Genomic DNA, 288,358 nt, shown 5'->3' with positions numbered 1-288,358 from the left:
TAATCGTTTTTTAACTTAACTAATATGGCTACAGGAAGATCTAGAATCAACTGGTGTGGCTTTTTAGCAGGTTCCCTATCTCCATCCATCTGTTCTAATTCTTTCCATGACGCCCCAAAAACTGCACGATCATCAATTTTACGAACAGTTCTCCACATATCTGGCAGTAATATCAATCCGAAAAATAAATCAATGTCAGCCAAAGTCATAGTACAAGAACTAATTGCTCCCTCAACTTCCTCATAAAAGGCGGCTGGATTTTTCCGCAGGTCAGGTAATGCTGTTTTAAGTGCCATTACATCTGCCGTATTCCAAGGAGTATACACCCAATTATAAATAAAATAACTCTTAGCATCAACAGAAGTTTTATCATCACTTGTACCCAATCCTTTAGGAGGAACATACAAAGGCGCAGCCTCCCGCATTGGTTTCGCGTGAACTATCATAGTCTTATCTGTTCCGAAGATGGAAGCTTGCACCCCACCGGTCTGAGATGTCCGTGCAACTACGTCCACAGCCCTTTTCTCGTCTTGCAAGCGGACTGACGCAACACATAATTTCACCAAACGCCTGATTGCATCAGCCACCTGGGAGAAAACAAAAAGACCATCACGCATTTGCTTATGATCAGCTGCTACATCATCGGGCTCTAACTCATCAGAATATTTCCAATATAGTTCAATAACTTCTGAGCCAAATGCCTCAGTAAAATATAGCTGCTCCTTTTCCGTCCACCCTTTCATGTTGTCTAAAAGTTCAGAAGCAGAGACAACGCTACGAATTGTCTTACGAGCAATAGATCTAAGCTCAGACGCACGGTCAGCAGGCAACATAGAGCGACTGTCTCGCATCTTCTGTTGCTCCGAACTGGAGGCCTTAACTAACTCATGAGGGGCAGAAGGAACGACATACAGTGGTGGAGGGCGATCTAATAACAAAAAATCATCATGTGGTTTATTAAGGATAGGATAGAGAGGTTGCCTAACGGAGTATTGGCCAGTTACCTGTAATTTACGTTCTTTCTCTTCTAGCTCCTTTAAGTCATTTATTTATTTCTTTCTCATTTCCAATGCTTTCACATATACATTCTTCCGCTGCTCTTTCTCAAGCAAGGCTTGCTCACGCTTCACTCGTCCACGCCCTTCTTTCTCCCACATTCGTACACAGTCAAACATATCTTGCCTAGACTTTCGCTTACACATACATTGTTCCACATACTCAATCTTTTGCAAATCAAATGACCCATGCATGGGCCAACGTAACTCAGGATCCGCACGAGTGTGTTTTTTCCATAATGTGCTGTACATTATAGAAGAAAGACCATGTTTAACATACATATCTCTATTGGGCGTCCCCTCTGGGGGTACCGGTTGCGATTCTTCCAGTCTCAAATTGGTACCATTACAAAAGCAACACATCCTACAAAGTGCGCTAAAAACAGACATGCCAAAAATAGTGCAGAATATGCAATATTATAATCAAAGTAGCACTTAAGGTGCCGTTCAAATCAAATTAAATTGGAGAAAATTCTCCTCATTACCTGCCTATATAAATTGCAATTCATATATCAATTCAAAGGACACAAATTGACTAGTCACCCAAAACACGAGAGCCACAGTAAGTAGTGCTAAACTACATTACCAAACAAAGGCATCAAAACCCACAGCAAGTGCCGTAAAACAGCTCTTACCAATCACAGGGTGTCCAGGTTCCAATTGCCAAGTTCTAAAATCGACCAAATGGTCACTGCATGACAAATGAACAAAAAGGATCTCAGTCGAGGACCGGCGCCACCTGGATGGTCAAATCAGAAAGAAGGGAAAAATGCCGTGGTTGCCAAGACTCGGGTCTCCTCAGGCATTGATCGTCCGCAGCGAGATCCCAATCCTTCGTCGCAACCAATCCGTTGGGCGTCCGAGTCGCCGATGAGTCCCTGTTCGGGCGCCAATTTGTTGAAGTAAGCCTCAGCAAGGCCTACTAGTGCAAGGGGTTCACCTTTCTCTGCACAAAGTCCTCAGACCATGTAGGAAGAAGTTGGCATAGAAACTGAAATAAAAGACAAAGGGGGTTATTACAACTTTGGAGGAGGTGTTAATCCATCTCAAAAGTGACGGTAAAGTGACGGATATACCACCAGCCGTATTACGAGTTCCATAGGATATAATGGACTCGTAATACGGCTGGTGGTATATCCATCACTTTTCCGTCACTTTTGGGACGGATTAACACCTCCTCCAAAGTTGTAATAACCCCCAAAGTTTATTAACCTCATGAGGTGGTACTACAGTTCAAACAGCACCCTTCGGTAATGTTTGAAGTAGCACACTGAACTGAGAGAGCATGGTCCCTTTATACCCACGCAGGGGCTAAAAGGAGGTGGTACAATTATAGAAGCAAGACTTGCATACATGTAAGGTCATGTGGAAATGCACAGTCGACAGGTAGGAAGAGCTAACAGTTTTCAAGGACTAACAGCTGCAGACCTTACTGAGCATGTGCGAAAGTGGGAGATGCTAAATATAACTTGTCACTACGCAGATTTTCAAGAGTAGTTATCAGAAAGGTAGGTCAGAGCATATGGTGAGCACATGGCAGCATGTGGCAGAGAAAATGGCTGCCATTAATACAAAATGGATTCTGTGAAATGTTCACAATAGTTACTAAATACAAGATGTCTTCTGCTAATGCTTAATCTAATCGCTGCTAAACTACAACACTCTGGTTGCCGCTGGGTCTGTTAGTGACTCCAATCCCCCTATCTCCATCAATACCTTGGTGTATTTGTTGTACCTTCTGATTGTCTGAGGTTTGAATGCATTCTGCACTAGTAGATACAGGTCTGCTCCGCCAGTTCCCACATTTCTGCTGGAAAAGGTGTCATCTTGTGGCTTGCTTCCGGGGCGAGCTTCCTGAACCTGTCCATCTGATAACGAGAAAGGGCATCTGCCAGTGAGTTTTTTATGCCCTGTACGTGCCCAGCCCTGATATCCAGGTTGCCTTTGATTTGTATGTAGACTAATCGCCTCAGCAGCCTCAATGTGTTGGGGCAGGAGGCGGACCCTTGTTAATGGCCATGACTACGCTTAAGTTATCATTCCACAGTGTTATTTTCATGTCTTGTAACTGGTTGCTCCAAATGGTCATGGCTACCACGATGGGGAAGAGTTCCAGAAATGTAATGTTCTTGTTGATGCCTAGATCATACCATCTAGCTGGCCATTTGCCAGCGCACCAATTCCTGCCCAGGATAGCCCCAAAGCCACAGCCCCCTGCGGCGTCTGTGAATAATGAGATTTCCCTAGCACAAATCCAGCCCTCTCGCCAGAAGAGGCGGCCATTGAAGTCTTTTAGGAAGGAGTTCCACATGGCAAGGTCGCTTTTTACCCCTGCCCCTAGTCTCACATGGTGGTGTTTTTCGCACAGGCCAGCTGTCAGTTTACTTATTCTCCGTGCAAAAACCCTGCCCGCTGGGATGACTCTGGTAGCGAAGTTAAGCTTGCCCACCATCCTTTGTATTTCCCCTAGGGTTGCTTTTTGCTTCCCTAGCAGGAGCTTGATCTCTGCCTTCAGCTCCTCTACCTCCTCCTCCAGTAATCTGGATGTCCCAGCGGCAGAGTCTAATTCGATGCCCAGGAACACTAATGATGTTGTAGGTCCTACTGTTTTTTCTGCTGCTAAGGGTACCCCTATTTCTTTGGATAACGCCTGAAAGGCCCTCAGGAGACTAGCACAAGTCGTTGTGTCTGCTTTTCCTATGAATGAGAAATCGTCCAGGTAGTGCATTTCTCCCCCTGCCGGGTGTTTCCTGTGTAGGGCCCACTCGAGGAATGTACTAAATTGCTCAAAGTAAGCGCATGCGATGGAGCAGCCCATTGGAATGGCTTTGTCTATGTAGACCCGCCCGTTGTGTTGAAAACCCAGCAGGTGGTAGCTGTCTGGGTGCACCGGCAGTAGCCTAAATGCTGATTCAATATCTGCCTTTGCCAATAATGCTCCTTTGCCTGCTGCTTCGATCATGTCTATTGCATCCTCCACTGTGGCATAACCTACTGAGCAAGCCTCTTCTGCTATGCTAACGTTAACCGACGCTCCTTCCGGGAATGATAGGTGGTGTTTAAGTCTGAACTGGCCTGCTTCCTTTTTTGGTACTACCCCCAGTGGTGATATAATGAGGTCTGAGGGGAGGGGATCAGGCAGGGGTCCTTCGATTCGCCCTAAACTCAATTCTTTGTCAATTTTTTGCGAGATTACCTGTGGGTGTTCTTTGGCTGATTTCAGATTGCTGGTAAGCCCTCCCTTTATTTTTCCTTTTACCGGGATAATAAAACCCTCCTCAAAACCTTTAATCAGTGTGATTGCATCATTTTTGTTTCGGTATTCGTTTGCTAGTTTTATCAATATTTGCGTATTTATTGGTGACTTGGCTAGTTTCAACATCATTTGGTTGGCTTTGAAAGTGGCAAGGGGGTTAACTCTACTGACTTTTCTTGCCTGACTTGTGCTTATGTTTTTTGCATGAAGCCCCTGGATGGTCCCCCCCCGCAAGCTGAGCATATGTGTCTAAACTTTCAGCTGTGGCCCCAGGTGCATTCGTCTGTCTCGAATTTCCAACATATAGCCTGTGAGCCCCTCTCTCCCTGCCCTCTATCGCCCTGCCCTCTTGCGCTGTTCCAGGATTTGTGCCTATATGACCCTTTGTGTTTGGCATATCTGCTTTTTTGCTGCATGATCCGAAAGGAATGTTCCCCTTTTCCAGCCCAGGAGGGAAGCTCCCTGGCCACCATCATCTTATGGATTTAGCTGGAGACATCCTCCTGGTTACACTCCATCTCTGGGTGGGGCTGCATTTTTAATCTGAAACTTTTATCATATTCTAGCCAAGCATCTCCCGGGAATTGGCGGTGAGCATCATGTATCTTGGATTCATATAACCAGAGATCCGCCGCGCATCGTGGGAATTTCTCTACTATGATGCAGGCCATAATTCTGAAGGCGTCTAACTAGTTCTCAAAATTTCTCTCCTTCCTCGCTCTCTTTCTTTCCCTCCTGTCTTCTTCCTTTCTATTGCATACCGTGAGGTCTAAGCCTTCTAGCTGGATTTCCAGTAGGGTAAAGATATCTGTGAACTCTTTTCTCCAGATTCTCTCTTTTACTGTCAGAGGGATTGCTGTAGCTAGGCCGGCAGCTTTTGTTGTCATTGCTCGGGGTCCTAGGGATGGTCTAGCGTAAGACTCGAGGGAGTTCCCTATGTTCATAGGCATATCTGGTACTTTCCCTTGCGCGCCCCAAGCTGTAAGGGGATCCCCTGTTATAATCTGCTCTTTGCCCACCAGTTGTTTGTACCTTACAAAAAGGGTGGTGTTTTAAGATCAGTGGTTGCGTCCAATGCCAGTGAGTTCGTAACAGGACGCGGCGCTCAGCTGAGCGTTATCCGCTTCCTGCTTGAATCGTCGGCACAGGTGAGGGAGAGCGTCCACGTGGCTGAGTGCGGACGCGGGAAGGTGCCGCGCACGTGCCCTCCACGGGTCGCGTAACCCTGGTGGGCGGTCCCCGGTGTGCCGACTGCGAGCAGCAGAGTCCCTCCCGCTGTAAAAAACCCACGCGGCGGAGTAGGCCGCTCTTGGTGCGGAAGTCCGGGACGCATCGTTCTGATGGGCGGTCCCCGAATACTTGCCCGGCTGCAAGTGCAGCTCCTCCTTGGTGTCCAAGTGCGTCGTCCCGGTCACTAACTGCCAGCAGCTGTGACCTGCGCAGTATAAATGGACCCCCCAAGCCCCCATGTTGTGTTTTTGGTGCAAGGCCATTGGAGAGTTTGAAACATACCAAACTCGCCCATTGGCCCCTTTAGTATCCCTCACCTTCCCCCCCCATTGTCCGGGGGAGGGGGGGCTGGGGCGCCTCCAACCTTTTGGTGCGCGCCCTCCCAAACCGGTTTGACCTTTGCACTTTATACTCTGTAAGTGCCGAATGTGCATCAAAAAAGTTTGACGCACATTCGGCGCAAACCCTGCCCCATATTTATACTTTGACACCCGACCCCGCAGATGTCAAAATCCTACCATGTGCGTCATTTTTTGGAAGGGGGAACCTGCCTTGCGTTAATGATATGCAAGGTAGGCGTTCCCTTCCAAAAAATAACATTAAGGCCTGTGCGCCTTATTTACATCCCAGCGTCATTTTGACATACAGGAGGGGGTGGGCCTTAAAAAACGACGCACAGCCTGTTGTGTGCCGTTTCTTAATGCCTGGGTCAGGGCAGGCGTTAAGGGACCTGTGGGCTCGGAAGGAGACCCCCAGGGACAGCCCCTGCCATCCTTGCCCACCCCAGGAGGACACCCAAGGATGGAGGGACCCATCCCAGGGAAGTAAAGGTAAGTTCTGGTAAGTATTTTTGTAAGTTTTTTTCAAGTGGCATAGGGGGGCCTGATTTGGGCCCCCCTACATGCCACTATGCCCAATGACCATGCCCAGGGGACATAAGTCCCCTGGGCATGTCCATTGGGCAAGGGTGCATGACTCCTGTCTTTCCTAAGACAGGAGTCATGTCAATGGAGGTTGGGCGTAAAAAAAAATGGTGCAAGTCCGGTTTGAGGCCTGATTTTTGCCTCAGACCTGACTTGCACTATTTTTTGACGCACAACCCCCATTTTCCCATACGCCGGCGCTGCCTGGTGTGAGTCATTTTTTTTTACGCAGACCAGTCCGCAGCGCCGGCTAACGTCATTCCATAAATAAGGCGCCCGCATGGTGCGTTGGAATGTCGTTAGCCGGCGGTTATATTTTTGACGCACAACTGCGTTGGCGCAGTTGTGCGTCAAAAAGTATAAATATGGCCCGTAGTCTTGTAAATGTGTGTGTGTGTATATATATATATATATATATATATATATATTTTTTTTTTTTCTTTTCTCGTGCTCCATCAGCAGACAAGGGGCGAGTGGGGCCCAGTTCCAGAGTACTACTTTTCAGGGGGGCATAAGGAGCTGTCTGCATTAAGGTAATGCAGACAGCAGAGTCCCTGTTACCTGGCTCCAGTGCTGCAGACATAGGGCATGATTTTGCAGGGGCCGGACCACAATGAGACATTTAGGGCCAGCGCCATAACGACCGTCGGGGACTCGCAAGGACCAGTTTGACCGGTTGGTGGGTGGATGGCAGCCACATCAAAGGTAGTTGCCCCCACCCCCCTCTTCAATTGCCCTTAAGTTGGGGGAGCGGAGCACGTCAGGTAAGGGGAGGCACGAAGGACAGGGCAAATGGGGGGGGGAGAATTTTTTTAACTCCCCCAAGTGGGGGGACGGGAGGCTCGTCGCAAGTAAGGGGGCAAGAGAGGGGGTATAAAGTACGCTGTCCCCTCTAACGGGGGGTTCAGCAACGGGGACAGCGCGCACTTCGTGAAGGGGACGGTGACTCACCTTGGCAGGAGTACAGCGACGGTCGGCAGTGATGCAACTCCGGGCCGAGGAAAGGTCCCTTTTCCAACAGGAGACCTTTGAGGAGCTGCATGGGGGCTGTAGGAAAGCTGCATTGCAGTAACAATGCAACTCCTTTCCCTAAGACAAATAGCTGGGCTCTTTTCCAGCTGGAGGATCAAGGGCGCTGATCTTTCTGGGTAAACGGTGGGTCCACTGGTCGTGCATGCGGCGACACCCCCCATCCAAATGGCATGCTGGTGCTGCACGGTCATCCTGTTTCCTTTTTGTGTGTCGCATCGGAGCGGCAGAGGCCCGCCTTGCAGGGTGACGCACCTCTGCTGGGAGCAGCCTGGGAGATTGGCGGGGTGGGACTCCTGCCCCGCATCGATCTATTCTGAGGGCTGCTGTGGGGCAGGAGCACCCTTCTCTTTGGATTGCCATCCCATTGGTTTGTGCCTGGTATTTTAGGCACCCTTCCCACCGTGGTCTGTTGGTGGTGCTGGGGCAACAGTGCATGTTAAGTCAGTAGCATGAAGGGGTGAGGTTAGAGGATGCAAGACCTAATGGTGGGAGAAGTACAGAAGGGCAGAAAGACAGGCGCGACCAGGAGAGTGCTGAGTCACCAACAATGGCATGGGGTCAAGGGCTAATGGATAAAGGGCCACCTGGGAAAAACCCTGCAGCAATGGGGCAGGCACCTGAGGCATACACGACGACCACAAAGGTGGCAGGTTTGGCAAACGCTATCCCACGCTCCTAGAAATGCAGCTGGAAGGCTTAGATCTCACCACGTGCAATAAAAAGGAAAAAGATAGATGGGAAAGGATTATGGTATGTGTCATAGTAGAGAAATTTCCCCACTGCACAGAGGACCTTTGGCTATATGAGTCCAAGATACATGAGGCACACTGACGATTTCCAGGAGATGCCTGGTTGGAATATGACAAGAGTTTCAGGTTAAAAATGCAAGCCCACCCTGAGATGGAGTGGCATGAAGACGATGTGTCTAGTTATATACATAAGATGATAGTTGCAAAGAGGTCAGATCATGGGCTGGAAAGGGGGAGCAGCCCTTTCGGAACGCATATGACAGGGCAAAGCCAGAGAAGTTTAAGGCATCACACAGGTTCAAAGCGGAACATAGCGGGAATGGGCCTGGAAATAAGGGGTCACCAGCAATATGCTGGAAATATGACGCGGATGAATGCACGTGGTGAGTGGGTTGCAAGTTTAGACACATCTGTTCCACTTGCAGTGGAGATCACCCAGCAGCAGGTTGCAAGCGGAGTAAGCATTGGTCAGACAAAAAGGAGAGAAAGAAAGAAACATTAGGAAGGGCAGGGCACAGCAGAGGGAGCAAAATAATTGGGCAGGTTTTGTGCTAGCCAAATCTCCTATCAATACACAAATGCTCAGCAGGTTAGCCAATGGGTACTATAATAAGGAGAATGCAGAGTTACTGGTAAAAGGTTTTAAGGAAGGTTTTGTGATACCATTTACAGGCCAAACATCAGGGGGTGGAGGCAGGAACCTATAGTCCGCTGAAGAACACCCATGGGTGGTTCAACAGAAAATAGAGAAAGAGAAAAACCTGTGAGGCATAGAGGGTCCACTCCCGCTGCTCCCGAGGACTTAATCATTTCTCCCCTGGGGGTGGTCCCCCAATAAAGAGGCAGGCCAATACAGACTTATACACCACCTAGCATTTAAATAGGGGGCATCAGTTAATGGCAGGATTCCTCCCCACTCATGTTCAAGGGGGTGCGCCACAGTAAAGGACGCCATTGACATGGTAAAAATGGCAGGCAGGGGAGCACTGATGGTGAAGGCAGCATTGAGTTGGTTTAGTGCCTCCTACTGGTACATCCAGGGAGCTTCCACTTGCTCGGTTGTCAGCACATAGAGGAAGTGTAGTTTGACAAGGCCATGCCAATGGGCTGTTCCATATCTTGCACGTATTTTGATTGGTTGAGCTCATTCCTGGAGTGGGCGCTGAACAGGCAGCACCCACCTGGGAGAAAATGCACTACCTAGACGATTTCCTATTTGTAGGTGTAGGAAGTTGGCTCTGTATGTACTATTTCAAAGTAAGAAATAGCATGCACAGAGTCCAAGGGTTCCCCTTAGAGGTAAGATAGTGGCAAAAAGAGATCATTCTAATGCTCTATTTTGTGGTAGTGTGGTCGAGCAGTAGGCTTATCAGAGGGTAGTCTTAGGCATTTGTTGTACACACACAGGCAATAAATGAGGAACACACACTCAAAGACAATTCCAGGCCAATAGGTTTTTATATAGAAAAATATATTTTATTAGTTTATTTTAAAAACCACAGTTTCAAGATTTACAAACAATACTTTAAATGAAAGGTATTTCACTCAGGTATCTTAGGAACTTTGAATCATCAAAATAGCATGTACAGTTTTGGCAAGAATGGCAATAAGCTATTTTAAAATTGGACACTGCAATATTCAACAGTTCCTGGGGGAGGTAAGTATTGGTTAGTTTTGCAGGTAAGTAAAGCACTTACAGGGTTCAAAGTTGGGTCCAAGGAACCCACCGTTGGGGGTTCAGGGCAACCCCAAAGTTACCACACCAGCAGCTCAGGACCGGTCAGGTGCAGAGGTCAAAGTGGTGCCCAAAACACATAGGCTTCAATGGAGATAGGGGTGCCCCGGTTCTAGTCTGCCCGTAGGTAAGTACCAGCGACTTCGGAGGGCAGACCAGGGGGGTTTTGTAGGGCACCGGGGGGACACAAGTCGGCACAGAAAGTACACCCTCAGCGGCACAGGGGCGGCCGGGTGCAGAGTGCAAACAGGCGTCGGGTTCGCAATAGGTTTCAATAGGAGACCCGTGGGTCTCTTCAGCGATGCAGGTAGGAAAGGGGGGCTCCTCGGGGTAGCCACCACCTGGGCTAGGAAGAGGGCCCCCTGGGGGTCTCTCCTGCACTGGAGGTCGGATCCTTCAGGTCCTGGGGGCTGCAGGTGCAGTGTGTTTACTAGGCGTCGGGTTCTTTGAAGCAGGCAGTCGCGGTCAGGGGGAGCCTCTGGATTCCCTCTGCAGGCGTCGCTTTGGGGCCTCAGGGGGTCAACTCTGGCTACTCACGGGCTCGCAGGTGCCGGGGAGTCCTCCCTGTAGTGTTGGTTTTCCACAGGTCGAGCTGGGGCGTCGGGTGCAGAGTGGAAAGTCTCACGCTTCCGGCGGGAAACGTGTGGTCTTTAAAAGTTGTTTCTTTGTTGCAAGTTTCAGTCTTTGTGGAACAGGGCCGCTGTCCTCAGGAGTTCTTGGTCCTTTTAGATGCAGGGTAGTCCTCTGAGGCTTCAGAGGTCGCTGGACCCTGGGGGACGTGTCGCTGTTGCAGTTTTTCTTGAAGTGGGGAGACAGGCCGGTAGGGCTGGGGCCAAAGCAGTTGGTGTCTCCGTCTACTCTGCAGGGCTTCAGTTCAGCAGTCCTTCTTCGTCTTCAGGTTGCAGGAATCTCTCTTCCTAGGTTCTGGGGGCCCCTATATACTTGATTTAGGGGTGTGTTTAGGTCTGGGAGGATAGTAGCCAATGGCTACTAGCCCTGAGGGTGGCTACACCCTCTTTGTGCCTCCTCCCGGTGGGGAGGGGGTCACATCCCTAATCCTATTGGGGGAATCCTCCATCTGCAAGATGGAGGATTTCTAAAAGTCAGAGTCACCTCAGCTCAGGACACCTTAGGGGTTGTCCTGACTGGCCAGTGACTCCTCCTTGTTTTTCTCATTATCTCCTCCGGCATTGCCGCCAAAAGTGGGGCCATGGCTGGAGGGGGTGGGCATCTCCACTAGCTGGGATGCCCTGTGGCGCTCTAACAAAGGGTGTGAGCCTTTGAGGCTCACCACCAGGTGTTACAGTTCCTGCAGGGGGAGGTGTAGAAGCACCTCCACCCAGTATAGGCTTTGTGCCTGGCCACAGAGTGACAAAGGCACTCTCCCCATGTGGCCAGCAACATGTCTGGTGTGTGGCAGGCTGGTAAAACTAGTCAGCCCACACTGGAAGTCGGGTATGTTTTCAGGGGGCATCTCTAAGATGCCCTCTGGGTGTATTTTTACAATAAAGTGTACACTGGCATCAGTGTGCATTTATTGTGCTGAGAACTTTGATACCAAACTTCCCAGTTTTCAGTGTAGCCATTATGGTGCTGTGTAGTTCGTGTTTGACAGACTCCCAGACCATATACTCTTATGGCTTCCCTGCACTTACAATGTCTAAGGTTTTGCTTAGACACTGTAGGGGCATAGTACTCATGCACCTATGCCCTCACCTATGGTATAGTTCACCCTGCCTTAGGGCTGTAAGGCCTGCTAGAGGGGTGACTGATCTATGCCATAGGGAGTGTGAGGTTGGCATGGCACTCCGAGGGGAGTGCCATGTCGACTTAGTCATTTTCTCCCCACCAGCACACACAAGCCGGCAAGCTGTGTGTCTGTGCTGAGTGAGGGGTCCCCAGGGTGGCATAAGACATGCTGTAGCCCTTAGAGACCTTCCCTGGCATCAGGGCCCTTGGTACCAGGGGTACCAGTTACAAGGGACTTACCTGGATGCCAGGGTGTGCCAATTGTGGAGACAAAGGTACAGGTTAGGGAAAGAATACTGGTGTTGGGGCCCTGGTTTGCAGGCCTCAGCACACTTTCAAATTATAACTTGGCATCAGCAAAGGCAAAAAGTCAGGGGGTAACCATGCCAAGGAGGCATTTCATTACACTTACCATTTGTTTTCTTTCATGACACACTTCGTTAAAGTCTTGTAATTCATCATTTCGGGTGTGGCATCATTTCTGTTCCTCTCTGTGGTGCAGGGACCAAGCACTGATTAATTCAACTTCATCAGTGCCCATCCTCTGCTTCTGATGCGATCGAGGTATATTTTGCTGTTTGTTTTTAACTTCCAGTGCCCTGCAAAGAAGGCTTTTGACTGGCAAAAGCGGGCCCAGCAGGACAAACAAAATGTCAAAGTTTTATTTTTTATAGCTATTTTTTTTTCTTTTTGCCAAGTCATCTTTTCTCACTTCCCACTCATGTTTTCTATTGCTTTTGCTCGTAGGCGCTCCTCTCAAAAGATTACGATTACCTTATTTGAAATATTGCAATGTGAAATAGTTTTTTTTATTATGTGTAATTTACTACATGATGCTTAAACACTTAACAGTGCAGTACACCCCAGTCTACTCCACTCCACCCCAATCCGCTCATTTTAACACACCCTAATATACCCCACCTTACCTTACCCCACACCACTACACCCTACTACAGTCCAAAACACTCATCTGAATCCAATCCAACTCACCCCACTCCAATCCTCTCAACCCACTCCAATCTAATCTGCCCAGCTCAAATCAAATTCAACACAATTTGCACCACTCCAAAACAATCTTCCCCACTCCAGTTCAAAACAATCTGCCCCATTCCAATCTAAAAGAATATGCCCCACTCAGGTCCAAAAGAATATGTCCCACTCTCACCTACCCCACTCCAATCTGCCCCACTCCAATCCAAAACAATCTGCCCCACTTCAATCCTAAACTATCTGCCCCACTCCAATCTGTCCCAGTCTGAATCAATCTACCCCATTGCAATCTGCTGCACTCCAATCCCAAAAAATCTGCCTCACTCCAGTCTACCCCAGTGCAATCCAAAACATTCTGCCCCATTCAAGTCCACCTCACGCCAATCTGCCCCACGTTAATCCAAAACAATCTGCCCTACTCCAGTCTGCCCCATTTTCATCTGCCCCACTCCAATCCAAAACAATCTGTCCCACTCAAATATGCCTCACTCCAATCTGCCCCATTGCAATGTAAAACAATATGCCCCACTCCAATCCAATCCACCCACCCCACTCCTATCCAATCCACACCAAGCCAATCCACCCCACTGGAATCCACCCCAAAACAATCTGCCCCTCTCCAATCTGCTCCACCCCAACCCAAAACAATCTGCCTCAGTCTGCCCTACTGTAATCCAAAACAATCTGTTTCACTCCAGTCCATCCCACTCTGCCCCATTTCACTCCAAAAAATCTGTCCCCACTCTAAACCAAAAGAATCTGCCCCACTCCCATCTACCAAATTCCAATCCAATATTATCTGCCCCACTCCAATCTGACTCACTTCAATCCAAAACAACCTGCCCAACTCCAATCCAATCCGCCTCACCTCATCACTCAATCCCAACTCACCCCACTCCAGTCCACTACAATCCACCCAATACAATCCAGTCCACCCCACATCAATCTACTCCCCCTCATACCAGTCCAATACACCCAATCCAGACTAGTCCAGTCCACCCCACTCCAATCTAATACACCTCACCCCAATCCAATACATCCCACCCATCCAAATCCACTCCAGTCCTGTCCAATCTACCCCCACTGCAGCCCAATCCAACCCTCCCCTGACCATTTCACACCTCTCCAAGCAAACCCACCCTACTCCAGTCCAACCAACCCCTCTCCAATCAATTCCACCACTACCCAATCCACCTCACTCCAATCCACCCACACCACCCCAGTCCAATTCAATCCACTTCAATCCACCCTACTGGAGTCCAATCCAATTCACATTAATCCACCCTACTACAGTCCAATCCACCCCACTCCACACCACCTTAATCTACCCCACTTCAATCCAATCAACCCCCTCCAATCAATCCAGCATTCACCAATCCAATCCACCTCACCCCACTCCAATCCATGCCATCACACCATACTCCAATCCAATCCACTCAATCCAATTCACTTCACTCCAATCCACTCCACTTCACCCCACCCAAATCAGATACACCCCAATCTGATCCCCCACTCCAGTCCACCCCACTCCAGTACAATCCAATCCAATCCAACCCACCACACTCCATTCCACCCCACTCCAATCCAATCCAACTCACCCCATGGCAATTCAAACCATCTCACCTTAGTGGAATCCACCCCAGTCCAAACCACCCCACTCTAATCCACCCAACCCAATCCACAACACCCCATCTAATCCAATCCACCCCAACCCAACCCAATCCAACTCACCCCACCACACCCAAATCCAGTCCAATTCACCCCCTCCAGTCCACTCCAATCCACCTCATTCCAATTCACCCCACTCCAACCCACCCCACTCCACTCCACCCCCACTCTACCCTAGTCCATGCCACCCCATCCCAGTCCACCACACTCCAATCCAATCCTTCCAGCCTACCTCACTCCAATCCAATCTATTCCACTCCAGTCCTCCCCACTCCAATCAAATCCACCCGCCCCAATCCAATCCACATCACCCCAGTTCAGTCCACCCCACTTCAATCCAATCCATCCGCCCCAACCCAGTTGACCCCAATTCAATCCAACACACCAAAACCAATTCTACCTCACTCCTCTCCAATCCAATACATCCCACTGCAGCCCACCACACTACAATCCAATCCACCCCACCCCATTTGAATCCACCCCCTCCAGTCCAATCCACCCCACTCCAATCCACCCCATCCCATCCCATTCTATCCCACCTAATCCAATCTACCACATTCTACTCCATTCCACCCACTCTATCCCAATCCAATCCAATCCACCCCACTCCAATCCATCCAGCCTGCCCCAATCAAATCCATCCAGTCCACCCCAATCCGATCCACCCACTGACTCCAACCCAAATCTACCCACTGCAATCCAATCCACCCCATTCCAATCCAATCTACTCCAATCCAATCTACTCCAATCCAATCCAATCCACCCCAAGCCAATCCAATCAACCCAACCCCACCCCTATCTACCCCACTCCAATCCACCCCACTCCAGTCCAATACACCCCACTCCATCTAGTCTAATCCACCCCATACCAATCCAGTCACCCCAGCCCACTCCAATCTAATCCCCCTCACCCCAATCCAATTCAGTCCAATCCATCCACCCCATCACTCCAATCCAACTCACCCTCCCTAATCCAATCTAATCCATCCCACTCAAATCCAGCCCAGTCCCATCTACCTGACCCCATTTCAATCCATCTCACTCCACTCCAATCCACCCCACTCCTCTCAATCCACCCCACTGAACCCCAATTCAAATCCACACCACTCTGCTCTAATCCAATCAACCCCACTACCTCATTTCACTCTAACCCACTCCACCCTGTCCCCCCTCACTCCACTCCACTCTACAACACTTTCTGCCACTGTTCCACTGATCTCTATTCTTGGCTACTCAACTGTACGACACTCTACTCCTACTCCACTTCACGACATTCCAACAAATCCACACCACAACACTCTATTCCCTCATTCCACTCTGACACTCCATGCCACTCACTTTTAACCAACCTGAACAGCAGCCACACTGGTCTGCAATATGGCAAAACACACTGCCAAAGCCAATAGCACTTATATAGTCAAGACCTATTGGCTTTGCCAATGCTTGTTCAACATGAGCTACGGCTGAGCAGATCCTTCAGGCTAAAGTAAGGCATTGATCCATCAAAGCATTTTTCATGTAAGTAGCTTTAAATACATTTCTCATGCTGGCAGCCTAATAATGAATCGAATTAGGTCTCCTTAGCCAGTGGACGGATTAAAACAGCCGCTGTTAGGAACATTTGGTTCAAGGGCAACATTGGTGGAGCAGTGGTTAATACCAACATACGTAATACTTGGACATCAAAACTATTTTTACGTTGTGAATATGTCTTTATACATACATTATTCCATGAGATTGGAAGTATTGTGATTAAATTGGGTAGTATGTACTGTCCAGCAGGGGGTATGGCTTTGTCTAGGTGTCCATTACGCAAACCAGAAGATTTGATACCTCTTGCCCAATGGAATCTACCACCACGGAGGTACTGCACATGTTTTATAATGTACTCTAGACTCAGGGGGTAGACAGTATCATTAATCAGGGGATACATCTGTTCCATGCAAGCACGTTCCATTGCTACCACCACCTGCCTTAAATACGTAACCAGAAGTATGATGCTGGTGGTAAAAAGGTGCACAAGACCAGCATTTACTTGGTATGCACTACTTTTTGAAGGTGTGTGTGGTGCTCACCAATGGTGATTTGAACCTAAGAGAACCTTTTCCCTTGGGAACAGAAACCACAGACCACCCCACCATTTATTGGGGGTCGCTGCCTCTCCTGGTTTCTAAATGAAAACAGTAGTTTTATGTAGAGCACCGTGGAGAATACAAATACAACAATAATTAAGATTCAGTGAGCCCCTTAGACTCCTGGGTCCTAGTGCCACAGCACCTGCTGCACCAGTGATAGCTGAGCTCCTGACTGGAAGTTACATACAAGAACATGAAGAAGGCCATTTCTGAGCCATAATAGGACCAAACTGAATCTCCCTCCATCCTGCTTTTCCTTTTGATCAGAAGACCTTCAAATTGTAGAAGAGAATGAGAAAAGGGCGACTACCTTCTCATAGAAGGAATTAGAAGTCATCAAGCAGGAGGGTCCTCAAAATATTTCCTCAACTGTATGGGCGAGCCGACACCCAATTGAGCAATGCAGCATGAATGGAAATATGGCAAGACATCTCCAGGTGCTGCAGTGCAGTGAGTGCTCTCACAATTACAGCCATGGAGTGCTGTAAGTACTGGGAGGACCTCAGGTGCCAAGCGTGGCTAGAGTCACAGAATGTGCTAGGTGTACTCGCGCAACCCCGTTCACAGTACAGTCACAGGATAGTCAGGGAAACAGCTTGGCTTACACTGCACATTCAGATGGAAGTTCATAAGCAGCAGAGGGGTGGTGCATCTCATTATGTAGAAAATGTATTCCTTCACCTGTGGATCTGTGGACATTGTTCTGTCCCAGCTTTAATGTGTCTTATGATGTCCAGTTTGCCTGTATTGTATTTTGTATTCTTATATGTGTAGTTGAGAGCATGTGGTCCATGTTACTATTGTGTAAATTTTACATTTCTTCTTAAATAATTGTATTATTAAATAAATGTATTAAATGGTGTTACATTATACGTTGGCACACATGGAACTGGTAATAATAATCAAGTGTAGGTTTATGGGATCTGTTTATGGGAACTGTGTGACCACATTTTCAACCTTAGTGACCTTATGTTGATAAATCCACATAATATCACCATGTCTAATTCTGTCATGTCAGACACATCTTGTAAGACCAAGGTTCATCCCTTGACCACAAGCTCTGTATACTTAATGCTATATTTACCAAAATATTCCTGAGGTTTGTATTTTCTCTTGTGCAATAAATGTTGAGCCCCACTGATCACTGGGTTTGAGTTAGGGTCACCCTTGGCTTTGCACGAATTTGAATGTGTCCCTAAACTTCGTATTTTCTTCTCATCCACTTTTCACTCGCACTCCTACTTTGAATAATTAAACCATACTTTGTGCTTAATTTAAATAATCTTTATTCACTGTTACTTAAATTTAAAATTGTATTCATAGATGTTTCCGCTGAAATCATTTAAAGATCAATAATGATATCGTATATCGATATCCCTAATTTTCGGCCTCATGAAAGTGTCTTTTCAGGGGGCAGTTAAACATGTGCTGACTGAAATCAATGGAAACAATTCATAATGAACATAACGTAAAATTTGAGCACAATAGTGTTATCATAATTTCATTGCTAAGTATTTAACATGATTAGTTAATATCAACTTTCTATTTTTTATGCTAAGTAAGACTAGGGTCGAGTGTGAGCTTCAGATTTTTCGACAATCACGCTGCCATTTCATGTTAATTATTATATGAGAGGCAGTACATGAGGGGGGCTTAAGGGCTAGTGGAAAGGGAAAGGAGTGCGGATTGTGAGAGGTACTTAAAACAAAGGGCCTCATTTACGAGGCCTTAGCAGCACACTGTGCCACTGGAGTGCCATTTTTTTTACGCTCCGGTGGCGCAGTGTGCCATCTCATATTTACAATGCCACGCAAAGCCACCTTGCATGGCTTTTCCTGACCTTGGAATATGGGCCCCTTTCACTAATAAAAATGCATAAAAGGGGTGTTCGATGGCTGTTGATGTGTGTGTTCCCACGCAACACCCATGGAACACTACAGAATCTGACGGGTTCCCAGATCTGCAAATCTGGGAATGCATCAGAATCTTATGCCACCTCACAGGTGCATAGAAGTGATGCAACAGAGAGAAATATCTTTGTTCCTCCCTGTTTTTTTCCTCTTTCTATGTTTGCTGCATTTTGCAGCACACATAGAAAGAGGAAAACACCTCTCTTAATTTTTTTGTGTGCAGTAAGGTGTCCCTTCCCTGCAAAATACAATCATCCCCACATTGCAGGTACCCTTGTACAATGGTGCAAGGGTGCCTTCGTTGGTGCTAGGCAGCAATTTGTGCACCAGCACAGCGGAAGAGGACAATAATGCGCCATATCTTGCAGACACAGTGCATTTCTGACCTTTCCCGGTGGCACAGGGCGGCGCAGTAAGAGTTTTGCTGTGCTGCCCTGCTTTGCAGGGCTTGTAAATAAGCCCTAAAGTATTTTGTAAAACACCCATTTCTTAAGACACTCAAAACAGAAGCACATGTGTGTTTATGTTTGAGTGAGTATTTGAAATTTCCAGGTGAAATCCTGCAGACATCTCACCATACCCAAATGAAAGCTCCTCTACCCAATTATTTACTAAGTAATACATTAAGGGGTGGTGTAACACTCCATACACCCCGCTCACCCCCTGAAGCTACGCCCCTGCATATATCTGGTTATATGTTTCTTATTTAAGCCTTAATGAAGGAGACCAAAGAGTCATCCGTTTCTACAGGAACCACTAAAAACAATGTAAGAATGTCGGCTGTGTGGTTATAAGAATGTGAGTGTTTTTCTCAATGTTAGAAATGTGGTCTTTGGTTGGCAGTCAGGTTACTTCCTGTCCAAGCAAGGGCCCTCACTCTAGCCAGGGCAAAGGTTAACCCCCACTCACCCCCTTGGTATCTTGGCACAAGTAGAAAGGCTTAACCCAGAAGCAATGTATGAAGTATTTGTAACACACACACAGTAATACAGTGAAAACACAACAAAATGGACACTACACCAGTTTACAAAGATATGGAATATTTATCGAAATCAAACAAAGACCAAAACAACAAAAATCCAACATACACAAGTCAAGATATGAATTTTCAAAAGAATAAGTCTTACTCCATGGAAAACAATGGAAACGTTGATTTTACACAAAGTACCTGGTTTGTGTCAGAAATAAAACCGCACAGGTAAGCGTACATAGGAAAAGTCAGCAGTGGAAGGATTCCTTACTTGCAAGTAAGGCTGTGCGTCGTTTCTTCTCCAGTCAGGTAGGTGACGCGTCATTTTTCTCCCTTGCGAGAGAGCGATGCATTGTTTTCTGGACGGGGCACCTCAAGTCTGTGCAGGTTCACAATGAATTTAATACCCAAAGTCGATGTTTGAGAAATCCGGTTGCACGGTGTTAGAAAACCACGTTGCATGGGGTTTGCATCATTATCAGCAGCCATAAGCATGTGTTATGTTGTTTCTCTTGCTGCGATGCATCGATCTCCCTGCCGCGATTCAGGTGGAGCTTTGATTTCAGCTGCGAAGTGGGTGGAGCATCGTTTATCAGCCGCTTTGCAGATGGTGCATCAAAAGTTTCCCCGCATGCCGTTCTGTGTGTGGATTTCATTTTTTGTTCTGCCAACGTCACCTTTCAAAGGTCCAGGGACTGGACAGGGCACCACTTGGCAGGGCAGGAATCTCAGCAAAGAGTCCAGGTGCTGGTAGAGGAAGTCTTTGATGGCCCTGAAACTTCAAAACAGGAGGCAAGCTCAGTTCAAGCCCGTGGAGATTCTCCGCAAGCAGGAATGCGCAACAAAGTCCAGTCTCTGTCCCCTTTCACAGGCAGAAGAAGCAACTGCATAATAGCCGAGCAAAGCACAGTCACAGGCAGGGACAGCACTTCTCCTCAGCTCTTCTGCTCTTCTCCTTGACAGATGTTCCTCTTGGTTCCAGAAGTGATCTTGAAGAAATCTTAGGGCTAGGAAAGTCTCTGTTGTTTACAGGACCCTGCCTTGCCCAGGCCAGGTCCCAGACACAGACCAGGGTGCTGGAGAATGCACTGTGTTAGGGCAGGCACAGCCCGTTCAAGTGTAAGTGACCACTCCTCCCTCCACTCCAGCTCAGATGGCTCATCAGGATATTCAGGCTACACCCCAGCTCCCTTTGTGTCAGTGTCTAGATGGAATTCACAAACACCCCACCTGCCAGTGTGACCCAGACAGGGAATCCACAAACAGGCAGAGTCACAGAATGGTTTAAGCAAGAAAATGCTTACTTTCTAAAAGTGGCATTTTCAAACACAAAATTTAAACTCCAACTTCACTAAAAGATATATTTTTAAATTGTGAGTTCAGAGACACCAAACACCATGGGGGTCATTACAACCCTGGCGGATGGCGGAGAACTGGCGGTAAGACCGCCAACAGGCTGGCGGTCTTACCTTGGTGAATTTTGACCGTGGCGGTTACCGCCATGGCCATCCGCTGGTTCTCCGTCCCGCCCGCCAGGGCGGAAACGACCGCCGGGCTGGAGACCTGGGTCTCCAGCTCCGCGGCCGTCAGTATACCGCCAGCGGTATTTGGACCCGGCTTACCGCCGTGGCAGGGAATTCCTTCCCTGGCACTGATAGGGGTCTCCCCCACCCCCACCCTGACTCCCTCCCCTACACCCCCCCCACCCCTGCCACCCCCCAAAGGTGGCAGGGCCCCCCTCCCACCCTGACCCCCAACATAACATTACTCACACACACCCGACACGCATTCAGGCACCACCAACACACACACGCACACACACCGACATACATGCCCACAGCCACACACACAGTCAGGCACGCACACCCACATTCAAACATACACGCACACATCCATACAGACATACCCACAGCCATACACGCACTCATTCCCATGCACACAACACTCTGCAAGCATACACGCACTCACACACCCCCTCTACATACACACACGCGCACCCCCATGCACCCACACAAAACACAACACCCCCTCACCCTCCTCCCCTACCGGACGATCGACTTACCTTGTCCGTCGATCCTCCAGGAGGGGACGGGAGCCATGGGGGCAGCTCCGCCGACACCTCCACGCCAACAGAACACCGCCACGGCGAATCACAGGACGTGATTCGCTGGGCGGTGATCTGTTGGCGTGGCGGTGGAGGTGGAGCAACCTCCACTTTCCCGCCGCCCGCAAGTATGGCTGTTGGTGGCTCTCCGTCGGAATAACGATGGAGAGCAGCCAACAGTCATAATACGCCGAGCGGCAAGGCGGTCTTCCGCACGGCGGTCCCTCGGCAGTCTTGCTAAAAGACCGCCGAGGTCGTAATGACCCCCCATATTTCCATCTGCTTTCAAAGGGAAACTGCACTTAAAATATATTTAAAGGCAGCCCCCATGTTAACCTATGAGATAGATAGGCCTTGCAACAGTGAAAACTGAATTTGGTAGCGTTTCACTGTTAGGATATGTAAAAAACATCAGTACATGTTCCACCTTAAACATACACTGCACCCCGCCCACGTGGCTTCCTAGGGCCTACCTTAGGGGTGTCTTACATGTATAAAAAGGGAAGATTTGGGCCTGGCAACTGGTTACCCATGCCAGATCGAATTGGCAGTATATAACTGCACATACGGAGACTGCAGTGGCAGGTCAGAGTCATTTTTACAGAGCTACTCATGTGGGTGGCTCAACCAGTGCTGCAGGCCCACAAGTAGCATTTGATTTACAGGCCCTATGCACCTCTAGTGCACTTTATTAGGGATTTACTAGTAAATCCAAAATGCCAATCATGGATAAACCAATCAACAATACAATTTACACAGAGAGTATATGCATTTTAGCACTGGTTAGCTGTGGTAAAGTGCCCGGAGTCATAAAGCCAACAAAAACTGGTCAGAAAAAATAGGAGGAAGGAGGCAAAAAGACCGAGGATGACCCTGCAAAAAGGGCCAGGTCCAACACTCACGTAGTCCCTCATTACGTATTGGGTAGACATATTGGAACAGAGATTCCTGGAAGCCAGACTTTGAACTACATGCTGGTACCTCTGCAGCAAAGTCCAACTTCTAAGAGTTCTTTACCCCTGATTACATGTTAGGACATGGATTTATGAGGTTCTTTACTGGGCAATTTTCTATGATTTCAGCAAAAAACTCAGGCGTTTTTGAAAGTGTCTCCTGGACTGTCGGTGGTGTTGGAGTGTGTCTTTTAAAAGCAATATTAACATGAAACGCTTGCAATATATTGTGTGATGAAGCTGCATAGAAAATGTGTTAACATAGAAAATAATGCACATGTTTGAAATGTGCCCACGGGGAGTGGCTACCAATGTATACGAGGACTAATGAAAGTTATTAATGCTGAATTAATTATGTACTAATGTTTTGAATTTGTATTAGCATATCATAATTAGAGTCATGTATTAGGAGTTTGCTCATTAATCATTATGCCTTGGCTTAGAGAGGGTCTGGGCCTACCTGCCTGGTCTCATATTAAATTGTATTTTTCTAACGTGCAATGTGCTGTTTTCCTGAAGGACACAAAACTGTACTTTGCCAGAAGTTATGTGTGTAGCCGTAGAAAATTCTTTCTCATGAGACCCGACTTGCTCAAGGAGACATTCCTGCTAAACGCAACAGTGTAATTTGTAACAGGTGCAAGGCTGCCTGGAGTAGGAGAAAACAATGGACTGACTGGAGCGTAAAATGTAACTTTTCTTACCTGACATTCCAACCGATGAAGACGTCAATAACATGGGTCAATCAGCGACATGAGAACTGTGTTTTGTGGAATATTCTAGTGAAGTGTGTGGAAAATTATTGGATAGAGATAACGATGCACCAATTATGAACCAATGAGGAATTAAGGGCAGATTAGACAGTTTTGATTTAACCCCACGACCCAAGGAGAAAAGGGCCATTCTTTTGAGACTTTGCTGTTCATTCATCCTGATACTCTAAACCATCCTCTACCTATTCCTTACCTGATACTTACTTCTCCTCCATTTGAGGGAAGCTCTTATTCCTTAGCCATGCCATACTGAGTCTTTGCCCCGTTCTACCTTTGCTGATGATGAAAACGAGTGATGTCCTGAGGACGAAGACTGATGCTGTTTGCTGATCCGTTGGATTGGTAACTATCTGATGCAAAATTGTAATTGTCTGTTTGCCTTTTCTTTCTAGGTACCAACTGCTCTTTTGATAGAGGCCATAGTTAGATGTTTTCCAAATTCGTGTTTGCTAAAATGTTTTGCATGAAGCCCAACATGCCGATGCTAATTAGAGGTTAGTTGAGGTGTTCACCGATATCCTACGCAAATAGACATATGACTCAGTTCTTGCTTTGTTGAATCACGTACTATTGAGACTTTGCTAAATTGCTTCTAATTAATGATGTGTTTAATACTGAACGAATATTCGCTATGCATTGATTAATCGCGTTGTAATTGCAAATCTGAAGAGTTACTAATGAGATGCATTGCTAATGAGATTAACAGAAATGAACTTAGATTGTAATTAATAGGGAAATAAATATCCTAACACTTTACTAAATTGGTGTTGTTATTCATGACTGGAAGGTCATGGTGGGTTCAACTTATTGATTCTTATCAAATGTTATTGATTAGCTTGTCGATTAGTTATTGTGAATATTGACTGGGTTGCCAATTAATTATTGGAAATTATTGACTGGTTTATTGATCTATTGATTTCTGATGCCAAAAAGACATCTCGTACTGGGAAGTCCAAGAACGTGGTCCAAAGGTTCATCGACCTAGGCGTGTCTCCTTGTAAGTTTACACTGACGCGCTATCAGTTTTTGGTAGAAGCGCGGATGGTTTGGCCCTTTGGGGCCTCAGGACGAGGGACTACGGTTTGATACAGTTGACGGTTCAAAAGGTCTGGTAGAAACTGATGAATTGATGAGCGTGGTTTGGAAGTAAGTAGAGTGTATCGGAAAAATTGGGTTTTGGAAAAATTTATATTTTTCAATGATGCAAATTGGAGAGATGATATGCCCCTAAGTCCCGAATTACTTTCCCGGAATATCAGAGCTTGCTGAAGGGAGTTTAAGTATGTTCTTGGCGTTCTAGTGATGGTGTGAATGAAGTAGGTTTTGCGCTTGCACAGCTTATGCATACCGCAGGTGAATTGTGAAGTTTTTGAGGATTTTAGGCCAAATGATGATGTTTTAGTAGGAGTGTGCATACTCCGCAGTATGAGAGTAGGGAAGTCTGCGAACTTCATGTGAGTGTGGCGCTTTGTGCCCAAAAATTGTCCACGTGGTTGTTGATGAGGTACGGACCCTGCGTGGTCTAAGACTCCGATGTATATTGATAAGTGTAGGAGACACTTGGTTTATGTTGTAATTTGTGCGGTTTAATAGGTAGATGGTGAAATCGACGATTCAAGTATGAGTCAAAGTGAGTGAATGAAAACTTCGATGGAGATTTGGTGAGTTCTAAAGTGCACTAGAACAACCCATTGACAAGTCAAGAGTAAAATTTGCGGGTCGAATTTTGCTTTCAAGTGTGTGATCTGAGAAGGAGGGAGAGGCGGGAGAGGCGGCAGAGGCTAAGCAAAATCTCTGTAAAGTTCTGAAGCGATTGTGTTACCCTTTCCTGTAGTAAACCGGCGAATATGAGTTTGTTTTTTTGTTGGTGCTCGCAATACATTGCATTAGTTTTTGTGTGAATTTGAGAGTGGGAGGACAAGCCGCAAGACTTTCTCAGCCTCAGGGTGTGTGAGTGTGACGTCATTGGAGCCGCGCTGGGAAAGGTTGGTTAGTGAGAAGGGTCGCGCACGGATTGGCAGCCGTCTGTGAGAGGCAATTGGTTGAGAAGGTAGGCGAAGAGAGTTCTGGGAATTAAAGTCACTTCCTGATTCGCTGGTGAACAAAATAAAAGACGCAAAAAGGAAAATTTTCAAGGCTTTAAAGAGCGCTTTGAGGGGAGACGTATAAATTACTGCGAGTGTAGGGGAAGTTACACCGCCGGAGGATACACTGGCTTATGCTGTAATGGAGGAAAAGGGTGTTGTGCCATGTCTTTGGCTAAAGCAATGGTGCAAAGCGACAGAGAAAGAAGGGTGTTTGGCGTTTCCGGAGCACGGAACATTCAATTTGAGGGTTTTGGAAAATTTGCGGAGGGTGCTAAATGAGCTAAAGCCACCTCCAAGGCCAGCACAGTTCGAGGCGTTAGCAATTTGGGAACTGATGGCAATACGACAACAGCAACAGAAATTTGAGAGGAGGATGAGGAAAGCAGAAAAGCCACTAGCAGAGGCTAGGTGGGATAGCGCACAGAGAGTATGGAGGAGAGAGACAATAGACGGGGTCAGGATGTTTCCAGCAATAGCTCAAGAAGGTGAAGACCAAAGGGGGAAAGCTACTTGTAAGACTGACAAAAGTCCCTCCAAAGATAAAGAGACTAGGAAGCCCTGGTCTGAAGTAGAGGACTCAGACGATGATGAGTTCCTTAATCAGTTAAATGACCGACCACCGCCATATGCAATAGATGACAATAGACCAAGTACTAGTACATGTCCTGCAGGTTTGACCCAAGAAAAGGTGACAACGAATCCGGTACAGGTTAGTCCTGTCTCAACACTAGTTCCGGTACAGAGCAGTTCCAGTGTGTCCTCTGCTCACAGTATGCAACCTCAGCTGCAACCACCGCAGGCTCACCGACTTTACCCTGATGTCCCAATCTTAGAGACTACCACAAACCTGATGGTGCCGACAGAGCAAGTATATGGAGGGTCAAAGTTGATTCAAACTGAGCCAACTCCACCATTACTGCCCCAAGTACAGCAACAAATGATTCCGAATTATACTTCGGTCACAGGACCGCAGTCGACCATAGCACCAGTAATGAACCAGAATATGGGAGTTAATACTCCACAGGTTTTGGGAAACAGGCAGACGCCAGACGCCATATCTTTGCCCATTACAGTTGGTCCACCAGTACCATTGTATGGTGATCAAGGGATAAGGACTCAAGACATGACGAGAGGAGGGTTCATAGGAAGCTCTCAAGGGATGACTCCAGTGGAACTGACATTTGAAGGATCTAGATCCCTGTTAGACTTCAGTCTGATTGGGGCTCCTCCAGAAGCAATGAGACAGACAGGTTCGAGATTGTTAACTCCACAAATCTTGAGTGTGAATATAGCACAGGCACCTTTAGTGCAGGCTGGGAATATCTCATTACAAGGTTTAACTGTGCAACAGCTGAACGACTGGATAGACAAGCTTCATACTCCACAGACTACTCCTGTAACTGCAGGGAGAGCAGAAGGAGAAGAGTACCTGAATTTTGTGAGGTTGGGCATGGAGGTAAATGAACTCATTGAAGGGAGCATGGGAATGAACAGGTTAGAGTCATACACAGAAGCAGAATTGAGATACTTGTGTCCAAAGATAACTAGAGAAGTGAGCAGGGTGCACCAGAGGTTGGCAAATTTGGCAGATAAATATGGAATAGATTTAGAAAATACAAAACATCTGAAGAGAAGTTATAGGTTAGATTTTGAGCCAAAGGATTTTGAACACATGAGGTCTACTGGGATGAAGGCACACCTCAAGGAAATACTGCAGAGTGCACAAGTTTGGGGAGCCTTAGAGAAGTGGGAAGGTAATTGGGCGAAGAAAAGAGACAAGAGGAAGAGTGACTGCTTAGAGCAGCCAGCAAAAGCCTTACCGGATGCTGGTACGGTAAATATGTTACCAATGAGAGGGACGGATGGAGGGGTTCTTGTCCATGTGCCGTGGACTAGAGGTGATATTCTGTCATTTACGAATGACTTTCACAGGCTGAGGGAGAAGCCAATAGAGTGGTATCAGCAGACCGACAGGTTTGTGAAACTTGCAAAATGTCTCTGGGAAGACCTGAATACTCTCTTTGAGATCATAGTTCCAGCTGATTTGTGGCTTGAGTGCAAGAGGGGCGTGGATTGGCCAACTGAGGAACCGGCAAGGGACAAAATCACAGGAGTACCGTCTCCCGAGGTGATGAAGTATTACTATAAGGTGATCGAATTCTTGAAATCGAGAGTTTCGCCGAAGAATATTGATTGGCAAAAGATTGATTGAACGGCTCAGGAAGCCAAGGATTCGATACATGCCTATTATGAGAGGTTGTTGAAGGCGTTCAAGCACTACAGTGGTACAGAGGTTGTTGAGACGAAGGGCATGAATCACCTTGTGTTTAGATTTGTTGAAGGGTTGAGACCTGAGATTAGCCAGATGATTAAGAGTCACTTGATTTGCTGGCAAGCAAAGCCGATTGATGAGGTGTTGCAGTATGCGAAGTACTGCAGTGATGAAATTGAGTTGAAGCAGAGAAAGTTGAAGGAGAAAGCAATGGTGATGCAAATTAAGGCAGCACAGTCAGGAATGCAGGGAGGTTGCCTACAGCAGATGGTGCAACAGCCGCAAGGAAACAGGATGTTTCAGGCACAAGTAAGAGGCAGAGGTTGAGGAGGTTTTGTGAACCGAAGTCCAGATTTGAACACTGTGGTAGTTCAAAACAATGTTCAGGGAATGAATAAGATGTTACCTTGTCATGCTTGCTGGGTCATTTGACATTGGAAGCGGGAATGCCCGATGATGGTGCAGGAGGGTGTTGTTCAACAAAGCAATGATGTCAGTGCATTTCAAAATGTGAAAGGACCGAGGCTGAGAGGTCCTAATTCGAACTTTCAGAATAATACGAGTCAGATGCAGGGTTTTCAACCTATGCAGCAGGTGCAGATGCCACGTATACAGCTGACGCAGTTACAAAAAATTCAACAGCAGGTTCCTATGGTACCTAGACAGCAAATGCAAGTGCCTTTGGGGCCAATGGAACAGCAACAGGTGATGCTTCCTCAACAGGTCACAGGTCAAAGAATGAGTCAAAGTAACACAGTGCAACAGTTCCCATTGCGTGGTGAGAATGGAATAAACGATGAATGGTCGGATGAGAGTTCAGATAGTGAGGAGTGTAGGCTTGCAGCATCCTTAGAAGTAGAACAGAAAGGGCCCTATGTTCAGGGGAAGGTAATGGGTCACAAGGTTTCATTCTTGGTTGATACAGGAGCCACACGCTCTACAGTCAGAAGTGCAGAGGTTCCGAAACTGCCTCTTTCGGGACGTACATTTAAGGTAGTGGGAGTAGCAAACCAACTCCTGACAAACCCAATCACAGATCCGGTTCAGGTTGAGCTTGGCACTTTTCAGGGATTGCACCGATTTGTGGTTTGCGATTCAAGTCCTGTGTCCTTACTGGGAACAGACTTATTGTGCAAGACAAGGTGTTCAATCGCCTGTTCCAATGAGGGGATTGAGGTTCAGACCAACAGTGATGATGAAGGAGAAGAGGAGCAGGTTTCAGAGCCTGAAACGGAGACCACAGATGAGGAATATCCTCTGATTAACTTCTTCCCGATGTTCACAGTGGCTCATCTCCCTGCAAACTTGCAGGGAACAGTCCAAGAGAAGGTGTGGGACTTAACAGGGAAAGAAGTAGGACTGATAAAAGGAGTAGAACCAGTTAAAGTCAGTGTCAAGACAAATGCTGTGTTCCCCCAGGTGCCACAGTACCATATGGCGCAAGATGTCCTTATAAAGGTGGCACAATTAATTGCAGACTTTGTGAAACAAGGAGTCTTGAAAGAAGTGATGAGTAGTCCATGTAATTCACCAATAATGGGACTGAGAAAGCCTTGTGGGAAGGTTCGAATTCTCCAGGACTTGAGAAAGATCAATGACATAGTGGTGAATTGTTGCCTAGTGGTGCCAAATCCAGCTGTGATCATGTTTCAGATTCCATGCGATGCATAGTGGTTCACAGTAATTGATCTGTCCCAAGTGTTCTTTTCTGTGCCTCTTCATGAGGACAGCCAATTTCTCTTCAGTTTTAAATTCCTGGACAAGGTTTACAGTTGGTGTCAAATTCCTCAAGGGTTTTCGGAATCACATTCCATATTCAATCAAATACTGAAGAAGGACTGGGAGTCATTGGAATTGCCTTTTCAATCGACTCTAGTGCAGTAAACTGATGATTTGTTGATCGCATCTAAAACGAGTGATGATTCGATTGCCTTACTGAATCACCTGGGAAAGCACGGACACAAGGTGTCCCCAAAGAAATTGCAACATTGCCAGAAAGAGGTGAAGTACCGTACCTGGATCATCAAATTGAGAAAGGGTCGAGGAAGTTATCCAGGGAAAGAGTAACTGCACTATTACAGATGAATCCCCCAACAACACGGAGAGATGTTAGGATGTTTCTAGGAATGGTGGGTTACTGTCGTCAGTGGATCCCGAATTTCTCAGTCATCTCCAAGCCATTGGTGAGACTGAAAGTCAAGGAAGGGCGAGATGTCATAGTGTTGAAAGAGAAGGAAATGAAAGTGTTTACTGAGTTAAGAGAGAGCATGTGCAGGGCTCCAGCTTTAGGTATGCCCGATTACACGAAACCTTTTGTTTTGTTTTGTCATGAACGTGATACTTTTTCTTTGTCTGTCCAGACACAGGTCCATGGAGGTGTAAACCGACCAGTAGCATATTTTTCAGCTACGTTGGACCCAGTTGCAGCAGCCTTACCAGATTGTCTGCGTGCTGTAGGAGCAGTTGGACAAAGCCGCACGCAGCGTGAAGGCATAGTGATGGTACATCCTCTAACAGTCATGGTCCCTCACTCAGTTGAAATCCTGTTGACCTGTACTAAAACGCAGCACATGACAAATGCAAGATTGACAAAATATGAAACGATTATATTGAGGTCACCAAATGTAATGTTGAAAAGATGTACGGTGTTGAACCCGGCAACTTTGCTTCCAAATGAAAACACAGAGGTTGAGAATGTCAAAGATGTAGAACATGATTGTCTTGAGGTAACAGAAATGTGTACCAAACCAAGGCCTAATATTAAAGATACCCAATTGAAAGAAAATGACCAAATTATCTTTGTCGATGGCTCATGTTTGAGAGACTCAGTAGGAGTGTTAAGAGCTGGATATGCTGTATGTATGATTTCTGGTATCCTGGAAGTGTCTTGGCTTCAAGGAGCATATTCTGCTCAAGTAGCTGAATTGGTTGCCCTTACTAGAGCTTGCCATGCCGCTGCCCAGTTGAGAGTGACTGTCTATACTGATAGCCGATACGGATTCAGAATTGTCCATGATTTTGGCCAATTATGGTCACAAAGGGGTTTCTTGTCCTCTTCTGGTTCACCAGTGAAAAATGGTGAGAGAATTATACGCGATTCAGTTACCTCATGAAATTGCCGTGGTGAAATGTAGTGCTCACTTGAAGTCCCAAGACTTTGTTTCAATGGGAAATGGATATGCGGATCAAGTCACAAGGTTTTGCGCATTGAACTGTATATCGTTTAAGGATCAGTGGGAATTGTTACCTGAAACAGAAAATGAGACATGCACAGGTTATGCCTTAAGGGTAATTGACACATTGGAAGAATTGAGATTGTTGCAGGGACGGGCCAGCAAAGATGAGAAGCGTTCTTGGGTTAGGATGCAATGCATTCAAAGGCCAGATGATTTTTGGGTCTCAGACGAAGGGAAAATGGTCTTGCCGAACAGTCTTTTGTCACAATTTTCAAGGTTTTACCATGGTCAAGCACATATTGGGAGGGATGCCATGATCAGGTTGTTCAAAATTGATTGGTTTAACCCGAAGTTCAGACAAGCTGCTGAAGTGATTTGCTATAGGTGTGTCAACTGTCAACAGATGAATGCGGGGAAAGGGACAGTGGTGAATTTGAGCAACATTGGGAGAGCTGGAGGTCCATTTAGCAGAATGCAATTGGATTTTATTGAGATGCCCGTATGTGGAGGTTTTAGGTATGTGTTTGTGATTGTGTGTATCATTAGTCATTGGATCGAAGCGTACCCTACACGCAGGAATGATAGTCTCACAGTAGCGAAGCTGCTGCTTAGGGAATTGATACCACGTTTCGGGTTTCCGATCTCTTTAGAATCAGATAGGGGAAGTCACTTCAACAACGAGGTGGTTAAGTTGCTGTGTGCAGCATTGAAAATTGAGCAGAAGTTGCATTGTAGTTACAGCCCTGAATCATGAGGACTAGTGGAGCAGATGAATGGTACCCTGAAGTCGAGAATGTCAAAAAAGTGTGCAGCCACGTATTTGAAATGGCCCAATGCATTACCTTTGGTGTTAATGTCAATGAGAAATACACCTAACAAGAAAACAGGATTGTCCCCTCATGAGATTCTCATGGGCCGAGCTATGAGACTAACCACAGTGCCTGCGAATGCTCTTGTGAATATCACGGATGATATGGTGTTGGACTACTGCAAGGGTCTGGCTGATGTGGTCTGCTCTTTTTCTCACCAGGTGGAAGCTACCACCCTGCCACTGATAAATGATCCAGGACACAATCTGAAAGCTGGTGACTGGGTTGTCATCAAGAAACACGTACAGAAGACGTGTTTGGAGCCACGTTGGAAGGGGCCATACCAAGTGATACTAACGACTACTACTGCTGTGAAGTGTGTGGGAATTCCGAACTGGATCCATGCCAGTCACTCAAAAAAGGTGACGTGCCCAACTGATGAGGAAGTTGAGTTGTTGAAAGTACCAACAACAGAGAAGGAAGTCTCAGGGCCGGAGAGTGATCGAAGGGGAACTGCGAAGAAGGAGAGCCCGTTGAGGACGGCTTGGTCACTCCAGTAAGAGACGAAGGAGAAGAGATCCAGAGGGGTGACGGTGAGCCTATCTCAACTGGGGCAGCAGGAGAGCCTAATCAGAAGGAGGATCTCCCAGAAGCAGACGATTACGGAAATGAGCTAGAGCATTTGACAGACCCAGAGGGCGAAGGAGTTGAGGTGGAAGAGAGTCAGGGTGTCCAAACTCCTCCTGAGCAGATTGCAGGTCCACCAAGAGAAAACACCATAGAGCCAGAGGAGGGTGAAGGGTTGCCACAGGAAAGATCAAACACCAGAGAGACACTGAAAGGAGATTAGTGGCCAGAATTGCAAGTGAAAAGGGGAGAAGTGGTTGTCGAAGATGCAATAGAGGAAGAGGTTGACACAACAAGGAGAGAAGACCTAAGTGAAGGAGAGTTGCAAGGTGATCGCAAGTTGAAGAGAAAGAGAGTAGCAAACAGAAGGTATGTGGGTCCTGAATGGGCGCATGCAACAACAGCTGAATGGCAACAAGAGTTCTTGGCGTTTTGCTTTGATCGAGAAATTCCAGGTCAGTACTTCGGCACTTGAGTCTGACTGGAGAAACTGAATTGGTGTAAAGATCGAATTGAAGTTGAGAAACTAAGAAAAGAGAGTGAGAATTTACTGGATGAGACTTTGAAAACCTGAATTGACTTTGAACCTGCTTTTGACAAGCTGCTAACCTGAATTGACAAGGATCCTGGGAGTGAAATTGAAAGCTGTAAATAATTGCTGAAATAGGGATAGTACGGACTTGAAGGATTTGAAAGAACCAGGGGTTTGGGAAAAGGTTGGGAAAGGATATGCTTCAGTGGGAAATTGGCCTAGTAACATTTGACATGGGATATTGTCTAAAATAATACAGGGGATGTTGATTGTTATAGCTTGCTTATTTGGATTGTGGGTGGCATGTAAAATTAGTAAAAGGATAAAATTGAAGATGGCGAAAAATAATAGGAGGAGGGAAGAAAAACAAAAGAAAAAATTATTCAGGGCAAAATCAAATTGGAAGCCAACGAGGGAGGAGATTGAGATAAGGGAATTTTAGGATGTAAAATTCATGGGGAAGGTTTTGGGTGATGACAAGAGTCATCAGAGGAGGGATTGTTGGAGTGTGTCTTTTAAAAGCAATATTAACTTGAAAAGCTTGCACTATTTTGTGTGATGAAGCTGCATAGAAAATGTGTTAACACAGAAAATAATGCACACGTTTGAAATGTGCCGACGGGGAGTGGCTACCAATGTATACGAAGACTAATGAAAGTTATTAATGCTGAATTAATTATGTACTAATGTTTTGAATTTGTATTAGCATATCATAATTAGAGTCATGTATTAGAGGTTTGTTAACTAAATTACTAGGCTTTAGTTAGCAGGGGTCTGGGCCTAACTGCCTGGTCTCATATTAAACTGTGTTTTTCCTAACGTGCAATGTGCTGTTTTCCTGAAGGACACAAAACTGTACTTTTCCAGAAGTTATGTGTGTAGCCGTAGTAAATTATTTCTCATGAGACCCGACTTGCTCAAGGAGACATTCTTGCTAAACGCAACAGTGTAATTCGTAGCAGGTGCAAGGCTGCCTGGAGCAGGAGAAAACAATGGAGATACTGACTGGAGCATAAAGTGTAACTTTTCTTACCTGACATTCCAGCCGATGAAGACGTCAATAACATGGGCCAAACAACGATATGAGAACTGTGTTTTGTGGAAAATTCTAGTGAAGTGTGTGGAAAATTATTGAACAGAGATAACGATGCACAAATTATGAACCAATGAGGAATTAAGGGCAGATTAGACAGTTTTGATTTAACCGCACGACCCAAGGAGAAAAGGGCCATTCTTTTGAGACTTTGCCGTTTATTCGTCCTGATACTCTAAACCATCCTCTACCTATTCCTTACCTGATACTTACTTCTCATCGATACGAGGGAAGCTCTTGTTCCTTAGCGATGCTATACTGAGACTTTGCCCTGTTCTATCTTTGCTGATGATGAAAACAACTGATGTCCTGAGGACGAAGACTGACGCTGTTTGCTGATCTGCTGGATTGGTAACTATCTGATGCAAAATTGTAATTGTCTGTTTGCCTTTTCTTTCTAGGTACCAACTGCTCCTTTGATAGAGGCCATAGTTAGATGTTTTCCAAATTCGTGTTTGCTAAAATGTTTTGCATGAAGCTCAACATGCCGATGCTAATTAGAGGTTAGTTAAGGTGTTCACCGATATCCTATGCAAATAGACATATGATTGAGTTCTTGCTTTGTTGAATCACGTACTACTGAGACTTTGCTAAGTTGCTTCTTATTAATGACATGTTTAATACTGAATGAATATTCGCTATGCACTGATTAATTGCATTCTAATTGCAAATCTGAAGAGTTACTAATGAGATGAATTGCTAATGAGATTAACAGAAATGACCTTAGATTGTAATTAATAGGGAAATAAATATCCTAACACTTTACTAAATTGGTGTTGTTATTCATGACTGGAAGATAATGGTGTGTTCAACTTATTGATTCCCATCAAATGCTATTGATTAGCTTGTTGATTAGTTATTGTGAATATTGATTGGGTTGCCAATTAATTATTGGAAATTATTGATTGGTTTATTGATCTATTGATTTGTGATGCCAAAAAGACATCTCGTACAGGGAAGTCCTCAAACGTGGTCCAAAGGTTCATCGACCTAGGCGTGCCTCCTTGTAAGTTTACTTATCAAGGCTCTGACGCGCTATCAGTGGGTGGTGGCAGGGACCAAAGGTGACAGTCACACTTGCGTCTGTCCGAGGAGAGCCTTGCCAGCTCCCTGGAACTGCTGCAGGGGTCAGGCAGGGTCAGGCAATGCTGCCTCCACAGCCCATATGCCACAGCAAGTCTTACAGGGCCCGTTTCTCCAGGGGCATTACTTCAGAGGGGTGTTTGGAGTGTTACATTCCCCTAATAGAAGTAATTTCTGATAAATGGTTGGGTACAGGTATTTTCAGTCCGTTACGGAGAGGTGTATGTTGGATTGCACCAAGAATTCCTACAAACACGTAGACCAAAGTACACACACACTCTCTCCCCCTCTCTGTGTTTTAAAAGTACTGAAAAGTGTTGGCTATTTTTCAAAATATTGGCCCTCATTACAACCCTGGCGGTCGGTGTTAAAGCGGCGGTAATACCGCAAACAGGCTGGTGGGAAAAAAAATGGGATTACGACTGTGGTGGAAACCGCCAACATAGACAGCCACTTTAACACTCCGATCGCCACGGCGGTACAAACAAACAGCGGGCGGACACCGCCAACAGACAGACGGAAGACAATGTACCTCCCACCTATCACAAGATGCCTATCTGCCACCTTTTCTGGTGCAGAACCAACGCGAACAAGAACACTGCGGAAACAGTACACAGAAGGGAAAACACTCACCTCTCCACACCCCACGAGGAACCAGGACGCCATGGAGCCTGAATTGCAGATACTGCCGATGATGGTCTTCCTTCTCTTCTATCAGGAGCACCAACAACGGTGGCGACGACCACAGTGAGTACTGCACCTACAACACAGGGGAGGGGGGCAGGAAAGAGAGTGACACACACACGCAACACCCCCACCCACCACACCATACACACAAATACATGCAGCGACAGTACACCTACCCCTCTACCCCCCCCCCCCCCACCCTCTGGAAGAACACAAGGACAAAAGGAATTGATTTGAACAAATGTAATCATGTGAAATCTCATTATCAAAGTTAAAAATCCAGTAAATGCAATTATGTACACCAACTACACAAGTCCGAATAGTGCACCAATCATTGTCCGTGGACCACTGGGCCCAAAATGACACCTGACTGGAAACGGAGAGAACACTGCAGGGGCATCAGACTGAAATGAAACAGGCACCTCAGGAGGAGGGGGGGCACCACAGCCATATGAACGCACGACACCACTGCTGCATGAGGAGGCTCTATGCCCATTGATGTATCCTGGGGAGTGCAAAGCCACAGTCTCTCAAGTCTCTCCAGTGGGTGGTTTGCCCACTGCTTTATCCTTCGGGAGTGCAAAGCCACAGTCTCTCAAGTCTCTCAAGTGGGTGGTTTGCCCACTGCTTTATCCTGGGGAGTGCAAAGCCACAGTCTCTCAAGTCTCTCCAGTGGGTGGTTTGCCCACTGCTTTATCCTGGGGAGTGCAAAGCCACAGTCTCTCAAGTGGATGCCTTTCTCTACTGGTTCTGGAGGGGGCTTGGTGCCCAGAGTATTTCATCCTGCCAAGGACTGAGGTAGTGGATGTGATACTCCGCTGGTTCTGGAGGGGGCTTGGTGCCCAGAGTGCTTCATCCTGCCAAGGACTGAGGTAGTGGATGTGATACTCTACTGGTTCTGGAGGGGGCTTGGTGCCCAGAGTGCTTCATCCTGCCAAGGACTGAGGTAGTGGATGTGATACTCCACTGGTTCTGGAGGGGGCTTGGTGCCCAGAGTGCTCCACGTGCAGTGTGGCCGGTACAATTCCCTCACCTGGGTGTGTGTGCCACAAGATTGCCGAGGTACAGGTAGCATGATACGCCATGGAGGCTGCGACATACCCCACACTGCTGCGGCTTCGCATTCCACCTGCAGGTGACAACTGTGATGACATGGAAGCTGCCCAGGGTTCTGGAACTCACCACCAGCCTCGGACGACTGACCACTGGGGATGGTAGGCATGTCTGTGGTGGTGCCACTGTCCGAGGACCTCGCGGGGCCGCTGGCTGTGCTTGCGGCGTTGTCAGTCGTGGCGGTGCATGCGGCGATGTCAGTCGTGAGGGTGCATGTGGTGGTGTCAGACATGGCGGTGCTGGCTGCGGGGTCTGTGGCGGCGGTGCTGGCTGTGGGTTCTGTGGCGGCGGTGCTGGCGGCGGAGTCTGTGGCAGCGGTGCCGGCTGTGGGGTCTGTGGCGGCGGTGCTGGTGGCGGGGTCTGTGGTGGCAGTGCTGGCTGCATGGTCTGTGGCGGAGGTGCTGGCGTCTGGGTCTGTGGCAGCGGGGCATGTGTCAGCACCTGCTGAGGGAGAAAGCTGGATGACTCCTGCAGCATCGGACAGCTGCCCACTGGGGAAGAGGCTGGGGACTGTTGCAGTGGCTGTAGACGTGCAGGAGGTGGTGCAGGTGGCGGTGCAGGTGGAGGTGCAGGTGGCGGTGTTCGCTGCCGTACATGTTGGCGTGGACGTGGACAGAAGGTGTGACAGTGATCCCTCAGTCGGTGCCACCATGCCCTCTCCTGACCTGCCCTTCAGTTTTTGGCCCTTTCCCACCTTTGATGGTGGCACAGTTGTCTTGCCACTATCTCCTTTCGTTTTCGGTGACCCCTTGGTGACAGGTGTTTTCGGCTTCTCCCTTTGGGATGTGGGCAACTTTTTAACCTTGGCAGGTGGCGGAATGTCCTTGCCCTCACTCCGTGGCACACTGGCAGCCCTGATGGTTGGCGCACTCCATGGCCCCGCAGTTTCTGGCACCACTGTGCCTGGGGATGTGGTGGGTGAGGTGCTGGGCTGGGACCTGGAAAGCCTGGCCCTAGGGGAAGGACAGGGGTGGGAGGTGCAGGGAAGAGGTCAATGTTAGCCAGGAAAAGTTTTTTAGACACACTGGGACGGGTAGATGGAGGGGGGTTGGGAGTGGAGGAAGAGGTAGTGGTTGTAGGAGGTGTACGTCTGCTGAATTTGGGTGAAGGTGCATGGGCTGGAGGCTGTTGTGAGGTGGATGGCTATTGGGTGGGTGTGTGCCTGCATTTGTGTACTTTGGGAGGAGGGCTCACTGACACACTGGGAGAGGACACTGGGGATGTGTGAATGGTAGTGGGGTGGTGAGTGCACGTGAGCGTTGTGTGGTGATGTGCGTGCTGCTGATGGAGGTAGTGGCTGAGGAAGTAGTGCATGCAGGTATGAGTGGAGACGAGACTGGGAGGGAGGAGGGAGACGTGGAGGAGGGGGACACTGTCAAGGCAGTGGATGTTGGTATGTGTGCATGGGTATGATGCTTGTGTGAGTGCCTGTGGGTTGTGTGGTGCTTATGTTTGCCTGAGACACTCTTGTGTGTTGATGTGTGTGCATGCTGGTCTGAAGGTGTGCTTGGGATAGGCTGAGGTACAGGGGATTGGGTCTGGGTGGAGGAGGTTGGAGGAGGGAGGCTGGACACAGGGACAATGGCTGCCATCAGTGCTGAGGCCAGAGCCTGAAATGTCCTACGTTGGGCTGTCTGGCCAGAATGAATGCCCTCCAGATATGCATTTGTTTGTTGCAAATGCCTCTCAATACCCTTGATGGCACTCAGAATGGTAGACTGCCCAACAGTGAGGGATCTCAGGAGATCAATAGCCTCCTCACTGAGGGCAGCAGGGCTGACTGGGGCAGGGCCTGAGGTGCCTGGGGCAAAGGAGATGCCCACCCTCCTGGGTGAGCGGGCACGGGACACACGCTGAGGGGCTGCTGGGAGGGTGGTGCTGGTGGGGAGGTGGCAGCTGTACATGTTGACGCGGTGGGCACAGAGGGGCCCGCCACCGCAAGGGAACTCCCATCAGAGGAAGAGTCGCCGTCGCTGGTCTCTGCTCCTGTCCCCGCCATGCAGCTCCCCTCGCCCTCTGTCCCACTGGTGGCTTCAGACTCCATTGCTTCACCCTCCAGGGCCAAGTGGGATGCAGCTCCCTCCTGCTCCGGTGCCAATGCTCCTCCGCCTGATGATGCTATTGCACACAAGAACAGGGAGACCACAAAAATGGGGGGGAGACAGAAGAAAGACATGTTTAGTGCATGCAACACCACTATCGTTGGCGGACACAACAGACAGTGAGCAGCCCTCTGCACTACGCCATGCAATCATAGTTCCTAGATTAATCACATGCCCATGGGGTACGAGGCCTGAGCCCAATTGCTGCACACCTGGAAGTCCCAGGAGCCTGACTAGGTGTAGATTACTCAAACCATAGTGGGGTTGGGGTGCCACATAGCCTGCCTCACAAGGGACCTTGCCTACCAAGATCGCCCTGGCCTAGGGGAACCCACTGCCCACCTCCCCCGCCTAGACACCTTGTAATGCGCTCAAAGTCAGCTGAATGAGAGTGTACTCACCCCCTTGTGGCTGCTGTGATGCCCTCAAGCGCCCATCCAACTCCGGATACGCCACTGCAAGGATCCGGAACATCAGGGGGGGTCATGGTGCGACGGGCACCCCTCCCACGTTGGGAGGCCATCCCCAGCTGAGCCTCCGCCGTCTTCTTGCTCCAGCGGTGCAGGTTCTCCCATCTTTTCCAGCAGTGGGTGCTCCATCTGTGGTGGACCCCCAGGGTCCGGACGTCCTTGGCGATGGCACGCCAAATACCCTTCTTCTGGTGGGCGCTGATCTAGAGGTATGGTACAGGGGGAAAGGACATCACTTACCCGTCCGGACCGTCATCCTCATTGCCCCGGTTCCCACCCTTGCCCTGACGCACATACATTCCCCATGCGCACATGCAGGCCTCACCCTCCCATGTATCTTCCATCCACACCACTCAAAACAGGCATTGCCCATGCAGCATGCTCACAGTGTACTCACCTGTTTGTCTGGAGGACCGTATAGTTGCGTGTACTGGGGGAGGACCCCATCCACTAGTTTCTCCAACTCCTCGCTTCCAGACTGAGGTCACAGCAGCACTTGCAGTGTAGGTCCTCTCCTGTTGAAGGTCAGCTATCAAGTGAGTGAACAGACAGAAAATGGCGGTCACGTCCGCGGCGGTGCGTACCGCCACCGCAGGTGTACATCGTCATTGGCTCCTCCGACCCATAAGGCCCAAAGTTAACCAGCCCACCGCGACAATGTAGAATGCCAGCGCAGTTACCTCATATCCCCTTGTCCCACCTTACAGGTCAGGCAGCCGCCATTTCAGGGGACCACATGGCATTAATAATAACTGCGGCACACCTATGTAGGCCTGGAATACTCACAGTTACAGGCACATTTCGGATTAATAAATTTGTGCAAATGACATTTTGTGATACCTCAGTGTTGGCTGACTCTCTGCTCGCTGTTCTCCTCCATAGGGCACGTCTGCTGGGGCAAGTGATGAGATGGCGGCATCCTCCGGTGTACAGACCCCTGGTAGACCTATTGTCAAAGAGAGACACATAATAGTCACATACAGATTTGATTGTGCAACAATCCAGGAACTTTATGCCCAGTTGGAGCCAGACCTGATGTCAGCTATCCGCCATCCCACAGGGATACCCCCTCTAGTGCAAGTCCTGTCAGTACTCCATTTCCTGGCAAGTGGTTCCTTTCAAACAACAGTGGCTATTGCATCAGGGATGTCCCAGCCAATGTTCTCTAACTTGTTGTCCAGAGGGTTGTCTGCCCTGCTGAAACACATGCACAGCTACATCGTGTTCCCTCAGGTGGAGGATTTGCCTACAGTGAAAGGTGACTTCTATGCCCTGGGACATATCCCCAACATCATTGGTACCATTGATGAGACACATGTGGCACTGGTACCCCCTGCTGGAGTGAACAGGTGTACAGAAACCGGAATGTGCAGATGGTGTGTTTGGCAGACCAGTACATCTCCCATGTGAATGCCAAGTTTCCTGGCTCAGTGCATGATGCCTACATTTTGAGGAATAGCAGCATCCCTTATGTGATGGGGCAACTCCAGAGGCACAGGGTGTGGCTGATAGGTGAGCCCAAGGACCCAATACAGTGTGAATAGGTGTCTGGGTATGGGGTGGTCCCTAAGGGTTAGTGTGTGTCTAACAGTTGTCCTTCGATATTTGCAGGTGACTCTGGTTACCCCAACCTGTCATGGCTACTGACCCCAGTGAGGAATCCCAGGACAAGGGCAGAGGAACGCTACAATAAGGCACATGGGTGAACTAGGAGAGTGATCGAATGAACCTTCGGCCTCCTGAAGGCCAGATTCCGGTGCCTCCATATGACAGGTGGTTCCCTCTACTACTCACCAAAGAAGGTGTACCAGATAATCGTGGCCTGCTGTATGCTGCACAACCTGGCTTTGTGACAGCAGGTGCCTTTTCTGCAGGAGGATGGGCCAGCTGGTGGTCTTGTGGCAGCTGTGGAGCCTGTGGACAGTGATGAAGAGGAGGCAGAAGAAGAGGATATCAACAACCGAAACAACATAATCATGCAGTACTTCCAGTGAGACACAGGTAAGAACATGTCACTGCCTCCCACATCTCATACAATTTCTGGAGCTAGCATAAGTCTGTCATTTTCACTCAGTGTATGACCCTGACTTGTCACTTTGCCTTTCCATTTCACAGATGTGGGTCCCACTTTGTGACCTCTGCTATATTTCCTCCAGGCCTACAGCTGTGTTACATTGGTATGTGCACAAGTAAATTGACATTGCTATATTCCATGGTTATTGCAATTACACGTTTGTGAAAGCACAGACTGACTCCAGATTGTTTTGTGATTGAAGTGTGTTTATTTCTGTGCAAATAAGTGGAGGGGGTTGTAAAATGGGCCTGGGGGATGGTGGAGGAATGTCCATGGCAGGGTCTAGTCCATTTGTTTCACAGGTGCATTTTCCAAAGGGGCATAGGAAGTAGAGCAATGGCAGTTGAAGGATGGACAGGGTGACAAAGTGGGACAGAAGGGTGACATTCAGGGGGGTCTCATTTCCTGGCGGGGTCTTGGCAATGTTTTCTGTCTTGTTCCTGGATCTCAGGGACCGTTTGTGGGGTGGTTCTCCTCTGCATGGGATGGGGTTCTGGTGTCGTGTTCCTGTGGCGGTGCCTCCAGTCCACTAGCGCTGTCGGAGGTGGAGGGCTGTTCATCGTCCAGGCTAGTGTCAGGGGCCCCTTGTTGTGCCACTGTGTCCCTCCTGGTGTTGACAAGGTCTGCCAGCACCCCTGCAATGGTGACCAGGGTGTTGTTAATGAACTTCAAGTCCTCCCTGATCCCAAGGTAGTGTTCCTCCTGCAGCCGCTGGGTCTCCTGAAACTTGGCCAGTACCGTTGCCATCGTCTCCTGGGAATGATGGTAAGCTCCCAGGATGTTGGAGAGTGCCTCATGGAGAGTGGGTTCCCTGGGCCTGTCCTCCCCCTGTTGCACAGCAGTCCTCCCAGCTTCCCTGTTGTCCTGTGCCTCTGTCCCCTGAACCGTGTGCCCACTGCCACTGCCCCCAGGTCCCTGATCGTCCTGTGTTAGTGGGGTTGCCTGGGTTCCTTGTAGTGGTGGACACACTGCTGATTGACGTGTCCTGGAGACAGAGGGATGGGCCCGCTGGGTGGGTGCTGTGCTGGTGTTTCCTGCGGGGGAGGTTCAGTGGTGGTTTTGGACTGTGTCAGGGGAACCGACTGTCCCAAGGTCCCTGATGGGCCGGGCTGGTCATCTTGATCCAGTTGTGCAGAGCTGCTATCATCACTGTGGGTCTCTTCTGTGGGGGGACTGGCTATGTCTGGCACCTCCTGTCCGGTGACGTTGGGTAGGGGTCCTGTAAGGGTGTAAAGGCATGATTATTGCATCTGTGTGTGCCATTGTGTGCAACGGGCGAGTGACCCTGTAGTCCAGTGCTTGCATTCTTGGCTTGGTCCTTGTGTGATAGTTGGTTTGGGGTCTGTGTGGGTATCTGTAGTGGACATGCTTTGGTAATGGGTGGTAATGGGTGTCCATGCATTGGTGTTGCATGCAGGGCTTGGTATTGGGATGGCTGGGCTGTGATCGTGGGGCATATGTGAGGTGTTGGAATGATGGGGGTGAGGGTGAGGGTGGGGGTATGTGATGGCATGCAGGTGGGGAGGGGGATAAAGTAGTAAAGATTTGCTGTACCAGAGTCCAGTCCTCCTGCTACTCCTGCAAGGCCTCAGGATGCAGGTTTGCCAAGACTTGCTCCTCCCATGTTGTTAGTTGTGGGGGAGGAGGTGGGGGTCCACCGCCAGTCCTCTGTACTGCAATCTGGTGTCTGTAGACCACGGAACGCACCTTCCCCCGTAGGTCGTTCCACCTCTTCCTGATGTCATCCCTAGTTCTTGGATGCTGTCCCACTGCATTGACCCTGTCGACAATTCTGCGCCATAGCTCCATCTTCCTTGCAATGGAGGTGTGCTGCACCTGTGATCTGAATAGCTGTGGCTCTATCTGGACGATTTCCTCCACCATGACCCTGAGCTCCTCCTCACAGAACCTGGGGTGTCGTTGAGGTGGGGTGTCGTTGAGGTGCCAAGATGTGGTGCGGGTGATGTGTGAGGTGGTGTGTGTTGTGATGTGTGAGGGGTTGTGTTGTTGTGTGTTGTTTGAGGTGCGTGGATGTTGTGTAAGTGACGGTGTTGTTTGTCTGTGGATGCTGGTGTTGTTTTAGGTAGTGTCTCTCTGTGGCCTGCTTTCAAATTTCTGGTAGTAAGGGTTTGTGGGTAATGTGGGTGTGTGTTTTATAATGTTGTGAGTGTGTGGGAGTGGTGTGTGTGATTCGTGGGTCGTGATAGTGTGGACATATTCCTGTTGGCATGACGGTGTCGATTTTGTTATCGCCAGTTTATCACTGACCTTTGGTGTGGCATACTTGTGTTGGTGTCTGTATTATGGCAGATTCCGAACTGTGGGTCGTAATAGCTGTAACGGAATTCCGCTGCCGCAGCGGTATTTTGGCAGGGACCAGCATTTACCACCAGGGTTGTAATGAGGGTCATTGTGTTTTCACTCATTCAGTACCAATCCGCATTCTCCCCACTGCCCCTAATGTTCCTCTCTTGCACCCTGTTTGTCACATAATATGTATTTTAACATTATATGCCCGCCCCACTCCAATCTTAATGACCCAGTTATGCCCCGCCATGTCTCCGGGCCCAGTCTGATCAGGTCTGCAGTTTTGAGAACCCATAATTAACCTACAAAAACCTGTATTGGGGACGTGGGCAATTTTATCGAGAGTTATCACAGAGGCGCGATGACCCAGCTGCTAATGTGTGAATGTCCTGTTCTTGTATTTGCTCGTAAGAATTGGCCCCGTGATTCCCCGGATCTTTTGCAGATTAGCACCTGCCAGGCAGGAAGCACTGACTCTATTCTTGAAAGGGGCCAGCACATAACTAGAGTCATAAAATATATGGGTGGTGCTGATAAATCATTTTTCATGATTAGCACCTTTATGAGCATATCATTTATAGATCATGTGCAGATTTGTTTTTAGTATTTTAAGTTTTGTAAACTAATTCAACCCACACAATGATTATCATGATTTATTTTCTCTAATGTGTGCAGCCAGTGGTGTATTTAATTTATGTTTTGTCAAGATTTGACTCTCTTTATTCCTAAAGTCAAAACTTAGATTTTATTTCTGGTTTTATCATTATTTCAAGAAAAATAATCTAGTCATTCGAACAGTGAGTTTCTGATATTCGCTGAGCATCATCCTGCGTGTTTGACCACATAAGGACTTTTTTGCTCACAATAATGGACATATTATAGTTTTCATTTTTAATGCATAAATCCTCTTGTAATAAATGCTATGTATCAATGTGTGTACCCGAAGAGAGTGAGAAAGGGAAAGGCCTTGAGCTCATCTGTTAAAATGCTTTTGAATATGCAACAAAAGAGGTCAGCACATAAAAAAGGAGGTCAGGAAACTCCGGGCGGCGATTTCGTGGGAGTCCTCACTAAAAAGTAAGTGACATTCTTTTTAAATATGTGTTTTGTTGACTTTACAAAACTAACAAAGCCTGATGTTTCATATCTCATTTAACATCGTCAGCAAAGAACACAATTAGGAGAATGAGAAACTGATAAAAGTCTGAGCAGATAAAACAAAGCAGGGACTGGAATAACCATTCCAGTTTTTTTGTCACTAATCTTGCATTGCTGTTAGCCCAATTCCTGAACGGTGTGTACACACACATGAAGTTTCACTGCATTCATGAGCAGTCAGGTAGAAAGGGGACAGCCCGAATACGTCAGTTGTGTGACATTACGCAAGCCATTTCTGAACAATGAACAAAGGACAGGGTGAATGACCCGAGGCTTTAGTTAAATTGATTATTACGTTTTAACAAGCATCAGTAAAGCCAATTGTTCTGGTGTTGACTACAGTGCTTAATTTGTATTTAAAAACGTGCAGGTGCCCAAAGCTCTCCTCTGAAACACGTGGCTGCTGCAATTAAATGTGCAGCACAGAATACTGAAGCAGCGTAATCCTGAAGCAATCTCAGGCCTCTTTAATACATTTACAACCCCTCTCTCCCCCTTCAGCTCACTCTTGCAGCTTTCTGCTTTCTCCCTTTGTGACGCTTTTTCTTTTTTCTCTTCCTCCGTCTTTCCCTTATGAGGCTTTTGCCTGTAATAACTGCTTGAGGCAGAAAAATAAGTGCCAGCCCTAAAAAATAAGTGCCAGTGCCTCGTACTGGAAACCACTGGCTCAAATTAAGGACTGGTTGGCTGCCAGCCTGTTGGAAATTCTTCTTTTGTGTTTTTATGGTTTTTGTAAAACTTTATTGTTTCGAAATGTGTAGGGTCCTCATCAGCCTAAAAAGTGATGTGCTACAGGCATAATGTTGGTCTAAAAAAACACACACATTACCACAGTACTTTCTGGCACTAAAGGAAACTACTTTGTGTGTGGCTATATACCTTCTGAAAGGACAGCACACCCTAACTGTTAGAGTAGAAAGCTAATGGCTGAAGTGGGCTTATACATTGTCCCTTAATGAATGCTAGAGTGGGTGGAGGAAAAATGTGAATGGCGCCAACTACAGACTAATGGATGAAGCCTGGCTGGAACCCTTATAAGCAACTATATTACACACATAGGTTTAGTAAAATCAACATGTTTTGACTAATGACAGACCTAAACAAAAATGCAATCAGTAAGGCATTGGTTGCAAGCCTCTTGCTTTTAAGAAACAAAGGAAGAAAGAAAGGAAAGAGGGAGAAGACGGAGGAGAAAGAAAGAAAGAAGATAAACAATGGAAGGGAAGAAAAAGGAATAAGGAAGGAAAGAAAAATATAAAGTGAAATAAGTGAAAAACAGATAAAGAAAGAGGGGGACAAAGTTGGAAAGGCAAAAATGGAAGATGACAAGAACAAAAGATGGAATGAGAAAGAAAGAACAAGAAAGAAGGAAACAAAAAATAGAGAAAGAAAGAATGAAAGAAGGAAGGAAAAAATTAGGAAAGAAAAAAAGGAGAATGGAAAAAGTGTATTAATTAATACAGAACAGTTTTAAATCAATACACTCAGGTAATCTGTGAAACAGCAGCAGTCAGAATAACAAAACACTCAAAAAGGAATTCACAACAGCATTAGCAGGAGATGGGATCTGATAAAGATGCAATGTGAAATCAGAAGCATCCTTCTATCCTATCAGCCTCTAAACAGAAACGCCACACTATAGTAATTGTAAAGTGAAACCAATAACACTGGCACTGACGGGAACTAGCTTGTGTGTGCATGTGCTCCTTATGAGACAGCAAACACAGACACTCAAAGTGACATTAACCAGTGGTTCAAGTAGACTTGATCTACTGACCTATACACATGAGTAAAATCAAAAGGTCTTGGCTAATGTCATACAGAAAAATGGGAGTTTATTTATTTTGAAAATATTAAGTAGGACCAGGCAAAATTGTCATTAGGTCCACATACCATTGCATAATTTATGTAACTTAGCAATACTATATTACATAACTTTCCTCAAAATTATGCAACATCTTGTTATTACACATTATACTTCTGAAAAATGTTGAGAAAGTTAGAATAATGCAAACAACCAGAATGGGAATGGCTGCTATTCACAGCACCTGTGATTTCATGTTTGTTTTTTGAGCGAAATACATCCTTACACCCAAAATGGACATAAGGATGCATTTAAATAAAAAATGTAACACCAGATGCCGATTTTGTACTTCACGTAATTATATGTAATTTTGCTCAGTTTAAAAAAAAATCTTGAACAATGGCTCAAACGCAAATTGTGCAATTTCTTTGAAGTTGTTGTTGGATGCATTTGAGAAGTAAATTGACTAGTTAAGCAACATGGTATTCTGCATTTTGGTAGAGGGCAATACATATTTTTCAGGTGTTGCTGACTGAATGTAACAACCTGCAAAATAACAGTGAGCGGGTGGTGTATATGTAGCTAAATCCCCATATCTCATTTACAAACTAACACATTTTTAAGTGAAGTTTTATTAGAAATTGTAGAAAAGCATTGTTTTTACAGACATTTCATATTGGTGCATGGCATTGGTGCTTTAGAGTGGTCTTTCCATACATAACTCTTGCGAGGCCTAAGTACACTCTTGAAATATGTAATTTCTACATGGACTTCATAGTAAACCAAACAATATCCAGTGTTTCTTGTGGTTTTCCGGTAGCAGAACGTTATGAAAAATGTGGGCAAACTGCCTCTGACTGTGCAATTTCCCAAACAAAATATCTACAAAGACTGTTTCAAATAAACTAGGTGTGCCTTTTTCCACAACCACCCATCATTTTTAGGACTATCAAGATACCTAATCTGTTTGAGAGAGCTCAAGTAATACAAAAAGCCCTGGAAAGTAAGTAGGTTTGCCTTCAGTGTGTTAAAGCATGCAAACACAGATAGATGCAAAATCTTCATTTTGTGTAAAGTAAGCATGAATGTGGTATCACTCTTTAGGTGTAAAATCTCTCATCACAAGTAGAAAAGTCAGCAGTAAGATGCCACATGGGGCTTAAAATGAATTTTTCAGTGTTAGAAATGTGGTCTCTAGTTGGAAGAGGTATGCTCCCTGTCCAATTAAAGACCACAATCCTAGTCTCGGTAAGTCAGACACACATTCTAAAATTAACCTGTGCTCAGCCTCTGGTAGCTTGGCACAGAGCAGGCAGTCTTAACTTAAGAGGCAAAGTGTAAAATATTGTGCAACACTTAAATTACAGTAACACAGTGAAAACATCACAAAAAGACACCACTTCTAAATCCCCAGGACTGGATTGGCACCTCAGGCAAGGGAGGACTTACAGATGGCACAGTCCACCGGCTGAACCATAGTTCCAGGCAGTCTTTGATATCTCTGAGACTGCAAGAACAGGGGGAAAGCCAGCATGCTCTTGGAGAAACTTGGATTCCAGGATGTACAGAACAGGTGTAGTCCTTCTCACTTCTAGGCAAGAAGCAGCTGGCAGCAAGCACACACTGCAAAGCAGGGAACAAAGTGGCAGTCCCTCCTACAACACAGCAGCCCTTCCTCCTGGCAGAATGTCCTTGGTTCCAGCAGAGATCCAATTTGGTGGGGTTTGGGGTCCAATACTTATACCCAGTTGAGCATTTGAAGTGGCAGAGACTTCAAAGAGAGGCCTTCGAAGTGCCAGGGTCCCTGTCATTCCTTCCCTTGCTCTAGACACACTACAGGGAGTAATGCAGATCTTTGTGTGGATGCAGGAGCAGACATGTACAGATATAAGTTTCAGCACCTCCCTCCTATATAGCCCAAAGAAGGCCCATTAGGCTGGTGATGGGTCATCACGATGCAAATGTCACATCTCAACTCCCTTTGTGTGCGACTGTCTACAGCAGAGGTCTCCAAACTTTTTAATGCCGCGCCCCCCGAGTTGAATAATAAAAGTCATTGGCCCCCCCTCAGAATTTTTTTTACAATTATTTTATAAACATGGCAATGTTTAAATATGTTTAAACCTATTTAAACATTGCAGTTAAGTACTGTTACCTTTTTAAAACTGCAATAACATGCTTCTGCTTAAAACAAGGGCCTGTTATCTGTATAATATTTATTTTGGCCAGAGTCTGGGCCCCCCCCGGGATCACTTGAGGCCCCCTTAGGGGGGCCCGCCCCCCAGTGTGAAGACCTCTGGTCTAGAGTTAATGCACCAAGCCCAGGTGTCACCCGTCCAGACGTGTATTCAGAGACAGGCAGAGGCACAGAAAAGGTAAAGTAAGAAAATGCCAACTTTCTGAAAGTGGCATCTTCAGACTTGCAAAGTTCAGATTTTGAATTGTGAGTTCAAAAACACCAAACTCCCCATTTCTCTCTTGTCCCTATTAGAAAGTACACTTAAAAGATCTTTTAAGGCAACCCTAATGTTAACCTATGGGAGAGATGGACCTTGCAGTGGTGAAAACGAACTTGATAGTTTTTCCTCCACCAGGACATGGTAAACTTAAAGGTACAAGTCCAACTTTTTAAATACATTGAACTCCGTCCTTCTGGCTAACTAGGTCGTACCTTTTTGGGGTGCCTTACATATAAGAATAATGAAGATTTGGGCCTGGGAAGTAGGCACAATTGCCAGGTCAAAATGGCAGTTTAAAACTGCACATACAGACTCTGCAGTGGCGGGCCTGAGATTTCCAAAGGGGCTATTGAGTGGGTAGTACAATCTATGTTGCAGGCTCACCAGTAGCATTTAATTTACAGTCCCTGGGTATGTGTGGTGCACTTTACTGGGGACTTACAAGTAAATTAAATATGCCAATTGCGGATAAGCCAATGTTACCATGTTTAGAGTACAGAGCACCAGCACTTTAGCACTGGTCAGCAGTGGTAAAGTGCCCAGAATCCTAAAGCCAGCAGACATTTAGTCAGAGAATCAGGAGGCCAGAAGGCAAAATGTCAGGGGAACCACATCAAGGATGCCAGGTCTAACAACGCAATAAAAAGCTTCATCAGTGTAGATGATGAAATGCCTCCACATGGCACAGCAGCAAGTGATTATTCGCACCAAGGAAATAACTTCACCAATAAGTGTCTACCAACTCAGCAAGAATTATCACTTAATTATCAGTGTTAAATATATTAGTGAATGAGCAACAATGTTATCCCAAAACATCAGTTTGAGATTGTCTAAAAATGCAAACATTTTGCTCCCAGCTATCAGCTCTTCCTTTTTGGGACTTTGGAAAATAAATCCAATCCCCACTATTTTTCATTTACTTGGAAAAACATTTTGTTTTCCCTCAAATGCAAAGTGTTTCATTGAGTAAATCTAGCGGGCTTGCTTCTTATTCCCTGTTTTTTGTTGTTATGTAGCGCCTACCTGTCACTGGCCATGTGGGAAGAGTCTGCCTATTATGGCAATGAAACACAATTGCATACTAAGCATGTGCATCGTATGCTAATGCCAGCTACCAAATGTCAGAGGTCAGCCTTATACCAGAATCCCCATCAGAAGGTGTGAGATCCCATCATTTGCCAAATATATCAGTCTGTGTAAGGTTCAGTTTGAGAGCCACATCAGGTCAACATTTCTCTGCTTGGTTATGAAACATCCTCTGGCTCTAGCTCCTAGGTGTGACTCCGGCTCCTTGGTGTAACACAGTGTAAAAGCCATACCCGGTCTGGACCTCTCAGCATGCTTTGAAGTCTGTCATCTGAGCAGGAGGCAGCAACATCTCTTCACACTCCAGCTCTTCAGACTTCAGACCAACTGATCCCCTCATTTAACCTGCATTTATGTAGTGCTTTATCATACTCTCCCATTTCAGGAAGCTAGGACACATCAACATGCCTCAGAGTTCCAGTTCTGGCACTCACTTCAGTTATTTATTTGGTGAAAATATGTCAATGAAAGTCAACTTATGCTGGGGCCAGTACAATGACTAAAATGCCCATAACATGTCCACAGAGTCAACCTTACTTCAGAGGACATTTACTGGAGTGCCGAATACCAGGTGCGAATGGTGGCAGCCACCAGCTTTTAGGAGGTAGCTACTTTGTTTACATGTATTTGTATTTGTATTTGTATTAATAAAGCGCATTCCGGCCTAGGCATCGAAGCGATCAGATGGGAAAGTGAGGTGCCGAAGAGCAAAGGAAAATTCAGAGGGAATTAACGTGGAAACAGCCAGGTTTTAACTAGCCTCCTAAAGGCCAGAATGTTTTGTTCCTCCCTAATAAACAGGGGGAGTGAATTCCAGCATTTGGCCACAGCCACTGTGAATGCTTTTTCACCCCATTTAACTTTATAGGTGTGGGGGACCTGAATATGGAATGCTCTCATCGAACGAAGTTGCCGATTAGGTCTGTACCAGCGTAACCGAGAAGACAAATATTTATAACCATTTCCTTATACTGCTTTATAGGTCAAGCATAAAGTCTTAAAGGTAATGCGTTTAGCCACTGGTAGCCAATGCATTTGTTTTAAACTACCCCTGGTTGAGGCCGAAAGAGGAAGATTTAATATAGCCCGGGCAGCAGTGTTCTAGATCAGCTGAAGCTTCTCCAGTGATGTCGTATCCAGATTAAGCATCAAAGCATTGCAATAATCCAATTTAGAAATGACCAATGCTAAGGTCACTGTAACTCTCCATTCCCTCTGTAAATAAGGGAAAATCTTTTTCAGCATTTTCAGTGTCCAAAAGCTAGTTTTAACAATATAATTAACATGCAACTTAAAGGAGAGACAATTGTCAAAAGTAACACCTACATTTTTTGTGGCAGTAATAGGAGCCGGGAGAGTTCCACAATCTATCGGCCACCAGCGCGAGTTCCACAATTCCTTTCCAGATCCAAAGCATAAAATTTCAGTTTTGTCACCATTTAATTTAAGCCAATTTAGACTCATCCATCTGTTGACTTCTTGCATACATTCATTAAAGTGGTCTGCCACTTCCTCCCAATTCTTATAGACTGGGATGATCAATTGGGTATCATCAGCATAGGAAGTTGGCATGAAGCCAAAAGTGCGAATAAGTCTGGCTAAAGGACCAACGTACAGATTAAATAGGGTGGGGCTTAGTGATGATCCCTGAGGGACACCACAAGGTAAGTGGTATGCTGGGAACTTAAAGGCACCACAGCTTACCGTAATCAATCTGTCTTTCAAGAAGGATTCCAACGTCTTCAGAGCAACATCTCTAATCCCTGCTACTTATATACACACACATCCACTACAGACACAACCACTTCCAAACAGGTATACAATCATAAACTTGTGCAAGTGCACACACAAATACCAGCCTACCCTCCAATGCATAGTGGTACACAGATGAACACACAAATGCAAGCACACACATGCATGCATAAAAACACACACACGCACACACACACGCACACAAACACACACACACACACAGATAAACCAAAACCATACTCAAACCTCATCCTTTCTGTCCCTGCCTGTAAATGAACGAAATTCATTTCCACCTCTTCCTCCTCCACTATCATATCCTAACTCCACAAGTACTGCCTACCAATTTGACTTCTATGCTACCAGCTCTGCCACCACGTGTCCTGAGCCAGCGACATCGTTCTTTTTCGATAACAGTCTGTGGCTTGTGCTCACACTTGCAGTGTAACTGACACACAGTCCTGAAATACATTGGCCTGTGCTGCTTACAAGACGCAGCTGTGTGGTTATTGGCTAATGTGCTGCAAGCCAACGGCTGTGAGTCACAGTTATCTGTCTGAGCATTAGGTCATTCATGTCTCCTCTGGAAAGCCATGTGTGGACCTTTTTAGGGTCGAGTCTGGGAGTACATGCACCAGTGCATGTGTCTTGCTTGCAAAACTCTGTTGTGTACAGTTAGGGTTTGCAGCCCACCTGTCGCTCACCATTTGTTGGCTTGCTTGACACTCTTCTTTACAGTCTCATAAGTCTTCATTTTAGGCCTGGCATAATTTCCGTTCCTCTCTGTAGCGCAGGGACCAAGCACTGATTGATTCAACTAAATTAGTGCCCGTCGGCTGCTCCCGCCATGATTAAGGTATATTTTGTGCTGTTTAACTTCTAGTGCCCTGCAAAGAAGGCTTTTGACTGGCAAAACTGTGCCCAGCAGGACAAACAAAACTGCAAAGTTTTATTTTTTATACTAAACTTTTTATTTCATTTTGCCAAGTCATCTTTTTTCACTTTCCACTCATGTTTTCTTTTGCTTTTGCTCGTAGGTGCTCTTCTCAAAAGATGACAATTACTTTATTGAAAATATTGCAATGGGACATTGTTTCTTTAATATGTGTCATTTATGAAATGATGGTTTAACCCTTAACCTTGCAGTACACCTCAATACACACCATTCCAATCCACCCCAATACATCCCACCTTACATCACCAATCGACTCTACTCCAATTCAAACCATTCATCCGAATCCAATCCGACCCGCCCACTCCAATCCTCTCACCCGCTCCAATCTAATCTGCCCAACCCCAATTCGCCCCCTTGAATCTAACACAATCTCCACCACTCAAGAACAATCTGCTTCACTCAAATTTAAAACAATCTGCCCCATTCCAATCCAAAACAATTTGCCCCACTCCAGTCCAAAACAATATATCCCACTCCCATCTACCCCACTCAAATATGCTGCACTCCAGTCCAAAACAATCTGCCCCCTCCAGTCAAAAACAATCTACTCCACTTCAATCTGCCCCAATTGAAAACAATCTGCCCACTCCAATCTGCTGCACTCCAATCCAAAAAAATCTGCCTCACTCAATCTGCCCCACTTTAATCCAAAATAATCTGCCATACTCCAATCCAGTCCACTCCCATTTGCCCCACTCCAATCCAAAACAATGAGTCCACTCAAATTTGCCTCACTCCAATCTGCCCACTCCAATCCAAAACAATCTGGCCCACTCCAATTGCCTCACTCCAACCTGTCTCACTCCAGTCCAAAACAATCTGCCCCATTCCCATTGCCTCACTCCAGCCTGCCTCACTCCAATCCAAAGCAATCTGTCATGGTTTACTCGGTCCCACTCCAATATGCCCTACTGCAATCCAAAACAATATTCCCCACTCCAACCCAATACACCTCATCACTCCAGTCCAATCCACACCAACCCAATCCACCTAACTCCAAACCACCCCACTCCAATTCATCCTAATACAATCTGTCCCACTCCAACCTAACACACTCTGCTCCAATCTACCCAACTGCAATCCAAAGCAATCTGTTCCACTCCAATCCACCCACTCCAATCTACCCAATTTCAATCCAAAAAATGTGCCCCACTCTAAACCAAAAAAACCTTCCACACTCCAATCTATTGAACTCCAGTCCAAAATAATCTGCCCCACTCCAATCTGCCCTACTTCAATCCAAAACAAGCTGCCCCATTCCAATCCAATCCACCTCACCTTCCTATCCCATCCACCCCACTCAATGCTAATTCACTCCATGCCACTCCAATCACCTCAATCCACCCTAATATAATCCATTTCACCCCACATCAATCCAGTCCACCCCACACCAGTCCAATATACCCAATCCAGCCCAGTCCAATCTACCCCACTCCAATCCAATACACTTCACCCCAATCCACTCCACCCCACCCCACCCCAATCCACTCTAGTCCAATCCAACCCACCCCACTCTGCTCCAGTCCAGTCCAACCCACCCCACTCCAGTCCATCCCACCTCACTACAATCAAACCCACCCTACTCCAGTCCAACCAACCCCTCTCCAATCCAATACAAACCACCCCACTCCAATCAAGTCCACCACTACAAAATTCACCTCACTCCAATCCACCCACACCACTCAGTCCATCCCACTCCAATACAATCCCGTTCACATTAATCCACTCTACTCCAACACACTCCAATCTACCCCACTTCTGTCCAGTCAACCTCATTCAATCAATCCAGCCCACACAATCCTATCGACCCCACACCAATCCAACCCACCCCACACCACTACAATCCAATCCAATCCATTCCTCTAAATGCAATCCACCCCAACCCCAATCCACCCACTCCAGTCTACCCCACTCCAATCCACCACACTCCATTCTACCCCACTCCACTCCAGTCTATCTGACCCATGCTAATTCAAGCCACTTCACCTCAGTGCAATCCACCCCACTCCAAACCACCCCACTTCAATTCTCCCCAACCCAACCCAATCCAACCCACCCTACCCAAATCTAATCCAATCCAATTCAGCACAACACAACCCACCTCAGTACACTCCAATCCAGTCCAATTCAACCCCTCCAGTCAACCCCAATCTATCCCATTTCAATCCAATCCACTGTCACTAATCCATCTCACTCCAATCCACCCTACCCCAACCCAATCCACCCAACCCCATTCTAGTCCATCTCACTCCAATCCAATCCATCCACCCCATGGCACTCCAATTCACCCCACCTCAGTGCAATCCACCCCACTGCAACCCACTACAGTCCACCCAATCCAGTGAACCCAATCCAATCCAACACCACCAATCCAATCTACCCCAACCCACTGCAATCCAATACATCCCACTGTTGCCCACCACATTCCATTCAAATCCACCCCAACCCATTTGAATCCACCCCACTTCCAATCCACCCTATTCCAATATACCCCACATACTCCAATCCACCACACTGTACTCCATTCCACCCACTGTATCCCAGTCCAATCCACCTAACTCCAACCCATCCAGCCTGCCTTACTCCAATCCACCCAGTCCAGTCCACACACTGCACTCCAATACAATTCTTCCCACTTCAATCCACCCCATTCAAATCCAATCCACCCTATTCCAGTCCAGTCTGATCCATACTGCGCCACTCCAATCCAGCCCATCCCACCCCACTCCAATCCAAACTACCCACCCACGCCAATCCAATCTAATCCACCCCACTGAAATACAGCCATATCCCATCTATCTCACCCCATTTCAATCCACCCCACTCCAATTCAATCCACCCCACTCCAATTCAATCCACTCCACACCAATCCACCCCACTCCACTCTAATCCAGTCAACCCCACTACCTTAATCCACTCCAACTCACTACACCTTATTCTGGCCAACACCCACTCCACTCTACAGCACTCTATGCCACTGTACCACTGAGCTCTACTCTTGCCAACTCAACTCTATGACACTCTACTCCTACTCCACTTCATGACATTCCAACAAATCCACTGTATGACATTCTACTCCCTCACTCCACTCTGCACTTCACACCACTAACTTTTATCCATGCTGAACAGAAGCCACACTAGTGTACAACATGGCAAAACACATTGCCAAAGCAATAGCACTTGTATAGGCAAGACCTATTGGTCCAGGTGCCCCCTCAGCACAGCACACTGTGTGACTGGGTATAGTGGGGACTCCAGGGACTTCACAGGACCCCCCCCTCAAGTTTTTTATAGTGGGGTCTCCAGGGACAACATGGGGGGGGGGGCTCAAGTTTTGTTACTCCACTGTTACCAATGCTTGCTCAACATGAGCTAAGGCTAAGCAGGCCCTTCATGCTAAAGTAAGTGCACGGATCCATCAGCTTTTATGGCAGCAGCTGTAAACGCATTCTTCACACTGGCAGCCTAATAATGAATCCACTAATGTCCCCTTAGCTAGTCAACAGATTCAGGCCCTCATTACAACCCTGGCGGTCTTGGACCGCCAGGGTTGTTGTGGTGGATTTCACCACCAGCAAGCTGCCGGTGAAATCCACAGTATGGTAACCGTGGCGAAAGCGCTGCGATCGCACCGCCGGGGCCGGCGGTTTCCCCCCACATTGGTCCCGGCAGATTTAATCCGCCAGGGCAGCACTGCTTGCAGCGCTGCCCAGGGGATTACGAGTCCCTCTACCGCCAGCCTTTTCCTGGTGGTTTGAACCGCCAGGAAAAGGCTGGCGGTACGGGGAGATGCGGGGCCCCTGGCATGGGCAGTGCAGGGGCCCCCTGACACGGCCCCATGCAGCTTTTCACTGTCTGCTATGCAGACAGTGAAAAGCGCAACGGATGCAACTGCATCCGTCGCACGGCTGCAACACTGCCGGCTCCATTTGGAGCCGGCTCCTGTGTTGTGGCTGAGATCCCCGCTGGGCCGGCAGGCGGAAACCAGGTTTCCGCCCGCCGGGCCAGCGGGGATCTCCTGATGGCCGCGGTGGGACTGCGGCTGCATTGGCGGCCGCCTGGCAGTCCGATCTTGGCGGGCGGCTTCAGCCACCCGCCAAGGTCATAATGAGGGCCTAAAACATGTGCTTCAAGGGCAACATTGGTGGAACATGGTTAGTACCAACATACATAATACAGTGACATCAAAACTATTTTTACATTGTGAATATGTCTTCATGCATACATTAGGCCATGAGATTGGAAGTATGGTTATTGAACTGGTCGGTCTGTACTGTCCAGCAATGGGTATGGCTTTGTCTAGGTGGCCATTATGCAAATCAGAAGATTTGACACCTCAAGGTAATCTATCACCACAGAGACACTGCACATGTCTTATAGTGTACTCTAGATTCAGGGGGTGGGCAGTATCATTAGTCAGGGGATAAGTCTGTTTCATGCAAAGGAGTTCCAGTCCTACCACCACCTGCCCCAAATACATAAGCAGAATTATGATGCTAGTGGTGAAAATGTGCACAAGATCAGCATTTACTTTGCATGCTCTACTTTTGGAAGGTGTGTGTGGTGCTCACCAATGGTGTATTGAACCTAGGAGACCCTTGTTACCCTTAGGATGGAAACCACAGACCACCCCACCACTTCTTGGGGGGCGATGCCTGTCCTGGTTTCCAAATGAAAACAGTAGTTTCATGTAGAACACTGTGGAAAATAAAAATACAGCAATAATTAAGGTTCAGTGACCCCCTCAGACTCCTGGGTCCCAGTACCACTGCACCTGCTGCACCAGTGATAGCTACACTCCTGATAGGAAGTTACATACAGGAACATGAAGAATTCCATTTCTGAGCCATAATAGGACCACAACACGCTCTTCCTCCATCCTGCTTCTCCTTTTGAACAGAAGACCCTCATATGGTGGAGGAGAATAAAAAAAGAGGGCCACTGCCTTCTCCCAGAAAGAATTAGAAGTCATCAGACAGGAGGGTCTTCAAATTATTTCCTCAACTATAAGAGTAAAGAGTAATATTGGGGGATATCTTTCCTCATCATTCAAAAAGTGACAGTTGTCCTGCCCCCTCGGAAGTGACGTCACTTCCATAACAGGGACTTCCGGTGATCCCTGTGAACCCGTTCCGGAACTGATGTAGGTGTAGGGGAGTCACGTGGGTTGTGACATGGAGTGATGACGTATTATTCACATGCCCTGTTGTTGTCCCTAGTATTTAGGTGTATGTTTTGTGTGAAATGATGGCCGTACAGATGTGCGCCGTGTTTCTGCACCTAAGAGGACAAGTCTGGGCATGTTCAATCCGTCAGGCTGGTTGGTCTGCAGTGTGGCTCCTTAGAGGGAGGTGCAGTAGAACTATGGAGCCCCCACCCACCCTCCCCAAGTGTTGCATAACCTAGAGGGACTGTACGAGGGTGACCTTTTAAAAAAAAATAAGAAGAATAATCTTCAAGCCTGCAAGCAGAGATAAGGTCAAGCAGGGCATATATATGGACATACAGCATGACCTTTGAACAACACAAGTCATAGTTAGGTAAGGAGATTAGCTGTGTGTAAGGGGAAGATAAGTGAGGCTTAGCAGACCACGTGGGGGTCTTCAGGCCATTGCATAGTTTCTAGAGAAGCTGATGCCCACCGTCCCTATTATCTTATCTGGCCTGCTTGTTGCTGCTTACGTCAAGCAGTGAACTTTCAACCTATGTTTTTGCAAGTCATATTGACCCGTACATGCTTAGCAGATGTCAACATAGAAAGTGGTAGCCCCCAGGTGACATGTTATGATATTCTAACCATAAAACATAATATATTTCTGAGCCCAACCCTTCACAATGCCTATGCATAATTAGCCTGGCATAGCAAGTATAGAAGCCCTCCCAAAGGTATCATACACACAAGCATCTCACAAGACTCTTTTTGTGAGGGGCGTATTGAAGATTGAGGAGAGCAGGGCTTCCCCACTGACCATCAAGTAGAAAAATATGAAGGGCAGAGTGCAAACTGGCAATGCAAACCAGCTTTTACTTAAGGTAAATACCTATGATCTGTTTGTATATTTTTGTTATGTAATTCCAACCTGATGTCCTTAGCCCTTTTCCCTAGGACACACAGAGCATAATATGTGCAATGTACTATGAACACTATTACCTAAGGGCATGTTTTCTATTTTATTTATTTATTATTACTATATTCTATTTAAGTGGCACGCATAATGTGTTGTAAGTATGATAAAATGTGCTTGGGGGCGCCCATAGCAAACCCTTGCATCCCTCACCACCCCAAAACAAGAGCTCCCACCCCAAGTGCCATTACCCTAAAGGTGGGGGGCATAGGGGTGTCCAGTGTTTTGATTGCTTTAGGTCACCACAGACCCAGCAACCCTAGAGTAGCCTATGAATCGGTGTGAGGAATTAACTGAGGAAGCTTGCGGTTTAAGAGCACATTATGAAAAGTTCCTAGTGCATGCAGCCTTTAGGAAACAATAGAATTGTCAATTTACCACTTATAATTAATGGGCCTACTAGGGAACACTAGTTTTGACTCTCCATAAAGTAGTGCAGAGGGTTAACACGTCTGCTGCAAAGAACAGAATTATATTTCATATGGATAGTTGCCACGATAGGTAAAGTATGCCTTTAAAAGTGTTTTAAAATAATACGAATGCATGTGAAAGGAGGACTGTGGTGAGATGTGAAGTACATTGTTTTTATTGGTGGGGTGGAGGGTGTCAAAAAGACTGTTGCACGGGGCCGCAGGTTATGAGCCCTGGGCCCCCCTGAGAGCACACATGCAATGTTACGGGATGGAGGGTAGCGACATTGCTTAATTTGTGCTTGTTGTTCCCGGTGCTGAGCACCTGCACTTATTTTTGAGGGTTAACGCTTATTCTTCTGCCTCAAGCACTTGCTGCATGCAAAAGACACATTTGGGAAAGATGGAGAAAGAGAAAAACTAAAAATCGTCACAATGGGAGAAAGCAGAAAGCAGCAGACTGAGCTGAAGGGTCAGGGAGTGGCTTAAAATGTATAAAGAGGCCTGAGATGGCTTCAGGATTGTGTTGCCTCAGGATTCTGTGTTCCCACATTTAAGTGCACCAGCTGTGTGTTTAAGAGCATGGCTTTGGGTACTGAAACGTTTTTATTGACAAATTAAGCACCTTTGTTATTAAACTAACAATCCCTGCTATATGGCTATAAGGCTGCAGTCCCTGAGAGCAGGCCTGCAAAGTGAAGGGGTTGTGGGTCGCAGAGCGCATGTGGCTCACCCTACACAGCCTCTGAGAGCAAGTCTGTTAAGTTAATGACAGAGATCGCAGAGCGATTGTGGTTCGGTGATCTCCATTATTAAACTAACAGGCCTGCTCTAAGGAACCGTGTGGTGTGAGCCTGTGGTCCTCCTTAAAGCAGGCCTGTTAGGTTTGTAGTGGAGGCCACGGATTGTGCACTAGACAACCTCTAACCCCAGAGGGGCTAGAGGTTTTCTAGAGCGAGGTTTGCAGCCTCCAGCACATACTGCAGAATATCTCAAGTGCGAGACAGGGGCCCTCAAGCCCTAGCCTTGTGCGCTTGGGCCCTAAGGCCCAACCATGTACCATAGGGCCTCAAACAGCGGAGGCCTTTGGGCCCGAGCACGAGGCTCAGGACCCCGGTGGTCCTTGTAGGAACGTTTTTTGTGGGTTGGGTGGCATTCCACTCACCTTTGGTTGGTCTCATGATATCCTGCGGAAATGTTGAGCACGACTCAAGAGACCCCCATGCTCCCTCCAAAGCCTTCAATTTTTAAAAAGACTGTGTCCAGGGTGGTGGAGCTGGCTCTGCCTATTTTCTCCACCCTGTAGGCTGGAGCTTACAGTGATCTCTGTCCCCACACCTGGTCCAGAGCACGGGGGAGTCAGGGTAAAACCTGGAGTGGATCCTCAGATCCGGCTTCCATTCTATTGAACATTGTATATATACAATGAACTGTAAGGTTTCAAATTGTTTTGTTTTTTATATTTTTAATCATTACTGTAATTATATGACCTTATAGGGACTAGAGGAGGCAATGTACTATGAATAAAATAAGGCTGCGGAGGCCCTGGAACCATATAAATAATGCCTTATTGACAGATTCCTAGATCTTATGTTGCACAGCAGCGCCGCCCTGTGGCCTTTTAAATAAACAGTGTATGTTTTTTTAGAAATGTGAACAAGAGGCTTACTGTACTGTACCTTCAGAACAATGTAGGGATGATAGTGCACTTATTAGCTAACATCCTAAGTGGGTTTGCTTAATTGTGTATGTAATTATTTGAGTAAGCGCTTTTACAGTCTTGGGTTATACTTATGATTGTATTATGAATGTAACATCAAATGAGTTATAGTTAAAATTAATTCTGTCTCCTTTTTTGTACGTAGTATCCACAAGAGCAAACGCCGACCTGTGAGGAAATGGATGCCTTTCAGCAAGGTATAGCTATCTATACTTTTATAGTTAGAGAACCTTGTCAAAGAACTAGCCTTATTTTTTTATCTTGCTTTATTTCTAATAATGTTTTCTGATACTTTTCTTTCTTTATACAGGATATGACAGCAAAGTACATACGGCTGTGAAAGCTCTACAGCAGATCCTAGAGGCTCAAGACGCAACGTCTTCAGTGCAACAAGATCCAGCTCTTATGGGTAAATAAAATTATCCGATGCCTCAGAGAATGCTAATTGTCACTGTGTTATATTGTAAGTGTGACATTTTTTTATCCTCTTCTGTACTGAGCCCCAGGGGGCGCACCCAAGCAGCGCGTCATCAGCGCAAAATTTGGAAGGCGGCGTTCAACAAGCAGGCCAGAAAAGGAAAGTCTACATCACCTAAAAATGGACCACCTATAAAGATAGGCCCCAACCATGGGAACATATCAGGTGTGTTTTAAAAATGTAGAACCAAAATAATCCTTCTCTGTCTATCTGTCACTCTATCGCTCTCTACCTACTTTGTCCCTCCCTCTAGGATATAGCGATTCTAGCAATACCTAAAATTTATTTTTTATCTTTCACATCGTAGAATCATCACAAAAGATCTGAAGGTGTCCACCGTAAGACCAATCGGTCCCCGTCGCCTTTAAGGACGTCACAGGAGTCTTACAAAACACAAAGTGGTCAACAGCCGCGGAGAACGGTGGAGGGCGTCAGGACAAACAACAACCCAGGTCTACAGATAATCGTCATAGACCAGGTACACCCCTTAACCACTGCACCACTTTACAAATAAGCACCGCAACCAGTATATCGACCTCCTCTACAGAAAGTACATTTCTGAAAGGGTTTTGACACACAGATGATGGAGCCGTTACACCCACAGACACACAACATCAAGTACTGTTTAAAACTGCTGCAGGGGATCCCAAACAGTGCAACAAGCCTAAAATAAACTGTCTTTCCTTAAAGTATCGTAAGAAGAAGCAACCAGTCCCTGAGCTACAAACGGTTCCTCTACATCTCTCAGATAAAAACACAGTTACGCCTCTGACAGTACCCCGTAGTTCATAGGGGTCTAACGCCCTCATTACAACCCTGGTAGTAAACCCCGCTTACCGCCGTACAAAAGACCGCCAACACAGCGCTGCGGCGGTGGAATTCCGCTACAGCTATTACGAATCACAGCTCGGAATCCTCCATAATCCAGACACCCACACAAGTCCACCACACCAAAGGTCAGTGATAAACTGGCGATAACAAAACTGACACCATCACGCCAACAGGAATACGCCCACACTATCAGGACCCACGAATCCACGTGGCGGTCTTTCAACCGCGGTATTCCATTGGCAGTACACACTGCTGTGCTCAAAATACACACACATTTACAAAACACAATCACATTGGACAATTCGAAATACACACACCTGATACACATATACACACCACACCCACACACCCAATCCAATATAAAGCACACACCCACATCACCCACAAACCCTTACTACCAAAATATCGAAAGAAGGCCAGAGAGAGACACCACCAGAAACAACACTAGCATCCACAGATACACAACATCATCACTCACACAACATCCACGCACCTCAAACAACACACAACACATCCCCACACACATCACAACACACCACCTCACACATCACCCACACCACATCATGGCACCTCAACGACACCTCAGGTTCTCTGAGGAGGAGCTCAGGGTCATGGTGGAGGAAATCGTCTGGGTAGAGCCACAGCTATTCGGATCCCAGGTTCAGCACACCTCCACTGCTAGGAAGATGGAACTATGGCGCAGAATCGTTGAGAGGGTCAACGCAGTGGGACAGCATCCAAGAACTAGGGATGACATCCAGAAGAGGTGGAACGAAATATGGGGGAAGGTGCGTTCCGTGGTCTCCAGACACCAGATTGCAGTACAGAGGACTGGCAGTGGACCCCCACAACTAACAACGTGGGAGGAGCAAGTCTTGGCAATACTGCATCCTGAGGGCCTCGCAGGAGTAGCAGGAGGAATGGACTCTGGTAAGTCAACTCTTAACTATTATATCCCACACCCTACCTTGATCCCATCACATACTCCCACCCTCACCCTCACCCCCATCACTCCAACACCTCACATATGTCCCACTATCACAACCCACACATCCCAACACCAAGTCCTGCATGCAACACCAAAGCATGGACACCCATCACCAAAGCATGTCCACTACAGATACCCACACAGACCCCAAACCAAATATCACACAAGGACCTAGACAAGAATGCAAGCAATGGAGTACAGGGTCACTCACCCATTGCACATGATGGCACACACAGATGCAATATTCATGCCTTTATACCCCTGCAGGACCCCTACCCAACGTCACTGGACAGGAGGTACCAGACATATCCAGTCCCCCCACAGAAGAGGCCCACAGTGATGACAGCAGCTCTGCACAACAGGATCAAGATAACCAGCCCTGCCCATCTGGGAGTTCGGGACAGTCGGTTCCCCTGACACTGTCACAAGCAACCACAGAGCCTCCCCCCTCAGGAAACACCAGCACAGCACCCACCCAGCGGGCCCATCCCTATGTCCCCAGGACACGTCAAGCAGCAGTGTGTCCACCACTACCGGGAACCCAGGCAAACCCACCACCCCCAGAAAATCAGGGACCTGGGGGCAATGGCAGTGGGCACACGGTTCAGGGTACAGAGGAACAGGAAAACAGGGGAACTGGGAGGATTGCTGTGTGACAGGCAGAGGGCAAGCCCAGGGAACCCACTCTCCACAAGGCCCTCTCCAACATCATGGGAGTGAACTATCATTCTCAGGAGATGATGGCAACGGTACTGGCCAAGTTTCAGGAGACCCAGCGGCTGCAGGAGGAACACTATCTGGGGATCAGGGAGGAACCGAAGTCCAGTAACACCACCCTGGTCACAATTGCAGGGGTGCTGCAGGACCTTGTCAACACCAGGAGGGATACTGTGGCACAACAAGGGGCCCCTGACACTAGCCTGGATGATGAACAGCCCTCTACCTCCTCCGGCACTAGTGGACAGGAGGCACCGCCACAGGGACACGACACCAGCACCCCACCCTCTGCAGATGGAGAGCCACCCCACAAACGGTCCCTGAGATCCAGGAACAAGACAGAGAACATTGCCAAGACCCCCGCCAGGAAATGAGACCCCCCTGAATGTCACCCTTCAGTCCCACTTTGTCACCCTGTCCATCCTTCAACTGCCCTTGCTCCACTTCCTATGCCCCTTTGGATAATGCACCTGTGAAACAAATAGACTGGACTCTGCCATGGACATTCCTCCACCATCACCCCTGCCCATTTTACAACCCCCTCCACTTATTTGCACAGAAATAAACACCCTTGAATTACAAAACATTCTGGAGTCAGTCTGTGCTTTCACAAATGTGTAATTGCAATAACTATTGAATATAGCAATGTCAATTCAATTGTTCACATACCGATGAAACACAGCTGTAGGGCTAGAGGAAATATAGCAGAGGTCACAAAGTGGGACCCACATCTGTTAAATGGAAAGGCAAAGGGACAAGTCAGGGTCCATACACTGAGTGAAAATGACAGACTTATGATAGCTCAAACAATAGTATGAGATGTGTGAGGCAGTGACATCTTCTTACCTGTATCTCACTGGAAGTATTGCTGGCTAACGTTGTTTCTGTTGTAGATATCCTCATCTTCTGCCTCCCCTTCTTCACTGTCCACAGGCTCCACAGCTGCCACAAGACCTCCAGCTCGACCATCCTCCTGCAGAAAAGGCACCTGTCATCGCAAAGCCAGGTTGTGCAGCATACAGCAGGCCACGATGATCTGGCACACCTTCTTTGGTGAGTAGTGGAGAGAACCACCTGTCATATGGAGGCACCGGAACCTGGCCTTCAGGAGGCCGAAGGTTCTTTCTATAATCCTCCTAGTTTGCCCATGTGCCTCATTGTAGCATTCCTCTGCCCTTGTCCTGGGATTTCTCACTGAGGTCAGTAGCCATGACAGGTTGGGATACCCAGAGTCACCTGCAAATGTCGAGGGGCAACTGTTAGACACACACTAACCCGTAGAGACAACCCCATAACCAGACAACTATTCACACTGTATAGGGTCCTTGTCCTCACCTATTAGCCACACACGATACCTCTGGAGTTGCCCTATCACATAAAGGATGCTTCCATTCCTCAGAATGTAAGTGTCATGCACTGAGCCAGGAAATTTGGCATTCACCTGGGAGATGTACTGGTCGGCCACACACACCATCTGCACATTCATCGAATGGTAGCTCTTCCGGTTTCTGTATACCGGTTCACTCCTGCATGGGGGTACCAAGGCCACATGTGTCCCATCAGTGGCACCTATGATGTTGGGGAAATGTCCCAGGGCATAGAAGTCACCTTTCACTGTAGGAAAATCCTCCACCTGAGGGAACACAATGTAGCTGCGCATGTGTTTCAGCAGGGCAGACAACACTCTGGACAGAACATTATAGAACATTGGCTGGGACATCCCTGATGCAATGGCTACTGTTGTTTGAAATGAACCATTTGCCAGGAAATGGAGTACTGACAGGACCTGCACTAGAGGGGGGATCCCTGTGGGATGGCGGATAGCTGACTTCAGGTCTGGCTCCAACTGGGCACACAGTTCATGGACTGTTGCACGATCAAGTCTGTAGGTGACTATTACGTGTCTCTCTTCCATTGTCAACAGGTCCACCAGCAGTCTGTACACCAGAGGATGCCGCCACCTCATCACCTGCCCCAGCAGACATGCCTTATGGAGGAGAACAGCGAGCAGAGAGTCAGCCAACACTGAGGTATCACAAAATGTCATTTGCACACATTTATTAATCCGCAATGTGCCTGTTGCTGTGTGTATGAAAGGCCTAGATAGGTGTGACACAGTTATTATTAATGCCATGTGGCATCCTGTAATGGTGGCTGCCTGACCTGTAAGGTTGGACAAGGGGATATGAGGTAACTGCGCTGGCGTGCTACACCGTCGCTGTAGGTGGTCGAAGACCGCGGAGCAATCCTGCATTGGTTAACATTGGACCCTATGGGTCCGAGGAGCGAATGACGATGGACGCCGGCGGTGACGGTACGCACCTCCACCGTCGTGACCGCCATTTTCTCTCTGTTCACTCACTTGATACCTGACCTTCAACAGGAGAGGACCTACACTGTAAGTGCTGCTGTGACCTCAGTCTGGAAGCGACAATGGCTCATATGTCTGGGGAAAGAGCCCCTGCCTTCACTTCGGAGGAGTTGGAGAAACTAGTGGATGGGGTCCTCCCCCAGTACACACAAGTGTACGGTCCTCCACACAAACAGATGAGTACACTGTGAGAATGCTGCATGGGCAATGCCTGTTTTGAGTGGTGTGGATGGAAGATAAATGGGGGGGGGATTGAGGCCTGCATGTGTGGACTGTGAGTGTATGTGCGTCAGGGCAAGGATGGGAAGTGGCCCACTGAGGATAACGGTCCAGAAGGGTAAAGATTTTCCTCTTCCCCTGTACTATTCCTCTAGGACAGCGCCCACCAGAAGAAGGATATTTGGCGTGCCGTCGCCAAGGACGTCTGGAACCTGGGAGTCCACCACAGACAGAGCACCCACTGCCGGAAAAGATGGGAGGACATTCGCCGCTGGAGCAAGAAGACGGCGGAGGCCCAGCTGGGGATGGCCTCCTAACGTGGGAGGGGTGACCGTCGCACCATGACCCCCTGATGTTCCAGATTCTGGCGGTGGCATATCCGGAGTTGGATGGTCGCTTGAGGGCATCACAGCAGCCACAAGGGGGTGAGTACACTCTCATTCAGCTGACTTTGTGCGCATTACAAGGTGTCTGGGCAGGGGAGGTGGGCAGTGGGTTTCCCTAGGCCAGCGTGAGCTTTGTAGGCAAGGTTCCTTGTGAGGCAGGCTCTGTGGCACCCCAACCCCACTAGTGGTTAGTGCCATCTACACATAGTCATGCTCCTGTGTCTACCAGGTGTGCAGCAATCAGGCTTAGGCGTTGTACCCCATGGGCATGTGATAAATCTAGGAACTATAAGTGCATGGTGTAGTGCTGAGGGCTGCTGTGTCTATTGTGTCCGCCAACGGTAGTGGTGTTGCATGTCTTCCCCCCTTTTTGTGGTCTCCCTGTTCGTGTGTGCAATAGCATCATCAGGCGGAGGAGCATTGGCACTGGAGCAGGAGGGAGCTGCATCCCACTTGGCCCTGGAGGGCGAAACAACGGAGTCTGAAGCCACCAGTGGGACGGAGGGCGAGGGGAGCTCCACGGCAGGGACAGGAGCAGACAGCAGTGACAGCAACTCCTCCTTTGATGGGAGCTCCCTTGCGGTAGCGGGCCCCTCTGTGCCCCCCACATCAACAGGTACAGCCGCCACCCCCCCTACCAGCACCGCCATCCCAGCAGCCCCTCAGCGTGTGTCCCGTGCCCGCTCACACAGGAGGGTGGGCATCTCCTTCGCCCCAGGCACCTCAGGCCCTGCCCCAGTCAGCCCTCCGGCCCTCAGTGAGGAGGCTATTGACCTCCTGAGATCCCTCACTGTTGGGCAGTCTACCATTCTGAATGCCATCAAGGGTGTTGAGAGGCATTTGCAACAACCAAATACCTGGAGGGCATTCATTGTGGCCAGGCAGCCCAACAGAGAGCATTTCAGGCTCTGGCCTCAGCACTGATGGCAGCCGTTGTCCCTGTGTCCAGCCTCCCCCCTCCAAACTTCCTCTACCTCAGCCTATCCCAACCACACCATCAGACCAGCATGCACATACATCAACACACAAGAGTGGCTCAGGCAAACTTAACCACCACACATCTCACAGGCACTCACACAAGCATCATCCCTCCTCCACGTCTCCCTCCTCCCTCCCAGTCTTGTCTCCACTCACACCTGCATGCACTACATACTCAGCCACTACCTCCATCACCAGCACGCCCATCACCACACACCACTCACGTGCACTCACCACCCCCACTACTATTCACACATCCCCAGTGTCCTCTACCAGTGTGTCTGTGAGCCCTCCTCCCAAAGTACACAAACGCAGGAACACACCCACCCAACAGCCATCCACCTCACAACCACCTCCAGCCCATGCAGCTTCACCCAAATTCAGCAGACGTACACCTCCTACAGCCACTACCTCTACCTCCACTCCCAAACCTCCTCCATCTACCCGTCCCAGTGTGCCTAAAAAACTTTTCCTGGCTAATATTGACTTGTTCCCTACACCTCCCCCGTCCTTCCCATAAGGCCAGGCTTTCCAGGTCCCAGCACCTCAGCCACCACATCCCCAGGCACAGTGGTCACAGCAACTGCAGGGTCATGGAGTGCGCCAACCATCAGGGCTGCCAGTGTGCCACGGAGCGAGGACAAGAACATTCCGCCACCTGCCAAGGTGAAAAAGTTGCCCACATCCTGCAGGGAGAAGCCGAAAACACCTGCCACCAAGGGCTCAGGGTAAATGAAAGGGGATAGTGGCAAGACAGCTGCACCACTATCAAAGGTGGGGAAGGGCCAGAAACTGAAGGGCAGGTCAGGAGAGGGCACGGTGGCACCGACTGAGGGACCAGTAGCACACCTTCTGTCCACTTCGACGCCGACCTGTACGGCGGAGAAGACCGCCACCTGCACCGCCACCTGCACCGCCACTTGCACCAGCACATGCACTGCCACAGACCCCACCACTAGCATCGCTGCCACAGAGCCTGCCACCAGCACCGCTGCCACAGAGGCTGCCGCAAGCACTGCCGCCACAGAGCCAGCAGCAAGCACCGCTGCCATAGAGCCCACCGCCAGCACCGCCGCCACAGAGCCAGCCATCAGCACTGCCGCCATAGAGCCAGCCGCAAGCACCACCGCCACAGAGTCAGCCGCCAGCACCCCCGCCACAGACCCAGCCGCAAGCACCGCCACCACAGAGCTGCGACTGACACCACCTGCAAGCACCACCAGCGGCCCGCGACATCCTGAGCCAGTGGCACCACCGCAAACATGGCTGCCATCCCCAGTGGTCAGTCGTCCGAGGCTGTTGGTCAGTTCCAGGAGCCTGGGCAGCTTCCATGAAGCATCACCGTCATCACAGTTGTCACCTGCATATGGAATGCGAAAGCGCAGCAGTGTGGAGTATGTCTCCATGGCGTATCAACCTACCTGTACGTTGGCAATCTTGTGGCACACACACCCAGGAGAGTGTATTGTTGCGGCCACAATGTACGTGGAGCAATCTGGGCACAAAGCTCCCTCCAGAACCAGTGGAGAAAAGCATCCACTACCTCAGTCCTTGGCAGGATGAAGCACTCTGGGCACAAAGCTCCCTCCAGAACCAATGGAGAAAAGCATCCACTACCTCAGTCCTTGGCAGGATGAAGCACTCTGGGCACAATGCCCCCTCCCGAACCAGTGGAGAAAAGCATCCACTACCTCAATCCTTGGCAGGATGAAGCACTCTGGGCACAATGCCCCCTCCAGAACCAGTGGAGAAAAGCATCCACTACCTCAGTCCTTGGCAGGATGAAGCACTCTGGGCACCATGCCCCCTCCAGAACCAGCTGAGAATGTTATCCACTTGAGAGACTGTGGCTTTGCACTCCGCAGGATAACACAGTGGGCAAACCACCCACTTGAGAGACTTGAGAGACTGTGGCTTTGCTCTCCCCAGGATGCAGCAGTGGGCAAACCACCCACTGGAAAGATGTGAGAGACTGTGGCTTTGCACTCCCCTCAGGATGCAGCAGTGGGCAAACCACCCAATGTAAAGACTTGAGAGACTGTGGTTTTGCACTCCACAGGATAAAGCAGTGGGCAAACCACCCACTGGAGAGACTTGAGAGACTGTGGCTTTGCACTCACCAGGATAAAGCAGTGGTCAAACCACCCATTGGAGAGACTTGAGAGACTGTGGCTTTGCACTCACCTGGATATATCAATGGGCATGGAGCCCCCTCGTGGAGCAGTGGCATTGTGCGTTCATCATTCTGAGGTACCCCCACTCCCCCTCCCCCTGATGTGCCTGTATATTTTCTATGTGATGCCCCTCCAGTGTTCTCTCCGTTTTGACTCAGGTATCTAGTGTGGGCCTCGCCCATGCATTTTGGGTCCAGTGGTCCATGGACAATGATTGTTGCACTATCCGGACTTGTGTAGTTGGTGTACATAATTGTATATACTGGATTTTGAGTTTTGACTAAAGGATTTTTATTGATTACAATCGTTCAAACCATTTCCTTTTGTCCTTGCATTATTCAAGGGGGGGTGGGGGGCTGTATATGTAATGTTGCAGCATGTATTTGTGTGTATGGTGTTGTGGGTGGGGGTGGGGGTGTTGTGTGTTGCGTGTGTGTGTCACTCTCTTTTCCCTCCCCCCTCCCCTGTGTTGTAGGTGCAGTACTCACCGTGGTCGTCGCCGCCGTCGTTTGAGTTCCTGATAGAGGAGCAGGAAGACCATCGCCGGCAGTATCTGCAGTTCTGGCTCCATGGCATCCTGGTTCCTCGTGGGGTGTGGAGAGGTGAGTGATTTTCCCTTCTGTATACTGTTTCTGCCGTGTTTTTATTCGCGTTGGTTCCGCCCCAGAAAAGGTGGCGGATAGCTGTGTTGTGATAGGGTGCCTGACTGTTGGTGGTGTCCGCCGCGCTGTTTGTTTGTACCGCCGTGGCGGTTGGAGTGTTAAAGTGTCTGTCTATGTTGGCAGTTTCCGCCGTGGTCGTAATCACAATTTTTTTTTCCGCCAGCCTGTTTGCGGTATTACCGCCGCTTTAACACCGACTGCTAGGGTTGTAATGAGGGCCTATGTGTTTTACTGCTGAAACGGGTAATGTAGAGGCGGTTACCAACGGATCTGTCCCAAAAACTCCTATAACTATTTTGGACTCTAGGTTTGAAAATGATCACCCCATAGAGGACCCTTATGCCGCCTGTATAGGGCTTCTTAGGGCACTGACGGGTGGGGTTGAGGGCTCTGAAACAATAGCAGCCACTGAGCACAACGGGCCTTCTAGCGTACACCCAGAGGCACAGCAATATTCAGGTCAACAATCCCCGATCCTAGACCCTGCACTTCCCACTCATCCGCGGCCCTAAGCTATTGCGATCACCTTTTAAGTTCCCCATATCTAATGCCTCAATCACACCTCCGGGAGCGTACGATCCCACCAGTCCCCATTCAAGTGTATATGTTCCTCAGTCTTCTCCCTCTTCAACATACCCTGATAGTAGTACGGGTGGTAAGTTTTGGAACCCCGTCTAGCAAGGAACAGTCCTCCGAAACACCTGAGTGTTCACATTGGGGCCCTGCTTTTTTGACCCGTCCTAGTCCATCCATTCAGAAAGCAGGTATTGCTGTTAACAAAGAAACCGCAGCTCAGGGAATTATAAACAGAGCATCTAATGCCTCAAGTAATGACCCAGAACATGACGTTTTGGACCGCACTAGAGTCTTTGACACATATATAAAAGAAATACACCAATCTGTTAGAAAGTTAAAATTCAGACTCAGTCTCAAGACTTTAAAACTCGGGAAGTGGGGTCGCGATACCACATCTCCAGAGCCAGCCTGAGGGCTTCAACCCAGAGATTGTCATTGTTTAGGAGGGAGGTGGTCCAAGCATGTGAATCAGCCGCTGCAGACATAAGTAATATACAGGCGTAACTAGGCGTGCAGGGTCGTCTAAGGAATGTATGAACCGCATTTATTAATATTATTGTCCACAGGTCTAAATATAAAAAGAAGACCCTGGATATATTCACTAAAGCTCTACGGTTCTTATGATCGCTCAAAATAAAAAAAACGCAAGAGCCACCCAACAACTGCGTAAAACCCCCAAAATCAGCACCCGTAACATATAAAACGTCCCCCGCTAGGCCTCAAAACATAAAGGGCCTGATTACAACTTTGGAGGAGGTGTTAATCCGTCCCAAAAGTGACGGTAAAGTGACGGATATACCACCAGCCGTATTACGAGTCCATTATATCCTATGGAACTCGTAATACGGCTGGTGGTATATCCGTCACATTTGGGACAGATCAACACCTCCTCCAAAGTTGTAATCAGGCCCAAAGTTAGGAGACAACATCACAAACATAGGGGTTTTTAAGACCTCAGCGTGTAAAGTCCAGAGCATGGTTACCCCCATCAACCTGCAAGACCTCATCCCGTAGTAGGTGAAGTGGCAAGAACACAGCTCATAAATACATCGACTATTGTTCAAATAGGCTGCGGGCGGTTACCTAAAAACAGCTGTACCCCACCAACAGAAAATACCCCCGCCCCCCACCCACCCTTACACGATGCCTTCACACACATCTCCATGCATGTGTACTCACCTGTTGGCCTGGAGGCCCATACAGCTGTCTGTACTGGGGTAGGACCCCATCCACCAGTAGCTCAAACTCCTCTGAAGTGAAGGCTAGGCCCCTTTACCCGGTCTCACGGGACATGGTAGGTTCCAGACACAGGTCACAGCAGCACACGCAGTGTAGGTCTTCTCCTGTTGATGTTCAGGAAACAAGGAATCAGATAGGAAATGTCGGCCATGTCTGCTGCGCTGTACACCATCACCACCGGCGTACATCCCAATTGGCCACTGTACTCAACAGGGCACAATATTATCTAATGAAGAATTGCATGGCGGTGCAAGACCACCTACTGCCACGACCCCCAACGTCGGTGGAATTACCTCACTTCCACCTGTCCCTCCATACAGGACAGGCAGTCGCCATTTCAGGGGGGGGGGGAACAGGCCTGTTGACAATTACTGCGTCACAGGTTAAATACCTACTTCGACATTTACACTGTCCCAATACATTAGTGCACTAAGGGGACCGCTGTTGTGGTTTTGTTGTTCAATTTGTGACAGCCTACCCATTATTGTGTCCCTTAGATACCTACCGCTGAGGATGAATAGGAGGTGGAGGCATACCCCCATGTACAGACCCCTGGTGGACTTAGCTACACTTTAGTACAGGCTCATTATAGTCACCTATAGACTGGACAGTGCCACAATCACAGAGCTGTGTGCCTAGTTGGAGCCTGACCTGATCTCATCTATCCGTCAACCAACTGGGATCCCCCCTCTTGTGCAAGTGCTATCAGTGCTCCATTTCCTGGCGACAGGTTCTTTCCAAGTGACAGTGGGATTGGCAGCAGGAATGTCACAGCCAATGTTCTCAATCGTGCTGCCAAGAGTGTTGTCTGCCCTGGTAAAACACATGTGCAGCTACATAGCTTTCCCCCAGGTGGAAGATTTGGCCACTGTGAAGGCTGGATTCTATGCAATGAAACATATCCCTAATATTATAGGGGCGACTGACGGGACACATATTGTATTTTTCCCTACCCCGCCAGAATGAACAGGTGTACAGGAATCGTAGGAGTTTCCACATGAATGTGCAGATGGTGTGCCTGGTGGACCAGTACATCTCCCACGTCAATGCTGAGTATCCGGCGTCAGTGCATGATGCCTTTGTCCTAAGGAATAGCAGCATCCTAAATGTGATGGCCCAACTACAGAGGCACAGGGTGTGTTTAATAAGTGAGCCTTGGTCCCCATACACTGTATGTTAGTATATGCCCCTGGTGTTAACCTCATAGGATAGTGTGTGGCTAAGTGTTGTCCATTAAATACCTGCAGGTGACTCTAGCTACCCCAACCTATTGTGGCTGCTGACCCCTATGAGGAATGCCAGGACAAGGGCTGAAGAACGTTATAATGAGGCACATGGGTGAACCAGAAGGATCAACGAGAGAACCTTTGGCCTCCTGAAGACCAGGTTCAGGTGCCTCCATCTGACAGGTGGATCTCTGTGCTACTCACCCAAGAAGGTCTGTGAGATAGTGGTGGCATGCTGCATGGTGCACAACCTGGTCCTCAGACGCCATGTACCTTTTCTGCAGGAGGAGGAGACTGGAGACTGCAGACACCCCTGTGGCTGCAGTAGACCCTGATGACAGTGAGGATAAGAAGCTGAAGATGAGTATAAAGACAACAGAACCACAGTTATATGTCAGTACTTCCAATGACACACAGGTGAGTAAGTGCAACTTCACATTTCTATGACTGCTGGTGTATTCTGTGTGGCTGTGGCATGATGGCATTACCCACATTTTACCTCTACTTACTGTCATCTATGGATTATCATTTTACAGATGTTGGTGCAATGACAACTGTGTACTGAGTGCTGACTACAGCCAGCTACAGGTCATTATTTCTATGCTCTCGCACTGTACAGTTCATTTGCAATGGATGTAACTGTTTCCATTAATACACTGTTTTAACACATGACATACAAGTATTTGAGTTGTGTTCAAGGGTGTTGATTGTAGTGCTAATAAATGTAGGGGAAAGTGCAATGGAATGGGGTGATAATGGAGGAAAGCCCAGGGTATTGTTCCAGTCTGTTTGTAGCACATGTACAGTGTCCAAGTGGCCATAGGAAGGGGAGCAAAGGCAGTTCAAAGTGGACAAGGTGACAGGGTGGGACACAAGGGGGACAATCAGGAGAGTCTCATTTCCTGGCAGTGGTCTTGGCAATTGTTTCTGGCTTCTGTCTGGGTTGCAGGGAATGTTTGCGGGGTGGTTCACATTCTGCAGGGGGGAGGAGTGCTGGTGGCCTGTGGGTCCTGTGGCGGGGCCTCCTGCCTTCTAGCGGCAGTGAAAGTGAAGAGCTGGTCAATGGACTGGTTAGTGGTAGGGGCCCGCTGGTGTGCTGTTGTCTCCCTCATGATGTTGGCCATGTCTGCCAGCACCCCTGCTATGGAGATCAGGGTGGTGTTGATGGCCTCCAAGTGCTCCCTGATCACCTGATACTGTCCCTCCTGCAGCTGCCTGTTCTCCTGCACGTTGTCAGGGATTTGGCCCATCGTGCCCTGGGAATGTTGGTAGGCTCCAGGAGAGTGCCTCCTGGAGAGTCAGTTCCCTGGTCCTGTCCTCCCCCTGGTGCACAGAAGCCCTCCCACTGTCCCTGTTGGCCTGTGTTTCTGTCCCCTGAACAGTGTGCCCACTGCCACTAACCCCAGGTCCCTGATTGTCTTGGGGGTGAGGTGTGGCCTGGGGTCCCTGTACAGGTGGGCACACGGCTGATTGACTTATCCTGTGGTCAGAGGTGTGGGTACGCTGGCTGGGTGCTATGGTGTTGGATCCTGATGGGGAAGATTCTGTGGTGGTCTCTGAGTGGACTTGGGTAACCGGCTGTCCAGTTGTCCCTGATGGGCCAGGTAGGTCATCCAGATTCAGAAGTCCAGAGTTACTGTCATCACTGGGGGCGTCATCTGTTGGGGGACTGGATAGTCGTGACACCTGCTCTCCACTGACATTGGCTGGGGTACCTGTGGGAATGTAAGTGATGTATTATGCTTCATGTGTATGACATGTGTATGACATATTGTACATCCCTGGCTTCTCCTCTATCGTTGGTGTTGCCCTGCCACCTTTTGCTTGTGCATGGTGATGTATTGTGGGATTCTTAGTTTCCCTATGCTGTGCATGCTTTACTGATAGGTGTCCATGCAGGGCTGGGAGGGATGTCCATGCATTTGTATAGCATGCAGTGCCTGGCATTGTGGTTAGTCAATGTGTAGGTGCAGTGTGTGGGATGGGGTAGAGCGATGTGAGTGAGGTTGAGGGGGTGTGATGGCATGCAGGTATGGGGATAATAAGTGTTAAATGTTGGCTTACCAGTGTTCAGTCCTCCAGCTACTCCAGCAACTCCCTCAGGATGCAGTATTGCCAGTATCTGTTCCTCCCATGCTGTGAGCTGTGGGGGAGGAGGTGGGGGTCCACAGCCAGTCCTCTGTATGGCGAGCTGGTGCATTGCTACTATGGAATGTACCTTCCCCCGTAGGTTGTTCCACCTCTTCCTGATATCGTCCCTTGTTCTTGGGTGCTGTCCCATGGCGTTGACCCTGTCCATGATTCTCCGCCATAGCTCCATCTTCCTTGCAATGGATATCGCCGTACCTGCGCTCCAAACAGCTGTGGCTCTACCCTGACAATTTCCCCCACCATGACCCTTAACTCCTCCTCAGTGAAATGGGGGTGCCTTTGTGGTGCCATGGGTGTTGTGTGGTGTGTGTAGTTGAGAGTGTGTTGAGTAATGTGGTGGGGTATATGATGTGGGGTGTGTGAGGGATGTATGGGTGTATGTGGTGTTTGTGTCTAGTTGTGTCTGTTCTGTTCATGTAAATCTCCTGGAAGTAATTGTTGTTGGTAAAGGGTTGTGGATAATGTGGGTATGTGGGTGTGGTGTGTGTATGAATGTCAGGTGTGTGTGTTTCGTATTGGCCAATGTGGTGTTGTTTTGTATATGGGTGCCCCTCAAATTGCAGTAAAAGTTATTTTATAAAGAAGTTGTTAGAAAACGCTCCAGGGGATTTATCCAAGACCCCAAACAACATTGTATGGCTTTATTCAAGCTGGCAAGATCTTTATGTGGAACTATCCCTAAGGTTCCCCCACATTCAATTTATAGAGGGTATATCCGACACTCTCAAAGACGATGCCTTGTTACCTTAACACCTTATAAACATGGTGATTGTAGATGATCGGTGGGCGGGGACCATCCCAAAAGAGAAAAAGCTTTTACCCAATATTCACACATTGTAATCTAAGGATATGCTACATCGTGCAGAACTTGTTTTACAAGGGCAAGAGCAATCGTCGTTCTATATCTCCAAGCGCCTCATACCTCGACCTATTTAAAAACCCCAGTGACAAACAGCAGATATCTATCATCGCTAAACAGATGTACCCCAGAAACACCCAGTTTTTCTTGGAAGCCTTTAATGACGCTACCACTAAACCTCACAGCTACCTGCTGGTGGACTTGAAGCCCAACACTCTAGAAGACTTCAGACTACGTGCTGATATTTTCCCATCGACCTCCCCGATGCTTACATACCTAAAACCAGACCCAAATCATATAAAAAGAATCGTTGAAAATACTTTTGTAACATTTACACTCTAAGCCTCATACTATAAGGTGCTGACTATGTCTGTGCGTCTAAGCTGTAATTGAGCCCTCCTAAAAATGTTAGTCACGGCTAGCCCCCAACAAGGAAAGGCCATCCTTTGTTCTCCGTCAGGTGACTTAGTGGCTGCTATTTCAGAAATTGCCCTAAACACCCTAAAAGGCAATGTCCCTATATCAGAGTCAGTTTTGTGTGCTGAACTAGAAGCATAACCTTATCAAAAAGCTTAGTAATGAAAGGGCTACCCTTGTTCCTAAGAAAAAACTTGTAAAACAGTTGGGTGGCTTTATAGGAGCGCTTCTGGGTATAGCAATTACTTTGATTACAAACCTCCTAACCGGGAACTAATGGATTATGCCCAAAAGATGTACTTTGGACTATGCCAACAGTGGGAACAGTTGAATCCTTCTACGAGCGATGCTTGGGATATACGAAAAAATGAAACACTACACCTAGATGTCGAACTTAAAAACATTTTAAACCGGACTGATCTAAACCCTTACGACAAAGCCAATCTTTACTCCAGAGTTCTTGACAACTTTCTACATTATTACAAGCAATGGCAGTCAGAAAAAACATGCTGATTCTATATGCCCCCGACTCTGATCCGCCACCACCAGTCCTTGCTGCGCCTCAGGCTCATCAGCCCCTACATCCGGTGGTCCCATCGCCACCGCCCATAGACATCTTTGTAGAAGAACTTTTTAAAAATATAAGTCAGAGGTACAGAGGTGCGGTGCAAATGTTACTAAGTAAAATGTCTGCTTCTAAAGATCTAACCTCGTGGAACGATCAGGGTGAATTCCTCTACAAAGGACAACTGATTGTTGGGTCTCATACGTACGATCTCATCAAAGGTTTCCCACACCCCAAAACCCTATCACTCCAGAAACTGCCTAGAGGTTGGGACCAGTTTCTACATGCAGCTGTGGAACTCAATGTTCCTTCTATGATTGTTGGTAATGCTAACACAGACGTCTGTTTGAAAGTTAGAAAGATCCTACTTACAGCTCTCCAAGGACTCCAATGCCTGTTGTTTTTAAATCAGGCCCTACAGTGCCCGCAGCTCCACTTATTCACCCGGCTATCCCCCTCATGGAACACATTGCCTCTGCCTTTGGAGTCTAAAAAGGCATCCTCCAAAAGAAACACTTGGTTAAATGTTTGATAATTCTACTTTTTGAAACTATGTGTATATTTTACACTGCCTGTGTGTATAGTTTTACACAGTTAATGTATTTATTGATTTCTTTCATCATTTATTTTCTGTAGTATGTTTGGTTGCTTAATGTATGTACTAAAATTATGTGTAATAAACACTTTTTCACCATTTCACCACTCTTCTGTCATCTTTTAATGTGTGCACTGCCGGAACAAATGGAAATGTATAGTCTGATTTTGAGTTTAAATTCTTTTATTGTAGACAATTATAGTTGCACATATATAAGCATTACACGGCATTACACTTTTGACAAACATCGTTTTCGGTTTTCACAACAGTGGCTGTAGACCCAACATTTTCTTTACATACATCACAACCATACAGTCATTATTTACTAGATCGCTTGAATATAGATTTAGAACATTTCTAAACGTCATACCCTCAGACATTTTATTAATAAAAAATATACAGTGTTCCCCACATGTAATAAAGAACCCTGCACCTGCATCTTGTTATACTCGATCCTACCGGCAGCTTTTTTTATGTACTTGAATATGGGTTTTGTATAGATGCTAGGCTCGGGGGACGCCGCTGAACTGTCAAACACTGTAACCTTGTCAATATCCAAAAACATTCCCACCCAGTGTGTTCCACCCTTGTAATGTGGATCTGCGTTAAAGACTAGCGAGTGGGGTCACTTTACACCAGCTTCCACGGGTAGCCCGTCACTCGGAAAAACATCTAAAAAGTATTTGCTTGTGTATTTATGCCTCCTTAAGATCTCACGTATCAGCACTGTGTCCACTGTACAATATTTTAAAGATAGTCAAATATGATTTGGCGGGCGTGGTTTACCTAGATGACGCTGTTGAACACCGCAATACAGTCATGTTCACATTGGTTGCCAAGGGTTGACTAAAACATATTTCAGCTTTTAGATTTCCATTTTTTATCAGATTATAATGATCACTGTCTTCCATGTCAGGTGTCAGATCGAAAACAAACAGCGTGTAGCCGGCCCCATATCCTTCCCGAGTCCCTCAGATGCTTTTCTGTTATCGACACCAGTCCAAGATATTCCCTGATAAAACTAGATGTTCCAAAACTAGGTGTGTATGGTTTCGCAGGAATCACAGCCCCCTCGTGTACCAGCACCACGTAGTTGATTTCGTAGCGTTTGAAATTGAATTGGTTTGAGGTATACTGACCACTAAAAGCTGTATTGTCCACAAACCCTATAATAATAAGTTTCCGTAGCTGTAAATTTTGTGCTGTGTTAATCTGGTACTGGTTGGAATGCTATATATTTTCAGGGCTACTCTTTCCACAGGGTACTTGGCGTTCGATAGTTGTAAAGCCTTGGCATGAGCCAGTCTGACGCTTGGTGACACTATCACTGTCTTTACAAACAAACTGGCGGACAGTATAATGAGTTTATACTGTTCCGCATCCCCACTGATGAGACAGAATGAGTCCTTGTTGCGGTTTAGTTTGATCTTAAGATTGATGCTGTTGACGAGTAGATTATCTTGGTAGAAAAGGTTCGAGTGTATGCGACCTACGAAGTCGAACTGCCTACTGTTGGGGGTGAAGCTCACTCTTTTTTCAAAGCCCTAATTGTGACCGTCCAGAGCAATAGCTTCAAAATGACCATAAGTATCTTTGTAGAAGAGCCCCACTGAAAGCTGTGTTTCCAGGACATCACTGCTGTAATTAAGAATACTCTCAATGTATGCCCTATACGCCCACATGTTATCACTTTGCATGATAAGGTGATCAGCGAGGGTAATGTCCACCTGATTAAACATGGTTGCTACGGGGTAAGCACTCGTTGCTAATTTAGAGTTGTTCGCTATATTGGAACCATCAGCGTTTACAATTTTACAGATGCAGTGCAGCAGCGTGTTGTTGAGATCCAAATACATATCCATGGACCCTGACACATAAAACTTTATTGGCGTCAAAGGTGTTAAAGTGGCTAGCGGCGATACCTCCATGAAAAAATGCTAGTCTGGGTCGATTTTAGAGAAAACAGGTGTAGCTCTGATTTAGCGCATTCACCTGAGGCGCAATGTACAAAGGCCATGTTTGCAGGTTGATTGGCTTTTTAAAAAATATTTACGTTAGAGACCCTTCTCTTCTTCTTCGTCTACTACTTGAACATATTACTACACTCGCTACATACATTACTAGGCGCAAGCCACTAATCAAACTCAGCGTCAGTTTTGGTATTTTTAAAGTTATATATTCGGTAGCTCTAGAAACGACTTCCTCTCACCCCTTCTGTAACTTTGTACACACAGGATACTGACAGCATTCATAAGTTCGTACAGTTCAAAGCCCGACAATACTAAACCCTTCTTTGTGAAATAATCATCTGTCAGAGGCTCCAAGGCTGTGTGAGACAAAAGTATTAACTCGCGCATACACCCTCTGTACATGCTCCAATACATATCAGCTGTGGGCATCCATGCGTTGATACACCATTTGGTTATACATTCAGGACTGTCGCACATCATCATAGCGGGCAGCTCAGAAATGTTCAAATAATGCAGAGTTACAGGGTGTATTTCAGCTATTCTTTCTTTAATCAGCACATATACCATTCTGCCAATTCATATGTATCTGGGGTGTAACTCATAGAAATCTTGCACCTCGACATCCTGATACACGACCTAGAAGTTAGTAAGTATGTACACTAATTAACAGCGTGATGACTCTCTACCCAGGAATCTACATTTTTAAAAACAGTTGTTGCGTGGCTAATGGACCGATTCTTCTATTTTTAAAGTAAACATCACACACATTTCCTCCTATTACCCTTTCTATCAAAATATGTACACAACCCCTGCATATGCTCGAGTTTTGAACCTGGTTCATTAGAGTATTGGATCTCTTTGAGCGCTACTGAAAGATCCTAACCATATTGTGGTGTATATATTTCTTTTTTCAGACATCTCATACACAACTCTTAACATTTTATACACCTTGTACAGGTCTAGCCTGCTACATATATGTTGAATTGTTCTCGTGTGTATGACTCATGTAGACACTTGTGAGTCCCCTGTCACGGTTCGTTAATTTTATGACCAAACAAAGATTATAATAGTCGCATTTTCACACACGTGGTCACAACAGTCACTGCAAAACCTTTAACAGGTCAGACTGCATCTTGCGGGACACCCATATTTTCCTTTTTGAAAATATGCCAAAAAACTTTGTATTTTCTTCTCATCCACTTTTCACTTGCACTCCTTCTTTGAATAACTAATCCATAATTTGTACTTGATTTAAATAATCTTTATTTATTGTTACTTAAATTTAAAATGTTATCCTTAGATGTTCCACAGAAATCATTTAAAGATCAATAATGATATCGTATATGGATATCCTTAATCCCCAAACCATTTCGGCCTCATGAAAGCGTCTTTTCAGGGGCAGTTAAACTTGCTGAAATCAATTGGAACAATTCATAACAAACATCACATCTTAAATTTGAGAACAATAGTGTAAACACAATTTCATTGCTAAGTATGTAACATAATTAGTTAAAATCAACATATCTTTTTTATGCTTGACTCAAGTCTAGTTGTTTGTTTTTGTACCTATTGTAAAAAATCAAGGTGCAGAATCTATCTTGACCATCATTTGACCATAACCTTCTATTAATACGCAGATAACCAAAAAAATAAGTAGCTGTGGATCCTACCCACCTATGATTAAAGCAAACCCAAGCAACCTGTGTAGCGTGTTCTGCATTTGTCATAATGTGTTGTTGGCATGAAGGTAAACATATAATTGAGATATCACTGACAATGTCCATCTCATAGATTCAGGGGCATAGCTTGGTCAGTAAGACTGTGGCCGGTGTGAGCTTCAGATTTTCCGACAATCATGCTGGCGTTTCATGTTATTATTATATGAGAGGCAGCATATGAGGGGGTTTAAGGGCCAATGGAAAGGGAAAGGAGTGCGGCTTGAGAGAGGCACTTAAAACAAAGGGCCTCATTTACGTGACCCTATTGGCACACTGTGCCACCGGAGTGTCATTTTCTTCGACAATCCGGTAGCACAGTGTGCCATCCCATATTTACAAGGCCATGCAAAGCTACCTTGCGTGGCTTTTCATGGCCTTGTAAATAGGGGGCCCCTTTCATGCACAAAACTGCGTGAAAGGGGCATTCCCTGTGTGTTGCAATGAGTGTTCCCATGCAACATCCACGGAATGCTACGGAATCTGACGCATTCCCAGATTTACAAGTCTGGGAATGCATCAGATTCATACACTACCTCCAAGGAGGTGTAAAAGTGAACTAATGCAGAGAAATATTTTTATTTCTCCCTGTGTTTTCATCTTTTATGTGTGCTGAAATCTGTTTCTACAACAACCACTGAAAAACAATATAAGACTGTCGGCTGTGTGGTTATAAGAATGTGAGTGTTTTGCTGACGTAGTTCCTCATTACCTATTCCTTGGACATATTGGAACAGAGATTCCTGGAGGCCAGAATTTAAACTACAGGCTGGTATCTCAGCAGAAAAGTCCAACTTCTAAGAGTTTTTCACCCCTGATTACATGTTAGGACATGGATTTATCAGGTTCTTTGCTAAGCAATTTTCCACATTTTGAAAGTGTCTCCTGGATTGAGAGTGGTGGGTCGTGGCAGGGGCCAGAAGTGACAGTTGCACTTGCAGCTGTTCAAGGAGAGCCTTGTCAGCTCCCTGGGAATCCTTCAGGGGGCAGGCATGTGCTAGGCAATGCTGCGTCTACAGCCCATGTGCTGCAGCAAATCTTACAGGCCCTGTTTCTCCAAGGGCGTTACTTAAGGGGGGGGGGGTGTTTGGGGTGTTACAAGGGGCGGCTCCTGCATTAGGGTGGAGGAGCGTTGCCCCGTCGCCAGCAGCGACAGCTGCAAACCATTTTCCCCAAAACAATAATAAACTGTGTTTATTATCGTTTTTTGGTAAAAGGGGAAGGGCCATGGGAGTGACGAGCACTGAGGGGAGGTGCACAGCACTCCCCCTCAGAGTCCATGTATGTTTGGCCGGCTGGCTCGGGCCCGCCAAACACACATTCACAGTAGGCTCTCTCCAGCCTGCACAGGCTCCCAGTCTGCCTGGGAGCACCCTGGCTGGGCGCTCCAAGACAATCCTTATGCTGCTCTGAACAGTGTCAGGATTGGGTGCAGGGCAGGCTGGGAGCCTGTGCCTGCATCCAGCAGAGGAGCGGATGGAGCAGTGTGGCACAGCAGTGGAGGTAAGTGTTATTTTTTATATTTTTTATTTAATGTTTATTGCGCCCCCCATGTGCCATCCCGCCCCTTCTGCTTGCTGCAAGACACTATTAATGTTACATCCCCCTAGTAGAAGCATTTTCTGATAAATGGTTGGGTACAGATGCTTTCAGGCTGTTAAGGTGAGGTGTCTGTTGGATTGCACCAGGAATTCCTACATACACATTGACAAAAGTACGCACACACTCTCTCCCTCTGTGTGTTTTAAAACCGCCAGTCAGCCATCTATGTGGCCAGGAACCCGCTGGCCACATTTGGACATCCCTGCTGGGCCGTAGCATTGCAGCCGGCTCCTAATGGAGCCGGCGGCAATGTGGCCGTGCGGCAGGTGCAGTAGCACCCGTCGCGCAATCCACTGACCATAATTCGGGCAGTGGATTGCGCAATGGGGCTGTGCCTGGGGGCCCATCCACTGCCCATGCCAAGTGCATGGACAGTGCAGGGGCCCCAAGGGGCACCCCAAGTCCCCTTACTGCCAGCCTTTCCATGGCGGTGTTCACCACCATGGAAAGGGTGGCGGTAAGGGGAGTCGAAATCCCCAGCGCAGCGCTGCCCTGGCGAATTAAGACCGCCGGGACCACCATGGCGGTATTCCGCCAGTCCCGGCGGTATGACCGTGGCGCTTCCGCCACAGTCAAAATACGCAATGTAGTATCGCCAGCCTGTTGGCGGAACTACCGTCACATTTCCCCTGGCCGTCACCGACCGCCAGGGTTGAAATGAGGGTCACAGTGTTTTCGCTCACTTAGTACCAATCTGCATTCTCCCCCTTTCCACTGCCCTTTATGTTCCTTTCTTGCATCTGCACCATGCTTGTCACATAATGTATTTTAACATTATATGCCCGCCCCACCCCAATCTTATTGACGCAGTTATTCCCCTGCTTGTCTCCGGGCCAAGTTTGATTAGGTCTGGAGTTTCAGGCCAGGACACACCTGTATTGGGGACATGGGCTATTTTATCGAGAGTTATCACAGAGGGGTGATAACCCAGCTGCTATTGTGTGAATGTCCTGTTCTTGTATTTGCTCATTAGAATTGGCTCTGAGATTCCCTGGATCTTTTGCAAATTGGAACCTGCCAGGCAGGAAGCACTGACTCTGTGTTTGAAAGGGGCCAGCACATAGTTGATAACTAGAGTTATAAAATATATGGGTGGTGCTAATGAATTATTTATTATGATTAGCACAACACGATTCTAAGCATATCATTTATAGACCAGTGCAGATTTGTTTTTACTATTTTAACTTTTGTAAACTATTGCAATACACACTGTGTTTAACACTATTTATTTTCTCTAATGTATGGAGCCTGTGGTGTATTGAATTCATGTTTTGTCGAGGTTTGACTTTCTGGTTTTATCATTTTTGTAAGAAAAATAATCTTGTCATTCGAGCAGTGAGTTTCTGATTCTCGATGAGCACCATCCTTCATGTTTAACGAGATAAGGAGTTTTTTTGCTCACAATAATGGACATATTATAGTTTTCGTTTTTTTAATGCACAATTCCTCTCTTAAAAAAATGCTATGTATCAATGTGTGTACGCCAAGGGAGTAAGAATAGAAAGGCAAGGTCTTCAGCTATGCTCTTACAGAAGAAGTGAGCACAAAAGAAGTGAGCACATAAAAACTGAGGTCAGGAAACTCTGTGTGACGATTTTGTGGAAGCACTCACTAAAAAGTAGGTGACATTCTTTTAAATATATGTTTTGTTGACTTCAGGCATGGGCGTCATTTAGGGGTTGCCAGGTGCAGCTGGGACCCCTGGTTTGCCCCCTACAACCCCTGGCAGTGCCTTTGCGACCCCTGGCCTCAAAGGCGGCAAATGTATTGCCTGGAACACAGGCAGCTCCTCCTAATGGAGGTAGGTTGGAACTCCACTTTCCTGATTTTCTCTCATTTTTATTACACTAATAGTGAATAATGTTATTCACTATTAGTGTAATAAAAATGGGGTTCAATTAGCTGCACTTTATTCATGTCTAGCAGCTGAGGTAAGTAAAAAAGCTTTGAAATGTGTACTGTACGCATGCCTGTAGGTGAGTCTGTTTATGTGAGAGAGAGAGTGTTTGTGTGTGTGAATGTGTGTGTATGTGTAGGCATCAGTGGTGGCTCGTGACATTTGAAAGAGGTGGGGCAGTAAAGTCTGGGTACAACTTTTATGTAGGTAGTGAAGCAAGCAAGCTCCATAGACAAACGTGGGGTCCAAAACATTGAAAAAAGATTGACAAATGGTGCATTTGAAAGGAAATTAATTTAGTGAGAAATGAAGGTTTATGAAGCAGTGGGAATGTATAGTCTTGAAATATTAAACACATTAAAAACTGACCCATATCTTACTGCATTAATATGTTCTCCCTTTACTTTAATGTGCAAATTGTACACTACAACAACTTCAGGCCCTTTAAAGTGTGTGCGTACCAAGGGCCTGATTCTAACTTTGGAGGACGGTGTTAAACCGTCCCAAAAGTGGCGGATATACCACCTACCGTATTACGAGTTCCATAGGATATAATGGACTCGTAATACGGTAGGTGGTATATCCGCCACTTTTGGGACGGTTTAACACCGTCCTCCAAAGTTAGAATCAGGCCCCAAGTGTTTTGCACTGCATGTGGCATCTGCTTTAGAAGAACATGCTCTAACCAGGCATCAGGAATCACCTGCAGCTGCTTGCTGCAGTCAGTAATACAGAAATATGTGCAGACAGGTCTTTAAGTCGGATGAAAAAAGTGGGGGCTCTCTAAAAGGGAACATGCTAAATACATTTCTTTGATTCCCATAGTGTGCCACTTGGTCTGTGTTTTGGTATCTCTCTTAGATATTATTGCATCAAGAAATATAACACAACAACTGACATACACCTAAAACCTGCCAGTACTGTTGGCTTTGTCAATGGTTGTTAGCTGTTTAAGATACATGAGTAACAACAATGATTAGTTATAAATAAGTAAGAATGGAAATGTTTCCATTCTGAAGTTGTGAGACTGTTAAGTAAATATTATTGAGGGCTGTGGAACAAGTAGGGCCTTCAGCTATGTGTGCTTTATGTTAGGTAGGTTTGCTCTTTTTCTCTTCACATCTCACCAATCTGCAAATTTTCAACCTCCTCTCTCCTCTTCAGCACCCTCTTTTCACTCTCCTTTGAATGCACTTCCTAGCATCTCCCTCATTTTACCACCCCAAACATACACTGCACTCATTCATATGTAAGCAATTTATTTCCTTTTGATTTTGCCTTCTAAATATTTTGACCTCTGTGCGCCCCTTCACACACGTTTACACTGAATTTAATTTGTAACTGGAATACGTGACCATTTTTCTGTGTGCTCTGCAGAGATGCCAACCCACTTACAGGAACTTTGCTTTACCTTCAGCCTCAGCGCCAGCGCTCTCAATCAAAGTCCCCATTGACACCTGGCATGAGTCAAAGTGTGCACTATGTAAGAGTAACAAAATCCACAAAAAGAAATACAGAAACAGAGCATGATGAAACAACTTTCTTGGTGAATGCAACATTAAGTAAAACATGTGAAATAAGAGAGGATCTAAATCACTTTTTAACATTCATTGTTTGCGTATCATTCCATGTTTTGGGCATTAATGCTAAGTGTATGACGATGGGTCCAGTTTAAAAGCCATACAACAGATGAGTGCCTTTACTGTAAGCACATATTTATCCCTTTTTGCTGGACTTCGATATTTGGATAAATTTTACAAGGGAACAAAAACTGTGCTAGTCTTTTGGATCAATTTGGTGAGGGAACAAATACAGCAGCTCCACGTCTAAAGGAGCCAGTGACTTGCAGCCAGGGCCTGGGGTGTCACAGTGAGGGAGGTTAGTGTGACAAGGAGTCTCAGTACAGTAAAAATAATACATGATTAGTGTTGTAACACTCTCATTACAAGGCACTAAATTACACATGTTTGCATCCACTCCTACTGCGTGACGAATGGGGAAGGGGTTGGATCTATGCCTATGAATAATGGATGACTGCCCTCACGCAGGGATGAAGACTCCAATACCCAAAACCATGCCCCTAAAAGTGTCACTGACCTATAGTGGATACTGCCATAGCCCCCAATAGAAATTAAGGGCTTTAGAACAGCCAGCCCTGCATCATGCATCACAGTGTAGAAAGTTGATTTACTGCCTGGTTTACATCTGCTTCAAAGTGAGGTGGGGCAGGCAGCCGGGGGCAGAGAACCCAGATTCAATTTGTTTAGAGTTACGATCGCATCTCTTGACAAATCAATATATGTATTATTCTTTGCTAGTGTAGGAATTTCAAAGGGGTGCGGCCCCTCAACCCTAAAGGAGAAACCGCCCTTGGTAGGCAAGTGTGTGTGAGTCAAGTGTGAGTCATGTCACTTCTGCTACCACTGCCATTTTGGTGAATTCACGTTCATGTTAGGAGAAGGAGAAACTGATAAAAAGCTGAGCAGCTAAACAAATCAGTGACTGGAATAACCTTTCCAGATTTTTTGTCACTAATCTTTCATTATTTTTTGCCCAATTGCTGGATGGTGTGTACACACAGAGGAAGTTTCACTGCATTCATGAACAGTCAGGTAAAAAGAGGACTATGTGTTCTTAAAACCCAGTTCGAATAACATGTCAGTTGTGTGACATTGCGCAAGCCATTTCTGAACAAAGGACAGGGTGAACCGAAGCTGTGGTTACTGCCTCAGTTGAACTAATCATTACATTTTAACAAGCATCGAAAAAGTAAATTTTCTGGTGTTGGCTGCCAGCCTTCTGGCAATTCTTCCTATGTTTTTCATGGTTTCTGTACAACTTTATTGTTTCAAAATGTGTTGGGCCCTATTAAGCCTAAAAAAAACTTTTGCTATGGGCAAAAAGTTGTTTTGTCTTAAAAGTACCAAACATATTACCATAGTACTTTCTGGCACTGAAGGGCACCCGTTTGTGGTGACTAATGACTTGGTGAAAGGACAGAATGCCCTAACTGTTAGGAAAGAAAGACAATGGCTGAAGTGGGCTGAGAAATTGCACCTTAATGCATGCTAGAGTGGGTGGAAGAAAAATGTGAATGATACTGAACACAGACTGACGGATCAAGCCTGGCTGGAACCCTTATAAGCAACTATAGTACACACATCATTTTAGTAAAATCAACATGTTTTGGCTAATATAGACCTAAAAAATGCAATCAGTCTGGCATTGGCTGCAAGCCTTCTGCCTTTAAGAAAGAAAGGAAGAAAGAAAGAAAAGAGAAAGAAAGAGAGAAAGAAGGATAGAAAGAAAGAGAAAGAGGATGAAGGAGAAGGAGAAAGGAAGAAAGAAAGAAAATGAAAGAAGGAAAGAAAGAAAAAAGATAAAAGATAAAGGAAGGAAAGAAAGAAAGAAAAAGGAAGAAAGAAGGCAAGAGAAAGACTGAAATAAGAAAAAACTGAGAAAGAAGGAACAAAGATTGAAAGGCAAGAATGAATAATGGCAAGAATAAAAGAAGAAAGAGAAAGAACAAGAAAGAAGGAAACACAAAAAAAAGTGAAGAGAGAAAGGAGGAGGAAGGAAACAGGAAAGAAAGAAAAAGGAGAATGAAAAAAGTTGATAGAGGAAATCCACCACAATTATACCTAAGTATTAGCAACAGCACTGTGCATAGTGTATAGTAATAAACCCACGCATCCAGTCTAATATATCAGTCTATTTGAATACCAGATATGATGCATTCAAAACTATAAATGCCCTCCTGTAATTTTTACCCTCCACGTACTGAGCCATGTGTAAAAATCCAAGATCAAATAGAAGTACTCATTAACCAACCTATGATCTATTGAGATAACAGCAAATATTATTAGAAAGTCTAATAATACAAAAGAAAACACAGTGTTCATAGATTGACTAAACAATCCCATCTCTTTAGGTATTGAACAAAAATCTCTGTACACAACCATCTTACAGAGAAAACAGTGAGTAACTCACTTACCCATTAGATTCCAATATCAAGGATGCAGCAAAATATTTAGAATGGTCCAGACTAATGTTACAAAATTGTCTACAAGGTATTCAAACCAAAAGAAAAGATAAGCAACAGTCCATGTGGCAACATAGTCAGTTAGCTAAATCTAAACCACTTTATGGGGGAAAAAATGCGACATACCCGTAAACTTAATAATAAAACATACCGCTTTTGGACCATTCCTAAATGCAAAACAAACCGGAGTGAGTACACCCCATCGGGGTTCACATGAGTGCCATATTTGCTCCCTATATAAGCTGACCTGAATCCAGAAAACAGACTACGGAATCGTGGGACACACTACCAGCGTTCGCCATATTGTAGTGTGCAATTCTTCTGAAAATATTGGTTAGTTCATTTGTATATTCAGTAGGTTGACAATCCAGAGCATGTTCAAAATTAATAAAGCTGTGCAATCAAGATCGTAGGAAACACTTCTAGCGATTGCTATATTGTAATATGCAATGTTCAAAGTTGTCTCATATATGTGAATTGTACGCTTGTGTAAGCACTATATTGATGAACCCAAGTTGGAACAAGGTCACCGAAGACCAACTTATCGCCACCCTCTCCCAGAACCCACCCATTGACACCACCGACACTGATGCAGCTGCCCGCAACTTCAGGCTATGGGTCAACACCTGTGCCAATACTCTTGCCCCAATCAAGAATCCCTCCAACAGATGCACTGACAGAAAGGCCTTCCGGTTTACCGCCGACCTCCACGAATCTAAGCAAAGCTGTAGAAGACTTGGAAGAAAGTGGTGCCAACTCTGGACAACCTCACAGCCTTCAAAAACACCATCCGCAGACACCACCAACTCATCCGAGCTGCCAAGAGAACCGCCTTCAAAGACCGAATCAACAACAATGCACACAGCCACAAGGAGCTCTTCAACGTTGTGAAGAAACTGTCCAACCGCAGCTCCAACGCCAACAACATTCCGCCATCTCAAGACCTCTGCGACTCCCTAGATTCCTACTTCCACCGCAAGATTGCAGACATCCATGAAAGCTTCAGCACCCAGACCCCCCCGGCAACCACCAACACCACAGATTCACCTCCGACCAACCTCCTGCTCTCCTGGACCCCAGTGAATGACATCCACACCATTGAAATCATGAACACCATCCACTCCGGCTCGCCATCTGACCCCTGCCCTCACCACATCCTCAACAAAGCAAGCTCCGTCATGGCACCCCAACTACGGAAGATCATCAACAGCTCCTTCGAGTCCACCACCTTCCCGTAGAGCTGGAAACACGCCGAGATCAATGCCCTCCTCAAAAAAACAAGGCGGACCCAAAGGACTTCAAGAACTTCCGGCTTATCTCCCTGCTCCCCTTCCCAGGTTAAGTCATCAAGAAGGCTGTAAACAGACAACTAACCTGCTTCCTCTAGGAGAACCGCACCCTGGACCCTTCCCAATCCAGATTCCGCAGCAACCACAGCACCGTAACCGCCCTCACCGCCGCCACCAACGACATCAGAACCATACTGGACAGAGGCGAAACTGCGGCCCTCATCCTCCTGGACCTCTTGGCCGCATTCGACACCGTCTGCCATCACACCCTGCATTCACACCTCAGCAATGCTGAAATCTGTGACAGAGCCCTGGACTGGGTCACCTCCTTTCTCACCGGCAGAACCCAGAGAGTCCGCCTCCCCCCATTCCGCTCAGAGGCCACCGAAATCATCTGTGGAGTACCCCAGGGTTCGTCCCTCAACCTGACCCTCTTCAACATCTAAATGGCCCCTCTCGCTAACATCGCCCGATCCCACAACCTCAACATCATCTCATACGCCGACGACACCCAGCTGATCCTCTCCCTAACCAAGACTCCACTAAGACCAACCTCCACGAAGGAATGAAGGCCATCACCGAATGGATGAAAAGCAGCTGCCTCAAACTAAATTCCGACAAGACGGAAGTCCTCATCTTCGGCTCCACCCCTCTACATGGGATGACTCCTGGTGGCCTGCCACCCTCGGAACCGCTCTGACTCCCACCGACCATGCATGTAACCTAGGATTCATCTTGGACCCCTCGCTATCCATGACCCAGCAAGTCAACGCCATCTCTTCCTCCTGCTTCAACACCCTCTGCATGCTCCGAAAGATCTACAAATGGATACCCACTGAAACCAGAAGAACAGTCACCCAAGCCCTCGTAAGCAACAAACTGGACTACGGCAATGTCCTCGGCGCAGGAACAATGGCCAAACTCCAGAAGAGGCTGCAACACATCCAGAATGCCTCTGCACACCTCATCCTGGATATCCCCTGCCACTGCCACATCACAGATCACCTAAAAAACCTGCACTGGCTCCCAGTCAACAAGATAATCACCTTCAAACTCCTCACCCATGCTCACAAAACACTGCACAACACAGGACCAGAATACCTCAACAGACGACTCTCCTTCTACACTTGACCCGTCATCTCCTTTCTGCCGATCTCGCCCTCGCAACCATCCCACGCATCCGCAGAACTACAACCGGTGGTAGACCATTCTCGCACCTCGCCGCCAAAATGTGGAACACTCTTCCCACCCACCAGCGCCAGAGGAAAGACCTCCTCACCTTCAGGAAACTTCTCAAGACCTGGCTGTTCGAGCAGTAGCAGCACCATCCACCCACTTCCCCCCTCCCCTCCTCAGAGCCATGAGACCCTCAAGGTCGAGTAGTGCGCTTTACAAATTCCTGATTGATTGATTATGCCCTAAATCAATACGGTCTTATAAATCAGCGGTACGCATACGTACTCATTATGATCACGTTACGAACTAGCCTCTAATGATCAGAGTTAATCGTAAATTGTACCATCAACAGGATGGAGTATCATCGGTATCATCAGCTGACCCTGCCCTCAAGGCTCTTTATCATGTCTAAGTGGTCCAGGCAATCACTGAGAATCAATAACTATACAAGAAGTCTTACATTATTTCCATATGCCTGCACAACAATAGATGGATGCCATGCCCCGAATATATGGGATGCAGGTAACACGAGCCAGAATTGAGAGGGAAAGAGGAAGCCCAGTAATGGCAATAAGAGAAGAATACATAAGAAAATATTCAGGCTATTTCTACCAATTACAAACTTTTACAATGAATACTAAACATATGACAAATAGTGCATTTTTTCAAAACTAAGGCCGATATTTATACTATTTTTACCACGTCGTTTGCACCACTTTTTGACGCCAAAATGGCGCAAACTTACAAAATACAATTATATCTTGCAAGTTTGCACCGCTTTTGCGTAAAAAAATGATGCAAATGCGGCACTAAAAAAGTAGAAATATGGGCCTAAGTACACTACTGATCTAGTCACTCAAGAAGTATTCTAACTTATAATCAGTGTTCAAACCCTCTTCCATGGTCCTGAGCCACATAATCCACATAGATACCCATCTTCTTAGATATAATTCTCTATTACCCCCCGGGGGGGGGAGGGGTCTGTACATGCTCAACGCCAAAAAAATGTGAAATTTTTCACCAACCCTTTGTAATTACAAAGTGGGGCAATGCATGCATTACACCACTTTATAACCCTTTGCGCTACATTATTTCCGCACCAGGCAATATATATGGAAAGGGGGCATTCCCCTGTTAGGGAGGACAAAAAAATGGCACAAAGAAATCTAAAAGATTTCTTTGTGTCATTTTTTTCTGCATCTTTAACGCCTGCTCAGAGCAGGAGTTAAAAGGAGGAGTACCATTGATTACAATGGGCCTCAATGAGCTTTGCAGGATTAGCGTCACAAATCTGATGCTATTCCCCTAACTACCGCCATGGTGCACCACATGGCACACACATGGTTTCGTTAGGAGGGGCGCTAAGGGCTAAGGGAGCTAAGGGGTGCAAGAAAAGTGGCGTCGCACTGCGTTCACTGCCACTTTTCTTAAATATGCCCCTTAGTGTGAATTTGTGAGTGTCATTACCTATTGGCAACACCTCCTATTTTTTTTACGGTTATTGGTGGCCACACTAGATTGGGGGGTGGGGCCAACCCACATCTCAGGAGAGGATGTCTATAGTTACTCCCTTGCTGTGCGGGGGCCCAAAGCAGTGCTCAGAAGGCATTAGACAAATGTTTTGCACAGGATCAACAAGTGAACTGATTTGGTGGGTTTTGGGGTCCATTACTTATACCCAGTGGAACCTTTGAAGTGGGGCACACTTCAAAAACAGGCCATTGAAATGCACAAAGTAACTGTCCTTCTATCCCTGGCTCCAGACAATGTGCAGGGGGTTAAACAGCTCTTTGTGTGGATGCTGACACAGCCTTTTTCAGGTATAAGGGTCAGCTCCTCCCTCCCATCTAGCGCAGGAAGTCCCATCAGCCTGGTGATGGGCCATCGGGATGCAAATGTCACACCCCAACTCACTCCTTGTGCCCAGCTGTCACCTACCCCTGATGTGTATTAAGAGACAGGCAGAGACACAGAATGGTTAAAGTAAGAAAATTATAACTTTCTAAAAGTGGCATTTTCAGACCTACAAATCAAAATCCGACTTCACCATAAGCTTTGATTTTAAATTGTGAGTCCAGAGACACAAAACTCCAAATTAAAGGTTGCTTTAATGTAACTCCAGTCTTAACTTATGTGAAAGATACGCTTTGAAGTAGTGAAAAACGAATTTAATAGTTTTTCGCTGCCAGGACATGTTAAACTTAAAAGTACATGTCCAACCTTTTAGATACACTGCACCCTGCCCTTGGGCCTGACCGTTGGCTACCTTAAGGATGATTTATATGCAATAAAAGGAAGGTTTGGGTCTGGCAGGTAGGTACACTTGCCAGGTCGAAATGGCAGCTTAACTGAACATGTAGGCTCTGCAGTGGCAGGCTGGACATGTTTAAAGGACTACTGTAGTGGGTGGCACAATCAGTGCTGCAGGCCCACTAGCAGCATTGAATTTACAGGCCCTGGGCACAGATAGTACATTTTACTGGGGACTTACAAGCAAATTAAATATGCCAGTTGTGGATATGCCAATGTTACCATGTTTTAGGTAGAACGCACATGCACTTTAGCACTATTTAGCAGTGGTAAAGTGCCCAGAGTCCTTAAGCCAACGAAAATGAAATCAGCAAAAAGGAGGAAAGGAAAACAAAAAGTTTGGGGATAACCATGCAGAAAGGGCCAGGTCCAACAATCAGTATGAAACCACATGTGGTTGACAACAAATTGAGATTCAAAATTGGCCACCATGCAACAGAAATATTGGTGTGAAAAGTAAGTTTCATGAGCACGATTCACATTTAGGTGCAAAATAAAATCACACTGCGTACAAAATCGGTTGTGTGTAAAAACTCTTATAGGAGCATAAATCACTTGTAGGAGGAAAAAAATTGAGGTGCAAAATCGCATTGGTGTAAAGTCACATTAAGGAGCTACACAACCATTTACTTAAGAAATAATCATATTAAGGTGAAAAATACATGCAGATGAAATATTGCATTGACAGAACAATCACAATCTACATGCAAAATCATCACTGGTGCCTCATCAGCAAGACTATGGAGGTGGCTTTAGGAGCAAAACACTAATACATTTAGAAGCAAAAATCACATTTAAGTCAAAACAATGAGAAAATATCACATGAAATGTAAAAGGTGTGCATCAGAATGACATCATATTTGGCTGTCATTTAATAGAGTTGCAAATTCACCCTTGGTGTAGCATTAACATGAGTGTGGTAACACTGACACAAACACCGCTTCATTGCAGTGCGTTGATGCCCCACTTTAATATCCATTCACTGGAACAGGAGATACTGTATAGGAATGCAGACTAACATAGTTACCCCCTAGCCAATGGTGGGTAACAGCTCCATGGCCCTTTGTTTGTGGTGAGTTAGTTGGAACATTTGCTATAAGTTTGGCTATCACTGCTTAAGTTCGTATTATGTAGGTGGTTGCTTCCCTACCAAAGGTATTTCTCTACCCACCATTGTGACCTTGGTTTGTATTCCTTCCTTCCACTCCCATATCCATGCTCCCTCTCCCATACGGCGACTCTGAGCACCATCTTCCAGTGCCTCAGCATGAGCGAAGCATGCGTGTTCATTCCCTACCTTTAAACCAAGCACTAAACGATAGATATAATACGGGCCCTGGTCAGCAGGCCTTTGTATATAGTAGCTTATTTGGAAAATCGACCTTGACTGCTTTGGCTGGACGCTATAATGCATACACCCTAACAGTATTCCTGTATGTTGTTCCTCTGGCATTTTTTATTGGACTCTAGTGAGCAAATTCTCTTACTCACTGTAACTAGGTTTCTCCTCTGGTTCTCAGTGGTTCATAGAACATGCACCCTGGGCCCCTGCAGCCAGTGCATTCCTGAGGGATGCTCTTCTGTCAAAATAGATTGGACTCCATAAGATAATACCCTGGCTATCTCTAGCAGGTGCTCTCGTAGGGGTGCTCCTCTGTAGCCCCTGGGTAATCCATAAATCATATGCCCTGGCTGCCTACAACCAGGCATGGACAAAACTGCAGTTCTTTCCAGCTTGAAATTCAAGCAGTTCCTTGTATAATTCGGCCTATTACATGTACTACACATGGAGCAATAACCATTTTCGCAACACATGTACTTGCATACAAAAACGGCACAAAATACTGGCATGTGACATAATTGCATAACACTTGTTTGAGCGATTATCAGTCGGATGCGCTCTGGTTCTGACTGATGTCTGTTGCAGTTCAAATGTACACGTTATTTTACTATTTTACTACAGCTTGACCTTGACCTTGAGCTTGACCTTGATATTTTTCTTTGCCCATTTAGCCTTCAAACTAGTTTTCTCCTCTGCCTGCTGCAGATTTGTAAATAGTGTTCCTCTTTCAGTTTTTTTTATTGTATTTTCATGTTAAAAAATATTTTTAGTCAGCGACAAAGCTTAGCACAAGGCAGGGCTTTAAGTGGAATGAAAAATAGCTGAGGGTCCCTAAGAGAGGCATGGCCTATGTAATGAAAGGTGTGGCTGAAACATGTACAGTAAAACTCTATGGGGCATATTTACAGGCCCCTACCACCACCTTCTGCTGCCATAGCGTCACATAGTTTTACACTGCACTGCACTGTATTTACAAAGTGGTGCAATGCTTGCATTACCTCACTTTGTAAACCCTTGGAACACATTATGCCTGCACCAGGCATAATGTATTCAATGAGGGTCTTCCGACACCGAGAGGCCCAAAAAAATGGCGCAGTGAAATTTACAACATTTCACTATGCCATTTTTTCCATCAATTTTAAGGCCTGCTCAGAGCAATGGGCCTCCCTGTGCTTTGGTGCACTAGCATCAACATTTTTTAAACTAGAGCAGTATAGTGTCACAATAGCGTCGATAATGTTGACACTGATGTCCTAACAACTGCCATGGTGTGCCATATTGTAACTACAGTGCAACCATGGTGTCATTAGGGGGGGCAGGGGCGATGCAAGAAAAGTGGTGCATTTGCACCAATGTGCAAGTCTCTTGTAAATATGCCTCTATGCTTTCTAAAGAGTGCCACCCAGACGGTATTTTGGTGTCTTTCTCAGCCTTCTGTTATTGCATCATCCAGATATACAACACAACTGTGACACACCAAAAACAAGTCAGGACTATTGGCTTTGCCAATGGAAGCTAAGGCCCATATTTATATTTTTTTAGCGCCGCAATTGTATTTTGTAAGTTTGCGTCGATTTTGCATCAGAAAACGAAGCAAATGCGGCGCTAAAAAAGTATAAATATGGGCCTAAGTGTTTAAGACACATGAGCAACAACAATGATTTTAATTCAAATAGATAATATTAAAAAATCAATTTGTCTGTGGAAGCAGTAGTGGCCTTCAGAGAGTCTCAGTCACTCTTGTTCGTCCCTTCAAACCATTTTTCTCCACAGTCTATGTTAGAAACGTACATCCTTTTTCTCTTCTTCCCATCCCTTTCATATGACCACCCCACAAATACACAACCAGTCCACTCACTGGTAATCACTTCATTTTCTTTTACTTTCACCTTACCAATAGTTTTTCAGGTGTGCACGTCCTTCACAAACATTTGCATAGAATCACAACTGGCATTGGCGGCCATTTCTATTTGCCATTTGAAGACAGGTAAGGATTGGATCACCATGTGTTCTGTTTCTGACCCACGATAGGCGCTTTGAGAAACGTGCACTGCCTTCAGCCTCAACTCCACAGCTTAACATCCCCTTATAAACACCCGGAGGAGACTCATTTCAAAGTATGCATCATACAAAAGTAGTATGCTGCACAACAAAATCCTAACATATCCTGGAGAAAGCAGACACAGTACTCCAGGAGAATGCAAGACTGAGTAAAGCGAGGGAAATATAAACAGGAACCACATGGATTAGCATTAATGCTTTTTTCATGTATTGTTTAGCAAACGACCAGTGTTTTTCACTAGTAAAGTTAGAGATATGAATACCCGAAAGGGACCCATTCCAATGACTGTTTTAAATTAATATTCGGTCTGAGACTCGTAGGGACACGGCCCATATAAAGACCTGGCAAAGCCCTACCAAACCCCTGCAGTGTAACGTTTTCTCTGGAGCAAGTTCGGGAATATGAAAGTATAATGGAAGTTGGAGAGCGATCTTACTCCTTTTTGCCTAGAGCTAAAAAATAACACACCTCTAGCACCAGGGAGGACAACTCGGAATAAAATAGAATCAAAATCTTGAATCAAACATAGAGGAACGAAAATTTGATTCATCAACAGTCCACTTACAAGAAGAATTAGTGAACAGCCCCAGGGACATATCCATGCTATCACTTTATGTCCTTTTATTGATATCACTAACTCCAATCCTCTCAAAACCATGCACGTTTAAAAAAAACACAGGTGAAAACCTGGAGTAGGCACCTGAACACCTATCCTGCTACTTGCCTCAGGCTTTCAGTTCCTGCTTGTTCCAGATTGATCCAGTGACACTGCAGCTTCCTGGGTTTTTCCCACTGAAGTTTTCCCAACTGGGTTTTCCCACTCACGTTCTCCCCGCTAACAGAAGCCCCTCCTACCCCAGGACCTACTTAATGCAGGCAGCAATGCAACCACATCAGTAGGCACCTGGACATTTAGCCTGCCACTTGCCTATGGCTTGTAGTTCCTGCATGTTCCAGACTGATCCACTGACACCGCAGTTGCCTGGATTTTCCTGCCTTGGTTTCCCCGACTGGGCTTTCCCACTCACTGTTCTTCCCACCAACAGAAGCCCTGCCCATCCCATGACCTACCTAATGCAGGCTGCAGCATGACCGCGCAGCGGACGCATGCAGTGAATGCATGCGGTGGGCACGCTGCTAGTGCACCAAAGGCAGGCCCGTCTGGACCACCCCTAGTGCCATGACCACTGTCCCTCCCTCCCCCGAAGAAGTTACACCATAACTGAGTTCTACACCCTCCACCTTGGATGCCGCAACCAACACTGCAACCGCACCCACCCACGCTCCATGTTAGGAATTTCACTTGCACCCACTGCCACTTCATTTGCCACAAGCACAAAACCAGCCCACCGACCAGCCTCACTCCAAACACAACAGACACCACCTAAACAAAAACACCACTGTGTATGCGCATATGCTCTCTGTGGAAGTATTCCACCAAATTATGGGAGCTCATCGCCACGCTTGCACCTGACATTGTCTTCCTCACCAAGACCTGGCTCACTAGCAAGCTGGGAGGAGGAACAGCCATCTTCCACAAAGAGACCATACAGTGCACCATCACCACCAACAACACCTCCACCCCAATGGAACACCTCAACTTTAAGCTCCACATGGACGAGAAAACAACCATCAGAGGCACCCTCGCATACCAACCCCCAGACCCATGCTCCAGCTTCTGCAACACCATTTCAGACCTCATTGCGCCCCTAGCCTTAGACTCCAAGGTCTGGATCTTCTTCGGTGACCTAAATTCCCACATCGACGACCCCAACAACAACAACACTGCACACCTCCTCGACAGTATGAGCAGCCTCTGATTGACACAGATCCTCCAAGACCCTACACACACCGCAGGATATACGCTGGACCCCATTTTCACCTTCAGCAATTGCATCAAATACAGCCCTTTCACAGAGCTTGCATGGACCAATCACTCCATCGTCCACTTCAGCATCTCGAGCCCCTGCACCTCCACCCCAAGATGATCAGTGCCCCAAACCTGGGGTGGACCAAAATCTCAGAGACCAGCTGGGCAGACGGCCTCTCCTCCTCCAACCCCACAACTGCCACCAACCTCAAAACAGGGAGTGAAAAACTTCAATGCCTGGATCACCACTTGCACCAACAACATTTTCCCCATCAAGAGCAACATCCAGAGAAAATCCTCCAAAAAGGCCACCCAAGAACTCAGAACAGTTCAACAAGACAGCAAATAGCTGGAGAGGAGATGGTGCACCAGCAAGGAGACCTCCGACTGAGCAGCCTTCAAGACCTCCCTCAACCTCTAACACCGCCTTCTGAGGGTAACAAAGAAGAAGGCCCTTGCCACATGCATCAAAACCCGCACCAACAACAGCAAGAAACTTTTCAGCATTGTTAAGGATTCTCCAGCCCGACTGCCAGCAAAAACAACATCACTCCCTCAGAAGATCTGTGCGACAACCTCGCCCACTTCTTCCAAGACAAGATTGCAACCATATACAGAAATTTCGAACCCCAACCCACACCTATGGAGTTCGTCGACAGACATACCACCACCATAACCTACACACACCAAACACTGACCACCTGGAACATCCTCTCCACCCAGGACATCGCCTCCACCATGAAATCCATCCACTCTGGAGCTCCCACAGATCCATGTCCACACTACATCTTCAGCCTTGGAAATCAAAGGATCAGCCAGGAACTCACCATCCTTCTCAATACCTCTATCACCACCGCAACATTTCCCAACGCCTGGAAACACGGCTAAGTCAGACCAGTAGTAAAAAAATCCTCCGCTGACCCCAGCGTACCCAAAAACTACCAGCCAATCCTTCTGCTCCCATTCCCAGCAAAGGTAATAGAAAATATAATTAACAAGCTACTCATGACATACCAGGCGCAGAACCACCTACTCAACATCTCCCAATCTGGCTTCCACAGCAATCACAGCACCGAAATTGCCCTGGTTGCCACCACCGATGATGTCCAAACCCTGCTTGACTGAGGAGAAAAAGCAGCTTTGATCCTTTTCAACTTCTCAGCAGCCTTGGTCACCATATCCCACCACATACTGATTGAAGGACTCCACCACATCAGCATCCAAGGGGACGCGCTTAGATGGATTACCTCCTTCCTCACCAGAAAATCCCAGAGGATCCACCTCTCACCTTTCACCTCCGAACCCATGGAGATCACCTGCGGTGTCCCCCAAGACTCATCCCTCAGCCCCATGCTCTTCAACACATATATGACCCCGATGGCCAACATCATCAGGTTCCACATTCTCAACATAATTTCCTAAGCAGATGACACCCAACTCATCCTCTCACTCACTGATGACCCCTCCCCCGCCAGAACCAACTTTTACAGATGCATGACAAGCCTAGCTGACTAGATGAAGAACAACTGCCTTCAGCTGAACACAGACAAGACCGAAGTACTGATCTTTGGCAACATCAGCAACACATGGAACAACTCCTGTTGGCCATCAGACCTAGGACACACAACCACTCTCTCTGACAATGCCAGAAACATCTGAATCATCATTGACAACTACCTCACCATGAAATCATAGATCAACGCCATCTCCTTTGCCGGCTTCCTCACTTTGCTCATGCTATGTAAGATCTTCAAGTGACTACCCCTACACATGAGATGCACCATTACACAGGCCCTTATCACCAGCCAACTCGATTACTGCAATGCCCTCTATGTGGGAATTGCCGCACACCTCCTACAGAGACTTCAGACCATACAGAACACTGCAGTCAGACTCATTCCCGGCCTTCCCCGATGAACCCACATCACACCCCACCTCAAGCAACTCCAATGGCTCCTAGTACAGAAGAGATGCCAATTCAAGCTGCTGACCTAGGCAGACAAGGCTCTATACAACCAAGGACCCGCATACAATAACCACCACTTGAACTTTCAACAACTGTCAAGAAGACTACAGTCTGCCTCCCTTTCACTTGCCCATGCTCCCCGCATCTACCGAAGAAGACGTTGAGGACGCAACTTCTCTCAATCGCAGAAAAAACGTGGAACAGCCTTGTGATGCACCTCCAGACCATCACCTCACTTCTGGAATTCCAAATGGCCCTCAAGACCCGGCTGTTTGAATAAGCCTCCAGGACCTCCAAGCACCTAGATACCCTATTGAGTAATGAGCCGCAATTTATAAGTCCTGATTGATTGAAAACAAATCACACAACAGACTCCTTTGAGAGATAATAAGGGCTACAGGAGCAAACTATAAAGCTCTCATGAAGAAGAAAAAGAATGAATTATCCACAGAAAGTGGCAGAATTTAGAACAAGCCATCCTGGAGCCGGATGCACATGTTTTTTTTAAGAAAGATCAGGGAAGCGATTGGAGTAAGGAGAAAGTACTTGGAATAAAACATCTCAGAAGAACTTTGGGTAACACATTTTTACACAATCTTCAACTCTACTGATGACAATGCCTAGAATAGCAATAGCCAAGATTTTACACAAAGACCAATTACAGATTGCAGCAGAGAGCAATTAACAGTAAATCTAAATCTTTCAGAAAGAGGTGACCTTAATTATTTTTGTGACCAGACAATCCCGCAGCATTTTAGTGGCAGATATCCAGTCTGAGAAGAAGTATCCAATCAAAGAGAGGTGTGCCCAGCAGAGGCATGTGTGCTGGTGTATGCTGCACAAAACCAGCATTTCACAACCCCTGTGCCAGGGTTAAAACCACTGGGCAGATACTGGATGGGAGTGGACCTACTTCAGCACCTCAGCCAGTGCATTGATACGAAATGTAGTCAGGCATTTTTTTATTTCTATTAATGTAAAATAGTTAAAATGAATTCACCCAATTATTTCTTGTCTTGTGTGCATAACCTTCAAATTTCAAACTTAGCCCAGCTTCTGTCTTCAGCACAGCTGGTAAAGTTTAAAACAGTGGAAAAAGAGGTACAAACGTGGCGTTCCACATCCTCATCCCAGTCATTACTAATGAGGTAATGTCAACTCACGTCAGGAACAAAGCAGGAGGATTGAGAAACCAGCCCCAGCCACCTTACCTGGATGACGTAAAGGGAACTGGCAATCCAGGCTCCCCCTGTTTCGTTTCCTGCACTGGGATGAAGACGAGGGAAGTCCCTGCTGGGCTTGGTCCTTTTCCTGGGGTTTAGCCACCTTCCTTTGCAGGGCCTTGGAGGGTTCTAGTGCCCACAGTGGGAGCAACACACAGTGACGGAGAGTGGCTTCATCCTCCACTCAGAAGTGGCTAGGAATTTTTCCCCCTCTGGGCTGGGCTCGGGGAAGCAGCCATTGTTTTCCTTCTCCTTCTACGTCCTTGCGTGTAGGCAGAGGTAGTTTGCTGTTGAAGCAGGATGTGCTCCAAGCCCGTGCATGCTAAGTGGGGTTGGTTTGGTCCATGCATCCGCAGGCTTTCATTTCAGCCCCAGGGGTCAAGCACTCCCTTTTTCCTCTATTTAAATACCAGAAGTTCAGTAATGGCTTATATTATCATGGCATTTGGTGGCATTCTTCCAAACATTGGCTATTTTTGCTGTCTTGACTGGTGTGTCAGGCATGAGAAAGCACATGGAGAAAAGAAGGCATACCTCTCCTTCACCTTCATCCTTGCAGTCTCCTCCTCCTAAATGTACTAGGCATTTTAGAGAGGGCAAGAAGGAGAGGAGCAGGAGGATTGTCATTCAGACACCGGAAGCCTTTAGTAAGGGTACTTCCTCCTCAATACCAGGGAGAAGGCTTCAGAGACTGTACAGGATTCTGATGATTCTTTATCTGGCAATGATGCCTCCTCCTCCTCATTGGACTTTAAAGGCAAAGATGTTTCAAAGGAGATGATGGAGAATTTATTGGCTCATTTTAGAGGTAACATGAATTTCCTAGCAGTTGAGAGGCCAGAAATTTGGATGACTCCCTACTGAGACAGTTTCAACATCTAATGGGGGTTTGCCTATTCATTCATTTGTGTTGGATATTGTTAAACAAGAATGGAAAGACCCTGATGAGATCATTTTGCCACATTTCTTGGCAAAGCTTTATACTTTAGAAAATATTGAGAGAGTGTTCCTCAATAGCGTCCATGTGAATTTTGTAGTGGTAAGCCTGATGGGTTGTGCCTCTATGGTGAAAAAATATATTCTGACAGATCCTTCAGGCAAGAAACTCGATTCTACTATAAATACAGTGTTTGCTGGTTAACCTTTGCTTTGAGAGCAGGGATTTATGGAGCCTACTCACCTCAATCTCTGATTACTGACTTTAAGTGACTATTTATGGCCATTCAGGAACAATTGGATTATCTATTGCTTCAGGAGGATATTAAGTGTAAGACTGAGTTCCTCTCAGATATCTCACTTGAAGAGGTCAGATCAGCAGCCTTGACAAGTGGAACCTCTTTGGCTGCAAGATTAAAGTTCTATCCGAAAAACAGAACATTAATGCAGATGGGAGATTGACTGCTCTCAAGATGCTGTTTGAATGTTCTAGACTCTTTGTGGCACAAATGGAGGGTAAGCTCCATGTTATTTTTAAAGTGAAGAAACATCCATCAACATTTCAGTGACAATTCTAAAGGGCTATCAGTTCTTTGAAATTGAAAACCTCCATTCCACTGCTTTCTAGGAGACAGCAGAATCAGGAGCAGTCCTCAAAGTTCCAGGCAAATTAACTTTCAAATCTTTTTTTGAAAACAGGAACAAGAGTCCAATGTTAAGGGTCAGCAATCCCGATTATGCCAAGGAACAGATGTCATCATTACAGGTTGGAGGTCGAATTCAGCAGTTCGTTTCTCAACGGCAAGAAATGTAATCGGACAAATGGATTCTTCAAGTCTTTGCAAAATGTTACAGGATAGACTTCTACACAGTCTAAACTCTATGAGGATCATTCAAACTCATTTGCATTAATATCCATCCAAGAAAGAAGCCATACTGAAAGAGATCCCAGCCTTTCAGAGCAAAAGAGCAATTATCCCAATCCCCAGACAAGAGAGGGGCCAAAGGGTGTACTCCATTGTATTCCTGTTTCCAATGTCATTACAAGGTTACAGGCTGGTTATAGATCTGAAGATACTCAATACATTAATCAAGACCATCAAATTCAAATTGGAGCCACTCAAGAGGATCATCCCCTTAATTCCTCAAAAACACGTTGCTACCACACTGGGTCTGATGGATCCATATCTCCAAATCCAGAGCACCAAGTTTCACAACACTTTTTTGACATTTGCATTTTAGGATGAACATTGGCAATCCAAGGTCCTTCATTTCAGCTTGAAATCATTCCCAAGGGTTTTCACATAGGTACTGGGTCTGCTGGTGGCTCATCTCTATTTACTGTAGATTCCGGTCTTTCCGTATTTAGAGACCTGGATGATACATGCTGCATGGAAGGACCAATTACTGATGTTTAGGGATTAGATGAGATGGACCGTGGCCCAGTTGGAACTTTTTCTCAATCTACCCAAATGCCATCAGACTCCAATTCAAGATGTGGGTTTATAGGAGCTTGATCCAAACAGTCGCTGCAAGAGTCTTTTTACCAGTAGAAAGAATCAATCACCTTCAGTCTATTCTTTGGGACTTGTTATCAAGAGAAATGGTGCCTTCCAGTCTTTGGAATTTCAAGGCCACATAACAGCATCTGTAGATACAGTTGAGTGGGCATGATTGTACCTTCGACCTCTACCATGGCATCTCAACAGTCACTGGTCTCCAGCTTCAGATCCCTTGACTAAGTTAGTTTCTGTGACTCAGGAGCTTAGAGACAATCTGGGTTGGTGGTTGATCACTGGGAAAATACAAGGAGAGAGTGACGGAGAAAGAAAACACCACTAGGAGGAACACAACCGTACTAAGCTCCCTATATATATATAACCAGAAATCACACAAAGAGGTACGGGGTTCACTAATAAATCAAAGAGCGAAAGTCAGGGGTACAACTTGTGCCTCCGACTAATCGAAGTCCTTATTAGGAGAATGAGGTCAGTATGATGCTGTGGAGTATTGGAAGGACACGGGAGAATTCCCCTTACGGACTAGGTGGTCTCACACACTATATAGTGTCATGCTTTATCATTTGACCTCCTAGTCCCACCCAGGTAGGACAGTGCCACCTGGGCGGACTCAACCTCACTGTTAAAAGAACAGGAGGGAGTGCATAAATTAATTCTTGGTCTGGAAAGATTTGGGATCCAGCTAACCTAGGGAAAATAAAAACACCTAACCAGTTACCTGTGCAAAGTTACAGTTTAATAATGGTGTCTGTTTGGTGTAGTTAAAAACATAAGTGGGACACCTCCGTGAGAGCAAGGACTCACAGGATCACCTATCTAAAAATCGGTAGCCAACATGCTTCTGCCCTTAATAGTGAGCCAAGGAAGGTCTCGGGCATTCATCAGGACCTGGTTAGGTGTTTTTATTTTCCCTAGGTTAGCTGGATCCCAAATCTTTCCAGACCAAGGTTAACTGTGCCAAATAATCATTCATCAGGACACAAGGTACATCATATACAGAATTTGGCTTAGGAACTCCCCAAATGTTCATTGGCTTTCCAAACACTATTTGGTAAGGAGTAAGGCCGATTCGAGAGTGTGGCACTGACCTAATAGACAATAATGCCAACGGTAATGCATCCGGCCAAGTTAAGGATGTGGAAGCCTGTATCTTCGCTAACTTCAGCTTCAAAGTAGCATTATACCTTTCCACCAACCCTGCTGATTGTGGGTGGAAAACCGCATGGAACTTCTGTTTGATCCCTAATCCTTTCAGGACATACTTAGTAACTTCCCCAACAAAATGAGGTCCGTTATCATTCCATAAAAGTCTGCAAACACCAAACCTAGGGAAAAATTATTTCAAAAGCACCTTCGCTGTGGTAATGGCAGTATTATCCTTTGTGGGGTACGTCTCTATCCATTTACTGAAGGCACATACCACCACCAAGACATACTTTAAATTGTTGCAGTGTTCAAGCTGAATATAATCCATTTGTAGAACTTCAAAAGGTGCAGTTGGTGTAGCAAACCCTCCAGCAGTAGTACGTGTCCCTTTTCCAGGATTGTATTGTAAACAGATCAAACAAGACTGTACTACTCTCTTAGCTGTACTGGAAATTTCTGGATGCTCCCAAACTGTCGTAAGCAACTTTGGGCCAGATGTAGCAAAAATAAAAATTGCGACTCGCATTTTGCGAGTTGATGCGACTCGCAAAATGCGAGTCGCAAATTGGACTGTCAGAAAAAAAAGCGATCCGATTTTGCGACTCGCAGCCGAACTCGCAACGCTGTGTGCGAGTCCGCAGTTTGCGAGGTCGCTGTTTGCGAGTGTGCAAAAAACGAACTCACAATTAGCGAGTGGGTGTCGCAAATTGCGATTACCTTCAAAATTGCTTGCAGGTGCAGCAGAACACTCCAGAAAGCATACCAGAACACTCCGGAAACAGGTCGGGTGGCTATGTTGTGGAGGATGGCGCATGCGACCACAATTTTGAAAGCAGTAATGGGGGTGTATTGGAGGGCGCCTCCACTGCGGTGGAGGCATCTGAATCTTGCCTTCAGCAGTCCGAAGGTGCGCTCGATCAGGTTCCTGGTCCTCTTATGCGCACTGTTGTATTGCCTCTCTGATTCAGTTCTGGGTGTTAAAAACGGAGTCATGATCCAAGGCCTGAGAGCATATGCACTGTCACCTGTTGGGCACAAAAGTACACTGTTAGGAAGTCCAGATAGTCGTGCACAGTGACCTGTGTGTATGTCTGCAAGTGTCTGTGGCTCTACCTAGGAGGTAACCGTCTCCAAATTCCCCACGTTCCAGGCGTTGATGTATCCCACTATGCCTAAAAATGTATGAGTCATGGGTACTGCCAGGAAACTTAGCTACGATGTCCGTGATGACATAATGGGCATCACAAACAACCTGTATGTTGAGTGAGTGGGTACACTTCCTGTTGCGGAAAATGTGTTCCAGATTAGCAGGGGGGCATATTTGAATGTGTGTCCCATCTACACACCCTATGACATGAGGAAAGTGGGCAATGCGGTAAAAGTCCAGCTTGGTGCTGTTAATTTCTGCCTCATTCCTTTTTTAGTATATGAAGTGAGACATGTGCGTGACTAAGGCATCTAGGAATGCCTTGAGGAACCTTGACACTGCACTTTGGGATACCCCACCTGCCACGGCAATGACCCCCTGATAGCTCCCTGAGGCCAAGCGTTGCAGTGCTCATAGTACTTGCACATGCGTAGGGATGGCGCAGCCACGCAGAGTCTTGTGTTCTAGCTGTGGTTTCAGTAAATCTATTAATTCTAGAATGGCTGCGCTGCTAAGGCGGTATTTGTCATAGATCTCCTCTTCAGTTTGCTGAAAAAAGAGTCTGCCTGGTTCTATATATCTTCTCCTGTCTGTGGCCCCTCCTCCTCCTCCTCTGCTGGGCTGCGTAGACTCTCCTCCTCACTGCTATCAGGTATATCTCCGCCATCTTGAGTAAGCCAGATGCCTTCTGGGTCCCCTTTTATACCTTGGTAATGGTTACCACCTGCTCTGAGTTAGTGGTAAATGGGACATGCAAACTGGGCTTTTGGCGACTAGTCGCAATTTGAGAGTTGCAATTGCATATGGGTTGCAACTCGCAAATTGCGACTTGCAATTTGCGGGTCGCAAAATGGGGTCGCACCGGATGCGACTCGCAAACGGGTCCCATCGCTTTTTGCGAGTCGGAAATGGGCTTTTTGCATCCCATTTCCGATTTTGCACTGTCGCAAATTGCGATTCGGCCCGTTTGCGAGTCGCAATCGTTTGCTACATCTGGCCCTTTGTTATTGTTGAAGCTCCAACATGTGCCAGCCCATTTGGCATCTGAACCATAGGTTGTACAAAAGCTATAGGCAATTTCCATTTATCCATCTGCTTATTCCGCCAACAGCCCTCATCATCCAATTCTCCTTCTTCAGACCATTTCTCACGTTCTTTTACAGAAGCAGATTTCTATATATCTAATACGTCTTGTCCAGCATTATGCCAACGTTCAGCTTGTGACTTCACTACATACATAGAAGTAGTACTTCGCTGCATCGCAGTCTCACATGCTACGTGGTCCGCAAGGGCATTACCTTGCCCTATCTTATCGGTCACTTTCTTGTGTGCACTACATTTCACAATAGCTAGTTTTTTTGGATATGTCAATGCAGTCAAGAGGTTATGCACTAATTCTCAGTGCATTATTTGCATCCCGTGGGATGTGAGAAAGCCTCTCTCCTTCCAAAGCGAACCAAAATCATGAGCCAAAAGCATAGCGGCTGCCTGTATAAATGTTCACACATAAGTCAGTACTAAGCTCACATGCTCGTGTCAAAGGTATTAGTTCAGCTGCTTGAGCTGACTTCTGTGGTATACGAGCTGTCTCCACTACCATGTGTATTGTGGTGATTGCATATGCAGCTGAGGTCGTACCGTCTGGCAACTTCAAACAAGACCCATCAACCCACAATTCCCCATCTACATCTGGAAGGGGCATATCTTGTAAATCAATACGACCCTTTGTCTGTTCTTCGGTAAGGAATATAAAATCATGTGTTTCTTGTGACTGAGGCTGAGTCACCGGATATGGCAACAAAGTGGCTGGATTTAGTGTTGCACATCTCTTCAGTGTAATGTGAGGAGCCAGCAAAGTCAATTAATATCCTGTCAGGCGAGCGCTAGTTAAATGTTGCATCTTTGTTTGATTTAAAAGAGCATCAACCGCATGGGGTACTAACACCAACAGCTTATGAGACAAAACTATCCCTTCACTCTGATGTATTGACACAGCTGTTGCGGCAACTGAACGAAAACACCCAGGCAACGCTCGAGCGACAGGATCAAGTACTGCTGAAAAATATGCTCAGGGACGCTGCTTATCGCCATGTGTCTGTACAAAAACTGACAATGCACATCCATCTTTCTCATGTACGTAAAGTGCAAAAGGCTTTGTGTAATCTGGAGTATCTGGTGCTGAACAAAGGGCTTGTCGTAGCTGCCGGAAAGCAGTCTCACATTCATCTGTCCATGGGAGGGGCATTGGAGTATCTTTAGTCAAAAGTGCTAGCAAAGGTTTGACAATGTGTGAAAACCCTAATATCCATTGCCTACAAAAAGAAGTAAGACCAAGGAATGCACAAACATCTTTCTGAGTAGAGGGTACTGGTGTGTCTAAAATTGCTTGAATACGATCTGATGTAAGTGCACAGCCCTCCTTAGACAAAAGGTGACCTAAATAGGTTACCTTTGGTCTACAATATTGCAATTTCTTTCATGACACTTGATGATGGTGTGAGCAAGAAAAGAAAGTAAGGACAAAGTGCACTTTTCACATTGCTCAGGGTTATCAGCTGGCAACAAAATATCATCAACATATTGTATGAGAGCCACACGTTCAGGCAAAACAAAAGAATCAAGTTGTCGTTTTAATGCTTGACTATAAATACTAGGACTCTCGGCATAGCCTTGAGGAACTCGCAAAATCTAAGTTATTGTTTATTCAAAGTAAAACCAAACAAATAGCGGCTGTCAGGATGAATAGGGATCGAAAAGAAAGCATTCTTCAAGTGTATCACAGAGAACGTAGTTGCTGTCGGGGGAACCAAAGTAAGAAGTGTCGTGATGTCAGATACCACAGGATATTGTGGTATCACAATCTTATTGACTTCTCGTAAATCAATAATGAATCGGTAAATCCTAGTATCAGTATCCTTTTTCAGAATAGGAAGAATCGGACTGTTACAAACATTATACGGAACTTCCTCAACAACTCCAACTGCAATAAGATCATACACAATTCACGTGAGTGCTTCTTCACCCTCCTGTGAAAATTTTGTATTGAGGCAAACGTGGCAATACAGCTCCCTCCTTGACACTAATATGTACCAGTGGAATAATCGTTTGTCCCACATCAGTATCTGAAGTAGCCCACAAAGTACTAGGGAGTGAAGCTAATGCGATATCCTCTTTAACAAGACAAACTCTTTCCACCACAGGATGATTATCATTTAAAATAACACGCACCCCTTCAGGAGAGCATCGTATTGTAGCCCTGAAATACTTGAGCATATCAAGACCCACAATATTGTCTGGTGTATTTGGAGAAAGCAAAAATGGACATGGAGCAGTAAATTTATCAACATGGAATGCAAGTGGTTGTGACAATGGGCTAGGGGAAGGTGTTCCATCGAAACCTATCGATGTAATGGTTAAGCCAGACAGGGAAGCCTTTAGAATCAATTGATTAGACAAGGCTCTACGAGTAGCTCCTGTATCAACCAGAAACTGATCAGTAGAACCCAAAACATGTGCTGTAACATAGGGACCCCTCTGATCTACTGGAACTTCAACTGATTCCTTATACCATCCTAGGCAATCCTATGCATAGGCAGACTCTTGGAAATCAGGCTGCACATAGTTAGACATCTGGTATTGGTTGCGTCTATCAAAAGTGTTAAACCCATCCTGCCCTCGTACATTAGCATCAACCCTAGCATGATCATTCGTGCTTCTTCTAGGCCCTGAATATCCTGAGCGATTTCTCATTTGTCTCCAACCACGTGAACACTGCTGAACACGTTGTGCTGGACAATCGGCAGCCCAATGCCCAAATTTTTTACAGTACGCACACTGATCAACAGACAAATTTAAACAAGTGTAAAAAGAACCATAAGATCCACGTCCACTTCTATCACTACCTCTAAAAGGCGGACCATGAGCTTGAGCTAACATAACCTTCGTCTTTAATTCTTTAATCTTTTTATCCTCGCTACCTTTTGCTTCTAATGCCTGACGTTCATAATACTGAGCCATAGTCAAAAGAGAAACCGGAGTAGAGGTAGTCCATGAACTTTCACTAGCTTTTAGACGACTAGCTATTCCTGGTAACAGATTTGTGACATATTTATCGACAAACAAATGTCTGCCCATATCATCTGACAATAACTGGCCGCTAAAATCATGAAATGCTTCTTTAAAGCGTGTATAGAAATCAGAGACCGATTCATCTGCCTTTTGCTTACAAGACGCTAAAACAGTCCAATCTATCTTTTTAGGGGGAATAATCATTTTTAACTTAACTAATATGGCTGCGGGAAGATCTAGAATCAACTGGTGTGGCTTTTTCGCAGGTTCCCTATCCCCGTCCATCTGTTCTAATTCTTTCCATGACGCCCCAAAAACTACACGATCATCAATTTTACGAACAGTTCTCCACATATCTGGCGGTAATATCAATACGAAAAATAAATCAATGTCAGCCAAAGTCATAGTACAAGAACTAATTGCTCCCTCAACTTCCTCATAAAAAGCGGCTGGATTTTTCCGCGGGTCAGGTAATGCTGTTTTACGTGCCATTACATCTGCCCTATTCCAAGGAGTATACACCCAATTATAAATAAAATATACCTTAGCATCAACAGAAGTTTTATCATCACTTGTACCCAATCCTTTAGGAGGAACATACAAAGGCGCGGCCTCCCGCATTGGTTTCACGTGAACTATCATAGTCTTATCTGTTCCGAAGATGGAAGCTTGCACCCCACCGGTCTGAGATGTCCGTGCAACTACGTCCACAGCCATTTTCTCCTCTTGCAAACGGACTGCCACAACACATAATTTCACCAAATGCCTGAGTCCATCAGCCACCTGGGAGAAAACAAAAAGACCATCACGCATTTGCTTATGATCAGCTGCTACATCATCGGGCTGTAACTCATCAGAATATTTCCGATATAGTTCAATAACTTCTGTGGAAAATGCCTCAGTAAAATATAGCTGCTCCTTTTTCGTCCACCCTTTCATGTTGTCTAAAAGTTCAGAAGCAGAGACAACGCTACGAATTGTTTTACGAGCAATAAATCTAAGCTCAGACGCACGGTCAGCAGGCAACATAGAGCGACTGTCTCGTATCTTCTGTTGCTCCGAACCGGAGACCTTAGCTAACTCATGAGGGGCAGAAGGAATGACATACGGAGGTGGAGGGCGATCTAGTAACAAAAAATCATTGTGTTGTTTATTAAGGATAGGATAGAGAGGTTGCCTAACGGTGTATTGGCCAGTTACCTGTAATTTACGTTCTTTCTCTTCTAGCTCCTTTAAGTCATTTATTTCTTTCTTTCTCATTTCCAATGCTTTCACATATACATTCTTCTGCTGCTCTTTCTCAAGCAAGGCTTGCTCACGCTTCCCTCGTCCACGCACTTCTTTCTCCCACATTCGTACAAAGTCAAACATATCTTGCCTAGACCTTCGCTTACACATATTTTGTTCCACATACCCAATCGTTTGCAAATGAAATGACCCATGCATAGGCCAACGTAACTCAGGATCCGCACGAGTGTATTTATTCCATAATGTGCTGTACATTATAGAAGAAAGACCATGTTTAACATACATATCTCTGTTGTGCGTCCCCTCTGGGGGTGCAGGTTGGGATTCTTCCAGTCTCAAATTGGTAACATTACAAAAGCAACACATCCTACGAACTGCGCTAAAAACAGGCATGCCAAAAATAGTGCAGAATATGCAATATTATAATCAAAGTAGCACTTAAGGTACCCTTCAAATCAAAATTAAATTGGAGAAAATTCTCCTCATTACCTGCCTATATGAATTGCAATTTATGTATCAGTTGAAAGAACACAAATTGACTTGTCACCCAAAACATGAGAGCCACAGTAAGTAGTGCTAAACTTCATTACCAAACAAAGGCATCAAAACCCACAGCAAGTGCCGTAAAACGGCTCTTACCAATCACAGGGTGTCCAGGTTCCAACTGCCAAGTTCTAAAATCGACCAAATGGTCACTGCATGACGAATGAACAAAAAGGATCTCAGTCGAGGACCGGCGCCACCTGGATGGTCAAATCAGAAAGAAGGGAAAAACGCCATGGTTGCCAAGACTCGGGTCTCCTCAGGCATTGATCGTCCGCAGCGAGATCCCAATCCTTCATCGCGACCAATCCATTGGGCGTCCGAGTCGCCGATGAATCCCTGTTCGGGCCCCAATTTGTTGAAGTAAGCTTCAGCAAGGCCTACTAGTGCAAGGGGTTCACCCTTATCTGCACAAAGTCCTCAGACCATATAGGAAGAAGTTGGCACAGAAACTGAAATAAAAGACAAAGGGGGTCATTCTGACCCTGGCGGTCATTGACCGCCAGGGTCAACGACCGCGAGAGCACCGCCAACAGGCTGGCGGTGCTCTCAAGGGCATTCTGACCGCGGCGGTTTGGCCGCGGTCAGAAAGGGAAAACCGGCGATCTCCCGCCGGTTTTCCGCTGCCCTTAGGAATCCTCCATGGCGGCGCAGTTTGCTGCGCCGCCATGGGGATTCCGACACCCCATACCGCCATCCTGTTCCTGGCGGTTCGGCTGCCAGGAACAGGATGGCGGTATGGGGTGTCGTGGGGCCCCTGGGGGCCCCTGCAGTGCCCATGCCAATGGCATGGGCACTGCAGGGGCCCCCGTAAGAGGGCCCCACAAAGAATTTCAGTGTCTGCTTAACAGACACTGAAATTTGCGACGGGTGCAACTGCACCCGTCGCACCCTTCCCACTCCGCCGGCTCCATTCGGAGTCGGCTTCCTCGCGGGAAGGGGTTTCCCGCTGGGCTGGCGGGCGGCCTCCTGGCGGTCGCCCGCCAGCCCAGCGGGAAACACAGAATCACCGCGGCGGTCTTCGGACCGCGGAGCGGTGTTCTGGAGGGGGAACTCTGGCGGGCAGCCTCCGCTGCCCGCCAGAGTTAGAATGACCCCCAAAGTTTATTAAACCTCATGAGGTGGTACTACAGTTCAAACAGCACCCTTCGGTAATGTTTGAAGGAGCACACTGAACTAAGAGAGCATGGTCCTTTTAGGCCCAAAAAAGGGGCTAAAAGAAGGTGGTACAATTATAGAAGCAAGACTTAGATACAAGTAAGGCCATATGGAAATGCAAAGTCGACAGGTAGGAGGGGCTAACAGTTTCAAGGACTAGTTGACACATTACTGTCTGTTACTGATTACTAACAGCTGCAGATCTTACTGGGCATGTGCGAAAGTGGGAGATGATAAATATAACTTGTCACAAGACAGATTTTCAAAAGTAGTTAACAGAAAGGTAGGACAGAACACATGGCAGAGAAAATGGCTACCATGAATATAAAATGGATTCCGCCAAATGTTCACAATAGTTGCTAAATACAAGATGTCTTCTGCTAATGCTTAATCTAATCGCTATTAAATTACAACAATATGTTTCATGGTTTTGAGGCTAATAAACTTACTAGTAGAATTGTAATCAATAGGGAATAACCATCATAAAATTGTACTAAACTGGTGTGGTTATTCGTGACTGAAAGGTCATGTTGGTTTCCGATTCTTATTAATGTTATTGATTAATCCAATTGATTTGTCATGGTGACTATTGATGACGATATTGACGTATTGATTGACATGTTGATCAGTTATCTTGTCTTAAGGTGTTTTCAATCAGGGTCAAAAGATTCATCGGCCTAAAACGAGTCCCAGAGTGAATAAATTATCTAGATTGGGACGCGTTAGCAGTTCTGGTAGCAGAGCGAGGGTTTGGCCCTTTGGGGGCCCTTGTGTTGTAATTTAGTAGCGATTAGATTAAGCATTAGCAGAAGACATCTTGTATTTAGCAACTATTGTGAACATTTCGCGGAATCCATTTTGTATTCATGGCAGCCATTTTCTCTGCCACATGCTACGATGTGCTTGCCATGTGCTCTATCCTACCTTCCTGTTAACTACTCTTGAAAATCTGTCTAGTGACAAGTTATATTTAGCATTTCCCACTTTGCACATGCCCATTAAGGTCTGCAGCTGTTAGTAATTACTAACCGACAGTAATGTGCCTACTAGTCCTTGAAAACTGTTAGCCCCTCCTACCTGTCGACTGTGCTTTTCCATATGACCTTATATGTATATAAGTCTTGCTTCCATAATTGTACCACCTTATTTTTAGCCCCTGCGTGGGTATAAAAGGACCATGCTCTCTTAGTTCAGTGTGCTACTTCAAACATTACCGAAGGGTGCTGTTTGAACTGTAGTACCACCTCATGAGGTTTAATAAACTTTGTCTTTTATTTCAGTTTTTGTGCCAACCTCTTCCTATATGGTCTCAGGACTTTGTGCAGAGAAGGGCGAACCCCTTGCACTAGTAGGCCTTGCTGAGGCTTACTTCAACACTAGGACGAGGGACCATTGTTTAAAAGTGTTTTTCGAAATAATGCAAATTGGAGGTAAGATGTGTCTCTAAATTCCCCATGACTTTCCCGGAATCTCGGAGCTTACCTAAGTGAGTTGGGTATGTTCTTGGCGTTTTAGCATGTGTGTTGTAGAGTTTGCGCTTGCTCAGCTTATGCATATTGCAGATGATTTGTGAAGTTTGTGTGAATTAAGGCCAGGTAATGCTGTTTTACTAAGGAGTGGGCGTATTCCACAGTATGAGAGTAGGGAAGTCGGCGAACTTCATGTGATTGTGGCACTTTCTGCTCAAAAATTGTCCACATGGTTGTTGGTGATATATGGACCCGTCGTGGTCTAAGACACCAGAGTATATTGATAAGCGTATGAGACACTTGGGGCCATATTTATACTTTTTGACGCACAACTGCGCCAACGCAGTTGTGCGTAAAAAAATTTAACACCGGCTAACGCCATTCCAAAGCGCCATGCGGGCACCTTATTTATTGAATGACGTTAGCCGGCGCAGCTGACTGGTGTGCGTCAAAAAAAATGACCCACACCAGGCAGCGCCGGCGTAGGTGAAAATGGAGCTTGGGCGTCAAAAAATGGGGCAAGTCAGGTCTGAGGCAAAATATTGGCCTCAACCCGATTTGCACCATTTTTTTTTACTCCCAACCCCCATTGAAATGACTCCTGTCTTAGCATAGACAGGAGTCATGCCCCCTTGCCCAATGGCCATGCCCAGAGGACTTATGTCCCCTGGGCATGGTCATTGGGCATAGTGGCATGTAGGGGGGCACAAATCAGGTGGTACAATTATAGAAGCAAGACTTAGATACAAGTAAGGTCATATGGAAATGCAAAGTCGACAGGTAGGAGGAGCTAACAGTTTCAAGGACTAGTTCACACATTACTGTCTGTTACTGATTACTAACAGCTGCAGATCTTACTGGGCATGTGCGAAAGTGGGAGATGATAAATATAACTTGTCACAAGACAGATTTTCAAGAGTAGTTAACAGAAAGGTAGGACAGAACACATGGCAGAGAAAATGGCTACCATGAATACAAAATGGATTCCGCCAAATGTTCACAATAGTAGCTAAATACAAGATGTCTTCTGCAAGCAGCATTGGGTACACTGACCCCACAGGTGATGAGTGCAAATACGTCACAGACATCAATGATGCAGCCTGGAAATGTTTTGTTGCAAGGCTTAACAGCGCAACAATTGAATGAATGGTTAGACAAGCTCAACATAGATTACTACAATGGCCGCAGAGAGGTCAGAAAGAGAGGAATACCTGAATTTTGTGAGGCTGGGTATAGAAGCCACAGAATTAGTAGAGGGGACAATGGGGTTGAACAGATTAGAGTCATACACGGAAGCAGAATTGAGGTATTTGTGCCCCAAAATAACCAAAGAAGTGAGCAGGGTGCAGCAGAGGTTGGCAAACCTAGCAGACAAATACGGCATAGACTTAGACAATACTAAGCATTTAAAGAGGAGCTATAGGTCAGACTTTGAACCTAAAGATTTTGATCACATGAGATCCACCGGATTGAGGGCGCATCTCAAAGAGATATTGCAGAGTGCTCAAATTTGGGGAGCATTAGAGAAGTGGGAAGGCAGATGGGCAAAGAAGAGAGATAAAGAGAAATGTGACTGCCCAGAACCAAAACAGGCGAAAGCTGCACCATACACGGGACCAATAAAAATTTTACCAATGAGAGAAACAGCTGGAGGGGTTCTAGTCCATGTACCATGGTCTAGGGGTGACATCCTGTCATTTACAAATGACTATCCCAGGAGAAGCGAGAAGCCAATAGAGTGACACCAGCAGACAAACAGATTTGTGAAACTTGCGAAATGACTTTGGGAAGACTTGAATACCCTGTTTGAGATCATAGTTCCAGCTGACTTATGGCTTGAGTGCAAGAGGGGTGTGGATTGGCCGATGGAGGAACCGGCAAGGGACAAGATTACTGGAGCACCGTCTTCTGAGGTAATGAGGTATTACCATAAGGTGATTGAGTTTTTGCAGCAGAAAGTGTCGCCGAAGGTGACTGATTGGCAGAAAATTGATCGAACATCACAGGAGGGCAAAGAGTTGATACATGCTTACTATGAGAGGTTGCTGGAGGCATTCAAACACTACAGTGGCACTGAGGTCATAGAGCCGAAAGACATGAATCACATTGTGTTCAGGTTTGTTGAAGGGTTGAGACCAGAGATTAGCCAGATGATTAAGCATCACTTGATCTGTTGGCAAGCGAAGACAATTGATGAGGTGCTGCAGTATGCGAAATACTGTGGTGATGAGATTGAATTGAAGCAGAGAAAGCTGAAAGAAAAGGTGATGGTGATGCAAAGTAAGGCAGCGCAGGCAGGGATACAGGGAAATGGAGTACAACAAGTGGTACAGTGACAGCCTCAAGGAAACTGAATGTTTCAGACGCAAACAAGAGGCAGAGGTTGGGGAGGTTTTGTGAACCGTGGTCCAGATTTGAATACTGTTGTGGTTCAAAATGATGTGCAAGGAATGAAAAAGGTGTCGCCATTTCACGCGTGCGGGGGCGTGGGTCACTGGAAGCGGGAGTGCCCAATGATGGTGCAGGATGGTGTTGTTCAACAGAGCAATGATGTTGGTACATTTCAAAATGTGAGGGGTCCAAGAATGAGGGGTCAAAATCTGAACTTTCAGAATAACATGGTGCAGATTCAGGGTCTACAGCCTATGCAACAAATGCAAATGCCAAGTGTTCAGCCAGCACAGATGGAGCAGGTACAACAGCAGATTCCCATGGTACCTAGACAGCAAATGCAGTTACCACTAGCTCCAATGTGACAGCAACAGATGATGCTTCCTCAACAGGTCCCAGGTCAAACAATGAGTCAAAATGATACAGTACAACAATTCCCATTGCGTGGTGAGGATGGAATAAACGATGAATGGTCGGATGATTGTTCAGATAGTGAAGAGTGCATCATCCCTAGAAGTAGATCAGAGTTGACCCTATGTTCAGGGAAAGGTGATGGGTCATAAGGTTTCTTTCCTAGTTGATACAGGAGCTACATGCTCTACAGTCAGAAGTGCAGAGGTTCCGAAATTGCCACTTTCGGGAAGTACCATAAGGGTGGTAGGAGTAGCAAATCAGCTCCTGACAAATCCAATTACAGATCCGGTCCAAGTTGAAATTGGTACCTTCCAGGGATTACATAGATTTGTAGTCTGTGACTTGAGTCCTGTATCTCTACTGGGAAGAGACTTAGGCCCTCATTCTGACATTGGCCGGCGGCGGTCGCCGCCGGCCTGTCGGGGGCCGCCAGAATACCGTTCCGCGGTCGAAAGACCGCGGCGGTGATTCTGACTTTCCCGCTGGGCTGGCGGGCGGCCGCCTTCAGGCCGCCCGCCAGCCCAGCGGGAAAGAGGCTTCCACGATGAAGCCGGCTCGGAATCGAGCCGGCGGAGTGGAAGCTGTGCGACGGGTGCAGTTGCACCCGTCGCGTATTTCACTGTCTGCGAAGCAGACAGTGAAATACATTTAGGGGCCCTCTTACGGGGGCCCCTGCAGTGCCCATGCCAGTGGCATGGGCACTGCAGGGGCCCCCAGGGGCCCCGCGACCCCCCCTACCGCCATCCGGTTCCCGGCGGGAGAACCGCCGGGAACTGGATGGCGGTAGGGGGGGTCGGAATCCCCTCGGCGGCGCAGCTAGCTGCGCCGCCTTGGAGGATTCCTATGGGCGGCGGTACACTGGCGGTACACTGTCCGACCGCGGCTTTACCGCCGCGGTCGGAATGCCCATTGGAGCACCGCCGGCCTGTCGGCGGTGCTCCCGCGGTCCTCCACCCTGGCGGTTTCAAACCGCCAGGGTCGGAATGAGGGCCTTACTGTGTAAGACGAGGTGTTCAATTACCTTTTCTAATGGGGGAATTGAAGTGCAGAAAAACAGTGATGATGAAGGGGACAATGGTCAGATCTCAGAGACAGAGACGGAGACCGCAAATGAGGAGTACCCTTTGCTAACCTTCTTCCCGATGTTCACAGTGACTGATTTACCAGCCGAATTACAGGGAACAGTGACAGAGAAAGTGTGGGACTTGACAGGAAAGGAAGTGGGATTAATAAGAGGAGTGGAGGCAGTCAAGGTAGAAGTGAAGCAAAATGCAGTGTTTCCCCAGGTGCCGCAGTACCACATAGCACAAGATATTCTTATACAGGTGACGCAGATAATTGCAGATTTCGTAAAGCAAGGGGTTCTAAAAGAAGTGATGAGCAGCCCGTGTAATCCACCAATAATGGGTCTGAAAAAGCCTTGTGAGAAAGTTCAAATTGTTCAAGACCTGAGAAAAATGTATGAGATTGTGGTAAAATGTTGCCCCATAGTGCCAAATCCAGCCGTGATTATGTTTCAGGTTCCGTGTGATGCAGAATGGTTCACAGTCGTGGACCTGTCTCAAGCATTCTTTTCGGTGCCTCTTCCTGAGGACAGCCAATTTCTTTTCAGTTTCAAATTCCTGGGCAAGGTTTAAAGTTGGTGTCGAATTCCTCAAGGGTTTTCTGGATCACCTTCTAGCTTTAATCAGATATTGAAGAAGGATTTGGAATCATTAGAATTGCCTTTTAGTTCGACTCTTGTACAGTATATTGATGATTTGTTAATTGCGTCCAAAACAAGAGATGACTGCAGGTACAATACTATTGCTCTGCTGAATCATTTGGAAAAGAACGGACATAAAGTGTCCCCAAAGAAGTTACAGTACTGTCAGAAAGAGGCGAAGTACTTGGGTCACTTGATTGAGAAAGGGTCAAGGAAAATTTCCAAAGAAAGGGTGACAGCCATATTGCAGATTAATCCCCCGACAACCAAGAGAGACGTCAGGATGTTTTTGGGAATGGTGGGCTACTGTCGTCAGTGGATTCCCAACTTCTCGATTATCTCTAAACCTTTGGTGAGGTTGACAATCAAAGAAATTCAGGATGGCCCGGGTGCCATAACCATGTCCGAGAAAGAGATGAGAGCATTCATTGAACTGAGGGAAAGCATGTGCAGGGCACCAGCTTTAGGTATGCCTGATTACACTCAGCCTTTTGTACCGTTTTGTCATGAACGTGATGCTTGTTCTTTGTCTGTCCTGACACAGGTCCATGGAGGAGCAAACCGCCCAGTAGCATATTTTTCAGCTACTTTGGATCCAGTCGCAGCAGTCTTACCGGGTTGTTTGCGTGTAGTTGCAGCAGTTGGTCAAAGCCTCACTCAGTGTGAAGGTATAGTGATGGGACATCCCTTAACAGTAATGGTCCCACATTCAGTTGAAATTCTGTGGACCCGAACAAAGTCTCAACCTAGACAAATGCGAGACTAACTAAGAATGAAACAATTATACTGGGGTCACCTAACGTATCCTTAAAAAGATGTACTGTGTTGAACTCGGCAACTTTGCTTCCGATTGAAAATACAGACATTGATGATGCTGAAGAGGTAGAACATGATTGTCTTGAGGTAACAGATCTGTGCACCAAACCAAGACCCGACATTAAAGATGCCCAATTGGAAGAAAATGATTACATTATCTTTGTTGATGGTTCATGCCTGAGAGACTCGGTAGGAGTACTGAGAGCTGTATATGCCGTGTGTACAATCTCTGGTATCCTAGACGCATCCTGGCTCGAAAGAGTATACTCTGCTCAAGTGGCTGAATGAATTGCTCTTACTAGGGCATGCCACGATGCTGAGAAACTGAAAGTCACTATTTATACTTGTAGGAAAGTACCATCTTGCCTGGCATGTTACCCCCATATTTCACTATATATGTTGTTTTAGTTGTATGTGTCACTGGGACCCTGCCAGCCAGGACCCCAGTACTCATAAGTGTGCCCTGTATGTGTTCCCTGTGTGATAACTAACTGTCTCACTGAGGCTCTGCTAACCAGAACCTCAGTGGTTATGCTCTCTCTTTGCTTTCCAAATTGTCACTAACAGGCTAGTGACCAATTTCACCAATTCACATTGGCATACTGGAACACCCTTATAATTCCCTAGTATATGGTACTGAGGTACCCAGGGTATTGGGGTTCCAGGAGATCCCTATGGGCTGCAGCATTTCTTTTGCCACCCATAGGGAGCTCTGACAATTCTTACACAGGCCTGCCACTGCAGCCTGAGTGAAATAACGTCCACGTTATTTCACAGCCATTTACCACTGCACTTAAGTAACTTATAAGTCACCTATATGTCTAACCTTTACCTGGTGAAGGTTGGGTGCTAAGTTACTTAGTGTGTGGGCACCCTGGCACTAGCCAAGGTGCCCCCACATCGTTCAGGGCAAATTCCCCGGACTTTGTGAGTGCGGGGACATCATGACACACGTGCACTATACATAGGTCACTACCTATGTATAGCGTCACAATGGTAACTCCGAACATGGCCATGTAACATGTCTAAGATCATGGAATTGTCACCCCAATGCCATTCTGGCATTGGGGAGACAATTCCATGATCCCCCGAGTCTCTAGCACAGACCCGGGTACTGCCAAACTGCCTTTCTCGGGGTTTCACTGCAGCTGCTGCTGCTGCCAACCCCTCAGACAGGTTTCTGCCCTCCTGGGGTCCAGCCAGGCTTGGCCCAGGAAGGCAGAACAAAGGACTTCCTCAGAGAGAGTGTTACACCCTCTCCCTTTGGAAAAAGGTGTCAGGGCTGGGGAGGAGTAGCCTCCCCCAGCCTCTGGAAATGCTTTGATGGGCACAGATGGTGCCCATCTCTGCATAAGCCAGTCTACACCGGTTCAGGGATCCCCCAGCCCTGCTCTGGCGTGAAACTGGACAAAGGAAAGGGGAGTGACCCAGAGCTCCGCCAGTATGCTCCAGACCTCTGCCATCTTGTAAACAGAGGTGCTGCTGGCACACTGGACTGCTCTGAGTGGCCAGTGCCGGCAGGTGACGTCAGAGACCCCTTCTGATAGGCTCTTACCTGTGTTGCTAGCCTATCCTCCTTCCTAGGTTGCCAACCCTCCTTTTCTGGCTATTTAGGGTCTCTGCTTTGGGGAATTCTTTAGATAACGAATGCAAGAGCTCATCAGAGTTCCTCTGCATCTCTCTCTTCACCTTCTGCCAAGGAATCGACCGCTGACTGCTCAGGACGCCTGCAAAACCGCAACAAAGTAGCAAAGACGACTACTGCAACCTTGTATCGCTGATCCTGCCGCCTTCTCGACTGTTTTCCTGGTGGTGCATGCTGTGGGGGTAGTCAGCCTCCTCTCTGCACTAGAAGCTCCGAAGAAATCTCCTGTGGGACGACGGAATCCTCCCCCTGCAACCGCAGGCACCAAAAGAACTGCATCACCGGTCTTCTGGGTCCTCTCTCAGCACTACGAGCGTGGTCCCTGGAACTCAGAAACTCTGTCCAAGTGACTCCCACAGTCCAGTGACTCTTCAGTCCAAGTTTGGTGGAGGTAAGTCCTTGCCTCCCCGCGCTAAACTGCATTGCTGGGTACCGCGTGATTTGCAGCTGCTCCGGCTCCTGTGCACTCTTCCAGAATTTCCTTTGTGCACAGCCAAGCCTGGGTCCCCGACACTCTAACCTGCAGTGCACAAACTCCTGAGTTGTCCTCCGGCGTCGTGGGATCTCCTTTTGTGACTTCGGGTGAGCCCCGGTTCACTCTTCTTCGTAGTGCGTGTTTCGGCACTTCTGCGGGTGCTGCCTGCTTCTGTGAGGGCTCCCTATCTTGCTGGGCGCCCCCTCTGTCTCCTCAACAGTGTAGACTCGTTACAGGTACAAGGTCACCTAAACCAGTATAGACAATGGACCTACTGACTGAAGGTGCGAGAGGACCACGAGAGTAAAAACTCATACCGGACATTCAACCCGTTGAAGACGTCAATCACCAGAACCAATAAACTACGTGATAACTGTTATGAGGTGACAATTTTGATAGTACCACTGGAAACCCATTGGATGGAGATAGTGGGGTACTAACCCTACCCAATAAGAAATTAGGGGACTGTACCACAGAAAAGGGATAAAAACTTTGACACGAGGAGCCATTAGGAGATGCCATTGCAAACTTTTGTTGTGACCCAGACACTTTGTCACTCTGCCTAGAGACTTTGCTGTTTGGTTCTTCAAACCATCCTCAACCTTATCTTGCCCGTTCTATACTTCTCCTCCTTATGAGGGAAGTGTCCCTACTTACCTCGTCCTGCTGAACCTTGCTGTGCTGCCTGGCTGATGGCGAATCACCTTATGTCCTTAGGACGCAGTCTGACTCTGTATGCTGACCCATTACGGAGGGTAACTATATGATGATGAAATTGGAATTGTCTATTTGCCTTTCCTATCTAGGTACCAACTGCTTCTTTTGACAGAGACCATAGATAGATGTTTTCTAAATTTGTGTTGCTAAATTGTTTTGCATGAAGCCCAACATGCCAATGCTAATTCGAGGTTAGTTAAGGGGTTCACTAAATGGACACAAATAGACAAATGACTGAATCAATGCTTTGTTGAATAATGCGCTAATGATACTCTGCTAAGGTTAACCTATGTTGACGTCGTGTTATGTTCTAATGTTCGTGATCTTTACTTTGATGAAATCTTATTCGAGTTGCCATATTATGACAATGCTGATATGTTTCATGGTTTTGTTTGAGGCTAATAAACTTACTAGTAGAATTGTAATCAATAGGGAATAAACATCATAAAATTGTATTAAACTGGTGTGGTTATTCATGACTGAAAGGTCATGGTGGTTTCCGAGTCTTATTAATGTTATTGATTAATCCAATTGATTTGTCATGGTGACTATTGATGACGTTATTCACGTATTGATGGACATGTTGATCAGTTATCTCGTCTTGAGGTGTTTTCAATCAGGGTCAAAAGATTCATCGGCGTAAAACGCGTCCAAGAGTGAATAAATTATCTAGATTGGGACGCGTTAGCAGTGCCAAGCAATGAAACATGCGTCTTCACACGAGCATCTGTCAGTAGGGCGGGCAAACAGCTATATCAAAATCTGTATGTGATGTTATGTGGTATAGCAAAAGTGATTTATTTTTAGATAAGTTATTTTATTCACACAAGAGTTGTGTGTTCAGCCTGCTTCCAATCATCTACTTGTAACAGCTAAGAGCAATGAGTGACATGGTGATAAAATAATTTGTCCATGATCACTTGATCAAGAGAGGAAGCCATGGATAGCATCGTGGTTTCCTTGTTCCTCTGTGGGCACTTTTACCAAAACTAGATCACATAACTCCCTTACGTGGTGTGCGTTTCATGTGTGAGGTGTGCATGGCTTCTTTCTGCAGCTGCCACCGGTGGCACCTATATTTGCCCTAATACCTGGCATTATTGTCATGTGCACTGCACACCGATCACAGGCAAAAGGGTGTGCAGTCAGGTTGCTTCTCAAAGAAAAAGAGGGCCCTATAAACACCTGCCAAGAGGCCCCGGGACACCTCAGACAGGTCTGGCACTCTAGCCAACAACATAGCGTTAGATGTTTACCTCTGCCATCCTCCGTCACTGCCATCGTCCATCCGTGCAGCTTCCAGCAAGAGACCATGTGCAGGGACCCTAAGTAAGTGCTTCCGAACTGGAGATCTATGCAGGAGGCTCTCTGCAGGGGCGGTGGAAAGGGATACTTCGCAGGGGGTAGTGTGAGAGCACTTTGTGAGAGGGCATGTTGCATTGGCTCTGCACCGGGGCATGTTGCTGAGGCATTGTGCTGTGCTTTTTGTGCCGATCTGCATAAAACCATTTCGCTGAGCATTAATGTACAGAGCACTGTGCAGGACTGTCCTATGTAGAGTAGCGCTGATCGAGTTTGACGTCCAAAGCTAATTTACAGAGCTATTACGCCTGGGTATGGTGCATAGGTATGATGAAGGAGTAATGCACCTAAGTAAGGTAATGGACAGCAGCAGCATCCAGGAGTTTTGTGCATTGGTCATAGTGAAGGGGCGCCCAGTAGTGAACAGAGTGCAGTGGCAATCTGTTTGCTTCTTTCGATGAAGCATGATGCAGGAGCATCGTGCTGGGGTATTTACATGGCTTTTCGATGTTCAAAATGATGGAGGGGCAGTCTGTGTACTGAAAATGGAATTGCTGACAAGAAAATTGTCCACTTTGACATCTGCCTCTATACATTCTGCAAATGTAAAAAGTAGTCTATAGCCTTTTCATTCCCTCCCAAATACAAGCAATACATTGAAGTTGACATTTGTCAGGGCAGGAACACGGGGCCTAGTAACAAGTAAACAGAGCAGATAGGCAATCGAAAGAAGTATGTATGGCCTCAGGCTGCAGTGTGTGTAGTGTAACCTTTCGGAAAGGAAAATCCCAGGAGACCCAAACCTTGCCTTTGATACAGGTCAGGGAGTTTGCAGTTGTCCTCTGTTCTGTATACTATAATTTATACATTACCATTGTAAGATGCAAATCTGAAGTACCTTTTTACTTACAATAAGTTATAGAATATCTTCTACAAAATGGTTTTAAATGTTATTTTGTTGCAGAGGAAAGGAATGAATGGCAGTGACTATGTTGCTTGTCATCATGTGTTAATTAGTACTTACTGCAAAATATCTAAAGACTCGGGCTTTACATATTACAGTAACAGGTTTATTTAGCAGTTTTATATAGTGCTTTATTAACCTACTTGCTTTCTCAAATATGTTTGAAAATGCACCATTTGCCCATTCTTTTTTTTGAAAATGTTCTTGGAGGGAGAAACCCCTGGAAACCCCTTATGGTAATCGGGCTCACCCCTACACTCACTTGCCAGCAGCTACTCATCCAGAACTTTTATGCCCCACCACTTTTAAATGACATCAGCTGCCACTGATATGAAGTAAGCTGCTCATCACACACTCAAGGGACTAAGGACAGGTCTGACTAACAGTGGTGAAGGCAACTCCTTGAAGCTTGATGACCTATGTAAGGAAATGCCTTCTTGGCATGGTTACCCCCTGACCTTTTGCCTTTGCTGATGTCAAGTTATGATTTGAAAGTGTGCTGGGACCTGCTAACCAGGCCCCAGCACCAGAGGTCTTTCCCTAAACTGTACCTTTGTCTCCACAGTTGGCACAACCCTGGCACCCAGGTAAGTCCTTTGTAACTGGTACCCCTGGTACCAAGGGCCCTGATGCCAGGGAAGGTCTCTAAGGGCTCCAGCATGTCTTATGCCACCCTAGGGACCCCTCACTCAACACATATACACTGCTTGCCAGCTTGTGTGTGCTGATGGGGAGAAAATGACTAAGTTGACATGGCACTCCCCTCAGGGTGCCATGCCAACCTCACACTGCCTGTGGCATAGGTAAGTCACCCCTCTAGCAGGCCTTACAGCCCTAAGGCAGGGTGCACTATACTACAGGTGAGGTCATAGGTGCATGAGCACTATGCCCCAACAGTGTCTAAGCAAAACCTTAGACATTGTAAGTGCAGGGTAGCCATAAGAGTATATGGTCTGGGAGCCTGTGAAACACGAACTCCACAGCACCATAATGGCTACACTGAAAACTGCGAAGTTTGGTATCAAACTTCTCAGCACAATAAATACACACGGATGCCAGTGTGTACTTTATTGTAAAAATACACCAATAGAGCATCTTAGAGATGCACACTGAAAACATACCCGACTTCCAGTGTGGGCTGACTAGTTTTTGCCAGTCTGCCACACACCAGACATGTTGCTGGCCATGGGGAGAGTGCCTTTGTCACTCTGTGGCCAGGAACAAAGCCTGTACTGGGTGGAGGTGCTTCTCACCTCCCCCTGCAGGAACTGTAACACCTGGCGGTGAGCCTCACATGCTCACCCCTTTTGTTAAAGCACCACAGGGCATTCTAGCTAGTGGAGATGCCGGCCCCTCCGGCCACCGCCCCCACTTTTGGCGGCAAGGCTGGAGGAGATAATGAGAAAAACATGGAGGAGTCATTCCCCCGTCAGGACAGCCCCTATGGTGTCTTGAGCTGAGGTAACTCTCACTTTTAGAAATCCTCCATCTTGCAGATGGAGGAATCCCCCAATAGGATTAGGGATGTGCGCCCCTCCCCACAGGGAGGAGGCACACAGACGGTGTAGCCACCCTCAGGGCTAGTAGCCATTGTCTACTATCCCCCCAGACCTAAACATACCCCTAAATTGAGTATTTGGGGGCTCTCAGAACCTAGGAAGATAGATTCCTGCAACCTAAAGAATAAGAAGGACTGCTGACCTGAAGCCCTGCAGTGAAGACGGAGACGACAACTGATTTGGCCCCAGCCCCACCGACCTGTCTCCCTACTTCGAAGAAAACTGCAACAGCGACGCATCCAACAGGGTCCAGCGACCTCTGAAGCCTCAGAGGACTACCCTGCATCTAAAGGACCAAGAAGCTCCAGAGAACAGCGGCCCTGTTCAAGAAACTGCAACTTTTGGAAACAAAGAAGCAACTTTTAAAGACCACGCGTTTCCCGCCGGAAGCGTGAGACTTTCCACTCTGCACCCGACGCCCCCGGCTCGACCTGCGGAAAACTAACACTACAGGGAGTACTCCCCGGCGACTGCGAGCCCGTGAGTAGCCAGAGTTGACCCTTCCTGAGCCCCCACAGCGCCGCCTGCAGAGGAAATCCAGAGTCTCCCCCTGACCGCGACTGCCTGCTTCAAGGAACCCGACGCCTGGAAAACACACTGCACCTGCAGCCCCCAGGACCTGAAGGAACCGAGCTTCAGTGCAGGAGCGACCCCCAGGCGACCCTCTGCCTAGCCCAGGTGGTGGATACCCCGAGGAGCCCCCCCTGTGCCTGCCTACATCGTTGAAGAGACCCCTGGGTCTCCCCATTGATTCCTATTGAAAACCTGACGCCTGTTTGCACTCTGCACCCGGCCGCACCTGTGCCGCAGAGGATGTACTTTTTGTGCCTGCTTGTATCCCCCCCGGTGCCCTACAAAACCCCCCTGGTCTGCCCTCCGAAGTCGCGGGTACTTACCTGCTGGCAGACTGGAACCGGGGCACCCCTATTTCCTTTGAAGCTTATGTGTTTTGGGGACTACTTTGACCTCTGCACCTGACCGGCCCTGAGCTGCTGGTGTGGTAACTTTGGGGTTGCCTTGAACCCCCCACGGTGGGCTACGTTGGACCCAACTTTGAACCCTGTAAGTGTTTTACTTACCAGTGAACTTAACATTTACTTACCTCCCCCAGGAACTGTTGATTTTTGCACTGTGTCCACTTTTAAAACAGCTTATTGACATTTTTATCAAAACTGTACATGCTGTTGTGATAATTCAAAGTTCCTAAGATACCTGAGTGAAATACCTTTCATTTAAAGTACTGTTTGTAAATCTTGAACCTGTGGTTCTTAAAATAAACTAAGAAAATATATTTTTCTATATAAAAACCTATTGGCCTGGAATTGTCTTTGAGTGTGTGTTCCTCATGTATTGCCTGTGTGTGTACAACAAATGCCTAACACTACCCACTGATAAGCCTACTGCTCGACCACACTACCACAAAATAGAGCATTAGAAGTATCTCTTTTTGACACTATCTTACCTCTAAGGGGAACCCTTGGACTCTGTGCACACTATTTCTTACTTTGAAATAGTATATACAGAGTCAACTTCCTACATTGGTGGATCAGCGGTGGGGTACAAGACTTTCCATTTGCTGGAGTACTCAGTCAATACCTGATCACACGACAAAAATTCCAATAATTGTAATTAGAAATAGATTTTTGAAATTTGAGCTATTTTTCTAAATTTGTAAAAGTCCTGCTAGGGCCTTGTGTTTTTTTCCCTGTTAGCATTTCTTTTAGAGTTTAATAGTTTTGTAAAAGTTTGGATTAAGTTCTAGAGATAGTTTTAGATTCTTAAAAAGTATCCCAACTTTTAGAGAAATAATGTCTGCTGCAGAAGAGACAGTGGTGGAGCTCAACCTCACACCTTACCTGCATTTTAGGATGTCAGAGCTAAGGACTCTCTGCAGAATCAAGAAACTTAAAACTGGTTCAAACCCTACCAAAGTACAGCTCCAGGAGCTCTTGGCAGATTTTGCTAGAGACAACCCCTCTGAAGATGTCCCTACAGAGGATGATGCTAGTGAAGTGGAGGACAATTTCCCCCCTCCACTCCTAGTTAGGGGGAACAGGGTTCCTCCAACCCTGACTCCACAAGTGATAGTCAGAGATGTTGCTTCTCTGACAGGAGAGTCCAACAGCTCTGGAAGCATTGAGGGCAGCCTCAATGAAGATGACCTCCTGTTAGCCAGGATGGCCAAAAGATTGGCTTTGGAGAGACAGCTCCTAGCCATAGAAAGGCAAAGACAAGAGATGGGTTCAGCTCCCATCAATGGTGGCAGTAATTTAAATAGGGTCAGAGAAACCCCTGACATGCTAAAAATCCTCAAAGGGACTGTAACAAAATATGAAGATGGTGATGTCATCACCAACTGGTTCACAGCTTTTGAGAGGGCTTGTGCAACGAGAATAGTAAACAAATCTCACTGGGGTGCTCTCCTTTGGGAAATGTTCACTGGAAAGTGTAGGGATAGGCTCCTCACACTCTCTGGAAAAGATGCAGAATCCTATGACCTCATGAAGGCTACCCTGATTGAGGGCTTTGGATTCTCAACTGAGGAGTACAGGATTAAGTTCAGGGGTCTCAAAACTTCAAAAATCCTCGAGCCAGACCTGGGTTGATTTTGCTGACTTCTCAGTCAAAACACTGGATGATTGGATTAATGGCAGTGGTGTAAATGATTATGATGGGCTGTATAATCTGTTTATGAAAGAACACCTTTTAAGTAATTGTTTCAATGATAAACTGCATCAGCATCTGGTAGACCTAGGTCCAATTTCTCCCCAAGAATTGGGAAAGAAGGTAAACCATTGGGTCAAGACTAGGGTGACTAAGACTTCCACAGGGGGTGACCAAAAGAAAGGGGTCACAAAGACTCCCCAGGGGAAGAGTGTTGAGACATCCAAGGGTAAAAGTAAAGAGCCTTCTACAGGGCCCAAAAAACCTGCTCAGGAGGGAGGGTCCAGAGCCTCTTCACAATGCAATTTTGGGTACAAGGGTAAAAACTTTGATCCCAAAAAGGCCTGGTGTCGTAGCTGTAATCAGCAGGGACACCAAACTGGAGTCAAGGTCTGTCCCAAGAAAGGTTCCACTTCCACTACTACTCCAGTTAGCACTGGAATAGCCAGTCTCCAGGTGGGATCAATAGTGTGCCCAGAGCAAATCAGGGTTCACACTGAAGCTACATTAGTTTCTGAGGGTGGGGTGGACTTAGCCACACTGGCTTCCTGGCCCCCTAATATGCAAAAACACTGGCAGCAACTCTTGATCAATGGGACTAGTGTAGAAGCCCTGAGGGATACAGGTGCCAGTGTCACAATAGTGACATACAAACTGGTTTCCCCAGGACAATACCTGACTGGACAAACTTATCTAGTCATCAACGCTGACAATCAGACTGAAGTACATCCCATGGCTATGGTAACTTTAGAATGGGGAGGGGTCACTGGCCTGAAACAGGTGGTGGTGTCCTCTGCGATCCCAGTAGATAGTTTGCTTAGAAATGACCTGGAGTCCTCAGCATGGGCTGAGGTAGAACTCAAAAGCCATGCAGCCATGCTGGGTATCCCTTAACTGGTGTGTGTCAAGACAAGGGCACAGTGCAAGGCTCAGGGTGAAAAAGAGGTGTTGGAGCCTGGAAGAATGGCCCAACCCTCCAAGACAAAAGGAAAGAAGACTGGGGAACCAGCTTCAACACAGCAAAATAAAAATAACCTCTCTTCCCAGGAAGAAGTTCTGCCCTCTGAGGGACCTGAGCCCATGGAGTTAGAACCTTATCAGTTTGAACTCTTAGGCCCAGGGGGACCCACAAGGGAACAGCTGTGTAAGGGGCAAGAAACTTGTCCCTCTCTTGAAGGCCTTAGGCAGCAAGCTGCTGAAGAGACCAAAGGAAAAATCTGTGGAACACATAGGGTCTATTGGGAAGATGGGCTCCTTTACCCTGAGGCAAGAGATCCCAAACCTGGTGCCACTAGGAGAGTGGTAGTGCCTCAGGAGTTTAGAGAGTTCATCCTGACCTTAGCCCATGATATTCCACTTGCTGGGCATTTGGGACAAACCAAGACCTGGGAGAGGTTAGTCAACCATTTCTATTGGCCCAACATGTCCCAGAAAGTTAAGGAGTTTTGTGCCTCCTGTGCCACCTGTCAAGCCAGTGGTAAGACAGGTGGCCACCCAAAGGCCCCCCTCATTCTACTTCCAGTGGTGGGGGTCCCCTTTGAAAGAGTGGGAGTGGACATAGTGGGTCCACTTGAACCTCCCACAGCCTCAGGGAATCAGTATATCCTAGTAGTAGTGGATCATGCTACTAGGTACCCTGAAGCAATTCCCCTTAGGTCCACTACTGCCCCTGCAGTAGCCAAAGCACTCATTGGTATCTTTACCAGAGTGGGATGTCCTAAGGAGGTGGTGTCTGACAGAGGTACCAACTTCATGTCAGCATACCTAAAACACATGTGGAATGAGTGTGGGGTGACTTACAAATTCACCACACCATACCATCCACAAACCAATGGTCTTGTGGAAAGATTCAACAAGACATTGAAAGGCATGATCATGGGGCTCCCTGAAAAGCTCAAAAGGAGATGGGATGTCCTCTTGCCATGTCTGCTTTTCGCCTACACAGAGGTGCCTCAGAAGGGAGTAGGGTTTTCCTCCTTTAAACTTCTGTTTCGCCATCCTGTAAGGGGACCACTAGCTCTTGGTAAAGAAGGCTGGGAGAGACCTCTCCATGAGCCTAAGCAAGATATAATAGACTATGTACTAGGCCTACATTCCAGGATGGCAGAGTACATGGAAAAGGCAAGTAAAAACCTTGTGGCCAGCCAACAACTCCTGAAGATTGGTATGACCAAAAGGCTGCTATGGTTGAGTTTCAGCCAGGGCAGAAAGTCTGGGTTCTGGAGCCTGTGGCTCCCAGGGCACTTCAGGACAGATGGAGTGGCCCTTACCCAGTGCTAGAGAGAAAGAGTCAGGTCACCTACCTGGTAGACCTAGGCACTAGCAGGATCCCCAAAAGGGTGATCCATGTGAACCGCCTCAAACTCTTCCATGACAGGGCAGATGTAAACATGTTAATGGTTACAAATGAGGACCAGGAAGCTGAGAGTGAACCTCTCCCTGATCTCCTCTCCACTGACCCTAAAGATGGCTCAGTAGATGGAGTGATCTATTCAGACACCCTCTCTGGCCAACAGCAAGCTGACTGTAGGAAAGTCCTACAACAGTTTGCTGAGCTCTTTGCCCTAACCCCTGGTTAGACCCACCTGTGTACCCATGATGTGGACACAGGAGACAGCATGCCTGTCAAAAACAACATTTGTAGACAGTCTGACCAAGTTAAGGAAAGCATCAAAGTGGAAGTCCACAAGATGCTGGAATTGGGAGTCATTGAGCACTATGACAGCCCCTGGGCTAGCCCAGTCGTCTTAGTCCCCAAACCTCACACAAAAGATGGTAAGAGAGAGATGAGGCTTTGAGTGGACTACAGAGGACTTAATTCTGTCACCAAGACAGATGCCCATCCCATTCCAAGGGCAGATGAGTTAATTGACAAACTAGGTGCTGCCAAATACTTGAGTATCTTTGACTTGACAGCAGGGTACTGGCAAATCAAAATGGCACCAGGAGCAAAAGAAAAGACAGCATTCTCCACACCCGATGGGCACTATCACTTTACTGTGATGCCCTTTGGCTTAAAGAATGCCCCTGCCACCTTCCAAAGGTTGGTGAATCAAGTCCTTGTTGGCTTGGAGTCCTTTAGTGCAGCTTATCTTGATGACATTTCTGTCTTTAGCTCCAGCTGGCAGGATCACCTGGTCCACCTAAAGAAGGGTTTACAGGCCCTGCAACCAGCAGACCTCTCTATCAAGGCATCCAAATGTCAGATAGGGCAGGGCACTGTGGTTTACTTGGGACACCTTGTAGGTGGAGGCCAAGTTCAGCCACTCCAACCCAAGATTCAGACTATTCTAGACTGGGTAGCTCCAAAAACCCAGACTCAAGTCAGGGCATTCCTTGGCTTGACTGGTTACTACAGGAGATTTGTGAAGGGATATGGATCCATAGTGACACCCCTCACAGAACTTACCTCTAAGAAAATGCCCAAGAAGGTAAACTGGACTATAGAATGCCAACAGGTCTTTGACACCCTGAAACAAGCTATGTGCACAGCACCAGTTCTCAAAGCTCCAGATTACTCCAAGCAGTTCATTATACAGACTGATGCCTCTGAACATGGGATGGGGCAGTACTGTCCGAGACAAACAATGATGGTCTTGACCAGCCTGTTGCTTTCATTAGCAGGAGGTTACTCCCCAGGGAGCAGCGTTGGAGTGCCATTGAGAGGGAGGCCTTTGCTGTGGTTTGGTCCCTGAAGAAGCTGAGACCATACCTCTTTGGTACTCACTTTGTAGTTCAAACTGACCACAGACCTCTCAGATGGCTAATGCAAATGAAATGTGAAAATCCAAAACTGTTGAGGTGGTCCATCTCCCTACAGGGAATGGACTTTACAGTGGAACACAGACCTGGGACTGCCCATGCCAATGCAGATAGCCTTTCCAGGTTCTTCCACTTAGAAAATGAAGACTCTCTTGGGAAAGGTTAGTATCATCCTCTTTTGATTGGGGGTGTGGGGGGGTTGTGTAAGAAAATGACTCCTTGGCATGGTTAACCCCTGACCTTTTGCCTTTCCTGATGCCAAGTTATGATTTCAAAGTGTGCTGGGACCTGCTAACCAGGCCCCAGCACAAGTGTTCTTTTCCTAAATTGTACCTTTGTCTCCACAATTGGCACAGCCCTGGCACCAGGGTAAGTCCTTTGTAACTGGTACCCCTGGTACCAAGGGCCCTGATGCCAGGGAAGGTCTCTAAGGGCTGTAGGATGTCTTATGCCACCCTAGGGACCCCTCAATCAGCACATACACACTGCTTACCAGCTTGTGTGTGCTGGTGGGGAGAAAATGACAAAGTCGACATGGCACTCCCCTCAGGGTGCCATGCCAACCTCACACTGCCTGTGGCAGAGGTAAGTCACCGTTCTAACATGCCTTACAGCCCTAAGGCAGGGTGCACTATACTACAGGTGAGGGCATAGGTGCATGAGCACTATGCCCCTACAGTGTCTGAGCAAAACCTTAGACATTGCAAGTGCAGGGTAGCCATAAGAGTATATGGTCTGGGAGCCTGTCAAACACGAACTCCACAGCACCATAATGGCTACACTGCAAACTGCGAAGTTTGGTATCAAACTTCTCAGCACAATAAATGCCAGTGTGTACTTTATTGTAAAAATACACCCAGAGGGCATCTTAGAGATGCCCCCTGAAAACATACCCGACTTACAGTGTGGGCTGACTAGTTTTTGCCAGCCTGCCACACACCAGACATGTTGCTGGCCACATGAGGAGAGTGCCTTTGTCGCTCTGTGGCCAGGAACAAAGCCTGTACTGGGTGAAGGTGCTTCTCACCTCCCCCTGTAGGAACTGTAACACCTGGCAGTGAGCCTCAAAGGCTCACCCCTTTTGGTACAGCGCCACAGGGCATCCCAGTTAGTTGAGATGCCCGCCCCTCCGGCCACTGCCCCAACTTTTGCCGGCAAGGATGGAGGAGATAATGAGAAAAACAAGGATGATTTTTGCACTGTGTCCACTTTTAAAATAGCTTATTGCCATTTTTTTCAAAACTGTACATGCTATTGTGATAATTTAAAGTTCCTAAGATACCTGAGTGAAATGCCTTTCATTTAAAGTATTGTTTGTAAATCTTGAACCTGTGGTTCTTAAAATAAACTAAGAAAAGATATTTTTGTATATAAAAACCCATTGGCCTGGAATTGTCTTTGAGTGTGTGTTCCTCATTTATTGCCTGTGTGTGTACAACAAATGCTTACCACTACCTTCTGATAAGCCTACTGCTTGACCACACTACCACAAAATAGAGCATTAGAATTATCTCTTTTTGCCACTATCTTACCTCTAAGGGGAACCCTTGGACTCTGTGCACACTATTTCTTACTTTGAAATAGTACATACAGAGCCAACTTCCTACAACCTACCACAGAACTTGAGGCTGCTAGCATATTCGTCAAGGAGGGCTATAGTAAAACATGGTCTTGATTGTAGTATAGTCAGCAAATGTTTCCCCTCATTGTGATGTGCCAATTGTTGTTGATTTTGCTGACAAGTCAGCTTGCCACTAGACCTTTAGGCTTAGTTAATACAGTAACTAGACCAATCAGCTCACTTTGCTTTCTTATATATCTTTAAGAAAATTATTTTTATTCATTTTTCAAAATTATTGCATTATGTAGGGGGTCTTACCTCAGTGGACCAACACATACACTGCACAGATATGTTGTGTTTGACCCCGAGGACGAATAATAATAATCTAAGTGGGTTTACTCAATCTTTGATCCTTCCCAGTTTGATAGCGTGTACTACTGTGTTGAGTAACAATTAACATCAATGTTTCTGTTAAAAGAGAAACTATCTAAAGAGAAAGTAATCTGTGTGAATCTGCGCTCCATATGTTATGTGTTTTAATCACGTGATGTGGTAGTGCTGAGGTATAATTAGTCAGATATATGACTGACTGTCAATTCTGTTTCCTTCACTCATGCAGGACTGATACATGACTGATACTACTCCAACACAGCCAGCCTTTCAGAGATCACCCCGATATTTGACTGGACAGTGTCTAAGTAAACACAAGGATCACTAAATGGCACATTTGAGCTACACATTTACATGCTGACCTCCACGGTGTAATTTGCTTAGTACGTAGTCCATGAAAGACAGCACACACTGAAGAGATCACTAACGATTGGCTATGAAAAGTGGAGGTCAGCAGAATTCTCCAAATTCTCAGAAAAGCAGTGGCTGTCAAATAATTGTCATGTCATTTAGTTTAAGTAAAGCAGTCTACAACTTAGCACACCACCTCAACAAATCATTGTCACCATTGCAAAGAATCGAAGGGGAAGGCCTGTCTTTACTGTGTTATAGTTATATTGTGTGAGAAAAAAGGAGAAAGCTGTAGAATAAAGAAATATTAGCAGCATAAAATTTGAACAGGTCAGAGGTATGAGTTGTATGGTTACTGAACCAGCAGATTTGTGTGCCTGTTTGTTAGATCTGACAGCCTAAGGGTGGTCATCCCACAACTTTTTTCCTGCCGCCCTCTGCTTTTCTTACAATGTTTTTGCTGGTTTCAGGACTCTGCACACTTTACCACGGCTAATCAGTGCTAAATTGCATATGCTCTCTCCCTTAAACATATTAACATTGGTTCATACCCAAATGGCATTTTTGAATTACTTGTAAGTCCCTAGTAAAGTGCACTGCATGTGCCCAGGGTCTGTAAATTAAATGATAGTAGTGGGCCTGCAGCACTGATTGTGCGACCCACATAGGTAGCCCCCTAACCATGTCTCAGGCCTGCCATTGCAAGGCCTGTGTGTGCAGTTCCACTGCCACTTCGACCTGACATTTACAATTGCTTGGCAAGCCTTAAAACCCCCCCTTTTCTACATATAAGTCACCCCTAAGGTAGACCCTAGGTAAACCACAGGGCAGGGTTCTATGTAGCTAAAAGTCAGGACATGTTCTTATGTGTTTCACATGTCCGGGTAGTGAAAAACTCATACATATATTTTCCATTACTGTGAGGCCTGCTCCTCTGATAGACTGGCATAAAAAATGTCCTCACATACTCTTAAGTGGTAGATTCTGACCTGGAAGGAGTAGCCATATCTTGTTTGGTACTGCCAGACTGGTAATAAAACATCCTGCTTACTGGTGAAGTTGGTTTTAATATTAATATTTCAGAAATGCTGCTTTTAGAAAGTGGGCATTTCTCTGCACTTGCTGCCATCTGTGCCTTACAAGCCTGTGTCCAATCCACTTCTGGTATGTGCTGGTTGTCACCTCCCCTTGAGCATTCCACCCAGACAACCACAAACACAGGACACTCAGTCACATCTGTGTTCATCTGCATACTGAATGGGTCTTCCTGGGCAGAAACGTTGGAGGGGCTCACACATTTCAAAGGCCAGTGGCCTACCCTCACACAAGGGACTGATAACCCCCCACTGGGATCCTGGCAGACAGGATTGGGTTGAAAGGGGAATGTGGGCACTTCAAAACCACTCTTTAAAGTTTCCTGACAATCAAGAGAGATATTTACCGGTGGCTCTGGTTCCCTTTGAGTAGGGGGTCTCTGGTACTCTGACAGTAGCTGTGAGTCCTGCCATGCCTGTAGACTGTCTGTCAGTCAGTGACCTAGAGCACACTACCTGGAGAGAGGTAGAGCTCAGGTCTCACTTTTAGATGATGGGATTGCCAGAGTGGGTCTGCATGACCGCACAGTCCATTTCTGCCCAGGAGGGAAGTCAAGGACATTTGGAGCCTGGAAGAATGGCCCAGACAGCTGCACGGAGAGGGGCAAGAGGCACGGGAAACCGGTCCCAGAAGTTCCCATGGTGGAGGTTGATGGAGTCCATAAGGAGGGGGCCCCTGAGCCAATCAGGGAGTAGATTGCTGTCCTAGGTGATCTGCCTGAGCTTGCTGGCTGGCAAGTTGAGGGTGCGCCCACAAGGGAGGAATTCTTCAAATCACAGAAGGAGTGTCCCACTCTTGAGGGCTTGAGGCAACAGGCCTCAGCCCATGCAGCAGGTGTAGCCTCTGGGGATCACCTAATTTACTGGGAGAATTAATTCCTATATAGTGAGCCTAAGGCTCTGGGTCCTGGGGCAGCACGTGTGCTGGTGGTCCTTCAGTGTTACTGGGCCTTCCTACTGGGTTTGGCTCATGATATACCCCTGCCAGGACATTTAGGGCACCTTTGCCAGGATTGTCACCCACTTTTATTGGCCCCGAATAAGGGGAGCCTCAGATTAATTCTACAGGTCCTGTCCCACCTGCCAAGCCAATGGGAAGTCAGGGAAAAAGCTGAAGGCTCCCCTAATTCCACTTCCTGTCATTGGTACCCCCCTTTTAAAGGGTGGGCATCGACGTCATTGGTCCATTGGACTCCAAGGCAGCCCTATGCAACAGGTTCATCCTAGTCTTTGTGGGCCATGCCACCCTCTACCCAGAGGCAATCTCTCAGAGGACGGTGACTTCTCCGGTGGTAACCACAACCTTGATGGGGATCTTCACCCGTGTGGGGTTCCCCAAAGAGATTGTTTCTGACAGAGGCACTAATTTCATGTCTGCGTATATGAAGTCCATGTGGGATGTGTGTCCTGTAACCTACAGGTTCATGACACCCTATCACCCTCATTCCAATGGTCTAGAGGAGAGATTCAACAAGACCTTGAAGGGCATGATTACAGGCCTACCTGAGGCCATGATGCATAAGTGGGACATCCTCTTGCCATCTTTGCTTACAGAGATGTGCCCCAGAAGGGAGTAGGGTTTAGCCCATTTGAGCTTCTCCATGGCTACCCTGTCAGGGGGCCATTAAGCATTGTCAAAGAAGGGTGGGAGAAAGCTCCCAGAACCCCCCCACCCCCCCAGGATGTAGTCAGCTACATGTTTGCCTTCTGCAACCCAATGCACCACTTCTGGAAGAAGGCCAAAAGCAACCTTGAGGCCAATCAAGAGGTAATGAAACGTTGGTATGACCAGAAGACCACCCTGGCAGAATTTTAACCTGGAGACAAAGTATGGGTCATGGAACCAGTAGATCCTAGAGCTGTCCAGGACTGCTGGACTGGCCCATACAAGATAAAGGAGTGTAAGGGGAAGGCCACTTACTTGGTGGACCTCCAGACCCCTTGGAACCTCCTAAGGGTGCGCCATGAACACAGACTGAAGACTCACTGTAACAGGTCTGAAGTCAGCATGCTCCTAGTGACAGATGAGGGTGTGGAGCAGGAGAGTGAACCTCTCCCTGACCTCCTCTCTGCACAGGAAATTGATGGATCCGTAGAGGGTGTCAACCTCTCTGACTCCCTGACCCTAGATCAGCGAGGTGACTGTTACCACTTCCTGGAACAGTTTTCTTCCCTGTTTTCCCACACCCCTGGACTCACAGTTGTGCATCCGTGATTGACACAGGAGGCAGTCCACCTGTAAAGAACAAAATTTACAGGTCCTCAGACAAGGTGAAGGCCAGAATCAAGGATGAATTTGCCAAGATGCGAGCTTTAGGGGTGATTGAAACCTCTAGCAGTCCTTGGGCCAGCCCAGTGGCATTGGTACCAAAGGCTGCCCCACCAGGCACCAAACCAGAACTTCGGTTCTGTGTGGACTACTGAGGTCTCAAATCCATCACAAAGACAGATGCATACCCCATCCCCCGAGCTGATGAACTCATTGACAGACCAGGCAAATTCCTCAGTACCTTTGATTTAACATCAGTGTATTAGCAGATAACCTTGACTGAGGTAGCAAAAGAGAGGTCAGCATTCTCAACCCCTGAGGGACATTACCAGTTCCGGGTGATGCCCTTTGGCTTGAATAATGGCCCTGCTACCTTCCAATGATTAATTAACGGGGTCCTGGCTGGTAAAGAGGCTATCTGTGCTGCCTACTTAGATGACAGTGCCGTCTACGGTGCCAGCTGGGAGGAAAACCTGCTCCACCTCCAAGAGGTGCTCCAGGCCCTGCAACAGGCAGGACTGACAATTAAGGTCAGCAAGCACCAAATTGGGCAGGGTTCTATGGAGTACTTGGGACATCTAGTAGGTGGTGTCAAGGTACAGCCCCTCCAAGCGAAGATTAAAACAATCATGACCTGGCCACCACCTAAAACTCAAACTGAAGTGAAGACTTCCAGGGCCTCACTGGTTACTACTGCAGATTTGTTAAGGGATATGACACCATGCTGGCCCCCTTAAATGAGCTAACATCCTAAAAGCAGCCAAGGTTGGTGATCTGGATAGAGGCTTGTCAGAAAGCCTTTAATTCTTTCAAGGAAGCCATGTACACAGAACCTTTGCCCAGGGCCCCTGATTACTCCAAGGAATTCAGAGCGCAGATGGATGCTTCAGAGCATGGCATAAGGGCAGTCTTAGCACTGAATGAAGAGGGCTTAGACCAACCAGTAGCCTTGTATTACCAGGAAGTTACTTCCACAGGAACAGAAGTGGAGTGCCTTTGGAAGAGAAGCACTTGCTGTGGTGTGGGCACTGAAGAAGCTGAGGCCATAACTGTTTTGGACTCACTTCCGGTTTCAGACAGACCACAGGCCCCTCAGATGGCTCATGCAGTTGAGGGGTGAAAATCCTAAACTCCTGAGGTGGTCCATCTCCCTATGGGAAATTGACTTTACGGTGGAGCATCGCCCAGGGTCTGACCACCCCAATGCTGATGGAAAATCTGATGGAAAACCTTATTTTTCCAAGCATCTCTTCCTTTGTGGCTTCCTTGCGTCATTATTTTTGAGGCTTCCCAGGTACTGTGTGTAATATAGAAAGAACTGTTTATTTCTAGGGATTGACACTCTTTTAAAACTTTTAAAGGTGATATTTCCACTTGTGCTTTTTGGATCTTTGTTGCTTTAGTCTTATTCTATTCAGATAAATATTATCTAATTTTCTAAACCTGTGTGGTATATTTTTGTGGTGTTTTCGCTGTGTTACTGTATGACTTATTGCACAAACACTTTTTACATTGCCTTCTAAGTTAAGCCTGACTGTTCTGTGACAAGCTACCAGAGGGTGGGCACAGGATAATTTGAATTGTGTTGTGACTTACCCTGACTAGGATTGTGGTCCCTACTTGGACAAGGGTGTATACCTCTGTCAACTAGCGACTCCATTTTTGACACTATGCTAGATATTAAACTTATTGTGTCATTTGTATTATTGTTGAGTTTTCAGCTTGTTCACTCCCACACTATCTTCCTGAGAAAGCTGTTACTCCTCGCCCTCACTTACCTGAGAGTCAAGTAGGACGGATCGGATTGATGGGGCTTAAGGCAGAAGTTGACAAGCTGTGTTGAATGGATTAATGTATATGTTTAGAGATTATTATTGTTGTTGTTATTATTATTATATTTATTATTATTATTATCATCATTGTTAATGCTTATTATTATTATTATCATTGGTATTATTCTGCCCATTTGTACTCCAACTATCCACGAAGTGTGGTAAAATGAACTGCGGCTGGGGTTCTTAGAACCCCTTTGGGAGATATGTGATTGTCACTGGGGAACTTAATGGGTTGACATCTGCCTAGTGAATACATATACGGGCATCACTTATTTTTCCCTATGACCATGACACTGATCATGCCATACATGGACATGAGGCCTATAGGGGTGGGATACTTCAACTGTGCCCAGCACTGGGAGTTAGATAAATGCCCTCCAGGTTTGGGACTTTAGCCCCATATAAAATCAACATTACAGGGGGTGATGAATGACCTACACTTCCTTGAATTCTGGCACTATCAAACAGCCAGGGGAACAGTCATATTCATTTTATTCTCCAGTGCATGGGGGCCATTAGACTCGACTATGTACATTCGTCACTGGGAAGATATAGACATCAACAAGCACTCAATATATCTTAATCAATACCTATCCAATCATTATCTACTGCTCCTGATGTCAAAGTAGCATAGACCCAAAATACCAATCTATGTGCTGCCTTCTGGTGGAAACATTGAAGATGCTGCCTTACTGGAGAGCATTCGAGAAGACAGTGACCTTTTTCAACATAACATTTGACTTGCGATTTGTAGGGCTACAGGGTGAGAGCCTTAGAAAGTGGCATGGGAGAGAGAATGGGTAGCTCCAGTACATGGACTGTGCAGACAGCTAGGGCAGACAAAACTGACCTGGAGCGGCAGAAGGCACTCCTAGACACATGAACTGACATACAAACAGACAGGCTGCAAGATCACACAGAAGTGAAGACAGATGTGGGTGGCCTGGGCCAGGTTAGAGATTTTTACATACACACAATACAGGCAGCGTCTGTTCTGTGAAGGATATAAAGTAGGGAGAATGCTAGCATCGCTGCTGAAGGGAGAAAAGCTGCATACACACATGCTTGCTTTACATAAGGAGGGAGGCCCTGATACAGCGTCTCAGCACCAGATAAACGAGGCCTGTTCAGCTTATTTGCTGCTAAGGTTTGTCCGGTCACATGTTGCCCTGTGAGCTGCACTAGAGAGGTACGTACTGGATACAGGACTTCCACAACTCACAGAGAGGCAGAGACAGACCCTGGAAAGGCCACTCAAAATGGAACTAAGGGAGTCCCTGGCTGAGATAGCCCAAGACAAAACACTGAGGGCCAACGGCCCCCCAGTTGGGCTATACCAGGTGCTTCCTGCTTCAGTACTGGAGATGTAGTGAATCCTAGTTTGTTTTAATGGGATACAGGAGTTAGCTTGGCCTTTGGCTTGCAGACTCGTGCCACCGTCATCTAGATACTTTTACCCTACTTAGCTTGCTCTGTTTAAGTTCATTTATGTAATTAAATCTTTTAAGATGGCTGCCTTGTTTTAGTTAATGCCTATGTTTTAGTTTCCTGTTATCAGTGCCACCGTGCTAAGGCGTCAATATCAAGCGACCAAGATAAACAAACTGTAGGTGTTCACATTAGGTACTTTCTCGATTCATACTTTCGAGGGAATTGTTTGTATAAATTACCGTCCCAAGCATGTCTTGTTATGTATTGTTTGGGAACAGACCTACGTCAGAGGTCCAAGCAGATCTGTATAAGTACTCCTCACTTTGACTAAGAGTCAGAGGGATGCCAACTAGATGCCATAGCTGCTATCGATGCTGCACGTCATCTTGACGCTGACAATGTCTTCGTGTCCCTATGGAGTCTGAGATAGAGACCTCATTCCAAGGTAACAAGGGTTGGGGGCTCTCTTTTAGGTTAGAGGTTAGGCTCATTATGCTAGGGTATTGGGACATATTTCACATCTCATGTCATTACATGTTATTGTAAGATGGTGGGGGTCTTTGCATTAATGACTCTTGTCTTTACCATTCTGTTTCTTGCACTGTTCATTATCCTAATCATTGCAGCCCATATAATGTATCGCAGAATGCAGTTTTGCTCAATAAAACCTATTGAAACTTTACTGCATCTTCTTCATTGCCTGTGTTTGATTGAGACATGGTGTTTATGTGAGAAAGGGGTAATCTCCGTTTAACCACTACACTCCCTGAGATGTCACACTCTTTAGTCCATGCGTAAAGGCTGCACAAATCACCCTTTACTGTTTGGGTTTCTGGTGAGGTGCTGCTTGTGAGCCGGGAGGGTTGGGACGACAGTTGCGACTTGTTGTAGGACTGGCATAGTCTCCAACAAACATAAGTAATGTCATCCTTAAACCAGCATTCTTGAGCATTCTAGAGCAAGAGTCAAACTACAACAGAGAGACTGTTGGAAGCCTTTCTAGAGGTGATAGATAAGACAATGCTCCCACTCTCCTGAAGGGAAGTAGTGATGGTCCTTATGTCTAAGGAGATTAGAGACTCATTGGACCTCCTTCCTATAGACCCTAGTCAGTGAAACAAAGATACATTAAAATACTTTGCTAGGCTTTTGCCTCTAGATGGTTATCTGTGGTTGCAGACCTGGTGCCCCATACCAGGTGGGCTTTGTTGTAAGTAAGAAGCACAAATTAACCATGTTCTCCCTGTAATGGATACAGCAGAGTATGATTATGGACTTGCAGTTTTGGACCTTGAACAGGTGTTCTATACTGTTGGATGGCAATATATGTGGGAAGACCTACAGGCAAAGGCTTCAGACCAGGGTTCTTTTCAGTGGGTGCAACTGCTTTATGCTAACCCTGTGGCCAGAGTGCACACAGGGATCTTGGTTTTGGACCCCTGGCAACTGGGAAGGGGAACTAGAGAGGGGTGACTTCTGTCCTTGCTGCTATTTGTCATTCCAGTGGAGCCACTGGCTTGTAGGCTGTGCACCAGATGGGGGCCCTGGGGTAACAGCTAGTGGATACATCCCACGTAGTATCTATTTATGCAGATGAAATGCTGGTGCACGTACATGACCGACACAACATCATTGGAAACACTTTAAAATGCAGTCCTGCATGCTAGCACTAGGCTTGTGCTAGCATATAGAAGGATAGTAATACACTGGGTAGTGCCTGGGGCACTGTATATAAAAACTTAGTAGGCAAACTTATTAGAATGGGTGATCCCTGAGGAGCAACATATAAAGCTCACCCAAAGGGATGAAAGTGAATGGAGGATTTGATCACTTGGAGAGATATGAACAACAACAAAAATCATGGACACACCCAGCATCAAGCCAGGCCAACTTTAATTGGACATGGCTGCACTCTAGAAGGATGAGCAGGTGCAACAGACGGCTTGGGGGGAGTGGAAGTTGGGGGACTGTGCGATGTTGATTCTTATTAAAAGAAAAGTAGCTGGGTGGAATTCCAGTAACCTTAATTAATAAGTTGAAGAAGTGAAAGGCAAACAGAGCACATTCCAGAGCTCAGACCCATGTTTTTTAGGGAATAAATCCTGTTGGATGGAGTGTTCATTCCGTTGTCGATAAAAGCTAAATCCTTTACTAAGTTTTCCTTCTCTATCTGCCTTGGTGGATTGGCATGCAGTTGTAAGAAAGGGTTAACTTGTATTGGTCGTATTTGATTTGCCATGTTTTCAGAAATAGTTTTCAGAAATATATTTCAAATTTGCCACAGTTAAAATGTAAAGTCAATAAAACTAAGAAATGCTCACTTGTGCAGTAGAAACTAATGGAGAGTGAACATCATCTGTAGAAACTTGCAGAGAAATCCCATCCATTTAAGTTGAAACGAGAAATGTTGTAGTTATAAATAAAATACTTTTTGGAAATACACCCCAAAATGCTTAGCTTATCACGGCGAAATGTGTCTCATAATAAATTGCGCATGTATGTAGCTTGTTGATGAACTAGTATAATGGCTGTTTAGCAGGCGCGGCCCATCCTTTAGGGCGGAGGGGCCACCCCCCCACATTTTGCCCCTCATGAAGAGTGGCTGTCAGGCTGAACAAAGGTCAGCCTCACAGACACTCTTCATGTGCAGGTCAGGCAGTCAGGAGCAGACATATGCGATTTGCGCAGACTCCTGGCTGCCTGAGCTGAACTTTGCTGGGCTGAAGAGGTCACAGCTCTTGTGGGCGTGACCTCCTCGGCACAGCAAAGGTGCTTTTAGGTTCTCCCCTGGGTGACAAGGGAACCGTCACCCATTGACTTCGACCTGCGTGCTTCAGGCTTAAGCCCTGAAGCGTCCAGGGCAAGTGTCAATCAGTGACACCTCTTCACAGAGTGGGGTGGAGTCAGCAGTCTCACTGACCCCGTCCCACTCTGTGACGAAGTTGGGACTGCTGCCTTCCCTCATTGGCTGACCTAAGGTCAGCCAGTGAGAGAAGGCAGCAGTCCCAACCCTCCTGGGACCTCCGAGGCTGAAGGTGTGTGTGTGTGTGAGATCTTTTGAATGTTTGGTGCATGAGTGCATGTTTGAATGTTGATGAGTGTTGTTAATGGATGGATGTGCGTGCGTTCGTGCATGTGTGAAAGAATGAGTGTGAGTGTGCTTCCCGCCGGCCCCTCCCTCCTAAAACTGCCGGCCACCACTGCTGTTTAGGTGTAAGCACTGAGGAAACGCGATACGTGAATTTTAGTCGTGAACGCTTGAAGAACAGCCACACGGAATAAAGCGGCAAGTAAATGTTGAAAGTATTTTTTTTTATCTTACCACAGCACTAACAAAGTCGAAGCCTGAAGAAGTCCGGTTTCAAATAAAGGGCCATATTTATACTTTTTGACGCACAACTGCGCCAACGCAGTTGTGCGTCAAAAATGTTACTGCCGGCTAACGCCATTCCAAAGCGCCATGCGGGCGCCTTATTTATTGAATGACGTTAGCCGGCGCTGCGGACTGGTGTGCGTAAAAAAAAATGACTCACACCAGGCAGCGCTGGCGTAGGGGAAAATGGAGGTTGGGCGTCAAAAAATGGGGCAAGTCAGGTCTGAGGCAAAATTCAGGCCTCAACCCGATTTGCGCCATTTTGTTTGACGCCCAACCCCCATTGAAATGACTCCTGTCTTAGCAAAGACAGGAGTCATGCCCCCTTGCCCAATGGCCATGCCCAGGGGACTTATGTCCCCTGGGCATGGTCATTGGGCATAGTGGCATGGAGGGGGGCCCAAATCAGGCCCCCCTATGCCAAAAAAAAAAACGAAAAAAAATACTTATCCCAACTTACCTTTACTTCCCTGGGATGGGTCCCTGCATCCTTGTGTGTCCTCCTGGGGTGGGCAAGGGTGGCAGGGGGTGTCCCTTGGGGCATGGGAGGGCACCTCTGGGCTCCTTGCGAGCCCACAGGTCCCTTAACGCCTGCCCTGACCCAGGCGTTAAAAAACGGCACCCATCAGGCTGGGCGCCGTTTTTTAAGGCCTGCCCCCTCCTGTGCGTCAAAATGACGTCACAGTATAAATATGGGGCACAGGCCTTAAAGTCATTTTTTGGAAGGGAACGCCTACCTTGCATATAATTAACGCAAGGCTGGTTCCCCCTTCCAAAAAATGACGCACATGGTGGAACTTTGACGCCCGCGGGGTCGGACGTCAAAGTATAAATATGGGGCAGGGTTTGCGCGATTGTGCGTCAAAAAATTTGCCGCACATTCGGCGCAAACAGAGTATAAATATGCCCCAAAATGCCTCGTGGACCAAATAGGAAATTCCACCCTCGTCGCCAAAAAGAAAGATGAAGTAGCTGGGTAAAATGCCAGTATCTTTAATCCAGAAGGTGAAGATGCGAAAGGCCCTCTGACTGCAGGCCAGAGCTCAGGCCACAGCTGCCATCCTCAAGCGTCCTTCAAATCCGAATGCTCGAGCCAGGCAGTTGCAGCCATGACAGCAGAACAACACGAGACCACGAGGCTCATATTAAAAAGAAACACCACAAAACAATTACAATAAAGAAATACAAGTAAACATAGAACAACAGACTGACATGCTATAAGAAGGTAAATGTTACAGTAATGTTTGGTGTGTGGGCAGGGACATGATTGCACATGTGGAACTGGCTAATCAACTAATGTATGTTTGAAAACAGCAGTAAAAAAATAATTCACAAAAAAACTGATCATTCATTAATAAATATATTTCATACAACGTAAAAATTCAATCTGTAATTCATTCTACAAAATTTTAGTGTGTAACATTTGTTTTGTACAATTCTAAGCTTTATATGGCCCCAAAGCTCTTTCTGGTTGGACAAGTAAATAGCCACTTGTATTACAGCCTACGTTTGTCATTGTGTGAATTTCAGAGGCCCCAAAGATGTGGTTCACAGGATCTTGGGCCAGATGTAGCAAAGAACCAATTTGCGACTTGCAAATTGCGAGTCCCTGCGACTCGCAATTTGCAAATTGCAAATTGGTATGCAGTACGGTGTCTCAGACACCGACTGCGACTCGCTATGGGGTCGCAATGACCCACCTCATAAATATTCATGAGGTGGGTCGCAAATTGCGGCCCCATAGCGAGTATAGGCACTCGCAAACATGGAGGCCTGCTGTCGTCAGCAGACCTCCATGTTCGTGACTGCTTTCAATAAAGCAGTTTTTTTTTTTAAGTGTAGCCCGTTTTCCTTAAAGGAAAACGAGCTGCACTTAAAAAAAAAAACGAAACCTTTAGTTTCGGTTTTTTTTCAGGGCAGGTAGTGGTCCCTTGGACCACTACCTACCCTGAAAAAATATTTTTGGGTCCATTCACAAAGTGGAAGGGGTCCCATGGGGACCCCTTCCAATTTGCGAGTGGGTTACCATCCACTACAAGTGGATGGTAACTGCGACTCCATTTGCGACCGCGTACGCGGTCGCAAATGGAATTGCATACCACTGCGAGTCGCAAATAGGAAGGAAACACCCCTTCTTATTTGCGATTCTGAAATGCATATTGCGAGTCGGTAACGACTCGCAAAATGCATTTCTGAATAGCAAAGAGGCTTTTGCGCCTCGCAAACGGCGATTTTCGCCGTTTGCGAGGCGCAAACCTTTTGCTACATCTGGCCCCTTGTGACTTAAAGATGAGATGAAGCAGAAATGTGTGAACGAATGTCACCTTTACATTCTAACCAGTTTCTAGTGTTTAATTTAGTAATGACAGTAATCCAATGGCAATGTCTTATTTTAATTAATAAAGACGTTCTGCTAAGAACATGCAGGTTTGTCCCTGCTGGCCATATAAGCAGAGTATTCCTATCAATTTTCAACAATGAAAATTGCGATATCTTCTTTTGAGTGGATAAAATCTCCAGATGAAGAAGAAAGTTATTTACAAAACGGCAGCTTCATAATCATTGTAATCTTGAAGAGCTCAGTCCACCTTAAGCAACTTGAGTGTGGATTTATGACTTTTTGGTGCTGGGCAGTGCATCAAGTCACCTTGCTGCTCTCACCAGCATCAAAAGGAAAGGGCAGGAAAGCGTTGTATTTAAGCAATACAACAAATTCATGTGCTTCCCCACTGCACTGATGCTATTTTGGCAGCCTAACACCAACACAGGCATCCTTGCAAATTTTCTTGTAAATCTGGGAATGCTTCAAATTCCATGAGTGTTGCATTGGAATACCCACTGCAAAGCCCATGGAATGCCTCCACTGCGCAGGACAAGGAAACACAGCGATTTGCACTGCCTAACCTTACTCCATATCTATTTTGCCAATTGAAACCACGAAAAGTGGCTTTGCATGGCCTCATGGATATGAGTTCAAGGTATGCACTGCAGTTGCTTCACGGAAAATGACATAATGTTGGCACGTGGGGCTCACAAATATACCCCCTGGTGTAGCAACCTCTACTGCGGAATCTGTTGACTCATGATAAAATATTCCTTGCTGATTGTTGATAAAAAGGAGACACTTTCCTTGAGGATAAAATTGCTTTATCAAAGATTAGTTAAGCTGGATCCCACAGTGTGATTCTTCAGATGCCTCAATTTATTTTCCAAGGTTCCACATTCAGCGTGGAATCCTGTACATAAATTCTACATACTTATCACTCTTACATATTTTAAAGGTAAATACATTAAAAACACAACACATCTTCTCCTCTTAAAAGCACTTAAGCCTTGAAGACTAAACAGGCCACAATTATCCATGCCAATCTTCCTCCAAGTCCGACACCAGAATTCCATTTGTGCCTTAGGCTTTCTGGCCGACATGCCTCCATGCCCTTAATGTAGTAGCATAATCAGTCTTTCTCAGACAGAAATTGGAACTACCAGCCTTTCACTTCTGTACACAACCTTATCAACTACTGATAACACAGTTCACACTAATTTGTACTTTCCAAGCAAACCATCATGAACCCGTTGTTTCTTCCATATATTAGTCACATTTTGTTTGACCTTGCATAATTCCTTTTCTTGGTCCACAGCATTCCTATATTCTTCTTTAGAAATGGCTCCTTCAATTAACTGTCCTACAGTGGCTACCAACCAATCCCCTGAGTCACTATCTTCTTCACCATCACCCTCTGAAGATTTGACTGGCAGGCATGAAAGACAATCAGCCCTGTTAGTCTTTGCACCTGATAAATACTTCATTGTGAAAGTGAACTCCTGTGGTCTATATAACCATTTTGCCATATGAGGTGTAGCTTTCCCTCCCCCTTTAGTTGTAAATACATTTACCAATGGCTTGTGATCCATTCCCAGTTTTAACTGTTTACCCTATAGATACATTCTAAAGTGCTAGACCCCCTACCAGCAAGGTAGGGCCTATTTCTCAATAACTTAGTAACTTCCTTCAGCTCCCCTCAGAGTCCTTGAGGCAAAGGTGATGACTCTCTCTTTTTCTTGATGCAATTGCATCAGTACAGCACCCATGCCACACACGCTTGCATCAGTGCTGAAAATAGTTTTGTACTCCAGTTTAAATGGTTTAAAAAATGGAAGCCTTGTAAATGCCTTCTTTAACTGCTAATAATGACTCTTCACATTCCTTAGACCATACATATTTTCCCCCTTCTTGAGCATTAATTGCATAGGCTTAGTTAAAGTAGCAAAATGATTCACAAATTTGGCAGAATATTCATCCAGTTCAGGAAACAATTTCAATTGTTCCTTGTCTTTTGAACTGAGGGACACTCAATGGCTTTTAGAAGTTTCAGCTTAGGCCTAATACCCTCAGCTCTAATGATATGGTCAAGTTATTCTACTTCTGGCACAGGAAATGTACACTTCTCTATGCATATTGTGAGTCCTGATTCTTTTAACTTTTTCAATACTTGTGTCAATATGCAATCATGCTCCTGCCGATCTCTCCATACACTAGAATATCGTCTTGGAAAAACACAACATGGTTTATACCTGCCAGGATCTTGTGCATGATCCGTTGAAAACCGCTGAGGCAGATGCCAAGCCAAACGTCATCCTCAAATATCTAAAAGAGCCTTGAGGTGTTACAATTGATGTCAAATGTCTACTATCAGGATGTAAGACAATCTGATGGTATGCTTTAGATATATCTAGTGTAGTAAAACATTCACCTTCTTCCAGTGTGCTCAACATGATGTTAATATTAGGTAACAGATTACAATCTATCCATATGCAATCAATAAGATCACGTAAATCAACACATATCCAAACATTTCCATCAGATTTCCACACTAACACAATAGAACTCAACTACTTCAATGCCTCAGAAGGATTTAATGATCCTTCTGAACAAAATGTGCTTAATTCCACAGACAACGCCTTCTTCATTACTAAAGGAACTTATCTCACTTTATGGATTTTTGGCACGGATCCTTCCTTCAGAATAATATGATGAGAAAAAACCCTTCAGTATGCCTAATTTTTCTTGAAAGACTTCCGAGAATGCTTTTCTCCACTTCTTTACATCTCAAACATTGAGAGCCATTACCTGCTCGCTTCTCTTAGGATCCAAAGTAATCCCCAGTTTTCTTTGCTCTCTCCAACAAAGAAACAATCTACCATACTCTACAACATAAATACACCTGTAACCTCCTTACCGTTGAAGCTCAGTGCAGACTCAAAACACCCTAGAATTTTGAGTTTTGCTCCACAATAACCAACTGGAGTTATTTTGGTCTCCTTCAACTGAACTCCAGATAAGAGGTCCTATGTGCTTTTGTCAATAATACCATTTAGTGAGCAGGAGTCTCCCCACAAATCCACACAAACACACCTGATAATGTTATTCTACACTTAGGCAGATTGTAAACATCATTAACATTCAAAACCTGAAGTTTCATCAGTATGTTTGGAGATTCTTCAGGTTCACATACAACTAATACTTTGATGGAAGTTCATTGGATGATAACAATCATTTGAATGGTATTTCTTGAATTTCTTTTTTAACCATCCTTTTTTCATTCACACTTCCATTCCACAACCTAGAGAAATGCTGTAATCATACACAACAATAAAATGTAGTCTTCACGGCTGGACAATTCTCATTTGTGGATACATGCTTGAAACTTCCACATCTAAATCATTGGGTTTTGTTTCTACTTGTTTGATTTTCAGATGATTTAGACATTGATTTTGTTTTCCTAATACCAACAGCATTTACCTCTTGTGTATCTGCCTCAAAACAATCTACTTGAGAAAAAGAGGTTTTGTTTTTTTACTTCAAAATTGACAAATGCGAAGGTGCATCTTCCATTTTCTTTGCAATAGCAATAGCTTTATCTAAGGTAGGTTCATTCACACTCAATAGTTTTTCTTGAATATTGAGATTAGTCATCCTATTGATCAACTGGTCTCTAACAATCTTCATGCAAATCTTTGAACTTGCATGTAGCCACAAGAGCATACAAACACCCCACATACTGCTCTATATTTTCGCCTGGTAACTGATGCCTAGAAAATAATGTATGCCTCTCCACCACCACATTACATTTTTGCTGTGATGCTCATTTAAAGCCCTAATGGTCCTTTCATACACTTCCTGATCCTCATAATCTTCCTCTTCTTGTATATCAGGAGCAGGTAAACTTTGCAAAACTTTCCTCCCGCCTTTGCCCAAATTATGTTCAAGAAAAGCCAATTTTCTTTTTTAGGTAAATACATCTCCCCCAATTGCCTCCAAGTTTTCTTCAAAAGCATCATTCCAATCCTCCAATGGCTGGCCAGGACGCTGAAGAAACATAGGTGGAGCAATCAGTCACTCCATGGTGTGTAACAACAATAATAATTAAAAACAACAAATTAATATAAATGAAGTATTTACTGTTGTCAATGGATAAAAAGAAATTAACACATGTAAAGTAGTCACCGTTGTCTAATGTTTGTTGATTCTTGTCAGAAATTGTTTGTCCTAGCTTTATTTATTTTTAAATGGATACTCTTCTTTTGATGTCTATACATGCAATAGTCGTACTTTAGTGTTGTTGAACGTTTGAAGATCGATGAGGCACTGCATCAAACACTCTTAGGCTTCTTCTGGTAAGCGCTATTAAGGCTTGTCTCTGAGAAATAAGTCTAACCCTGAGTGCTTTGAAGAACTTGCTGTGTAGATGGGCTCCTGCAGAGATAATTTCTTCTGTCAACAGCTACCCAGCCAGGAGGTGCTCAGGTTTATCTCTGTAGAAGAAGGTTTAATTCAGTTTCTTGCCAGTTTCCTCAAGTTTCCCACTGAAAAAATCACTATACAGCAGCCTTGTTAGAATTACCTCTTCCACGGGACTGCGCATGAATCGCCTCAAGACTGTGTTGTGATTCAAGTTTAAAAATGCTCACTGAAATGCTCATGTGGCACAGCTTGTTAAGTTTAAATCATCACAATTTACTGCAGCCATAATCCTGAAAATGGCATCAATGCTCCTAGAGTGGTACATGCAGATACATTTATTCTACTGATGCAAGCATCTAATCCACCAAGCGCGACTTGAATGCCTAGCTCAATAGTGCCTGAAACCAACTGCGTGCGCTTAAAGAGTTAATTGAATCTTCTATTAGACATAATGACATTGCCTTCAATTCTAGTATAATTAAAATAGTTTATCTGCTTTCTGAGCACATTTAGTTAACTTTCATATGAGCACAATCAAAGATAGCAACTTGAAACATTGCAGAGTGTGGCTGCAGCACGAAAATAACAAGTAAGTTGCAACCAGCAGGGCAAACAAAAGCACAGCACACATTCCCAGCCTGCAGCACTTACAGCTCCCCCTTTTCTTTCTATTTTTTTTAAGGGCCAGTATTATCATACACCGCTTGTTTCCTTGAAGACAGGGTCCAGGAGTCCCTCGTCGCCAGTGATAACAGGCATTTGCAATGCAATAGGTCTCACTTTTGCTTGAGTTAGAGCTATTGGCATTGTAAATTCATAATCGGTCAACACTGCCTCATAATTCTGTCTTTTCCTGCTATAAAATTCCAGTGGCCCTGCATATAACTAAAGCACTTACATTTACCTTCTTCCTCTATCTGCAGAAGAAACTGAAAATGTTGCCATTTAGTATCCTAATTTAAATCTGCCATGCTAATTCTAATAGAATATCACTTTCACCACCCTACCATTACAGTTGCTGGCTGGTTAGCACAGTTCCCTAAAAAAAGGCACAAGACAGCAACAGAGGAGAAATAACCTAGGAGAGTCACTCAAATATATCAAGAATGTTCAAATAGTCATAGTGTAATAAGGATGGTAAACTGGCTTGCATTATGGTTATAATTATAATAAGGAGAGATTATTAATAAATAGACACGTATCATGTAAACCTTTATCAGAAATAAACTTTTGGAATTAGACTGTAATGCTCAAAACAGCCCGTAGAGGGCACAATTAAAAAAATATCATTTGTAAAAAAAAAACATGGTCATGTAACCATATTGCTAGCCCCCAGAGAGCTAACCCCATAAAAAAAATAGGAGAATATAATGCAGCATAACCAAATACTTAGCCCCCAAACATCTTTTTTGGAGCTAGCAGACCTACTACAATGACATTATAAACAAGGCTGTTAAAACAAAATTTCTCCTAGCTATAAAACAAAAGTTCTACCCATGAGAAAGCTTAACATACATTGAATACGGGAGGGGTTATTTTTGTGTCCCCACTAACATAGTGTGGGGACCCAGAGATGACTTAGACAGAAAGAGCACATTGTGGTCAATGTTTTGAAGGGGTGCCATTGTCCTAAGACCACCATACCCTGAGTTATGAGCAAAATTATTTTGTAAAAGTAATGCCATGCAAAGCATTATGTAGCAAGTTTCTGTGCCATGAATATTTAAATATTTTGATATGACTGTAAAGCTTAGAACAACTCCTATAGGACACCACAATGAAAATAGAATTTGTCAGAAACATGTTTAATTTAAGTAACTATATAGTTAACCCCTAGAGAACATAACCACACAAAAAGAAAAAGACAATAAATAATGCAAAGTAACCATATGTAGCCCCTAGAGAATATAGTGCATTACATATTTTAAGGAGTATCAGGCCTATAGCAATGATATTGCAAAAAGGCCCTTAAAATACAAAATACTCCCAACTAGAAAACAAAAGTTCCAGCCATGCGAATGCTTAAAAAGACACTGAATGATGGGAGGGGTTTTTATTTTGTGGTCCTAGTGTGGGCACCCTAAGATCACATAGACAGAAAGAGCGTGTCGTGCTGAACATTTTGGTGGTGGTCCTATTGTCCTAGGACCACCTCACGTTGAGTTATGGGCAAAAATGTTGTGAAAAAGAATGCTTGCAAAGTATTATGGGTCGAGTTGTCCTGAGTGCAGTGAACATTGTAGTATCAGCTCTCCCACTGTGCCAGGAGAGCCCCACTTTGAAGATTTCTGTTGTATGTAAAGCATTTACCAATTGTAAGTGTTTTAGAGGGAGTGCCACAAGAAATGACTCTGATTAGGTAACTGTGAACAATATGACCAGTGCTTTAATACCTCCAATCGAATTAACACTGTTGTGCCTGTTGAGCTGTGAGCACCATGGACACCATGCAGCATGAAGGGGAGAGACAAAAAAAATAGTTCACCCACGCTGAAGTGTATGTCAGCAATTTCTGCAGTAATCCATGTAACAGGGGCAGTCTTCAAGGCGTGACAAAAACAGCCTCGAGGCAGGACAAGCGTAAAGCATTTACCAATGACATCAAGTGATTTTTGAAAGGCAAGTCCAGAAATGAGTGAAGGTGATGGGTGTGAGGTGGGCTTGGTTAAAAGCTCACAATACTTACAACAGATCAAAGTGATTGCGCGCTCGACCTAAAAAGGCGACACTTTCCTTGAGGATAAAATTAGTTAAATAAAGATTAGTTAAGTTATCAGCATCTGGACCCCACAGTGTGATCCTTCAACTGCCTCAATTTCTTTTCAAAGGTTCCACGTTCATGCTTCTGCATACTTATCAGCCTTACATATTTTAAAGATAAGCACATTAAAAACACAACAATTGCCTGTGTCAAAACACGAACAGGTGCCAACACTTTAGTGATGAACTGTATTAGCCCCTTTTGCTCAGCAATATATGGCAAAGCTTGAGGAGACAGATTGCCCTTCTTTTGTATCTCACAGTCATGGAGAACCTAATTTAGCTCAAACAGCCATTACAGAATATAGAAGTTGGAATTCCTCTTCTTTGAGGATATGTAACGGGCCCTTGTTGGGCTGCTGAAAGACCCTCAACAACTTCTGGGCTTTATACAGATAATTAAACTTCAAATCCTACTATGATCAGTATGCCATAGACTATGACCCATATTTATGGGAAAATTACAGTGAGCGACGCTGTCCTGAAATTGGCAGCCCTGCGCTTCGTCATTTTCACAACTCGAGGATGCACCATATTTTATTGAATGCAGTGCACCCCTGTGTTGTCCCCTGTGCTGGTGCTAAATTTAGCTGTCAGTGCCAACGCAGGCATCCTTGCACTATCGTGCAAGGATGTCTGCACTGAGGGGTGTAATTGTTTATGTGTGGGACGGTGTCCCTTCCTGCATGTAAACAATCACGAATGGCGTTTTCGCACTTCTGTGTGTGCTGCAGAATGCACCACACACAGAACTGCCAAAGCATCATTTTCAAAAGATTGTTTATGTGCAGGAAGGGAAACCTTTGTTTGTGTGCAGGAAGGGACACCTTCTCAGACATAAACAATAATTTCTGGCATTTCGCTCTTTCTATGCATGCTGCAGAATGCAGAATGTAGCACGCGTAGACAAAGCAAAAAATGAGGAGGAATAAAATTATTCTTCCTTGTTCCACTTTGCTAATGCCTCCCTAGGGTGGCGTTAGGTTTTGGCGCTGTCTCAGGTTTACAAAATCTCGTAAATCTGAGCCAGCATCAAAATGCACTGGGTATTGCTGTGGCACATCCACAGCAACACCCATTGCACGCCCCTCTGACACAGAAAATTGCATTGGAGGGGCCCATCTTTACAAGGAGACGTAATGCCACACAAAGTTGCGTTACACCTCCTTGTAAATATGGAGCAGAGGTTAGCGCCACTGGAGTGTTACATTATGTGACACTCCAGTAGCGCTAGGGTCTCTTAAATATGCCCCCATATTTTTCTTTCTGGAGATTTCCTGTACCATCACGGTGATGCAATGGGCAAATCATAGCACTCATAAGTAGCCACTGCATGATACGGAACTGATAGTATTAGAGTCAGTAGCAACAAATTAAATCCTGTGAGTCCTGAGTTCAAGTTATTAATAGACTTTGGTACTGGTTTCTTTCAAGATGATGGCAGCTCCCAGAAGCACATTGCAACCATTGCAGGTAGATGAGTGTTTTGAAATCTCATATTGGTGAGGGACATCCTCTTTTCAATCCAATTGAAAGTTTTCCAGTGTGCAATGATGCCCATATGGTCTGTAGATTGCCCACTGCTCCATATGTCTGTTGTGAGATGCACATTAGGTATGACCAGTACTTAATTTTTTTAATAAAAACATGCCGGTGCCCAAAGCTCTCCCCATAAACATGCGGCTGCTGCAATTAAATGTGCAAACATGGAATACTAAGGCAGTGTAATCCTGAAGGCATCTCAGGTCTCTTCAATCCATTAACAGCCCCTTCCTGTCCCTTCAGCTCACTCTTGCAGCTTTTTGCTTTCCCCCATTGTGACGCTTTTTCATTTTTCTCTTCCTCTGTCTTTCCCATATGTGTCTTTTGCTTGCAGTAAATGCTTGAGGTAGAAAATAAGTGCCAGCCCTCAAAACTAAATGCTGGTGCTCTGCACCAGAAACAACAAGCACAAATTAAGCACTGGGTATGACACTCTCTGATGGACCTGGCCCTTTTTGAGGGTGCTGCCCCAGACTTTTGTCTTCTTCGTCCTATTTTTCTGACCTCTTGCGGTTGGCTCTAGGACTCGAGCACTTTACCACTGCTGATTAGTGCTAAAGTGCAGGTGCTCTCCCTTCTAAAGTTGGTGTGATTGGCTTACACCTAATTGGCATATTTAATTTACCTGTAAGTCCCTTCTACGGCGGTATCTCTATGCCCAGGGCCTATAAATTAAATGCTACTAGTGGGCCTGCAGCGCTGCCCACAGAAGTAGCCTTTCAAACCTGTCTCAGGCCTGTTAGAGCATGGCCTGCGTTCACAGTTTACTGCCAGAGGGACCTGCCATCTAAATTTACTTGCCAGGCCCAGAACTCCCCTTTTACTACATGTAAGTAATCCCTAAGGTAGGCCCTAGCTAGCCCTATGGGCAAAGTGCTATGTATGTAGACGGCAGGACAAGTTCCTGGTTGCATGGCCTACCCTTGTAGTGACAAACAGCCTATTTGGTTTCTTACTGCTGTGAGTGCTGCCTTCCCATAGGATTGCATTGGAAATGCCCTGCCTTCTCATAGGATTGCACTGGAATTGCCCTGCCTTATGTGTACGGGGGTATTGTCTGATTAACAAGGGGTAACGTAGGCATGTTTGGTATGGTTGTAATGGTAATGAGAAATGCTGCTTACTGGTGTAGGTGGATTTTTTATTATCATTACAGAAATGCCACTTCTACAAAGTGAGCATTTCTCTGTGCTCATGATTCTGGTGTTTTGCAGCTTGACTCCAGTCCACACCTGGGCAGAGTGACAGTTGGGCTTTGTGCATACTTTTCAGACTGCCTGTACACAGGGAGTGTGGAGGCATCACAGAGGTGCATCTGCATTTTGAATGATCTTCCTGGGCTGAGAGAAGGGGAGGGGGGAACACTTGCATCTGTAAAGGCTGTGCCCTGGCCTCACACAAAGGGCTTGTTTACCCAAACTGATGTTTGGAGCCTGTGCTGGAGGAGAGAGGGGCCTCTCCCAGAACCAGTTGTAACTTGTTAGAACCTCCTCTCCCCCCTTTGTTAAAACTTTGCAAAACTGAGTATAAGTACAGTGGATTTGTCCCCACAATTTGGAGACACTCTGGACAAGAAACATACTTGTAACTGGACACAGACTGCTGGAGAGACTCTCCAGGAGCTGCCTTGGACTGCTGCTGCTGTGCTGACCTGTGACCTGCTGGGTCACTTGGAGGAACTGCCACTGTCTGCATCCCAGTGAGTGTCAGACGACAGGTGGGGAGGAAGCCTCATCGGAGGCTCCCCCGGCCCCAAAGGGCCCTTACCTGCATCTTGTTAGGAAGTCGCCGGAGGGGAGGAGGCCTCATCAGAGTCCCCCTGCACCGCTTTGCCCCTTGCTTTGTTTTTGGCTTTGCCCCCCCTTTGGAAGGGCTGGACGTGGCCCGGGGGTTACAGAGGTTGTGGGCACCCTAGTTCGGGCGCAGGCCCCCAGGAAGGGCCCCTGTATAAAAACAGAGGGGGTGCGTGCTGCTCCTCTCCCCCAGTCACCAAGTGGCCCTCGTTCTGGTGCAGAGGAGCACAGGGGGTCCCCATTTTTCTTCATGGCACTGGAGGTGCCTTCATCATGACAACAGGTACTTTTGAATGGACATATACTTCTCTAATGTTCCTTTTATTGGCATGCTGGGAATGTTATGCTAACCTGTTTCTTTGATGATGTGCCATATATTTACTAATGTTCCTTTTATTGGCGTTCTATGCTAATATGTTTTCATGACTTGCCATATATTTTCTAATATTCCTGGTATGGGCATTTATGATACTATTATGATAAGTGCATTTCTATAGTAATGTTTTCCTGGCTACTACTTATGTTGCAGAATAATAAGTAATCTGTGTGTTATATGTGACTACTGCTAGTTTTTGCAGAGTAAAAGTACTGTGGAATGTTCTGACAACTGCCCTGGTAGCAGGGTTTTACTGACGTGTTTGGTCTAATGATGTGTACAATAGTTTATTTTTATATAACTTGGTGTTGTGTTTCCTTTGTGGTGTATTTATTGCGTCACATGTGTGCATTTGTTGTGCAATCGTTTTACACATTACCTCTGGGTTAGGCCTGACTGCTCGTGCTCGTGCCTTGGACGTGTAACTTCCTTGATCTGACAGAGTGGGTTGGTTCTGCCTGGCCTAGGTTCATACCCTAGCCAACCAGAAACCACATTTCTAACACTCTCTGTAGTACTTCAGTAATCAATCATAGCGTTTACCTGTTTAACTCTGACAGCAGGCTGTGAACACTCACCCTTGGTGTCCTGACATCTGGATCTCGGTCCTGGGCACCATCACCACGATAATCATCATCATCTGCTTCAAACACTAATGTTGTAGAATTGTACCAGCAGCTCTTTCATTGATGCTTTGTCTGATTCTATGTTTGGTTGTGTTATATACTACTAGGCTTCCTGTGCTAAAAAACACGTATTGCGGAGCTGTACCTCGTATGCTTACACACAGCCACAACTTAGGTGAGCATTATTGCTGCTGTTTGTTTTGATTTCAGGAAGGTGGTGTTAGTTGGTGGTACTGCAGCAGTCTGAGTAATGTCAGTTTGCAATTTCTCTGTGCTGCTCTCAACATGAATAATGACAGGTTCATCTGCTTCACTGTGAAAAGTGGTAACTGTGAGTTGTGAAAGCTTCCTTTTTCAGTTATTCTCATGTCTGAAGAGGAGATCGGAGAAGTTAACCAACTTGCCCTTTTTCTCTTTTAGTAGGCAATGTTAATAATGAATCAGGCAAATTATCCTCCTGGTGTCCTGTTTCTGGTTTGTGAGACTCTTGTTTCTTGTCAGCTTGCTGTGACTATTTTGGCTCACTCTCAAACATGAATGCCATCACCGCACCACTGTATCTAACGGAGCTTTCTCTCATATAGATCAATGATTCTTGTGGTGGTACATTGGACACAAGAGCACATCCAATGGCTTGCTACCAAGGACAGAGTGCACAATGTATATTACATTGTACTCTGTGTTGAAACATTAAGACACCACCAGATGGTGCACTGCTGGCACACTTCTCAGGGGGATAAGCCTTCGTCCTTTCATGTCAGGTAATTTATTTTGGTCCAAACTTCACTTCATCTTGGCCAGGTCCCTGCATCTTCACCAGTCCTGTCCCTCTCCCTCCCTACTCCAAGAGCAAAAGAGAAACAGGTAAATATTTTGTAGGCTGGACACAACATAGGAAATAGGCCCTCGCGGCCTCCAGGGCACTAGACAGTACATTCAAAGTCAATAATAATAATAGTTGTGCAGTCAGGGAGGGCCCTGGAGCCCTCCAGGAGAAAAATGAAATGGGTGAATGGAAAAATCCATTTATAGTCAGGCAAACATGTCTGAGACACAACACAAGACCCCCTGCACAGCAGGGTGATTTGCAATAAATCCAGGAAGCTTGAAATTGTAATAATGGTACAATGATAACATTTGAGGCCAGCCAGGGTCAACAGAAGAGCAAAAGAGAGAATTTGAAAATAAAATAAAATTCCTGTAAAAATATTGTGGCATGCACACAATACAACACACAAAGAGGACACTATAAGATAATGTACTTCAACTGGGAAACAAATGAGGAAACTCGCAATACATATATGGTCTAGCTTGAGCATCAGGAAGACTTGGAAAATAAAACACAAGTGTGTAAAAGTAGCATCTGTGGAATTCACACAATAACAGACAACAAAGCCCTACAAGGGCACTGTGCAAATCAAAAAGATTAAGTAAATCAGTAAGGACATTCAGGTGCCACAGAAGGCCTTAGAAGCCCCCAGGAGAGCAACAAGGAAACGGTGAGAATGAATAAATAAACAAATAATATTAGAGAAATACCATATGTAGCCTGTACACTACCAAATACACAGGTCCCCACAAGCACAACATTCAAACAATTTGGGAAAATTAAAAATATAATAATAATAATAATAATAATAATAATAATAATAATAATAATAATAATAATAATAATAACAATAATAATAATAATGTCTCAAGGAGTTTCTGGTCCTCCTCTGAACTGCCAGGAGAACAATAGGCAGACTGGTAAAAGTGAATGGATAAAAAGTCGGAAAAATCATATGTGTAATTAAAAGACACCTCCAAGGCCCCAGAACACATTTGAACTCAGTAATAGATTTGGGAAACAGTTAAAATACCAATTTTAACATCTAAGGGACAGTCATGGCTCCTGTGTAAAAATTACATCTGGAGCCTGATGACACTATGGGCCCATATTCTTATTTTTCTTCTTCCAAGGACCTTTTCAGGATGCTTTACATGTAAAGGAGGGTTAAAATCAACCTTTCACTTCAGTTGACAGTTTAACCCAATTGGTCACACATTAAAATCCAGGCAGTGGTAAACAAGGTTTAAAAATTTATTATAAATTAAGAGCTAAACTGATGTAAATGAATCTCAAAAACTTGCTGTATAAGTACAAAGTCACCAAAGGTGATGTATAGTGTTGAATGAAGTTAAATCGTAGAAGCATAACGCACACGCTAATTTCTGTTGAAACAACATCAAAGAAAAGAAACAGAATCTGATGATCTGTATACAAATCGAGATCCTCTTACCTATTCATTGGAAAAACTACGGCCAATATATACATTTAATAGAATACAGCGCACCCCTGCGTTGCCCCCTGCACTGGCCCAAAATTTGCTGCTGAGCGCCGATTCAGCCATCCTTGCGCCATGGTGCAAAGATGGCTGCGCTGTGGTGGAGATTTCTTTTGTGCAGGAAGGGACACCTTCCTGAACAAAAAAAATTTCAATTGCTGTTTGCTCTTTCTATGTGTGCTGCAGAATGCAGCACACATAGAAAGAGCAAAAAACGAGGAGAAATTAAAACATTTCTCCTCATTGTTCCATGCGGACGCCACCCCTGGGGTGATGTTAGATTTTGGTGCTGCCTCAAGTTTACGAAAGCTCATAAATCTAGATCAGTGTACAAATGCAATGGGTGCTTCTGTGGTTAGCCCACAGCAACACCCATTGCACACCTCTTCCACCAAAGTACTTCATGCGAAGGGGCTGCATTCACATGGTGGCGTTAACCACAAAAAGTGAGTTATAGCGACCTCGTAAATACGGTGCGGTGCATAGAGCCACCAGAGGCTCACTCCGGTGGCGATAGGGCTTTTTAAATCTGGCCCTCTGTCTCTCCGTTAATGGCAGCAAAATATGTCCATACAGGTGAAGAATACCTCTGACATGGCACTGTTATTCTTTTTGATCTCCTCAGGGCCAATTCTTCATTTTCACTTTCACTAAGACCAGAGTACTTAGTGTCCTCTGGAATTGTTTGAGGTGCACGCTTCATTCTTTCTTTCTAGCCTTTAGGTCCAATTGTCTCCAGCTTCCACTCGCTTTCTCACAGCATTAGGTCCTTCGTCAGGGTCTGAATCAGAATTCAACTCATTCACCAGAACAGGACAAAACTCTTCCATCTCAGCTTCAACTGTAAATCTCTCCAGAACCCCCCTCAGACTGAACATGTGCTGTTTCAGGCTCCCTTTGATCCCCAACAGCTTGACTGACTTGCTCCAGTTGTCTCTCTGTCACCACCAGTACTTCTGGGACAGGTACTATCACATCAAGGGGCCACTCAACTCTGTGAGTATGGGAGGCATGTATCCAGTTAGGGAGACCTCCATGTTTAACACTTTCATTGTCACCAAGATGACCTGAAACGGCCCAAGCCAATGAGGCTCCAAACACATCTTCCTTATGTGTTTCTTCACAAGGATCTAGTTGCTGAGACTGAGATCATGGTACTGTTCCTGATGCAGCGGGCTGTGACTGCTCCAACCTGATAAAAAGCTGAATGCACCACATTAGCTAGCCCTTTGCAGTAATCAAGGATCATCTCCTCTGTAATGTTCACAAGTGCATTTGCAGGAATAGCTGGCAATCGCATAGATTTGCTCATGATTATCTCATGAGAAGGAAGTCCCATCCTCTGATCAGATACACTGTGAAGAATCATCAGCACAAGGGAAAAAACATTAGGCCATTTCAAAGATGTTGAAACACACACTTTCGTCAATCTGGATTTCAGTGTCCCATTAACCTGTTCGACAAGACCTGAAGCCTCAGGTTCTGTAGCTAGAATGTAGTCTCTGTTCAACTTTCAATGCTGTACACAATATCAAAACCTCATTATTAAAATAAGTCCCTTGGTCTGATTCTAGAGAAGTTGGGAAGCCAAACCAAGGAATGAGTTCTCTTAACAACAATTTTGCTACAGTGAGGCTGTAATTTCTTCTGGTTGGGAATCTTTTAACCCAACGAGAGAAGATGCACATGACTAGAAGAACATATCTCAGCCTATTACACACAAACATCTCAATAAAGTCCACCTGCATCCTATTAAAGGGACCTCCGTATCTTCCTATCTGACTTAGGGTTACTGCAGTTCTCTTTCCAACATTAGTCTGTGGACACAGAACACATCTGTGATACAACGCTTCAGCCATCAATCTGAATTGGGATCACACCCTGTTTGTCTAAACATTTCTACCATGGCATCTCTCCTGACATCTCCTGACTGCGAAAATGCCTAGTAATTGGAGGAAACAGAGTATTTGGCAAAACAGGTCTTCCAGCCACTGAAACCCAAATGTCGTTCTCTCTATTGATGCAACCTGCTCTGACCCAACCCTGGTGTTCTTCCTCTGTCACTGGTTCCTAAACTTTGTTACCTCTTCCCATATGTCTGCAATTGTTAGCAAAAGGTTGTATTTGGTCTCATCCATTTCCTCTTTTGTGTATTCCCTATTAAAAGTACAGACATTGTGAGCATAGTACTTTGCGATTTCATCAGCATATCTGGTGCCCAAAGTTACATGAGCATCTCCCCTATGGTTTGCAGGGCACTTGGCCACTGCACCTTGAGCAGGCATCTGTAATGCATCACAAAGAGTCCTCACTTGTTCACCATTCCACATAAGGGGTCCGGATGAGGTCATACACTACCCAAGGGCCATACCTGTCCAAAGTCATGCACAATACGAAAGCCCTACTGACTATCAATGAAAATCATCAGTTCCAGCAGGTCTGAAACACAGCAGACTCTAGTAAGAGCAATCAATTCAGCCACTTGGCAGAGAATATTCCTTGAAGCCAGGAAGCTTCAACAACTCCTGAAATTATGCAGACTGCAGAGGTAGCACTCAAACTTCCTTCATTGTCTCATAAATACAAGCCAGACTCACGTAGTGGCTCATCTTGTGTTTCTGGTCTTGGCTTGTGCATAGCTCAGTGACATCGAGACAGTCATGTTCAACTTCACAATCATCATTTTCATTGACTTGGTATAGACAAAAAAAGTAGCAGGATTTAGAATGGCACAGAGCTTGATAATCACATTTTCAGCCGCGAATATGGTTTGTTCATACTTAGTAAGGCAGCTACTTGTCAAGTGCTGGGTTCTAGTTCTTGTTAACAGCAACTCCACTGAAGGGGAAAAAACAGTCAATAGATGACCCATAACAATGTTTTCAAACCTCTCTATGCTGACAGTGACAGCCGGCACAGCTTTCAATCAACCTGGCAGTGCGGATGCTACTGGATCTAGAGTAGCAGAGAAGTAGGCCATAGGACTTCTGGCATTTTTTGTGTAACTGCCTAAGCACAGAGAGAGCACAGTCTTCCCTCTCACTGCAGAAAAGTGCACATTACTTATTATAATCAGGCATTCCCAGTGCTGGGGCACAAAAGATACTTGCTCTCAGCTCTAGGAAAGCAATCAAGCAATCAGTATCCCAAGGTGCCAGAACAGACACATCCTTGTGTTACAGCCTCTGTAGGGGCTTGGCCACTAGGGAGAAATTAGGTAGCCACTGGCAACAGTATCCCACCATTCCCAAAAATCCTGACTTCCTTGTGGATAGTTGGCAGATTTATTTTCTCAATTACTTAAATCATGTCGTGTTACACTTTCCTTGCTCCTTTCTCAATGTGATCTATGATATATTGGACCTCTTTATGACAGTATTGCAAAATGTTTGGGGACACTTTATGTTCATTCTCAGCCCAGTTGTTCAGCAAATCCAATATTATCTTGCTTATAGGCATCACGGGTATTCAATCGCACTAGTAGATCGTCAGTGTATTGTACTAGAATTGAGTTGCAAAGCATGTCCTAGGACTCCAGATTCTTCTTGAGAATCTGGTTGAAGATGGAGGGACTCTCAGTGTAACTTTGTGGAATTCAGCACCATGCCAGAATACGATTGCAGAAACAGAAAGGCGAAGAGGAACTAACTGTCCTCATGAAAGGGTATGGAAAAGAAAGGCTGGCACAAATCAACAATGGTGAACCTTTCTGCCTCACATGGAATCTGAAACAAAATCACAGCTGAATTTGGTACCACGGGACATCAGAGAACAACAATGTTGTTCACTTCCCCCAAATATTTACCACTAGGCTTCTGTAAGCCTATAATCGGTGAATTGCTTGGACTCACCATAATCTCTTTCAGGATACCTTGTTGGATCATAGATTCAATTACCGGAGTAATCCCAGAAATTATTTTAGGTTTTAAATTATATTGGGGTGTTCTCAGATATACAGCATTTGGCTTCAATGTCATTTGAAAGGGATCAACACCTTTAATCAAACCAATGTCCTTTACTGAAAAATCCCAAACCTCAGACCTGACTGTGCCTTTAAGGTCAGACGGCAAGTCATCAATGGTCATCATGGTAAACAATGCAATGTTGGAACCATCTTTGGCCAACTTGAAGGCAATATCCTCATCATGAGTCTGCATTTCTAAACCTTTTTGGCATACATGACACAGCTGAGCCTTCAAAGGAGGTCTCTCCCCAAGAGACTCACTGGACTAGAATCACACACCACAAATCAGTGATTCTCCTGAAAATACCCTATTATCACAGGCAGTTCTGTTGTTTATGGGGTTGTCATTTGTTTATGCACAACTCCTATAGCTTGGATTATTTTTCTCGGGGGGTAGTTTTGGGACTTCTTCTAGTCAAGTGTAGAGCAGGTAGCACCAGTGTCAACCAAAAATGACACAGAGTGGCCATTCACTTCCCCATCTACGAAAGGACCACCCTGTCTACCTCCAAGACTGCAGCAAGTATGCAGTCTTCCACTCCCTCATGGACCGTCCGGTTGACTGATTGGAGCCATTGTTGCAGATGCCTCACATACGTGATGCAGTTGGAAAGGATTATTGTCCTGGAATGCATTCAAATTCATGTTTGAAACTTGATTAGAATTCAGTCTAGGACCATTTGCATTTTGCTGTGGCATTGGGGATTGTAGGATCTACATCACTGGAGTTTGTGGTACATTGAAATTCTGCACTCTCTGTCTTTGCAAATTTTCATCTGTTTAGGGTTGTTACTCTAGGGCCTGAATTCTAGAGTTGATAAGCTGGCTTGAGACAGTATTCCCGCTTCCAATGCCCTAACTTACTACAATATTGAAAAGGGGTTGTTTTCTTCATACTACCCACATCCATCCCTGTACTGGAATCAGTGGGATATCTCAGCCTCTAGCCTGCATCACAGTAGCTCCCAGCTGATACCCTCCTTGCATAGTACTGACATTCCCTACAAAATGCTGGGTCTGACTACTTCTGTGAGCAGCCTTCATCTGCACGATAATTGCCTTCTCCTTCAATTTGTTCTATTTGATCTCTATTCCATTACTACAGTACTTTGCATACCTCAAAATCTCATTCACTGATTTATTCTGCTAACAAATCAAGTGGTGCTGAATCATCATGCTAGTTTCAGGTTTCAATCCTGTCACAGACTTCGACACAAAATGTCCCATATTCTTCTGTTCAAGCATCTCCATCCTTCTATACTGCTTGAATGCCTGCAACAATCTCACATAGTAAGCAGGAATTGACTCTTTGGGTTCCTGAGTCAATCTTAACATAATCAATATCTTTGGGTGACACTTTCAACTTAAAAAATGTCATGACCTGCTGATACTTTCTTATCACCAACAGCAAAGGACCTTTTGCCACTGGGTCTCTCATCGGTTCTCTTTCAGGCCATTCAATGGCAATCTTATATTCTGCCCACAAGTCACTCAGAACCACAGTGCCAAACAGAGTATTCCAATTGACCCACAATAGTTGTTAAATGTTCACAAATCACTCAGCCTGCTTGTAACACTCTACTGGCTTCTCCCTAAACTTCGGAAAGTCATTAGTGAATAATGCAAGAGAACATCTGCTCCAAGGCATATGAACATAACCTCCGCTTGGCACTTCTCTCATCTGGAAATTTGATTGATCACCCCTTTTTCTATAAGAGTTTTTTGGTTCTTTCTTTCTCACCCATCGACTTCCCTCTTTATCTAACTCATTCCATTTCCAAATGTTGTGAATTAGCTCTTTAATTTATATTTTCATCCGAGGTTCTCATACAGGTTATATCTTCCTCATTACACAATACACGATTAGTCCTCTGCAAAGCTTTGATCTTATTCAAGTCTATCTCTTATTTCTGAGCCAACTACGATAGTCTGCCAAAAACATGTCCTGCATGTCTGTTAACATCCTTACACATGAATACAAGCTCATTTACTCAGTAAGCAACTAAGCAAGCCATTTCAAGATTCCCACTAATCATCTCGTCTAATTCTAATGTCCGTTTAGCCATATCCACCAAGTTCTTTCTCACGAGTGACTGAATTGTTCCCTGACTCAACTCAGTACTCCTGCTATCACTCGATGGAGGTTAAAAAACTTTCAGCCACTCGTCTATCTTCTTGGTACTAAGACTCTGTGACACTATAGGAACTTTAGACATATTCTCATCTCCATGGGTACTGCTGCTGGAATTTAAAGGCAATTTTCATAAAGGTGTACCAGAAGTTGGCATTCTGTGCAGTATTCCTGTGGAACCACACCCTGTATGATTCAAAGTGGATGCAGCACTTGCCACACATGGAGAGCTTGTGTTTGAGGGGACCAAAGGAACAAATCCTCTTGCATCACAGCAACAGTACCTGAAGCACCTTCTGCACTAGGGACAGCCACATTATGAGTTGTCTTTCCTGGGAAATCAGGCTTGTACATAGGAGCCACAGGACCAATAGTAATTGGGACAGTGAGAGCATTGGCAGTATTTGGGATACTGGGGTTAGCAGAACACACATCCCCGATTTCCATCACATAGGCTCATAATGTACATTCACCGTGGTAACCCTCTCTGTACAAGGAGTCACATTTATTGGGGCAGTAGCTAATCCAAGATGTCCATCACTATTAATGCTATCTCCACCCTCCACTTGGGTCTCATTATATGAAGACGGACATTCAGAAAATAATCCATCTAGAAGGATATCACTAGAGTAACTGTCACTGGCCTCACTCATATAATCTGTCTCCTATGGCTTTCCATCCTTTTTCTTTCTTGTCACTTTTCTTTTCCTGCTCTCCTTCGAATGCTTCACTTGTTAAAGCTGGGTACAATATGACTCTCTCCATCATGTCAGTTCTTCACTTCTTTTGTTCAGCATCCCATCTAGTATCAACTTAAGTATGTACTGCTTGTCAAGCTCTTCTCTGATACTTCTCCTTCTCTCTAGCATGAGCAGCATGTTCTCAAGCATTTAGCGCATCACACTGCGCAGGCCTGGGAGGTGGTTCTTCTCATATAATACCCTCCTTAAGTTTTCAATAATTTTCATAGTAAATGTGCCATAATGTGGAAACTTCAATGCACCCTCCTTTTCTGTCATCGTGTGCAATTGACCAAGCCAAACACATGTGTGGAGCTCTACATTTATCGCCATATAATAACCAGGGTTATCTTCAGGTGGTGCCTCGTCTCCCTCTCTAAGAGGTACAGCTCCAGCTCCTCTAAACAAATCTTGCATGACCTTAAAACAATTAATTTTTCAATCAAGTATCAATAATCACAGATAGAATTTTGTTCTGGACTAGGAAGCAACTCTTTGTCCACAGTTCTTATTCACTAGCAAAAACCAATCATAGCGCAATCCTTTGTGATGTAAACAACCATCACCAGAGCGGCACAACTCCTACTGACCAATACCAGTGTGGCACACTGTGATGTGCATCTCACTCCGTGCAGCTGCTCACCCTCCTTTACAAACTGCATGCATGCACTGTTCTCAGTATAAAAAAATAAATAAAATATAACACAATACAAATAACCTTTGCCTGCTCCATTAAAGAACTGATAGTGTCCAATCACACAAGAATCAAAGTAACCAAGCACTCAAACAAAACCTCGATTTCCGGGATATCATACAGATTGGTACAGATTCAGCCTGAGCATTAGGATCCACTATACCAAGACCACCTCACATTCATGCAAAGATAAATGTTCCTATCCCAGTTGTGCCGGTGACAACATCTCACGACACGCACCACCAATCTTAGCAGACAGTAACACATTTTCTAGCTTACGTGACAAAACTTTTCATTTCTGTTAAGGATACGGAGGTGAGGATTATGCTTCTCTTTTCTTCACTCGAAAACTTCAGCAGCCAATCACTTTAAAGTAAAAACAAACCATAATACCCATCAGTCACAGTAAGCACAGGTCACATGCATCAGTCACAAGAGAGTAACCGCTACAGGAGTATCAAACCAGCATATGGCATCCTCTTTCTTTATAAATAAAGTCTCAGAACTGCTGCACAATCCAGTATGAAAAATATAGTCATCAACAGTTCTAATGGACCCCAACTTGGATCCTAAGCCTTGAAATACTGCCTCCATGGAAGGCCAACAGGGTCCACAGGACCTTGAAGAGCTCTCTCAAGGCTTAGAAGGAATCGGTCATCCGGACTCCATTCCTTTGTAACATCATTTTCAGCCATTTTTCTGATTGTTACCTGAAAGAAAAATTAACCATAAAATCTATAGAAGAAAATAGTGCTAAACAAAGTGTAAAATACATTCTACGTCGGGTGGAAGAATAATCACACAATTGTATCATCAAAATATTGACAAATATGATAGCAAAAGTAAGCTAAGGTGGGATAATCCTTGCTCTGTGTCCTTAATAGAAAAGACAATTCTTGTTGCATAAATTAAAAGAAATGTATGTTAGGACGGAGGCTCGGATTATGCTTTTTCAAAACTACTTTACCACCACAGACTCCACATCAACAATAAATTTACAATAGAAATTATGAGATGGAGATTCTGAAGACCAATCTACAGCGCTCAAATGTCTTCTAAATGAGAGTCTAAGGAAAAATAAAATATTTTGAAGCCATTGCTCCTCTGGAGAAATGAGCTCCAAAAATTGAAACATCAGTACCATACCCAGATAATAACCATCCCATCCTATCTGGCCAAGGTGGCTGCAGATATAGGCCTAAAAGGTTTTTGCAAAGCAATAAGAAGTTGACCATCTGAATCTTGTTTTAGATCATATGTTGTTGCTTCATAATCGCTTAAACATTGAACCATAAACAATTAGGGTTTGTCCAAAAAATATGGATAAAATTTGCATAGATTACTGACCTGGAATAAATTTTGATAGTAATATTGAACATCATGCCTTCAGGTGAAAAAACTCTACCTGCCAGATCTAAAGCATGTGCATCTGATACTCTTCTACACAAGATTAGGCATAATAACATTGACAATTTAAATTAAACCTGTTTGTAGGACAAATACTTATTTGCTGGCCAGTGTTCCAAAAATATAAGTACAATATTAACATTCCATAGAGAAGAATACTTAGTTATGCTCACCCATCGGTTTACTATCTATAGGAAGGTGTCCTGCTGAAATTGCAGAAATGAAATTATTTACTGTCCTATAAGCCAGAAGAAGCAAGTTCTGATAAAAAAAGAATCACCATACAATAGTCTGATCTCATAGAATTAACACTCTGTTCTTTACACAAACTAATCCATATCTTTCAAGCAGAGGCATAGTTTTTGTGGGTACCACCTGCCTATGCCTGTCTGATGGAAGTTGCAGCTTGTTGCAAAATCCCTGGGGGATGCCATTGTTCCCTGAAACTATCTACGCCATCAACCAAAGCTGTTCCAAGAGGATCAGGGGATAGGGAAGGCTGTCCGGATTCAGGAGGAGATCTTGACGGACAGAAAGAAGAACCGGGGGAGCATATGTCAGAGGCAGAGCTACTGGGAACCATAGTTGAGCTCTCCAGAAGGGCATTATAAGAATTATCTCTGACTTCTGATGTCTGAGTTGTGATAGGACTCTGGGAATCATCAATAATGGGGGAAAAGCATAACCTCAGAACTGAGACCAGTCCTGAAGGAAAGCATCCATCGCCAGGGTCTGGATGCCAACTGAAAAACTTGGTCACTTGTCAATTCACCCATGTTGCAAATAGGTCCATTTCACACTGACCGCAAAATCTGAAAAGGCGTAGAAATAAATACTGGCTCAGCCTCCAATCGCTGGAGTTCTGGAGGTACCAGGATTTCCAGTCGGCTACCTGGTTCTTCTTGCCTGGGAGATATTCTGCTGTGATGGACATGTGATGACTGAGGCAAAAATACTAAAAATCCTTGGCAATTTTCTTTGATGAGCAGTAAAAAAGTGAATGGAAAGGTACGCATCTTTCAGGTCTAGGAGCACCATCCAGTTGCCTTCCTAAAGCATATTCTTTAGCATATGAATGCCCTCCATTTTAAAGTGTCTGTATATAATTTGGACATTCAAATCCTTAGGATTTAATACAAGATGAAGACTGCCGGCTCTTTTTTAAACAAGAAAAATGGGACTAATGAACCCTGTGGGGTGAGGAGAAGAAAAATATATTGTTCCTTTGCCTAGCAGCGACTGAATTTCTGAGTCTATAAAAGACTGTTCTGTTTGGGAAAAAATCCATTAGTCTGAACTGGGGTCTTATAAAACTCAGTCTGAAACCGTGAACAGTTTCTAAGATCCAAGGATCATGAATAATTAGCCTCCAGTTGTCTAAAAACATACTTACTGTTTACTCCAAAATAGTCTTGAATGGTTCCTTGCTATCCACGACAGGAGCCTCATCTGAAATAGGATCAACCTCCTCTGGAGTGAGAGGGATAAAAGGTGGCATTGGATGTCTCTCCGTACCATCCGCCTTTACCTCAAGAATAGTAGTTTTGTTAAGAGCCTTGAAAAGAACCACAGCCTGGTGCTAACCCTCCATAATGCCCGGCCCTGGGAAAAAGGCCTCTTTTGAACACTTTTTTAAGAGACAGATGTGCTTTATCTATAATGGAGAAGGCAGACCAAACTTTTGCCAGTACCTTATCAAAAGGGACTTCAAATAACAGACCCTCGGCCTCTGGACGAGCTTCAGAGGTGGTTAGGTCATTGAGTTAAAGATCTATTCGCATAAAGATGGATCTCCTCTAGGCACAATTGGTGTTCCCAAGTTGACAGACAGCTCTATGAGCCCAGCCTCCCAAGATATCAGGATCCACAGGAGAAAGGGAATCTTTGGCATGATAAGCCAATTCTAGGATTTTAGTCAACAGGCCTGCCATATCTAGAAGCTTATCCTGGCAATGACACCATGCCCTATCCATGCCTTTCTTGGGGTCTTCCACAAATTTTTTCATGAAGGTGACCATAGTTGTGTCTACCTTTGAAGTACCGCAACCTTGCCTTCTAAGTCAGGTCGTGGGCATTGTGTGCGCAGACGAGCGCAAACCTCTTCGTCAAAACCATGACAAAGGTGGGATTGAACATATTTTGCCACCTCCAGGGAGGGAGTTCGGTTAGAAGCTCTAGGATGTGTTATTGCTGTGGGTCAAAAGTAATAAGGTGAGGGTGTTAAGGAGGATCTATCAGTTTCTTCTTACTTGGGACAGCCTTATCTGAGTCATCATTATCATCCGTATATGATGAAGCAGTATCTCGAGAAGTAGAAGGTGTAGTATTAATAGTCGTAGGAGGCCCCAATTGATGAGGTGTGCTATATCCATGATCACCTTGTCTCTTGTGCCGTAGTTTAGCAAAGGCTTCTCTGTGGGCATCTGGCTGCACCTTAACACTGGCATTACTCTTGTTAGGAGGGGTATGATCTTGTCCAGGGGTGGAAGGACCTGGGAGACAGTCCTGATGGCAAGTGTAATCCAACTATTGACCAGTAAAAGGGCCCAAAGCCCTGACCAGGGCATAATTCACAGATTGTTGCGCCCGACAGTCCAAGGCCTCCATGACTTCCATTTCCAGCTGGTTTCCACCATCATTAGGAAGATATACCCATTCTGCATCATAGGGGTCCCAATTAGTCATTCTCTTGTCAATGAAGAGTAAGAATTTCAAAAGGGAAGTAGGGGGAGTGAAAAGACCACTTACAGGCACTGAAGCTGCTTCATTTTAGGTGGAGGGAAGTGCCTGATCACCAAAAAAAAGTCTCTCTACGTGAAGCCTGTGTAAGAGATATACAACCATGTGATCTCTGCAAGCAAGGCATTAAGGGAGCCAAAAAACATTAGGGGAAGCTTCCTGGGTCACCACGCGGCGCTCAGTTTGCTTGTGATCGTACAGAGGTGTATACCAGCATCACCAGGCATTCTGTGTGTACGTTTAGGAGGGACTGATCATAAAAATAGGACCACGCTGAGGTGTGTCCGCTCCTTCTCCATACAGCAGCAAAGACGCTGTGCAGAAGCCGTTCAGCAACAGAAGGAAAAAAGGTCTATTAGGGTAGAGAGTGCGCTGATTAGAGACACATGGGGAAATGCAGATTGCATGCAAAATGACATTCAAGAAATCCACTGCCTGTATATATAAAAAAAGTTTGATACCATTCCTGTGAAGCTTATTACCAAAATTAAATTAGAAAACATTATGTAACCCTTTCACATAAAGTACCAAGGCAATAATCATAGTAAGGATAAACAGCACTTATATGGCTGCAAACAGCAAAGAAAGAGGATGCAATATGTTGGTTTGATACACTTATAGGGATTACTTTCCTGTGATTGGGGCATGTCCTTACTGTGACTGATGGTATTGTGGTTTGTTTTTACTTTATTGTGATTGGCTGCTGAAGTTTTCAAGTAAAGAAAAGTGAAGCATGATCCAAGCCTCTGGTCCTGACAGAATCATAATATAGGCCCTCATTCTGACCTTGGCGGGCGGCGGAGGCCGCCCGCCAAAGTCCCGCCGTCAGATTACCGTTCCGCGGTCGAAAGACCGCCGCGGTAATTCTGACTTTCCCGCTGGGCTGGCGGGCGGTCGCCTTCAGACCGCCCGCCAGCCCAGTGGGAAAGAGGCTTCCACGATGAAGCCGGCTCGGAATCGAGCCGGCGGAGTGGAAGCTGTGCGACGGGTGCAGTTGCACCCGTCGCGTATTTCACTGTCTGCGCAGCAGACAGTGAAATACATGTAGGGGCCCTCTTACGGGGGCCCCTGCAATGCCCATGCCAGTGGCATGGGCACTGCAGGGGCCCCCAGGGGCCCCGCGACCCCCCCTACCGCCATCCGGATCCCGGCGGTCGGACCGCCGGGATCTGGATGGCGGTAGTGGGGGTCGGAATCCCCGCGGCGGTGCAGCAAGCTGCGCCGCCGTGGAGGATTCAATGGGGCGGCGGTACACTGGCGGGAGCCCGCCAGTGGTGCCGGTCCGACCGCGGCTTTACCGCCGCGGTCGGAATCCCCATTGGAGCACCGCCGGCCTGTCGGCGGTGCTCCCGCGGTCCTCCGCCCTGGCGGTCAAAGACCGCCAGGGTCAGAATGACCACCATAGTGCCTTCTACACTTTTTAATACTACACCAGGATTTTAGGTCACGTCAGACCCAATAACAACTTTAACTTCTATTACCAAACACCACACTCACACACCGTTCAAAACATCTCTGACAAACACCACCAAACTCCACAGAGCACCGCAAGCTAAGCGCAAACCCCTGCAACTCACAACTCTATTAATAATCAATCCTTTGCAGACACAACTCTCTATTGAATATCCAAAACTCTGCAGATCTTCCATGTTCTGGACATGGGCGCTAGGGATTGGGCTCTATGGATTAACTATTCTAGAATAAAGTGTTCTAGCTCCCCGTACTTCAAAAGTTAAACATCCTCACATTGCTACCATCTGATGATTGCTCTGGGTCCATATTCTAAATTTTCTTCTCCCAGTGGGCCTTTATAGGATGCTTGAGAGGTAAAGAAGAGTTAAAGTCAACCTTATGATTTAACTATCAGTGTAATCTAATTGGTCGTCTAATTGGTTGTACACTAAAATCCTGGAAGAGGTAAATAAGGTTCAAAGGACATTACAAGTTAAGAGCCAAACTGTTATAAATGAATCTCAAAAACATGCTATAAGAGAATGAAATCACGAAAGTTGAAGTAAAGCATCAAATGAAGTAAAATTGTACAAGCATAAGGCACACAAGAATTTCAGTTGAGGCAATACAAAAGGTAAGAATCAGAATCTGATGATCTGTATACAAATAGTGATCCTTTTGCCTAATCATTGGAGAAACTAAATTAACCTAAGCACCGTAAACTAAACTAAACAAAACTACAGAGAAATCATTATAAAGACTTAAGAAATATAGTAAATTGTTAGCATGAGAGGAACCTCAGTAGAAGTTACGAAAAATAGGTGATGCATAGCATAAAGCCACATAAAAGATTATGGGTAGAGAGGTCTGTACCCCTTCAAGTTCTAACTAGGTGAATACCAATTAAATCCACAGAAATTCCAAGAAAGCCACATTGTCAAAACCAGCAGCTTTCCATCTTCTTTGGACTGTTGAAATTGACAACTCTCCTCAGGTCTCATCTCACAAACCAAACATCAGGACGACCTTCGACATCTCCTGGTGCCTGGTACATAAACAGGAGCCATTTTTTCTCAGTTCGTTAACACTCCCTGTCCTGGCCAAAGTATCCAGTTGTACCCCACTATCTTCAACACAGACAGACATTAACTGTAGACTCGCACAGACGCAACTGCTAAGAAAAATATTGCAATGTAAGCAAAACTCCATGTTGCAGGATCAACCAAGTAATTTAGGCCTTTGATTATGCTAACTTAACAAGACATTCAAGGCATATTCAAAATACCTGATTATAAGTGCATCTTGCAATTAGAAATGAAAACAAGAATTATAAATGAAACATGAATATAAGCAATTCAACATAGCAATATAAATGCAAAATGGATATAAATCTGCATGAGTACTACAATTTAGCATGTTAAAGCCAAACATTAGCACACACCATATATAAACTTCAAGTCTTCTACTATGAATGCATCTTCAGCAATATGACTTGGATGCTCCACATTGCATTAATAACGTTCAGATACACAAAATATGCATTGCGATTAGATTATTATGTCACTTCTGTAATGCATGAAGGTGCAACCAAAATTACTCATCACCAAACCCACACAGAGCAAAACACACAACAGTGTCCCAGAGACAGCAGGACACTTTGCAATGAATTTAGGAAAAATTTGGGCCAGCCAAGAACTGAGGGACCACAGGAGAGCAAAAGGGAGACTAGCAAAAACAAACTAAAATTCAGAAATGATAATTTGGGTGATGTGCATGCAATGCAAGGACCCACAGCACAGGGCAATATGCAGTAAAATTCAGAAACCAGAACAAATTAGTTATGACCTATTTGGACTTACAGGGAGAGCAAAGGCAAGACAGTGAAAATAAAATAAATTTATCTAGAAATAGCACCTTAGTGACTTCATACAGTAGTTGGCTGAACAAATAACAGATTAGAAATGGATGCATGCTCTGCAGTCCCAACCACTAAGAAACTCATTCAGAGCAGGCTTTAAAACGGGGCACAACATTGAATACAATGGGCCCCTAGGTACTCTGTAGGAGTGGCTCCAAACGTTTGGTGCTACTCCTGCAGAGTACATCAATAGCATAAAAAATCAATCAATCAATCAATCACGATATTTATAAAGCGCGCTATGTACCCGTCAGGGTTTCGAGGCGCTGGGGGGAAGGGGGGGGGTGGAGGTGTGCTGCAGTTAGCGGTCGAAGAGCCAGGTTTTGAGGAGTCTCCTGAAGGCGAGGAGGTCCTGGGTCTGGCGTAGAGATGTGGGGAGAGAGTTCCAGGACTTGGCGGCGAGGAAGGAGAAGGATCTGCCGCCGCAGGTCTTGCGCTGGATTCGGGGGACGACGGCGAGGGCGAGGTTGGCGGATCGAAGATGACGTGTGGGAGCGTAGAAATTGAGTCTGGAGTTGAGGTAGGAGGGTCCGGCGTTGTGAAGTGCCTTGTGAGCGTGGGTGAGGAGTTTAAAGGTGATCCTCTTCTCCACCGGGAGCCAGTGGAGTTCCCTCAGGTGAGGGGAGATGTGACATCGGCGGGGTATGTCGAGGATCAGTCGGGCGGAGGCATTTTGGATACGCTAGAGTCGTTTGATGTCTTTGGTTGGGATGCCTGTGTAGAGTGCGTTGCCGTAGTCAAGTCTACTGCTGACAAGGGCTTGGGTCACCATCTTTCTGGTCTCTGTTGGAATCCACTTGAAGATTCTGCGGAGCATGCGGAGGGTGTTGAAACAGGAGGAGGAGACGGTGCTGACCTGTTTGGACATGGTGAGTGCAGAGTCCAGGATGAAGCCGAGGTTTCTTGCGTGGCTGGCAGGGGTGGGTGGGGGTCCGAGGTCGGCGGGCCACCATGAGTCGTTCCAGGCCGAAGGAGAGCGCCCGAGGATGAGGATTTCCGTCTTGTCGGAGTTGAGTTTCAGGCGACTGTTGTTCATCCATTCGGCGATGGATTTTAGTCCTTCGTGGAGGTTTGTTTTGGCGGTGAGTGGGTCTTTGGTCAGGGAGAGGACGAGCTGGGTGTCGTCGGCGTAGGAGATGATGCTGAGGTGATGCTGGCGGGCCAGTTTTGCGAGGGGGGCCATGTAGACGTTGAACAAAGTAGGGCTGAGGGAGGATCCTTGGGGGACGCCGCAGATGAGGTTGGTGGCTTTGGAGCGAAAGGGGGAGAGTCGGACTCTCTGAGTTCTGTCGGAGAGAAAGGATGAGATCCAGTGGAGGGCTTTGTCTTGGATGCCGGCTTCCTGGAGGCGGGTCAGTAGGGTGCGGTGGCAGACTGTGTCAAAAGCGGCTGATAGGTCGAGGAGGATGAGGGCCGAGGTTTCGCCGTTGTCCATTTGATGTCTGATGTCATCTGTGGCGGCGAGGAGAGCAGTCTCCGTGCTGTGGTTTCGTCTGAATCCGGATTGTGAGGGGTCCAGGATGGAGTTGTCTTCGAGGAAGTGGGTGAGTTGTGTGTTGACGATCTTCTCGATGACTTTTGCTGGAAAAGGGAGGAGAGAGATCGGGCGGAAGTTTTTGAGATCGTTGGGGTCGGCCTTGGGTTTCTTGAGGAGGGGTTGGATTTCAGCGTGTTTCCAGCTGTCCGGGAAGGTGGCTGTCCTGCCATTTGATAAAGTTTGTTTTGACCAATGACTTTGTGTTTCACCACTGCGCATATTAGTTGCTCAATGTTCACCAGTAGCACATGGTATGTTTTGTTCAGTTAAGCCGCCTATTGGCTTTGACATGGCATTAGCCATTACTTTCTGTATTCAGTTTAGCCGTCTATGGGCTTTGACATTGCATTAGCCATTACATTCTGTATTCTGCCTGTTGGCTTTGACATGCTGTATCCAGTCTAGCCGCCTATTGGCTTTGACATTGCATGCCTATTGACTTTGACATGATGTATTCAATTTAGCTGCCTATTGACTTTGACATGCTATTAGATATTCTGCCTATTGGCTTTGACATGATATCATATATTACATTTTGTATTCAGCTTAACTGCCTATTGGCTTTGACATGATATTATACATTACACTTTGTATTCAGCTCCGCTGCCTTTTGGCTTTGACATGATATTATACATTGCATTTTGTATTCAGCTCAGCTGCCTATGGGCTTTGACATGATATAAGACATTGTATTTTGTATTCAGCTTAGATGCCTATTGGCTTTGACATGACACTAGACATTGCATTTGATATTTAGGTTAGCTGCCTATTGCCTTTAACATGACATTGCATTTGATATTTAGGTTAGCTGCCCATTGCCTTTAACGTGGAGTTCTGTATTTTTCCAAGCTGTGTTTTTGCACCAGAGAACCAAGATGTTTTGCTCTCACAGTAGACTAGACCTGATAAGAGAGAGTACATGGGCGTCGTTTCTCTTCCCTTGAGCTTGGGAACAGGAGTAGTCTTGGAGACCTGGCCAGTCTCCAAAAGGCTTGCTCAGTTTCCCAGGTCTGAGAGGAGGGGGCACACCTTTGTAACGAATGTAACAGGCTGCAGAGAGTGAGATTCGAATCTGCCGGACCTCGTGCTGGAGCTTGGCGCCAGCTGCCAGCATCCCGTGTGGGTAGATGAAACTCTTTCTCGCGGCTGACAGGGGTCATCAGCTTGCAGACCTTAGAAAGATGTAGCTGTAAATAGTTCCTACACGGTGAAGTATTTGTTTTGCTTTGCATTATAAATATAACCTGCTGTGTATATTGCAAACTGATATATTTTGTTTGATTAACGCGGACTGGAAAGCTACTAATTCGTCATTCATATAACAACAATAAAAGTCTTCTTTGACCTCAGAAGTGCATTTCTGTTGTGTTATGTTAGTGCTTAGAAATGAAATAAGAGGAAAGCACTACAATTGGTACCTGGAGTCGTGGGGTCGGTCATTAAGAGGTGATTAAGAAGGGGTTTGACGAGTTAGTAGATTTCTAAGTGCACACTTTAAAAGTGTAATTGTTTTTTTGTTGTTTGGAGAATTACAGAAATTGTTTTCTGTTTGGAGAATCACAGTAGCACGGCAGACCATGTCTGAGAATACATGTGTTGATGAACTGCCTGATGGTGCTAAGAAAAACTGTGAATTGTTTTCTGTTTGGGGAATTACAGAAGAAAATGCATGTGTAGCTAAAATGCCTGATGTTGTTTTGAGAAATAATTCCCGTTGTATATATGTAGAAAAAGTGTGTTTTGGAAGTAATGATGACAGAAAGGTCTGGATACCTTTATCTGCTTACAGAGAAATGCAGGAGAAATGTAGGAAGTTGGAACATGAAAATAGGAATTTACGTGAGCAAATTAGCCCGACTGAAAGTTATAAAAAGGCTGTTTTTGAAGAATCTTTCTTGTCCCATTCCAGTAATGAGGGGGTTAAGACAGCTCCGAGCTGCACTGAGCTTTCCTGTGAGCCAGGGTTTTTGGCAGACAAAATGCATTCCTTAACTGATAACACGGACAAGAGAGCTCAGAATGTGATTTACGAGTTACCATTGCAAAATGCACAAGTAAAAGGAAGGATTTTAGAGCAAGACACCCCGAGTTTCATTAGCTTGTTTGATTTTTGGAAAAAGAATAGCCCTCATTTGAGTGAAATCCTAACACTTTTGTATATGGTCACTGTGAAAAATTATATGCAGCTGCGCGCTTGTGATTTGGCAAATGAAATAATGCAGACGTTAGGTTTCTGCGCAGTGCAAGAAGGAAATACTTATGTACATGTAACTCAAGAACAAGGAAAGAAAATAGTGCCCCTAGCTAGAATCATACAATGGATCTGGTACTTGCAAGACAGGGCTAGAGTACCACAGGTAAAAGAATTATCAATGAAGTTGTGTGCACCATTTGAATTTGTGTCCACTGAAGATAAAAAGCATGTTTGTTTTACTAATGATTCATTGACTGAAATGTTGTTTTCTGGCACCGTAGAAGGAACAGAGTTGTATAATGTGTGTCAGATTTTAAAGCAAGAGCTACGTGAGATGTGTCATTTTTATATTGATTTTTGGTTCTTTGATAATGTTTTAGCCACATGGCTTGTACCTAACTGGTTCAATTACCTTGCAGATGTTAATGAGAAAAATGCAGAGAGAGAAGTGTTCACCCAGAATTCTGCCTTAGTGGGGATGGCTAAGTGGGTGCCCCAGAAATGTGAACAACTGAGAGAAAAAGCCACTTACAGGTGGGCAGAGATGAAAGAGATGCACATTCCCCTAGATTTGATAAAAACTGTGCAGCACGCACAAAAGCAATCTGTCATGCAAGCAGTCACAGAGCAGTTGGGGAGAGGAAAGTTACCAGATCAGAAATGGCAAATTGATCAGGTTTTAGGGAGAGTGATTGCTGCAAATTACCAAGGAAAAATCGAAATTATGCTGATACCTAGAAAAGAATCTGATTCATTCATACAAATTGGAGACAGAATGGCCCAACTTGACAAAAATGCAGTGAATGGAGGTTTGGTAAAGAAGGAGTCTGCCCCAGCCCTTCTGACAGTGCAAGAAAAGGGAAGCTGTGGCGCAGCAGATAAAAACCTCAGTGCTGATGTGTGGGCTGAAGCCCCAAGTGATCCTCCAGAACCTGCAGTGAATATAACAAAGGGCCCCAAAAACGTCCTGCTGATTATAAAACAGGGAAAGAAAGAGGAAGGGTGCAGTTTAAATGAAAAATGTTATTTGCAAGAAAAGTCATACTTGTTTCTTTTGCAGATCCGACCACGTTTCGCCACTGTCCCTGAGTGTGCTGTGTGGTCCCCCTTCCGGTGTGTGCGTGTGGGGTCGGGGAAGGGACCGAATCCCCAACCTGAACCGGGCTGAGTAATGTGCCAGCACCATGGATCCATTTTGCGCAAACTGCGCCTTCAGTTCAAGTTCAACTTGTTTGCTGTGTTTTTTTTTTTTTCCCCCTCTCGTATGGAACTCTGACTTTTGCTTATCTTCCAGCAAACCTTTCAGGTGGACCGTGCACCTTTACATGAGCAGAACTCATGCCACATCAAATTGCTAACACTGTTGAATTAGAGACTCATTCAGAGAAAAAAAAAAAAAAAAAAAAATGTGCCCAGTCTTTTCTATGTAGATGTATCTGATGTGAAAAGGTCATGAGATCAATGTGTTAATTCACTTCTATTGCTTTACAGGGATTGCTTTGATCATTGAAATTTGATTTGATCATAATGTTTTTTTTTTGTGCTGATGTTTTTTTTTTGTTTGTTTGAAATATGAGATATGTGAAACAAAAATTCATTGGTCAAAGGGCGGAATGTCCTGCCATTTGATAAAGTTTGTTTTGACCAATGACTTTGTGTTTCACCACTGCGCATATTAGTTGCTCAATGTTCACCAGTAGCACATGGTATGTTTTGTTCAGTTGAGCCGCCTATTGGCTTTGACATGGCATTAGCCATTACTTTCTGTATTCAGTTTAGCCGTCTATGGGCTTTGACATTGCATTAGCCATTACATTCTGTATTCTGCCTATTGGCTTTGACATGCTGTATCCAGTCTAGCCGCCTATTGGCTTTGACATTGCATGCCTATTGACTTTGACATGATGTATTCAATTTAGCTGCCTATTGACTTTGACATGCTATTAGATATTCTGCCTATTGGCTTTGACATGATATCATATATTACATTTTGTATTCAGCTTAACTGCCTATTGGCTTTGACATGATATTATACATTACACTTTGTATTCAGCTCCGCTGCCTTTTGGCTTTGACATGATATTATACATTGTATTTTGTATTCAGCTCAGCTGCCTATGGGCTTTGACATGATATAAGACATTGTATTTTGTATTCAGCTTAGATGCCTATTGGCTTTGACATGACACTAGACATTGCATTTGATATTTAGGTTAGCTGCCTATTGCCTTTAACATGACATTGCATTTGATATTTAGGTTAGCTGCCCATTGCCTTTAACGTGGAGTTCTGTATTTTTCCAAGCTGTGTTTTTGCACCAGAGAACCAAGATGTTTTGCTCTCACAGTAGACTAGACCTGATAAGAGAGAGTACATGGGCGTCGTTTCTCTTCCCTTGAGCTTGGGAACAGGAGTAGTCTTGGAGACCTGGCCAGTCTCCAAAAGGCTTGCTCAGTTTCCCAGGTCTGAGAGGAGGGGGCACACCTTTGTAACGAATGTAACAGGCTGCAGAGAGTGAGATTCGAATCTGCCGGACCTCGTGCTGGAGCTTGGCGCCAGCTGCCAGCATCCCGTGTGGGTAGATGAAACTCTTTCTCGCGGCTGACAGGGGTCATCAGCTTGCAAACCTTAGAAAGATGTAGCTGTAAATAGTTCCTACACGGTGAAGTATTTGTTTTGCTTTGCATTATAAATATAACCTGCTGTGTATATTGCAAACTGATATATTTTGTTTGATTAACGCGGACTGGAAAGCTACTAATTCGTCATTCATATAACAACAATAAAAGTCTTCTTTGACCTCAGAAGTGCATTTCTGTTGTGTTATGTTAGTGCTTAGAAATGAAATAAGAGGAAAGCACTACAGTGGCGGAAGTGAAGGAGAGGTTGATGATCTTGCGGAGTTTGGGGGCGATGGTGGCGTTGGCTGTGTTGAAAACATGATGAGGGCATGGGTCCGTGGGGGAGCCTGAGTGGATGGTGTTCATGGTTGCCATGGTTTCTGCGTCGTCCACGTGGGTCCAGGCGGTGAGGCGGCAGTCGCGGTTGGAGACGTCGGGGGGGGGGGATCTGGCGGTGGGCCGGTGTTGAAGCTGTTGTGGATGGTAGCGATTTTCTGGTGGAAGAAGGTGGAGAGGTCGTCGCAGAGTTTCTGGGAGGGCGGGATGTCGTTGGCGTTGGCTTTTGGATTTGAGAGTTCTTTCACGATGCCGAAGAGTTCTTTGCAGTCGTGGGCGTTGTTGTTGATGCGTTCGGTGAAGTGGGCGCGCTTGGCGACGCGGATCCGTTGGTGGTGTTCACGGTGTGCGTCTTTGAGGGAGGCGAGGTTGTCGGGCGTGCGTTCTAGGATCCATTTCTTTTTGAGCTTCTGACAGCGGCTTTTGGAGGTGGTCAGTTCGTCTGTGAACCAGGCTGGTTTTTTCTTTCCTTGGTTGTCGGTGGGCTTCTTGAGTGGGGCTAAGGTGTTGGCGCAGTCGAGGATCCATTGATGGAGGTTGATGGCGGCTGTGCTCGGGTCGGTTGCGTCAGGTGGAGGGTTTTTAACGAGGGTGCTGGTCAGTTGGTCTTAGGTGACTTTGCCCCAGCGGCGGTAGGGGGGTAGATGGATGCGGTGCTGCTCGGTAATTTTCTTATAGGAGAAATGGACGCAGTGATGGTCGGTCCAGTGGAGTTCGGAGGTGCGGCTGAAAGAGATGTGGTTGCTTGAGGTGAAGAGGGGGTCGAGGGTGTGTCCAGCGATGTGGGTGGGAGTGTTGACCAGCTGGCGGAGTCCGAGGTTGAGGAGGTTGGAGGTCAGTGCTGCGGTGTTGACGTCGTTGTTATTTTCCATATGGTAGTTTAGGTCTCCCAGGAGGATGTAATCCGGGGAAGCGAGGGCGTGGGTGCTTGCGAGGTCGGCGATGGTGTCGCTGAAGGGGGCTCTTGGTCCTGGAGGGCGGTATATGAGGGTTCCTCTGAGGGTCGTGTTGGGGTCTGTGTGGATCTGGAAGTGGAGGTGTTCGGCTGTCTTGAGGGTGTCGTCAGTGTGGGTGTGGATTTTGAGGGTAGCTTTGTGAGCGAGGGCTATTCCGCCGCCGATTCCGTTGGTTCAGTCTCTTCTGGTGATTTTGTAACCGTCCGGTATGGCGATGGCGATGTCCGGAGCCGAGGAGTCGTTCCACCAGGTTTCGGTCAGGAAGGCCACGTCGGGTGCAGTGGAGTCGAGCAAATCCCAGAGCTCGATGGCGTGTTTTCGTGCGGAGCGGGTGTTGATGAGGATGCAGTTCAGGTGGTTGGGGTTGAGTGATTCTATTGTTGGTTTTGTCGTTCTGATGCAGGAGAAGTTGCAGGAGCGGCAGGAAAAAGGTCCTTTAGTGTGCTTCGGGGACGCCAGGAAGCACTCCGTGGAGGAGCCGGTGTTGAAAGCGCGGAGTTCGTTGGCTGAGTAGCGGACGCGGGGGGCGCTAGGACCAGGGGGGGTGGCGCTGGGCGCGGTCCAGGCGCGGACGGGCGCAGACGTGCTTGCCTCTGCCGCGCCTCCGGCACGCCAGCGGCGCGGACGCGCAGCGCCAGCCATTAAGAAGGGAGGGGGGAGGGAGGAGCAGCTGGGAGGCGGGAGGCGGGAGGGAGCGGCAAATGGGGGCGCGAGGGGGGCGGGGCCGCAGGGAGGCAGCGGCAGGGATCGGGGAGCGCACAAGGGGCAAAAACACAGAAAACGAGCAAAGTTAAAGGCAGTCACAATAAGAAAACCACACAATCAGAAATACAATAAAGGCACAATACACGATCGGGGAGACGGCAATCTGGGGGGCACAATGGGGGCAGAAGCGCCGGCGGCGAGGCGCAGAAAAAGCAAAAAAACAACTTACAGGACGGCGGAAGCGGCATACGGGTCAAGTGAGCCCACTAGCCACCAGGGATGAGGCGCAGGAGGAGGCCTGCGGGTGGAGGAGGGCCTCGAACACGCAAACGGCAGCGTGGACGGGGGACACAGGCAGGAGGCAGCAGGTTGGTGCTGCGGTCGTGGGGGGCGAGCTCAGGACCTGAAACAGGTCAGAGTTCGCTCACTCGCGACGCGCAGCGCCAGCCATTAAGAAGGGAGGGGGGAGGGAGGAGCAGCTGGGAGGCGGGAGGCGGGAGGGAGCGGCAAATGGGGGCACGAGGGGGGCGGGCCGCAGGGAGGCAGCGGCAGGGATCGGGGAGCGCACAAGGGGCAAAAACACAGAAAACGAGCAAAGTTAAAGGCAGTCACAATAAGAAAACCACACAATCAGAAATACAATAATGGCACAATACACGATCGGGGAGACGGCAATCAGGGGGGCACAATGGGTCCAGAAGCGCCGGCGGCGAGGCGCAGAAAAAGCGAAAAAACAACTTACAGGACGGCGGAAGCGGCACACGGGTCAAGTGAGCCCACTAGCCACCAGGGATGAGGCGCAGGAGGATGCCTGCGGGTGGAGGAGGGCCTCGAACACGCAAACGGCAGCGTGGACGGGGGACACAGGCAGGAGGCAGCAGGTTGGTGCTGCAGTCGTGGGGGGCGAGCTCAGGACCTGAAACAGGCGCCCCCCACCCTGCGTCATGGTGCGCCATATTTTAAATACGTCGCACACATGGTGGATGTAGGGGGGTGCTAAAGGGCGCAAGAAAAGTGGTGCAGCATTGTGTGCAGCACCACTTTTCTGAAATATGCTCTATTGTTCTACTGGAATGGAATGAGTGATCCCTCCCAGCCTACTCCAGATATTACTTCACCTGCTGCGTTGGTGCCCTTTTGTGTGGAGGTCAACTGAGGAACCATTCAATGGTTTCTGCCCCAAACTTCAGCTCAAATTGCTGTGTAGAATAGGCCTATGTTCTGTTAACTTTTAGTGCTTTTCTCCTCGGGGGATTACCCTGCCTCCTTCCCTTGGGAGTGTCTTGTGTGTCTTTGAACCACTAACCATTACCTGCTGGTGGCTTAACTGTCGTGTGGTGCTCCCATGCCACCATATGTGACAGAGGAGGCGGCACCCTGACCTGAGGTGGCCCTGCTCAGCTGGTTCCTGTTCCCTCTCCTCCTGGAGAAACTTGCTGATAGAAGCTGAAAGGACCTCTGTTTATCTTTCTCCTCAGGAGCGACTCCTTGAGATACTATGTCACATCCATGGGGGGACCTGTTAATCCACCCTCTGGTTATCCATCTGCATAGTGATCGATGCTTGAGGCTGAGCCCCGATATTCCTGTGCCTGAGTGAAACGTACACCCTGAACTCTTGCATGTCGTCCCGCCGACAATCTGCACGCCAACTGTTCTTCACAGAAGCGGTGAAATACTCCCAACAACCTTCAAAAGCTGCACCCCCTGTGGCACTGGAACCTTCAGAGGCATACTTGGAGGCGCTACTCAAAGATTTCATCTTTTGGATCTACCTGCATGGCAATGGATACTAAAATGTCCAACCTCACTTAAGCCTGAGCTTAAGTCATTCAGGAAAGACATACCATTGATCCCTGCATAGCTGGAAAAGTTGACAATCTGGTGGATGCTGTGGACACCCAATATGACCATCTTTCTGACTGGTGTCAAGACATTAAGGTGGTCATTTTGACATTAGCGGTAAAAACCGCCTCCTGCCGATGTGACGGCTGCCAAAATACTACCACCGCGGCTACCATCTGTCTGCCATATTATGAGCACTGCCTGACTTCCGCCACAAGAAGGGCGGAAATCCGGCAGTGTTAATGGTGGCGGACGGTGGTAAGGTGACGCTGCTACCACCAGCACCGCCATGCCAGTAGAACGCCGCCAGCCGTATTATGACAAGTAATACAGCCTGGCAGTGTTCTGCTGGCGGGGTGCTGCTGGTGGTAGCAGCGCCCCTTCCCGTTCCCTGCAAGAAGACCTCCTCGCTCAAGGTAAATCGGGCTTCCGACAGGGGAGCCGAGTGGGAGGGTGGGTGTGTTGTGTGTGTGTATCTGAGTGTATGCATGAGTGTGTGAGTGAGTGTATGAATGCATCTGTATGTGTTTTGTTGTTTGCGTGGTTGTATGCGTGTGAGTGAATGCGTGTAAGAATGGTGAAGTGAGTGCATGTCTGCATGTCAGTGTGATTGTGTGTAAGAATGTGTGCGAGCATGTCTGGAAGTATGCATGTATGAATGCATGTATGCCAGTGTGAGTGATTGGGTGCATGCGTGGTGCGTGTCTGCCGGTGTGTGCGTGTATGGGGGGTGTGTGTGTGTGATGATCAGAGGGGGCGGGTGTGTGTGTTTGGATCGGGTATGGGGAGTGTATTTGAATGTCGGGGTGGGGGTTAGTGTGTGTACGGGGGTGGGGGAGCCACCTACCGGTGACAGGGAAGTAATTCCCTGTAACCGGTAGGATCTACCGCCATGGTTTTCGTGGCATTAGTCATGGTGGTATGCATGCTCATAATGCCGCTGGCGGTACTGGGCCGGCCACAGGGCTGGAGATTGATATCTCCGGCCCATGGCTGATACTGCCATGGCAGTATGAGTGGAGAAGTGGCAGGTTGGCTGCAGCCAACCCGCCATTCTGATAATGTGGTGGTATGTACCACCAGCCTGTTGGCGGTACTATTGCCACATTAACACTCACCAATGGGGTCATAATGACCCCCTAAGTTCCTGCACTGCAAAAGTCCACGATTTAAGGGAAAAAGCGAGGAGGGATAATTTCCAGATCTATGGAGTCACATAGGGCATGGAACAATCAGATCTGATTTGTTATCTCACCCACATGATCCCAGACATCCTCCATCTGTGCCTTCCAGATGCCCTCGAATTTCAGGGGGCACACCAAATCTACTCCAGCGGAGCCTTCAACACATCCACCCCTCACCCGATTCTTGCCTGTGCCTTGTACCATCAACATACAAGTGCAATTCTATAGGCAGCTAGAACGGCACCAGGGCTCCTACTCCTCGGTTACAACAGGATCTCTTTCATAGTGGATTATTCAGAGGCGACGAATGCCTGATGGTAGAGGTTCTTGGCACTTCATCCGATAATGAACCAGAGAGACCTAAAATATGGACATTTAGGTCCAGCAAGGATGAAGGTGATGTATAAGGGGTGAACCCCTGATTCCCTGACCATGCCAACTTGGAAGTATTCCTGGACACACTCAACAATTCTTCCATGGAATAAGCCTCACCAGTCCCGAGGGATGGTTCCACGCAAGCTGAGTTGTCTACTGCCCGGAAACACGCTCGGTCCCAGGCCTGGCAACCACAAGGGAGCGGGACCCACGGAAGGGTATTGGACTGGGCTGGATTTCATCAGGTGGTAGAGGACTTTCCAAGGACAGAGAGAGAGACAAATCATACTTGTCACCAAAACAGCCAGCTGATGCAAGCAAAGAAACTGTGGAAGCCTGATGGTTTCCTTTTGACTGTTTTACTTCTTTCTTTCTGGTATACTTTTTTGTATTTTGTACTTGCTTAAGATTGATTGCATACAATATCAGGGTGGTGGAGTTGCCTCTCCCTTTACCCTCTCCTGGGATCACACAGCCCTCCAAGCAAGCGAACTTCATCATAACCCCCTCCCACTTTCCTAAATTGTGGCTCTGTCCTCTTGTCCCACCTTTAGCTCTCATACCTGTGGGAGATAGAGGCCCCCGCTACCCTGGCCTCCTCGCTGACTGGGACTGGGTGCTATGGAGAGTGCCTCAATGGCCCCTGAAGAGCCCCTCCCCCTCCTTGACACCCTCCTCAGACATCTTGCATAACTCCAGGATCGCTGTGACCAGATTTCACACCCCTACCCCGCATCACCCCCGTTCACCTCCACTTGATAACACTTTAAAAGACACCACCCACTGACCCTTGTGCCTGGCGGGCAGGGAGGGCTCCGGCTTGGTCCGCAAATCACAGGTTTAAGCCCAAGGCTGAAAGTAGTTAGTTCCCCTGTTGATGGTGGCACGTTCTGGTTGGCTGGGGCTGGGGCTGGGCCCCAGCCAGACAGAGCCTACTACTTCTACAAGGGATGGGTCATTACACTTGCTGTATAACCTGCGCTCATCCTTGGGTAGCTTGGCACTGAGCAGTCAGGCTTATTACAGAGGCAATGTGTAAAGCATTGGCCCAGCACTCTCACACAGTAAGTACATTGAGCATCACAAAAGAGACCTCTAACATGTGGTAGGTAAACAGTTTGTGTTCAATACATAACATAAAAATCATGAACTTCTGGCCATAAATCACACTTGGTAATATTACTAAAAGTATTAGGCCCAGCTATGTTAAAGTGACATCAGTACAATGTACACTTGTGAGAAATCCAGTTACCCCAGCACCCTTATATGGTGAAGATCCTTGTCAGAACTAGGCCCACCATGGCAAGTATTATAATGCAATACTTCACAAAGTTATAGGATGCACCCCAAATCACAACAATATCAAGAATATGTACACAGAGATAATGACAACACTTTTAACAATACCGTGGGCCAAGGCTGCATGGGTAGAAGCAATATCAAATGTAGTATCTAGTTAGCAAAAAATCAACATAAAGCAGCACCACCGCTCAATGTAATCACTAGCAGGCAGTCTTCATGCAGGCACTTCCACACACACACATTCAATCAGCACCGCTACGTGGAGCTATAGATATCAGGCAGGTCCGTATGGAGCACACTTACACCCATACATGCACTGTAATGTGGTGCAACTGATATCCGACAGGTCAATTGGTAGCACAAAGCAGAACCCGTGGCCCAAACCCTCCTCCACTCTCTGTCTCACGTCGACTACCCCACACCCACAGGTTAGAAAGTGATCACCTCCCCCCCCCCAGATTAGGCCACTCTCTGCCAAAGTCACAGACAGTTGAGGTCCCAGGGAAGAAGGTGGGGGTAGGTAGCTGAACTGATGAGGAGGTAGCTGACAAACAAAAAGGGTGTTGGCCACCACTCAGGAAGTTCACCCCCAGGATACAGAGCAGAAGTGGCTGAGGTCAATATTTTGTTCAATTAAAGGGTTCTGTAACATGCCTTCCGGCACGAGCCCAGTTCAGCGAAGCAGCTGGGGGGTAGAAAGAGGTCATGCAGTCTTTTGACCTGCTTCTGATCACTCTTGGAAGAGTTAATGTAGCCCAGTCAGTTACACTCGTCACCCAGGCCCAGTCCAAGCAATACTACTTGCCATGCGTTGTCGTCAGGGGCCCGGTGAGAAGAGGGCAGGTCATTCACTGCACAGAGGGCCCAAAAGGAAAGGACGATATATAGAGGGGAATATAGCAGGGGAGCCTCATAGAAGGTAGAGTCTCCCATTCAGGTACGCATTGATCAGAGTTGCGCCCAGGCAATTGAGGCACAACGTTTGGTGCGTGATGATCTGAGTAGCACCAGATAATTTCGGCTTCACACACAACAATGAGTTGCAAATTCCGTGCCTCCCTGGAAATAAGGCACAATGCCTGGTGCGTTGATACAGGGCGCACCAGGCAGTTCCTGTTACACACAGAGGCTCAAGTTCAGTAGTGCCACATGAAGTAGAATGAGGCATTACTTCGTTTACACCTCCATCTCGGAAGGTCGCAACCTGTGAATCGGACACTGCAATGAGCATGCAGTCGGTGTGATGCACGAGAGAGATGCGGCATGATCGACGAAGCAGGCCACGCTGGGTCCCGCAACAGGTGAATCCGTTCACCAGCAAGACATCTATGTGTGCTGAGGCCCCACGATGCAAAGGCTACACTCCTTAGATGCAGACAATGCTTGGGGCTCTGCTCCAGGCACTCCGGTCTCTAAGGCACACTTCTTAGTTTCACACTCACCCAGTGCTGTCAGTTGGAATTCAACAGATGATGTGGGCACTTATGAGGTCACCACTCTCCAGGTGTCACAAGTAGATGGTGTGAGTCCCTCGTGAGAACCTGCGACCTCCACAAGAGAATAGGGGGAAAGCCGACAAACCCTTGGAAAGCATACTTCAGGGTGCCATATAGTAGCAGGCAGTCTGCCCTGCTCAGTCACGATTCAGGAAGGGTGTGCAGTCCCTTCCATACGCAATAATCCTCCTTGTGCACAACAGATACCTCTGGCAGCATGCACCACGCAGCATAGGGTCTTTGGTCCCACGTCCCTGCAAGTGTATCTCTACCTGCTGCAGTATGGCACCAGTAGTTATACTATAGTGTGCCTTTGACATTGGTTTTTTTTCAATGGTCCTCTCTTTAAACCACAGATCTCTCCCCTGATTTTCAGTCCTGTCTGAGATGGAGCTGTGGAATGCAGATCTTAATTTTTAGTGGGGCCACGATTTGGCTCCCAGAAGCCAAGTGTCAAAACCTCTCCCACCAATCTATCCAGCCAGGGCCTCAAATGGCAGAGGTCTGTTGTTCCAGTAGCATGCCCATTGTTTATAGCTGTCACTGGGAAATGCACAGATGTGCCCCCCCAACCTCGGTTGTCAACTGGAGCCAGGCAGAAAGGCACACAACAAACTTTAAAGCAGAGAAATGCTTACTTTCCAAAGTGTTACAAATAAACAGTGTAACCCAACAAACCCTACAGAACTAGGTAATATAAACTGTAAAGCACACAATGTTCATGGAAGAATCAATTGCATACAAATATTTCAGCGATATTAAATACTATTAATGATGTAATTAACCATAGATCAATTATATATTCATCAATATAGCAAAGCAACTCTCCATGACGCAATTATTCGCATTAGCTGCTGGTGTCTATTAGGAGTGATTTCTTATTGTTTGAAAGACTGCATATAGTACTCAAACCTTTTGTGGATGGAGATCCAGGCAGGTTGGTGCTCTCCTTCTGTCCCTTAAATATAAAGGGATTGTCGACTAGAGGGGTCACCGGTGCATTTGCATAAAAACACTAAGGCCCTCATTACAACATTGCTGGTAAATCTTGCTTACTGCTGTGCAGAAGACAGCCAACACACCGCTGCAGCCGTGGAATTCTGCTACAGCTATTACGACCCACAGCTCGGAATCCACCAAAATCCCACACAAGTCCGCCACACCAACGGTCAGTGATAAACTGGCGATAACAATACCTCCACCGTCATGCCGACAGGAATACGCCCACACTATCATGACCCACAAATCCACGCGGCGGTCTTTCAACCGCGGTATTCCATTGGTGGTACACACCGCCAAGCTCAAAATACACACACATTTACAAAACACAACCACATTGGACAATTCAAAATACAAACACCTGATACACACACCACCCCCACACACCCAATCCAATATAAAACACACACCCACATCACCCACAAACCCTTACCACCAAAATTGCGAAAGAAGGCTAGAGAGAGACACCACCAGAAACAACACTAGCATCAACAGACATAACATCATCACTCTCACAACATCCACGTACCTCAGACAACACACACAAACACATCCCCTCACACATCACAACACACACTACCCCACACATCACCCACACAACATCATGGCACCACAACAACACCCCAGGTTCTCTGAGGAGAAGCTCAGGGACATGGTGGAGGAAATCGTCCGGGTAGAGCCATAGCTATTCAGATCACAGGTGCAGAACACCTCCATTGCTAGGAAGATGGAGCTATGGCGCATAATCGTCGACAGGGTCAACGCAGTGGGACAGCATCCAAGAACACGGGAAGACATCAGGAAGAGGTGGAATGACCGACGGGGAAGGTGCGTTCCGTGGTCTCAAGACACCAGATTGCAGTACAGAGGACTGGCGGTGGACCCCCACCTCCTCCCCCACAACTAACAACATGGGAGGAGCAAGTCTTGGCAATACTGCATCCTGAGGGACTCTGGTAAGGCAACTCTTAACTATTATATCCCCCACCCTACCTGCATGCCATCACATACCCCCACCCTCACCCTCACCCTCATAACTCCAACACCTCACATATCTCCCACTATCACAAACCACCTATCCCAACACCAAGCCCTGCATGCAACACCAAAGCATGGACACCCATCACCAAAGCATGTCCACCACAGATACCCACACAGACCCCCAAACCAAATATCACACAAGGTCCTAGACAAGAATGTAAGTACTGGAATACAGGGTCACTCACCCATTGCACACGATGGCACACACAGATGCAGTAATCATGCCTTTACACCCCTGCAGGACCCCTACCCAACATCACCAGACAAGAGGTTCCAGACATGTCCACCCCCCCAGAGAAGAGTCCCACAGTGATGACAGCAGCTCTGTTCACCATTGTAGGGGTGCTGTAGGACCTGGTCAACACCAGGAGGGACACTGTGGCACAACAAGGGGCCCCTGACACTAGCCTGGATGATGAACAGCCCACCACTTCTGCCGGCACTAGTGGACAGGAGGCACAGCCACAGGACCACAACACCAGCACCCCACCTTCTGCAGATGGAAAGCCACCCCACAAACGGTCCCTGAGATCCAGGAACAAGACAGAGAACATTGCCAAGACCCTCGCCAGGAAATGAGACCCCCCTGAATGTCATCCTTCTAGCCCACTTTGTCACACTGTCCATCCTTAAACTGTGCTAGCTCCACTTCCTATGCCTCTTTGGACAATGCACCTGTGAAACAAATAGACTGGACTCTGCCATGGACATTCCTCCACCATCACCCCTGCCCATTTTACAACCCCCACCACTTATTTGCACAAAAAGAAAAACACATCAATCACAAAACAATCTGGAGTCAGTCTGTGCTTTCACAAATGTGTATTTACAATAACTATAGAATATAGCAATGTCGATATTATTGTCAACATACCGATGTAACACAGCTCTAGTCCATGAGGAAATATAGCAGAGGTCACACAGTGGGACCCACATCTGTGAAATGGAAAGGCAAAGTGACAAGTCAGGGTCCATACACTGGGTGAAAGTGATTGACTAATGATAGTTCAAACAATAGTATGAGATGCGTGAGGCAGTGATATCTTCTTACCTGTGTCTCACTGGAAGTATTGCTGGATAACGTTGTTTCTGTTGTCGATGTCCTCTTCTTCTGCCTCCTCTTCTTCACTGTCCACAGGCTCCACAGCTGCCACAAGACGTCCAGCTGGACCATCCTCCTGCAGAAAAGGCACCTGTCATCGCAAAGCCAGGTTGTGCAGCATACAGCAGGCCACAATGATCTGGCACACCTTCTTTGGTGAGTAGTAGAGAGAACCACCTGTCATATAGAGGCACAGGAACCTGGCCTCCAGGAGACCGAAGGTTCTTTCTATAATCCTCCTAGTTCACCCATGTGCCTCATTGTAGCGTTCCTCTGCCCTTGTCCTGGGATTTCTCACTGGGGTCAGTAGCCATGACAGGACCATAACCAGAGTCACCTGCAAATGTCGAGGGACAACTGTTAGACACACACAAACCCGTAGGGACAACCCCAGACACCTATTCACAGGGAATAGGGTCCTTGTCCTCACCTATTAGCCACACACGGTGCCTCTGGAGTTGCCCCATCACATAAGGGATGCTGCTATTCCTCAGAATGTAAGCGTCATGCACTGAGCCAGGAAACTTGGCATTCACATGAGAGATGTACTGGTCAGCCAAACACACCATCTGCACATTCATTGAATGGTAGCTCTTCCTGTTTCTGTACACCTGTCCACTCCTGCGGGGGGTACCAAGGCCACATGTGTCCCATCAATGGCACCTATGATGTTGGGGATATGTCCCAGGGCATAGAAGTCACCTTTCACTGTAGGTAAATCCTCCACCTGAGGGAAAACGATGTAGCTGCGCATGTGTTTCAGCAGGGCAGAAATCATTCTGGACAACACGTTGGAGAACATTGGCTGGGACATCCCTGATGCAATGGCCACTGTTGTTTGAAAAGACCCACTTGCCAGGAAATGGAGTACTGACAGGACCTGCACTAGAGGGGGGAACCCTGTGGGATGGCGGATAGCTGATATCAGGTCTGGCTTCAACTGGGCACACAGTTCATGGATTATTGCATGATCAAGTCTGTAGGTGACTATTACATGTCTCTGTTCCATTTTCGACAGGTCCACCAGCAATCTGTACACCGGAAGATGCCGCCATCTCATCACCTGCCCCAGGTTACATGCCCTATGGATGAGAACAGCGAGCAGAGAGTCAGCCAACACTGAGGTATCACAAATTGTCATTAGCACACATTTATTAATCCGCAATGTGCCTGTTACTGTGTGTATGCAAGGCCTACATAGGTGTGACGCAGTTATTATTATTGGTATGTGGCCCCCTGAAATGGCGGCTGCCTGACCTGTAAGGTGGGACAAGGGGATATGAGGTAACTGCGCTGGCGTTCTACACCGTCGCGGTAGGCGGTTGAAGCCCGTGGCGCAATCCTGCATTGGTTAACATTGGACCCTATGGGTCAGAGGAGCCAATGACGATGTACGCCGGCAATGACGGTACGCACCGCCGCGGACGTGAGCACCATTTTCTCTCTGGTCACTCACTTGGTACCTGACCTTCAACAGGAGAGGACCTACACTGCAAGTGCTGCTGTGTCCTCAGTCTGGAAGCGACGATGGCTCATGTGTCTGGGGAAAGGGCCCCTGCCTTCACTTCGGAGGAGTTGGAGAAGTTAGTGGATGGGGTCCTCCCCCAGTACACGCTACTCTACGGTCCTCCAGACAAACAGGTGAGTACACTGTGAGCATTCTGCATGGGCAATGGCTGTTTGGAGTGGTGTGGCTGGAAGATACATGGGGGGGACTGAGCCCTGCATGAGTGGACGGTGAGTGTCTGTGCGTCAGGGCAAGGGTGGGAACGTGGGCGAATGACTATGACGGTCTGGAAGGTGAAAGATTTACCTTTTCCCCTGTACTATTCCTCTAGGTCGGCGCCCACCAGAAGAAGGATATTTGGCGTGCCATCACCAAGGAAGTCCGTACTGTGGGGGTACACCACAGACGGAGCACCCACTGCCGGAAAAGATGGGAGGACATTCGCCGCTGGAGCAAGAAGACGGCGGAGGCCCAGCTGGGGATGGCCTCCCAACATGGGAGGGGTACCCGTCACACCATGACCCCCCTAATGTTCCATATCCTGGCGGTAGCGTATCCGGAGTTGGATGGGCACTTGAGGGCATCACAGCAGCCACAAGGGGGTGAATGCAGACACATTCATCTGACTTTGTGCGCATTCCGAGGTGTCTGGGTGGGGGAGGTGGGCAGTGGGTTCCCCTAGGCCATGGCGAAGTTTGTAGGCAAGGTCCCTTGTGAGGCAGGCTATGTGGCACACCAACCCCACCTAGTCAGGCTCCTGTGACTTCCATGTGTGCAGCATTCGGGCATAGGCCTTGTACCCCATGGCCTTGTGAATAATCTAGGAACTGTTAGTGCATGGCGTAGTGCTGAGGTCTGCTGTGTCTCTAGTGTCCGCCAACGGTAGTGGTATTGCATGCACTGAACATGTCTTTCTTCTGTCCCCACCCCCCTTTTTGTGGTCTCCCTGTTCTTGTGTGCAATAGCATCATCTGGCGAAGGAGCAGTGGCACCGGAGCAGGAGGGAGCTGCATCCCACTTGGCCCTGGAGGGCGAAACAACGGAGTCTGAAGCCACCAGTGGGACGGAGGGCAAGGGGAGCTCCACGGCGGGGACAGGAGGTGACAGCAGCGACTCCTCCTCTGAAGGGAGCTCCCTTGCAGGTGGCAGGCCCCTCTATGCCCCCCACATCCGCAGGTACAGCTGCCACCCCCCTACCAGCACCGCCCTCCCAGCAGCCCCTCAGCGTGTGTCCCGTGCCCGCTCACCCAGGAGGGTGGGTATCTCCTTCGCCCCAGGCACCTAAGGCCCTGCCCCAGTCAGCCCTGCCACCCTCAGTGAGGAGGCTATTGACCTCCTGAGATCCCTCACTGTTGGGCAGTCTACCATTCTGAATGCCATCCAGGGTGCTGAGAGGCATTTGCAACAAACACATGCATACCTGGAGGGCATTCATTCTGGCCAGGCAGCCCAACAGAGAGCATTTCAGGCTCTGGCCTCAGCACTGATGGCAGTCATTGTCCCTGTGTCCAGCCTCCCCCCTCCAACTTCCTCCACCCTAACCCAATCCCCTGTACCTCAGCCTATCCCAAGCACACCATCAGACCAGCATGCACACAACTCAACACACAAAAGTGGCTGAGGCAAACATAAGCACCACACATCCCACAGGCACTCACACAAGCATCATGCCCATGCAGACATACCAACATCCACTGCCTCCACTGTGTCCCCCTCCTCCATGTCTCCCTCCTCCCTCCCAGTCTCATCTCCACTCACACCTGCATGCACTACATCTTCAGCCACTACCTCCATCACCTGCACGCCCATCACCACACACCGCTCATGTGCACTCACCACCCCATTACCATTCACATATCCCCAGTGTCCTCTACATGTGTGTCTGTGAGCTCTCTCCCCAAAGTACACAAATGCAGGCACACACCCACCCAACAGCCATCCATCTCACAACAGCCTCCAGCCCATGCACCTTCACCCAATTTCAGAAGATGTACACCTCCTACAACCACTACCTCTTCCTCTACTCCCAAACCCCCTCCATCTACCCATCCCAATGTGTCTAAAAAACTTTTCCTGGCTAATATTGACCTCTTCCCCACACCTCCCCCCCCCACCCATCCCATAGGGCCAGGCTTTCCAGGTCCAAACCCAGCACCTCAGCCACCACATCACCAGGCACAGTGGTGCCAGCAACTGTGGGCTATTGGAGTGCACCAACCATCAGGGCTGCCAGTGTGCCTCGGAGAGAGGGCAAAGACATTCCGCCACCTGCAAAACTTAAAAAGTTGCCCACATCCCAGAGGGAGAAGCACAAAACACCTGCCACCAAGGACTCAGGGAAACCGAAAGGGGATAGTGGCAAGACAGCAGTGCCACCATCCAAGGTGGGGAAGGGCCAGAAACTGAATGGCAGGTCTGGAAAGGGCATGGTGGCACCGGCTGAGGGACCAGTGTCACACCTTCTGTCACCCTGTACGGTGGAGAAGACCGCCACCTGCACTGCCATCTGCACCACCACAGAGCCCACCACCAGCACCGCTGTCATTAAGCCCGTCACCAGCACCGCAGTCACTGAGCCCGCCGCCAGCACCGCAGTCACTGAGCCCGCCACCAGCACTGCCGCCAGCACCGTCGCCACAGAGCCCGCCACCAGCACCACCGCCGCAGAGCCTGCCACCAGCACCGCTCCCACAGAGCCCACCGCCAGCACCGCTCCCACAGGGCCCGCCGCAAGCACTGCTGCCACAGAGCCCGCTGCAAGCACCGCCGCGACTGACACCACCGCAAGCACCGCCAGCGGCCCCACGACATCATGAGCCAGTGGCACCACCGCAGACATGTCTGCCATCCCCAGTGGTCAGTCCTCCGAGCCTGGTGGTGAGTTCCAGGAGCCTGGGCAGCTTCAATGATGCATCAATTTCAGTGGAGAGATACATCCACCACCTCTATCCTTGGCAGGATGAAGCACTCTGGGCACAAAGCCCCCTCCAGAACCAGTGGAGAAAGACATCCACTACCTCTGTCCTTGGCAGGATGAAGCACTCTGGGCACAAAGCCCACTCCAGAACCAGTGGAGAAAACATCCACTTGAGAGACTGTGGCTTTGCACTCCCCAGGATGAAGCAGTGGGCAAACCACCCACTGGAAAGACTTGAGAGACTGTGGCATTGCACTCCCCAGGATGAAGCAGTGGCCAAACCACCCACTGGAAAGACTTGAGAGACTGTGGCTTTGCACTCCCAAGGATGGAGCAGTGGGCAAACCACCCACTGGAAAGACTTGAGAGACTGTGGCTTTGCACTCCCCAGGATGAAGCAGTGGGCAAACAACCCACTGGAAAGACTTGAGAGACTGTGGCTTTGCACTCCCCAGGATGAAGCAGTGGGCAAACCACCCACTGGAAAGACTTGAGAAACTGTGGCTTTGCACTCCCCAGGATAAAGCAGTGGGCATGGAGCCCCCTCGTGGAGCAGTGGCGTCGTGCGTTCATCAGGCTGAGGTGCCCCCCCTCCCCCTGAGGTGCCTGTTTATTTTCAATCTGATGCCCCTCCAGTGTTCTCTACGTTTGGAGTCAGGTATTGAGTGTGAGCCTCACCCATGCATTTTGGGCCCAGTAGTCCACGGACAGTGATTGGTGCACTATCCGGACTTGTGTAGTTGGTGTACATAATTGTATATACTGTATTTAGAGTTTTGAGTACTGGATTTTTGTTGATTACATTCGTTCAAATCAATTCCTTTTGTCCTTGCGTTATTGAAGGGGGGTGGGGGAGTGTATATGTATTGTTGCAGCATGTGTTTGTGTGTATGGTGTTGTGGGTGAGGGTGGAGCTGGGGGTGTTGCGTGTGTGTGTCACTCTCTTTTCCCTCCCCCCTCCCTTGTGTTGTAAGTGCAGTACACACCGTGGTCGTCGCCGCCATCTCTGGAGCTCCTGATTGAGGAGCAGGAAGACGATCGCCGGCAGGATGTGAAGTTCTGGCTCCATGGCATCCTGGTTCCTCATGGGGTGTGGAGAGGTGAGTGATTTCCCCTTCTTTGTACTGTTTCCGACATGTTTTTGATTGCGTTGGTTCCGCGCTGGAAAAGGTGGCGGATTGGCATCTTGTGATACGGTGGGCGGTACATTGTGTTCTGCCTGTCTGTTGGCGGTCACCGCCGCTTTTTGTTTGTACCCCCGTGGCAGTCGGAGTGTTAAAGAGGCTGTCTATGTTGGCGGTTTCCGCCACAGTCGTAATCCCATTTTTTTTCCCACCGGCCTGTTGGCGGTATTACCGCCGCTTTAACACCGACCACCAGGGTTGTAATAAGGGCCTAAATATTCTCCTTGTTGCTTTGCTATATTGATGACTACATTATTAGTCAATATATACGAATTCTTCAGTTTTCCAGAAATGAATTACACGCTATTTGAAGATTTATTAATTTATGGGATTTGATCTATGGTTAATTACAACATTAATAGTACTTAATATTGCTGAAATATTTGTATGTAAATGATTCCTCCATGAACATTGTGTGCTTTATAGTTTACTTTGCAAAGTGGCATTTCTCAGTGCCATTTATGACAAAGCCACCCTTACCATAGGAACAGGATTATCACACTATTGTGCAAGTTTGCACACACCGACCTGCAATTTCAGGCTGGACACCATTGTGGAATAGTGCACACACTGGTCTGTAATGGCAATCTCAGTACATGTTAAAACATCCTTGTGCGAGTCCGCACACATTGGCCTGCAATGGCAAGCTCAGCACATGTTTGACAACGCCTTTGGCACAAGTGGGCACACACTAGCCTGCAATGGCAGGCTCAGCACATGTTTTAAAACACCATTGTGCAAACGTGCACATACTATGCAAAAACTAGTCAGCCCACACTGGAAGTCGGGTATGTTTTCAGGGGGCATGTCTAAGATGCCCTCTCGGTGTATTTTTACAATAAAGTGCACACTGGCATCAGTGTGCATTTATTGTGCTGAGAAGTTTGATACCAAACTTCACAGTTATCAGTGTAGCCATTATGGTGCTGTGGAGTTCGTGTATGACAGACTCCCAGACCATATACTCTTATGGCTACCCTGCACTTACAATGTCCAAGGTTTTGCTTAGACACTGTAGGGGCATAGTACTCATGCACCTATGCCCTCACCTGTGGTATAGTGCACCCTGCCTTAGGGCTGTAAGGCCTGCTAGAGGGGTGTCTTATCTATGCCATAGGGAGTGTGAGGTTGGCATGGCACCCTGAGGGGAGTGCCATGTCGACATAGTCATTTTCTCCCCACCAGCACACACAAGCTGGCAAGCAGTGTGTCTGTGCTGAGTGAGGGGTCCCCAGGGTGGCATAAGACATGCTGCAGCCTTTAGAGACCTTCCCTGGCATCAGGGCACTTGGTACCAGGGGTACCAGTTACAAGGGACTTAAATGGATGCCAGGGTGTGCCAATTGTGGAGACAAAGGTACAGTTTTAGGGAAAGAACACTGCTGCTCGGGCCTGGTTAGCAGGCCTCAGCACACTTTCAAATCATAACTTGGCATCATCAAAGGCAAAAAGTCAGGGGGTAACCATGCCAAAGAGGCATTTCCTTACACTGGCCTACAGTGACAAATGTAAAAGCAGAGAGAGCATAAGCACTGAGGTTCTGGTTAGCAGAGCCTCAGTGACACAGTTAGGCACTACACAGGAATACACATTAGGCGACAAACTATGAGCACTGGGATCCTGACCAGCAGGATCCCAGTGAGACAGGCAAAAACATACTGACATACATGTGAAAAATGGGGGTAACATGCCAAGGAAGATGGTACTTTCCTACACAGCCCCACCCTACTAACGTCATTTTTTTTTTACAATAGCCTACCCTTTGCACCGGCTTGCACCATTCCATAAATATGGTGCCCGGCTGGTGCACAGAAATGGTGCAAGCCGGTGCTACACCTTTTGGTGCAAAATTGCATTAGTGCAGTTTTGCACCAAAAAGTATAAATCAGGGCCTTAGTTTGCAAAACCTATATTATGTCAAAAGAATATACACAATAAAACACAAGTTGTATATCGTTTATTAGAATTATTAAATTTTTACATGTGAGCTATACTTAATTTGGCTTGCATGTTTCAATGAGGAGTAGTGTTTACTTCAAGAGTGTGCCTCATTTCTGAATTTGACGAGGTTTGACTGGCAACGTTTATCAAATAGATTTGAACCTCTTTCAAAGAAAGCAGGATGCCTCGTGACTTCATTACACCGAATATTTACAGTAATGGTTGAAATGTTTTGCGGTCTTTCCTACCCGGCTGTACTTTCAATCATTCATTAGTTTTGATTTTCATCAGCACTCTAAACAAAGGACAGAACAATAGAGTATTGTGCAGGGCCTCATTCCAAGGCCAGGGTCAATGAGATGCCACACCTTACTAACTTAACAGCGGGTAATATCGCCATGCTGGGAACTGGAGGCAGCGCTGACATGACGCGATGTAGAGTTACGTACAGCTTTTTGTATGTAGAATATACGTACATCTAGTTTTGACTAGTGAGGGTTTACTTCGAGATTTAAGTAGTTGTCAGCACTATGAAAAATGCTTCAGGCTTCATGTTTTTTTAACTATTTGATATACAAACTTTTCAACAACGATGAAGTAACTGGAAGTCTCTCGAGGAAGATCCTTTAGAAGCACATCTCATGTGAAATGGTTTTCTTTTATTTCAATACTGTCTACCCTGGTGTCTCCTTTGAAAAGGTAATTTTGGATTCCTTATCGCAGTTATAGAGGTATTTTCCAAAACTTGCCTTTGGGTTTGCCTAACAGATCTGGGTGCAAATTTAGGCCTCAGCAGCCAAATGTACTAAGGTTTTTGCAGTCACAAATGATCTGATTTGCAAAATTGGGCTGTTTCCAACCACAAAAAGGCCTTTTGGTATGTAACAGCAGTTGCAGCACCTGCCAGGAAGGGGTGGGGTGGGGGTACAGCACGCAGAACAGGGGGGGGGGGGGGGTGGGGGCAGGGGGGTGAGGGGCAGTAAAAAAACAAATAATAAACTTACCTGCCCCTCCGTGATCCCCTGCTCTCGCTCCAGCCACCTCTCGTCTTCTTCTCTCCCCAACCAATCCCAATGCTTCTCTCATGCTGTTTAACAGCGTGAAAGAAGTGATGCGATTGGCCTGAGTGGGCATAAATGCCGCTCAGGGAGGGAGTGGGGCACTGCGCTTGGTCTCTACCTGTAGGAAGGTAGCCTCTTTCTAGCCTAGTTACCCCCGCGTTTGGCCTGTTTGTGAGTATATGTCAGGGTGTTTTTACTGTCTTACTGGGATCCTGCTAGTCAGGGTCCAGTGCTCATAGTGAAAACCCTATGTTGTCAGTATGTTTGATATGTGTCACTGGGATCCTGCTAGCCAGGACCCCAGTGCTCATAAGTTTGTGGCCTGTATGTGTTCCCTGTGTGGTGCCTAACTGCATCACTGAGGCTCTGCTAACCAGAACTTCAGTGTTTATGCTCTCTCTGCTTTTAAACTTGTCACTGCAGGCTAGTGACTAATTTGACCAATTCTCATTGGCACACTGGAACACCCTTATAATTCCCTAGTATATGGTACCTAGGTACCCAGGGAATTGGGGTTCCAGGAGATCCCTATGGGCTGCAGCATTTCTTTTGCCACCCATAGGGAGCTCAGACAATTCTTACATAGGACTGCCAATGCAGCCTGAGTGAACTGATGTCCATGTTATTTCACTGCCATTTTTTCACTGCACATAAGTAACTTATAAGTCACCTATATGTCTAACCCTCACTTGGTGAAGGTTAGGTGCCATGTTACTTAGTGTGTGGGCACCCTGGCGCTAGCCAAGGTGCCGCCACATTGTTCAGGGCAAATTCCCGGGACTTTGTGAGTGCGGGGGCACCATTACACGTGTGAACTATATATAGGTTAATACCTATATGTAACGTCACAATGGTAACTCCGAACATGGCCATGTAACATATCTAGGATCATGAACAATTCTATGCATCCCGGGTCTCTAGCACAGAACCCGGGTACTGCCAAACTGCCTTTCCGGGGTCTCCACTGCAGCTACTGCTGCTACCAACCACTTAGACAGGTTTCTGCCCCCCTGGGGCCTGGCAAGCCTGGTCCCAGGAAGGCAGAACAAAGGATTTCCTCTGAGAGAGGGTGTTATACCCTCTCCCTTTGGAAATAGGTGTGAAGGGCTGGGGAGGAGTAGCCTCCCCCAGCCTCTGGAAATGCTTTATTGGGCACAGATGGTGCCCTCGCTGCATAAGCCAGTCTACACCAGTTCAGGGATCCCCCCAACCCTGCTCTGGTGCGAAACTGGACAAAGGAAAGGGGAGTGACCACTCCCCTGACCAGCACTTCCAGTGGAGGTGCCCAGAGCTCCTCCAGTGTGTCCCAGACCTCTGCCATCTTGGATACAGAGGTGTTGGGGCACAATGGACGGCTCTGAGTGACCAGTGCCAGCAGGTGATGTCAGAGACCCCCTCTGATAGGTGCTTACCTTTCTCAGTAGCCAAACCTCCTTTTTGGGATATTTAGGGTCTCTCCTCTGGGCTATTCCTCAGATAATGAATGCAAGAGCTCACCAGAGTTCCTCTGCACTTCCCTCTTTGACTTCTGCCAAGGATCGACCGCTGACAGCTTCAGGACGCCTGCATAACCGCAACAAAGTAGCAAGAAGACTACCAGCAACATTGTAGCGCCTCATCCTGCCGGCTTTCTCGACTGTTTCCTGGTGGTGCATGCTCTGAGGGCTGTCTGCCTTCACCCTGCACTGGAAGCCAAGAAGAAATCTCCCGTGGGTTGACGGAATCTTCCCCCTGCTAACGCAGGCACCAAACTTCTGCATCACCGGTCCTCTGGGTCCCCTCTCATCCTGACGAGCGTGGTCCCTGGAACACAGGAGCTGGATCCAAGTGTCTTCGATAGTCCAGTGGCCCTTCTGTCCAAATTTGGTGGAGGCAAGTCCTTGCCTCCCCACACCAGACAGTAATCCTGTGTTCTGTGTGGACTGCAGCTGCTCGGGCTTCTGTGCACTCTTGCAAGACTTCCTTTGTGCACAACCTAGCCCAGGTCCCCAGCACTCTGTCCTGCATTGCCCAACTCGCTGAGTTGGACTCGGACATCGTGGGACCCTCTTTTGTGACTCTGAGTCGACTGCTGTCCTCTGATCTTCTAAGTGCCTGTTCAGGTGCTTCTGCGGGTGCTGCCTGCTTTTGCATGGGCTCACTGTATTGCTGAGTGCCCCCTCTGTCTCCTCCTCCAAGGGGCAACCTCCTGGTCTTTCCTGGGCCCTAGCAGCACCCAAATTCCTTAACCACGACTGTTGCAGCTATCAAGGCTTGTTTGTGGTTTTTCTGCGTGAAAACAACTCTGCGTCCTCCAACATGCCGTGGGGCATCTTCTGACCAAAGGAGAAGTTCCTGGCACCTTCAGTTGTTGCAGATTCTTTGGCTTCTTCCACCCAGAGGCAGCCATTTTACACCTTCATCCGGGGTTTAGTGGGCTCCTGCCCCCCCTAGACACTTGCGTGACTCTTGGACTTGGTCCCCTTCCTTTACAGGACCTCAGGTCCAGGAATCCGTCTTCAGTGTTTTGCTGGCAGTTGTTGTTCTTGTAGAATCTTCTATCTCGACTAAACTGTCTTTCTGGGGTAGTAGGGTAACTTTACTCCTACTTTTCAGGGTCTTGGGTTGGATATCTTGGACACCCTTAGTGTTTTCTAACAGTCCCAGTGACCCTCTACAACCTACCATAGGTCTGGGGTCCATTTGTGATTCGCATTCCACTTTTGGAGTACATGGTTTGTGTTGCCCCTAGGCCTATTTCTACCTATTGCATCCTATTGTGATTCTACATTGTTTGCACTACTTTTCTTACTGTCACTTAGCTGATTTTGGTTTGTGTATATATAATATTACTTACCTCCTAAGGGAGTATATCCTATGAGATACTTTTGGCATATTGTCACTAAAATAAAGTACCTTTATTTTTAGTAACTCTGAGTATTGTGTTTTCTTATGATATCGTGTTATATAAGTGGTATAGTAGGAGCTTTGCATGTCTCCTAGTTCAGCCTAAGCTGCTCTGCTATAGCTAACTCTATCGGCCTAAGCTGCTAGAACACCTCTATTCTACTAATAAGGGATAACTGAACCTGGCACAAGGTGTAAGTACCACAAGGTACCCACTATAAGCCAGGCCTGCCTCCTACACTACCCGGCTGTAAAATACAGCCGGTGGAGAGTTTCTAAGTGTTCATGTCAGTTTGGCTGGCCTCAGACAGCCGGCCAAAATGACTTGCGTACTTAGAAATGCACCACTACTGCTCCTCCACTTGTTGAAGTGGAGGAGGCTATCCCCGCCCGGTCCTGTGAAAGCAGAAAAATAAAGGGATAATAAAATACTTTTATTATCCCTTTATTTTTGTGCTTTCAGCAGCAGAGCGATGTTCCTCCGCCATAGCAGAGGGGCCACCCCTGTGTAACAGTCATTACCTCTCTAGGGTCTTGTGTACTGATAATTGCTTCTTTTTGTATTTCAGCTCGTTGTTGGTTTACCTTTTCACAGTACATAGCACACATCGCAAACAAAAACTTGGACAACATTGTGAACGAAACCAAAACCTCAGTGTTACAGCATGAACAAAGAGTCTTCAAGCAAAGAAAGCGAAATGGAAGTCAGTGAATTCAAGAGAAAAAGGGGGAGAGCAAAGAAAGGAAGAAAGAGAAAGAAAAAAACTGAGAAATAAAGGAAAGAAAAAGCCTTCCCCCCTCGATCCTCTTGCGGGAGCGATATCCATTTCTTGAAGTGAACATATGGCTGAAACATGGATATAGTCTGAGCAAAAGTAGGTCCAGTACAGATACAAAGAGAGAACACTCAGTCCCACATCCACCATCCAACCGTCGCATGTGCACTAGTGCACCTTGAATCCTATGTTGTTTGGCCCACTGTTAATCCTCAATGCCATCTGTAACCCTCATAGATGTGGATGTGCGAACACCAAAAGTGGGCCTCAAGTGAAGATACATAAATCGAACCTGCAATGTTAATCAATCAATCAAACGTTTATAGAGCACAGCATATCACCCATGAGGTTCTTCAGGTGCTGAAGCTGTATGTTGCTGTGTGAAGGAGTGATCATTCAAACATCCAGGTCTTTAAATCTCTTCGGAGTAGGTGGAACGACGGTGCTATCCTAAGCTGCAGGGGGAGGTTGTTCCAAGCCTTGGCTGCCAGGTGTGAGAAGGAGTGTGTAGTATTGATTATACTATTGCAGAAGGAGAGTATCCACACCAATCCAAGTAAACTTGTTGAAATGTTGATTCCCAATACATGTAAATACAAAGAAACTCCATCCACATCTCCATCAATGAGCCCTCCTCCTCTCTCTCAGGTCACTCACTGACCCCAACCTTCTAGAACCTCCACCACTGGCCCCATTCCATTGTACCAGAGAGAGAGGGAAGACAAGTTGATGCCAACTAACATGAATACGTGACAGATCCTATGAACTTAGCAACTAATATATTAAATTACAGAATATAACAGAGTGACCTCTGATGTTGGCTCAACGGATAAGTGGGGTGTCTGTGAGGGAGAAGGAAGCTCATTGGAGGTGTCTGGTCAGTGGAAGGTCAGGTGTTTGTTGGTCCTTCATTGTGCAGGACCCTGTAGGTGTGGGTCAGCATGTTGAACTGGCATCTCTTCTGAATCGGGAGCCAATGTAATTTTTTGAGATGGGGTGTGATGTGGATCTTTCTGGGAAGGTCGAGCAAGAGTCTTGCCACTAAGTTCTGTGTTGTCTGGAGTCTCTAAAGGAGGCGTGCTATGATTCCCACGTAGAGCCTGTTTCTGTAGTCCAGTCTACATCTAATGGTCATGAAGGCCTGTGTGATGGTCCTTCTGGTGTCGGCTGGGAGCTACTTGACGATCTTGCAGAGCATGCAATGGGTGTGGAAGCAGGCTGATGAGACTGTGTCAGCTTATTTCTTCATGGATAGCTTGCTATACACAATGCTGCTGAGGTTGCAGGCATGGTTTGTTGGGGCAGGTGGTGAGCCGAGCTCTGCTGGCCACCATGTTTCAGTACATGGCTAAGTGTTGTTTCCAAAGATGAGGACTTCTGTTTTTTGGTGTTGAGTTTGTGACAGTTTTCCTTCATCCAACCCGCTATGTTCATCATGCATCTGTGGAATTTAGCTTTTGTGGTGGAGGGATCTTTGGAAAGTGAGAGGATCAACTGTATGTCGTCGGTGTAAGGGATGATTTTGAGTATGTGTGGCCTGACGTTGATGGCCGAGGGAGTCATGTACGTGTTGATGAGGGTCGGGCTGAGGGAACAATCTTGGGGGACTCCATAGATGATCATCTTCGGCTCTGTGGTGAACAGTGGGAGACTGATCCTTTGGGTTTTCCCGATGAGGTACGAGGTGATCCATTTGAGGGCATTTCCTTGAATCCCGATGTGATGGAGTCTGTTGATCAGGATGCGGTGGGAGCCAGTGTTAAACATGGCAGACAGGTCCCGAATGCTGAGGACTGTTGTTTCCCCATGGTCCAGTAGGGCTTTTCTGTGGCTGCAATCAGGGCTGTCTCTGTGCTGTGGTTAGCTTGAAATTTAGATTGGGAGGGGTCCAAGAGGTTGTGGTCTTCTCAGTGTTGGGTGAGTTACTGGGTGATTGCTTTCTCACTGACTTTTGCTGAATATGGCAGCATAGAGATAGGCAGGTAGTTCTTCAATGTGGCTGGGATGGCAGATGTTTTTTCCATGTGAGGCCTCAATTCAGCATGTTTCCAGACCTCTGTAAAGGAGGGCGTGGTGATGGGGGTCTTCAGGACCTTCCTGAGCCATCATCGATTGTCTTGGTTCGGAGGTTGCAGACATGGTGAGGGCATGGGTCTGTGGGAGTTCCTAGTGGGTGAGAAGGTGTTCAGAGTTCATGTTTGTGCATGTGCGCTAGTTGATGATGTCTATGGCGGAGGGATGGCTTTCAGAGTTTTCAAAGATAGCTGAGATCTTGTGGAAGAAGTTCACAAGTTTGTCGCAAAACTCCTGGGAGGGTGTGATGTCATTCTCGGTGGCTGCAGGATTGGTGAACTCCTTTACAATTGCGAAGACTTCTTTGCTGTGGTATGTGCTGGCTTTGATGTGGTCTGGTAGTGCGTTCTTCTTGGTTTCTTTCAGGAGGCAGTGGTACTGTTTGAGGGCGGTCCAAAAGCCAGTGCAGTCTTCTGTTTTTTGATGATGTGCCACTTCTATTCAAGTTGTCAGGAATTGCATTTGGAGAAGTGCTTTTCCTCAGTGAACCAGCTTGCTCTTTTGTTTTGTTCTTTGACCTTGGCTATCTTGGCAGGGGCTCTGGAGTTGGAGCATTCTGTGATTCTCTGGGAGAAGCTCTTTGCTGCTTGTTCATGGTTGTGTGTAGAGTCTGGGGAGCAGAGAGTGTTGTTCCACTGATCTTCTGATACCCTTTTCCAGTGTGTTGGCATGGATCTGTGGGGCATGATGCCGGGGTATGTGGGTCCGGAGATGGTGAAGTGTATGGTGTGGTGGTCGGACCAGGAGAGTGATGTGGTGTGGATGTACCTGACTCCCTCGAGGTGAAGATGTGGTCAAATGTGTGTCCTGCAAAGTGGATAGGGTGGTGATGAGCTGCTTGAGGCCGATGTTGCTCAAGCTTTCCAGAAGTTCGGTGGAGTTGGCTCACTGGGGTCATCAAGGTGGAAGTTGGGATCCCCTAGGAATATGTAGTGCTCAAAGTCGATTGCTTATGGAGCGAAGAGTTCCGGGATGGCCTTGCAGGCTTGGTTCTCATGGTCTGTAGGCAAGGGTGCCTCTGATGGTGCTTTTTCTGTCTATGTGGAGTTGGAAGTTTAAATGTTCCATTACCGATGTCAGGTCATCAGGGGCTGTCGTGCAGCTGTTGGTTTTCCAGTAGATGAAGGTAATTCTGTGTCCGTGCCTGTTGGTTCGGTCTCGGTGTGTAATCTTCTCACCTTCGGGGATGGTGGTGGGGATGTGTGGTTCAAAGGTGGGGTTGAGCCTTGTTTCTATGAGGAAGAAGACATCCAGAGTGCGGGAGGAGATTGTGTCCCAGACCTTGGTCTTGTGTTTAACTAGTGAATGTGCTTTGAGTAGGGGTGGGCAGAACTTGTGTAGATTTACTCCATAGAATTCCAAGGAGTTACCTAAAAACTCTGTGAGATTCCACTGGTGGCAGAATTCTGGTCCTTTGCACTGATAATGAAAGCAATCTTCAGTGGCACCGCTGAGCCTGCTTGCCTTGCACTAAGTTAACAACTTTCAATTAAATATTCCTGCATGCTTACAGAGTGCCACTGAGATGCATGTACCCTGGACCTGTGCTGTAATATTCACGTGCTCTTATGGAGAGCAGCACACATGGAACTACATAAAATAAACTACAGCACAATATGCACACATAAAATAGATAGTGCTATTTAAAGCACACAAAATCTGTACATTAACAAGAGGTCAAGACACTTCTCCCATAAGAATACTATTACGGAATATGGACAGCCACAGTCAGCATAATAGTCCCTTAATTCTCTTTGATATCTATCTGCCACAACAGGCTTACCGCAGGGGTGGGTATGTATTCCTTACTCACTCCCTACACTAAACCCGTTCACTGCCCCTTCCCTTCCTCACTGGCAACTCTTGCGGTTCGACGCGACTCATGCCATGAATAATACCTCTGTGCCAGTCCACTGCCACAGCCCCTGTGGCAATCTGGAGGTTCGAGTCCGAGAACAGCAGGAGTAGTCACTTTCTTACTGGGGAGGGTGTGTCAGCCATCACTCCTGAAGGTGGGGCACTGGATGGCAGGTGTGAGACTCAAGCATGAAACAAGGGGCTTGCAAACACTTCCGACCTTCATGCTGAGCAGGCTCCTCTTGAACCACTTGACTCCAAAGTGAAAACTGCACGGCAAGAGATGTAACTGTAGATCCTGGGGACCAGAGAGGATGATCATATCATGTAAGGGCAGAGGGCCCCCAGCGACCATAGAGGCATTGGTGGGATAGAATGGATTATGTGCTCCTTTTGTATAAGCTGCCCTTGCTTCACAGCACCATGGAAAGCAGGAAGTGACGTTCTCAGAATTCGAATGTCACTGAAGCGCTGCAGAGCATCTCTGCATTCCTCTAATTGCATAGTCCTCAGGTGCAGAAGCACATTGTGGAAGACTGTATTAACCAGATCTGGGAAGTAAACTCCATTCTGAACATAGAGTGTGTGGCATGGACAGAATGCTGCCTCTGAGCATATAGAGCATGACATGAACAGAGCATCGCCTGAGAAGCGCATAAGGCCAGAGTGTCCCCAGTGACCACAGAATGCATTGGTAGGATATAGAACGTCATATATGTTCCTTGTTTTGGATAGTCGGGTAGTAAACAGCTCCAGTGGTGTTTGGCAGAGCTCTTGCTGAAATCTGCCCTCCAAGCAGAGCGCGGAGTGGCAAAACTCTACAAACTCTTCCGGCAGAGTGAAGATTACCACACACACTCAGCGTTGAGTATGATGCATTGGAGTTGTGTCATGGTGGTCTTGGTCGATGTGTTGGATGCGTTGGTTGCTTCTGTGCTGAAGGTGAGGTGTCAGTGTCAACAGGAGAATAATCCTCTGGTGGTATGTGGGCATCAGCTGCAGTAGTGGTTGTTGGTGCATACAGGGATCGGAGGTCAGCAGCAGTGTATCTTTGTGTGGTGGAAGAGCCAGGGGTCCTGGCACTGGGTGCAGTCCAGGGGCAGACAAGCGTGGACGGGCTTGCCTTTGGCAGCACACCCACTGCAGTCTGCATTAAGTAGGTCCTGTGAGGAGGGAGGGACGATGGGAGGCGGTGGATGGGGCTAGGCAGGAAAACGGATGGAAGGTGGGAGTGGGACTGGGGAAAAAATTAATGAAGAGAGAAAGAAAGGCAGCAAAAATCAGGAGAAAGTACTCAGAAAAACAGAGGGGAATAAGGGAGAAAGCAATGAAAATGAAGCATGAAGTAGGAGAAAACACTCAAAAAAATGAAGGGAAAGGAGAGAAAAAGCATTGAAAACGAGGCAGAAGGCAGGAGAAAACACTCAGAAAGACAGAGAGAAAGGAGGGAGAAAGCAGTGAAAGTGATGCAGAAAGCAGGAGACAGCACTCAGAAAGACAAAGGGTAAGGAGGGAGAAAGCAGTGAAAACAAGACAGAGGACAAGAAAAAGCACTCTGAAAAACAGAGGGAAAGGAGGGAGAAAGCAGTGAAAAAGAGGCAGAAAACAGGAGAAAGCACTCAGAAAACAGGGGGAGAGGAGGAGAAGGTAGTGAGAATGAAGCAACAAACATGGGAAAGTGATTCAGCAGAAAGGGAGAGCTGGCCTGGAACCTGCTTGTCAGATCTGTGTGGCAGTTCCAGGGTTTATGTAAATAGGGAATTTGTTGGGATCGAATCACCCTCTCTTGTGGTTGCATCGGGTGACTATTCCCACCAGGTCATGAATGATTAAAAGCACAAATAAGTGTCCCAGATCTCCACAAATTTCTGCATTTGGTCGTTGAGTTTGTGCATGGGTTTTTCATAGATGAGAGTTTTCCAGTGGTTTAAGACCTCCATTTTGCCTCCACCAAAGCCATGGAGTGCCATCATATCACATGGTGAGGCATATCTGATAGGTCTGATGTGTCACGTAACAAGGACAGATGCTTGTCAGCGGTGATGCTACTCCAAGTTCACCCTTCAACGTGTCCCTTACCGATTGCCAATAGTGCATGTGTGCCCCATGGAGCTTAGCAGGGGACCAGTGACATTGGTGAAGGACCTTAAAGTGAGTACATTTCAACCTGGCTTCCCCCAGTGTTGTATTTTGGTCCTCTAGTATAGTAAACCAAACCTCCTCAGATATGAAGAGCCAGCCTGGCTTTCCTCAGTGATGAAGGTTGTAGGTATTTTGTTGTGAAAAGAGAGTGTCTATGATCCTGTGACATCCATGTGACAATATATTTTAATAATTGATCAGCCTCCAAACCATAGAGCGGCAGACCATAGGTGGACCTCCAAACCATAGGGGAGCAGCCCCAGCATTTTCTGTAAACTATGGGTGAGTTGGCAGTACTTTCAGTGTTGTGAGGATGGAAGCCCTTATTTATGTGAGAATGAGTCAAACGAGATCAGAGTTCCGTCTTGTACTAGATTACTGACACAATACTGTAATAAAAAATATTTTGTCAAAAATATTGTTGATTACAATATTGTGTTCTTATACTTATAATAAGTGCAAAAAAATCATTGACACTAATATTGGCCCAAAACATCCAAAAATAATATTTTTTTATTATGTACACAGTTAAAAGTAGTACATCTTAAATGTTATAATATATAATATTAATATAATGTAAATTAAATAAATCCCAATAATATTTAAAACTATTTATAAATGTATACTTATATGTACACTTATGTGTGTGTTTTTATATTGTCAGTGGCGGTTACCACTGGGTAGTTATAGTTAGGATTATGTTTCCAAAGAAACACATTATTTTTTGCTTTTCTTATGTTTTTGACATCATTTTACAAATCTTCACAAAGCTTTCCAAAAATATTTTTTTTTTACCCCAACTCCTTTTTGGAACATTTTCGGGTGATCCATCAAGCGGGCAATGAGAAAAAGGAGGGGTCCCAAAATGGGTTTTTCCCATTCATTTTTTCATAGGAACTTTAGGCACATCTTTAGCCTAAACTGCTGAACGGATTTACACCAAATTTGGCAGATTTGAAGGAAATCCCTTGAGTAGTTTTTGAGCAATTAAGGCTCACAAATAATTGTATATCTGAGCCATGGAAAGTCTGCGGGCAGACACATCTCATGGTGAAATCTGACTGGCTGCCACCAAGTCTATAAGGATGTGGCGGCAGCCATTTTAAGAAAAAGGCTAAAAAAAAAGATAAGAGTGCAGGGTAAGGATAGCCTGACCCTCTAGACCAACCTGGGACACAACATTTTTTTTTATTTTAATCTACAGATTTGTATTTTTTTTTAAAGTGTGGTCCCAATGCTTTTAATAACTTCCATTAGTGTAGTCTGAGGGCCAGGGGGATGGAGTGTTAGGTTTAGAGAGGAGGGGCTGCATGACCTACTGGCCTGAGCCTCAAGGATTCCCCTAGGGACCTCATCTCCAGGGGCCATTCTTTTAAATAATGGAAGTCATTTTACTTGTGCCCTACGTTAGCTATAGCATGTGCCCTCACCATGCACTGCTAAATACCACACATATTACATAACTTATGACATCTTTCATGGCATCATTGATAACATCACTGCAACATTTGCAATTAAATTATTGATGACAATACTGTGCATAATGGGGACATGAATTATAGTTACCTAGGAGCACGAGATATTGTGACTATACATTTAAAAGGCATGTTTGAAATGAAATTTCCACCTAACTATAATGTCACTTTAACCTTTTGCTTCTTTGTTTTCTTCAGTGATTTTATATACATAACCACAAGTATTACAAAATATAGATTTTACAATATATTAATTTTATTTTTCATTATTTTAAATGTGCTGCTATAAAAAGCATATATATATATATATATTTATATATATATATATATATATATATATATAAATATATCTATATGTATTCCCACCCATATATATATGTATACCAAATTGATACACAAAGAAACATAAAAGCATATAAAAACATAAACAATTCAATTACAAAACATATTAATCAATTTACACAATAAATAAAATATAAAAAATTAAACCCTCAAAAAAACACTTACTAAAAATACTATAAAAATGACAAAAGGAGACTAAAAACAAATATCATAAAATATAACCAAATAACATTCTAAAATATATTTAATGAATATTAGGAAAAGTATTTGAGTCTGGGAATATTAGATATGCTATTCCCTCCCCAGTTCACGCAACATTAGGGTAAGTGTTGGTCTTCAGAGGGGTTAGATTCACTATTCCTACTCCAGTCTGTGCAACAGTAGAGAAAATTTTGAAATTTGGAGAGGTTACATTTACTGTTCCCATTGCAGTCTAAGCAACACTGAGGAATGCATTAGACTTTGGAAGGGATACATTCACTATTCCCATTCCAAACCGAGCAGCAGTAGGGAAAGTGTTGAGCTTTGACAAGGTTAAATATACTATTCTCACTCGTCAGCACAACAGTAAATAAAGCCTTGGACTTTGGAGGGTTTACTATTTCTACTCTAGTCTAATCTACAGTAGGGAAAACATCAGACTTCGCAGGGTTTAGATTTACTATTCCTACACCAGTCATCACAACAGTACAGAAGGTGTTGAACTTTGAAGGGCTTAAATTTACTATTCCCACTCCAAAACACTGCAACAGTATGGAAAGTGTTGGACTTCAGAGGGGTAAATGTACTATTCCTACTCCATTCAGGGCATCAGTAGAGAGAGTGTTGGACTTCAGAGGGGTTAGATCTACTGTTCCTACTTTAATCCAAGCAACAGTAGGAAACGTACTGCAGTTCAAATGCATTACATATGTGAGCAAGCTTATACATTTAGAAAAAGTATGACACTCTTAATATGTATTAAAGAATAAAAACAGTTATAAATGTAAATTAAAAAGAAGTGAAAAACTCAAATTACATATAATGAATTAAACTTCCCTAACTACCAAAAAGAAGATAAAATAATTAGTAATAGATTTAATTGTAATTAATGCATGAAAACAATTTTAAAAAAATCAAATATCATAGCATAAGCACACTTTCACAAACACTTATAAAAAAAATTAAATGTGTTAATAAATTATACATTGTGGAAAAATACACATAATTAACAAATAATAAATTACATACAAACATCAATTATTTTAAAAAATATACTTTTTTCCCAACTAATTCATCCACAAAAATGTAAAATACTTTAAAAAATACATGACACTCATACAACTACTACAATATATAGAAAAATACAGTACACATTACACCTTAGCACAGTTATGCAATTATTAATAACAAATTATTTACATAGTGACAAATAACATTTAATGTAAACAAAATCAACGCTAAATTAAATTACATTTAATATTATGTAATTTCCCACACTATACTCCTACAAAACCTGCAGCCAACACCTAAAATATAACTGAAGTAAATTAGTATTAAACAACATGATTAACAACCAATCACATAACTAATTAACAATGAATAATTATTCATTAAATATCACTTAAATAACTTTTCACCCTAGCCCACTAAAACACCAACAACCCACTATGACAATATAAATAACTATCTATTAAATATATAATTGTAAATCACTTAAAATTACAAACTATATTTTAAAAATGTATTAATTATACAAATAATAGTAACTCAAAAAATGTATGTATCAACTAAAACATTGAAATAATTAAAAATTATTTTATAACTAAATCACTGAAAACATATATTAAAACAAAGATTTTCGTCAAAACAATATTTCTCATACAAATTGTATTATTGACAACAAGATCATTTTCATCATAATAATTTTGAAAAACAGTTCTTCCTTCTTGTGTGTGTCTTTTAATATTTGAAATCAATATTTTGTTTAAATACCCTTGTAACAGGCCCTCTATATGTTGTGTTCCCTTTTCTCTCTACAAGGACCAATCAATTTCCGGTATACTTATTGTGATATTCCTGTTTCTCCACACTGGTGCAATAATTACTTCTTGAAAGGAGGTCAGCCTCAGACAGACCCACCAACTGACGTTGAACTTAAAATTACTCTACTCACCCTACCCAAGCCCAGTTTCTTTCATTGTGGGTTAGAAACTTACCTGGACGCATGCAGCTGAAGTGCTGATGTAGTTTTTGTTTTGTATCCGGGAGTAGATTGGTATGTAAATCGGGTGATCTCCTCTTTTACAATAAGGTGTGGTGTGGGGCTTCACCCGATGGAGTCTTGAGAGCTACGTATGCATGTTTCTAACCCTTCTAGGTCTCTCGTGGAAAGGAGAGCTCTGGGCATGATCGCAGGAAGAGAGGCAGTGAAGCGTCTCAAAAAATGTACAACAGAGATGTCCAAGAAAGTGAGGGGGAAACGCTTTAAAAACAAGGCTTCTTTCTTATTGATGCTTTGTTAAGCTATTTACTTGCATGTTCAAGGGTATTCAACACACTGTAGTTTTCACAGTCTGCATTTTAAACACTGGTGGCAAACAGAACAAGACGGGTGTGAGCAACATGGTCAGAAGGGTTGCATGAGGTCCAGCTCTCCGGAGAGTCCTGCATTAATAATGGCAGCTGAAGTGCAGAATGATTCATGATGCAGTGGATAAAGCCCCACATATGACTGAAATACATTAAGGAAAAAACAGATACCCTACTTGATTCTGACTCTGCAGAACAATGGTCCAATGCTACCACTTCTGAAAAATATATTTACAAAGGGGATCTGGCACACATTCTGGATCACATTAGGGGCAATTTGGGATTTCCAGAAAGTTGCTCAGCTAGAGGATGATATTGTTTTCCACAGCATGATAGACATACAGTTCTTGAATTACCTCTGCATGACAAAATTAAAGATTTAGGGCCTGATTACGTGTTTGGCAGTCCTTACACTGCCATGGCGGTGGCTGTCCGACCACCATCGGCTTGGTGTCGGAACACTGTATTATGATGCTGGCGGGTCTATAGAAGAAAGACCGCCATGGTCCCACTGATATTGCAAGGCTGGACGGACCGCCAAGGTGGCGAGGCAGGACAAACAGGCCGGCAGTGCTAGCATTTCCGCTGGATACATTATGATGTTGCACACCGCCAACATGACCATGGAGGTCCAACCATCTCGTCCCAGCTGGCAGAAATGGAGAGCATAAAGGGAGCAACTCACCTGTAGGCAGTATTACATGTCCTGTGCCACCATGGAGCTCATCACGCACATCCTGCTGCAGCTGCTCATGGATGGAGCCCAAAATCCACACCACCATGGATGCAACTGACAGTAAGTACACACACCTACCTGTGTCATGAAGCTCAACCACAGATCGTCTCGCCGCCATCCACATGATATGGGGCTCACAGTACAAGCACCAAGTACACATGTCATTGTGCCCCCGGTCGGAGTCATTCACAATGAATGACACATTCACAGGTATCAAATGTCCCCTTTGGACATGTCACTAACACTGCACCAACAAACTCCAGAATACACATGTCTGCACATCTCAGACACAGGGAAAGTGAAGTGTGCAGAACATTGTGTCACACAACAGCAGCACCGCAGCAACATCACATCTACCAATTCAACTGACACCGTCATATTCCTCACATGCCATGGACTATTGTCAGATTGAAGACACAAATGTATGGATGTGACATGGAACACAAGTACCCCTTCCACAGAACATCCCTGGAATGGACCCACACATCACCACCTTGCAACACAATGTGAGGCCATTTGGATGCACAATATTTTGAGAGACAAATATCCAAAGCTTACAATGAAAACAATACCTGCACAATAGTATGGCGGCATCAGGAGCACTCATGGAAGGATACTGCACTGGGACACAGTTCTCTTTGCATACGCCCTTTAAACAGCATTTGCACAGGAACTGGCCCTCATGTATTTCAGGGACAAATAAGGGTAGAGCCAAGTGACATGCCTATATGCATAATGTGTAAGTGCAAGTTATGAAAGCACATACAACAGCAACCGCATGGCCATAAATCTGGATAAAGTACCTGCAAGGTACACATACCAAAATGGACACTTGCTCAGGCAAATGCAAAGGAAGCTAGCACAACTAAACACCCTCCATGTGTAGACAAACAAAACTCAAGCTTCCACACATGAGACGAATGTACAGTCCATATCGTGGGACAAATCTAACACCATACATGATGACATTGGACAACAGAATATGAAATATTTACCATAGCAAACATATCTCAATGCAATGACACCCAAACTGCATTAACCCCATTGGTGCGTGTGTCAGCCACTGGCTGATGCACATCCACCCTCCCTGGTGCAGGTCAAGACCAGTGGCTGACACCAGGGAAGGGCTTTAAAAATCCTCCGGTGCGTCGCACCAGAGATGTTTTGTAAATGTAAAACTCCCTCAGGACGCCCGAGAGCTTCTGTGTCTCCCCCTCCCCCGCCCCTCTGTGATGTCAGCACACCGCCATGCGTGCTGATGTCACAGTTTGTTTTAACCAGGGGAGCAGGAAGAAGCAGGTAAGGCCACTTTCTGCTCCAGTGGGGAAAATGGGCCCAAAAGGGCCTCCCCACCTTTCAGGAAAGCCTTGTTTGAATGGGAGATTCTCCCCATTTAAAAAATGCCTTCCTGAAATGGTTTCCTAGCTGTGGATTGCAGCCGCACCTGGGAGGCCAGGAAACCCCACTAGACACCAGGGCTTGCACTTGGATGGGTCGGTCCCTATGAAAATGGGTCACCCCCTCCCCCCCACGGGCATATTGTTTTAAAACATATGTTAAAAATAAAAAATAAATAATAATTAAATTGACAGGGGGTCGTCCGTGAGCAGGTCTGACCCTCTGTGGGAACAATTTTTTTTTTTAATAGATGTATGGTGTCCCTGATGGCCACAGTCTATATATATATAAAGTTTATGCGCCTGATGCAAAGATTAAATCTTTATTTTATGTGAATAACTGAGTGGATTAGTAAAGCCAGCCATTGCCTGTGCTATAATACAAATGAAGTGTATGTGGGAGGAGGGGCTATAGAGAGATGAAGGGCAGTTTTGCTGGGTGGTAGTGAGGGAATCCGAGGAGTAGGTCATGAGAGTGGGAGCACCAAAAATGAGTGTCGGACTGGGTGCCACTGGCGCTATAGTCTGTGACGATGGGTATGTGAAAAGGTAAAGTAATAGTGTGTCTTTTTTTCAGTGTCTTCAGAGAACCTGCTGATTGAGAGAAGAAGTGAAGGTAAGCTGACTGAGCTTTACTGTTGCACACATCACACACAGTTTAGCTAGAAGCAGAGACCTCGTTGGATGACTGCTGCTCAAGCCCTAACTCGGATTATGGAGGACAGCTTTGACGTAGGATCAGAGACCGAGACAGCAGATACTGAGACAGCATCTGAGGGATAGGATAATGGAGCAGACTCTGGGATTGATTTTTCAATGGCGGAAGTCCCATCTGACAACTCCTCTTCCAGTAAATATGGGGGAGGTAATGACAACAGTCATGCTGTCCCTTCACAAGCACAGTCTGTGCAGCGGAACAACAGTGGATTAGCCCAACGCAGTGAGCAGGTGCATGCGGCAGCAAGCACAGAGAGAGTGCTCTCTTGGGAGCTCCCTAATTTAGTTCAGCCCCAAACTCCACTGCCCAAATAGTATTGTGGAGACATCAAAATTATCTATCACAAAACATCTCGGGCTCGGTTGCCATATAGGGAAAGCTATCAAACCCAGACATTTCTGGAAACTAGATACCTGGGAAGTCCGCAGAGGAGTGGCTTGTATGGATTCCCCAAAGTTTACCCTGCAAAGGTGAAATGTTGAATAAAAACTCTATTTTGTCTTGCATTTCTGTCACACGAACTACAGGAATATTTTGGAATTTACAAAATTCCTACCACCCACTGTTTCCCCACTTTTCCTGATAAAAACACTCCCCCACTTGAGTGCCTGTGCCTAGTGGCTGCTTAAAGAATGGATCACCCCAGGGTCAACAGTTACCCTCATGTAAGGACTAACATTGACCGTTGTGTGATCCATTCCTGTCACAGGCATTAGGCCTACCCACACAACTGAGGTACCATTTTTTATCAGGAGACTTAGGGGAATGCTGGGTGAAAGGATGCTTGTGACCTCCCTCAGATTCCAGAACTTTGCATCCTAAAATGTGAGGAAAGAGTGTTTTTTTAGCCCAGTTGTAAAGTTTGCAAAGGATTCTTGGTGACAGAACTGAGTGAGAGCCCCACAAGTCACCCCATTCAGGATTCCCCTAGGTGTCTACTTTCCATAAATGTATGGGTTTTGTAGGTGTCCCTCAGTGCTGGCTGAGCTAGAGGCCAAAATCCACAGCTAGGCACTGTGCAAAAAAACACGTCTAAAAATGGTATGTGTCCACATTGTGTTTTGGGGAACCTTCTGTCACGGGCAGTAGGCCTACCCACACAAGTGACATATCATTTTCATCAGGAGACTTGGGGAAATGCTGGGTGGAAGGAAGTTTGTGGCTCCCCTCAGATTCCAGAACTTTGCAGCACTGCAATGTGAGGAAAGCATGTTTTTTAACCCAATTGTGATGTTTCTAAAGGATTCTCGGTGAAAGAACCCAGTGAGAGCCCCAAAAGTCACCCCATTCAGGATTCCCCTAGGTGTCTACTTTCCATAAATGTATAGGTTTGGTATGTTTCCTTCAGTTTTGGCTGAGCTAGAGGCGAAAATCCACAGCTAGGCACTTTGCAAAATACGCTTCTGTTCTCTTTAGAAAAATGTGATGTGTCCACGTTGTGTTTTGGGGCACTTCCTGTTGGGGGCACTAGGCCTGCCCACACAAGTGAAGTAACTCTTTTATCGGGAGACTTGGGGAAATGATGGGTGGAAGGAAGTTTGTGGCTCCCCTCAGATTCCAGAACTGTGGAGCACCAAAATGTGAGGAAAGCATGTTTTCTTATCCCAACTTTGATGTTTGCAAATAATTCTTGGTGAGAGAACCCAGTAAGAGCCTCACAAGTCACCCCATTCAAGATTTTCCTGGGTGTCTACTTTCCATAAATGTATGGGTTTTGTAGGTTTCCCTCAGTGCTGGCTGAGCTAGAGGCCCAAATCCACAGCTAGGCACTTTGCATAAAACACAGCCGCTTTCTGTAGAAAAATGTGATGTGTCCACGTTGTGTTTTGGGGCATTTCCTGTCACAGGCACTAGGCCTGCCGACACAAGTGAGGTAACATTTTTATTGGGATACTTGGGTAAATGCTGGGTGGAAGGACATTTGTGGCTCCCCTCAGATTCCAGAACTTTACTGCACCACAATGTGAGGAAAGAGTGTTTTGTAGCCCAATTATAAGGGTTGCCAAGGATTCTGGGTGACAGAACCCAAGGAGAGCCCCACAAGTCACCCCATCCTGGATTTCTCTAGGTGTCTGCTTTCTATAAATGTATAGGTTTGGTAGGTTTCCCTAGGTGCTCGCTGAGCTAGAGGCCAAAATCCACTGCTAGACACTTTGCAAAAAACTTGTCAGTTTTCATTAGAAAAATGGTATGTGTCCACATTGTGTTTTGGGGAACCTTCTGTCACGGGCACTAGGCCTACCCACACAAGTGACATATCATTTTCATCGGGAGACTTGTGGAAATGCTGGGTGGAAGGACGTTTGTGGCTCCCCTGAGATTCCAGAACTGTGCAGCACCAAAATGTGAGAAAAGCGTGTTTTTTATCCCAACATTGATGATTGCAAAGAATTCTTGGTGACAGAACCCAGTGAGAGCCTCACAAGTCACCCCATTCAAGATTCTCCTAGGTGTCTACTTTCCATAAATGTATGGGTTTTGTAGGTTTCCCTCAGTGCTGGCTGAACTAGAGGCCCAAATCCACAGCTAGGCACTTTGCATAAAACACGTCCGCTTTCTGTAGAAAAATGTGATGTGTCCACGTTGTGTTTTGGGGCATTTCCTGTTGCAGGCACTAGGCCTACCCACACAAGTGAGGTAACATTTGTATTAGGAGACTTGGGGAAATGCTGGGTGGAATGTCGTTTGTGGCTTCCTTCAGATTCCAGAACTTTGCTGCACCAAAATGTGAGGAAAGAGTGATTTGTAGCCCAATTTTAAGGGTTGCAAAGGATTCTGGGTGACAGAAACCAGTGAGAGCCCCACAAGTCATCCCATCCTGGATTTCCCTAGGTGTCTACTTTCAACAACTGTATAGGTTTGGTAGGTTTCCATAGGTGCCGGCTGAGCTACAGCCCAAAATCCACAGTTAAGCACTTTGCAAAAAACACGTAATTTTTCAATGTAAAAATGTGATGTGTCCACGTTCCATTTTGGTGCATTTCCTGTTGCGAGCACTAGGCCTGCTCACAAAATTGAGGTACCATTTTTATCAGGAGACTTAGGGGAATGATGGGTGGAAGGAAATGTGTAGCTTCCCTCAGATTCCAGAACTTTGCAGCACCGAAATTTGAGGAAAGAGTGTTTTTTTAGCCCAATTTTGAGGTTTGCAAAGGATTCTGGGTGATAGAACCCAGTGACAGCCCCACAAGTCATCCAATCCTGGGTTCCCCTAGGTATCTACATTCCATAAATGTATAGGCTTGATAGGTTTCCCTAGGTGTCGGCTGAGCTAGAGGCCAAAATCTACAGCTAGACACTTTGTAAAAAGCACGTCAGGTTTCATTAGAAAAATGTTTTGTGTTCATGTTGTGTTTTGGGGCACTTCCTGTCGCAGGCACTAGGCCTACCCACACAAGTGAGGTAACATTTTTATGGAGGGACTTGGGGGAATGCTGGGTGGAAGGAAGTTTGTGGCTCCCCTCAGATTCTAGAACTTTGCGGCACCACAATTTGAGGAAAGAGTGTTTTCTTAGCCCAATTGTGAGGTTTCCAAAGGATTCTGGGTGATAGAACTCAGTGAGAGCCCCAAAAGTCATCTCATCCTGGATTCTTATAGGTGTCAACTTTCAATAAATGTATAGGTTTGTTAGGTTTCTCTAGGTGCCGGCTGAGCTACAGCCCAAACTACTTAGATAGGCACTTTGCAAAGTTACAGAAGAAACAATAGTTAGAAAGGGGTGTTTTTTCAACTCAGTTTCAATTTGTTTTAATGTCAACTGTTAGGTTCTGCAGGAAAATCTTTAAGAATCTACACAAATGTTCCCTTGCTGAATTCAGACTTTTATCTTCTTTTCAGAAATGTTTAGCTGTCCAGGATCCACCATTGGGTTTTACCCATTTCTATCACTAACTGGAAGGAGGCTGAAAGCACAATAAATAGTAAAAATGGAGTATGTCCGAGTAAAAATGCCAAAACTGTGTTGGAAAAATTGTTTTTCTGATTCAACTCTGCCTGTTCCTGAAAGCTGAGAAGATGGTGATTTTAGCACCACACACCCTTTGCTGGTGCAATTTGCAGGGAAAAAAACAAATGCTTTCTTCTGCAGCACTTTTTCCCATTTCTAAAAAAAAGCAAATTTTAGCTCTATTTTGGGTAATTTCTTGGTCTCCTTCAGGGGAACCCATAAACTCTGGGTCCCTTTACAATCCCCAGAATGTTGGATTAAAAGGATACCAATTTGGTGTGGATAGCTTATGTGAGCAAAAGGTTATGGAGGCCTAAGCGCAAACTACCCCAAATAGCCAAAAAAGGGCTCAGCAATACGAGGAAAAGGGCCCAGCAGCTAAGGGGTTAACAAACATATCCATAAAGTTAGTATCTACCCTTGCCCTGGGTGACACCAGCACTGCCCACAAAGTAAGATTTTGTGAGCAACGGCAAATGGATCAGCAGTGTGAAACACACACAACTGTAGGCATGCAACACAAATTACACAAGAACAAAAGTAGTAAAGTAATTGCAGGACAAATAGGTACCCAAATAAACAACAACTTGGATTTATTGGATCCAAATGCTTAAGAACAAAGGCCTTTGGCCAGTTCATATATGTATATGCACATTACTGTGCCCATACATGACTCCAATCAATGCCAAGGAACCTCTACAGGAAGGTACATCAAGTGGGCAGGCAGGCACCTCAGGGATCGGGTCGGATTTGGAATTGGTGGGTTTGGGAGGATAGGTCTTTTTCTTTGAAGAGGTGAGCTTTTTCTTGGGGATTAGGGGTATGGGTGCTTGCAGGGGGCAGGTGTGACAGGGGAGGACTTGGAGGTGGAAGGGATGGGTTGGAATGTGGTTGGGGGGGCTGTTAGGTTTGGGAGGGGTTTTGGAGGTAACAAGGGAAAGGGTAAGGTCAAAAAGGAAACTCTCTTTGGAAAAACAGGTAAGGTCATCAGAAGGGGATGAGGATTTGGAGGTTAAGGGAGTGGTCATCTTGTGTGTTGGTGTAGATGCCTTGGGTGTGTGTGTCTGTGTGTGGGGTATGTATCTGTTTGGGTGGTGTCCTTGGTGTGAGTGTGGGCATTTGCATGCCTTGGGGGGCTATGAGTTGGAGGTCCTGGCTAATGTGGAAGTGGGGGATGCATTTGTGTCTGTTGGGGTGGTGTCTGTGGATATGCTAGATGTGGTGGATGTGTATGTGTCTTGGGGTGCTATCTGCGGGTGTGGTGGATGTGGTCAATCTGTCTGTTTGTGTTGGGGTGGTGTCTTTGGGTATGGTGGATGTGGTGGATGTGTCTGTGTGTGTTGGGGTCGTGTCTGCAGGTATGGTTGATATGGTGCATGTGTCTATAGGTGTTGTGCTGGTGTCTGGGGTCTGGTGTCTAATGTGTGGGTCTTGGGCTGTGAGCTGTTGCCTGGATGTATGGTGGGTGTGGTGGATATGTCACTGGGTGTTGTGATGGTGTCTGTGGGTATGCTGGATGTGGGTGTGGTGTGTGGGTCAGTGAGGTTAGTGGGGGTTTGTGTTGAAGTTATTGGCTGATGTGGTGCCTGTGGGTGAATGTTGAGTGCCAGCGTGCCGGTGTGTCATGTGGTGTTTGTGTTGATGTGTGCTGCTTGTGTGTGTTGAGGTGAGTGCGTGCAGATGTGTCTGTGTGCTTGGGACAGGTAGGGGAATAGGGAATTTGGATTGGGGTAAGGGAGGTGAAAGAGGTGAGGAATGTGGGGGGGTAGATGGCTGATGTCAGTCAGGAGGCCAAAGTCCGAAAAGATCTCTGTAGGCCAGACATGTCACTATGAATGCCTTCCAGGAAAGTATTGGTCTGCTGAATCTGGCTTGCCAACCCCTGGATGGCATTCACAATGGGAGTCTGACCCTCATAGATACTCCTCAAGAGGTCAATAGACTCCACATTCAGGGCAACAGGGTTAACAGGTGCTAGGGCTCAGGTGTCTGGGGCAAAGGAGATGCCCACCCTCCTGGGTGAGCAGGCACAGCCAACTGGGTGGGGAGCAACAGGGAGGGTGGCAGATGAAGATAATACAGGAGCAGGTTCCTCATGGGTCCGCCACCACTAGGGAGTAGCCTCTGGAGGAAGATGATGACGAGGTTGATCCTGTCTGCTCTGTAGCACTTCTTTTCACCCTCTGGGCAGCTGGGTCACTCAGGCCCTCATTCCGACCCTGGCGGTTTCAAACCGCCAGGGTGGAGGGCAGAGGAAGCACCGCCAACAGGCTGGCGGTGCTTCCCGGGCCATTCTGACCGCGGCGGTAAAGCCGCGGTCAGAAAAGGGGAACCGGCGGTTTCCCGCCGGTTTTCCCCTGGCCCAGGGAATCCTCCATGGCGGCGCTGCTTGCAGCGCCGCCATGGGGATTCCGACCCCCTTCCCGCCAGCCTGATCCTGGCGGTTTACACCGCCAGGAAGAGGCTGGCGGGAATGGGTGTCGTGGGGCCCCTGGGGGCCCCTGCACTGCCCATGCCGGCCTAACAGGACCCCACAAAGATTTTCAGTGTCTGCTCTGCAGACACTGAAAATCGCAACGGGTGCCACTGCACCCGTCGCACCCCTGCAAATCCGCCGGCTACATTCGGAGCCGGCTTCCTCTTTGCAGGGGCTTTCCCACTGGGCCAGCGGGCGATCTTTTGGAGATCGCCCGCCGGCCCAGCGGGAAAGTTGTAATGACCCCCGCGGTCATTTGACCATGGTGCGGTCTTTTGGAGGTTTCCGCGTTTCCGCACGGCGGGCGGCGCCCGCCGCCCGCCGGGGTCGGAATGACCCCCTCAGTGTCAGTGGTGTCATGACTGCAGGTAGCATGACCAGATGCTTTCACACGTGGTTGTGCCCTGTCTTCTTTGCTTGCCTAGGCTGATGCTGCAAAAACAAAGAGGAAAAGGGTCACCACATTTCTTGATCACACTTGAACAACAGCTGTAAATAGCGAACAGGAAAATTATGTGAAATAGGCCCCAGCAACAAACTACATCAAAGTGGCTCCTACATGTACCATACCATATACATGCCATCTGAAATGCCAACAGTTGCCCACAGGAAAATCAGGATCTCAGACAACTGCAATTGCATGGGTGAAGTTGTGCACCAATGTAACCATTGAACAAGTAGGAGGCCACATCACCTTCAATGCTTTGCCTCATGGAGCATTCCTCAGTTACCTGTTGTCATACACCAGTAGGTCATAGCCAAGTTCATTCCCACAGATCCCACACAAGGTCATGCATACATCCCTTTGTCACATATACGATAAAACAATGATAAGAAATGATGCTCCAAAATCCTGCCATGTTGCTGACAGCAATACAGTACCTTGAAGAAGGTGACATGGAAATACTCATGTCACACTGTTCACATATTAACAATGCACACTTCCCCATGTGTAATTTGTCCTAATGGGGTCATGAAGGTAGTACTAATGTTGCTCAGATATACTACACATTTGGTATGGAAAAGTACACTGTCAAAAAAAGTTGCCAATTGTCAAGGAGAGATGTCTCTAAAATTCACAACACAATGAATCAGCAAGTCCCAGGGAAAACACCACTACTGTCTGGCACCTGTTACAATGACATACTCTCATTGCATCAGTAGAAGCCTTTACTCCTTTGTATGTTGGAGAAGTCCCTCAGCATGTTGCCCAATTGGAAGCTACATCACTGTCTCCATTTTGGTCCTTCAAACCCAGATGTCCGCGGATGATTGGTTGTACCCAAACTCATGTGATTCCAAAATAACTGCAAGTCACTCCATGATGCATGCCAACAGTCAGGTAATTAACCTTACCCATTACACATGTGCAGTGCACATTTCCACATGATGCAATATCAATGGCATGGAAATGCACATTGTTTACGATTTCTAGCCCTACCTATCATGTACCTCATTGCTATTGTAGTGGTACATGCCAAATGACATGCAATGACAGGTTAGGGTATGTATGAGCCAACATTCAGTGGTGACTCACTTCTTTCTGTAGCACCACATGAACTGTAGCACCATTGCATATGTCCAATTCCAAACACAGGTTGGCATGCACATATATGTGAGGGAGTACAGAAATCATCCGATGAACACAGGTAGACCATGCATGAAACTGCAGCATACACTTTTTGTCAAAAAGAGACACATGATAACATGCCAGCACAAGAAATGTTGGCAACTGTGATGGCACAGAAATCATGTCAATGGACATTTCCCACTTACCAATGGAAAGTTTTGATCTGTAGCTACATCCAAAAAGCAATGTATGCTCTGTCACAAATATGATGGCCACCTTCACATGACAGCCAGCAGTGAGGCACCAGCACTCGTCACACACTGAAGACAAATGGCCTCTGGGAGGTAGATGCCAATCTACTCACTTGACCAGTCACATGACTGAGGACAGGGATCCATCACTTCTTTTACTTTGGCCTGTAACACTGAGGAGAAGTGGTCTATAGTGTAGAACGTACACCCACTACAACAACAAACATTGCTTGATTGATCAATGTATACAGCCAATGGTGTTGTCCCTGGAGAGCACACATTTGATATAGATTGTACCCTGTTATGTTCTAGGTCCCTGGGCTAATAGGCAAGGCACATCAGTATGCACCACATTACATATCTACACAAACAGTTATTCATCTAGTGTCACACATGACCCATCCCCAATCGTCAGGAGGAGATGTCAGAGCCCATCAGCTTGGCTATGTTACAGACAGGAATATGCCCTGCACTCTCCCCCTTGTGGCTGCTGTGCTCCCCTCCAATGCCCCCAGGTCCACACCTTCCGGGCGCTAGTTCTCCTCTCTAGATCTCTTTCTTCTGATGGGAATTTACCTGTATAGATGTAAGAGACAAATCAAACAATTACAAACATGTTTTTGGCCAAATGGATGTGTCACACACACATGTCAGAAACAGCAAGCACAAAAGTTAAACTTGGCAACACACCACAAGTGTAAAGCACACATGCCAATAAGTACAGGGACATGACTACACACTTTTGGATTCATCAGAAGAATAACCCACTATCCTGATCATGGCCTACAATGACTAAGCGAGCATATTGACATCAGGAAGCCCATGCTCCAGGAACATGTACTGTGATGTGACTCACGATGAACCACCACACACATATGAGTCTTCTGAAGGGTAAACTCCTTAGGTCAGACTGGACCAACACATTTACATTCAGCAAAATTGACTCACTACGTACAGCTACAGGCAACTACCATATTGCAGACTTCACCCTTGTACTTGAGTGACAATGAAAGGGCTACCATGGTGGGTATGGAAAGTGTCTTCCCTGTGCATGTGTGTACATGTAGCCTACCAAATGCAGACTCATGCCACTTCAGTGTGGATTACTGTGGAATGTATCTGTACCACAGTCTACTTTTGAACATATGTTTCTAACCCACAGAGATAGCATCCAACATACAAAGGTAGGTATTGAACAATTTCTGATATGTAACCAAGGGCCAGATGTAGCAAGATATACTTTTGCGATTCTGAAATTGCGAGTCGGTGCGTCTCGCAATTTCCGAGTCGCAAAAGCATATGCAGAATGGTATCTCAGGCACCTTCTGCGAATCGCTTTGGGGTCGCATTTTGCGACCCCATAGCGATTCCCTGCACTCACAGGGATGGTGGCCTGCTGAAGACAGCAGACCTCCATGTCTGTGACTGCTTTTTCAATAAAGCAGTTTTATTTTTTATTTTGCAGCCGGTTTTCCTTAAAGGAAAACGAGTTGCAAAATAAAAAAAATACCGAAACCATTTGGTTTCGTTTTTTCAGTGTAGGCAGTGGTCCATTGGACCACTGCCTGCTCTGAAAAAACATTTTGGGAAACATTTACAAAGGGGAAGGGGTCCCATGGGGACCCCTTCCCTTTTGCGAATGGGTTACCACCAGTGTGACACTGGTGGTAACTGCGAATTGCTTTGCGACTGCATTCGCGGTCAGAAAGCAATTTAGCATCGCGATGCGAGTCGCAAATAGGAAGGGGACACCCCTTCCTATTTGCGAGTCGCATTCACAATTTGCGAGTCGGTACCGACTCGCAAATTGTGAATGAGCATCGCGATGAGCATTTTGCATGGCGCAAACTGCAATTTTTGCAGTTTGCACCATGCAAAATGCTTCCTACATCTGGCCCTTTGTTACTGAGTCACATGTCATGGCCTCCCAGGAATCTACACACTGTCTGCACTGTGAGTCTGTCATGTATGCAATAAGCCTGCACAGGACAAATATGACTTTTGTGAAGGTGACAACAGGGATGTGGCAGTAAGGTACCTGTCAAGAGTCAAAGACACACATTGACAATGATGCGAAATGCACATATCGACTAGTTCCGGGGTTTACGTCAGTACCCAAACCTAATCTAGTCAAGGGACTAAGGCATTCAGGGCAGGTTTTGCCACAAGAGTTGGCCACCTGACAGGATCTGCAAGCCCACAGGGAATGGGCACAGTGCCACAGTTGCATAGCCACAGTGGCTTTCCCACAGCCCAAACTATGTCCATACCGGGAGATAAATTTGAAAGGACCTGGTCTCTGCAGCCTGAGCATACAGAACCTACATGGCACTCATATTTCCATCACTTCCATGCACTTCCATGCATGACAGTACATATTGCAGCCATCATCAATGTGGCTTGTGTGGCAACCTGAAGGGCAGAGTAAATCAGGAAATGCCTCCCAGACAAGTTTGGCAAGGCCAGATATGGAATGCATGATCTGTGGCTCCATACACATTGCTTACAAGATCCTCAAATGACTCAGACAAAATACATACAGAGCTCATTCTGTCATGTACATACATATTGGCTAACATTTACAACCATCATAAACAAAGAAATGTCATTGTTTGGCAGTAAAGTCTCTTTACCTAGTTATGTGCATCCAACACATGGAGGACCTAGGATCCCAAAAAACATCACTCAACGCAATGTGAATGAACACAAAATATAGTACTGGTCGCCAATACCTGCACCATGTACATCCCATTGGTGCCACAAAGACTGCAATAACAGGCACACAAACAGTCTAACTGGCACACAGGGGCACACTGTCGCCTATGGGGAAGGAAAGGATGGTGTTGAACAGAGTCAATTGTGCACATGAGGTACTTACCTGCTCTTCTGGTGAGCCATAGAGCTGACAATATAGGGGAAGGACCTTGCTCACAAGCCTCTACAGCTCCCCTGGAGAGAAGACAGGGGCCCTTTCAAGTGATGGGCGTGGCATGATTGCTACCAGAAGCGGCATACAGCAGCTGAAGTAGTGGAGGTGTTGCTGGCAGCAGTGTCAGGAGTCAATTGACTAATTTTGCACAACGCAGCGGACACGTACGCCATATAGGCAGTCATTATCGCTGACTGATACAGCCATTGGACTGTGACTGCCAAAGGCAACAACGTTAGTCTATGGTTGTGTCTTCAGCAGTTGGCATTGCCTCCTGAACAGACGACTTCCGCTGGTGGCCATGTGTGGTGGCTAATGTTGAGTGGAGTAGGTCAGGCATCTGCCATTTTGGCTGTTTGAAATACATTATATGGCCTGTAAAATGCATCACACCTACAATATATGTGTAGGATCATCACAAACATCCTTATTCTGTCTTCTGATGTAGGTCATACTACACAACCACCAGTGTAGCGTGTTGCAGGGCTCAGATGCCATATGATCGCAGTGAACTGTCCACCACCACTGATGGTATTTTTGGGGTTGGAAAATACAGTCACATTTCTAGGGACAATTGTGTAGCAGATAGTTGGGTGTTGCCTGAATCCACGTTGTGGACACGTGTACGTGGGGGTCACATTTGACCCCAATATAGATGTCAGCTGCATTGTGTACTGGGTGTCATGTGTTTCCAGTCAGAAATACTCTGTCACATGATATTGTTGGCATGCATCATGTATCTTACAACCATGTCATTTTCCGTTTAAATTGGCTAAACACTCTTTTTGTATGACCTGTATTTACCTGCAGATGTTTTTCATTATTGTAGATCACAGTGCCTGTGCCAAAACATTGACATATGTTTCATGGACACCAATTCACAGAAATGCCAGGGGTAGCAGAAGTGACATCACATGCCCATTGACCATTGTTTTCACACATACATGTTTACACATACACACACACATACTCATTCTCTCTTACACATCTCTCTATCACATAAACACACTCTCACCTGCAACCACACAGTCAGCCTACATTTAAAAGCATGTTTTACCAGCAAAAGTCGTATTGCATCTAGCTGTACCCCATTTTTATTACACTAGTAGTGAAGAATGTGTTATTCACTATTAGTGTAATAACAAATTGACAGAAAGCAAGAAGAGTTTAGCCCTAGCCGGTATCCATAAGCATGAGCTGCTACTTTGTTCCAGGCATTGATTTTGTCACCTCTGAGGCCAGGGGTCGCAAAGGCAGTGCCAAGGGTTGCAGGGGGCAAGCCAGGGGTCACAGCTGCAACCCCTGGTGACCTCTAATTGATGGGCATGATTTGTTTGTGTCATAGCACCGGATGCAAGAGCATTGGCATATAATGGCCTTGTGATCAGGAACTGTTGTACTGTCATCTATCTGCTTATTGGATTATGCAATGTTGGATTACTTTGGTGTGGCATATAATAAGGTACAAGCAGATGACATCAACCACTTGAATTTTTCCCTACTCTGCAGGACAATGTGTGACAAATCCCTTCCTTCTGTGGTCTGAAGTTCTGTACCTGTAATTATGTTCATTTACTCAGTGTGAGACAATCATTTAAGTTTCCAATAGTTCAGACATATAGGCCCTCATTATGACTTTGGCAGTAAATCCCGCTTACAGCTGTGGTGACCACAAACATACCCCTGTGGAGGCGAACATCAGTTCGCCAGATTATGACACACACACACCAAACCGACAGAATACTACCACAAACACAAATCTGCCAGAAGAAAGGTAAGTGATAAACTGTCAGTACTAACACCCATACCGTTACGCCAACAAAACAATGACCTCCATATTATGACCCACGAATCACCACAGCGGACATTTAATGGCGGTAAACCATTGGTGGTAAATACCGGCGCGGTCATAATGGCCACCCAAATACAAAACAACACAACATTGGCCAAAGCTAAAAACCCACACCTGACACAATTACACACCCCACACACACCCACCAACAGCACTATAAAACACCCACCCACAATCCTTTGCAAACACACCAATTCTGCTACAATTTGCCCAACAATCCATTACAGTACAGCCCATACACACTACAGCAACCCACACATCTCTCACGCATCACACACCTCAACAATTCACACATCATCCTCTGCACAACGCACCCTACACAACACCCAGGGCCCCACAAAGGCAACCCCAGTTCACCGTTGAAGAGTTGCGGGTCATGGTGGAGAAAATCCTCAGGGTAGAGCCACAGCTGTTTGGTGCACAGGTACAGCAGATAGCCATTGCCAGGAAGATGGAGCTATGGCGGAGGATTGTCAACGCCGTGGGAGTACATCCACGCACAAGGGATGACATCCAAAAGAGGTGGAATGACCTACGGGGGAAGGTGCGTTCCATTGCAGCAAGGCACCAGCTCGCCATCAGCAGGTCTGGCAGTGGACCCCCACCTCCTCCCCCACAGTTGACAGCATTGGAGAAGCAGGTCTTGGCTAAACTGCATCCTGAGGGCCTCATTGTAGTAGCCGGAGGACTGGACACTGGTGAGTCAACTTTTGCTACTTATCACCCCCCATACCTTCATGCCACCACCACCCCTCACCCTCACTCTTTTAAACCCCATCGCCCTATACTATTCCACACACTGCACCACCCAAATTAACACACCCAAATGGAAACCCCTGTATGCCATACCATCTGCATACACATCCCTTACAGCCCTGCATGCACACCTACCACCAATGCATGCACAGCATGGTGAACTACCAATCCCACAATCCATCTCCACACACAACCTAAGGTGGCAGGACAACACTAATAACAGTGGGAAAGTTAGTAATGCCAAATATGTCACAGACATGTAGCATAATTCATCACTTACAACCCCACAGGTGCCCCAGCCAATGTCAGAGGCAGCTACTCGGTCCCCCACCAGAAGATGCCCTCAGTGATGACAGCAACTCTGGAGTTCTGGATCTGGATGAACTCTGTGGACCATCTGGAACCAATAGTCAGTCGGCTACCCCATCCCACAGCCAAGCCACCACAGAACCTCCCCCCTCAGATTCCAAAACCACAGCTGCCAGTCATTGCCCCCAGAATGCTGTCCCCAGGACACGTCAATCTCTAGTGTGCCCACCAGTACAGGGGCTCGAGTCCACACCACACAGGCAAGACAATGAGGGTCCCGGTGTCAGAGGGAGTGGGCACATCATTCAAGGAAGACCTGCATGGGGGGCCAGGGACACCCAGAGGACAACTGTGTGCCAGGGAGAGGACAGGCCCAGGGAACCGGCTGGCCAGGAGGCACTCACAAATGTCCTGGATGACTACCAACAATCCCAGGACAGGATAGCCCAGGTGATCGACATCATACAGGAGAACCAGCGGCTGCAGGAGGTACACCACCAGGAGGTCATGCAGCAGTTCCTGGCCCTAAATGCCAACATGGCCTCCATTGTAGGGGTGCTGGCTGACTTGGCCAAAACCTTGCGTGAGGACAGAGCAGATCAGAGGGCCACTGCCACTAGCCACTCCAACCAGCAGCCATCAACATCAGCTGCAGCTAGGGGACAGGAGGCCCTGCCACGGGACCCACAGGCCACCACACCCTTCCCCCTTCAGAAGGTGAACCACCCCATAAACGTTCCCTGCAGTCCAGACAGAGACCAGAGACACTTGCCAAGACCAAGACCACCACCAGGAAATGAGCCCATCCAGGATGTTCTCCTTGTGTTCCACTGTGTCACCTTGTCCACCTTCAACTGCCATTGCTTCCTATGGTCCCTTGGACACTGGACCTCTGCAACAAACAGACTGACCCACTACACTGGACTTTCCTCTACCATCACCCCACTCCATTGCACTATATCTTTATAATTGTCACTTCAATAAACACTCTTGAACACTACTGGAGTAATAGTGCTTTATCTGACAGTAATGTGCAATGTATTTAACGGTATCCTCCTGTGCAATTGTCCTGTAATGCGTGAATCCATCCAACAAATAGCTTGAAGCAGTTTGTAGTCATCACATCAGTATACAGCTGTAACCACACCAAAATCTGCAAAATGGGAAAGAATAGGTGACACTCAGTTAGGATTCAAAGGTAGTGACTGCCATCATGCAACAGTCATACAGCACAACATTTGAATGCAGAAATGGTAAGTTCAACCGTTTTACCTGAGTGTCATTGAAATTACTGCTGTATTACAAATGACCTGTTGTCCACATCCTCCTCCTCTTCCTCCTCCTCCTCCTCACTGCCCTCAGTGTCCACTGCTGCTACAGGTGCATTGTCAACCCCTCCTCCTGCAGATAGGGCACATTTTGGCTGATGGACAAGTTGTGCAACATGCAGAATACAACAACTAACTGGCAGACCTTATCAGGGTAGTAGCATAGGGATTCACCTGTCAGATGGAGGCACCTGAACCTGGCCTTCAGGAGACCGAAGGTCCTTTCAATAGTCCTCCTGGTACGCCCATGAGCATCATTATACCTATTCTCAGCCCCTGTACTTGGATTCCTTACAGGTACAAGAGCCAGGACAGGTTTGGGTGACCTGAGTCATCTGCAAAAAGTGAGGGACACACATTGGTCTTACACAATGGCACGGGGGAAGACTCCTGAAGGCATACACTGACTTGCACATGGGTAGGGACTCTGCCTCACCTATAAGCCACTCTCTTTGCCTCCGTAGTTGTGCCATCATCTGTGGGATGCTGCTATTTCTCAGGACGAAGCCGTCATGCACTGCCCATGATACTTGGGATTGACGTGGGAGATGTACTGGTCAGGAAGGCACACCATCTGGACAATGACTGAGTGGAAACTCTTCCTATTCCTGTACACCTGGTCACTGGCCCGGGGGGGGGACAAATCCTATATGTGTGGTATATGTCCCATTGCATAGAATCCAGCCTTCACAGTGGCCAAATCATGAACTTGGGGGAATGCGATGTAGCTGCCCATGTGTTTGAGCAAGGCTGCCAAAACCCTTGCCAGCACTATAGAGAACATTGGCTGTGACAGTCTTGCAGTCAATCCCACTGTCACTTGGAAAGAGCCTGATTGGACCTGCACAAGAGGGGGGATCACAGTGGGCTGACGGATATCAGATATCAGACCTGGCTCCAATTGAGCACACAGCTCTGTGATGGTGGCTCTGTCCAGTCGATAGTGAGTATTATGTGTCTGTCATCCAGTGTAGCCAAGTTCACAAGGGGCCTGTACACCGGGGCTTGCCTCCTCCTCCTATTCCTCCGCAGTGGCAGGTGCCTAAGGGACAGAAGAGTGAGAAGGGAGTGACAACAGCAAATATGGATCCACCACTACAGTGTACAGAGCATGAATGTATGTTGGACACTGGAAATGCCATAGGTTTGTACATTCGATACTAATGATGCAGTTTTTATTCAGAAATTGTGTAACATCAGTATAAAATGGCAACCACCTGTCCGGTATGCAGGGACAGGTGGAAGTGAGGTCACTCCGCCGGCGTTAGGTGTCATGGCGGAAGGTGATCTGCACCGCCATGCAATTCCTCATTGGCTAACATGGGGCTCTACGGAGTTCAGTAACCAATGAAGGTCACCGCCAGCAGTGGTGGTGTACACCGCCACGGATGTGACCGCCATTTTCTAACTATCACCTCACTTGATTCCTGTCTTTCCACAGAACAACACTTCCACTGCGTGTGCTGCTGTGACCTGTATCTGGAACCTGCCTTGGCCTGTGTGACAGGGGAAAGGGCCCCAGCCTTCACTTTGGAGGATGGGATCCTACCCCTGTATGTCCAGCTTTATGGGCCCCCAGACCAACAGGTGAGTACACCATGGGTACGTTGCATGCAACAAGGCTGCATGGAGATGTGTGTGTGTGCTGGCAGTGTGTTATTTTGGGCGGGTATGGCTGGTGGCAGTGTACATGCAGAGGTCTGGGTCATGTGTGTACTATATGAGGCGCAAATTATGTTTGAACGCCATATGTGTGACAGGCTGGATTTTTGGATTCATGGTGTCACTCTGTTTGTGTTTCCTCTGCAGGTCAGCACCCTTCAGAAGAAGGGGTTGTGGTGTGTCATCGCCAAGGAAGTGTGGACCCTGGGGGTTTATAGCCAGCAGAGCACCCACTGTAGGACACTGTGGGAGAACCTGAGACGCTGGGCCTGGAAAACCGCGGAGGCCCAGCTGGGGTACGGCCTCCCAATGAAGGAGGGGTATGCATCGGAACCTGACCCCCCTGATGGCCCGCATTCTGGCAGTGATCTATCCAGAACTGGATGGGTGCTTGAGGGCATCCCAGCAACCACAAGGGGGTGAGTACAGTGTGCGTGACAACCATCTTTGGTGCCTGGTATGGGATTTGGGTGCAGGGTTTTAGTCAGTGGATGCCCCAATATGCCAGCTGAGACCTTGTTGTGTGGTCCAGTATAGGTAGTTTGGGTCTCATGCATATGTTAGGTACCTAGGCAGCTGGCTTTCAATGTCAGACAGGGCTTAGTTGGTTCCAGGTGGGGTGCAGATGGCAGTGTTTGGCTCTTACCTGCTGTGGTTCCTAGCCAGTGGTATGCCAGTGTGGTCCATACTGCCCATTCTTGGTCCCTGTGTGTGATAATGATGTGTATACTATCTGTGCTGTTGGTGCTGTGATTGACCCTGTGCTTCTTTTCTTTCTTCCCCCATCTCTTCTTATGTCATCCTGTCCATGTGTGTATTAGCATCATCTGGCAAAGGAGCAGGGGCACTGGATAGTGGGGGAGCTGCAGCCCACGGGACCCAGGAGGCCGAGTCCTACGATGCCGAGGGGACCAGTGGGACAGACGGCAAGGGGAGCACCATGGCAGAGACAGAAGGTGACACCACTGACTCGGAAACCTCATCCGCTGGGAGCTCCCTGGTGGTGGCGGACCCCTCTGGAACCACCCCAGCTACAGGTACAACCGCAACCCCGTATCAGCACTGCCCTCCCAGTAGCCCCCCACCGAGTTGCCCGTGCCCACGCACCCAGGAGGGTGGGCATCTCCCTAACCCCAGGCACCTCAGGCCCTGCCCCAGTGAGCCCTGCTGCCCTCAGTGAGGAAGCTATTGACCTCCTGAGATCCATCTCTGTAGTGCGGTCAACCATATTGAATCCCATCCAGGGGCTGGCATCCCAGAGGCAGAAATGCAATGCCTTCCTGGAGGGCATTCACAGTGGCTCGGCGGCCCTACAGAGATCGTTTCAGGCTCTGGCCCCCTCCCTGACTGCAGCCAGTGTTTCTGTTTCTTCAGTCCCCCCTCCAACTACCACTTCCCAGTCCCCTCAACCCCAACACATCCCACTCACAAATAAAAGACAAGCATGCACACAAAACAACACACAAGACTGGCACAGACAAATACAGGCTCCACACTTCAGTCCACAAGCACTCACACAGACAACAGACAGATGCACACACAACAACATCTACTGCCTCAACTGTCTCCCCCTCCTCCTCCTCCTCCTCCTCCTTCACAGTCACATCTGCACTCACACCTGCATGCAGTGCATCAACAGTCTCAGACACTGCCACCTGCACACCCTTGCCCACATTCACAAGAGCAGACCCACAGACATGCACCCCACACACCACATGCACAGTCACCACCATCACCACCTCATGCAGTACACCCACCTCACTTTCAGACACCACCACAACATTCATCCACACATCCTGTTTGTCCTCCCCCACCATGTCTGTCCCCTCTAAAGACACACAATCGCTTGCACTCAGACCCCCAAAAGCCATCCACCTTACACACGCACACTGCCCATGCACCCGCACCGAAGTCCAGCACACCCACTCCTTCTACAACCACTCCCTCTACCTCCACTCCCATCTCTCCTCCCACATCCCACCCCCATGCCCCTAAGAAGCTTTTCCTTTTCCACCTTGACCTCTCCTCTCCACCGTCCTGCCCATAAGAGGAAGGTGCCAACCCCCCAGCCCAGCACCTCAACCAAACAGTCTGCCACTGCTCCCACCCACAAATCTGCAGCTGTCACTAAGAGGCACATGAGTGGAATGGCAGCCCCCCACCAAGGACACACCTCCACCCCAAAAAAGGAGGTCTAGGGTGCCGGCACCTCCCAGACAGAGGAAGGAGTCAGTAGAGGCACCTCCTAAACCTAGAGGCAAGGACAAAAAGTCACATGACAAAGGCCAAGGGGCCCCTCACAGGAGTAAGCCCAAGGAGCCCCCTCTACCGCCAAAGGGCAGGGATCCCCCTCCAACACCAAAGGGCAAGGATCCCCATCCACCACCTGAGGGCAAGGATCCCCCTCCACCACCAGAGGTCATGTGGCCCCCTCCAGGGACCATGGGCAAGGAGCCCCCTCCAGAACCAGTGGCCAAAGACTCCCCTCCAGGGAAAGTGGCCAAAGACTCTCCTCCAGGGACAGTGGGAAAGGAGCCCCCTTCAGAACCAGTGGCCAATGACTCCCCTCCAGGGACAGTGGCCAAAGACTCCCCTCCTGGGACAGTGGGCAAGGAGCCCCCTCTAGAGACTGTGAGCAAGGAGCCCCCTCCAGGGACTGGGGGCAAGGAGTCCCCTCCAGGGACAGTGGGCAAGGAGCTCCCTCCGGAACCAGTGGCCAAAGACTCCCCTCCAGAAACAGTGGCCAAAGACTCCCCTCCAGGGACAGTGGGCAAGGAGCCCCCTCCAGAACTAGTGGGCATGACGTCCCCTCCAGAACCAGTGGGCATAATACCCACTGCAGCTGGGGTGCACCCTCCACCTCCCTCTTCCCCCTGCGGTGCCTGGCAATTTCCAACATGATGCCCCTGAACAGTGGAGTCCGGATGATACCAGGAGTCAAGTTGGCCCTGGACAATGCCCAGTGGCCATGTGGCCCTTTGGTACTTTGGACTGCCCATTGGCCCATTCTGTACATTTACGTGTATATAGTTATTTATTTATTTATTGTGGTCACTGTTGCCACCAAATTACAGTGTTTGGGCTACAGGTATGTGTCCTTGCTTTCTTTGCTCCTGGGTCCTGTTACTGTTGTTGTACTCTGCAGCTGGTTGTGTGTGGTGTGTGTGTATGGTGTGTGTTGTGCTTGTGTGTCACTCTCCTTTCCCTTCCTCCATCCCTTGTGTGTTAGGCGGCTGTACTCACACCCAGCGTCTTCATTGGCGTTGGTGCTCCAGGACAGCCATGGAGTGGTAGAGTATCGGGAAGACTTGCAGTTTTGGTTCCATCGAGGACAGAGAGTTCTGAGTGTCCCTGGAGGTGAGTCTTTCCTTTTATGCGATGTATTTCCGCAGGCTTTTGGTGGTGTTGCTAACTGCCCAGAAATCCTGGCGGTATGCTGTGTCATAATATGGTGGGCAGATCTTGTCTTCCGCCTGGCTGTAGGTGGCTCCTACCATGGCCGGTGGTGTTAACGCCCTGGCGGTTTGGGTGGTACATTGGCTGTCTATGGGGTGTATCACCACCATGGTCATAATTTTGCGGTAATTACCACCAGCCTGTTGGTGGTATTACCACCACTTTAACAGTGGCGGTCAGCAAACCACCAGGGTCATAATGACCACCATAGACAGCCTATGTGCTGTACACGGTAATACATTTTTCAGTTTGACGAGACACTTGTATATATGTGTATGTGGAACGTGGTTGTAATCCTGAGCAGAAAAGTGTGTACATGCAACATATCCCATCTTGAAAAAAGTACCTTAGATCATCATTGTATGGTTCACATGGTCTGACAAATCTATATGGTCCAATATGAAAGCAAAATCAGCAAACAATTAATCAGTGATGGGTGATTGTATTGTAAAGCTATGAATAACAGAAAATATACATGTCATGAATCAACCAAAAAAATATGTGCAGAGGTCAGTCATGCTGAATGAACTCATTGGAGTCCAAAGTCCAGGGTACTCCCATTGGATCTGGAATGTGGTTCAGGATCAGTCAACAGAGTGAATGTGTGGCACACAAAGGGGGACATTAAGGAAGAGGGCTATTGCTGGCATTGGTGGGTGTTGCCATCCGCATCTCCTGGATTATTTTCTGAACGTCTCTGCTTGCAATGGGGGCAGTGATCAGTTGCTACAGAGACAGGGGAGTCTCTGGCTGGTTCTTCCTCTGGTAGAGCCTCCCTTCCTGTGGTTAGTGCCGATGTTGATGGGCCTGCTGTTGAAGAGCAAAAGGAAGGGGCACACTGGTTTGAAAAGCCCTGCTCAGGGTGGCATGTATGTCTCCCAACACCCCTGTTAGGGAGGCCATGTTGGAATTGTGGGCCTCCGTCTGTTCACGCATGTCCCTATGCATGTCCCTCTGTAGCTGCTTGATTTCTTAGAGTTACATCAAAACTTGGCCCATGACGCCTTGGGACTCCTGATAGACCCCCAAGATGTGGCTGATGGTGTACTGGCCAAGAGCAGCCCCAGTGGCCTCACCCTGCTGGCCCAGAGAATCCCTCCTAAGCACCAACTTCCACTGGCCTGTGCCCTTGCAACAGGGATCCCTCTCCAACTTGTTCCTGGACCCACATTGTCTGAAGTGTTGCCCTGCAACTCAGAAGCCTGGACTGGGGGGCACAAGATGGTGGACACAGTGCTAGGGACACAGGTTAGGGGGCAAAGCTCCCTTTGTTTGTAACTGTCTAGAGGGAATGCACAAAGCCCAGCTGTCATCCACCCCAGATGTGTATTCCGAGTCAGGCAGAAGCGTAGAATGGTTAAAGTAAGAAAATGTCAACTTTCTGAAAGTGACATTTTCAGACTTACAATTTGAAATCTGACTTTCAAATCCAAATTGTAAGTCCAAAGACACCAAACTCCAAAGTTCTGTCTTTTCTCAATTGGAAGTTACACTTAAAGGCTGCCTCACGGTAACACTTAATCACAGAACTACTGTCAAAACATACAGGAAATATCATTCTTATAGAAGAGGAAGCCTCACACACATATTTGTATCATGCTTCATCATAGGCAACCTCTCCCCACCCTAATAGGACAGTGCCCCCAGAGCAGAATCGACTGACTTTGCTTAGAAGGGGCGGATCTTGCTGCCAAAAAAGAAGGCCGTGCTCTGAACAAGCTCCAGCACTGCAGGGGTATATAACCCCCAAAATCTGACACTATCCATCTAACAGCAGGGTTCAGGGCAAGCCTGAAGTCCGGCAACCCTGGAGGCACCAGCCCAGCCATTGATGAGGCTGGCTGAGGGTTGTGGGCGGTGAAGCAGCTCTGACTGCCTTCATACAAAATGGTGGACAGAGCAAAGTGGCCCTGAAATGTTGTGAAAGAGGAACACCAGCCCTGACTTCAGCGAGGTGCCCGAAGCGAGAGGGCCCTAGCTGCTGCCGCCTTCCTCACCATCCACCTTTGTGGGGCAGTAGGACCATCCCGGAGCTTGCCGGCATTGAAAAGATGGCTGGGGGTGGAGGTCTGGATACCTGGCAGAAGATGGTGAGGGCTGCATGGTGACACAGTGAGTGACACCCTGCAGCGACCTGAACCCTGTGATCCCCCATGGAGAGAGGGGGGGCAATCAGAAGACAGCCGGGAACAGTGGAATGGGGAGGCAGGCCACCGGGAACCCCCCAGACAACAGAGGTGACACGGGGGGCCCGGGGACTCGCATGAAGAAACGCAGGTAGAAAATCATCAGGGATCCAGGTGAACAGGCAGCAGAGAGAAGGGCATCAATAAAAGAGAGCGCAAGCTGGTGCAGGCAGGGTTGAGGTGCGGGGAGTGACACTCCCCTGCGATATGAACCCTGGGCCACCCCTCAGAGAGTGAGAGAGAGAGAGAGAGGGAGGGACCAACAAGAACGCAGCCGGGACCAGCGGAACGGAGAGGTGAGCCACCAGGAATGCCCCCCAAACAACAGAGGTGACACAAAGAAGGCTCCGGTGACGCGCCTGAAGAAGCCCAGGCAGAAAAGAGAAGGGCACAAATAAAGGAGAGTACGAGCTGGCGAAGCCTGAGCGACAGTGCGGGGAATGACACCCCCCTTGTGGCCTCAATACTGTGGACGTCCCCCGAGAACGAGAGGAGGGGCGCTGGTTAGATTACCGCCAGAACGTCCAGCGGAGGCAAGATACCGGGTGCAACCGGACAAAGGTAGTTGCACAGTAAGGCCACAGAGACACAAATGATGACGTCAACACAGCTGGTAGAGGGGATCAAACAGTGGAAGTGAGAGCTGGTGTAAACCAGATGGCGGTGTGGTGAGAGGCGCTTGTCATTGCCTGAATCCTGCAGATACCCCCAGAGGATTAGAAGGGGGGAGATCCACCAGACTTCGGTAGGGTTAAACGGTGCGGGAGAACAGGATGCCAGGAGCCACCGGACAAACAAAGCACACTAGCGAAGTCCCCTGGGGCACGAATGAACATGCACATGCGGTGAGCCTGAGAGATACCCGGGTACATACATAGCTGAGAGTGGGGGAACACCTAGTGGAAAGCATAAGCTGGCAGAAGTAGCACCGTGAGTGCCTGATCAGCGAGGCATTTCAAAGGGGACAGCAGGGAGGCGCACAGCCTTGGTGTGTGCCCACAAAAGTGAGATACAGAAGACGGAGATCATGATCAAAAGCTGCACTCTCAAGCAGCTACAAATAAACAGCCTGGATAGGTATGCATTGCGAATGGAGGCAGCGGGGGGCTCCTCCCAAGGGGGGACGGCGGAACCCGCAGAGAAGACCTGAGCCCGGGGACGCAGCCCTCGCTGAGAGCAATCATGGCAGCCATACAGGACCTCCGGGGCTCCATTGCCCCCCTAGAACCGAAAATAGACACAGTCCAGATTTATGTTAACCTCCTCAGGGTGGATATGGGCAAGATCTCTGCGAAAGTACCAGCAGCAGAATCCCACATAGACGGCTTACAGGCTGCAACAAAATGACTAGAAGGGCAGGTCCGGTCACTCACCAAAAAAGAGCAAAATAATGGAAGCCAGGCTGGAAGATCAGGAAGGACAATCCCGAAGGAAGAATGTGAGGGCGGTGGGAGTTCCGGAGGGCATAGAAGGCCCGAGCACAAACCTATTCATGGAGAACAAGGTCAAACCGAAACGCCTGTCTAACTTCTTTTCGGTGGAAAGGGCACACAGGGTACCTGGTTGTGAGAAGGTAGCTTCTTTCTAGCATGGTTATCCCCACTTTTAGCCTGTTGTTGAGTGTGTGTCAGTGTGTTTTTTGTGTGTCACTGGGATCCTGCTAGCCAGGGCCCTATTGCTCATAGTTAAAACCCTATTTGTCAGTGTGTTTTGCCTGTCTCACTGGGATCCAGCTAGCCAGGACCCCAGAGCTCATAGTTTGTGGCCTAATGTGTGTGTTGTCAGTAGTGCTTAACTGTGTCACTGAAGTTCTGCTAACCAGAGCTTCAGTGCTTATTCTCTCTCTGCTTCCTAGTTATTAATCACTATAGTTTAATGACTTCATATTCCAATTCCAATTGGCACACTGGACCCCCCTTATAAGTCCCTAGTATATGGTACCTAGGTACATAGGGCATTGGCGTTTCAGGAGATCCTTATGGGGTGCAGCATTTCTTTTGCCACCCAAAAGGAGCTCAGACAAACCCTTTGCACAGGACTGCCACTGCAGCCTGCGTGAAATAGTGCACACACTATTTCACAGCCATTTTCACTGCACTTAAGTAATTATAAATCGCCTCTATGTCTAACCTTCATTTACTGAAGGCTAGGTGCAAAGTTACTAAGTGTGAGGGCACCCTTGCACTAGCAAAGGTGCCCCATGTTGTCCAGGGCCAATTCCCTGGACTTCTTGAGTATAGGGATACCATTACACGTGTGCACTACATATAGGTCAATGCTTATATGTAGCTTCACAATGGTAACACCGAATATGGCCATGTAAGGTGTCTAAGATCATGGAATTGTCCCCCCATTCCAAATCTGGTATTGGGGGGCCAATCCCATGCATCCTGGGGGCTCCACCATGGACCCCCAGTACTGCCAAACCAGCTCTTTGAGATTTGCACGGCAGCCCCAGCTGCTGCCACCTCACTGACAGGGTTCTGCCCTCCTGCGGTCTGAGCAGCTCAGTCCCAGGAAGGCAGAACAAAGCATTTCCTTTGGGAGGAGGGTGTTACACCCTCTCCCTTTGGAAATAGTTGTTACAAGCTTAGAGGTAACCTTCCAGAGGCCCTGGAAATGCTTTGAAGGGCACACATGGTGAACTCCTTGCATAAGCCAGTCTACACTAGTTCAGGGACCCCCAGTCCCTGCCCTGGCACGAAACTGGACAAAGGAAAGGGGAGTGACCACTCCCCTGTCCATCACCACCCCAGAGTTGGTGCCCAGAGCTTCCCCAGTGTGTCCCTGGCATTAGCCATCTTGTTTTCCAAGGTGTGGGGACACTCTGGAGATCTCTGAGTGGCCAGTGCCAGCAGGTGACATCAGAGACCCCTCCTGATAGGTGCATACTTAGGTGGGTAGTCAATCCCCCTCTCAGGGCTATTTAGGGTCTCTCCCAAAGGTTCCTCTTGAGATTCAGCTTCCAAGTTTCCTCCAGGAATCCTCTGCAACTTGTGCTTCAGCTTCTGACCATTGGATCAACCGCAGACTGCTCCAGCAACCGCTGTAACTGCAACAAAGTACCCAGAAAGGCTACTGCAACCCTGCAACTTCAGCTCCAGCCAGCAACTGCAGCTGTTTCCAAGGTGTGCACGCTCTGAGGACTCCCTGCCTCCACCCTGCACCAGAAGAACCGAAGGAATGTCCCGTGGAGTGATGGAGTCACTTCCCTGCTCCAGCAGGCACCTTCCAAGACGACGACCGGTTCTCTGGGACTCCTCTCCTGGCAATGACCATGCTCCCTGGAACACAGGCAGTGGACCCCTTCGACCCAGACTTTCCTAAGGTCCCACTGTCCAAATTTGCCAGAGGTAAGAGCTTGCCTTCCTGTTTTGCGACAGTACCCCCATGCACTGCGTCATTTCTAGCTCCTGGGGCCTCTGTGCACTTTCTGCAAGAATCCTTCGTGCACAGTGTGGCCCAGGCCCCCAGCACTCCATCCTGCGATGCACAACTCACTGAGTTGTTCTCCGGCGGCGTGGGACCTTCTTTCGTAGTGCTGCAGCAACCACAATTTGCACCTTCTTTGTCCCCATGTCCTGGGACTCCCGTGGGTGCTGCCTGGTCATCTGTGGGTTCCCTCCAGTGCTGGTAGCCCTCTCTGCCTCTTTATTCCGAGTTGAGGACCCTCATGGGTCCAGGCAGCGCCATTTTGACACAAACCGCGACCTTGCTTAAACAAAGGCTTGTGGGACGAATCCAGCGCTGCAACTTGCCTGCATCCAACATCTCGACGTGGGACATCTCTTGCATCATGCAGGAACCCGCAGCCATCTTTGGTGCTCTTCTGGAGACTTCTAACTGGAGAATCCTCTTTTGCACCATCTTCTAGTTTGGCAGGGGCTCCTGTCCTTCCTGGAATCTTCTGCAACTTCTGGACTTGGTCTCATCTCTTCACAGTTCTTCAGGTCCAGGAATCCACCATTTGTTGCTTGCAGTCTGGCTTGGTTCTTGCAATAACTCTTATCACAACTTGTTGTGTGTCCTGAGGGAACTTGCAGTACTTTACTCCTACTTTCCTGGGCTCTGGGTGGGGTATTTTACTCACCTTTGTGGTTTTCTTACACTCCCAGTGCCCCTATACACACTACACTTGACTAGGGGGAAATTTATGATTTGCATTCCATTTTTTAGGGTCGAGCCTGCGTTGCATGCGCTCGCGCATGCGTATCGCAGCGAGACGCTTTTGTATTTAGAAAAGGGCTCGGAGCCCTGTCAACTTCACGTCAGTGTTTTTTATTGGTTCGTGGGCTTGCCTAATAAAATCTGCTTGCTTTCATTAGTCGAAGGCACGCATACGTCATGCCTTTTCCGGTGGCTAGCCCTCCTCGAGCGCAGGCGACCAAGTTCAGAAAACATGCGAGGCTCGCTGTTTTCCATCGGGCTCGTGGACTTCTTTGTCTCTAATTTACGAGCACGATCTCGCTTGGCAGGAGTCCAGCGCTTTACATAGTTAATTTCACTTTTTCGGGTTATGTACATAAATGCACTTTTGCCCGATAGGTGAAAAGTCGGGTTAGGAGTTTACAACGCGATCCGCTCTAACATGAGCAAACGCGAGACCCGTTGCATTGTAAATGCTTATTTACTATATGGTTTGTGTTGCCCCTAGGCCTATTGCATTCTATTATATTTTCTACTGTTTGCACTATTCTATGACTATTTACTTACCTGATTTTGGTCTCTAGTGTATATATTGTGTATAATCCTTACCTCCAGAAGGAGTATTGCCTATAAGAAATATTTGTCCTTGTGTCACTAAAATAAAGTACCTTTAGTTTTGGTAACACTGAGTATTGTTTTTTATTGTGTATAAATACTGTGTAACTATAGTGGTATTGCAGGAGCTTTGCATGTCTCCTAGTTCAGTCTAAGCTGCTCTGCTACAGCTACCTCTAGTCAGCCTAAGCTGCTAGAACACGGTCTACATTTCACTAATAAGGGATAACTCGACATGGTATAAGCAATGTTCCCTCTAATTTTTTTCCACTCTGTGCGGCAGTGTAAGGTCTCTGTGCGCTGCAGCCAAGGATACGTGCGCCAAGAAATTGACCATTCACACGAGCGCAGCACATAACTACCAAGATCATTGGCATTTGCCTCTCCATAGCTTTGTTTTACCACTAAAGCAAAAAAGGCAGGGCATTAGAAGTTAAAAAGAAGAAAATAGTATCTCATTAATGTCAGGAGCAGCGGAGGGGCACAGATTAAGTTGAATCAATCAGCGCTTGGTACCTGCTTCACACAGAGGAACGGAAATGATGCTTGGCTTCCAGTGACAAATTACAAGACTGTAGAGAAGAGTGCCACACAAGCCAACAAATAGTAAGTGACAGGCAGGCTCCAAGCCCTTTACTGTACACAAGAGTCTCCCAAGCAAGACGCATGAGCTAGCACATGCACTCACAGCAAGCAACAGAAAGGTGACAAGAACGGCCTACCACTGCGCATCTTCATAAGGTGGTGGGTTTTAGTGATATTTGAACCGTTTGAGCTACAAACAATGTATTTTGGATGCAGATTTTTGGTGTCAAAATCTGTAACTATACAAAAATGCTGGGGCCACACAACTGCATCATTTTAGTGGCGCTGAATATAGTGCATCTTACAAACTGAAGTCACGGCGGGGCTCAACAAACAGACAAAATTAAGGCATAGTTTGCTTAGTCCCATGATCTTTAATGCAGACAGGGACTTTAGCCCATCCATAACCCTGGGTATTCCTCACAATAACCAACTACCTAATCCGTAACCTGCAGTACAGAGTACAGCATTTGGCACTTATCCTTCTTGTGTTCTCCGGTTTTGCAGCATGTTATTAAGGCCAGGCATTCTGATTATCCAAATCAGTCAATTAGAAGGACAGTATATAAAAACAAATAACCTAGTTCAGCAAGCACTGTAGTTATAGAAGTGTAGACTTCTCTAAGAAAATATCTAAAAATGTAATAGCCAAAAACATCTTTCCATCCCAAACTGTAAGCCCCTTATCTTTATTGCCCTTTATTTATAGTCTTTAAATTGTAGAGTCCAAGCCTTGAGGGTGCCAGAGTCTTTAAAAAAGAAAACAATTGCTGTGCCATCTTAACAGCTGTGCACAAGTTATTACAAGCAGAAGGGGTCAAACACAGCCAGGGAAATAAAGCATGAGTGACATTGTAAGAATGGAGAGACATCATCCCCTTCTCCTTATGGTGACTTTTCCAGATTGAGATAGCGGAAGTGAAAAAAAATAAAAGAAGTGGGGGGGAGGGCTAACCAAGTGGGGCAGTATACAAGTGACACCATGGCGAATCACGTCACAGCTTGTTGTTTCCAGTGCTGAATGGGGTTTTATCACACGTTTGTGTTGCCACTGCACTAAGCAAGTGCCAATACATAAGATTAAGGGCGTGTAAGCCAATAATACATTATGGGGGTCATTACAACCCTGGCGGTCGGTGTTAAACCGGCGGTAAGACCGCCAACAGGCCGGCGGACAAAAAAAGGGAATTATGACCCTGGCGGAAACCGCCAACAAAGACAGCGACTTTAACACACCGCCCGCCACGGCGGTACAGACAAGCAGCGCGGCGGTCACCGCCAACAGACAGGCGGAAGACAATGTACCTGCCATAGTATCACAACAGGCCAATCCGCCACCTTTTCTGGGGCGGATTCACACTGGATAAAAACACAGCGGAAACAGTATCTGCAATGGGAAAACGCTCACCTGAACAAATCCCACGAGGAACGAGGACTCCATGGAGCCATAATTACACATTCTACCGGCCCTTGTATTCCTACTCATCTAAGAAGAACAACAGCGGTGCTAAGCAAAATCAGTTCAAACATTGTAATGTAGCAAGATACATGTCTTGCAAAAATATACAGCTATATAAGAAAATCAGGCTGAAATATATACATTACGAGAAGTAGTGCAGATATGCACATATCAATGTCCGTCCACCACTAGTCCAACAATGCATGGGCGAGGCCCACAAAAGATACCTGACCACAATCGGAGAGTACACTGCCGGGGCATCAGATAGAAATACTACAGGCACCTCAGGGGGAAGGGAAGGGAAGGGGGGGGCACCTCAGCCGGATGACTGCAAAGCCAGATCCACGATGGGGCTCCATGCCCACTGTGCCATCCTGGGGAGTGCAAAGCCACAGTCTCTCAAGTCTCTACAGTGGGTGGCTTGCCCACTGTGCCATCCTGGGGAGTGCAAAGCCACAGTCTCTCAAGTCTCTAAAGTGGGTGGGTTGCCCACTGTGCCATCCTGGGGAGTGCAAAGCCACAGTCTCTCAAGTCTCTACAGTGGGTGGGTGGCCCACTGTGCCATCCTTGGGAGTGCAAAGCCACAGTCTCTCAAGTCTCTACAGTGGGTGGCTTGCCCACTGTGCCATCCTGGGGAGTGCAGAGCCACAGTCTCTCAAGTCTCTACAGTGGGTGGCTTGCCCACTGGACCATCCTGGGGAGTGCAAATCCACAATTTCGCAAGTAGATAACATCCGGCAGTGGCTCTGGAAGGGGACTGGTGCCCAAACTGGATTAGTCTCCCCGTGAAAGTTCCTGTCCTGTCACTGTCCCAGCTGCACATGGGATAAGGATGCTTGATGTGGCGGTCTTATCAATCTTACCCGGTGCATGCCCTGTTCAGCGGTGCTTTGCCATGGTGGTCTCTGGCCTGTTCAGCAGTGCTTTGCCATGCCGGTCTCTGGACTGTTCAGTGGTGCTTTGCCATGCCGGTCTCTGGACTGTTCAGCGGTGTTTTGCCATGCCGGTCTCTGGACTGTTCAGCGGTGCTTTGCCATGGCGGTTCTGGACTGTTCAGCAGTGCTTTGCCATGGCGGTTCTGGACTGTTCAGCGGTGCTTTGCCATGGCGGTTCTGGACTGTTCAGCGGTGCTTTGCCATGGCGGTTCTGGACTGTTCAGCGGTTCTTTGCCATGGCGGTTCTGGACTGTTCAGCGGTGCTTTGCCATGGTGGTTCTGGACTGTTCAGCAGTGCTTTCCATGGCGGTTCTGGAACGGACATTGGTGTGTGGCATGACGTTCCCTAGACTGGGCATTGTTGTGTGGCATGACGTTCCCTCATAGCCCACCTGGGCTGTGGCAGCCGGGGCCCTCCTGGGCACTGACTCCAGCGGTGGTGGTGGTCTCCTGACCAGTGACGATACTAGGGCCCTCCTGGGCACTGGTGGTCTCCTGACCACTGACGATACTTGGGCCCTCCTGGGCTATGACTCCTATGGTGGCGGTGGTCTCCTGACCAGTAACGATACTTGGGCCCTCCTGGGCACTGACTCCGGCGGTGGTGGTGGTCTCCTGACCAGTGACAATACTTGGGCCCTCCTGGGCTATGACTCCGGCGGTGGTCTCCTGACCAGTAACAATACTTGGGCCTTCCTGGGTACTGACTCCGGCAGTGGCGGTGGTCTCCTGACCAGTGACGGTACTTGGGCCCTCCTGGGCTATGACTCCGGCGGTGTTCTCCTGACCAGTGACGATACTTGGGCCCTCCTGGGCTATGACTCTGGCGGTGGTCTCCTGACCAGTGACGATGCTTGGGCCCTCGTGGGCTATGACTCCGGCGGTGGCAGTGGTCTCCTGACCAGTGACGATGCTTGGGCCCTCCTGGGCTATGACTGCGGCGGTGGTCTCCTGACCAGTGACAATACTTGGGCCCTCCTGGGCTATGACTCCGGCAGTGGTCTCCGGACCAGTGACGACGGTGCTGGCGGTGGCGTCTCGACCGCCGGGAATGATGCCGCCCTTCTCCGCCGTGATACTCACAACAGGCTGGGGAGACTTCCTCTGGCCCTTCCCCACCTTTGGTGAAAACATAGCTGACTCTCCAATCCCCTTGGAACCCCTGTGAGTTGTTTTCCCACCAGGAGACTTCACACGGTCCCGTCGTCCACTCTCCAATTTCAGAGCCTTTACAGGTGGTGAGCTGCCAGTGCCTTGGCTCCGGGTCATACTGCCTGCCCTGGTGGCCGGTGCACTCCACATACCTTGAACAGGCACCACTGGTATTGGAGGCTTTTTGGCTGAGGCGCTACGACGGGACTGATGAATTGGAGGGGGGGTGGGGGCAAAAAGGTCAACTTTACAGAGGGACTGTTTCTGACGAACACTGGGATGGGTAGTTGGAGGGGGTCTGGGAGTGGAGGAAGAGGAGGTGGTTGTAGGAGGTGTTATTTTAGGTGATTTGGGTGCAGGTGCAGGTACTGGAGGCTGTTGTGAGGTGGATGGATGTTGGGTGTGTGATTGCCGGCTTTTGTGTACTTTGGGAGGGGGCGTCACAGACACACTGGGAGAGGACACAGGGGACGTGTAAATGGGAGTGGAGGTGGTGAGTGCAGGTGAGCGGCTTGTGGTGCTGGGTGTCCTGGTGCGATTCATGGTGCCTGTAGATGTGGTGCATGCAGGTGTGTGTGTAGATGAGACTGGGAGGGAGGAGGGAGAAGAGGCAGTGGATGTTGCAGTCTTTGCATGTGGGTGATGCTTGTGTGAGTGCCTGTGGGTTGTGTGGTGCTTCTGTTTGCCTGAGCTACTTTTGTGTGTTGAGGTGTGTGCATGCTGGTCTGATGGTGTGCTTGGGATAGGCTGGGGTACAGGGGACTGGGTCTGGGTGGAGGAAGTTGGAGGGGGGAGGCTAGACACAGGGACAATGGCTGCCATCAGTGCTGAGGCCAGAGATTGCAGGGTTCGCTGAAGGACAGCCTGACCAGAATGAATGCCCTCCAGGAATGCATTACCGTGTTGCAACTCTCATTCTACACCCTGGATGGCATTCACAATGGTAGACTGCCCAACAGTGAGTGACCTGAGGAGGTCAATGGCCTCCTCACTGAGGGCAGCAGGGGTGACTGGGGCAGGGCCTGAGGTGCCGGGGGCGAAGGTGATGCCCACCCTCCTGGGTGAGCGGGCATGGGGAGAACGCTGAGGGGCTGCTGGGAGGGCAGTGCTGGTAGGGGAGGTGGCGGCTGTACCTGTAGAAGTGGGGCGCACAGATGGTGCCGCCACCTCAAGGGAGCCCCCATCGGCGGACGAGTCCGTGTCGCTGGTTGGTGATCCGGTGGCCGACGTGAAGCTCCCCTCGCCCTCGGTCCCACTGGTGCATTCAGAGTCCGTGGTGTGGCCCTCCATGGCCATGTGGGATGCAGCTCCCTCGTGCTCCGGTGCCACTGTACCTCCGCCTGATGATGCTGATGTACAAAAGAACAGGGAGAGCAAAAAACAGGGTGGGGGAGACAGAAGAAGAACAGGTTGAGTGCATGGCATACCGCTACCGTTGGCAGGCAAGACAGACACAGCAGCCCCCTGCATTACACCGTGCTCCTGGCCTCTGCATATGCAATTATTGGGATATGGCCTACATGGCTATGGTGGACATCTGCACACATGGATGCCACAGGGGCAACTATACCTGCACTTGGCACTCTACTGAGGTGGGGTAGAGTGCTACATGGGCTGCATTACAGAGGGGCCTAGTCTTCGTGTTTCTGGCTGGCCTAGGTACACCCACAGGCCTCCTCCCCCACCCAGACTCCTCTAATGCGCGCAGAATGAGGTTGTACTCACCCCCTTGTGTCTGCTGTGATGCCCTCAAGCGCCCATCCAACTCCGGGTAGGCCACCGCCAGGATCCGGAACATCAGGGGGGTCATGGTGCGACAGGCACCCCTCCCACATTGGGAGGCCATCCCCAGCTGAGCCTCCGCCGTCTTCTTGCTGCAGCGGCGAATGTCCTCCCATCTTTTCCGGCAGTGGGTGCCCCGTCTCTGGTGGGCCCCCAGGGTCCGGACCTCCTTGGCGATGGCACGCCAAATGTCCCTCTTCTGGTGGGCGCTGACCTACAGGACATGCACAAGGGAAGAGGAACAGTCATTACCAACTGCACTGTCGATGTGAGTGGCTCCCTCCCTACTCTAGCCATGTGGCCCATTCATTCACATGCATTAATGTTCCCTGAACTCTGCCCCCTTCCCTCTTACAACCAGCCCTCTCCACCCAGGCCTAGCCCATACAATGTGCTCCCTGTGTACTAACCTGTTGGTCTGGAGGACCGTAGAGTAGCGTGTACTGGGGGAGGACCCCGTCTACTAGTTTCTCCAACTCCTGAGCAGTGAAGGCAGGGGCCCTTTCTCCAGACGCAGCAGCCGTCGTCGCTTCCAGACCAAGGTCACAGCAGCACTTGCAGTGTAGGTCCTCTCCTTTCGAAGGTCAGGTATCTAGTGATTGAACAGATAGAAAATGGCGGTGACATCCGCAGCGGAGCGTATCATCACCGCCGGCGCACCTGTTCATTGGCTCCTGGGACCCATAGGGTCCAATGTTAACTAATGCAGCATTGCTCCGCGGTCTACGACCGCCTACCGCGACGGTGTGCAACGCCAGCGCTGTTACCCCACAATCCCATTGTCCCACTTTAGAGGTCAGGCAGCCGCCATTTCAGGGGCCCACATGGCTTCATTTACCTCAGCGTCACACATAGCTAGGCCTACACTCAACACACATACAGGAAGGGTTTTGTGTTTGGTGTAGTCTTCTGTGTAACTGTGGGTAAATACCTGGAGGAAAATTGACTTTTTTCGTCGCTGTTGTCCTTCGTAGGCGCCGTCAGCTGGGACATGTGAGAAGATGGCGGAATCCTCCGGTGTACCGACCGCTGGTGGACCTGTTGACAATGGAAGAGCGACATGTAATCGTCACCTACAGGTTTGACAGTGCCACAATCCAGGAACTATGTACCCAGTTGGAGCCAGACCTGATGTCACCAATCCGCCATCCCACTGGAATCCCCCCTGACGTGCAGGTGCTGTCAGTGCTCCAGTTCCTTGCAAGTGGGTCATTTCAGACAACAGGGACCATGGCATCAGGGATGTCCCAGCCTATGTTTTCCAACGTCTTGTCCAGAGTGTTGTCTGCCCTGCTGAGACACGTAAGGAGATACATCATTTTCCCTGAGGTGGAAGATTTGCCTACAGTTAAAGGTGACTTCTATGCCCTTGGACATATCCCCAACATCATAGGTGCCATTGATGGCACCCACGTAGCTCTGCCCCCCCCCCCACAGGAGTGAACAGGTGTACAGAAACAGGAAGAGTTATCATTCCATGAATGTACAGATGGTATGTTTGGCAGACCAGTACATCTCCCAGGTTAATGCTATGTTCCCTGGCTCAGTGCATGACGCCTACATCCTGCGGAATAGCAGCATCTCTGATATGATGGGTCACCTCCAGAGGCACCGTGTATGGTTATTGGGGGACTCTGGTTACCCCAACCTGTCATGGCTATTGACCCCAGTGAGGAATCCCAGGACCAGGGCAGAGGAATGGTACAATGAGGCCCATGGGCGGACTAGGAGGGTGATCGAACACACCTTCGGCCTCCTTAAGGCCAGGTTCAGGTGCCTCCATATGACAGGTGGTTCCCTATTCTACTCACCGAAGAAGGTGTGCCAGATCATCATCGCCTGCTTGATGCTTCATAATTTGGCTTTGCGACGCCAGGTGCCTTTTCTGCAGGAGGATGGTCCAGATGACGGGATTGTGGCAGCTGTGGAGCCTGTTGAGCCTGTGGACAGTGATGAGGAGGAAGCTGAGGAAGAAGACAACGACAACAGGGAGTCAGTCATACAGCAATATTTCCAGTGACACACAGGTGAGAACATTTTTGGTTTGAACATTACATTCACTGTCACACGTCTTCCTCTATCCTGTGTGTAAATTATCAGGATTATTTGGTAATTGAGTTGTTTCTTTCCATTACGGTTTCACAGGTGTGGTTACCTACGTGTGTCATCTACTTGCATCCTTCAAGGACTTTTGATGTGTGACATTGGTATGTTGCCTTTACATCACACAACGCATTTTGACACTGTCATAGATATTACATTTTAACAAATCATAGACTGACTCCAAATTGTTTTGTGTTTCAAGGGTGTTTATTGAAGAGCTCAGAAGTGGGAGGGGGTTGTAGAATGAGGATGGGTGATGGCGGAGGAATGTCCATGGCAGGGTCCAGTCTATTAGTCTCACAGGTGCACTGCCCATATGGGCATAGGAAGTAGAGCTGGGGCAGTTCAAGTATGGACAGGGTAACAAAGTGGGTCAGTGGGGGGACAATCAGGGTGGTCTCATTTCCTTGCAGGGGTCTTGCCATCTTGCTCTGTCATGTTCCTGGGTCTCAGGGACCGCTTGCGTGGTGGTTGTCCGTCTGCACAGGGTGGGGTGCTGGTGTGGTGGTCCTGTGACGGGGCGTCCTGTCCACTAGCGCCGGCGAAGGTGGTGGGCAGTTCATCGTCCTGGCTAGTGTCAGGGGCCCCTTGGAGTGCCACGGTGTCCCTCAGGGTCTGCTGTATGTCCTTCAGCACCCCTACGATGGTGCCCAGGGCGGAGCTGATGGTCCTGAGCTCCTCCCTGAACCCCAAATACTGGTCCACCTGCAGGCACTGGGTCTCCTGAAACTTTACCAGGACCGTCGCCATTGTCTCCTGGGAGTGGTGGTATGCTCCCATGATGGAGGTGAGGGCCTCGTGGAAGTGGGTTCCCTTGGCCTGTCCGCCCCCTGTCGCACAGCAGCCCTCCCAGTTCCCCTGTGTTCCTCTGCCTCCGTCCCCTGGACCGTGTGCCCACTACCACTGCCCCCAGGTCCCTGTTGTTGTTAGGGTGGTGGGTTACCCTGGGTTCCCTGTAGTGGTGGACACACCGCTGATTGACCTGTCCTGGGTACGGAGGTTTGGGCCCGCTGGGTGGGTGCTGTGCTGGTGTTACCAGAGGGTGGAAGGTCAGTGGTGGGCTGTGCCTGTGCAAGGTGGAACCGACTGTCCCGGGCCCACGATGGTCCGGGCTGGTCATCAGGATCCAGTAGGGCAGAGCTGCTATCGTCACTGTGGGCCTCTTCTGGGGGTGGAGTGGTGTTGCCTGGACCCTCTGGTGTGGTGACGGTCCTTCGGGTTCCTGCAGGGGCATAAAAGCATGATTAATGCATTTGTGTGTGTGATGGTGTGCAATGGGTGGGTGTCTGTGTACCCCAGTGCAGGCATTCCTGTGTGGGGGCTTGTGTGATGATGGTTAGGGGGTTGTTCTGGGTATGTGCAGTGGGCATGCTTTAGTGAGGGGTGTCCATGCTTAGTTGTGTCATGCAGGGCTTGGTGTTGGGATGGGTGGTTTGTGTTATTAGTACAGTAGTGAGGATTTGGGGTGATAGGGGAGGGGGTGAGGGTGGGGGTGTGTGATAGCATGCAGGTAGGGTGGGGGATATGAGAGTTAAGATTTGACTTACCAGTGTCCCATCCTCCACCGACTCCTCCGAGGCCCTCTGGATGCATGATGGTCAAGGCTTGCTCCTCCCATGTTGTTAGTTGTGGGGATCCGCTGCCAGTCCGCTAAACCGCGATGTTGTGCCTGGAGACTGTCGAACGCACCTTCCCCCGTAGGTCATTCCACCTCTTCCTGATGTCCTCCCTATTTCTTGGGTGCTGTCCCACAGCATTGACCCTGTCCACGATTCTGCGCCATAGCTCCATCTTCCTGGCTATGGAGGTGTGCTGTACCTGTGAGCCAAATAGCTGTGGCTCTACCCGTAGGATTTCCTCCACCATGACCCTGAGCTCCTCCTCGGAGAAGCGGGGGTGTCTTTGGCGTGACATGGGGTGGTGTGTGTGATGTGTGGGGCAGTGTGAGTGTTGATGTGTGTGGTGATGTGTAGTGGTGTGTGGTGTTTTGTGCGTGGATGTTGTGTGGGTGATGGTGTTGTGTGTCTCTGTATGGTGGTGTTGTCTTGGCTGTGCTGTCTCTCTGGCCTTCGTCCATGAATTGTGGTTGTAGGGGTTTGTGGGTGATGTGGGTGTGTGTTTTATATTGTGTTGGGTGTGTGGGAGTGGTGTTTGTATGTGTTTCAGGTGTGTATATTTCAAATTGTCCAATGTGGTGGTGTTTTGGAGATGTGTGTGTATTTTGAGCTCAGCGGTGTGTACCGCCAATGGAATACCGCGGTTGAAAGACCGCCTCGTGGATTCGTGGGTCGTAATAGCATGGGCGTGTTTCTGTTGGCGTGGAGGTGGAGTTTTTGTTTTCGCCACTTTAACACTGACCTTTGGTGTGGCGGAGTTGTGTGGGTGTCTGAATTTTGGCGGATTCCGAGATGTGTGTCATAATAGCTGTGGCAGACTACCGCCGCCGCGGCGGTGTATTGGCGGTCTTCTGCACGGCGGTAAGCGCCTTTTACCGCCAATGTTGTAATGACCCCCTATGTTTTTTCGTGTGCTATTGTGGACTCAAAATTCATATAAGATACATAACACTGAGAAATAATCTGTCGCAAAGTAAAATGACTGTGTCATTGTTTACTTAAAGGAATAAAAGGTTGAAGGCCAGATGTAATATTGTATTAGTTGCCAAAATTGGTCACAAATTATACATCAACTTTTTGCGACCAGTATCTAATTTTGTAAACTAACCCACATACTATAAGGTTAAATTGCAAAAACACAATTTGCACAGCGGAAGAGCTGCCTAATGAATACTAAAAAGACACAACGCAATTCGTGATCCTCAGGGACACCTGGCCACCATCCTGATGTTTGCACTTTCAAATGCATTCCCATAAAGAATATGGCACTGATTTAAAGAGAAACATTTTACTTGTTGTTTCCGGTGCGGAGTACCAGCACTTATTTTTGAGGGCTGATGCTTATTTTTCTTACTTAAACATTTACTGCGAGTAAAAGATACAAATGGGAAAGACGGAGAAAGAGAAGAACAAAAAAGTGTCACAAAGGAAGAAAGCAGAAAGCTGCAAGACTGAGCGGAAGGGCCAGGGACTGGCTTTAAATGTACTGAAGCGGCTCTAGATGGCTTCAGTATTATGCTGCCTTAGTATTCTGTGTTTGCATTTTGAATTGCAGCAGCCTTGTGTTTAAGAAGAGGGCTTTGGGCACCGGCACCTTTTTTTATTTAAGAGAGACGTTTTACTTGTTTTTTCCTCTTTTTGAGCGTCGGCGCTTATTTTGATGCCTCAAGCATTTACTGCGAGTAAAAGACACATATGGGCAAGACGGAGAAAGAGAAAAACAAAAAAGCTTCACAATGGGAGAAAACAGAAAGCTGCAAGAGTGAGTTGAAGGGCCGGGGACTGGCTTTAAATGTATTGAAGAGGCCAGAGATGGCTTCAGTATTACTGCCTTAGATTTCTGTATTTGCACTTTTAATTGCAGCAGCGGCATGTTTAAGATGAGGGCTTTCGGCACCAGCAAGTTTTTTTTATTTACAGATTATGCACTGGAGAGCACAATGCCCTCAGTGACAAAATAAACATTTTATCTAGCAAGCATCACCCCAGCCAGCCAGCCTGCTGATAAGCATGATTTATTGCCCTGAATGCAGCCCGGTGCCCCCCAGCCAGACAAAGCTAATTAAACTCCGTGACCTGCTGTAACTCCTGTAAAAGCACAAACCTTATTCACGGGGATGTCTCCTCTGGATGCTGCTTGTCCTGCGCTGCTGCAAAGGCAGGCAGTAAAATGTGCGCACTTTGTAAACGTGTGTGCGCGGGGGGAAAAGTCATTGTGTGCGCCTGCACAAGCGTGCACCTTAAAGGGAACATTGGGTATAAGGTGTAAGTACCTAGGGTACCCACTACAAACTAGGCCAGCCTCCTACACTGGTCCCCCGCCAAAACCGGGACCACCGCCACAGACAATAGTCACCAGGATCCTTAACTACAGAGACAGAAATGTCATATTACAGGTGGCTAGAACCTTGAGGGATCTGTGGCAAGACAACGCTGTCATCCGCTTCTTTCCAGATTTTACCCTCCAGGTACAGCGGCAACAGATTTTTTTTTTGAAGGAGTTAAAAGAGCGCTGAGGGCCAAGGAACTGAGATATATGATACTATACCCAGCTAAACTGAGAGTGGAAGCTGAGGGAAAGACTTAGTACTTTGGCACCCCAGAAGAGGCGTGGGACTGACTGGAGGGCTGGAGACCAGAAAACAAGCAGGGAGGAGGAAGGGGTGCTCCCTCCGATGGTGCAACAGGAACGGGGAAACCCGAACCAGATGGGAAGAATGGAAATCGCCCAACACAAGAAGGGGACTAAGAACAACCAGATCATGTGGACACTGAAGTGACTGAATTCCTTTGTGCAGAAGGAGTCGATAAGGAAGGTTGGAGTTTGCCTCAACATATAGAGTCCAGGGCCATGGTAAACGGCCAGCATAAAAGGGGGACACATTGGGCGTGTGCTCACATAGGATCCGTTGAGCGACACCTCATAGGTGGCAGCACTTCCCCAGTGAAGTATAATTTAGGGCAACAGGCACTCTGCAAGCTAGGGGGTGGGTAGTACAGAGCTCACGGAGCAGAGTAGGAGGGAGGGGGGAGTTGGGGAAGCAAGCTGTTTCAAGTAAGGTTTTAGGTATAGTTATGTTCTTAGAGCCACACGTTGGGGGCACCTCGGGTTCACACAACTCAGTTTAAAGGGAGGGATCTCCTTGGCAGAGAATAGGAGGATACATCAAGAGGCAGGAGGGTCAGACCCTCTACAGATTCAACGATGTGAGATGGGTGGTCCAGTACAAATCTTGACCATATGATCCTGGAACATAAATAGGCTGGGGAGCAGGATAAAGCACACTTTAGTATTACAGCACATAAAACACCACTCCCCAGACATGGTCCTACTTCAAGAAATACACCTTAGAGGCAACCACTATAAGACACTGGATATTTTTGGCTGCATCCTCAAAGCACTACTGATGCCAGGGGAGTGGGCATTCTGGTGACTCCACCAGTTGTGTCATGACCGTATGGGCCGCTATGTGGCTCTCTCGGGTACCATGGAGTGCATTACGCTCAATCTTAGCCCCATATACCTCCCACCTTGATTAGAGGCAGCGACCCTTGCAGAGGTGGGGATCTGATTGAGCCTCAGGGATCCTTATTTTGGGTGGCGCCCTGAATCAGAACATAAACTGGGAGTTAGACAGATCCAGGACTTCAGGAGGGGGAGAAGGCTCAAGTACACTTTCCCAGTTTGACGGGGCGCTTGGTCTGATTGACCTCTGGAGGGAAGGCAACCTGCACACAAGACAATACACGTACTTTTCAGAGGCCCACAGGAGTTTCCCCAGATTGAACTACATTTTCACTTTGTGGGTGCATGTGCACCAGGTCCAGCGATGCCGCTATCCATGCAAAGGGTGTTTCTGATCACTCCCCAGTTGGGGTTAAACTGCTGGGGCCACAACAGAACTACACACTACAGGACAGACTGGACGTCTGGGGACTGAGGGACCCGGGGGTCAGAGAGAACCTGCGGGAGGGGACAATATTTTACTTCTCCGAAAATTGGGGTTCAGTATCATCGGTGGGGGTGTTATAGGAAGCCTTCAAAACAGTTCTGAGGGGACAGGCACAGGTGGTCCTGGGGGTGGCAAAGAAGGAAACGCGGTTAGCGTGCGCTACATAGAGAAACACATAGTCAGCCTGGAAGTAACAGCCCTGACTTTCAACGATCCAGAAGATCGTGAGAAATTGCGGCTGCGGCAATCAGAGCTGACAGCTCTGTCAGAGAACCAAGCCAGGCAATATGCCATAGCGGTCAAGCGCAGGCTGTATGATGTGGGCGACAAGGCGGGCAAGTTGTTAGCATGGCTCGAGGAGAGGGAGAGAGAACATACACAGTTTCTGAGGGTGGAGAATTCAGATGAAGGGGGTAGCCATAGCAGAGACCTTCGCAGACTACTATGAAAACTTGTATGCCTCCAGGACAGAAATGTCTACTGAGGATTGTAAGGATTTCCTCAGGGTTATCCAACTACCGGAATGGAAGGAAGATGACAGAGACACACTGGAAGCCATGATGATGGAGCAAGAAGTGACCCTGGCATTGCAAGACTTGCAGACAGGGAAGGCCACGGGCCAAATGGGATCCCAATCGAACCTTACAAGGGAATGGCCACTGTAATTGCCAGTCCATTAATGGAAATGTTTAAGGAAGCCAGTGACAAGGGCTGCCTACCAGCAGACCAAAAAGCAGCAATAACTGGTGTGATCCATCTGGAGGGAGGCCTCAGGAGGTGTGTATCTCATATAGACCGATATCCCTCCTTAATATGGAAGCCAAGGTACTAGCCAAGGTGTTAGCCAATAGGTTGCGGGGAGTAATAGGATCCCTAGTGCATCCGCATCATTCTGGCTTTATGCCGGACAGAAGTACGAGACTCAGGCCCTCATTACAACACTGGTGGTAAATCCCGCTTACCGCCGTGCAGAAGACCGCCAACACACCGCCGCGGAATTCCGCTACAGCTATTCAACCCACAGCTCAGAATCCGCCAAAATCCAGACACCTACACAAGTCCGCCACACCAAAGGTCAGTGATAAACTGGCAATAACAAACCCTCCACCGTCACGCCAACAGGAATACGCCCACACTATCACGACCCACGAATCCACATGGCAGTCTTTCAACCGCGGTAAACCATTGGCGGTACACACCATGTCAAAATACACACACATTTACAAAACACAACCACATTGGACAATTCCAAATACACACACCTGATACACATACACACTCCACTCCCACACACCCAATACAATATAAAATACACACCCACATCACCCACAATCCCTTATGACCAGAAATGCGACAGAAGGCCAGAGAGAGACACTACCATCAACAAACTAGCATCCACAGGCACTCAACACCATCACCCACACAACATCCACGCACCTCACACAACACACACAAACACATCTCCTCACACATCACAACACACACCACCTCACACATCACCTACACCACCCCATGGCACCACAAAGACACCCCAGGTTTTCTGAGGAGGAGCTCAGTGTCATGGTGGAGGAAATCATCCTGGTAGAGCTACAGCTATTCGGATCACAGGTGCAGCACACCTCCATAGCTATGAAGATGGAACTATGGCACAGAATCATGGACTGGGTCAACGCAGTGGGACAGCATCCAAGAACACGGGATGACATCAGGAAGAGGTGGAATGACCTACAGGGGAAGGTGTGTTCCGTGGTCTCAAGACACCACATTGCAGTTCAGAGGACTGGCGGCGGACCCCCACCACCTCCCCCACAACTAACAACATGGGAGGAGCAAGTCTTGGCTATACTGCATCCTGAGGGCCTCGCAGGAGTAGCTGGAGGAATGGACTCTGGTAAGTCAAATCTTGAACTACCATATCCCCCACCCTACCTGCATGTCAACACATACCCCCTCCCTCACCCTCGCCCCCATCACTCCAACTCCTCACATATGTCCTATTATCACAAACCACCCATCCCAACACCAAGCCCTGCATGCAACAACAAAGCATGGACACCCATCACCAAAGCATGTCCAGTACACATACCCACACAGACCCCAAAACAATTATCACACAAGGTCCTACACATGAATGTGAGCACTGCGGTACAGGGTCACCCACCCATTGCACACCATGGCACACACAGATGCAATAATCATGCCTTTACACCCCTGCAGGACCTCTACCCAACGTCACCGGACAGGAGGTTCCAGACATGTCCACCCCCCCACAGAAGAGGCCCACAATGATGACAGCAGCTCTGTCCAACTGGATCTAGATGACCAGCCCAGCCCATCTGGGACCTCAGGACAGTCGGTTCCCCTGACATAGTCACAGGCCACCACAGAGCCTCCCACCTCAGGAAACACCAGCACAGCACCCACCCAGCGGGCCCATACCTCTGTCCCCAGGACACGTCAAACAGCAGTGTGTCCACCACTACAGGGAACCCAGGCTAACCCACCACTCCAACAACACCAGGGACCTGTGGGGAGTGGCAGTGGGCACACGGTTCAGGGGACAGAGGCCCAGGAAAACCGGGAAACTGAGAGGTCTGCTGTGCGACAGGGGAAGGACAGGCCCAGTGAAACGACTCTCCACGAGGCCCTCTCCAACATCATGGGAGCGTACCATAATTTCCAGGAGACAATGGCAATGGTACTGGCCAAGTTTCAGGAGACCCAGCGGCTGAAGGAGGAACAGTATTTGGGGTTCAGGGAGGAACTCAAGTCCATCAATACCACCCTGGGCACCATTGTAGTGGTGCTGAAGGACCTTGTGAACACCAGGAGGGACACTGTGGCACAACAAGGGGCCCCTGTCACTAGCCTGGATGATGAACTGCCCACCACCTCCGCCGGCGCTAGTGGACAGGAGGCATCGCCACAGGACCATGACACCAGCACCCCACCCTCTGCAGATGAAGAACCACCCCGCAAGCGGTCCCTAAGATCCAGGACAAAGACAGAGAACAATGCCAGGACCCCCACCAAGAAATGAGACCACCCTGAATGTCATCCTTCTGTCCCACTTTGTCACCCTGTCCATCCTTAAACTGCCCCAGCTCCACTTCCTATGCCCCTTCGGACAATGCACCTGTGAGACTAATAACTGGACTCTGCCATGGACATTCCTCCACCATCACCCCTGACCATTTTACAACCCCCTCCACTATTTAGCACTTAGATAAACACCCTTGAATCACAAAACAATCTGGAGTCAGTCTGTGCTTTCACAAACGTGTATTTGCAATAACTGAGGAAAATAGCAATGTCCATTCTATTGTCAACATACCTATGTCACACAGCTCTACTCCATGAGGTAACATAGCAGAGGTCACACAGTGGGAGCCACATCTGTGAAATGAAAAGGCAAAGTGACAATTCAGGGTCCATACACTGGGTGAAAGTGACAGACAGATGATAGGTCTAACAATTTTATCAGATGTAGGAGGCAGTGATGTCTTCTTACCTGTGTCTCACTGGAAGTATTGCTGGATCACGTTGTTTCTGTTGTCTATGTCCTCTTCTTCTGCCTCCTCTTCTTCACTGTCCACAGGCTCCACAGCTGCCACAAGACCTCCTTCTGGACCATCCTCCTGCAGAAAAGGCACCTGTTGTCGCAAAGCCAAGTTGTGCAGCATACAGCAGGCCATGATGATCTGGCACACATTCTTTGGTGAGTAGTATAGGGAACCATCTGTCATATGGAGGCACCGGAACCTGGCCTTCAGGAGGCCAAAGGTCCTTTCTATCACTCTCCTAGTTCACCCATGTATCTACCTCATTGTAGCGTTCCTCTGCCCTTGTCCTGGGATTTCTCACTGGGGTCAGTAGCCATGACAGGTTGGGGTAACCAGAGTCACCTGCAAATGGCGAGGGAAATCTGTTAGACACACACTAACCCTTAGGGACAGCCACAGACCCAGACAATCATTCACAGGGTATAGGGTCCTTGTCCTCACCTATTAGCCACACACGGTGCCTCTGGAGTTGCCTCATCACGTAAGGAATGCTGCTATTTCTCAGAATGTAAGCGTCATGCACAGAGCCAGGAAACTTGGCGTTCACAAGGGAGATGTGCTGGTCGGCCAAACACACCATCTGCACATTCATAGAATGGTAGCTCTACCGGTTTCTGTACACCTGTTCACTCCTGCGGGGGGACCAAGGCCACATGTTTCCCATCAATGGCACCTATGATGTTGGGGATATGTCCCAGGGCATAGAAGTCACCTTTCACAGTAGGCAAATCCTCCACCTGAGGGAACAAGATGTAACTGCACATGTGTTTCAGCAGGGCAGATAACACTCTGGACAACACGTTGGAGAAAATAGGCTGGGACATCCCTGATGCTAAGGCCACTGTTGTTTGGAAAGACCCACTTGCCAGGAAATGGAGTACTGACAGGACCTGCACTAGAGGGGGGATTCCTGTGGGATGGCGGATGGCTGACATCTGGTCTGGATCCAACCGGGCACACAGTTCCTGGATTGTGGCATGATCAAGTCTGTAGGTGACTATTACATGTCTCTCTTCCATTGTCGACAGGTCCACCAGCGGTCTGTACACCGGAGGATGCCGCCATCTCCTTACCTGCCCCAGCGGACGTGCCCTATGGATGAGAACAGGGAGCACAGAGTCAGCCAACATTGAGGTAGTAAAAAACTAATTTTATTGCACACATTTGTCAATAAGCTATGTGCCTGTCTCTGTGCATATGCAAGTCCTATACATGTGTGACGCATTAAAAATTGATGCCATGTGGCCCTCTGAAATGGCGGCTGCCTGACCTGTAATGTGGGACAAGGTGATATGAGGTAACTGCGCTGGCGTTGTACACGGTCGCGGTAGGCGGTCGAAGACCGCAGCGCAATCCTGCATTGGTTAACATTGGGCCCTATGGGTTCCAGGAGCCAATCACGATGTATGCTGGCGGTGACGGTACGCACCGCCGCGGACGTGACTGCCATTTTCTCTCTGTTCACTCACTTGATACCTGATCTTTGACAGGAGAGGACCTACACTGCAAGTGCTGCTGTGACCTCAGTCTGGAAGCGACAATGGCTCATGTGTCTGGGGAAAGGGCCCCTGCCTTCACATCGGAGGAGTTGGATAAACTGGTGGATGGGGTCCTCCCCCAGTACACGCTACTCTACGGTCCTCCCGACAAACAGGTGAGTACAATGTGAGCATACTGTATGGGCAATGCCTGTTTTGAGTGGTGTGGATGGAAGATACGGGGGGGAGATGAGGCCTGCATGTTCGGACGGTGAGTGTATGTGCGTCAGGGCAAGGGTGGGAACATGGGACAATGACTGTGATTGTCCGTACGGTAAAAGTTTTACATTTTCCCTTGTACTATTCCTCTAGGTCAGCGCCCACCAGAAGAAGGATATTTGGCGTGCCATCGCCAAGGACGTCCGGGCCCTGGGGGTCCACCACAGACACACCACCCACTGCCGTAAAAGATGGGAGGACCTTTGCCGCTGGAGCAAGAAGATTGCGGAGGCCCAGCTGGGGATGGCCTCCCAACGTGGGAGGGGTGCCCGTCGCACCATGACCCCCCTGATGTTCCGGATCCTGGCGGTGGCGTATCTGGAGTTGGATGGGCGCTTGAGGACATCACAGCAGCCACAAGGGGGTGAGTACACTCTCATTCAGCTGACTCTGCACGCATTGGAGGTGTCTGGGTGGAGCAGGTGGGCAGTGGGTTCCCCTAGGCTAGGGCGAGCTTTGTAGGCAAGGACCCTTTGTGAGGCAGGCTAAGTGGCACCCCATCCCCACCAGTGGTAAGAGCCATCTACACCTAGTCGGGCTCCTGTGACTTCCATGTGTGCAGCAATCGGGCATAGGCCATGTACCCCATGTCCCTGTGATTAATTAGGGAACTCTAAGTGCATGGCGTAGTGCAGAGGGCTGCTGTGTCTTATAGTGTCCGCCGACGGTAGCAGTATTGTATGCACTAAACATGTCTTTATTCTTTCTTCCACCCCCCTTTTTGTGGTCTCCCTGTTCTTGTGTGCATGAGCTTCATCAGGCGGAGTAGCTGTGCCACCAGAGCAGGAGGTAGCTGCATCCCACATGGCCCTGTAGGGCCAGACAACGGAGTCTGAATTCACCAGTGGGACAGAGGGCGAGGGGAGCTCCACAGCGGGGACAGGAGCTGAGACCAGCGACACCGACTCTTCCTCTGATGGGAGCTCCCTTACGGTGGCGGGCCCCTCTGTGCCCACCGCATCTACAGGTACAGCCGCCACCCCCCCCTACCAGCACCGCCCTCCCAGTAGCCCCTCAGAGTGTGTCCTGTGGCCGCTCACCCAGGAGGGTGGGCATCTCTTTCACCCCAGGCACCTCAGGCCCTGCCCCAGTCAGCCCTGCTGCCCTCATTGAGGAGACTATTGACCTCCTGAGATCCCTCACTGTTGGGCAGTCTACCATTCTGAATGCCATCCAGGGGGTAGAGAGGCAGTTGCAAGAGACAAATGCATACCTAGAGGGCATTCATTCTGGCCAGGCAGCCCAACAGCGAGCCTTTCAGGCTCTAGCCTCAGCACTGATGGCAGCCATTGTCCCTGTGTCCAGCCTCCCCCTCCAACTTCCTCCACCCAGACCCAATCCCCAGTACCTCAGCCTATCCCAAGCACACCATCAGACCAGTATGCAGACACCTCAACACACAAGGGTGGCTCTGGCAAACATAAGCACCACACATCCCACAAGCACTCACACAAGCATCATACCCATGCACACATACAAACATCCACTGCCTCTACTGTGTCCCACTCCTCCACATCTCCCTCCTCCCTCCCTGTCACGTCTCCACTCACACCTGCATGCACTACATCTTCAGCCACTACCTCCATCACCAGCACGCCCATCACCACACACCGCTCATGTGCACTCACCACCCCCACTACCATTCACACATCCCCTGTGTCCTCTCCCAGTGTGTCTGTGAGCCCTCCTCCCAAACTACACAAACGCAGTCACACACCCACCCAACAGCCATCCACCTCACAACAGCCTCCAGCCCATGCACCTTCACCCAAAGCCAGCATACGAACACCTCCTACAACCACTACCTCTTCCTCCACTCCCGAACCCCCTCCATCTACCCGTCCCAGTGTGTCAAAAAAGCTTTTCCTCTCAAATGTTGCCCTGTTCCCTACACCTCCCCCCACCGTCCGTTCCCTAGGGCCCGCCTTTCCAGGTCCCAAACCAGCACCTCAGCCACCACATCACCGGGCACAGTGGTGCCAGCAATATCCAGATTCTGGAGTGCTCCAAGCAACAGGGCGGCCAGTGTTCCAAGGAGCGAGTCCAAGGACATTCCCCCACCTCCAAAACAGATAAAGTTGCCCACATCCCGGAGGGAGAAGGCCAAAACACCTGCCACCAAGGGCTCAGCCAAGACAATAGTTGGGAGTGGCAAGACAGCTGCACCACCATCCAAGGTGGGGAAGGGCCTGAAAAAGAAAGGCAAGTCAACGTTGCCACCAGCCTGCACGGCGTACAAGACCGGCACCGCCACATGCACCGCCGCCACGGACACTGCCGCCAGCACCCCAGATACTGAGCCCTTCACCAGCACTGCAGACACTGTGCCCTTCAGCAGCACCGCGGTCAGTGAGCCCGCCACCAGCACCACCGCTACTCACACCACCGCCAGCACCGCAGTTTGTGAGCCCACCACCAGCACCGCAGCTACAGACACCACGGCCAGCACGGCAGTCAGTGAGCCAGCCACCAGCATGGCAGTCAGTGAGCCAGCCACCTGCACCGCAGTCAGTGAGGCCGCCGCAAGCACCGTCGCCCCAATGACCGCCGAAAGTACGGCCTCTACTGACCCCGCCGCAAGCACCGCCAGCGGCAACGCGACATCCTGAGCCAGTGCACCACCTCAGACATGGCTGCCATCCCCTGTGGTAATTCGTATGAGGCTGGTGGTTCGTTCCAGGGGCCTGGGCAGCTTCGATGTTGCCCCACCGTCAGTGGAGATTCACATCCACTACCTCAGTCCTTGGCAGGATGAAGCACTCTGAGCACAAGGCCCCCTCCAGAACAAGTGGAGAATCATATCCACTACCTCAGTCCTTGGCAGGATGAAGCACTCTGGGCACAAGGCCCCCTCCAGAACCAGTGGAGAATCACATCCACTACCTCAGTCCTTGGCAGGATGAAGCACTCTGGGCACCAGGCCCCCTCCAGAACCAGTGGAGAATCACATCCACTACCTCAGTCCTTGGCAGGATGAAGCACTCTGGGCACCAGGCCCCCTCCAGAACCAGTGGAGAATCACATCCACTACCTCAGTCCTTGGCAGGATGAAGCACTCTGGGTACAAGGCCCCCTTCAGAACCAGTGGAGAGATACATCCACTACCTCAGTCCTTGGCAGGATGAAGCACTCTGAGCACCAAGCTCCCTCCAGAAACAGTGGAGAAAGGCATCCACCTGAGAGACAGTGGCTTTGCACTCCCCGGGATAAAGCAGTGGGCAACCCACCCACTGGAGAGACTTGAGAGACTGTGGCTTTGCACTCCCCAGGATAAAGCAGTGGGCAAACCACCCACTGGAGAGACTTGAAAGACTGTGGCTTTGCACTCCCCAGGATAAAGCAGTGGGCAAAGCACCCACTGGAGAGACTTGAAAGACTGTGGCTTTGCACTCCCCAGGATAAAGTAGTGGGCAAAGCACCCACTCGAGAGACTTGAGAGACTGTGGCTTTGCACTCCCCAGGATACATCAATGGACATGGAGCCCCCTCGTGGTGCTGGCGTCGTGCACTCATCCAGCTGAGGTGCCCCCCTTCCCTTCCCCCTGAGGTGCCTGTTTTATTTCGATCTGATGCCCCTGCAGTGTTCCCTCCGTTTCGATCGGGAATTGAGTGTGGGCCTCGCCCATGCATTTTGGGCCCAGTGGTCCACAGACTATATAGGTGCAGTACCTGGACTTGAATTCTTGGTGTACATATTTGTTTATAGTGTATATAAAGTTTTGACTAATGAATTTTACATGATTACAATCGTTCAAATCATTTCCTTTTGTCATTGCGTTCTTCCAGGGGTGGTGTGAATGTAATGTTTCAGCATGTATTGGTGTGTGTGTTGTTGTGGGTGAGGGTGGGGGCGGGGGTGGGGGTGTTGCGTGTTGCGTGTGTGTGTCACTCTCTTTTCCCTCCCCACTCCCCTGTGTTGTAGGTGCAGTACTCACCATGGTCGTCGCCGCCGTCGGTTGTGCTCCTGGTAGAGGAGCAGGAAGACTATCGCAGGGAGTATTTGGAGTTCAGGCTCCATGGGTCCGGGTTCCTCGTGGAGTGTGTAGAGGTGAGTGTTTTCCCTTCCAAGTCCTGTTTCCGCTGTGTTTTTGTTCGCGTTGAATCCGCCCCGGAAAAGGTGGCGGATTGGCCTGTCATAATAGTATGGGCTGTACATTGTCTTCCGCCTGTCTGTTGGCGGTGACCGCCATGCTGTTTGTTTGTACTGCCGTGGCGGTCGGAGTGTTAAAGTGGCTGTCTATGTTGGCGTTTTCCGCCATGGTCATAATTCAATTTTTTTCCCGCCGGCCTGCTGGCGGTTTTACCGACCGCCAGGGTTGTAATGAGGGCCTCAATCTTTGGCGCTTCTTTGGTGTGCTGCACCTGACTGCGGAACCAGAGACATACCAGGCGGCCCTGATGGCGCTGGATGCCAAAATGGCGTTTGACTCCCTGGAGTGGATCTATATGTTTGCGGTCCTGGAGAGACTGGGGTTCGGGCCACAGTTCTGTAATTGGACCAGGCTGCTGTATGCCGCCCCATGGCATGAGTGAGAGCCACTGGAGTACTGTCACGAGAATTCAAGTTGGGGAGGGGCACCGGGCAGTATTGTCCACTGTCACCCTTGCTCTTCACTCTTGCATTGGAGCCACTGGCAGCATGGATCTATCAGGATCTACTGATGAAGGGAATCCAAACTTCAGGAGGCTGGAAGGATCGTATATCCTTATACACGGACGATATCCTGCTTTATGTCTCACCGCCCTCAGTGACGATAGGCAGGCTCATGCAAATGTTTAGGATTTTTGGTGACTGTTAGAAATGGGGTCTTTGGTTGGCAGTCAGGTTACCCCCTGTCCAAGCAAGGACCCTCACTCTAGTCAGGGTAAGTCACACACAATCCAAATAATCCTGTGCCCACACTCTGGTAGCTTGACACTGAGCAGGCAGGCTTCAGTTAGAAGGCAATGTGTAAAGTGTTTGTGCAATAAATCATGTATCATTAGCATAAACACCACAAAAATACACCACGCAGGTTTTGAAAAGTATAGAATATTTATCTGGATAAATTAAGGTCAAAACAATCAAGATTTGATAAGTACACGTTGAAATATCACTTTAGAGAATGATATAAAGAGTCTTAGGTTCATAAAAGCTATAAGTGTCTCTTGCAAGCACAAAGTACCTGGTTTGCGTCTAAATTATCAGCAAGGGACCACAGAGGAGGAGATGAGTGAGAAAACAGGGAGGTGTGCGTTGGTTTCTCTGGGGGCACACAGACGATGCGTCGATATTTTTCACGCAGTTAGGGCCTTGCATCGATTTCCGGCACACAGGCTTGGACCCTGTTCACGTTGCGAGGTATTTGGACGCCCCAGGCATGATGCAGAGAAATCCTGGGAATGCAGGACGAAGCCACAGGAGCTGCATCGATACAGTGGGTGATGCAGGGAAATTTCTGTTGCATGGCAGGCGGTGCGTTGATTCTTCTCACAGGAAGTCGGGCTGCGTCATTACGGCTTGGCTATGCGTCAATCCAGTGGGTCGTGCGTCAAATTTCCTGTCGCAACACTGGAGGTGCATCGATCTCCACTCAGGGAGCTGGGCTGCATCGTTCTGGTTCGGTGTGCAGTGATTGTCTCACCATGACGCAGGCTGTGTGTCATTTCTGGCAGGCTGTGCATCAAAATTTCACCGCACAAGGAGTTCTTTGCAGAGATGAAGTCTTTTTGGCCTTGAGACTTCAGAAAACAGGAGGCAAGCTCACTCCAAGCCCTTGGAGAGCACTTCTCAGCAGAGCCAGAGGGCAGCAAGGCAACAGGGTAACAGCAGGGCAACAGTCCTTTGTAGAAAAGCAGTAGGTGAGTCATTTGGGCAGTCAGGCAGTTCCTCTTGGCAGGTTGCAGGTTCAGGTCCAGAAGTGTTTGAGTTGGTAGGGTCAGAGGCCCTGTTTAAATACCCAAATGTGCCTTTGAAGTGGGGGAGACTTCAAAGAGTGGCCTAGAATTGCACAAGGTCCCCTTTCAGTTCCATACTGTCTGCCAGGGTCCCAGTAGGGGGTTTGGCATTCCATTGTGTGAGGGCATGCCACTGTCCTTTGACATGTAAGTGTAAGGCCCTCCATCCTCCCAGCCCAGGAAGACCCATTCAGTATGCAAAAGTGTGCAGGTGTGACTGAGCATCCTGTGTTTGGGGTTGTCTGAATGAAATGCACAAGGGAGCTGTCAACTAACCCATTCAGACGTGAATTGTAAGGCATAGAACGATTTAAGTGCAGAGAAATGCTCACTTTCTAAAAGTGGCATTTCTAAAATAGCAATATTAAATCTAACTTCACCAGTCAGCAGGACTTTGTATTACCATTCAGCCCATACTAAATATGACCTTGTAACTCCTTTTAGATCAGAATCTACCACTCAAACCGTATATGAGGGTAGCCCTAATGTTAGCCTATGAAAGGAGCAGGCCTCACAGCAGTGTAAAACGAATTAAGGAGTTTTACACTACCAGGACATATAAACTACACAGGTACATGCTCTGCCTTTTCCCTACATAGCACCCTGCCCTATGGGTTACCTCAGGCCTACCTTAGGAGTGATGTATATGTAGAAAAAGGGGAGTTTAAGGCTTGGCAAGTACTTTTAAATGCCAAGTCGAATTGGCAGTGAAACTGCACACACAGGCCTTGCAATGGCAGGCCTGAGACATGGTTAAGGGGCTACTTATGTGGGTGGCACAACCAGGGCTGCAGGCGCACTAGTAGCATTTAATCTGCATGTAGTGCACTTTAATAGGGACTTATAAGTAAATTAAATAAGCCAATTGGGTATGAGTCAATGTCACCATGTTTTAAGGGAGAGAGCATATGCACTTTAGCACTGGTTAGCAGTGATAAAGTGCGCAGAGTCCTAAAACCAGCAAAAACAATGTCAAAAAGTGGAGGGAGGCAGGCAAAAAGTTTGGGGCAACCGCCCTAAGGCTGTCAGGTCTAACAGCGACCATTTTGGCTATATTATAAATTGGTCCAAGTCGGTGGTGTATCCCCTGGCGGGAGGGGAACCCAGCCTCCGGGAGACTGTGGGGCCCCGATGGTGATGGAGGGCTTTTGCTTATTAGGAATATATGTAACCAGAGACCCTGGAGACTTCCTGAGGAAAAACCTGACTGTCCAACTGGAGAGACTTAAGGAGGGTGTGGCACACTGGAACGACCTCCCTCTCACCTTGATGGGGAAAGCTGATCTTTATAAGATGATGAGCCTGACGCGCCTCTACTATGTTCTGCAAAACACCCCGTATAGCATTCCGACTGAGGTATTTAGTACAATCGCCTTGGAGGTGTGGAGATTGCTGTGGGGGCAGGGGACACTAAGGATTGTCCTAACCGAGCTACAGAGGGGACCATATGAGGGGGGATTGGAAATACCAGATATTAAGAAATACTATTGGATATCACACCTTCTGTTGGTCAATGACTGGATGTGTGGGGACCAACAGGACCCAGCATACAGGTTAGAAAGACAACTGATGGGGTGGGGGGTCCAGAGGCCCTGCTACATGGCACTCAAAGGGAGCAGGCTCTGCCGCTTCACACGAGGGCAGTGATCCATGCCTGGAAAGAGGCAGCTAAACACCTGAGGTGGTTGGGGAAGCTCACTGACTTTACCCCACTGTGGCACAGTGACGAGTTATCAGAGGTACAAGGCTTATCGGGATTCCGGAGATGGGAGATGATTGTCAGAGAACGCCTGGGTGACGTGTGGAGGAGGCAGGCATTCGTTAGTTTTGAGACACTTAGAAAGGAGTACGCACTGGCACCCAGTGAACACTTTCGGTACATGCAGCTCAGACAAGCGTTGAGGAGACACATTAGGGAGAGGGATAGCCTGCCGGACATCTCCCTGCTGGAAGATCGAGTCCTACTGGAGCCAATTCACAGGCGGGGTACTTCTGTAATTTATAAAAAAGTTATTAATAACTCCCCTGACCCGTTGTGCAACTTGAAGGAGAAATGGGAGACTGACTTGGGACCATTAGAGGAAGAGGAGTGGGGGGAGGCCATTGGCAGTACCAAGGACATAAATATCAGGGCCAGATTCAGACTGGTACAATTACAAATCCTCTGCAGAGTATACTACCCGTGTACTCTGCTTTTAAGATTGGCAGGGCGGAGAATCCACGCTGTCTGAGGCACTGTGGAGAAGATGGCACATTCATGCATTATATTATGGGAATGTCCTCACATAAAGAAAGATTGGGCAGGAGTGGTCGAAGAAATGTCACCATCACTGCATTAGAAATTCTGTTAGATCTTAAATGGTTAATCCTAGGAATATCAGAGGAATACACCTGGCACAGATTTGCAGACATATGGCTGAGACAGACAGCTGGCTTGGCGAAACTTAACATTGCAAGGGCTTGTGGGAGCGCAGTTGCCCCACAAATATCAGATTGGCACTGTGATCTGGACTGGTGCCAGCTGATTGAGAAGGTCATATATGAGGGTAGAGGCAGCCCCAATAAATGAGAAAGAGTGTGGGGGGCATGGGCAACTGTTCGGGGCTCAAGCAGAGACCGCGGCATGTGGGAGGGTAGGGAGGGTGGACAATGAGGTGGGGAATCATTCCTTTATCTAGATAGCAGGAGGTCTGGTGAAGGCCCCGAAAGACTGGATGATATGTTCTCTAATAATAAGGCATGATGCTAAGTAACTCATGTATGTACTCTCTATGCATTGCTTGATGCGAGAATGTGAACCCTGTTTATGGGTTGAAAAAACAATAAAAAGAATTGTTAAAAAAAAAGACTTTGCCTAGAAGCTACCGTACCTTTTGTGATTGAGTGTATTTGACTAGGGAGGACGTGCGGTGACAGCACCTCCACCTCCCCCTTTACATGATTAAAGTGCTTCAATGTAATCCCAGTGTTAACCTATTAGAGAGGTAGGCCTGGCAGTAATGAAAAACTAATTTAATAGTTTTTCACTACCAGAACATTTTAAACTTAAAAGAACATGTCCAACGTTTTAAGTACACTGCACTGTGCCCTTGGAGCTAACTAGGGTCTAACGTAGGGGGGATTTATATGCAATAAAAAGAAAGGATTGGGCCTGACAAGTGGGTATACTTGCCAGGTCAAAATGGTAGTTTAAAACTGCACACACAGGCACTGCAGTGGCAGACTTGAGACATGTTTGCGCAACCCACTACAGTAGCCTTCAATCAGTGTTGCAGACCCACTAGTAGCATTTAATTTACAGGCCATGGGCACATATAGTACACTTTTCTAGAGACGTACATGTAAATTAAATATGCCAGTTGTGGACACACCAATGTTACCATACTTTTAGCGTAGAGCACATGCAGTTTAGCACTGGTTAGCAGTGGTAAAGTGCCCAGAGTCCTAAAGCCACTCGAAACAAGGTCAGAAAATGAGAAGGGGGAAAGCCAAAAGACTGCGGATGACCCTGCAGAAAGGGCCATTTTCAACAGGTCCCAAAATGCTTTTTCCCCATTCATTTTTCTATAGGAACTTTAAACACAGCTACAGCCCAAACCACTGAAAGGATTTACACAAAATGTGGCAATTAATGCTCAAAAACTTTGTATATATCACACAGCAGACGATCCCTGGTGCTGGCAGATCTCAAGAGTGAGATCTGACTGGCTGCAACCACGTCAACACTTATGTGGTGGCAGCCATCCTATGATTTAGGGCTCACTCCAGAGTCCTAATAAACAGCAAAAATAAGACACAGGGGCAGGGTAGGGATAGCAAGACCCCCTAGGCCTGGCGGCAGCGTCCCAAAGCACCAAAAATCGTTTTTTTAAAAATTGTGCCACATATTCACATAGGATCCACAAATCCACTACAGAAAAAAAAGTGTGGGCTCTCAAGTTACACTTTAAGTCCACGCAGGGGTGGGCCAGGTGTTGCAGCACAAAATATTGCATTAGGGGAGGGCTATGTGGCCCCCCTTCCCTGAGCTTGTGGGAGGGCCCAGAGACCCCATTCTCTGGGGCCATTCTTTGGGGTGGAATTCCATATTAAAAGGAGAGGGGCCACATGGCCACCCCTTTCCCAGACCTTCCCACAGGGCAGAACTCAACAAAAAGGGGAGGGTACCACATAGTTCCCCTCCCCTAGCCTTAAAAGGCCTTGTGGACTCCTTTTCCCATGACTGAATGGAACTTAAAAGGGAGGGGGACACATGGCCTGCTTCCCATAGTCTCTAAAGGCCCCGTGGGGCCAGTTCACAGACTGTGCCTTGGGCAGCCCACCCCCGGAACACAGTAGTTTCCCTGCCTGTATAAACATGCACTGGGAAACATATGTTTGATCCCATCTGGCAGCTTGGGTGGAGTTCACATATCTGCTTTAACTGTGCAGGAGCTTTAAAAATGTTCCCACTGGGTGGGAGCAGACTTCTGTTTCCCTGCTCGTGCTCTTGTGGAAACGCAGATTGTTCTCCCTGGAGGAGCATGTAGAAATAGCTGCTCCCGCTGAGTGGGAACAATGCCACTGGTGCCCTGGGGCTCCCCCTACGGTCCTCAACTTGTTACTTGGTGGGTGCCCCAGGTGGGCCCGGGGCAAACTCCTACAATTCATACAAGCCCCAGAGATGGGGTTCAGGGGTGCCGCAAAAGGATGGGGTCCCTGGGTCCTACTAACGTTTGGGGAAAGGGGGCTATGGGGCCCCCTCCCCTTTTTTATTGCAAACCAGCCACAGGGGTCCCCAGGGCCTAGTAAGGCTTGGGGGGGGAGGTCTTGTGCCCATTCCCCTTAATATACATGTTTTAGCCCCGGATGATGGGGGTTCCCGAGGCCACTATTGGCCAGAGGAGGGGGGCCATGCAAATTTGGCAAAAAGTCAGATCATTACCTATGTGATTTGGTGTAAATCCGTTCAGTAGTTTTTGAGAAACTAAGGTTCAGAATTTATAGATAATAAGATTGTTGGGCTGATATTCATAAATTCAAGCCTTTTTATTGGCTGCATGGACTTTTCAGAGAGACAACTTTGATTGACTGGCCACAAAATGAAAATGAATGTTTTGGTGGCCTTTACAGGACTTGGGTACTTGGTCTGTAGTCCTGAAACAGTTTTTATAAAAGGACAGAAGGGAACAGGAAAGTATTACCCAGAAAAGACTAGGTTTCGGGGTCTCAAGACCAAGGGCCTTCAACTGAGTTTTTGACGGAAAACCTGTCTGCCTCCATGACAGTCCGCCTGCTGGATTTTGATGTTGGAAGTCCCATAGGCAAGCACCCGCATTTATCCTGCCATTTCCACTAAGAAACACTGACCATGTCGACGGCACCATAGTGAAAAGTGACTGCGGATGGGACCCCAGCCACCTTTCTCGACATGCATATTTGGATGTGCCTTACTGCCAAGCAAAAAGAGGTGGTCTGGCCTTCATGTTTGAGCTGGCAGATTGGGGGTGAGAGGAATGAGGTAAAAATGTACCTTTTGCATCAAATCCACTTCCGTTTTCTACTGGACACGACTGTGGCAAGACCTGCCATTGCTGCTGCCACTGACCCATCGAGAAAACACAACCCCCACCCCCAATCGACTGACTTGAAGGTGGTGTCGCTGCATTGGCAGGGTATGTTGGGTGGACACTGCACATGAGGTATCGGGACCACTGCAGGAATATACGTGTCACAGTATTTTTTTTAAATCACTGTGACATGCATATGTTGGGAACGCGAGTGTCATTGTGGTGTCATCTTTCATTGCCAATGAATGGTGGCACGACAATGACTACAATCACGTTTGTCAACTGTGAACATGTGTGTGCATTGCAAAGGGACCTGTACTGGTAAGGTTGTGCTACCTGTTGTGTATATGAATCAGCATGTGTATGTGTGTGTGTGTGCAATTGGATTGGCTAGTTCAGGGAGAGGGAGCAGGAAAGAGTGATATGGTTGTGTCTGTATGTGTGTCACTTGCATGTGGGATCGATGTTGTGCATGGTGTGCTGCTGTGTGCAACATTCAGGTGAGTGTTGTTGTTTGGCAGAAGTTGTTGTGATGTGCGTAGGTGTGCCTTGTGCGAGTGTGTTTGTGTAGCTAAGTGTGTAGTTGTGTTGGTTGTTGTGGTTGTGTCATGTGGGGGTGCAGTTTCAACAGTGTGTGTGTGTTGTGTCATGGATGTATGGCAATGGGTGTGTTCTGTATGTAAGGGTTGTATGGTGTTTCAATGGCACTGCATGATGGTGTGTGTATGTGGTGTGTTGAGTCATTTGTTGTACTGGGGGACAGATATGGCTGAGGTAGAGTGTGTCTGTGTGACTTACCTCTTTTCCATTGCCAGTGCCATTGCCCATTGTCCATTGGGTAGAGCAAGTTTCTCTCTCTGTCAGCAATCCACTGGTATGACACAGCCTGCACAGCTGACACATCTAAAATGTGATTGGCGGGAGCCCACCTGTCTGAGGGCTAGGACGGACGTCCATTGTGGCAGTCTTGGGTTCAGCCGCAATACATCTAAATACGCCTGGTGGCGCACCATTGATAATGTTTTCGGGTATGGCGCCAATGCGGCTTGGAAGTGACACCGTCAAGATCTAAATCATAAGTGATCATGGAGGAGGAATTTTTCAGACAAGTGTTCAGAAAGAACATCACTTTACATTTGAACCAGTTATCAAGCCATTTGTGGTACTTAAGATTTGAGATAATTTCAATGAGCATTACATCCATTCCAGATCAGTTTGAGAAAACTGAGTAACGTTTGTTACTTCATTTTACAACCATGCTATTTTTTATTTGTGTGAGAACTAACAGAGAAACGGAGCATCAATATTGTTTTGTAACTGTTTGCTAAAATAGTAAGCGTTAATGTTTTGACCCAGATATTGTAAAACAAATGTTAGCTGGTTCTGTGGTAAATAGCACAAAAATATTTATTTGTGAACTCCCTCGTCCATGATCAGTTGGTCTTGAGACCTCGAAGCCTAGTTTGTTTTGCATTTAAAATTGGTGGTGGTAAAGGGGAAGGCCCTTTTATTGAAAGTCTTTTTTTCCTTGTTTTTGAGAGCCTTCATGTACCCAGAGCCACATCTCTTTTGGGCCGAAAAATGTAAAAAAAATGTGTGAACATAAATTGCAAAAACAAATGTGGCTCAGGACAGACTCTGCACCCAACTACAAACTGTGCATGCCACATTATAGTTATGTGTGAAAATAATCACTTACTTTGCATAAAAAAATGCATTGAAAAAACTAAACTTGACAATGTCAGTTAAAATTAGAATCAGTGCGCTTACCATGCTCTGCTTCTATCATCATAGTTTGCATCACACATGACATGTTCAATTGCATCAATGATGACCACCGATAACATCTCAAATGACTTCATTAAGGCCAACCCTGGGCATGGTTAGGGCAAAAGTTATAGGTAGATCAGTAAACAATAACTGGTGAATTTCGGTGTCTTTAAAAAAAAAAAAACTCTGGCTTTTCAAGTGAGTATATGTGTGTCTGTACCTGTGTTCATTTTGCTAATCTATTTTATATTTTGGACATTACTCAAACATGCAACACGCTTAATCATGTAAATTGCATTTATGCATAGATTTGGCATAGATTTGCAAGTCAAGCTTATGTATTTGATCATGTTTTCTGGGCAAAAGTTTCAATTGCAATTGGGGAAAGTGCATGGACGCTAAAATGTTTCCACGTGAATATTTTGACTAAAGAGGGGGAGGAGAGATGGCAAATTTCTGTATTTAGATTCTGTTTTGAAATTCAAGATTAGGTAATGAAACAATGGACGTCATTTAGGGGTCGACAGGGGTCGGAGCTGCGACCACTGACTTGCCCCTTGTGACCCCTGGCACTGCATTTGCGACCTCTGGCCTCAGAGGTAGAAAAATCAGTGCCAGGAATAAAGGGGCAGGTCGTCCTTATAGACATTGGTTGGTGATCTATTCTCCTTGTTATTTGTCATTTTTGTATTACTCTAATAGTGAGTAATATATAATATGTCATTCACTATTAGTATAATGGAAATTGAGTGCAATTAGCTGGAATGTGACCCTGTCTGGCAGTTGAGGTAACTAAAAATGTTTTTAAATATGTGTTGTGTGTATGTGTGCAGGTGAGTGTGTGTTTATGTGAGAAAGTGTGTGTGCATGTGTGATTGTGTGTATGTATCTGCGTAAGCATGTGGATGTGTGAGCAAACGTAAAGGTCGAATGGCGTGTGATATCACTACCGCTACCCTTGGCCTTTTGGTGAATTGACGTTCATGAATGAAGCATGTGTAAATTCTTTCAAAATGATGGCCTCGTATTCACATCCACATGTTGCAATACCGTGTTTTTAATTGGGTTGATAGATTTTTACGCTTAGAACAGAGGAGTTTCCCAGACTACAAACAAACATCTGCAACATTGAAATTTCTTAACTCTTTAAATTCTAAGGACCTACTTACAGGTGAGGCGGATAAATTCCGAGCGTGCTCAAGGATCACCGTTCTCAGACTTGCAGTAAATAGCCAATACCCAAAGTTTGTGCTGCTGAATTTCAGCCGGTCTCACCTGCAGACATTTACAGGCAGCATGCAGTAAATTTCGATACATGTGGAATATGCCGTGTAAAGCATCTAATGCACATGTAATTCCTCGTTTTTCTGAGGAACTTTTGAAGCAGATATTTACCAAACCCAATACTTGGTATTGGAATTGACTAAATGTTTCCCCCTTCACACTCTTGTTCCCTAAGATGAGGTGTTTGGGTTTTGGTTTGAAAGCCAAGTCAATGAGGTATATGGTGAATTACACCGTACTTATACATCTATAATTTACAGTGAAATACCACATCTATACTTCTTTTCACGGTTACACAAATCATGTAAACTGGAGTTACACAATTTGAACAGCCTTGTATTATTTTGCAAACAATGTTTCGAAATGGTTTGGTTTGAATTGCTTAAAGTACTAGCTTTCATTCTGAATTTCATCAGGGTGTATTGCATGTGTGATCTTACCACATATTTCTGCAAAGGCAGAAAATACCAGAGCAATTTGTAAAAGCTGTATGCTGTCAGCCAAAAGTCCACTTGAATTAACTGGAGTGTTCAAGCTCGATTCACAAAGTTAAACTTAGATCATAAGTCTAGGGGCCTCATCACAAGTTTGATGTTGGGCTGCCAGAACACCATGTTGGCGGTTCTGAAAAGACCGCCATGCTGGAAGTCCTCGAGACCACCCTATTACAAGCAATCAATCAGGGAATTTGTAAAGCGCACTACTCACCCGTGAGAGTCTCAAGGCGCTGAGGTGGGGGTGGGGGGAGTTGTTCTGCTACTGCTCGGGCAGCCAAGTCTTGAGATGTCTCCTGAGGTCCTTGGTCTGACGCAGGTGGGTGGGAAGAGTGTTCCACGTCTTGGTGGCGAGGTGTGAGAATGATATGCTGCCGGAGGTTATGAGTTAAACAGGCAGGACCGCGAGCCAAAATGGCAGAATATAAGCTGCGTGGCAGTGGGGAAATAGGTGGTCTGACCTCCACCACCATCAGCACCACGGCCAACTACTGAGCTCATTACAGTCACACAGCTGCCGTGGCCATCCCCTTGCGACGGTCAGTCAAAGGTGGTCCTGACCACAGCGGGTTGCAGTCAGCAATTTAACAGACAAGTGCACATTCGATGGATTTAAAAACAACACAGCTGACACACATTGACACAGTGAATATTAAACACACCCCTTCACAGACCACAATTCTTTGCATTTCCACTGCAAGACACAGAAGCTCAAGCACAATATGTTCTGTAGACTTCATAGATTAGACACCCCTTTTTTCACTATCCCATAGAACACCCTGCACACACTTTTCCCATCCATACCCTATTGCATTTCCCCTGTTATGTAAATCCTTGTCACTTGTTCTTTTGTTCCACCATGACAAGTAAAAAAAATCCCAGTTTCTCAGAAGATGAGTTAAGAGTCATGGTGGATGAAATCATAAGAGTAGAGCAACAATTGTTTGGAGCACATGTCCAGCATACTCCTCTCAATAGGAAAATGGAAATGTGGGATAGGGTCGTCGACAGAGTGAATGCTGTAAGCACCACTCTGCACACTAAGGAGGATATTAGGAAATGGTGGAACAACCTCAGGGGCAAAGTACTTTTCCTAGAATTCAGTGACCAGCTGCAGGTCAAGAAGACTAGTGGTGGCCCTCCCAGTGCCCCATTAATACTCTTTCCCTCAAAAGACAAGGTATTGGCCATCCTGCATCCTAACGGCTTGACAGGAATACCTGAGGGAGCGGAGTCTGGTAGGTTACAACACAATAAATGTTACAAAAATGCAATTTCATGCATGCTCATAGCTTACATTTTGCCACTGTCTTGTTCATGTACCCCAGCAACATTCAGTACCCAGAGTATCTGAGTTTTAACACTGTCAATCTGTAGTGTTGGACCCAACAGCACAGCTACCAAGGACCATCACATTCCAAATGTCCAAATGATGTCTGTAAGTCTTTCAATGTACAAACGAAATCCCAGGACTCATGGTATGTCTCATCATGCAAATGTATGCCCAAATCTAAATGCAGTCTGCATACAGATATGTAATATCCAAAATTTGTATAGAGTGTGTGGTAGAGAGTGTTACCTGACTGCAACCCCCAGGAGGCACTGTTTCTGTTACTGCAAACACCAGCCCAGTGTCCACTTTTCCAACGATCCCTGTTTGTCATCTCTCAAATGAAGTGTACTCACCTGGGGGGCTAAACTTAGCATATTGTGTGTAGTAAAGAGAGTGGCCGGACTGCATTTCCCGGCAGGCCATGTGTCTGTAACTCCAAATACCAGCCCAGTCTGCACGTGTCCAAAAACCCCTGTTTGGTAACTCTCAAATGAAGTTTACTCACATGGGAGAATATTATTTGTATAGTATGTTAAGTAGCTGGAGTGACATGATTGCAAGACCCAATAGGCCCTGTTTCTCTAACTCCAATCATCAGCCCAGTGGTCACTCACCCATATACTCCTGTTTCCTAACTCTCAAATGAAGTGGACTCACCTGGGGGGATAACATTTGCATAGTGTGTGTAGTAGAGAGAGTGACCTGACTTCAATGCCCAGGAGGCCTTGTGTCTGTAATTCCAACTACCAGCCCATTGTACACTTGTATAAATACCCTTGTGTGGTAACTCTCAATTGAAGTGTACTCACCTGGGGGAGGGGTAACATTCGTGTAGTGTGTAGTACAGAGATTGACCTGACGGCAACTCACATCAGGCCCTGTTCAGTAACTCCAAACACCAACAGAGTGGTCACTTGTCCAAAAGTCCCCTGTTTGACAACTCCCAAATGAAGTATACCTCCCTGGAAGTGATCAAGCACAGATCATGCACAAATCGGAGATGTGTCTGTCAACATAGCTCCAACTAGATTTACTAACCCAAGATGAAATTATTGAGAATAGGAATGGCACCTTACCCAGTTTGTACAAGTATTACTACGGCCTCAAGATGCACCACCAGATTGATATTGGCAGCAGACACGTTGACACAACACTGTGCACATGACTCCAGTCATATATACAACAAAGTCCTGGGTCTGCCTGCTGCGCAACTAACTGTGCCTCACAATGGTCAAAGCCATATCTTGCCAAGTCACTGTTTTGGATGCACTGTTGGCAAGATGTAATTTTCAGGCCATCCTCCCACGTGCAACTGATCTGCACATCTCAGAAGCTGCTTGAGTCAAATTGGGTTGGAATGTTTCACACGTGTCATGTCAATATACCCAATACCATGGTTACTTGCCACAATTGGAATAACTAGAATGTAACTTTTTACAAGGTCTCTTCTTACTGTAACTCTAAACTGTTGGAGGTAGATGTCACAATACAACAAGTAACATTGCATGTTTTACAGCAACAGATCGAGCTGCCCCTGGGCAAACAGAGGCCATGGAACAGACTGCCACTACCCCCCTGGATGAAGCACTCAGTAAAGACAACAATCCTGGACTTGTGGACGCGGAGGATGGTCCTGGCTCACCTGGGCAACCTGATCAGGCGATAACAGTGAGTCACACTGTGCCCACAACGTCACCTCCCGTCCCTGTTGCATCAACATGACAGAGGCCCTGTTGCCCCCAAACCTGTGTCCCTGCCACAGTGTCTACCATATTGTGCCCCCCCAGTCCTGGATCCTGAGTTGCAGAGTAACAGTTCAGACAATGAGGGTCCAGGACCAAGGTGGAGAAGGCACCCTGGGACAAAGGGCAGTGGGGGAAATGTGCTTGGGTGGCATGCTGTGGGCCAGCAGGGTGAGGCCACTGGGGCTGCTCTTGACCAGGACACCATCATTCACATCTTGGGGGGTCTGTCAGTAGTCAAAAGGCATGGTGGGTCAGGTGTTGACCGAACTCCGGTAAATCAAGCAGCTACAGACGGACATGCATAGGGACACACATGAACAGATGGAGGCCCACAATTCTAACATGTCCACCCTAACAGGGGTGCTGAGGGACATACACACCACCCTGAGCAGGGATTTTCAACACCATCTACCCCTTCATTTGGCTCATCAACAGCAGGTCCATCAACATCAGTGCCAGCCACTGGAAGGGAAGCCCTACCAGAGGAATAACAAGCCCCAGACATCCCTGCCTCTCTAGCATCAGACCCCTCCACACTCCCCTCCATGCTAGGGGGGGTGTCCAGCAAAGAATCTAGGAGGTGTGAATGGTAAAACACCCACCACTGCCAGTAATAAGCCTCTGCCTTAAGGACCTCCTTTGTGTGTCACAAATTCACTGTGGACTGATTCTGAACCACCTACCATTTTCAATGGGGGTAGTACTCTGGACTTTGGAGTCCCAATAGTGTGGCATCTACTCCACGGATTACTGACTGACCCCTTCACATTTGAATGCCGCACAATAAGATCGCCTTTCCCTGACTCTTTGCTGATTTTAATTTCATATTTAGCCATGTAGCTATGTCAGACCCTGTAAACCATACAATGATGATCCAAGGTACTTACTCAAGATGGGATATGTTGCATGTACACAGCGTTCAGCTCAGGATTACAACCATCCCACACAAACAAATACATACAAGTGTCAGCTCAAACCAAAACTTTTATTATAGTGTTCAGCACATAGGCCCTCATTATGACCTTGGCGGCGGCTTCAGCCGCCCGCCAAGATCTGACCGCCGGGCAGCCGCCAATGCAGCCGCACTCCTGCCACAGTCATTATGAGATCCCCGCTGGGCCGGCGGGTGGAAACCTGGTTTCCGCCCACCGGCCCAGTGGGGATCTCAGCCGCAACACAGGAGCCGGCTCCAAATGGAGCCGGCGGTGTTGCGGCCGTGTGACGGGTGCAGTTGCACCGTCGCGCTTTTCACTGTCTGCATAGCAGACAGTGAAAAGCTACATGGGGCCCTGTCAGGGGGCTCCTGCACTGCCCATGCCAGTGGGCCCCGTGACTCCCCGTACTGCCAGCCTTTTCCTGGCAGTTCAAACCGCCAGGAAAAGGCTGGCGGTCAGGACTCGTAATCCCCTGGGCAGCGCTGCAAGCAAATGTGGCGGGAAACCGCCGGCCCCGGCGGTGCGACCACAGCGCTTCCGCCGCGGTAAAAATACCCAAGATTGCACTGCCAGCCTGTTGGCGGTGCAATTGCCAAAACAGCCCTGGTGGTCTTTGACCGCCAGGGTTGTAATGACCCCCATATACTGTTAAAATGTCTGAACTATTGGAAATCAATAATGATTGACTCATACTGAGTAAACAAACATATTGAGAGGTACAGACCCGCAGGCCATGGAAGGAAGGGATTTGTCAGACATTGTCCTCTAGAATAGGCAAACAATTATATGGGTGATGTCAGTAGCTTGAGCTTTATCACATGCCACACCAAAGTAATGCAACATCACATAATCCACAATACAGAGAGATGGCAGTGCAACAGTCCCTGATCACACGACTATCATAATCCATTTCCCATTCATCTGATTGAATGACATATGTCAGTGCTGTGGCACACGCACTGTGGCCAACAATGATGAAACACATCTACAGCTACATACAGGTCATACCAATAAGAAGGAACAATGACTTGGTCATAAGCTAGGACTACATAAGTGATGACCATATGATGACTTACATGATGCATCATGCCCACCACAGGACACAAACCAAGTTCAATGGGCACTTCTGAACCTCCACCCAAACACTATGCAAACTGTCTTGGTGTCTCATACACCCAAACTCTGCAACCTACATTGTTGGTGAAATATGAGATAGCTGACAGTGTTTCAACACATTGCTGTGAGGAAATCCTTCAACACCAGACTGAACATAGATTGGGACATATAACCAGATCAGGCCACTATATGTTGGAAGGCACCTGTAGCTAGGAAATGCAATGCTGACATGACTTGTACAATGGATGATATGCAGGTTGGATTACTATTAACTGGCATCAGATCTGACTCTAATCAATGGCATAAATCCACTATTGTGTGCCTATTCAGACAGCGCA

The sequence above is a fragment of the Pleurodeles waltl genome, chromosome 9 (assembly GCF_031143425.1).
Source record: "Pleurodeles waltl isolate 20211129_DDA chromosome 9, aPleWal1.hap1.20221129, whole genome shotgun sequence".
NCBI classification, from domain to species: domain Eukaryota; kingdom Metazoa; phylum Chordata; class Amphibia; order Caudata; family Salamandridae; genus Pleurodeles; species Pleurodeles waltl.
The sequence above is the reverse complement of the archived record's forward strand: the minus strand, read 5'-3'. Positions refer to the sequence as shown.